The 275,820-nt window shown below is 44.1% G+C and overlaps 2 protein-coding genes across 3 annotated transcripts; one reads left to right on the top strand and one right to left on the bottom strand.

Annotated features, from left to right (window-relative positions):
- Positions 1-117,619: 117,619 nt before the first annotated feature.
- ELK3 (ETS transcription factor ELK3) lies at positions 117,620-182,934 on the top strand. 2 transcript variants are annotated; one of them, XM_079775264.1, is made up of 5 exons: positions 117,620-118,009; positions 143,452-143,660; positions 163,852-164,631; positions 173,884-174,006; positions 180,367-182,934. In XM_079775264.1, exons 2-5 carry the CDS (start codon positions 143,454-143,456, stop codon positions 180,463-180,465), a joined length of 1,209 nt encoding a protein of 402 aa, XP_079631390.1. In that variant the 5' UTR covers positions 117,620-118,009; positions 143,452-143,453; the 3' UTR covers positions 180,466-182,934. The 2 variants fall into 2 exon arrangements, with proteins under 2 accessions (XP_079631390.1, XP_079631391.1); XM_079775265.1 differs by lacking the exon at positions 117,620-118,009 and adding an exon at positions 119,453-119,536.
- A 4,713-nt stretch (positions 182,935-187,647) lies between these two features.
- CDK17 (cyclin dependent kinase 17) lies at positions 187,648-271,635 on the bottom strand. Its single transcript, XM_079775263.1, has 17 exons — positions 271,201-271,635; positions 231,454-231,600; positions 224,942-225,106; positions 221,537-221,670; positions 219,102-219,227; positions 208,356-208,412; positions 206,913-207,027; positions 206,295-206,389; positions 205,845-205,907; positions 202,516-202,639; positions 199,596-199,716; positions 195,566-195,663; positions 195,003-195,108; positions 192,567-192,609; positions 191,483-191,573; positions 189,896-189,973; positions 187,648-189,366 (listed from the first exon to the last, which is right to left on the bottom strand). Exons 2-17 carry the CDS (start codon positions 231,569-231,571, stop codon positions 189,329-189,331), a joined length of 1,572 nt encoding a protein of 523 aa, XP_079631389.1. The 5' UTR covers positions 231,572-231,600; positions 271,201-271,635; the 3' UTR covers positions 187,648-189,328.
- Positions 271,636-275,820: the final 4,185 nt, after the last annotated feature.

Raw genomic sequence — 275,820 nt, 5'->3', positions numbered from 1 at the left:
GCCCAGGGGGTGTGTAAAGAGCAGTGAAAAGAGGTTGGAAGCAGGGAGAACACCAGCATTTAATAAAACGGGGCTAGAAGTTTGGGGGAATACTTTCACAATCAAATCACCTTCAATTTTGTTTGTCAATTATACCTCGATAAAGCTGAAAAATTTTTAAAGGGGTGCGGACTAGAGTAAGAGGAACTCATGAAATAAACTAGAGAGGCCAACCAGCAATGTCATATACAGCCCAGAGAGCCATTAAAATAAAGGGTAAAAAGTCTCATTTGGATTTGTCAAAGGGTTGGAGATGGGGAGAATGGCAATTTTGACTTTAGTGGTTTAGTTGAAGGTGTATGCCAGCAAGCAGTGGGTTGAGCAAAAAAAGAGAAGAGGGGACATAGAACATAGGCTGCTCTGTCAAGATGCTTGGCCAATGTGGGAAGGAAATATAAAAGAGGAATTGAGGGGAATGTTGAGAAAGTGTTTTTTAATTTTTTTTTAGGGAGAGGAAGCAACATGTGTGAATGTAGAAATGAAAGGGTTTCTAGAGAAAAGGAAAGATTTATAAAGCATGGGAATAGTTGAGGAATTGAGCATTGGAGAGTGCTGATAGGCCCATTCTGTACAAAGTGGTCTAATAATCAAATTTGGCTCCAGCACCAGAAAAAGATGCTATGCATTTGGGTATAAGGAGTATAAGGAGGATACTCTTATACCTAAATGTATAGACAAAAGGAAATAAAACAAAAACATTTCAAACTGTGAAATCCAATACCTTACATCTGTATACACCTTCATTTCATAGGGCCTAAAATCCTGACATGATTGATAGTTGTAAACATTTTTTGAGGCCTAAAAGTGTTCTGGGTGTTACCAAATATAGAGTGACAAACATGATGCAATAGAATTGATGCCACTGACTCCCAAATGTAGTGTACAAAATTCGCAGTTCACAAACAACAGGAACTTATTCATATGCAGTGGTGGATTGAGAATAGTTTTAAAAAACGAAGCTTCCCATTGCTTCTATAAAATCAGCATGATATCAGGGTGTATATATGAAAGGAGACTTTATCAAGCATGAAAAGGATGATTTATATAAAGTTTTATGGAAGGAAATCGTACATATATTCAGAGGGCTATATGAACAGGAAGTATTCCAGCTCTACTGCTCAGCTGGAAAAGTTACTTAATCCCTCTAGGCCTCAGTCCCCTCAAGATAAATGAGATACCTCTGCCTCATGGGGTTGTTGAAAAGATGGTATGAGATAATGTAGGGGAAGTGCTTAGCATTAAGCTTGGCATAGAGTCAGCATTTGTCACATGTTAGCTAGTATTATTTTGATTGGCTTTTATTTTGTTTATTTTGATCATTTTAATACTTATTTTTTCTTGTTCATTAGCAAGAGTTTTTAGGAAGACCTGGGAAACGAGAAGCAACCAAACATGGGAAATGAGGAGCAGATCACGCTGAATTAGGCCTCTAAGGAGCGTTTACAACATTAGCAATGATCATGTTTTTGAAATACATTAACATTTAGGAAATTCAGGAAGTTACCGTTGGTGCATTAACACTTTCCTTAAAAGGATATACAGACGTTTCATTTTCCCCTTACTTCACACAGACCTTTCCTTTCTTTAAGTAGTCAATGCAATTTGCAGATACTAAGGGTATTCTAGGACACTGCAGCTACCTAGCATAGAGTTGGGGAAGGCTCTGTCCTCCCCGTTGGATGATTTACTCCCTAGCACACAGCTATACAAAGACCTAAGACAGCATGATGTTAAGATGAAGGCCAAGGCCCAAGGAGAACTATAAATGAATTTCTAGAGAGACAAGGTCTGTCCTCTAGGCCCTAGAGTCTAGGGAATGTCAGGAATAACAATATAGCGTTTAAAATGGGGCTTGGAGAATGAGCAGGATTTTAATAGGAAAAATGGTAGGGGCTATGAATTGAACATGGAAATGTGAGGTGGGCAGCTTTCCAGGTAGACATAGTATCGGGAGTCCAGGCATGAGGCCAGAAGCAGAGATGTGTTTGGGAAAGAACAATTTTGGGGGTATAGAACCCTATAAATTAATCCAATGCTTCACATAATCCTTAATAATCTGTCTTCTTCTTTCCTCTCCAGGTTATACATCTGGTGTGGCAAAGGCCATTAGCTGTCTCCACAACATCTGCATTTCTTTATCCTTAGTAGTAAAACTCTCCATGTTTAGCAGGACACATGGCCTCCCAAAAGACTACATTTCCCAGCCTTTTTGCAGTTCTGGCCAAGGTAAGAGGAATTGTTAATTATGACTTGTAGGAAGGGTTCTTAACAGAGACTTTTTACATATATTGATTAATTTCAGAGAGGAAGGGTGAGAGAGAGATAGAAACATCAATGATGAGAGAATCATTGATCGGCTGCCTCCTGCACACTCCCTAATGGGGAACGAGCCTGCAACCTGGGCATATGCCCTGACCTGAATTGACCCGAGACCTCCTGGTTCATAGGTCGATGCGCAACCACTGAGTCAAGCAGGACTTTTTTTTAACCTCTCCTCTCCTCTGTTATCTGGAATGCAGAGGTAATGGCTGGAGCTCTAACTGCCATGCTGTGTCATGAGGTTGGAACCATGTGCTGAGGGTAGTGGAGCAGCAACATAGGACCTATGAGCTCCAAGTAGCTCATAGTGATCATGCAACTCCCCTGTGGACTGCCTACTCTGGGTTTCTTTTCCTTGAGACAGAAATAAACTTCCTCTTTAAGACAGTGTTATTGTGGGGTTTCTCATTCGCAGAGAACTCCGTCTTTACTAAGACACTTGGTCTCAGTTGGATGGTTCTATCAGTTTGGACCCAGGTACTTACCCTTGTCTAGCCATTTGGCACCACTTTACTGTGGACTATTATATAAGTTTGAAAAATGTTATTTATCAGCTAGGTCTTTCTACCCTGTCTCTTGTGTTTTCTGCTAGAGCATTCTTTCTAATTTAATCAGACCTCGACCCTGCCTAAAATCCTTCAAGGTCTCACCAATATCTCTAGCAGATAGTCTCCATTTTTATTGGAAGATGTGATGGCCTGGGGGTGGTTTAGCCAAGAACCTGTACAACCTGGGCCAGGAGATAAATTGTGAAGAGATGGAGTCAACATATTGGCGCTCCGGTGGGGCCAGAAGATGATGGAAATCAGGGTGCACATCTGAAAAGATAAGGGGCAGTAGGGGCAGAGTGTTTGACAGAATAAGATTATGAATGACTTTCTATTTTTTTGTAAAAGGGGAAGGAGACTATATGTAAAAGTTGCTCATATCTATGTTAAAGCATTTCTGGATTCTCAAGAAAATCATGGCATGGTTTACCTATGGGGAGGAAAAGTGAGACAGGCAAGTAAAGCTGACAAGCGGGATAGGGAAACTGAGGCAGACAGTTAAACAAGCAGTTTGCAGCCATCTAATAAATGTAGATGCCAAACAGTTTGCAACCATCTAGTAAATCCCATCTCCCCTAAACCAAGGACACCTAAGAGTAAAGAGTTTGTACTTCTCCTTCCCACCCAGAGAGTAAATACCATACTTTCCGGCCTATAAGACGACTGGGCGTATAAGATTTTCCTGGGTTAAAAAGTCGTTTTATACGCCGGAAAATATGGTATATTGGACTATATTGATGGGATTAGATATAATGGATTAGATATATTGGACTACTGTGTTTTCCGGCGTATAAGACGACTTTTTAACCCAGGAAAATCTTATACGCCCAGTCGTCTTATACGCCGGAAAATACGGTAGCTTAAATCACCCTACTTAGGGAGACAGATAGCAGAAATCCAACTAATGCCATTTGCCAACCACACCCAAGGACAGGTGAAGTTAAGGGGTGAATCTCATTTTGGCACATCAGCATAAAACTGATGAATATTTTATTGAGATCCTCCCCTATGACCTCCCCTAAACTCCCAGCCTTTAAAACACCTCAAAACATAGGTCCAGCACCTGTTTCACCCTCCCAGGAGCATGCCCGCACCTACCCCTCCTCCCCTCCTCATCTTCCCCCACAGGCAAGCATTTCCTAAACTCTAAGGGACCCCATGAGGCTTGCAACCATGGCAGCAATGGGCAGCAGTAGTTCACCTGATTAACCCCCGAACCTGTCATCAAGACCCCCTTTTCTCTGCCTTCCGAGTGAGCCAAAGCAGACCAGCCTCAGCTCATTTCTCCAGCCCTTTCTTGTTTCACTGTCCCCAGCTTTAATACACAGCCTCTAAAATTCACCCGGACTCCTGTTGTGAAATCTTTCCTGCATGAAGTCAAGAACTCACACACCACCGGCTGGCCCTAGGCAGACGCACTCAGGGCCAGGCCCCCTTTCTGGTAACAAAAGTAGGGTGGCTAAGAAACAGAAGTGAGAATAGGTATTTCAACTGAGTAACCTGTTACAGCCTTTTGAATTTTGATGTGTGTGAATATATTACCTATTCAAAAAATTTGATTGATCAATGTTTTTAAAAATAAAGGTCACCAGAACCAAAATCTGCAAATAAAAACAGAAACAGCCTCCCGTGACTTCCCATGGACATCCAGTCCTCTAGCAGGGGCTGCTTCTAGCCCTGCAGTCTCGCCTCCACAGGCCATGCTGAACGAAACTTGTCCAAGGAAGTGCAACTTGTCTGCCTCCTGCTGCTCTCCCTTAAGCTGGAAGCCTCTACTTTCCCCCACCCCCTCCCCACCCTTGCTCTTTGGCAGGGTTCTCTCCCCCCCTCCCCACCCCCGAGGACTCTGCCTCCCTTCCCTGCACTCTGGGCTACAGTCTAATAGACACTTTCCCTAATGGAACACGGTGTCTATGACGCCCTTCATGTCTTCCTTCCAATGAGGGAGAAATGATTCTAGCCACCTTTTTTTTTTTTTTCATGTAGCTCACAAAAATGGTTGAGGCAACTCTGACCTATTTCTCCATTTTTCTCTTAAGTCTATTTTTGCTTATGTAAGAATTGCATGTTTATATTTACATCTTTAGTCTATTCTTCATGTCAGGAAAAGGTTTGGACAGCTGGGCAGGCCAGAAATGCAAGGAGCACAAGTCAGAGTTTGTCCAATGTTGTAAAATAGCATCCGTGACATCCCACCCCGCCTGCCCCCACTCCTTCCACTTCCTGTCTCTCTCCCGCCCATCATGGTTGACAGCAGGCAGGGTCTGGTGGAGAGCCTTGCCAGGCCCTGCATCTCCTTCCACACAGGTCTGTCTTTCGTTTCTCTGCTTATACCCTTGGGAGGGACGAGCCTGAACAAGATCGATTGTCAAGCTGTGCTGGGTTGGATCCAGCCCAAGAAATCACTGCTGGTCACATGGCCTTCTCTCTTATCCACAGAGTGTAGTTAAGAGACCAGCCCCTTCAGTGTCTCCTAAAAGCCCCATCAGAAATGCAGATCTATGCCCCACCCCAAAACTGGATCGGAACACAGATCCCCAGGTGATCTGTGTGCTCAAAGGATACTTAAGGGGTTGGAGGAGATGCAGGGCAAGGGTTAATCAAGCATGTCAGGCAACCTCTGCCAGAGTCCACAGCTCTGGACCCTCAGATCACTTCTCTCTTAATGCCCCAATGTCGTCCCCACACAGCACCTACCACACTGTGTAATGGTCAGCTTCCTGGGCAGTCTCCCCTACCAGTAGGAGTGTTCTTAATTCCCAGACGGTAGGTGTACTGTCCCTCTCTGAGCATGCTGTTTGAATGGACAAATGTGTAAATGAATGAATGAGATTGAGGTTCCAGGCATCCTTTTATTCAGTGCTTTACTCTGTGTTGATACACCACACGTTACTTAGCCAGTCTGCTGTGGGTGGACATGGGGGTAACTTTTAGTTCTGAGTTATTGTGAATGGCACTGCTATGGGCATTCTGGAACATGTCTTTTGGTGAACACATTGTAGAACACGTGCTGCTTTGAAGTTTGGACAGCTTAAGCCATGCCAAACCCATTGTTTTGGGACTGTTGCACCAAGCTAAAATTCATGGATTGCAACAACCCAGGTTCTGTAGTCACGGACATAAACCCAGCAACCCCCCAGCTTGAGTTGGGGAAAGGTGAATCAAGCAGGGAGGGGAGCTGTTTTCATGTTACCAGAAAACATTTCTTCACAAATGCTGGTCTAGATCTTCCTTTTAGTCACTTCTTTTTCTTTCCTAGGTGCAGCTGATTGCAAGATTCAGCCATACCAGTTGTTATTTTCTGACTCAGAGATTCCAGCTCTACTCATATTTTTCCTGGTAAGTATTTTGCCAGCGCAGGTACTTCCATCTTTTGTTCTGATCATCTAAAGCATGAGAGGGATTTAACAAGTGTCCGCAGGATTTCATTTTCAACAGCAATATTTCTGTCTCATGTTGATAGGCTTTGAGACCAATTTTTCTGGTTTGGCCAACAGAGCACATTATTGCTACTTGCCTGTAAAATGTTTTCAGCAAAGACCAAACTAAAAGGCTTTTCTCCTAAACGTTCTTCTCATCTACAAATCCATGTTTGAGGAACTATCTACTATTTTGTTGTTTCTTACAAAAGGCCTCTCTTACTTGGTGTTTGGAGGTGAGCAAACTCGTGTAAGAGATTCACAGAGTTGACTCTCTCTTCCTTTCTTCTGCAGTTGGTATCTCAGCATTTCTCAAGCAGAGTCACACACTTCCAGGTACCCACTCACCTGGCTTCTGCCTTCCTCCATGCTGCTTCCTCTGGGCTCCCTGCATAGCCCCTTCTCCAGCCAGCCTCTACTTCCTCTCTCACAGACACACAGGAGGCCCTCCCCACTCACTGCTCTCACCTCTGTTCACTGACCCATTCTCCAGACAAAGTTTCCCAGTGTATATTCCTCCTTCTTTGGTCCTTAATTTTTCTTAATAGGAACTTTACACGCACACGCACACACACACACACACACACTACACACACACACACACACACACACACACACACACACACATATATATACACACACACACACACACACACATATATATCCTATATAATAAGAGGTAATATGTAAATTGACTCCCACACCCTCGCATAAGATGGCCACCCCCATGTGGTCAAAGATGGCCGCCACAAGATGGCCAGCAGGGGAGGGTAGTTGTGGGCGATCAGACCAGCAGGGAAGGGGAGTTAGGGGTGACCAAGTCAGCAGGGGAGGGCAGTTGGGGGCAACCAGAACTGCAGGGGAGGGCAGTTAGGGGCAACCAGGCCTGCAAGGGAGGACAGTTAGGGGTGACCGGGTTAGCAGGGGAGGGCAATTGGGGGCAATCAGGCTGGCAGGGGAGGGCAGTTGGGGGCAACCAGGCTGGCAGGGGAGGGCAGTTGGGGGCAATCGAACCGGCAGGGGAGCAGTTAGGCATTGATCAAGCTGGCAGGGGAATGGTTAGGGGGTGATCAGGCAGGCAGGCAGGCAGGCGAGCAGTTGGGAGCCAGCAGTCCCGGATTGTGAGAGGGATGTCCAACTGCCGTTTTAGGCCCGATCCCGGATCAGGCCTAAACTGGCAGTCGGACATCCCCTGAGGGGTCCCATATTGGAGAGGGTGCAGACTGGGCTGGGCTAAAGAACACCCCCCCCAAGTGCACGAATTTTGTGCACCAGGCCTCTAGTACACACACACACACACACACACACACACACACACATACTAGTATATATACACACACACACTCAACCCTCATTACTTACAGATTTTATACTCGTGACTTTTTCTACTTGCTAAAATTTACTTGTTACCCCCAAATCAATACTCACAGCCCTTGGTGGTCACTTGTGGACATAGGCAGAGCTGTGAAAAATTGGACTTGCCTGAGGCTCATAGTCCCAGCTGCTCAGTTCTCTTATTTCTGCTTCTTATAACGTAAATGTGTCTTTTTTGCGGTCTATTTAGTGTCTTTGTCTTTCACATTTTTGTGCTTTTTGTTGGTGATTTTGCTGTTTAAAATGTCCTTCAAACAAATGCTGACGTGCTGTCTGGTGTTCTTAAGCACAAGAAGGCCGTGGCGCGCCTTGCGGAGAAATTATGTGTGTTGGATAAGTTTCGTTCAGGCATGAGTCACAGTGCTGTTGGCTGTGTCTTTAACTTTAATAAGTCAACAATATGCTGTAGACAGAAACACACATAAAACGAGGTTATGCATTGGCTGGTTGATGAAAATATTGTGGCCAGGTTTTCAGGACCCTACCGTGTTTTTCCTGGGAGCAGTAGTTCAGGATTTGCTCATTCAGTGTTCGCAGCGACTTTATAGGACGCCATCACTGCACATCAGTGTTTTCTGCCTGCACCCCAGTGATTGCTGTGTGCACGTGTCCATCCCTCTCCGGAAACCCCTCCTAAATGCAAGTGTCAGGTTTGGGTGGATAACTGAAGAGGAAAGTACTTCCAATGAAGTGTATGGTTCAGAGCAAAGTCAGATACCAAAGGCAAATTTGGAAAAAATAACTTACACTCCTTGAACCCTCAGATGTATTTCCAAAAAAATGACTCCCATCACGTTTTATGCCAGGTTTCCGTGTGCATAGGGGCTGTCTTCACCCTGGCCTGGTCATCGGGGCAGGACGCGCGGTCCCCTGTTCCCTGGAAGTGGAGGAACTAGCAGCCACTGGGAGCTCTCTTTCCATTAGCATCGCTGAGCCGTGACCGTGACTCACCACCACTCTGTCCTTTTCAGGTGGTCGCACACACCAACCCTGAGACAGTAGGAAGGAGGATACCAATCTGTGACTACCAGGACGTGGGGATCACTGGGGGCCTTCTCGGGGACTAGTTACTCCATGAGGTTGGCATCATTACCGTCCCCCTCGTGTAGAGGAGGACACCGAGGCTCTGAGGAGTCATTAGCTCAAGTCACTCCGTTTGGAAGCGGCAGAGCTGTTGGTCAGGCCCAGGCAGTGGGACCCCAGAGCACATCCTTTTGGGGCATTGCCCTTATCCTGGCCTCCCCACAGGTCTTTTTTTAACTCCCTTTCTTCCCCCTACTGCACAAAACATTGCGAATAAGATATATTTCCTTTTGCTTAGACCATTTCAAAAGTCATTGTTTCTTAAGGGTGGAGATTGGAGGGTTTCCAAAGAATGAAATATAAGGAGAACATCTGTCCAAAGCCCCCAAACGTGTACACATTAACTAATCAATCAATTAACAAAATGTAACTCGCAGACTATGGATAACAAGACCATGGACCCAGTTTCAGAGCCCGACCTTTACAAAGTGAACACAAGGCAGAGTACACATTCTACCAAATCCCGTTCTTTTGTGGTTGGTTGGGTCAGGCTGTTGGCTGAGCGGGCTAAATTAAGCAACGTTTTGCAAAAATGAGCCTGTAAGATTAGGCCTTAGGAAACAAAAGCCGGAAAGAGAAACTCCATTTCCTATAAAATGTGCAACTGTAGGATAACAGCTTATGACAGTGTGACTGGCTAGAGGGCAATTTATATATGAGAAGGAACGGGGTTCCATACTACATATAATGTCACCTCTATAAACGATCACGTGAAAGGTAAAGTTTTGTTGTCCTTTCATTGTGCTTTTAAAAAATCAAATTAGCGCCCTAGCCGGTTTGGCTCAGTGGATAGAGCATCAGCCCGCAGATTGAAGGGTCCCAGGTTCGATTTTGGTCAAGGGCATGTACCTCAGTTGCAAGCTCCTCCCTGACATGGGCCCTGATCAGGGCACGTGCAGGAGGCAATCAATCAATGTGTTTCTCTCACATTGATATTTCTCTCTGTCTTTCCCTCTCTCTTCTACTTTCTCTAAAAATTCAATGGAAAAATATCCTCAGGTGAGGAGTGACAAAAAATAATAATAATAAAAAAATCAAATTAGTACTGCATTGCATGAATTAATTGTCAGCCATTTAAATATATATATATATATATATATATATATATATATATATATATATATATTTGAGAGGAAGGGTGAGGGAGAGAAATAGAAACATCAATGATGAGAGAGAATCATTTATTGGCTGCCTCCTGCACGCCCCACACTGGGGATCAAGCCTGCAACCCAGGCATATACCGAGACCGGGAATCAAACCATGACATTCTGGTTCATAAATCAATGCTCAACCACTGAGCCACACCATCTGGGCTGTAAGCCATTATTTTAAACTAGGTTAAAGCAAACATTAATCAATAAAGACATTTTACTTTATTTAATAACTAGAGGCCCGGTGCATGAAATTTGTGCACAGGTAGGGTCCCTAGGCTTGGCCAGTGATCAGGGCCGATCTGTGGGGCAACTGGTGGGGTGATCTGGGGGCCCCCGCTGGCACCTGCCTTGGCTGGCCTGGAGCCTGGGGGCTGGGGGAAGCTCCTGCGTTGAGCATCTGCCCCCTGGTGGTCAGTGCACGTCATAGTGACTGGTTGTTTGGCCAGTCATTACGCCATTCAGTCAATTTGCATATTAGGCTTTTATTATATAGGAATTTTTAGCACTTTCTTGGTTCAGGTCCTATTTTAAGTGCTCTAGACATATTAACACTTTTCAATTAATCCAGATAACAACCCTGTGATGTAGGTTCTATTACTTTTCCCATTTTGCAGATGGGAAAACTGAGGCACAAACCCTACCCTGGTTTACACTAGCATCACTAAGCCATGATGCTAGTGTAACCAATTTAGTTAAGTTTCTAAGTCACCTAAAGTTACATAACCAGCCAAGATTATACAGCTAGTCAGTTTCAGAATTGGGATCAACATCAGGCATATGGCCCCAGAGCCTGACTTGTCATCAGGCTTTTGCCTGGTACAAAAAGTACGGATACATAGTTCATTCTCTTCTGTGACTACACAGGCCAGTCTTACCCCCTCCCCATCTGCCCAGCAAACTCCTGCTCTTTTTTTCAAGAGTCAACTCGGGCTTACCCTCTGCTATGGAACCTTCCATGACTTGCATACAGAATTGGGCACCTGTTTCTCCATGTTCTCAACATGTCTTGCTCACACTACTGAAGCATTTGCTGTCTTTTGTCTACTTAGCTTCTAGTTTCTCTTCTCAAGGGCCATGCCTCATATAGCCCAAGTCTGGCCAATCGGAGCACCAAGGAGATCACTTCAGAGACAATCCTGTGAGCCAGGTCTGACTAATCAGTGAACCCTGGAACATGACAGGAACTTCTAGAGAGAAACATACACGTTTCCATTGGAAGTTTGAAGCTGCCAGCAGCCTTTTTACCTTCACGTGGTACCTGAGAATGAAGCCAAAATGAAGAAAGCCAGGAAGCAATGAGAGGGTAGGGAATGTCACTGCTGATGTCATTGTTTGAGCTTCTGGATCATACCCCCCTAAATTTAGAAGAGACTCTTGGACTTCATGACTAACAAACTCCCCTTGTCAGCTTACACCAGTTGGAGTTTTCTATTATTTGCAACCAAAAGAACATTAACCAACAGATATATTCCACTCCATGTCTACATGGTTATATCTATTTCTTTATGCCACCGTATCTCCGTACTTGTCCATCATTACTTGAGGGCAGTAGATGCTCAATACATACTTGTTGACTGAATTTAGCTGAAAAGTGTTTTGAAGGGGACCAAGCCTAGAGCAGACACTTTTAGGGGGGCTAATGAACTTGGTGCAAGATGTGACCAAGGGACTCAACTAGGTTGAAAAGTGGGATTGAAAGGGAAGGAACAGAGACACAGAATTAACAAGGCAGTGATATGAGTGGGGTCAACAGTATTTAGCGTGGGTACACCCCAGGCTTCTCTTTAGCAGCCAGCACTAAATTAAAACGTAATTTTACTAGCTGGTTACTGCTTGTCTAACCCATCTCCAGTTTATCACAAGTGGAAAAATTAATGTTAAAGAATCAGAGGCTCACATATGAGCAAGTGAGCACAATTGCCACACAAAAAAGAACTTTTATTAAACACCTTCAGATCTCTATAGAGATAGGGCCAGGAGCACAAACTGGTCCCCACACACCAGTTTGCAGTGACAGGCAGCTTCTGGGCAATTTTTTAAATGTTATTGAGTTTTAGAGAGAGGAAGGAGGAAGGATAGAGGGAGAGAAAAAACACACACATTGATGTGAGAAAGAAACATTGATCAGTTGCCTCCCATACACACTCCGACTGAGGATCAAACCCACAGCCTGGGTATGTACCCTGACCCGGAATCAAACCTGCCACCTTTAGTTGTACCAGTCGACGCTCCAACCAACTGAGCCACACTGTCCAGGGCTTGTTAATTAAATGGAGCATCAGTTGTGAGCAAAGGCGCCGAGCAAAATGGAGATTGGTGGGTGAAGTGGTTCTTGCCTTCTCTAACCGCCAGCCATGTGGACACCAAGAAGGAGACCCTTGGAAGGTATATGTGATAGCACTCTACAACCAGCTCCAGGACCCAGTGGGAGGGAGGAACAAGGCGCCCTTTTGTTTTCATCACCTCACTCAAAAAGGAGCCAATCCAATTGCGACTTAACATCGGAGCCTGCCCCGGGGACAGGCCAGGGCGCCTGGAAGTAAGGGCACCATCTGTTTTGCTCTGGGATTATTTCACTTCTGCTCTCTGTCACTGACCTGTACAAGACGGTCTCTGGGTGACCTGTGCCCTGATCAATCTTGGGGAAGACCCCATTGTCCAGGATAAGAGATCTAGAGGGCACTGTCCAATGGAACTTTCTGTGATAATGGAAATGTTCTACCTTTATGCAGTCCATCTGGTAGCATCGGCCACAGGTGGCTCCTGAGCACTTGAGATGTGCCTAGTGTAAATGAGGAACTAAATTTTAAATTTCATTTAATTAGTTGAAATTAAAATTTAAACAGTGACTGGTGGCTGCCATATTGGATAGCACAGCTCTACAGTTTTCTTCTCTCTTTCTCCCCTCATCTGCTCTGCCTTTTCCTCATTTCCCCACCTACCCTTCTCCCTTTTACTGAAATAGCTCCCGTGACATGTGGACTTCCTATTTTTAAAAACCCTTCCAGCCTGGGCCAGTGCCTGAATCCAGTGGATACACAATTAGTCAGGTGAAGGTGGCCTCTTTTAGCTGAAGAGAAAGGTGACAAATCAGAAGCAGAATCCACAATAACCCACAGACACCAGCATACAGAATGGGATGGCACCCAAACTAAGTGCTGGTGACGCCACTTCTGTCACTGCCTTGTTCATTGTTCATTCTTTGTATCTGTCCCTTCCCTGTCACTCTTCAACCTGGTTGAGTCCCTTAATCAGATCTTGCAACAAGTTCATTAGGCTCCCCAACAGTGTCTCTGCTCTAAGCTCAGTCGCTTCCAAAACACTCTCATCCATCACCTTGTCTGCTGCCATTTCAAATTATTAATATTTTACACAATTCCTTTAAACTGGTTACTTACCTCTTATTTGGAAGAAAGTGTAAGGGCAAGCAAAGCATCTGTGAAGAGTCGAGGATCCAGGCTACCTGGTTCAAAATCTGACTCTCGCTCTTATTAGCTGTAGGCTCTTGGGAAAGTTACTAGCTTTCTTAGTATCTCCGTTTCCTCCTTTGTAAAAAGAGATAATAATACCCAGAGGATTGTGATGAAGCTTAACTCATATTTCTGTGTAAAGCACATAGGATAAAGCTGGGCACATAGTAGGCAGTAATCAGTTGTTCACTAATACTAGCTTAGTATCCTTTCTTGCATACAGAAGGCACTCAGTAGGTTTGTGGGTTAAGTGTGTGGCCACCAGGTGGCAGTAGTGCCTCATTTATGAGGACTGAACTAAAATACCAGACTAGCAGAGACTCATTGAAACTCTCTTTTGAAGTCCCAGAGGCACAGTACGAAGAAAAGAACTGAACCTTTTCTCTCTCCTGCCCCTCCTCTTGCTCTAATTTCTGCCTTCTCTTTTCCTACTGTATCTGTCTGCTTAGGCTACCAAAACAGCAGTCTGGGTGGCTTAAACAACAGACATCTATTTTCTCACAGTTCTAAAGGCTAGAAGTTCAAGATCAAGGTGCCTGTAGGATTGGATTCTAGTGCAGCCCCTCTCGGCTTGTAGATGGCTGTGTTCTCACTGTGTTCTCTGTGCATGCATAGGGAGAGAGAGAACTTGGTATCTCATCCTCTTCTTTTAAAGTCACCAGTCATTAGATTAGTGCCCCCCACCCCATGACCCCATTTAACCTTAACTAACTCCCTAAAGACCCTATCTTCAAATGCAGTCACATTGGGGGTTAAGGTATCAACATATGAATTTTGGGGGTTGGGGTACACAATTTTGTCCAAACATCACTTTTATTTTTAATCTCTAGCCTCATAGAACTGGGAATAGATTACTTTACATGACAAAAGAGACTTGTGCATTAAGGACCTTGAGATGGGGTGATTGTCCTGGATTATTTGGGTGCCTTACAGGGGCCCTTATAGGGAGGCAGGAGAGTGAGAGTCAGAGAAGGCAGGATGATGAGGGAAGCAGAGGTCAGAGAGAGAAAGGGGAAGACAGATTTGAAGATGCTATGCCACTGGCTTTGAAGACAGAGGAAGGGGCCAGGAGCCAAGGAATGTGGGTAGAATCTAGAAGCCAGAAAAAGCAAGGAAATGAGCTCCATTCCTCTTGGGGCTCATTCCTAGAGCCCCAAGAGGAATGGAGCCCTGCTGACACCTTGATTTTGGTCAAGTCAGACCCATTTTGTTTTTGGTGTGTGTGTGTGTGTTTTTTTTTTTTTTAATTTTTGTTAATCCTCATCCATTGATTTTTAGAAAGAATGGAAGGGACGGGGAGAGACACACAGAGAGAAACATCGATATGAGAGAGACACATCGTTTGGTTGCCTCCCACCGACACCCTGACCAGGGGTGGGGTTTGAGTCTACAACTGAGGTACGTGCCCTTGACTGGAATCGAACCCAATACCCTTCGGTCCACAGGCCGATGCTCTAACTACTGAGCCAAACCAGCTAGGGCAAGTCAGACCCATTTTGGACTTCTGACCTCCTGAACTGAGAGAAAATTAATTTGTGGTTTGTTTTTTTTAAACCACTAACTCTGTGATAATTTGTTGGAGTAACAATAGGAAATACTACAGGCAATGTGGTTGTCAAAGTCCCTACAGGAAACAAGTGGCTCATGTATAGGCTTTAAGTGACAAAAAGTTTAATAGAGAGACTGTGTTTCATGGAGGTACGGGTAAGGGTTAAGGTATGAGAAAACACCAAAAAGTTAACAGTGGCAGGAAGCTGGTATCTTCCTGAGGTCTGAGGGCACGGGAGAAAAGAATGGTGTCACTGGGACCAGTGTGAGCCGGAGCCATGAAGAGGCCGCCCCATAGCAGCTGTGGCCATGAAGAACGGACTGTGGGTGAGGCAGATCCCCTACAGCTGTCTTATGTACAATAAGCTCTGATGGTGAAGGATTCTTTATAAAAGACGTTTGGCCCTACGATTCATGATGAATCCTTTACTCAACTTCTGAGGTTAAACCAGCTCATATTAACAGACTGAACGAGGAAGAAACTCCATTAGACCTAGTTGTTTGTGTGTCTTTAACTCTTGGCCTAGCTTTTGCTTCATTTTGGATATGTAAAAGTGCTTTTGGTGATTATGACTTATGCTCATTTCAACAGACGTCGTTAATGGAAAAACATATATAAATGGATCATAGGGTATGAAAAGCAACGCAGCCATCCCTGTGTGTTTAAGCCCATCTAACGGGCCACAGCTATAAGCTGAGCGCCACCACACACCGCGGGGCAGTGACCCATATTTCAGGCAAAGCAGCAAGGGGAAACTGAAAAGTCCCTTTGGTTTGAATATAGAAGTGGCTACCCTGGTCGCGCAAGTCATACCCAGAATCAGTTGGGAGCATGTGCGAGGCGGGGGAGGGGAGTGGGTACTTTTGATCTTTTCATAGTTTCCCTCTTGGTAAATAAACTTATATTTTCAGGCCAAATCTCATTTTGCAATTTCCTGCCAAATTTAGTTCTCTGTAAAGCCTACCTTTGCCTTTGCCTTCTCTGCCCTCAGGCATTCAGCAAACACTTTACCTTTTTACTTTTCTAGATTTAAGTTAAACATTTTCGAGAAATGAGGCATGTGATAACAGTCTCTGCAGCCTTCCCTGCAGCATGACATTCATTTGGCCTCTGTTTTCTCTCAAACTCGTCCGTTGCCTCCTGATTTATATTAAATACAGCTACATTTGATGATTTAGAAGTAATGTAAGTGAAAACAGCTTGATTCACTAGAAAAAATAATCAAAGTCAGAATCAAATAATTACAAGCAAATTGGAAGAACAAACTCAATTTTGTCACCAATAATTCTGAGAATTTGTTAGATTGTCATTTTTTTATTACGCTGTTTCCATTCCTTCAGCCAAAAGGAGTTCTAAGCAAATTTGAATCTATTTTATAGATGAAGTCGATGAATTTAATATGATAACTTAAAAAAATTTTAAAAACCTTACCCTGGCCGGGTAGTTCGGTTGGTTGTGAGTTCAGTCCCCAGTCAGGGCACATACAAGATGTTTTTCTCTCTCTTTTCCTTCCTCTCTAAAATTAATCAATAAAAATTTTAAAATTAAAAAAAATTTAAACCCAGATAGATTACATAGTGAAATCACATTCATTTGGATCCTACCCATATTTACCATGATTTGGATAGGAGTTGATTTAAAGTTTATTTTTCCAGTCCATGGGGGAAAGGGTTTATTAGGAAAATAATGTAAGTAAGGTATCAGTGTATTTAAGAAGTCAAATAACTTTGGAGCATTTGAAAAAGCTTTGATATTTTTAATTTGCATATAATTCAATTATTGTGACAAGTGATTATCAATGTTCCTGATTTCATTGACATTTATATAGGATTTTGTACTTTACAAAAACTTTTACGAGTCAGAATTTTTGTTCTCACTGTATAGAGACATTTCCTTCAACAAGTGTTTTATTGGGCACCTATTATGAGGAAGGCTAATTCAAATGATGAAAAGAAAACTCTAGGTTTAAACCAAGACCTCTACCCAGGTTACATTCACTTTCTCACCCTTACCCCACCCCAGGACCACCCCACTAGATATTGAACTTGGATGACTCTTTTAAGAACAGGTGTATGTCTTGGTTATCTGACTGTCCAGAATGTCCAGTATCTAGAACTGAGCTTGGCACAGAATATATGATCAGCAAATATTTATTGAATGAAAATGTGCTGACTCCTAGTCCAGTGCTCTTTTGCTACAACACTGCTAACACTTTTAGAGACAATGGCTGAGCTAAGGAGTATATATCATTTAATCCTCAAGAAAAAAAACAACACACACACCTAAGAAATGGATAATATTATTATCTTCATTTAATAGTTAGAAAAAACGAAACTCAGAGGGTTAAAAGTAACTTGTCCAGGGTCTTATACCTAATAAGTGGCAGAATCAAAATTTGGGTCCAGGAGTGTTTCATTCTGATCCTGTGCTTCACTACTACCCTATACCAACTCCATAGCTGACTCTTAACTGTTAGCCATGTGCTAAAATGCAAGGTCTATAAAAGCAGGGATGTTGCACTTTGCTTTGTTACTGTATTTCCAGAGCCTGGGATACTTGGAACACTTTGGTATCAGGTATACTCTAAAGACATACATGTTGAATAGATAAATTATTTAATTAAAGATGCTTTGACAGGACCTCCATTTGGTAACATGTTGTTTGACGTTTATTCCATGATTGCTCATAGAAGACACTGTGAGGCTATTGCCTCCATCACTCCTGTTTTTCAAATATGACTCAAGGAACAGGCATCCTGTTCCTGCTCCAGGGTAGAATCTTGGTTGATCTAAACCAGGGAATCCCAACTAAACGTAGTTTGGCAATGTCTAGAGACATTTTTGGTTGTCACACACAACAAGGAAGAGGGTTATGCTACTGACATCTAGTGGGTAGAGCTCAGAGATGCTGCTAAACATTCTACAATGCACAGGACTATCCCCCTGCCCCCAACAAAGAATTCTCCAGTCCAAAATGTCAGTGATGCTGAGGATGAGAAACCCTGGTTTAAGCCAATCATGCTGGTCCCATTTCTCATGCAGTGAGTGGTCCAGGCCTGGTCATGTGAAGTAATTCTGGCCAATGAAAGTGTGGCAGGAAATGTTCATTACCTCTGCTTACTCATTTCCCCCATCTTTTGGGGAGTGTGGCAGGAAATGTTAATTACCTCTGCCAACTCATTTCCCCCATCTTTTCTATATAATAGTATTCCTTCACTGTTGGCTAGGCATATGCCCAACTATAGACTACACTTCCCAGCCTCACTTGCTGCAAGGTGTGGCCATGTGACTAAGTTTTGGCCAATGAGATGTAAAAAGAAATGAGTCTAATAAAGAGATCGCTGTTCTTTACTTTCCCTCTTTTCCTCTTTCTGTAGAATGGGAGGTGGTATTGGTGATCCCAGTTGAAGCAAGAGCAGGACTCCAGGAGATGGCAGAGAAACAAGGTAGAAAGATTTACATTGGGACTGTTACAGGAGGGGAAAACAAACATTTCTCGTTTGAACCATTATATTTTCAAGCCCTTTGTTTTAGCAGCTTAACTTGTACTCTAATATAGAGTGCTTCTGGCTAAGATTTTCCTCTCAGATAAAATGCACACACATAGGAAAGGACCCTTTGTCCAAAGGGTGTTGTGGAGTTTGTGTGGAATGTCTGGAACCACGGCTGCCACCATGTCACCAAGAGATGAGGTAGCCAGAGGGTCAAAGCAGACCTGCTGAGTGAGAACGGCGTGGGATGGTTGTAAAACACCTGAATCTTTCTTGACGTTGTTGAACCACTGAAGTCACTAACTTTGCTTCCTCCCTACTTCAGGACTTCTTCTTAAGCAAAACAACTAGTAAATTTTCCATTTCATTTAAGCCACTTAGAGGTGCGTGTTTTTAAAATTATAGCCCTATTCTGATTTCCTTTATGTACTCAAGCATAAAGATACTACATGTTATTATAAGTATGCTCAGACTCTTTTGTTGTTGTTGTTAAACTTTTTTTTTCTACTAATTTATATTGCCTTTCTTCCTACTTCCTACTTCCTTCCACCAAGTTCATCTGAATCTGTGGGGTTTCTATACCTGAAATTAGTATGTTAGGAAAACGTATACTATCAATCACTTGTGGAAATGAGGGTGCGGGGCAGCAGCTACAGGTCCCTGTAATGCTTTCTGCTTAGAAACTAGAAGAGCCCCTTTGAGCAGGTAGAATGAAGTTGAATGGGAGGCTCAGCTTCCAAGAAGTACGTCCTAGGACAGCCGCATTGTGTAGCCTGTGATCTGCAGGGGTCTAGGGAATGCCATTCTCTTGTCAGTGGTGCCCCCTAGTGTTCCTGAGTGTATAACCTTTAATCTGGTCAACCCAGATTAGAGGGGGCCCATGTTTAGTATGATAAACCAATTATTTCCATCTACTTTGCTGCCACTAAAGCCTCACTCACACCCCTTTCCTAGTTACACTGCCCAGACACTCCCTGAAGCCACTCGGCTCTACTAACAGGTTTTCAATGTGGGCGAACTCTTTAGATGATCTTAAAATGAGAGCAAGGCTGTTCCCTGGAGGCTACGGTAAATCCTCTTAGTCCCCTTCGTGACAGATGATATAAAAGGGCCTTGCTCTCCCTCGGAGGGTTCCGCTTTTCACCATCTGTGCACCCACACTGAGGGCCCAGTGTAAAGGTGAATTTCCATTCACTTCCTGCTGACGTCTGGCTCCTTCTTTTGGGCTCCTCTTGAATTGTTTGCCAGACCAGCCAATTAGTCCCCTCACCCTTCCTGAAGCTTCCCAGGAAGCAATATCACAACAGGCAACCCCTTCATTATGCCTCTTCTTCTGAGCACTGTGATTCTAAGTGCCCCCAGTTGGAGAGAAGCTAATTTGCACATGATTCTTTAACCCTTCTTTGAAAGACTTCAGTCACACACACACACACCATCAACAATCTAACCCAAGATAGGAAACAAGGTGAGCATATGTGGCATTCAAGAATAATTTAGTAGTGAGATATAGTTTCAGATGGACTGTAGTTTAAAGAGATCACTATTTATTTAAAAAAATATATATATATACTTTTATTGATTTCAGAGAGGAATGGAGAGGGAGAGAGAGAGATAGAAACATCAGTGATGAGAGAAAATCATTGATCAGCTGCTTCTTGTATGCCCCCCACTGAGAATCAAGGCCAAAACCTAGGCATGTGCCCTGACCAGGAATCAAACCCTGACTTCCTGGTTCATAGGTCGATGCTAAACCACTGAGCCATGCCGGCAGGGCAAGAGACCACTATTTAAATACAATCTGGGCCGAAACCGGTTTGGCTCAGTGGATAGAGCTTAATTCTGCAGACTGAAGGGTCCCAGGTTTGATTCCGGTCAAGGGCATGTACATTGTTTGCGGGCACATCCCTGGTAGGGGGTGTGCAGGAGGCAGCTGGTCGATGTTTCTCTCTCATTGATGTTTCTAGCTCTCTATCCCTCTCCCTTCCTCTCTGTAAAAAATCAATAAAATATATTTAAAAAACTAAATAAATACAATATGGAAGGAAAACACGGGGACTATATTTTCTGATCCTCATTGCAGGACATAATAAAGACTTTTTTCTAATGTATGAATTTGTTAAGATGAAAGAAATCATATAAGGCTGTAAAATAAAATTATATAAGTTAGACATTTCACAAATTATCTTTTTAGAAAAGAGTATAATTACATTGGCAGGATCCTTTGTGCCCCCAAACCCAGGCTGAACGGTGACCTTCTAGGTGAGGCCAAGGAGATTCTCCCACTTCTATTCATGGAAACATCAGCTTTGTAACTTGTACTAGGGTTCTTCACCTTTAAACATTTTTGCCTAACGCCCAAAGCACACATATTTATTCAGAGCACCCATTTGAATAGGTTTACTTCTCTGATTCCTGAGTGAAGTGTCCATAGGCTGGACAGAGTGGTCGGCTGTTTCAACTCCATGGACCATGGGAGCAATGGAGAGATGTCTGGAGGGTAAAGGCACTTGCGGGTCAGGCTGTGTGCATGGAGGGACAGACACGTTTGTGCTCCCCCACTTCTCTGCTGTTGTCACCACAACTTCTCTGCATCCCGTGCACATGGGCGAGTGGAAGGGAAAGGCGGAACTCCTCTTGATGGTTGGGGTGGCAGGTCAGGCCTGGACACAGGACACACCTCACTGGGGACAACCTCCACCCGGAGGCAAGCTCGTTTTCACCTAAATAATCATAGGACTGGTGTACTTCAGGGAGTTAATACAAGCGAGGCACTTAGAATGGCTCCTCGTATGTGGAATGCAATACCTACAGGTCAGAGGCTATCATTTGCATCTTCAGTGTCTTGCACAAACACACCCTCCATACACGTCTGGTCAGTAGATTTAAAACTCTGTTCCACCTTGGCAGCTCACACTATCTCAGGAGGACCTTCCTCTTGGTTCATTCTTTGTCTTTGTCTTGGTTCGTTCTTTATAAAAAGGAGGTACTAGCTCAACACCTGACCCCTCGATCTGGAACAAAAGGGACAACCCTTGTGACTCTGTTTAAAGCGGGGAAGCTTCTGGTTTTGAGGTGAGCTGCAAAAAGAATTAATGAGGCTGGAAGCAGCTGGATAATAAAAAATGCTACAGTTCACTGCATGGAGGAAGCAGTTGTCTCCAAAAATGCGGTTGCACCAGATTTTACGTACAATAAGGAGGTTGGTCCCGTGGAGAGGAGAGAGGCAAGGGTTCCGCTGAGAAGGAACTAACTCCTTCTGTAAGTCAGGAAACCTCACGCTCTCAGTGGCCCAGGGGAAGCCCAGCCCCTCCCCACAGCGATTCTTTTGCTTCCTCAGAACCCGGAACCCGGAAGCTCAAGCCCAATTGGGCACCTTTTTGGTGTGCCCTTCCTTACCTTCCTCCCCAGTAATTTCACAAGACACGCCTTCCTGCCCGCTGACCTCCTTCCCCATTGTTTCACAGCCTGGCAGCTTCGGCCAATTCTCCCTGGTAAGCCCTGCCCTAACATGCAACCTGTTCTGTCGACCAAAGACTCACTGCATTTCCACACCTGTCTTTCTAGGGCCCTGTCATTGTGAAACCTTCCTTCTGAAACTCAATTAAAGCGGTGCAATCAGGCTTGTCAACCAGTCTTGTCCAGGGGCTCCATTTTTTCCTTTGGTTTTCAATGACAGTTTACATTCAATACTATTTTGTATTAGTTTCAGGTGTACAGCATAGTGTTAGAAGCCCCCCATTTTTGAAGAGACAAAAGCAAGTTGCTGGGAACCGACTGACCGCTTAGTGGGTAGGGGGTTCTCTTTGGGGGTAATGAAAGAAGACGTTTTGGAACTCCATTGAGGTGGCGGTTGCGCAATATTGTGAATGCACTAAATGCGACTGAATCGTACACTTCAAAATGGTTAACTTTATGTTATGTGAATTTCACCTCAATCAAATCATGAAATACTGGCCCAGCTTCTCAGGTAAATAGGTCTGGGTAAATGGTGAAAATGGAGGAAAGGGGAGCCAGCCAGGGAGCCAATGGGGCTCGCCCTCCTCAGACCTGCAGTTCAGGGGCCAAGAGGGCCGTGGAACCAGAGAATGCGCCCAGCTGCACACCTGGCAGACATGTTCCGATGGTGCAAAAGGCCTGGGCTGGTTCATCACTGAAGCACCCACTTGCCATGGAGCTCAAGCTCCCTCAAGGTTTAATTTTTATTGCAGGACACATTTCTTTTTTTGGTGAAGAGTCTCTTTGGCTGGGTTGGTGACAACTAGCCATTCAGGTTCTCTGCCTTAAATTGTCCATCCCATAAGCAAACACTGCTCAGTGGGACAACCAGCCCTTGAGGGGTTGAAAGGCTAATTACCAAATAGAGAAGCCAGCATTTAAGGAGGGTTGGTTTCCTTTCACTTCTGCCTTCTGTAGAAGCTTCTAGAGCAGTGGTTCTCAACCTTTCTAATGCCGCGACCCTTTAATACAGTTCCTCATGTTGTGGTGACCCCCAACCATAAAATTATTTTCGTTGTTACTTCATAACTGTAATTTTGCTACTGTTATGAATCTAATGTAAATATCTGTGTTTTCCTGTTAGTGAATCGTAATGTAAATATCTGTGTTTTCTGATGGTCTTAGGCGACCCTGCTAGTGGTTCTCAACCTGTGGGTCGCGACCCACAGGTTGAGAACCACTGCTATAGAGCCTAAGACCATCGGAAAACACAGATATTTACATTACAATTCACTAACAGGAAAACACAGATATTTACATTAGATTCATAACAGTAGCAAAATTACAGTTATGAAGTAGCAACGGAAATAATTTTATGGTTGGGGGTCACCACAACATGAGGAACTGTATTAAAGGGTCGAGGTATCTTGCACCCGGGTCAGAGAAAATGCAGGGTGCCTTGTTTAATTTGCATTTCAGATAAAGGAAAAGTAGTTTTTAAGCATATGTATATCTGATGCAATATTTGGGACATAATTATACTAAAACGTGTTCATTATTTATTTGAAATGTAATGGACACGCTCTCTCTTTATTTGCTAAGTCTGGCAATCCTATGAAGAGATCTCTGAAATTCTGACCAATAGGATTACAGACGACAGCCACGTTGCAAGTCGGATAACAAGTAGTTGGACTCCTCTGGGGCACACTTTACTCGATCGGCCTTGTCCCTGCCAATCTCAGTCTCCCAAACGATTGTGCAGCTTCCAATATCGCAAGCCTCAAATGTGTAACAGATGGCTCTGGGCCTGGTTTTGTTTGTTGATACCCTGCTGGTGGCAAAAGTAGCCCCTATGATTTATACCCGGTGGGAAACAGCATGGTACCTTCCAAGTGGAAACAAGGGTGACCAGACACAGTGGAATGGGGTCAAGCTCAACCCACTGAGCCACTCTCGCCTTAAGGAGAGCTCTGTGCCACAGAACCCATTTCTGGAAAAAAAACATCCCAGAGAGTAGCTAGAAGATGGCCATTCTGGATTTTGATGTTTTTCTACTGCTTTTGTCCTACTGGGTTATTTTAGGGCAAGGAGAGTTATGTGAGGAAGTCTAACCACAGTGGAAAGGACTTTTATAAATAGCTAACTCACACACCTGATTATGTTCCCCTGGCTGCAGGCTGGACAACCATGATTTTTCTTTAATTTCTTTTTTTAAATTGAAGTACAATGGACATACATTATTATGTCAGTTTCAGGTGTACAACATAATGATTCAATAGCTGTATATATTGTGAAATGATATCACCATAAGGCTAGTTAACATTCATCACCACACATAGTTACAATAATTTTTTTTCTTCTGATGAGAACTTTGATGATTTACTCTCTTAGCCACTTTCAAATATGCAATACAGTATTATTAACTACTAGAGGCCCAGTGCATGAAACTGTGTGGGTAGGGTCCCTAGGGACTAGCCTCCTGTGATCGGGGCCATCTTCTGCCCGTTTGCCAGTCCCCAGACCGAATGCCGCCTCCACTGCTGGGATGTCAGGCCGTTGGGATCACCAGCTCATCCCGGCTGCTCCGGGGCTCAGACCTGCGGGAAAGCAGACGCTGGTGACTTCACCTCCATGTGCATGCACCGGGCCGGCCACTGATGGAAGGTGTTGTCCACTCGGGCTGCTCACGCTGGGGAGGTAGGTCACGGGCATGCCCTGCAGCTTCTGTCAGCGCCTCAAGCCCCAGCAGCAGCGGCAGCAGCGGTGGCTGTGGCGCCCGTGTGAGTGGCCCCGAACAGGCAGAGCGTTCCATCAGCGGCCGGCCCAGCACACGCGCATGGAGGTGAAGTCGCCGGCACCTGCTTTCCCACAGGCCTGAGCCCCCGAGCAGCCGGGGATAAGCTGGTGATTCCAACAGCCTGACAACCAGCTTGGTCTTCCCACCACCTACCCCGATTCCCCCTTTCACCATCGCTGATCCATCGGAGCCTGCAGGGCGGGGGGAGGGCAGGGACCAAGAGGTCAGCTGTTCAGCCCTCTCACCAGTCCCCAGTCCCGCCCCGCCCCGCTCGTGGGCGGGGGTGGGGGTGGGGGAACAGTCGTTTAGTCATCACGGTCGTCACGGACACTGGCTTTTTATATATATAGATAGTCATCATGTATATTACACCCCATGACTTACTTTATAACTGAAAGTTTATACCTTTTGACCCCCTTGAACCAATTTTGTATCCTCACCTCCACCCCAGCAACTACCATCTGTTTTCTGTATTTATAAGATCAGTTTGTTGGTTTGTGGGTTTGTTTGTTTTTTAGATTCCACATATAAGTGAGATCATACAGTATTTGTCTTTTTCTATCTGGCTTATTTCACTTAGCATAATGCCCTCAAAGTCTATCCACGTTGTCACAAATGGCAAGATTCTATTATTTTTTTTAAGCTGGATACTATTTCATGTATATATACCACATTTTCTTTATCCGTTCATCCATTGATGGACACTTAGGTTGTTTCCATATCTTGGCTATTATAAATAATGCTGCAATGAACATGGGTGTATATTATGTATATAATTATATATATACTAGAGGCCTGGTGCACGAAATTTGTGCACAGCGGGGGGGGGGGGTGTCCCTCAGGCCAGCCTGCACCCTCTCCAATCTGGGACATCCCTCTCATAATCCAGGACTGCTGGCTCCCAACTGCTCGCCTGCCTGCCTTCCTGATTGCCCCTAACCGCTTCTGCCTGCCAGCCTGATCACCCCTAACCACTTCCCTGCCAGTCTGATTGATGCCTAACTGCTCCCCTGCCAGTGTGTTTGCCCCTAACTGCCCTCCCCTTTAGGCCTGGTCACCCCTAACTGCCCTCCCCTGTAGGCCTGGTCACCCCCAACTGCTCTCCCCTGCAGGCCTGGGTCCCACCCAACTGCCCTTCCCTGCAGGCCCGGTCACCCCCAACTTCCCTCCTCTGCTGGCCTGGTCACCCCTAACTGCCCTCACCTGCAGGCTTGATTGCCCCCAACTGCCCTCCCTTGCAGGCCTGATCCCTCCCAACTGCCCTCCCCTGCTGGCCATCTTGTGCCGGCCATCTTGTGTCCACATGGGGGCAGGATCTTTGACCACATGGGGGCAGCCATCTTGTGTGTTGGAGTGATGGTCAATCTGCATAGTACTCTTTTATTAGATAGGATAGAGGCCTGGTGCACAGGTAGGGGCCAGCTGGTTTGCCCTTAAGGGTATCCCGGATCAGGGTGGGGGTTCCCTTGGGGTGTGGGGTGGCCTGGGTGAAGGGCCTGTGGTGGTTTGCAGGCCAGCCACGCCCCCTGGCAACCCAAGCAGAGGCCCTGGTATCTGGGATTTATTTATTTTCTACAATTGAAACTTTGTAGCCTGGAGCGGAGCCAAGCCTCCTGCTCGCTCCGTGGCCGGCAGCCATTTCTTTTGGGGTTTGTGTATCTTCTATAATTGAAACTTTGTAGCCTTGAGCGGAGGCCTAGGCCAGCCAGGGCTGCAAAAGCTTTGCTTCCTCCATTGCCAGGGGCAACCCTTGCCTCCTGCTCTTTCCAGCTCAGTGACTGCCACCATTTCTGTTTGGATTTGTTTACCTTCTATAATTGAAACTTTGTAGCCTTGGGTGGAGGCTTAGGTCAGCAACAGTAGGCAGAAAGCTTGGCTTCCTTTGTTACCAGGGAAACCCAAGCCTCCTTCCTGCTCTCTGTGGCTGTAGCCATCTTGGTTGGGTTTATTTGCATATTTGCTCTTGATTGGCTGGTGAGTGTGGCTTGTGGGTGTAACGGAGTTAGGGTCAATTTGCATATTACTCTTTTATTAGGTAGGGTATATAATCTTTTTGAGCTAGTGTTTTCATTTTCTTTGGGTATATACATAAAAGTAGGATTGCTGGATCATATGGTAGTTCTATTTTTAATTTTTTTAAGACCTCCATTCTGTTTTCCATAGTGGCTATTCCAATTTACATTTTCACCAACAGTGCACAAGGATTTGATTTTCTCCCCATCCTCACAAACACTTGCTCTTTCTCATCTTTTTTTTTCTTCCCCTGCAAAAAGCTTTATTGTTTCATTTGGCCCAATGCATGGGAGAAGGCTTCAGGGTGGTTAAAAGAATGGCTAAGCCTTGTTTGGCTCAATGGATAGAGCGTTGGCCTGTGGACTGAAGGGTCCTGGGTTCAATTCCGGTCAAAGGCACATGCCTGGGTTGTAGGCTCGATCCCCAGTGGGAGGGTGTTCAGGAGGCAGCCCATCAATGATTCTCTCTCATCATTGATATTTCTATCTCTCTCCCTCTCCCTTCCTCTCTGAAATCAATAAAAATATGTTAAAAAAAGAAAAAGAATGGCTAATAGTTTCGGGAAGAGGCTCAGGTAAAAGCCAGACCCAGGGGAATGCAGAGGGGCCTCTCAATGGCCTCTGGGCTCCAAAGGCTCCTGGTCATGCTTGAGGGTGAGCCTTTCGAAGAGATACTCGCCCAGCCCAGCCTGGGGCCAGCCAGCCTGCGGGTGTTAGTCAGGTGGTCGCCCATCTCCTTGATGAGTTTCACCTCCTCATCCAGGAAGTGGTTCTCCCGGAAGCCACAGAGATGAGGGTCTGCGCGGGTAGAACCCAGGGCCTGCAGCTCCAAAAGGGCCTGGTTCAGGTTCCTTTCCAAGGCCAGGGCGGCTTCCATGGCCCCGAGTTTTGCCTACTCATCTTGGGAGACTTCAGCACGTCCTGGAAGAGAATGCGGCCACCACGCTTGTTTTGCATCTTTAAGAGACGCTCAGCGCCCTGGCGCTTCTTCTCCACCAACTCAGGGAAGAAGTGGCCCATGCCCCCAGAGCTACATCGTCATGGTCGAACTAGAAGCCCAGAGAGAGGTAGGTGTAGGAGGCCCGCAGAGGCAGGTTGGCCAGGCAGTTGACCGCAGCCTCAACTTGGGTGGAATAATTCTAATGAATTTGGGAGCTCATGGTTGTTTGGCAATAAGGAGTTATGGTAGAAAAAAAACAAACCTGTGTGTTGGCTGGTCCTGCAGGTGGTTCTGAAGGTGGTGATTGGATAAGCCGCAGGAGGGTGGCCAGAAGGGGCATCCCTGGGTCTGTTCCGTCCAAAGAGTCCAAACACTGTTGAAGCAAGAGACAGATTCAGGACCGCCGAGGGCACTGCCTAGTTCTTGTCTCTTTGATAATAGCAATTCTAACAGGTGTGAGATGACATCTTATTGTGGTCTTGATTTGCATTTCCCTGATGATTAGTGATGTTGAACATCTTTTCATGTGCCTGTTGGCCATCTCTATGTCTTTGGAAAAATGTCTATTCAGATCCTCCACACATTTAAAAAATCAGATTGTTTGTTTGTTTTTGCTATTGAGTTCTATGAGTTTTTTAATAAACTATTTGGGATATTAATCCCTTATCAGCTATATGATTTGCAAGTATCATCTCCCATTTAGTAGGTTGCCTTTTCGGTTTGTTGATGGTTTCCTTTGCTGTGCAGAAGCTTTTTAGATTGATGTAGTCCGACTTGCTTACTTTTTCTTCTGTTGCCTTTACTTTTGGTGTCAAATCAAGAAAATTATCACCAAGACTGATGTCTAAAAGCTTACTGCCTACGTTCTCTTCTAGGCATTTTATGGTTTTAGGTCTTAATATTCAAGTCTTTAATCTACTTTGAGTTAATGTTTGTGTATGTTGTAAGAAAGTAGTCCAGTTTTTTCAACACCAATTATCTAAGAGACTGTCTTTTACCCCATTGAATATTCTTAGCTCCTTTGTCATAAATTAACTGACTATATATGTGTGGGCTTATTTCTGTGCTCTCTTTTCGTTCCAGTGATCTGTGTTTGTTTTTATGCCGAATACCATGCTGTTTTGATTACTGCAGCTTTGTAATATATTTTGAAATCAGGAAGCATTATGCCTTCGGCTTTGTTCTTTTTGTCAAGATTGCTTTGGCTGTTTGGGGTGTTTTGTGGCTTCATACAAAGTTTAGGAATGTTCTATTTCTGTAAAAACTGCTGTAGGAATTTTGATAGGGATTGAATTGAATCTGTAGGTTGCTTTGGGTAATATGGGCATCTTAACCCTACCAGACCGCTGTACCGATTTTTCGGTAATTTCCGAGTCTCTGGTGACTCCTAATTTTTGGTACTTTGCCTAGACCTATTTTCTACAATGTCTCCAAGTTCCATCTTATTCTAACCACTTGTTTGCATGTAACTAACATTTTTCTATATCATGTTGATTTTTTCTCTTTAATGCTCAGGAGCCCAGGTATAGGGGACAATTAGGTTCAGGGCCTCAGGTCTGGTAGGTTTAACAATATTAATTCTTTCAATCCATGAGCACAGAATATCTTTCCACTTATTTATTTGTGTTTTCTTCTATGTCTTTCATTAAAGTCATAGTTTTCAGTGTTCAAGTCTTTCACCTCCTTGATTAACTTTATTTCTAGGATTTTTGGGGGGAATAAGGGGTGCATGGACAACCATTACTAATGCCCACTTGCCTCACCTAAACCCTAGACTCAAGCACTGACCAATAGAGAGCAAAGAACTCTCTGTTGACTTCTAACCCCAGGAAATGATTGGCAAGACTGGCAATAAAAAGCACTCTTCCACTTCATCAGGCCCACCATTCAGCACCGTCGCTTCATTTGCTTGAAGACTGAAGGAAGTAAAAAGAGGAAAAAGACTTGACCCTCATGGTGGGACTCACCCATGCCCACCCTTACCCTGCAGCATTCAAACAACTCAGCTATGGGCTGGGGCGACAGTCTTGTCGTGGATGTCTCCCTGGTGGAGGCAGTCTGCCAGACCCCCTGAAACGCACAATGCTTTGGCTGCCTCTCAAAAACACCAACACTCATTGCTGACAATGTCCCCACGTACCACCCGTCCCTACCCACCCCTTCCTGGAAAATGTGATGGAGGAGAGGGAGTGGGCCAATTCCAACACCACCTGGCCCTCTGCTGCAGACCTGGCCGCTGGCCGGAAAGCGGCCCTGGCTCCGTGCAGACAGCCCCTCCGGGACGTGCGCGGGCAGCACATCCTTATTCTCACAGCTTTAGCTTCCTGTGAGGCTGTGCAGTCACCTCTGTTGGCTTGGGTCTCTCTGACCTCAGATGATATGGGAAACGGAGGCCAGTGGGTGAAATTGGGAGGTTGAGCTGCGATAGGCCACTATCCGGCCTAGGGTGGGACCCTTTGTCCCCAAGGTCCCCAAAGAGGGAGGGTGACTTCCCACCACACCCAGCCACCGCACAGCCTTCCCAGGGACCCCGGGCCTCCCCTTCTCCCCATGTAGCCCTGAAAACGTATGCCTCCTACCGTGGCCCAGTTGCCGTCAGAGGTAATCCGAACCTGGCCGAGGAGCTAACACTCAGTTCTTTGTCTACCGCTTCAGGAAGTCTTAACTCCCTTTAGAATAGCTGGGTTTTGGAGACTTTGGGGGTGGGGGTGGGGGTGGGAAGTATAAAAGCATACTTTCAGAGGTTTGCTCACTCAACAGCACCGTGCAGAAAACTCACACTGACTCCAGCAGCACAGGCTGAAACCGTACCCTCGAGTTGGTTTCCACTAATCCAGAAATCTCGTCAACACGCCGTGTTTCTCTCCAACAGTCCGCACTGGAAGTGACTCTCTCACATTTGCCTGGTCAGACACAGCACCTGCGGCCTCAGCCAGCTCCCAGAGGGGAGAGACTGCACATGAAATCTGGCTCACTCAGCGTGGTCCTTGAAAAGTCCAAGCAAAACAAACACTTACATAGTAGGAGAACCTGATGATAAGACAGGCCTTCCTTCTTTCATAGACCCGGCGGAGCAGCTGCATTGCCTGCTCACACACACTGTTCGGGGCCGTTCAGTTATTCAGGTGACACGCGAGAGACGTTTCTCTCAGGTTTTCTCTAGCCCCACCCCCCCCCCCCCCCTTTGTGGAGGCGCTTTTATGTGCCACTTATCAAATTTCTCCTTGGCCTGGGGATCCCTGTTTGTCATCCCCCTGCTCAGGAATGTCCCAGGCCTGACGGTCCCTCAGGCCTCAGTGTGAGTGTCCCTTCCTCAGAGACGCTGGTCCTGACGATCCCCCAGCAACCTTAGCTTAGCTTGTTCTGGTACAGTGTCTTCCTCCAGAGTATTTACAAGTGACATGTTCACATCTAATTGTGTGATGATGTATTTACTGGATAGCTCCTTTCTAAGCTGTAAGCTCCATAAGAGCAGCGCTATGGATTAAACTGCCCGTCCTCCTGCCACTCCCCCAAAAAGAAATGTTGACATTCTCACCCCAGTACCTCAAAATGTGGCCTTACTGGGAAATGTAGTCGTTGCTGATGTAATTAGCTAAGATGACGTCATACGGGAGTAGGGTGGGTTTCTTGTTTTCCTGCCAGTAAAGTTTTCTCCCTTCTATGATTGTTCCCTTTCTTCTTATTCACATGGTACAGCATTTCTTGTGATGCTAGGAAGCATGCCGCATATGAAAAACAATACATTCTATAATTATCATGCTATTTTGCAGAACCAAATATGCTAAAAACAGCCACCCACATACTAGGCCCTTAATAAGTATTTGTCAAACTGAGTGAAATGTAACTTCTCAGAATATCACAAAGCTACAAATTCTGATATAAAATAGTAAGCTTTGGTTTTGCAATCCTGTTTCAGAATGTAAGTGAAATGTGCCAATAAGTGACTTTCCTTTTAGAATGTGGTCAAAGAAATTATGGCATGCCTCCTCCTTCCTTCCTTCATCCCTCCTTTCCCTCCCCTGCCTCCCCTTCCCTTCCTTCCATCTTTTCTTCTTAGGATGATAAGACACCAGACTCAGCTAATTTTGCAACTATGCTCTGGGTTGGGTTAAAAATGGGTCTCCAGCCCTGGCTGGTGTTGCTCAGTAGTTAGAGCATCAGCCCACACACAGAAGGGTCGCAGGTTCGATTCCCGGTCAAGGGCACATACCTAGTTGTAGGTTTGATCCCTGGCCTTGGTTGGGGCAAGTGCAGGAGGCAATCAATTGATGTGTCTCTCTACCATTGATGTTTCTCTCTCTGTCCCTCTGTCCCTCCCTCCCTCCCTCCCTCCCTCCCTCCCTCCCTCCCTCCCTCCTGCTCTCTAAAAATCAACGGAAAAAAATATCCTCAGGTGAGGATTAACAACAACAACAAAACAACAACAACAACAACAACAACAAAACACAGAAAAAAAGGATCTCCATTTTCTGCTCCAGTAGCAGGCAATTGTGTCAAAAGTCTCCACCTTTCTTTTAGTTCTATGAAGCTACACGCTTAAAGTTACCTGGATATTTGCATACCACACATTGTCCTGGGTTTGTTTGATGGATTCTAAAGCAAATAAGTTTTTTGGCTTTCAAACATACATGGCACTAAAGGAATGGAATTTAGGGTTGGCCAGGAGACGGATCAGACTAGGTATTTATTAATACCTGAGTGTACTTTAGGATTAGGGTCTGGCTCTTACAGACTCCAAGACGTTCCAATTAAAGCTAGGAACACTATCCTGAGTGTAAGTTGCTTTCCATTGCTGCTACTGCTTTCTGCCAAGCTGTAGTTTTATGACAGATTTTTGTCTGTTCTCAAGCAAATAAGAGTAGCCGACGTTTATATAGCACCATTTTTCCTATATTAGGCACCAGGCACCATTTTTCATATTAACTCATTGAATCATGACCACAAAGCTATTAGGCAGGCTGTATGAGGGTAATAATAATAATAATAATAATAATAATAGTCACTGTAGCAAAGAACCCCTAAAATTGTATTGGTTTAGCCCAATAGATTGTTATTCCTCATTATGTATAACTCTTTTGCCGGTGTTGGGTAGGAGGTTCAGGGTCACAAACTCCTTTCATCTGTGGGTCTCCTATACCCTAGAGCCCCAAAGTCCTTCTTGCCCAGCCAGCCAATGGAGAACAACAGGGAGGATTACTCACTGGGGGGTTTTAATGGGTGAGGCTGAGAGCAGTGAACATCTTCTGCCCATGCCATTTGCCAGGACTCAGACTCATGGCCTCATCTAACTACAAATGTTGCTAAGAGATGTAGTCTAGCTATATTTACAGATAAACGAGGAAATGGTTTTGGTGAACACGGATTCTGCCAGAGTCCACCCTTTAGTTACCAAATAACCTCCGTCACCTAACCCTGCTTCCCACCCAGACAACACACTTATTCTCCCTCGCCCGCCCCCCCCCCCCCCCGCACCCAACAGAGACAACCCAGTGTCCCTTACAGTTACTGCATCCAGCTAGGACTTTTGGGTCTTTGCCATCAGGATGGAGTGTTTGCTTGATTGTCCGCTGACCTCTGAACTGAGAGGACAAGCTGCCTTCCTGCCCCGTTCACATCCAATGTAAAGTGGTGCAAGGATAGGAGAAAGTGATAAACATGCCCAGTGGGAAAGGGAAGAGTGGGAGACACACAGCTGACATCCCTGGTGATGGCGAGGTCCCAACGGGAAGGTATATACCGTGCAGTGACCCTGTCCTGGGAGCAGGAGTAAGCTCCTAGGCTGCACCCTTTTTATTGTACCCCAATTTGTCTCTCTGGGAGGAGTTTCCTGTCCTTTGCTCTCTGTCCGCCTCTGCTGTCTGGCAGGTTCCTCTCTAATTGTTATCCTCCACAGCCACCTGGGAGCCTATGAGGTGGGCGTGGGGAGCCCTTTGCCTTGGAGGACTGCACAGCTCTTGAGGCTCACTTCCCACTTGTGAAGTTCAGAGACTTGAGGTTCAAGGTTCTCACTGTCAAAGGCCCCTTAAATCTGGGCTCATTTATAACTTGGCAATATGATTCCCCAAAAAACCTAGAAAGCTCTCATCTTTGCTTCCCAACAATTTAGGAGCAAAAGTTCATACCCAAAGGTTGTTCCAATAACTTTTCAAGGTTCATTTGTTTATTTGCTTCCTCACTTCTCTCTCTCTCTCTGTCCTCTCATTAATAGCAGCTGTCTTGAGACTCTAAAATAATAGGCATGGATGAGAAGGTCACATCCTCAATCAGAACTTTGTGAGTCAAGGGCCTTTGTCTCTCAAATAATACTGTTTTACTACTCGGGACCCAGAAGGAATAGGCTTTTATAATCTTGGAGACCCTGTGTGTCTGGACTCACCCTAGCCTCCTTCATTTCTGTTTGTAAACCAGCCCATCTTTCCTAAACTTATCTTGACCTCACTAAGAACAGAAACATGCCAGTGACTGACTCCTTAATTGTGTACCCTAGGTGCCTCACTCACCTCACGGAGTCCCTGACCTGGGAAAAGGCGATGTATCCTAATGCTCTGACTCCTCACCACTTCCCCTGAACCACAGGCTCAGTGGGCATGCTTACTGCCATAGAAGAAGACAGATGTTTTGCCACTTTATAAAACAGATTTCCTTCTTTCTAGCTTCTTACATCACTTTCACCTCCAATTACCACTCAACTGCTAAGCCAGTGCCCCACTAGTCTAGGTTTTTATTACGGCAGCATTCCGCTTCTAGGTACCAATTTTTTGCATTGGTTGGTATAACACTAGACACTGTAACAAACCCCAAAATTTCAGTTGCTTAATCCGATAAAAGTTATTTCTTCTCAGTCAAGTCAGTGTAGGCACCTTCTACTTGGTGATTCAGGGCCTCAGGCTACTGCCACCTTGAGTTCTGCCCATGCCCTGGGGCCATGGAGTCCTTTGTATCCAGGCAGTGGATTAGCAAACCCACAGAGGATGATCTATGGGAGGGTCTTAATGGCCAGGCCTGGAAGTGGCATACCTCAGTTCTATCCACATCCCCCTGACCACTGCTCAGTCATGTCCACACCTCATGCAAAAGAGGCTAAGGACTATAGTCTAGCCATGTGTCCAGTGAGAAGAGGCACCCAGCTCTGGTGAACACGAGACAGCCTCAGTGAAGAACTGACACAGCACCATGGACCTGTGCCACAAACAAGTGAGTCCTCTGTGTCTTCACAGCACGATGGTCTCTACACTGAGTGGCCAGATTATTATGATCTCTGAATGCATAATAATCTGGCCACTCAGTGTATATCCTATATAATAAAAGGCTAATATGCAAATTGTCCCCTCAACCAGGAGTTCGACCAGCAGGCAGGTCGGCCAACCACCCATATCCCCTCCCCCTGGCCAGTCTGGCCGAACCCCACTCATGCACGAATTCATGCACTGGGCCTCATATATATATATATCTATATATATCTATATATATATACACACACACACACACACACACACACACACACACACACACACACACACATACACACACACTGAGTGGCCAGATTATTATACGTTCAGAGATCATAATAATCTGGCCACTCAGTGTATAAGATAGGGATATTTCCTGATGGAAGTCTAAGTGCTTGATCACATCTGAGAGGAGAGGAAGGCCTCTGTTTTTAAACGTAATAAAATAGGTATTTTAATATGTAAACATTCAGGCAAAAACATCTCCATGAATTCCACTATCAGATGATGCCACCCCATAGAAAACCACTGAACTGCAGGTCATTGTCTGCCTTCCCCTCTCTGACCCCAAAGCCAACCATCGCGCACTTCACTCACTCTGCTCCAGCTTCTCCTGACCTCCCTATGGTTTCTGGGCCACACAAACACCTTCCTGCCAGGGTCTCTGCAATTGCACTCTTCCTTCAGGGAGCCACCCCCTCACTCCTTCTGCTCTTTTGCTCATATGTCTCTCTCTTAGCAAGGCCATCCCTGACCACCCTCTTTAAAATACCAACCTCTCTCCCCAGATAGCACTTCCAGTACCCTACCTTCCTTAGTTCTCTTTGTGCCACTTATCATTCGGCATACTGGGTATTTTATCTCCATGTGGCCACAGATTTTTACTGTACTTGTCTCCATTGTATAAGTGGGTGCCTGGAATATAATGTTTAATAAATATTTGTTGAATGTGTGAAAACAATGAATGAGGGGTACATTCAGCAATCATGGCGTTACTTCTGAGTCACTTGCCTCCATCCCCTTGTACCTCGCTCCTCTCCAAAACGTCTCCTCTCCCACATGCTTGGTGTTTCCCACTAGATACATTCTTCATCCCTGAGTTTAATGCATGTTCAGGCTTTCTCCAACTTTGGCGTCACATCTGGATTGCGGATTTGTCTCACTACTGGGTAGTGATCATATTGTGACAGCTCCCTGGAAATGCCCATCTTGTCCTCTTTCTTTCCCTCTACTCTGTCTCACACCCCTCCACCTTACCAAATACTCCATCTCTTTGTCCACAAACATTCAGATCATAGTGTGCAGGAATTAGGGCAAAAGATGATGGTGGCTTGGATTAGTATGGCAGCAGTGGAAGGAGTGAGAAGTGGTCTGATTTGGGAATATATTTTGAAGCTGGGACCTGTAAGATTTTCTGACAGATTTGATGTGGAGCATGAGAAAGAAGAATCAAGAATGACCTCACATTTTTCACCTGAGCAATGAAAGACGTAGATGTCATCAACTGAGAAGGGAAGCCTATGAGTAGAGTAGGTTTGGGGAAAACACCAGAAGTTAGAGGACACCAGCTATGTGCCAGGCACTGTTTTAGGCACCAGGAACTTGCTCAGGTCTGATATTGAGCCTTCTATAAAGCACATCCACAGAAGCTGAGGCCAGACGGGGCCATTGCTTGACATGTAGGATTCCAGCTAGAGTGTAAGCCCTCTGAGGTCAGGGATCATGGTCTGGCATCTGGATCATCTTTGTCACCTACTTGATGCATGTTTGGTAAATACCTGTTGAATAAATGATTCACTCTAATTCCCTGAGTGATTCAAACTAAAATGGAATAAAAAGTTCACCCTTATGTGCAACCATAAAAGTACTAGAATAACTATTCTGATTTTAGACAGGGGTTTCTTTTAGTTCATTCTAAATATATTTATAAGACTATGGCACCTCCAGTCCAAACACAGTGTGTGTTTTTTTATAAATATATTTTATTGATTTTTTTACTGAAAGGAAGGGAGAGGGATAGAGAGTTAGAAACATCAATGAGAGAGAAACATCGATCAGCTGCCTCCTGCACACCCCCTACTGGGGATGTGCCTGCAACCAAGGTACATGCCCTTGACCGGAATCAAACCTGGGACCCTTCAGTCCGCAGGCCGACACTCTATCTACTGAGCCGAACTGGTCAAGGCCAAACACAGTGTGTTTTATCTCTGAATCCACAGAGCCTAGCATCTAGGAAATAATGGTTGAATGAATATATTTTTATGTATTTTAAAAAATTTTTTATTAGGTATATTTTTGTGGTGGTGTAATCACAGTATCCATTTCATGTTTCCTAATTTTTACTTACTATTTTATAATATATTAATTATTATACATATATTTTTCTTTCTTTTTTTTTTTTAAAATATATTTTATTGATTTTTCACAGAGGGGAAGGGAGAGGGACAGAGAGTCAGAAACATCGATGAGAGAGAAACATCGATCAGCTGCCTCTTGCACACCCCCTTCTGGGGATGTGCCCGCAACCAAGGTACATGCCCCTGACCGGAATCGAACCCGGGACCTCTCAGTCCGCAGGCTGACGCTCTATCCACTGAGCCAAACCAGTTTCGGCTATACATATATTTTTCATTAACTATCATTTTTATGTCTGTTAGTAATATATTGTATATGGATAAACTATGATCCCATGATCTATTTCCTCATTATTCAACATTTAAGACTCTTTCAATTTATCAAAATAATAAATAAGACATCAATGAACATTTTCCTTAATGTAGCTTTTTATGTAGTTTAGGTTATTCCAATAAGATAGTAATATTTGTTGATCAAGGATTATGGTAGACATCCTATATAATAAAAGGGTAATATGCAAATAGACTGACTGGCACAACGACCGGTTGCTATGATGTGCATTGACCACCAGGGGGCAGACGCTCAATGCAGGAGCTGCCTTCTGGTGGTCAGTGCACTCCCACAGGGGGAATGCTGCTCAGCCAGAAGCCCTGAGCTGGGCTCATGGCTGGCGAGCACAGTGGCGGTGGCAGGAGCCTCTCCCACCTCCACAGCAGAGCTAAGGATGTCTGACTGACGGCTTAGGCCTGCTCCCTGGGGAGCGGGCCTACGCTGTCAGTTGGACATTCCCCGAGGGCTCCTGGACTGGGAGAGGGCATAGGCTGGGCTGAGGGATGCCCCCCCCCACCCAAGTGCACGACTTTTGTGCACCAGGCCTCTAGTTATTAACCCTTTGCACTCGCTTGCTTTTTTCTTGATTCCTTTATTCTAATGCTAACCATGTCAAGTCAGACTCGACATCCGAGTGCAAAAGGTTAATATTTACCAATGTCCGTCTCTCTACTCCTTTGAGGCATGCAGAAAACTTTCATTTCTTAGTCTCCTTGAAATTGGGTAGGACCATGTGACTAGTTCTGTTCAATACAATGTGCAGGGAAGTGACATGTAAACCCTATCTCTCTACCAACCTGAGGTAGGCATGTTGAGTGAACATGAAGTGAACCTTTATTATGGTAAACTACTGGGATTAATTTGTTACCACAGCTAACCTAATCTACCCCAACTAAAACATAGACTTTGAATGTTATTATGAATTAAAGTATATATTGGATAATTGCACGATGGCTGGTATATAGTAATAAATATCTAGTAAATGAATTAATGAGACTGGCTGCCAATAATACATGAAAATACAAATTTCATTGCTGTATTAACAGTGATGGATTTATTATTTGATTGTTCTTGCCAATTTAATGGGCAAAAATATTGTCTTGGCCAACAAGAAATTGGCCAATTTCCTTGCTTATTGATAAGGCTAAACATTTTTTCCATCTGTCATTAGCTGTTTCTTTTTTGTGTATTATTTGTTCAAAATCGTTCATTCGTTCTCAATAACTATTTATTGACTGCCTTCACTGTTCTAGATATTAGCGCTGTAGTGGTAAATAACCTTGCTATTATAGAACTTTTATTCTAGGAGGGGAGAAAAATAGCATGTGAAAATGCTTACATATTCTAGGTAATGGGGAGTGCTCTGAAAAATAAAGCAAGGTCAGTGTCTTAAAGATAGACTGGATGTGTTTTCACATAGGGTGGTCACACAGCATCTTTCGGATAACATCACTTTTGAGCAAAGGGAATGAGCCTAGAAGGTAATTGGGGAGAAGAGTGGTGAAGGCTGAGGACTAGCACATACAAAGGCCTTAAGGCAGGTGCATACTTGATATTTTGGGGATACAGCAAGAAGCCAGTCTGGCTGAAGCAGAGTGAGTGAGGGGAGAGGCGTAGGAACTGTTAAGGGAAGATGTTAAGGGCTAGAATATGTAGGATCTCCTTGTCCATTGTTATGCCTTTTGACTTTTCTTTGGAGATTGATATGGGAGCCACTAGGGGCTTTTGAGCTGAGGAGTGACATGATATGGCTTACTATTTAAATGGATTGCTCTGGCTTCTCTGAAGATGAGAGGATGGGGGAGCAAGTAGGAGGAGACCAAGTAGGAGGCTATTGCAGTGTTTTGATGGAAGGTGATGATACTTTAGAGGAGGGTGACACCGTGAATAAAGTGAGAAGGGATCAGATTCTAGCTATATTTTGTTGTAAAACTAATAGGGTTTAATGATAAATTGGATGTGGGGGTGGGTGAGATAAATGAAGGATCAAGATTGTGTCCAAGGTTTTTGACTTGAGCAACTAGAAGAGTGTAGTTGCCATTTACTTTATTGCTTTATTGAATTTGGTATTTTTAATGGCTATGGGAAAAGCCATGTCAGAAATCAAAGGAACAATGTATTGGGGTGGACATAATGCTTCTCTCCAGATACAGGAGCGGTGATTGCCGAGATCAGCCATGGTCTGAGTGGGGTCCCAGCACAGTGCAGCCGTCCTCGGTGTCTTCTCTGGTCCCCTTCCATCCCTCTTTCACTTCCGTAAACATGCCCTCTGTCGTGACTGTCTCTGTTGGCATCATCAGGGTATTCAATGGCATGCAGGTGTGCAAGCTGTGGAAGCCAGAGGAGTAAATAAGCACAAGAAGGTGGCGCTCTTCCTCCTACTCGAGGGTAAGACGCGCTGGGAGGAGGCCCAGGCTGGCGATGACCCCACGCCACCTTTGTTAAGATGCTGCCAAACAGGGATGCCGCTAAGCCCTTCATGACACAACCTAGGAGATGAAGGAGATCTGGTGCTGAGACCCTGAGTCTGAGCACCTTGCCATCAGAATGATCTGTGCCAGCTCCCAGGGCGCCATCAAGAAGAAGCTGAGCCCTAACCGGTTTGGCTTAGTGGTTAAAGTGTTGGCCTGCAGACTGAAGGGTCCCAGGTTCGATTCCGGTCAAGGGCATGTACCTTGATTGTGGGTACATCCCCAGTCGGGGGTGTGCAAGAGGCAGCTGATTGATGTTTCTAACTCTCTATCCCTCTCCCTTCCTCTCTGTAAAAAATCAATAAAATATATTTTAAAAATAATAATAAGAAGAAGCTGAGGGGATCAAGCAGGAATTACAAGCAAACTGCTAGGAGGAGGTCAAGGACCACTGGACCCTGACGGAGCAGCTGGGGTGCAGCGTTCTTTCTCCCTGTAGTGCAAGCCTTTGTGAACCCCTCCAGCCCCCTGCCTGGGGTATCTGGCAGCCCCAGACTTCCAGACCTGAGGGGTTGGAGGGATTCCTGCAGGGGGAGGGCGATCCCTTCCCCTCAGTTGGCAAACAAACCCCACACTTCACAGACATTCCTCTTCCCTCCGTCCCTGATGATTCAGGCCTTTCTAAGCCACTTTTGATCTTCTGATCCCTCTTGAATTGAAGCAGACCAAGTGCCCCTGGGCAGTGCAGGTTAGGGAGGGTCTGGACTTTTTTCATGGACACCCCAGCCCCCCACTTTCTTCTCCCTCTCCCTCTGTTGCCAACTTTTAACCAATATAGTGACCCTGGCTCATGTGTTTAGATCAGTGGTTCCCAACCTTGGGCACACGCCCCACAGGGGGGCAATTTGATTTTTAAGAGGGGCAATTTGAGAATGAGTGATTAACTGTGATTTTTTTTGCATTTCTTATGGTCCTAGGGGCCTCATATGCAGTATATAAATATATATTGTGACATGTTTATGCATTTCAATTCTCTATTACATGTTTTGAAACATTATTTGCTATTTTTTCATATTCATATTATTATTATTTTTAACATGAAACTATCAAGTTTCATAGTGATTTCTTTCTCAGTACTTCAACTGTTCTTTCGTTCTTTTATTTCTCTCTTTCATGGATGCCATGTTCTTTGGAAGCTTGTTTAGACCAAGTTAATGGCCTTTTAGGCTTCCTCTATGCGAATAGTTCATTTTTTGAATAATAAGAATTATATGTCACAAGGGGGGGCATCAGGATTTTAGAGATGCTTAGGTGGGGCATAGCCAAAAAAAGGTTGGAAACCACTGGTTTAGATCTATGTAGGAATGGAGTATTGGGGGAGGATGGACTCCTCCCGATCTGACTGGTCCTCCTCTCCTTTTCTCCCGGGTTGCAGGGGAAAGCAGATCAGCAAGGGATCTTCCATTAAAAAACCCCAATTAAAAAAAAACACAACCAATCATGGTCGGCTTATTGCTCAGGGCCACAGTGATTGGTTCAGAGATGGTCATATGACCTTAGATGATCCAGTCAGAGGTCCAGGACTTTTATTTAATAACTAGAGGCTGTTGCACGAATTTGTGAATGGGTGGGGTCCCTCGGCCTGGCTGGCAATCAGGCCGATCAGGCAGTCTCACTCAGTCCTGATCTGGGCTGCTGGGGACCGGCGGGCTGCGGAGGGACCGAGGGAGGGTTCCAGGGTTCCCCGGACCCCAGCAGCAAGCTAACCTAACAGTCAGAGCATCTGCCCCATGGTGGTCAGTGCACGTCATAGCCACTGGTCGAGCTGTTGACCAAACAGTCGACCGATGGGTTGGACACTTAGCATATTATACTTTTATTATATGGGATTTGAGACAACTATTCTTTTTTTCTTTTTCTTTTTCTTTTTCTTTTTTTTTTTTTTTTGCTACAAATGAATAAGGAAGCATGCTCTCTGAGGCATCTAGAAGTCCTTATGCTGCTTTGAGGGGAAGCAGCCTTAGGATGAACTTGACATGGAAAGCAGAGAAAAGAGATAAAAAGCAAGCGGGGCCTTTGGTGAGATGGTTGAGTCACTACGTATATCCATCCTCACCTGAAATCTATCCAGAGACTGTTCAGTTACATGAGGCAATAAACCCCGCTTTATTGTTTATGCCAGTTTGGACTGTGTTTTGTGTTACTTGCCACCAAGCACATCCTGACTGATAAAAGCAGCTTTCCAAGTAAACGCCGTCCGGGGGTCGCAGGCAGAGCGGGCTCACCACCTGGGATCTCAGAACACAGGAAACAGTCACCCCAGACAATCTGCAAACCATTTGAGGCTGAGGATCGGGGTGGTTACATCATGTTCTGGGAGAGGAAAGGCCACTTTCAGAGCGCGTGCTGTCCAAAACCCTGGCGGAGAGGCTCCCGGGGGCTGTCAGAGCCACAGGCATCACCTGGCATCACAGGATCGCAGCTGCTCCCCAGCAGGGAGGGCTGGGCCTTCCTCCTGGAACAGCGGTTCTCTTGCAGTTTGCTTCTACTGCAAAACATGGGAGTGTTTGCAGCTGTATTCGCCCATGGCTGGAAGCATGGGGTGGAAACTGATTCTGAGTGCAGAGTCTCCACGAATACCCACATCCTGCTTCAACATTTGGTCCTGAACATCCTTCACCGGTTTGTGCTCCTTTTGAGACAATTTAGGTTTGTGGTGAGCAGGATGGGCTGCGGAATCAGATTTCCTGGGCTGCCCTCCTGGCTCCCCTGGGGCTGGCGAACACAACAGGGGCTTCAGGGCTGAGGTCGGCCAAGCAGATACGGCCCCTGCATCCCTGCCTCAGCAAATCCTCTGCAGAGGCAGTGACTTGAGATCTTAGAGAACTGCTGTATGGTGGGCTTCCTGGGGTCTGTTGTCCCCTAATTGTCTTGATTATCATCAAGATTGAAAGGAATTCTAGTCTAGTGACCAACATCTGCAGACTGTGCAAGTTAGCCTCTCTGTGCCTCAGTTTCCTCCTCTGGGAAATGGGGATTTAAAAAAAGTATATGTCTCCTGAGGTGCTTGGAGGATCAATGAACTACTACGGGCAGTTTTAAAATAGTGCCTGGCAGCAGTAAATATTAGCTATGAGGTTGACTGTAACTTGCTAATAAGCAGTAATACAGAGACACCAAAGGCAAAATAATACAGAGACACCAAAGGCAAACCGAGTTGGGAGAGAAGGAGAAATGTATATACAAAGCAGAGAGTGCCCTTTAGGTCTGACCGAAAAAGAGAACGGTTGGGTGCCCTGCAGTAGGGCCCAGTCTTCTCTCTCCACCCAGGGTGGGGTGTCTGGGCTGGAACCAACGAGAAGGAAGGGGAAGCTCAGCCACCTCCTTCCTGTTCAGCCTCCGAGGCCAGCCGCCGGGTGTTTTTTCCTTTATGTTTCACTAATCCCACTCCTCATACTAACAACCATTCCTCACTTTTTACCTTCACGTTAAGTTTACAGAGCCCGTTCACATGTCTTCTTATCCCCCTCCCACTTCACAGGTGGGGAGAGCAGCTTCCGTCATCATATTCAATATCATGCAAACACCATGGAGTCTTTTTCTTCTTTATAGTTTTAAATTTAATATTTTTCCTAAAATTTAAAAATGTATTGCTACATTTTTCTTATGTTTTAATAATAATGGGTAGTTCCTATTGAGCATGACATGTGCCAGGCACCGTTTTAAAAACTTCGTATGTGTTAAGTCGTTTACTTCTCACAACAGCCCAATTAGAGAGCTACTCTTACTTTTTGCCTTTTACAGATGATGTCACCAAGGTGCAGTGACACGCCGTGATAAGGTATAAACTCAGGCCTAAGTTTGGTTCTGTAACCCACACATTACTATGCTAGTCTTTATGTTCGTGGTAGAACTTTAATAACACCAGCAAAGCAAAAGATAGAAAAAAAATGTTTTAAAATGATAATCCCAACACTCAAGATATAACTACTGTTTTCATCATTTGATGTATATTAATGGTGGTAAATCAGGCAGGAGATGGGGGTGGGAAGGAGGGGCAAACATCAGAATTGTTGGGTCGGCTTTTAAAATACACGTATGCTTAAGGTGTTTGACCCAAGCATGAGGATTTTTGGGGGGAAAAATTTAGGTGATTCTAATAACCAGCCTCCCCCTTCTCTTGCCATGCTCCAGTTGCCCCATCCATCTCAGTTGAAAGCCACTGGTGTATCTTCCCAGTCTTTTTTCTATGCTTAGCTGCATAAGCATGCACATAAAGACACGGTTATAGATGACAAACCAAACACTAATAAATGGCAGTGGGGGGAAAATCAGGGTAAGCAGGAGACGCCGACACGTGGTATGATAAAATTCCTAACTGCTCTGAGTTCCCACTGCACCTAGCAGGCACGTTAGTAAGACAAATACCAGTTTCCACGTTGGAACCTGATAGGGTTTCTCAGCACCAATGGCCCTTCTTGTCGATGTGTCGTTTTGTGATTTGGCAGGTGGAAGTGGCCAAGTTATTCTCCTGCCCAGGTTCTCCCAGGGGCCTTGTGCGCTGGGCTGGTTTGTGATTTACAGTCTTCCAGACACAGCCCCGTGCCAGGGCGCTGGACAACTGCCCATGCTCCTGTTATTCCCCATTCAGGCCAGCACCGAGGCCAGGGGCAAACCCCCCAGGATGCCTGGTGAGTTCAGGAAGGAGTGAGAACCTGAGCCAAGGAAGGAAGAGCCAGAAGGAGGTGCTTCTTAGCAGCCCATGGCAGCACCTGTGACACCTCCCAGGTATTTGGTGGACTCTCCTGGCCCCTCCATGGACCCAGTGCTCCTACGGGCAGGCTGCAGTTCTGGTGATTTTGTCTTCCTCTTTGTGTCCTGGTTGGCTGGAAAGGCTCCTGGAACAAAGAGAGAGAGAGCAGCTTCTTGTTGGGATGAATAATGGGCATGGCTGTAGCTAACATCAAAGGGCTGTTCCGTGCCTCCGATGCAGAGTCATAAGACAGAAGTTTCCTTTCCAGTCTTCACAACAACCCTATAAGGGAGAGTCTAGATTCTATTATCCCACCCAGTCCCCCACCCACCCCATTGTAGAGCTGAGGAAATAAGGCAGAGAGAGTTAGAGCAACTTGCCCAAGGTCATGCAGATAAGTGGCTGGCTGCAATCAAACCCAGGAAGCTGAGCTCTGGAGTTCAAATTCTTAATCCCTGCTCTATGCTACTCCCTCCCCGCTTCTCTCTCCTTCCGTTCAGTGGTCATAGTGATCACCTTGAGGTCTCACTTCATCATTCACTCCCTTGGTCAAGAACTATCAAGGCAACTCCCCAGTGTGGCGTACAAGGTTGCCTATAGTTGGCCTAGCCACCTGACCACTTCAGAGGTGGTAGAGTTTGATCCTAAATGTATTTGCAAGCTGTGCAACCCTGGGTATATCACTTCACCTCTCTCCTACCCGTGCACCAGGACTGTGAAAAGGGGAGTAGTAACAGTACTGACCTCACATGGCACTTACAGGACTCAATAATCACTGACCAGGGGAACCACTTAGCAACCTAGAACAGGGCATGGCAACTTCTTCTACAAAGGGCCAGATGGTAAATATTTTCGGCTTTGTGGACCATCCGGTCTCTGTCACAGCTACTCAACCCTGTTGCTACAGAGCGAAAATAGTCACAGACAATAGGGAAAAGAATGAGTGTGGCGGTGTGCCAGTTCAACCTTCTTTGTGGACCCTGAACTGTGAATTTCAAATAATTTTCATGTGTCATGAAATACTCCTCTTTTTATTCCCCCCCCCCCCCCCAACCATTTAAACATAGAAACCCTTCTTAGCTATGGACAGTACAAAATCAGGTGCCGGGCCTGATACGGCCCGCAGGCTGTAGTTTGCTGACTCCTACTTTGGAACCCTGTCTGGCACAGTAGAAGAGCTTAACAAATCCAAGAGAAACAGTGTGAAGTAAGGAGACAAAGTAGGAGTTTATAAGGCGCTTAGTGAAGGCTTGACGTGGTGGCGATGTGTGGATGGAAGAGACGGGCCAAGTATGAGAGACTGCATTGAGGAACCAATATTTGCTAAGTACTGACTGGCCAGGCACCATTTACTACATATCTTCCCATTCTACCCTCACACTGACCCTGCACCTTCCTATTTACAGAGGAGATGAAAGAGGCTCAGAGAGATTAAGTAACGTGCCCAGAGTTGCACAGCTTTTAAGTGTTAGAGTCAGAATTTGAACCTGGTTTTTATAGAACAGCAAAGACTGTGCTTTTTCTACTCTACCATCATGTACTGAACACATATTTATTGAGAACCTATGATGTGCAAGGTGCTGTGCTAGGTCTGGGAATGCAAGGGTATACAAGATTTAGTTTTGACCAAATGACGTGTATTGTCTAGTAGGAAATCAGGCAACTAAGCAATTACAACTCAGGGTGAAAACTCCTATGATAAGAACACCTGTCGGGGTTCAGAGGTGAACCCACACTTGGGAAACCAGAGGAGGCTTCCTGAAGGAAGTCTTGTCTGAACTGAGACGGCAGGTCAACAGGGAAAGACCCAGGAAAGCATTACATGGAAGGGTAACACTAAGCTACAACGTCTGGCCTGCTTAACCAGGTTGTCAGCTGGTGCCCCCAACCCCTGAGAAATCTGTTCTGAGATCCGAGGCCTCTGATGGTCCCAGGAGGATCGCATGCCTTCCGCCCTTACATGCTCCTGCCTCCACATCTCTCATCCTGAAATGCTGTCAGAGTTTTGCTCCACAGCTCCCTGGAGACAAGATTCAGCCCCTTCTCTGTTTTCCTCATTACTTACTTCAAGTATTGCATGAGTTTAGTAAACCTGACCCAAGATTTCGGTGGAAGGAGGGTGTGCCATGGGGAGGAGTCACCTCTGGAGCGCAGGATTTCCGCCCTCTCCTGGCCCCCACTTCCTCTGGGAGTCGCAAACAAAATCCTCCCTTTGTCTCGCTGGGAGTGTCCGCCTCTGACCCTAAGGATCTCGGTTTCTACTTAGCCAGATATTTTCTCAACAAAGACAGCTCTACCTTCCTAAAAGGAATTCTGCTGAATATCACGTTCTTCTCTTTATGCATACATTGTCTCATCTGATCCTCCTCGTGTGCCTCCAGATCAGCTATCATTGTCCCCATTTTACAGATGAGGAAACTGAGTAAGGAGTCCAAGTGATGGTATCGAGAGTTGAGCACACGATGGTCTGAATCCCAAATCTCCCTTCTCAGCCACACTCTATTCTGCTTTCCAATACCACTCTGATTGGTCTGGGGAAGGGAAAGATGGGATGGGCTGGGAGAGAGCAGGGAAGATGAAAATAATCATAAACTGGTTCCATAGGGGAATATTATTTCCCCCAGAGATGCTAGTTATGGGCTCTGGTGCTCAGTGAATGGAGAGAACTGAGACCTGGCTGCAGGCTCCCCAGAGCGTGGGGCTCATTCCACTGGCTTGGCCGGAGAACATTCCTGAAAGTAGCACAGCCGTTCTTTGATAACTGAGCAGACACTAAGGAGACAGGGAGAAGAGGAAACAGGAAATGAGGAGAGAGGAAAGGAGGCTGAAGAGAGACGGTGCTATATTCAAAAAGGCAATTTGGATGGAAAGTGAATCCTGCAAGTGCAGCCAGGAACTCTCGGGAAGTTCACTTGGGCCAAGGACTTGGCCCATTTCTTCGAAGAGCTTGGTTCCAAGCCGGGGAAATGGGGTTACTGTGAAGCCAAAGTCTCAACCTGTGTGAATCAAGGCCTCCTTTTCAGCGCCCTGAAGAATCTGGGGACAGAGTCACTAGCAGAGTCTCGGCTACTGCAAACGTTGGACACGATCCACATGTGGGTATGTGAGAGCCGTGGCAAGCGTGTGCCCAGAGGAAAGCTTGACGTGCAGCGAAGAACAGGGCGCCCCGCCTTCAGGAAGCCTTGAGCAGGAGCAGCAAAAACGTGCTTCCTCTTCCCCTCCCTCCAACCCTGAAGGTCACCCTGGGCTGACCAACCCTTCCCCCACACCCTGGGGCTTGAGTTCAGCGCCCCTCACCCCACCCCAGGGGGTGTCACCCTCCCTTCAACTGAATCAGTCAGGCCACTCTTTACCATCTCTCCCCATCTCTGTACTTCTGCTCTTAAAGACAGAGGAAACCAAATGCCACTATCACAAGGGCAGACACTGGCTGGCCCCCAATAGGTCCATGGGAGTGGCGGTGGGTAGCCCTGGAAGTCGGAATTTCTCTCCAGTCTCTAAAGCAAAGATTGCTCAGAACAGCATCTGGTGCTGGAGTGTGGGAACTGCTGAAGAGCTGTTAGCTCTTGTTCTTGACTACAGCCCAGCTCCTAGGTGTGCCAGAGCGAGCGAGGGAATGAATGAGGTGGGGATTGATGGGGCCTTGCAGGTTAAATATATGAGAGGCTGGATAGGCCAAGGGCATGTACAAAGGCCCAGGAGTAGGCATTAGCAAGGTGTCTGCAGAAATGTCAGTGGACCAGATGGAATAGAAAGAAACATTCCTGCAGGCCGTGGGAGCAGGTTTCAAACTCTTAAGGCCAAATTCAAACTCTTAGGGCCCTGATTGCCAGGCTAGGCTGTTTGAACCTTATCCTATAGGCAGTGGGGAGCTGGATGATTTGGATATTAACACAGACATTATTACTTTGCTATCATAGTAAAGCCTTGGTACTTAACTGAACTCCTACAAAGTCAAAGGTACAAAGTTCCAGTTGAACTCCTACTTTGCCCTTGGGTTCTGTGTCCTTTCCTCCCTTTCCCCTCCCTTCCCACCTCCCCTCTCTCACTCTCTCCCTCTCTGCATTTCCCCAATTCTAAAGTTCTGTGCATTGTATCTTTCCTGTAGTTCAGAACTAATTACCTTCTCCTGGGAATCTTCACATCAATTGGCGAGAAAGCTGGAAATGTGACAAGTTCTGTTTTTTTTTTTTATTTCCTTTCTTTTTAAAGCAGGATTAGCTGCTTATTGTACATTCTGTACAGAAGGGAAAGTGTCTAATTTCTCACCTCTGAGGTTGTCAGAGCTCATCCTGTTCTACCAGAGACTTAATTTATACTGCCAGGGTTGCCATGGGAGAGTCCACATGAAGCTCTAATTTGAGTTACCTCTGGGTCCCACTGTCCCCAAACCTCATAGACCAATGATTTTCAACTGGTCAAGTGATTTGACCAGTTGATTTGACCCTCAGGGACATTTGGCAGTGTCTGCAGATATTTCTGGTTGCCACTACCTTGGGTGGGGGTAGAGGGTAGTGGTCTACTTACATTGGGTGGGAGGGGGCCAGAGATGCTGCCAAACATCCTACAATGCCCAGGACCACCCCCACAACAAAGTGTTTTCCAGCCCCAAATGCCAATAGTGCTGAGGTTGAGAAATCCTAGATTAGACAGAAACCTCTGACCGAGGAAGGAAATGGAATTGAACTGAGTCAGTATCTGTGTGGAAAGGATAGGGATGGGGCAGGCTGACTGACCTGAGGGAAAGATCCACTTGGAGGAACTGTTCTGACAAGCACTTGGCATCAGAAAGAAAACCAGGGTTTTTTTTAATAACACTTTTTATGAGCAAATGCAGTTTGCCTGTTTTTAATTAGCTCCCCTATGGAGATATTAAAATTTCAGCATATTGCCCCTGATGATAATTAGTCAACCAAAAATGTACCACTAGAAGTCCCCACTTGTGCCATTTCTCTCATGTTGGTGATTTTGGAAAGCTACCAGCATGAGCAGCTCTGGCTGGGCTTATTTGAAGTCCCTTGTGGCTTAGACTTTTAGGACACCTGGGTTTGGAAGGGAGCAGGCACCAGGCATCCATTCTGGTGGGTAGCACCTAAAGCACCTTTTTATCCAAGTGGTAAGTCGTTGAACTTGGTCCTCTGAGTAAGAAGCTAGTTAATTATTAACTCAGTTCAGAGGAGCGAAGAAGACTCTCTGTTCCTAGTGGTTCTCTGGATCAATAAGGTCTCACACGGATCGGATGGTCTTGGCTCTCTCCACAGTTAGCTCTGCCCACCAGGCTCCGTCCTCAACCTCGTCTTCTCTTTTCTGTTCTCATTCCCTTGTGCTTTCTCATCCAGTCACAGGCATTGATCCTCTCCGTAGGCAATGGCCCTGCATGTGAACAGGCAACCCCACGCATCCCCCTGGTCTTTGACTCTTGCCTCTCCTGGAGGACTACTTCACATCTTCCTTCTCCTCAAACCACCAACACCTTCCCCATCACTCTGCACTGATGACCTCACTTCCTATTTCCCTCAGAAAACAGAAGCAACTGCAAGAAACTTGCTCCGATTCCACCACATCTCCCAGCATCTGTGTCCTTTTGCTCACCAGTTACCATGGTCCCTCCAGTTACCATGGTCCCAAATCTAGAGTCCACTCCCTCTGCCTACTCACAGGCATCACTTGCCTTCCTCCTCCCGAATTCATTTCCTTCACTGCTATCAACAGGATCATTTCTATCAACTTACTTACCGCTGTCAACAGAATCATTTCTATCAACTTACTTACAACATATATTTTTAAAAAATCTTCCTTGAGTCTACATTTCCCTCCAGCTGTTGCCCAATTTTCAGCTCTCTTTAACAACAAAAATTATCTCCTAGTCCTTTCCAGCTCTTCTCCCTTGGCCCTTTTAATTTATGCTCTCATCCCACCTAACCACCAACGCCTATCCTGGCCAAGGTCACTGTGACCTCCACTTAGTCAAATGCAGTGGTTACTTTTCAGACATTCAACAGCATGGACCCATGGCTCACTCTCCCTGCACACTCCCGACAGCTTAGAGAGCATGATTGTTCCTTAGCAGTGAAATGTCTTCAGCCAGAGAGACTTAGAGTTAATTACAGATGATGAAGTCAATCAAACCCACAGTATTAAGGGTGTTTTTTTAATGTAAAGTTTGGAAATAATCTGTGTTTTTGATATTTTAAGTACTCGTAATGTTTAAATGAATTTGGTATATTGGAGAACAATATGCTATATTAAGAGACTTCTGTAAGAGACAAAAATAATTTTGTAATCAATTATGGAACATTTAAAAGAATTTTGAACCTATTACACTGTACTTGTAAGTTTAATTTTATTAGTTTTGCAAGAATGGCTGAAGTGGTCAGAAATTTTCTTTCCAGTCAATTAATTTATAGTTAATTAACATAGAGAATAAGAACCAAAATGTGTGGATTCTGGAAATGAATGTTATGGTTCACAAAGTAGTTCAGCTATTACTAGCTATGCAACTTTGAGAGAATTATCCTCTGTACCCCAGTTTCCCTGTGTATGAAACAGGGATGACAAGAACATGATATATCTGCTAGAATTTCTGTGAGAATTAAATGAGTTAACAATGTAAATAGTTTAGAACAGTTTTTGAACATAGTAAGAGTGCAAGTGTTAGGTGTCATTGAAAAACAAATGAAATATACTAAATTTATAAATGCAATTAAAAACCTTTTAAGTTGTTAATTAAGTCTAAGTGGAACCAACCCTTAATAAAAGCCTCCCATAAAGCAAGTTCTTAAGATTTCTTCTATAAATAGCAGAATAAGAAATGTAAAAGTGACTTACAAGCTTAAAAAAAAGAAGTAGGATTCTCAATTGGTTACTCCAATCAATGGGATATGGTTTACAAAAATAAAGCAACCCCAAAGTAATACTTTTTGTGTAATGAAGTTCTCCTATGGGGCATTAGAAAATTCACAAAGGCAGAAGGAATTCCCAAGGAGCCCATGCATCTTCTAGCTGCCTCTGCACTCCTCAGGGGACTAGGGTGTGAGATGGGGCTTGGCTCAGTGGGCGTGGCCCTTAGTCCAGGTCCCCCTTCCCACCCACCCTCTTGTCTTAGCAACTACACTTAGATTAGTTTACTGTGCAGGTTTCTACCTAAGATTTCCATTTCCAAGGGTTGGGGGTCCAATACAGTTTTAAAATATTTTGTTTTATTGGGATGATTGCACCATTTTCTTTAAGCTTAAATATCTGGAAGATCATGAGGATCATTAACCCAAAAGGAAAATGTCTTTTAACCAAAGTCACAATACTGAACTCCTTACATGATTGATAGGAATAGGAAAGTCAGTATATGAATTCCAACGATGAGGCTCTGTGGTAAGCCCAAGTGTCAGAGTAGGATGGGGCTGCCTCTTATCAGACAGTGACTGTTGAAAACCAAAAAGCATTCACTTCTTGCCCAGCCGGTGTGGCTCAGTGGTTGAGCATCAATCCATGAACCAAGAGGTCCCTGGTTCAATTCCTGGTCAGGGCACATGCCCAGGTTGTGGGCTCCATCCCCAGTAGAGGGGTACAGGAGGCAGCCGGTCAATGATTCTCTCTCATCTTTGATGTTTCTATCTCTCTCACACTCTCCTTTCCTCTCTCTCTAAAAATCAATAAAAACATGTGTGTGTGTGTGTGTGTGTGTGTGTGTGTGTGTGTGTGTGTTTAAAAGAAAGCATTCACTTCTTGCATTGATGACAATTGGATTGTCAAATCAAACCACGTGGTCATTGAGCAGCAATCATCATTGTCTGGTGCTTGGGAAGAGCACATTGACTATGTAACTTGATTTGATGCTGAATTCTCATTAATTCCTAAACTTTTCATTTTTAAGAATGAGGCTCTGCAAACTTTTTGTGTAAAGGGCCAGATAGTAAATATTGTAGACTTTGTAGGTCCTGTGGCTTCTGTTGCAACTACTCAACTCTACTAGTTGTGTCACAAAAGCAGCCATATATAAATAAATGGGCATGGCTGTTGCAATAAAACTTTATTTATAAAACAGATGGTGGGGCAGATCTGGCCTGCAGGCAGTAGTTTGCTGACCACTGCTTCAGATTCATCCTTCACTTTCTCTTTGATTTTGATTACCAGATTATTGTTCAATAGTTTAGCTCAATAGATTATTGTTTTCTGCCTAATTGATGTCTTGAGCAATGGCTTTGGTCAATGGAATTGTGGACGTGTACTCTTCTGCACCTTGCCTTTCAGCCAATGAATCATCAGGAAAGCAGAGGATTCAAATGCACTTAATGGGGTTCAGCTTGCTCTTTTGTGCCTCTAACATCACGATGAGAAGGAATCCTCCCAGGCCCCCAGTTGGACACATGTGGAGCACACCTAGGCCCTGAGTTGAAGAGCCACCCTGGATTAGCCAAGCCTCCACTGGCCCTCAGGTGAGTGAGGGAGTGCTTTACATATATTAACTCATTTAATCCCTACAGTAAGTCTATGACATCTGTATGTATTATTATTCAGGTGAGGAAACTGAGGCATGGAGAAGGTAAGTAATTTTCCCAAGGCCACAGGGCTAAGTGGTCACATAGCAGAGATTCAAATTCAGCAGGTCTGGCTCCAGAGTCCATGGTTAACTACACTTTGATATTGTCTCTTCTAATATAACCTATTACATTTTTTAAAAATGAGTGGTTGTAGTCCACTAAATTGATTTCATGACCCTATGGTTTCAAAAGCCTCCTCTGAGGAGTTACTCTGTGAAAGCAAGAACTAAAAGCCAAACTATTGCTCAAGAATCTTAAAGACAAAATTCCCATAGTTGGATTGTGTTCCTAAGGCTTGTCATCATTGTCTTGCCCCTGACCCCCCGAGAAAAAGCCCTCTGAATGTGCTCCTTTGTGCCTCGGTGGTGAGGAGCTAGGCAGATAGAATAATGCAGGCCAGACATTCTCTCTCCCTCATTCCCCGGCTTCCCCCCAACTCCCAGGTGCTGCAGCGTCAACAGGAATTCACAACTTCCTGACCGAAAAGAATACTGTCACCAGCATTTCAGGGAAAGCAAATGGCTGCTTCCTAGGGCTCCCTGGGGGCAGTTTGAGCCTTGGCCTCCATGAAGAACTTGGGTCTAGACAGAAAGGTCAAGTTTGATCCAAGTACAGGAGTGTCGGAGGAGTCCAGACCACCCACTGGGTCAGGTCAGGGAGAAAACCTCCGACAGTTTTAGAACTTGATTGAAATAGAGGCTAGAATTGTAGCATTACAAATTTGAGATGGAGGTGGTTATACCTCTCAATCCAAAGTATGCAGAAGGCCAGCCTTGGGCCACAGAATAGCTCCTGGATTCTTTTGTTGTTGTTGCTGCTGTTGCTGTTGCTGCTGGTGGTGGTGGTGGTGGTGGTGGTGGTGGTGGTGTGTGTGTGTGTGTGTGTGTGTGTGTTTGACACAATATAAAAAGTATTTTTCTAATTTTATTGAGACATAATTGACACACATCACTGTATAAGTTTAGGGTGTACAGCATGATTGTGTGTGTGTGTGTGTGTGCGCGCGCGCGCACGCACATTATTTTTCTGAACCACTGGAGAGTAAATTCTGACATGATGTCCCTTTACTTCTGAGTACTTCATTGTGTATTTCCCGGGAATGAGGCCATATTTTACAGTGTAGTAGCAGTACTACTTTCACATTAGGAAATTGAAATTGGTAGGATATTATTTTCTAATTTACAGTCCTTATTTGAATTTTATCAGTTGTCCTAATAATTTCCTTTGTAGCAAAACAATGGATTTTTCTGGTCCAGGATCCAGTGTAGGATCACAAATAACATTTAGTTATCAGGTCTCTTTGGTCTCTTTTAATCTGTAAGTGTCCTGCAGATGCTGTTTCATGAGTGACATTTTTTAAGAGTATGGAGTAGCTATGTAAAGACTGTGCCTTAACTTAGATGTGTCTGAGGTTTCCTCATGATTAGCGTCAGGTAATGTATGTTTGGCAGGTTTACCACAGAAGTGATACCGTTTCTTTTTCTTTTTATTTTTTTTAAATATATTTTATTGATTTATAGAGAGGAAGGGAGAGGGATAGAGAGTTAGAAACATCGATGAGAGAGAAACATCAATCAGCTGCCTCCTGCACACTCCCCACTGGGGATGTGTCCGCAACCAAGGTACATGCCCTTGACCGGAATCGAACCTGGGACCCCTCAGTCCCCAGGCCGACGCTCTATCCACTGAGCCAAACCGGTTAGGGCCGTTTCTTTTTCTTTCTTTTTTTTTTTAAATATTTAATGAACTTTATTTTTAATTTCTTTATTGATTAAGGTGTCAAATATTTGTCCTCATTCCCCCATTCCTATCCCACACCCCTCCCCATGGATGCCCCAACCCCCTGTTGAACTTAACCATTGGTTAGGCTCATATGCATGCATACAAGTCCTTTGGTTGATCTCTCCCCCCTCCCCCCACCCTCCCCTATCCTCCCTCTGAGGCCCGATAGTCCGATCGATGCCTCCTTGTTTCTGGTTCTGTTGTTGTTCATCAGACTATGTTGTTCATCATTTCCTCTAGATGAGCGAAATCATGTGTCACTAGAGATATACTTATAAGAACTGAATGTGAGACGAGCAATAATAGTTATGCTGACAGGCAAATGAATCAGTCTGTAGTGAGTTTCTTTCTGGACCAACAGTTCTTTTGAGACCCAATATCAATGTCCACCAGTTCCTCATGTGTACATGTCGGCACTGACCCCTCAGCTCTGGATGGTGGACAAATGGTGGTAATGCAGGTCCGACTCCCTCTGGTTTGGTCTTGGCTGGACCCAGGGGCACGGCTTCACCCGGACCCAGGGGCACGTGGCCTCACCCGGACCAAGGGGGTGCGTGGCCTCACCTGGACCCAGGTGCACGTGGCTTCACCCGGACCCGAGACCCAGCCTCACCCGGATCCAGGGGCACACGGCCTCACCCGGACCCGGGATCCAGCTTCACCCGGACCCAGGGGCGCGTGGCCTCACCCGGACCCAGGGGCGCGTGGCCTCTCCCAGACCCAGGGGCGCGTGGCCTCTCCCAGACCCAGGGGCGCGTGGCCTCACCTGGATCCAGGGGCCCACGGCCTCACCCAGACCCGGGACCCAGCCTCACCCAGATCCAGGGGCACACGGCCTCGCCCGGACCCGGGATCTAGCTTCCCCCGGACCCAGGGCCATTTCTTTTTAATGCATCCTATCATGAGACACATATCAATCTATTCCATTCCTTGTATTGTTAGCTTTGATCATGAAGGTGGTGTCTACCAGGTTTCTCTACTATAAAATAACTATTTTTCTCTTTGTAATGAATAAGTAATTTGTCACAGATACCTCCTCATCAACCTTTTTTTTTAAATATATTTTTAATTGATTTTTACAGGGAGGAAGGGAGAGGGATAGAGAGCTAGAAACGTCAATGAGAGAGAAACATCGACCAGCTGCCTCCTGCACACCCCCCACTGGGGATGTGCCCGCAACCAAGGTACATGCCCTCGACCGGAATCGAACCTGGGACCTTCCAGTCTACAGGCCGACGCTTTATCCACTGAGCCAAACCGGCCTCGGCCCTCCTCATCAACCTTTTACTAATTTTAGAATCCCATTGATCTTTCTAAATCAGTCATAACTATGACACTTATCAAATGGTGATTTTCTTTTTTTTTTTTGGTCAGCTTTATTGATGTATGATTGACAAATAAAAGCTATATATACTTAGAGTATACAATATGACCTTTTTATAGACATATGCACTGTGAAATGATTAGAAGCATTAAGCTGATTAATACATCTATCCCTCACATAGTTGCTATTTGTGTGTATGTGGCTAAAGCATTTGAGATCCATCTATTTTCTTAGCAAGTTTCAAATATATAATAATACATTATTATTAACTATAGTAATCATGCTATGCATTAGGTCTCCAGAACTTATTTATTCATCCTATCATTGAAAATTTGTACTCTTTGATCAATATCAACCCCTACCCCCCAACCCAGCCCCTTACTATAAGTTCAACTTTTTTTTTTTTTTCAGATATCACATATAAGTGAGATCATGAAGTATTTGTCTTTCTGTGTTTGGCTTATTTCACCTAGCCTAATGTCCTCCAGGGTCACTCACATTGTCAAAAATGACAGGACTTCCTTCTTTGTTATGACTGAATAATATTCCTCAGTGTGTGTGTGTGTGTGTGTGTGTGTACACAGGATTGCTGGATCATATGATAGTTCTAGTTTCTAATTTTTTGAGGACCCTGCCATACTGTTTTCCATAATGGCTATACCAATTTACATTCGCACAGTGTACAACGGTTCACTTTTCCCTATATCCTCACCAACACTTGTTATTTTTTGACTTTTTGATAATAATTATCCTAACAGTTGTGAGATGATATTTTATTGTGGTTTTGATTTAATTTTATGATGATTAGTGATGTTGGACATATTTTTATATACCTGTTGGCCATTTGTTTGCTTTCTTTGGAAAAATGTCTATTCATGTCCTTTGTCCATTTTTAAATTTGTGTTTTTGGGGACGTTTATTGCTATTGAGTTGTGTGAGTTCCTATTTATTTTGGCAATTAACCCTTTATAGGATATACAGTTTGCAAATATTTTCTCCCGTTTCATAGATTGCCTTTTCATATAAATTGTTCCTTTGTTATACAGAAATGTTTTAGTTTGATGTAGTCCCACATGTTTACTTTAGCTTATGTTTCCTGTGCTTTTGGTGTCAAATAAGAAAAAATAATCACTACCAGAATAGCTTCTTGATTCTGATGTTCAACCAGAATACTCTGAAACTCACCTACTTGTTTCTCACTCTTACCCACAGACCCTCTCTCAGTCATATTTCACCCATCCCCAAACACACATAACAGTTATAGGAATCCCCTGTTTCTAAATTCAGTATCCACTATCTCTTCCTGAACTATCTTGACTTGAAAATGTATCTATCCTATTAAAAGATTTAAAGAACTCTATGGAGAAGTTAAATATATTAAGGCAGTTAAGTATTAAGAAGAAAATAAAATAAGGATGGAGAAGGGCTGAGTGATTCGGGGTGGGGACTGCTTTAGAGACCGTGTTCAGGGTTAGTATCTCTGAGCTGAGACCTACAGCATGAAAAGGAGACTGCCAGTGAAAATCAAGGAAAGAAGATTCCATACCAAAGAAACTAATAGTGCAAAGGCCCTTAGGCAGGAATCTGCTTGGGGGATAAAGAGCAGTGTGCCTAAGGATGCTGAGACAATTTGGTGGGGGAAAGAATAGTCTGTCCAACAAATGGAGCCAGACAACTGGATATCCACACATAAAAGAATAAAAATGGAACCCAAATCGTACCATATTTAAAAATTAACTCAAAAGAAATCATAGACCAAGATTTAAGTGTAAAAGCCAAAATCATAAAACTCTTCAAAGAAAACATAGGAGTCAATTTCTATGACCTTAAGTTAAGCACAGTCTTTTTAGATATGACACCAAAATATATAAGTAACAAAAGAAAAAATAGATAAATTGGACTTCACAAAAATTTAAAACTTTTGTACTTCAGTGGATGCCATCAAGAAGATGAAAAGATAATCCACAGGATAACAGAAATATTTGCAAATCATATATCTGATATGCATCTGGTGTCTCCAAAATATAAAGAATTCTTGCAATTGAACAACATAAAGACAAACAACCCAGTTACAAAATTAATCTGAACAGACATTTCTCCAAAGAAGAGATGCAAATGGCCAATAAGCAGAAGAAAAGATGGCACGACCTTGTTAGCCATTGTGGAAATTAAAATTGAAACCATAATGATTTCACACCAAGATGACTGTAATTTAAAATATAGATAATAATAAGTATTGATGAGAATGTGCAGAAATTGGAATGCTCATGTGTTTGTTGCTGGTGGGAATGTAAAATGCTGCAGCCACTTTGGAAAAAGAGTCTGGCAGGTCCTCAAAATGTTAAACACAGAGTTATTGTACAATCCATAAATTCTAATCTTGTGTTCACCCCAAAGAATTGAAGAGATATGTGGATGCAAATAAAGTATACACAAATAGTTACAGCAACATTATTCAAAGTAGCCAAAAAGTGAAAACAACCAAAATGTCCAACAATTGATGAACAAAATGTGATATATCCCTATAATAGAATATCATTCAGCTATAAAAAGTAATAAGTACTGATACATGCTGCAACATGAAAGAACATTGAAACATCATGCTAAGTGAGAGAAGCCAGGCATAAAAGATCAGACAGTGTATGATTCTGTTTATATGAAATGTCCAGAATAGGCAAATCTATAAAGATAGAAGGTAGATTAGTGGTTTCCTAGGGCTACAGGGCAAATGGGAAGTGACTACTAACATGTAAAGTTTTTTTCCCAGAATGATGAAATATTCTAAAATCAGTTGTGGTGCTGGTTGCACAACTCTGTGAATATACTAAAAACCATTGAATTCCAGCAACATTACACAGGTGAATTGTATGGTATGTGAATTATGTCTCAATAAAACTGTTATATAGAAAGAGAAACAAGAAAGGAAGGGGAAAAGAAAAGGAGAAAGGAAGGAAAGAAGGAAGGAAGGAAGGAAGGAAGGAAGGAAGGAAGGAAGGAAGGAAGGAAGGAAGGAAGGAAGGAAGGAAGGATGGCTAAAGCATGGGCAGGGATGGGGGTTGTAGGGGATGAGGTCATCATGGCAAAGGGTAGGTAGGAGAAGGAGCAGAGGCAGTCATCACATTATGGAAGGACTTTCAGGTCATAATTCATTTTGGCTTTTATTTTCATTGCCATGGGCAGCCATTGGAGGGTTTTAAGCAAAAGGTTGATGTGATCTGTTGATAAAAAAAATAACTCTGACACTTGCTTGGGGGCAGGGTACCAAGCCTGAATGTAGGGAACTGAAGTTGTCAGGAAGGTTCAAGTGAGAGGTCTGTGTCCTGGACTAGGTCATCATAGTAGGGAATTACACACTCTTATGGCTGGTTCCACCATCAACAAGTAGACTTCATTTTTCTCTTTGTTTTTGACCCATGTTTACTTCCTCCTATATCCCCTTCAGCAGAGAATTTGATAAAATTAGTCAAGACCATCCCTATTCACCATGCTTGATTTAGAAATGGAACTAGTTACCACATTCAAGAATTATTTATGAAGCAGGAGCAAGAAGAACATGTGGAGAATGGGAATGGTGACTTTTCCCAGACAACATCAGAAGGAGTTCATAGTTGCAGTGCTCAATGCAACTAGAATATGACCAACTGAGGTTTTAAGGACAGAAAGGCCAAAAATGAAAAAAGATTTTATTCTTATTTTTGAGTTACAGTTAGACAGGAAGTAACAGTGCACATTCATGATGTTTATAAAGAGAACTGCAAGGGATCAAAACAAAACACACAGCTCACTCTCAGCACCTCTAGATTATTTAGAAATGAATCACTAACACGCATAGAACACACCCAACCTGAGCATCAACTGCTTCTCCAGGAATGCCCAAGTTCTTGCTTCTGAGGGCTGATTACTGGTGATGCCCAGAAAGTGTCATGTGACACTAAAACCCCAACTGAGAAGTGCTCTTCTCACCAAAGTGGACATAACTCCCTTCCAGGAGAAGATCCGGTGTTGTGGGTCCTGCGGCTTACCCAGTTTTGGAGAACCTCTTTAAGGAAAAGAGCACAAAATTACAAGTTCAGACTTAGGTACGTAATGGGTATTTGCAAAATTTAAACTGTTGACACATACCACAAACACCAAAAAATCCATTAAAAGAACAATATTTTATTAATTAATTAACTACCTGAGATACCTTGATAATACTATTTTTCTATGTCATTTTGACTGTATACTCTTTCTTGAAACTTGCCATATGACAACAGTGTTGTAAAACGATTATCTATAGGAAGTAGGGAGACAATCCTGTCTTTCCTTTTACATGGTTATTTTTTTCTTTATGTTGGTGATTTAGAAAGGTCTCTTTACACTTCAGAATCCCTTGTCGGTAATGCAATGTCCTCTTAGTCTCTTGAGCAGGCAGTGCTTTTGACAGCAGCTGCCATGCCAGCTGGTCAGACTTGGCCAGGTCCTTGCCACTCCCAGGCTCTTATCAGTCCAGGGTGGCCATGAAGCTTGGCCACAGTAGCCTCTGAGCCGAGAGCAGAGCAGCATCTTGTTCAGATCTTTCTTCTTACGACCAAAGAGAGCATTGGGCCCTGCGTGCTGGGTGGATGTGAATATGGTGCAAGCAGCAAGCTCACACACCATGGGGCAGTGGGGTGATCTTTAGTCTGGAATCGGCTCCATGCCTCCTACCTTGGGTTCCTGCAATCTGGTGGAGGAACCCTTGGAGCCTTGGAAGGGACCCAACTAAACGAGGGGCCCTGAACATTAAACTCTATTGACTTCTCAGTAAATCCACCTCTCCGAGCCCCAGTTGTCATCCGTAGAGGTGATTGTGACCAGTGGCGAGGAAGATAATTACAACCTTGTCCACAGCAGAGAGAACCCAGATAGAATACGTCTCTAAGGTGAGAGACAGAGGGCTGTAGCTATATCTAAACTTTCATTGCTATTTTTTTAAGCTTCCTTTAGAAATCAACTTGTAAAAATACAATGATACAGTAATTCAGATAGTACCTGGAGCATTTGCATAAACAAGGATTGAGACTCACTAGTAAGGGACTGGCAGCAAGAAATAGACATTTTGAATCAACATACTATCTAATAAAAGGGTAATATGCAAATTAACTGTCACTCTGTCACAAAGATGGCGGTGCCCCTAGCCACAAGATGGTGGTGCCCAGTCCTCTCAGCCCTGCCGGAGTCCCCCAGCCCCGGGGGGCGGCTGCTGAGAGCAGGCAGCGTGAGCAGCCTGGCCGAATGCTTTCTTTGTTGCCGCGGCGATCAGGCAAGCGTTCCACCCTGGCCACGGAGGGCCTCTGGACAGCGGGCATAAATGGGCCGCGGATGGGCCTCTGGCCAGGGAGGGCAGTTGGGGACAATGAGGCCAGCAGGGGAGGACATTTGGGGGCGATCAGGCCAGCGGGGGGTGGGGGCAGTTGGGGCGAGCAGGCTGGTGGGGGGCGGGCAGTTGGAGGCAAGCAGGCTGGCAGGCAGAGTGGTTTGGGGAAATCTGGTAGGCAGGCAGGTGAGCGGTTAGGAGTCAGTGGTCCCAGATTGTGAGAGGGATGTCTGACTGCCGGTTTAGGCCCGATCCCACAGGGACATCCCCTGGCAGTTGGACATCCCCTGAGGGGTCCCAGATTGGAGAGGGTGCAGGCCTGGCTGAGGGACACCCCCATCCCAATGCACGAATTTCATGCACCAGGCCACTAGTCTTAGATAAGACCATGTGCCAAACGTTCAAGTAGATCCAACGCAGTCTAGATCTAGTCCCTTAGCCATATTTCTTAGTATCATTTATCACTGGCCAATTAGTAAAGAAGAACTAATAATTATAGTAGTGGTGATAATTTATTCAGTACTTAGTGTGTGCCAGGCAATGGTCCAAGCACTTTACTTATCCAATCTCATATAATCCTCAGAGGATAAGTCTGGTCATTCAGCTGGGCTGCCTGGCTCCAGAGCATGTGCTCTTTACCGCCTCATGAGAAGGATCATTCTCATCCCCTCTCTATCCAGTAGCTTATTATACAGAAACATAAAGCAAGTTGTACATAGTTTACATTACAGTGTGTGAGGTGAGTTTTATGACCAGTGCTTTGGTGATCTTCACTAAGTCCCTTGTTGTTAAATCTCAGGTATTGTTTTATTTGTGGGTGTATCTATCTATCCATCTTTCTATCTACCTTAGACAATATATAAATATATTTTCTACTGAATGAAAAAAATCCCTAAATTACTAAAGTTAATATTCTGGTCTCAAAGGGTTAGAATATCAGGATATCAATTTTCCTACTGTTACAAAAGTCAAAGTTATAGTAGCTTAAACAAGTAGAAGTTTATTTTTCTGTTGTGTAACAGTTAAAGCATAAATAGTCCAGGCTAATGTGATGGTTCATGATATTAGAAATCCAGGTTTCTTCCATCTTGATTCTCCATTATCCTCAACAGAGGACTCTACCTCATGATTAAAGGGGCTGCTCCAGGTCCTGCCATCATGTATGCATCCCAGGAAGAAGGAATATGGTACAGAAGGTGGTGTTATCCTTCCCCCTTAACACCATGGAGCAGAAATGGCACACATTTCTGTCCAAATCACTTTTGCCCACATGCCATTAGTCAAAATTTATTCCTTACCTCACCTAAGTGCACGGGATGCTGGGAAATGTAGTCTTTAATGAAACAGTCATGGCTCTGGCTAAAACTCAGAGGCTGTATTATCAAAGGAAGAAGGGAGAACTGACCACTGGGGCACAGCCAGCAATCCTGCCGCTGGGACCCAACCAGGTCAGCAGGACCTTGTGTAGGATTGTGCCTTGACAAGGCTTATTTCTCATTGAATGCATATCATCTTCTATTCCCATAAATGATTTTACTAGTTTCCTGTACCTTTTCAGAACACAAGGGATTTACTAGTTCCTGACCTCTAATGTGAATATTTACAGAGGAATTTTTTTTTTTTTTTTTTTTTAGCAGAGAAGCTAAAAACTCCATAGATGACAAAGACAATCTACATTCCTGCTCCCACTTAGGGTGTAAGCATAAGAAAGTTGAAGTCTACTAGTATACACAAGAGAGCCCAGGAAACACTCCCACAGCACATAGCATGAGGCTTCAATGGATCGAGTCCTTTCTATCAGCAGTTCAGCCAATTCACTTGAAAATGGAATGCATCATGTCTGTGCAATGCTGGAAACAACAGGATGACATCTTCCCAACACTCCCCCGCGGCCCTCCCCCCACCCCCCCCCCCCCCGCCCCGCCGCCGCCCCTGCCACATTCAAGCGTAGATATTGAGTTGACATTAATGCAATCATACACTCCAGCTACAAATAGCACCCTGGTGGAGCAAATTGAAAGCCTCTGACCATTTCCCCAACTTGTTTACTCTGCTCTGAATGGCTGGATCAGTTTACATCCCAGTGTGTATTGGTATCAGTGCCAAAGATCCCAGCAACTCATAAAACCGTGCTACTAAACATTATGGTCAATGCACAATGCAAGGTTGACTTGATGACCTACAAGCATAATATAACTTACAGGTTCACGTCCAATGTTATAAAATTACAGGCTAGGTCCAAATGACTCTAAAACCACCAATTTCATAATATAATCAATCGATGAAAATCCATCAAATGAGTTGTTTAGGAAACTAGAATGCATAAGCCATATAGTGAAACAACTGAATTTTTTCCTCATCAGTGAAGTGGCTGTGCCTTGTGAAGACAGGCAAAAGGAAGGATAAAACCAGGCGGCTCAACAAGCCATCATGCCCAGGACACTGTCTGTGGTCAGGTTGAGACTTAACCTATTTTTGGTAAACTTGAGTAATGGGCATTGAACTGTCTTCCTCTGAAGTCCGTTCCAGGGTCCAATTAGGAAATGCTTTCGTATTCATAACCACCATTGTGCTGCAATCTAAGCCCATTTCCTATAATTTGCTCCTCCATGGAGATGGAAAACAGCTGGCCTTTTTTCTCCTTGTGATAATCTTTTTTGTTCAAAGCACCCTCAGTCCTCTTTCCCATGTTAAAAAAAAACGCACACCCAAATTCCTTTTGCCTGTTTCCAGAACACTCTTTTTATTTTCCAGAGATTGTTGTGGTTTTTCTATGGATTTCTCCACATCTCTTTTAAAGTGTGAAGCCCTACACTGCAGTGTTTAAGATGGCCTGGCTCTGTGGGAGGAACCCTACAGGATTCTGTCTCAATCTTTGTATCTCACATTCTCAACCACAGGCCCTATTCAACTTTTAGTCCTCAGTGGCCTTCAGGTCATTTCCATGATCTATAAGCCTCACTAATTTTCCCCCAATAAGGATTCTATTCTTCTCTTGGAAAACTACTTCTCTTATTTGTCCAGGTGACTTAGGACATGACTTCCCTCCTCCAAAACATTAACATGTCCACCAACCTTGGTGTCCTCTGTAACCAATGAACACACTCTAAATGAATTACTCCAGCCTCAGACCAAGATTAACAGCCCTAAACTAACACACCTGAATCACCAATGACTATGTCCCCTCGCTGGCTGCTTCAGAGCATGAACAATTCCACATATGCAGTTGGTTCACTGGTTATTGCCTAGATACCCTAGAAGGAACAATAAAGACCAAGTGTTGGGCCAGACCAGGGTTTCTCAACCTTAGAGGATTGATACTTGGAGCCAGAGAACTCTTTATTCTGAGAGGCTGTGCATTGTAGGGTGTTTAGCAGTATCCATGAACTCTACCCACTAGATTTCAGTAACAATCCCCCGCCCAAGTATGATAATCAAGTGTCTCCAGACATTGCTAAATATCCCCTGGGGTGCAAAATCAACCCCCAGTTGAGAACCACTGTTCCAGATGTATGACTTCCCTTCCCAGACAGAAAGTAAATTGGTTCAAGGAAATGTGCTCACAACAGGATCTCATTCTTTACTACCCAGCATCCTGGGAACTGTTGGGCTGAGCACTAATCATAATGCTGAGGAGGTTTTCCATGTTATCTAATTGCATCCTTTGAGATGAACATGATCACTTGCATTTTATAGATATAGAGCTATGAATGCAGTACCACATAGCTACCAAGGGGCATATTTGAACTCAGATCAGTCAGAATCCTAAGCCCCTACTCTTTCCATCATCTCATATAGCCTCTTCTCTAGGTGGGTAGACGATTTGTAATTATTGAAGTCATCCTTTCCCTTTCTACTGGAGGGAGATTTCATCTTGTAAGAACTCTGTAGTCTTCTTTAAATCAAATCTAACACTGACTCTCTGAGGTGGCCCAGAAGGGAATCCCTGTGGGGAACCACTGGCCGGGGTTGACCTTGAAAGATACGGATTTATTTTATTGATGGAGATGGCAATTCCCCTGTGAGCCTTAAAAAAACTGTTCCTTTTCCCCCAGCTTTCAGAGTTTCACTTCCCCTGATATTGTTTCTACTCACACCATCCTCATACCCAGGCCTGGATAGTTGAGGGCAGTGGCTCATTTGAGTCTTGTTTACTCATTTTCAGCACTGCCAGTGGCATTGGCTTACATTTGCATAAAATGTTGTAATTCCCAAAGCACTTTCCTATGTGCTGTCTCATTTGATTCCTGGGTGGCAGGATTATCAAGATGAAGGAAACCCTGGCCCTGGCCAGTGTGGCTCAGTTGGTGGGAGCTTTGTCCCATACACTGAAAGGTCGGGAGTTTGATGCTCTGTCAGCGCACATACCCAGGTTTCGGATTTGGTCCCTGGTTGGGGCATGTAGGAGAGGCAACCAATTGATGTTTCTCTCTCACATTGATGTTCTCTTCTCTCTCCCTCCCTTCTTCTCTCTAAAAATCAATAAATATATCCTGGGATGAAGATTTAAAAAAGAAAGAAAACAGGGGCACAGGAAGGCTCTAGATCACCCAGCTGGTAAATGACTGGGGGGCCCCATATGTAGGGGTAAGTTCCAGCCTCACCTCCAGAGCTAGTTCGAGGGGACATCTGTTCGGTGGTGTTCTTTTTATAAAATCTGTGCTTTTACAGTTCTTTACCCTGCCCTTTTGTTTCACTGTTTCTCTCCCAGGTCCCCCGAAGTCACTCCTCACTCACTCAGTCTCACCCATGCCTGTCTCACTGGGCTGAAGTGAGATCCTGTGAAATGCAGCATGTGAGCTACACAGCCCTCCCCCCCCCCCCCCACACACACACACACAAGAAGGGTATTATGACAAATTTAGTATATGATGTGAAAAGGGCATCCTGTTCGCGCAGACCCTTTGTTCCTCGGATTTCGTTCCCATTGGCTTTTTTCTTGCCAAAACCCTGAGCTCGAAGAAACGCACCTTCCTGCAGCCTGTTTTCTTTATCTCGCTGATTTCTCTCCTTCCTTCCTTAGAACCCTGAATGTTATCATTTGGTGGTTATTTCCACCGAAGTTCCTGGGCACTTTGCTTCAGAGATGGGAGAAGCGTGGCTATGTTTAGGGGCTGTGCAAGACTCCGGACAGAGGGAAAAGTTTACTATAGAGGAGACAAAAAGCATTCTTGAAAGAACAGAGTCCTAGAGGAGATAAGAGTAGATGGGGTCCCAAGAACAGGAGCTCTGAGATGGGGCGGAGGAGGGGGAGGCAGAAATAAGATGGGTGTGGACATAGGCAAGTTGGAGGTGGGGTAGGGGAAGCATTTCAAGATCCTAATCTTAATGCAGTCAGGGGCTCAGTGAAGTTGGGCCGTTCGGCAAGGCACTAGTTGGGCCAGCAGTACTCAATGACCCTGTGCAGGGTGAGAGGGGGTGATTGGTTGAGTGAAGGTTGTTGGTTTGGAGGGAAGGTGTTGGAAAAGAACGTAATGAAGGAGTAGAGCACCTGAGTTGAAACTGATGATGAAAGGAATCCAGGCAGGCAGGAAGGAAGTGAAGAGGGTCTGTAGACTGGGTCTGAGTCCTCAATAAGAGAGCTGAGAGGCTAGGATATCTGTGATTTAGCCTCAAGACTAGAGTTTAAGATTTCTAACAGAGAACATTTCTGAGATGACGAGGCCCCTGTGGTGACACCAGTGGGCTGTCCAAGGACAATGAGGGCCACCCACTGTACCTTGTCCCCATTGTCTCCACCAACCCTCCCAGCTTCCCCTTCGCCTTTGCCTCTCTCCTCAGATTTCTTGCAAGTTTTTTATTGTGTTTCCCCAAATGGCTTTGACTATTCCCAACAATGACCCCATCTTTCCATCCTGATACAGTGGAACATCGGTTCTTGAATGTAATTGTTTCTGGAAGGCTGTTCGTGAAGCAATTTGCTTGAAAACGGAATCATTTTCCCCATTAGAAATAATGTAAATTGAATAATCTGTTTCAGTCCCCCAAGTGATTCCCTTTTAATCTTTCTTATAGGTAGTGCATGTCTAATTTACTGTTTAATCTATAAACAAACACTTATTTTCTTACATTTATGGGACCACCCTCTACTAGCCTTAAATGAATCACTTTGAGCACTCATTCCAGGGGTGTCTTTCAGGAAGTCAGCAGGCAGCATCTTCGCTTTTTCACATATCATTGCCTTCAAAATGCTATTGCCGGCTAACTGCTTTTCGTGTATCCAGATCAACGACAATTTTCCTACCTCTTCAATCGCCTCTTATCATTGTTTTATGAGCACTTTCACACCCTTAGCAACGTCTTTATATTTTAAATGGTCCATTTCACTGGCAAAAAAAGCAAAACAACACAAAAATATTCACAGCACAATTTGCTGAGATGTTAACAACATGAGATTTAATGGTAAACTGACTCATACGGACACAGTCTCTCCTTTGTTTGTGGTCTGAGAGACATTTTATGCCATGCCTATGTACAGCATGAAAGGATTGTTAGGTGGAGCACCAACGTTTTGTTGGAGAACCAAAGTTTTGTTCAACAACTGAGACATTTTTTCCATGTGAGATTGGAGACATTTGAGAACCGAGATTTGACTCCCAAGCATGCCCTCCTTCTTGAACACCACCCCAGAATAGATTGCTTTCACCCAGCTGACCTTGGCCTTAGGTGGGATGTGGACTGGCCTCCTGGACCTTGAAATGACCTAGACAATGGCAGCCATCTGGGTGGAGAGGAAGACTCTAAGGCATGAATGTGGGGAGCTGAGAGCTTACAATAGTTTTTCCCACTTGGACTCAAGTTCCTATAGGAGCCAGGCAGATAAATAAACAAGTGATGCTACCCAATGTCGTTGATAGAAACTATTGGAGCCCAAGGCCACCTGATGGACACATCATGGATCTCCCTGGGACAAGAGTTCTCAGCTCCAAAATTGTTGCCATGCAGGGATGTGGGCTCAGGGTTGCCATAGCTTTTCATCATTTAAGAGAAGCCAGAAACGTAAGTTTGGAAATAGAGTCTCCCGATTTTCAAATGGTGACAACTCATTCAAAAGAAAATGTTCAGCACCTGTTGGCCACGTGACCTCTGATGGTTGAATTTCACCTGTGGGTTACCCGCTTGCCTGGGTGATGGTGGGGATGGGGCGGGGGAGAACTAGGAGAAAGCTTGTTTTCCATCCTGAAAATTGGAGGGGGCGGGCAGGAGAGAGCTGGGGTGTTCCAATAGGGGGATTTCCTATGAAGGGTATAATCCCCCCTCCCCCCAACTTGGACTCAAGAAACAAAGTTGATGACAAATGTTAATTTTTTTCTGCTCAACATTTCTTATTTTTAAGCCTTTGGAAAAGTTGGTTAAATACACATAGCCTTGGTTGGTGCTATTTGGGAAAATTGAGAGGTAAGCAATAAAAGGAAGTAAAACTTCCCTGACAGAGCCCTCCTTTAGGGGAGCTGCACTCCTTTGAGGTGGGGGCCAGTAGGCTTGGAGAACCAGGACAGGAGCAGCAGGTGCGAGGCACACCTGGGAGAGGGAGAAGGCACAGGAAAGAAGGAGAAACAGCTGAAATGGGGACTGACCTGCTGAGACCCAGGATAAATCCCTAGAGAGGGGGATTGTGATCCCCAAAGCTGGTGGAGGCTGAGAAATGGAAAGATCTTCACCATATGTTGCTAGGTGGAAAAGCAGATCATAAGAAAACATTACAGAACAATCCCTTTCATGAGAAACCAATGAATATTTATATGACTCTATGTGCCTGGGAAAGGTTGTATAAAATATTAAATGTGGCTATTATTAGATAGGATAGTGGATACGTTGGTAATGTTGCACAACACCCAGGGATTTGGGGTGGGTAGTATAAATAGGGTTAACATTCTGCATCTACTACTTCTTTTCTAAGAGCTTTACACGTACCATTAACTGACTTGATCCTCCCTACAACCTTATGACGTTGGTACTATTATTATCCCCCATTTTATTACTGATGAGTTAAAGAAGGTGTGAGGAAATATAATACCTTGCCCGCGGTCATACACCAGTAAATGGTACAGCCCTCACTGGAGTAGGATAAAAATGTTGCAATCGTTGTGTTTATGAGGAAAGAGGTTATCTCCACATGTGAGCACTTATTTGAAAATCTGTGTGATGCAGTATTTTTTCCCAAGTGATAGTTTGGGGATTCAAACTTTCTCACCTGATTCTAACCTAATACAAACCAAAAGTTTCCCTGGTGACATTACTCGAGATGATACTTTCTGCTTTCGTCTTGATCACTGATGGTCCAGACCCTATTCTTAGTCCTGACTTCTTTCCCATCTATTCATGCATTTTTATTATGTGTATAAAGTCAGTATTTACCACTTTGCTACTTTTATTCTCAACATATACTTGTGTATATGTTTACCTCAACATATACTTGTGTATGAAAAAGAATAAGTTAATATTGAGTTCTTACCATGTATCAGGCTCTAGACCTTATCAGTTGGGTGCTCTGATTACCCTACAGATACAGACTATAAGGCACAGCGAAGTTAAGCCATTCTGCCAAAGCCACACAGCAAGGAAACAATGGGACCAGGGTTTGAACTCCAGTCTGTCTGATTCCAGATTTTATGCCTTTAAAGGCTACACTCTACTGCTGGCCAATATGTAAGGGAATGAACAAGGCTCCTTTGTCCTGGGCCTCAGAGTATGCGTGGACATCCTTGAGGCATAAGGCTGCCTGCCTTCCCTGCCTGGCACTATTACTTTTGGCTAAAAACCATGGCAACCTGGAATAACCCAAGTCCCTCTGGCCCACATTCTTGGCATGTTTGCCAAGCCACTATGTCTCACTTTGCTGATTACATCACTACCCTGGTCCTGAGCTAACTCAGAATCTCCTTCTCTTCACATTTATGTGTAAACCTTTTCAGTCAGTCAGCCTGTCAACGTAAGTTTTCCTTTGGCTTTATTTCCCCTTTGCTCCCATTCTGGCCCTCTTCTAACTTTCCATGTCTCTTCTGGAGCTCGGTTTCCCTTTGGGCTTGGAAAACCCAGGGCTGACTTTCACCAGAAACCCTCTGCTCATTCGGTCCGCCAGCCTGCTCCTGAAGACACCCTTACCTTTCTGTAGGACAGAGCACCCTTCTCTCAGATCACACTCCTGTGGAGGAATGGAAACTCGTTCCTCCAAACCACGTGCACAGGGAGACGTGTGGGACATGCCCACTCCTTATCCCTCCTGCTCAGAGATCTAACGTTCTGCCTGGTGTGCTTGCTCTGGTTAAGGCTGGTCAGTATCATTTAGGCAATTAGGGGACAGGAGGCAGTTAATATTCTGGAGAAATATATGGTGATAACATGGGGCTGCTTAGTTAGTGGGTAGCCACCTTCCAGATCCACTGAGTGATTGGACAACCCATTTTCTCCCCAAACACTCTGGTTTTATGTTCTTCTTCCCTGGCAGGACAAGGTATGCTCTTAAAAAAGGCTCCTTTTAATGAACCAAGAACATTCCTTTTTAGCCACACTGTACTAGATCCTAACGACCCCATCCCTGAACTGAGAACAACGTGAAGCGGTGGGAAGGGTGATGATCAGGAGGCCAAGGTTTAGAACTGGCTCTGCTGGTGAGCTGTGTGTGTTGAGTAGTTACTTACACCCTTTGAGCCTGAATTTCTTTTTATGTGAAGTGCTAGTAATAATCCATGCAGGAAGGTGATTTCTACAGCATCAGTGACAATGCAGGTGTGAAGTCATATTATTCCACCAAGTTTCCTATCTTGGAGGCCCATGCTTTGAGACTGATAACCTTGGCTTCTAGGAGGGAAGTTAAAATCCTTAGGCAGTTGGTTTTAAGGGTAGAAGCGATAGCAGTGACAAGGAGCAGATAGGGATGTGTGAGGCTGACCCAGCCCTTCCCATTCATGATATGGACCATTACATGCTTCTTCATCTTAAAAGTACAGTGCAAATACAATTTCAAGATGTCATGCCCACTTCCCATCTAATTGCTACTTTTAAATCCCTTCTGAATGGAAATTCTAAAATCATACCAGATTAGAGTCTATTAAATTGTAATGTGACATTGAACCAAAAATTAGAAAATATATATTTATGCATATGAGATAGCTATATGAATAGTCATAGTATTCATTCAAGTATATATTCATAATGATCACTTTGTAAGAAGCAGATATAAATAATGAAGAGTGTTTATAACGGAATGAATTTGTAGGCCTTTCCTCAGACTTACTCTTACACTAATGCTCAGTAGAACCCCTATTACTAGGCAACAGAAGCATCTCTAGTGTGATAAAGCTGAGGAGTAGGAGCTAAGACAAGAAGGAGTTGTTTGGCACAGGTCTATCAGGGAGGGGTGCTTTTGACTGCAAGCTATAGTAAGCCCAACAAAGTGGCTTAAGGTGTAAGAACACCTATCATTTACTTAAGAAATCCAGGATTGATGTCTGTGCTTCAACAATAAAATCAATCAAGGAACCAGGCCTTTACATTTCTTCCTCAATCATCTTCTGCATCTTGTTCTCATATTTATCTCCTCATGCTTGCAAGGTGGCTGCCACTGCTCCAAGTATCCTGTCCCAGCAGGACAGCATCCCCATCAAGAAGGAAGGGAGGTGGGAGAAAAGGCACAAAAACAAAACGAAAAAACCCCACTTTCGCTTCATGTGACTCTCTCATCAGGGAATCAAATCTTTTCCAGAAGTCCCCAGTAGACTTTGCATTATTTCTCGTAGCCCAGATTTGGGTCACATGTCAGCACTAGTCCAATTATGGGCAAAAAGCAAGAGGCTTCTATTATGATTGATCCCTGGGGCTGGGAGAATCGCAGCCCTGAGTTGCTTTTAGGTGGACAACCCACAGTGTTAGCCACAACAAAGTAATCCAAAAGTGGGTTTACAGAAATCAAGGAATTTGGGATAAGTGAAAGCACACACATTTTTAAAATGTAAAGTAGATGTATGTTTTATTCATGAGCTAGAAAATAAGAAACAAATGTACAAAAGATGTACTGGGATATGCTAGGCAGAGAGTACACAGATCACGTCTGCAGAATGAGTGTGTGCCTCCTTCGAGCAGGTGAGCATCCTGGAGACAAGAAAAGGGACAAATAGCAAGCAAGCTTTTATGGCGATGTCTCTACAGAACAGAATTACTACATCCAACTGACTGGTCTCTCAGAAAAGTGGTGGAATGCGTGGGTGTCTGCCTGATAGCCTTCCTTTGAGCATCTGCCTTCCCACTTGCCCTATGAGGCTCTGCTCTTCAGTCAATTCCAAAACTCAAATGCCATGGCCTCCAGGGTAGATGTGTGATTCTCCACTGAGCCAGTTGAATTCTCCATCCTGGGTGTGAACCTGCAGCAGAAGCACGGAGGGGAGAATGCATTGGAGATAAGTCATTCCATGGCAATGCCCACAGAGAAATTCAGAACTTCCTGCTACTGGTTGTCCCTGTCTCCAGCCATTCCCAGGGCTTCATTTTTCAGCTCCTCCTTACCACTCACTTATTCAGCCCAAAAATATTTCTGGGCATACTGTGTGTGCAGGGCACTGGCCTAGGTTCTAGAGATAGAGCTACAAATAAGAATGACAATGTTCCTGTCCTCATGGAATGACCAGTCTAAATAGGAAGACCAATGACAAGCAAATTAAAAAGTAATTACACACTAGACAAGTGCTATGAAAGAAGTAAGTAGGGTGGTGTGATAGAGACTAGCTGGGGAGGCCACTTTAGACAGGAAGGTCAGGGGAAATCTTTATGAGATACCCACAGTCTTCCCAATGATCCTTCTTTCTTTCTTTTTAAAAATATGTTTTTATTGATTTCAGAGAGGAAGGGAGAGGGAGAGACAGAAACATCAATTATGAGAATCATTGATGGCTGCCTTCTGCATGGCTCCTACTGGGAATGGAGCCCACAACCTGGGCATATGCCCTGACCAGGAATCAAACCATGACCTCCTGGTTCCTAGGTTGATGCTCAACCACTGAGCCACACTGGTCAGGCAATCCTTTCTTTATACAAGGGTCAGTTTCCATTGCTTGCATTCAAACACTCCTAACAGACAGTGAAATAAAGGAAATTCATCAGATCTGATCAGAGCCTGGAAACACCAGCTTCTGCATCATAATCCCTTCTGGCTCTGAATCCATGTGCCCAAATAATCTCTTGCTAACTAGCTTAACTTACCAAGAAAAAAGATCTCGATAATATATTCATACATAGATACCATTAATGTAGGGAAGAGTTGTTCTGGATGGCAGATGGAGGTCTTCTTACTACTTCATATTCATAAAGGAGCTTTCTGGTACAAATCTGACCTGTCTGAGCCTGGGGAGAATGAGTCAGTTCTCCCAGGGTCTGATCTCATCCCTGAATGAGATGATGGCTTTTAATGGACAACCTGGTAACTCAGCAAAGTACCACAGCCCATGAAGTCTAGGTCGGAGACTGTTCATCTCATTCATCATCTTTAATACTGGAGGGTAATTTTAAAGCCATCTAAGCCTCATGGTATTAACGATGAAACCTGGGCCTGAGGAAGCGAGGGCTGGTCAAAGGTCACACAGCTAGTGAGTGTTGGGGGCCTGGTGAGGACCCAGATTAACACCTCAAGGCAGCCATACCTCAGCGTTTACCTGGGTCAGGAGCCCTGGTTCTGAACCCCAGCTACAATCACAGAATAAAGCATCCTAAAATAAAGCATTTAAAAATATTTTTATTGATTTCAGAGGGAGAGGGAGCTAGAATGAGAGAGATAGAAACCCGGGCATGTGCCCTGACCAGAAATTGAATCTCCTGGGTCAACATTCAACCACTAAGGCATGCTGGCTGGGCAGATAAAGCATTTTTTTTTATTTTATTCAATGCATGGTTACTGAGGACCTAGCATATGATGGGAGATGGGGCTGGAAAAGTAGATTTTAGCTGGATGGGCCTTAAAGGTCTTGCTGTAGGATGTAGACTTGTCCTTAGAAAGGGGAGCCATAGAATTTTTTAAAAAAATCTTCACCCAAGGATATGTTATTGATTTTAGAGAGAGAGGAAGGAGAAGAGAGAGAGAGAGAGAGAGAGAGAGAGAGAGAGAGAGAGAGAAGAGATATTGAGTAATTGCTTCCCATGCACCTATCTAGACCAGGGATCAAATCTTTTGATGTACAGGACAACGCTCCAACCAACTGAGCCACCCGGCCAGAGCACCACTGAAATGTTTTTAACCAAGGGAAGTGATGCGATCAGGTTTGTTTTAGAGACTTTAATCTGGAGAAGGATTAGGAGGCATGGAAACAGCTCAGGTGAGAGATGTGAAGTCTCAAACTAGGGCAATGGGAACACAGAGAAAGAGAAACATTTCAAAGCACTGCAGTGATAGCAATAGGCTTTGGGGAAGGAGGAGAGGGAGGGATCTAGTTCGGGGCTGTCCAGGCAGATGAGAAGGACCAGAGAAGTTGTACTGGGAGCGAGAGGAACTGGGGACGGAGGTGACGGATTCAGTTTTAACCTAGTTAGTCCCAGATGTCAGTGGAACATTTACCTAGATGTATAAGCCCTGGACCTGCTAACCCACAGTTTGCAAAGTAGCTTCTGATACTACACACGGGGAGGAGATGATGTTTTTCAAAATCCTACTGAGAACAAGTGGTAGAGAGGAAAGAAGTGGGGCAAAAGTGGTTTAAATAAAGATAATTTGATTGGGGTAGGAGGAAGGGGGTGCCTGGGGTAGAGCAGGGAAAGGAGGAAGGATGCAATAAGAATTGTAGGAGGAGCCATGCTGCTGTGGCTCAGTGTTTGGATGACCTATGAACCAGGAGGTCACTGTTAGATTTTTGGTCAAGGCATATGCCTGGGTTGTGGGCTCAATCCCCAGTAGGGGGCATGCAGGAGACAGTCAATCAATGATTCTGATCATTGATGTTTCTATCTCTCTCTCTCTCTGAAATCAATAGAAAAATAAAGAAAGAAAGAAATTGCAGGAGGAAGCAGGTTAATGCCAGCCAGAAATAGGCAAGGGGCAAGAGTAAGCACAAAGGAAGGAAGGGAAAGATGTGAAGGTGTGGACGGGAAGAAAAAGTGAGAAATGAAATACTTTAAGTGTGGAAAGAACACTGTTGGGAGAGCTACGGGACCAACTCTTTTCTCAGGTTCTTTCTCAGCCTCTCTTAGAACTACTTGCCTTGGTTATTTTACATCTAAGTGAAAAGGACGTTATGACAAGGAGCCTGCCTAGATGGGGGCTGGGGGTGTCTCCTGGTTCAGTGGGTGTTCATCACTATTTTTTTACAAAGACCACTCTACCTTTAAAAACGTGCTGGGGAAACATGGAAGGTATAGGAGAGGTGCCGATATCAGACCTGCTCCTGCTATTTTTCTTTTTTGTCTTCCTCCTCACCTTCTTCTTGGTTTCACCGGTCAAAAGGGCAGAACTTCCTGTCTGAATTTTAAAGCCTCTGTCGCCTTGATTTTGTTCCTGGCTCAATGGAGATGAATTCCAAGTTGAAGACAAACAATTGTGCCTTGTGAACCATCATCGAGTGTTGAAAAGACCCCGAGCGCTTTTTTGAAAACCTGTCTCAGGGAAAATTCCCAGTGGTGGAGGGGCGGGAGGGTCAAATGCATCCTGGAAGGAGGAACTCCCATAGAATGTAATTGTCTAAATAAATTCACAAGAGTAAAAAATGTAAGAAAAGGGAAGCAAAGTCGATTCCAAAGAGAGTAATAGCATTCCACAGAAGCTCCCCCCCACCCCACCCCAGCTGCAATATTTCTTGATATTAGACAAGTTGCTCACGTCCTCTCAGCTGGCTGGCTGGCAATTTACATCTGTGATCACTGGCTGTCCAAGTCTCTGTCTGAATCACAAAAGCTGCAGCCAAGAGTTTTTTGGATAAACTGACATGCTGCATGCCCAGCCTCCTGCCTCTTGCCGGGGTGAAAAACTACCTCGGCTTCTCACATTACTGCAGAAAAGCAGAGGTCCTGCATCTAGGAAAGGGGAAAAAAATGTTTCTGGTAATTCCACCCTCAGGATGGAGTTGACCTCTCCTCATAAGGACTGACGCTCAACAAGGAGCATCCAAACAGTGTGGGTCATGTGGAGACCAGCCCTCCCGGTCCCTTTTGTCAAGTCTCTACAGAAATGATTTTTCAGAAACTGGGATGCTCTCCTCTCCTTTGTTTCTGCCTGAAACAGACACAAAACAACATATTTATCATCAAGAATAAATATTTAGTGAGTGCCTATTGCATGCCACCCAGTTGTGCTAGCCACTGGTGTGAAATTATCTTTTAAAAGTCAAAGCAATTTGAAATGCACTTTCTTCCGGATACTTGAAGTCACCTTGAAATGTAAATTCAAGGTTAGATGCCAGTGTCACAAGAAGATATTTTCTTTTTACTTCCTAAAGTAAAAATGTTTTAAGGATTCCCTCTTTACAACATTATTTTTAGAATTCTCTATTAAATACTTACTTAATTCATCCAAAAGTATTTGAAGGGTGCACTATGTATCAGACACTAATCTGGATGCCAAATGATTCAGTGGTAAACAGTAATAATTATAATTGGTATATTTGAGTATTTTTAAAAAACATATTTTTATTGATTTCAGAGAGTAAGGAAGAGGGAGAGAGAGATAGAAACATCCGTGATGAGAGAGAATCATTGATTGGCTGCCTCCTGCACACCCCCTACTGGAGATCGAGCCTGCAACCTGGGCATGTGCCCTTGACCGGAATCCAATGCAGGACCTTTCAGTCTGTAGGCCATCGCTGTATCCATTGAGCTAAACCATCTAGAGCTTGAGTATTTTCTAGGTACTCATTGTGTTAAGCATTATGTTAAAAGTTTTATGTGTATCATTAATTTATTCCTAAAACACTATAATGTAAATGCTATTAATATTATTATAAACTAGAGGCTGGATGCACGAAATTCGTGCAAGAGTAGGCCTTCCTTCCCCTGGCTGCCAGCACCAGCTTCCCTCTGGCACCCGGGACCCAGGCTTCCCTCGAAGCCCCAGCTTCATCCGGAAGGTCATCGAGAAGGACATCTGGTCTAATTAGCATGTTATGCTTTTATTATTATAGATTATTACATATTAATAGAAAACATTTTAATGAGGAAGTTAGGGCACAGAGAGGTTAAGATACTTGTCCCAAGTCACACAGCTAGCTAGTAGAGGTGCTGCAATTTGAATACAGCAGTGTGGGCCCAGCACCTGGGCTCTTAACCACTTGGAGAACTTCTGCCCTCATGGAGTTTATATTCATAACAATTCAAGCATATGCTGGTCTAGATTCCTTTGCAACACACCATGGCCTCTGAGGGGTCCACAGTCCACAATTTGAGGGAACCAACAGAATAGAAAAAATGGGCACTAGATTTAGAGTCAGTCCAAAGACCTGGGCTCAAAATTTCAATACATCATTTAATCTTTTTGAGACTCAATTTTCTTATTAAATTTAGAATAACACCCCTGATGGAAAGTCTAAACGACTCATGTATATGAATTTTCTCTCTGGCCTTTGCAGCACTGCACACCTGCAAGGGATTGTGTCATTAATTGCTTTTTTTGGTCTGTGAGGTTGACTGCAGTTCTATCAGCCTGGATGCACTGGTGATATGGAGACTCGTTACAAGGTGTGACAGTAGTGAGGCAGCCCCAGACTCGTCCAATGTGAAGCTGAGCTCCTAGAGTCCTCCTTCATCTAAGTGTCAGCCCTGTGACTATGGAAGACATGTAGCAGAAAGGATTTTCTGCTCACACAGGAATGTTCTGTGCACCGAACGGTCATGGGTTCAATTCCCCATCAGGGTACATACCCAGGTTTCGGCTTTGATCCTGGTTAGGGGCGTGTGGGGAGGCAACCCATAGATGTTTACCTCTTACATCAATGTTTCTTTCTTTCTCTCTCCCCCTCCCTTCCTCTCTCTCTAAAATCAATAAAAAAACATATCCTCTGGTGAGGATTTTTAAAAAAATCAATCTTATAAAAATAAAAGCGTTAGTGTGAGAGGTGGTGTCTCTGCATTAACCTAAATCACTGGCCACAAGGAGACCGTGGCTCTGACCTCCCACCACCAGTTCTTTTGTGTGCGGCCTCTACTTTGCTCATTCGTAGTGTTCTGTGGTGTCACGTGGCTTTCACAGGCATCACTAATGAATCACTTAGAAATTAATCCCACTCACGTTCCTTTCTCATTAGCCCCAGGTAATCACAGTGATACCACTTTGTGCCAATATGACAGTGAATGCAAACACAGACTTGGGCCCTGACATCAAACAACAGTCCCTTTTGATGGGATTAGGTGATCATCGAGGTGACCCAGGATATGCTAATACTAATTTTTTAAAGTTGTCATTGAAATAAATAGACTACATTTTAGAATTATCTCAGTAAACTTTTAGGCCTACAGAGATATAGAGATCTTGGTTTAAGAACATTGATGTGATCCTGAGGCCTGTGAGCTTTGCCCTCAGATAGTCTGGATTTGAATTTTTTAAAAATATATTTTTATTGACTTCAGAGAGGAAGGGAGAGGGAGAAAGAGATAGAAACATCAATGATGAGAGAGAATATTGATCAGCTGCCTCTTGCACGCTCCACACTGGGGATCAAGCCCACAACCTGGGCATGTGACGTGACCGGCAATCAAACCGTGACCTCTGGGTTCATAGGTGGACGCTCAACCACTGAGCCATGCATTCCCACGTGGTCCTTGTGTGATCCTGGAGGAGTTCACTCATTTAGTCATTCAACAAACATGTAGTAATCACCTACAACACTCCAGGTACTTTTCCAGGCACTGGGGCCATAACTGGGTACAAGACAAACAGGTCATGCCCTATAGGCCTTACATTTTAAATCTAGTGAGACAAAGCACTTAAATTCCTCCCCACACGAAGCTTCTGTGTTTATAAAATGAGGATAATAATTGGACCTAACCAGAGGGTCGATGGAGGTCTAGATGAAATGATGCATGTTTAGAAGGTGTGCTGGCTTTTCCTGTTTATTCTCCTAGTTCCACTCCCCACTCTTCTCACCCTGCTCCGGGCTTCTGGTTGGGCTCAGCTATGAGGCCTCTCCTGGTAGAGATCAGAGAGTGGGGAAATGGGGTCTGGATACTTATGCTTGGGATACTTGCCTGCTGGACTTCTGGTAAGAGTGGCCACAGCTCCTACCATGAGACCCTCTCCTACAGCTTCAGCCCTTCCAGAAAGTGCTCCCTGCCACATCTCACCATCCCATTACTCCTCCCCCTACTCCATTCGAGCATCCACCAGTGTCCTGCTGAAGCCCTGCTCCCCGATCGTACAGAAAGCGTGAATCTTGTGTCTGTGTGCGCGTGTAAAAACTAAAATATCATTTATTCATTGGCACTCCGGATCCCAGTGAAAGCCAAAGAGTTTATTTCAAACAAATATATGTATAAGTTTGACCAAAGAAGAATGAGCAAGGCCTAAGTGATCTTTCTGCTGTAGCATCATCTCCATGTAGCCTTTTCTAGCAACATATTTTCCCCAAATATAACTACCCAGATAATAAACTGCATTCTGTGGTGTCCTAGATAATAAAACTAAAATTTAAAAGCATTTGCAGAAAGCACAAATCTCATTACACAAAGTCAAATGTGCAAGAAGAGTCATGTAGTCTCTCTTTGTTGCATGAAATTAAATTTGCCTCCAATCTCCCCTTCCACTGGGTCGGCAGGATATATTGTGGCAATTCTCTTCTCTAGGGTCTTTCTAGAATGTGCAACCATCTTTTTTTGGGGCCTCCAGCATCTCACTTCTGCTGCTGATTCACTCATTGTCCAAGTCCATGTGCAGGTCAGGCTCTGCACCAAAAGGTGTCTCCTCTAAAGGGGCACCATTCACATCACAGACCCACACTAAGGTTTATGGGAGTGTGTGGGTGGGCATGGAGACTCCAGGCCTGTCTGCTAAGTGCTGGAGCAATGAGGGACACACAGCTGTGCACACACTTGGTGGACCACACACACACACAGACATACACACACACACTTGCTGGCACACAGGGCCTGCCCTGCCCCAGCTCACTCCAGCAGTTTCCCCCCCACCCCACCCTCCAGTCCTTGGATCCCCCTTTCTGTGTGTCTGTCCCTCTAAACCTGACAGGGTCTCTTCACCTACCAGCAGCCCCTACCCAGGTATACAGCACATACGTGAACAGGAGAGAGTCCCGCTCTCTGAGCACACAGTTAGCCTGCTGCCCAGCAAAGGCTCTGGAAAGACTAACCAGGGGGAGGTGTTCCTACTGCACAGCAATTGTGTTAGTTCGCTGGGGCTGCCATAACAGAGTACCACAGACTGGGTAGCTTACACAACAGAATGGTTTTCTCCCAGTTCTAGAGGCTGGAAGTTCAAGATCAAAGCAGTGGCAGGGTTGGTTTCCTCTGAGGTCTCTCTCCTTGGCTTGCAGATGGCCACCCCTTGCTGCTGCTTCCCATGGTCTCTCTTGCGTGTGGGCTCCTGTGGTCTCTTTGTGTGTCCAACGTCCCTGTTCTCACAAGGACAGCAGTCAGATCAGCTTAGGTCCCACTCCGTGGCCTCGTTTTAATTTAATCACCTCTTTAAAGACCCTCTCCCCAAATGCAGTCCCATTCTGAGGTCCTGGGGGTTAGGGCTTCAACATATGAATTGGATAAGGGGACACAATTCAGCCCATATCTGTAATATACTAGCTTAACAATAAATGGTTTCATGTGAGGAAGAGGAGGCCTTTATCTAATTAGTGTATGAACACCATATGGACTAGTGGTGGCCCAGCTGGTGGTCCCTTAAAGCCCAGTGATTCCAGGCTTCTGTGTCACACTTTGGGGTGGGAACCTAGGAACTGGGTCCAGCCCCCCAGCCCCCTAGGAAACCAGATAACCATTCCCCTCTCCGAGTCTTACCAGCAGCCCAGCTGCCAGAGAATGGGGTTTTGTTTCCACTCCCAAAAGGACTTTCTGACCGTTGTCCCCTTTACATCTGGGGAGTTGGCCCGTTGTCCCTCTCTCCTGCCTTTTCCTCCCTTCTCTCCTCTGCACAATCTCCTCCAGGAGCTTAGCCTTTTTCAAAAGACAAGCAGATACATTGCTTTATTTATTTATTTATTTTTTAAAATATATTTTATTGATTCTTTACAGAGAGGAAGGGAGAGGGATAGAGAGCTAGAAACATCGATGAGAGAGAAACATCGACCAGTTGCCTCCTGCACACCCCCTACCGGGGATGCGCCCGCAACCAATGTACATGCCCTTGACCGGAATCGAACCTGGGACCTTTACAGTCCGCAGACCGACGCTCTATCCACTGAGCCAAACCGGTTTTGGCAGATACATTGTTTTCAGTCAACTTCAGCTTTGGGCTCTGCAACACCAGACCTCGGCCTGCACAAGGACCCACAGCCACTTCTTTCTTAGATATGGTGGTGGGGAGAGGGGAAAAAGCAATGAGGGGGAAAATCAACTTCTCAATGAATTAACCTGCCAGATATGGAAAGATGTTAGCATAGTGCCCGAGAGAGAGAGAGAGAGAGAGAGAGAGAGAGAGAGAGAGAGAGAGAGAGCTCAACAACGTGAACCATCATTGTTTTTATTAATGTGACTAGAGGCCCAGTGCATGAAATTCGTGTGGGGGGGGGGTTGTCTCCTCAGCCCAGCCTGCACCCTCTCTAATCTGGGACATCCCTCTCACAATCCGGGACCCTGGCTCCTAACTGCTCACCTGCCTGCCTGCCTGATCACCCCTAACTGCCCCCCCTGCCCCCGCCCGGCCAGCCTGATCACCCCTAACCACCTCTGCCTGCCGGCCTGATGGCCCTTTACTGTCCCCCCCTGTCAGCCTGGTCGCCTCAACTGCCCTCCCTACCGGCCTGGTCGCTCCCAACTGCCCCCCTCCCCTGCCAGCCTGGTCGCCCCTCACTCCCCCCCCGCCCCGCCCCGCCAGCCTGGTCACCCCACGCAGCCTGCTGTTCAGTCGTTACTGTGAGAGCATCCTGACCAATTTGCATAGTACCCTTTTATTAGTATAGATTATTGCTCTCATCACAATGGTATATGAAGCAGCAACCACAGTCTGTGGTCTGAGGGAAGAGCACCGAGAAGCTGGTGTCTAAAACAGTGCTGTCCAGTACAGCGTTCTGCCCTATCTGCGCTGTCCACAAGGGCAGTCAGTAGCCACCTGTGGTCACTGAGCACTTGATGTGTGGCCAGTGCAAGTTGAAGTCTAAATAGCAACCCAGCGAGCTGCTACCCTTTGAGGCAGGGCAGATTTGTAAGATTTTGTAGCAGCAGACAATAGAGAATGTCTGAGCATTTTCTTTTCCAAATAATGTAACAATTCCCACTTTATTTCCTAGCCTTGCCCTGAGCCCCCTTTGCTTCTGTATCCACTACAAACACGGGGACTGCACCCCTGCAGATTCTACCAGCAAGCCCCAAAAAGCCAACAACAGCATTTGGAAGCCCCAGGGGGGTTTCCATGTCGAAACCTTGACATTCCCAGCTCATTCCGCACAGCAGGAACATCAAGGGGTGACGCTATCCTTTCATGCCTTTGGTTTGCAACACCCCCTTTCCCAGGCTTTATGTGGCATCTTAAGAAATATAGTGGAATCCAAATTGCTTTGTTTCCGTGCATTGCTGCCGACTTTCGCGCCACCTCTCAAGACCCTCTGAGAAGCTGCAGGGCGCGACTCAGCCCGGCCTGGGAGCCTCACATTCCACAGCCGCGTCCCAGCTGCCAAGCGCTATGAAAGTCCTTCGAGCACAATTAGGATTTTTTACTAGATGCCTTAATGGTGTGCCCACTGGAAATGTGTACCTTGGCACCGCCGGGCCTCCAGGCTCCCGTCACCTTCTCACTGCAACTGTAATTGGATGTCAGCCCCTGGAAAATGGGCACCTCTTATCATTACACTCGGCATGAATCGCCCCGTTCTGTGGAGGAGCAGGGCTTGCCTCAGACGCCTGCAGACATAACAGAGCGCTCTCCCCTCGGCGGGCTGGAATTTTCCCTCTCCTCATCCTCTGCCCTTTCCAAATTATACAATTTCCTTGGAGCCACATGTTTTGAAAGTCTCTCATTCACACACCTTTGCAAATACTCTCAAGCAGAACGTGTGTGTTTGTGTGTGTTTTAAAGCTACACTGGGCAAATGCATGGAGGTGAAGGAATCTGATGGTCTCTCCCGGAGGGAAGTAGGTCCCTGACTCCCTGTCACCTACAGAATACGGTACAAGCTCATCCATAGTAATAAACGAGGCCCTTCGTGGTCCGGGTCCTGCTTACGTTCACAGCCTCATCTCCCTCCGTGACGTTTGCTCCAGCAATGCGGATCGGCCTATAGTTCCTCACATCAACCCTACTGCTTCATTCCTTCATTTCTCTGCCCATGCTATTCCCCTCACCCAGATCGCCCCCTCGTCGACCAGGGGACCACCCTTCCCTGACACCCAGGCCAGGAGGCACCTGCTCTGGGAGCTCTTCCTCTTCCTCTCTCAGAGTTACCCCCGCCCTCTGTGCTGCTTGGTGCTCTCCATCTTACGTATTTCTTGTGTGTCCTCTGTCTCTCTGCACTGTGTTTTGTTTCCTGGCTCATCTCTCTCTGCTCCTGGGCTGTGAGATCGTTGAGGGGTAAGTGGGTGTCTTGTTCATCTGAACTTCCAGAACCAAGGATAATGCCCGGCTCATAACCGCCAATCACAGGCCATTGTGGAATTGAATGGAAACAAGTAGAAAAAAGCATCTGATGAGACAAGGTTGTGTATTTCCCACCCTACGTATTCTCTTCGAAACAGTTTTGTTGAATCGACTTGAATCTACTTGGCTTTGGATACAATTTTCATCTGCACATTTAAAGAAAAAGGTGCAAATTACCTAAGAAATACTTTATGCCAAAGCTCAATAAATGAAATGAAGTGAGGAACCAGCAAGGGAGGAAGGGAGGAAATGAAGAAAAGTAAAAGGGTGTGGAAACATTTATTCCAGGCCTGTCCTCCAAAGGACCAGGTGAGTCTGACTGTGTCTCTCCACCCACTTGAGCCCACCCTGGCCCAGCCCCACCATCTCCCACCTGGACCTCTGTGGCAGCTCCTCTAATTGTTTCCACCTGCCTCGTTATGGACCCGATATTTGTGTCTCCCCAAAAGCCATATGTTGAAACCCTAACCCAGGGTGATGGTATTAGGTGGAGCTGTGGGAAGAAATTAGTTTAGATGAGGTCATGAGGGTGGAGTCCCCATGATGGCATTAGTGCCCTTAGAAGGAGAGGAAAGCCCATAGCTTGTTCTCTCTCTCTCTCTCTCTCTCTCTCTCTCTCTCTCTCTCTCTCTCTCTCTCTCTCTCTCTCGCAGACACAGCAAGAAAGTGGCTGTCTGCAAGCCAGCAAGTGGGTCCCACCAAGAACTACATCTGATATCACCTTGATCTTGGACTTCCCAGCCTCCAGAACTGTGAGAAATACACATCTCTCATTTAAGCCATCTGCCTCTGGTATCTTGTAGTAGCAGCCTGAGCTGACTGAGACATGTCCCCCACCCTCCACTCCAATATAGAAGCTAGTGTCAGCTTTTACCAATACAGGCAGACCTTGCTTTATTGCGCTTTGCTTTATTGCACTTCGCTTTATTGCACTTCACAGATTTGTATTGTTTTACAAATCGAAGCAAAAGGATTATGACTCGCTTTATTGCAACATTTGCTTTATTGGGGTGGGCTGGACCTGAACCCACAATATTTCCGAGGGATAGCTGTGTTAAGTCAGATCCAGGTGTATGCAGGGGTGTATGCAGGGCCTTAACTGCATCCAATGAGTTCCATTCACACTTGAATATGACCCACACTCCTTTCCCCTGCCTACGAAGACCTTCCATGATCTGACCTCCACCTCCTCTCTAGATTTCTGTCTTTGCCCTCTCCCTCTTGTTCACATTCCAGCCACATGAACTTCTTACGGCCCCCACAGGCTAAGCCTGTGTGTGCTACTGCCCAAATGGCATTCCTGCAGCCACTGGATGGCTGGCCCTTAAAAGGAAGGCATCCTTCCCTAGCCAGTTTGGCTCAATGGATAGAGCATCAGCTCTCAGACTGTAGGGTTGAGGGTTTGATTCCTGGTCAAGGGCACGTACCTTGGTTGCAGGATCGATCCCCGGCCCTGGTCGGGGTGTATGCAGGAGGCAACCAATTGATATGTTTCTCTTATATCAATGTTTCTCTTTTTCTGTTTCTCACTCTCCCTTCCACGCTCTCTAAAAATCAATGAAGAAATATCCGTGGGCGAGGATTAACCAGAAAGAAGAAGAAAGATATCCTGTCATTGAGACCTTCCCTGACTTCTGTAGCTGTCATTCACAGTCACTTTCCATCATGTCACCTGTTTTGTTTTCTTCCTTGAACTTTTCAGGACCTGACATGCCTTCTTGTTCATTTACTCATTCATTCTCTGTCTTCCCCAGCGAGGCTCCTTGGGGACAGGAACCTCACCTGTTTTATTAGCTGCTCTATTCTCAGCACCTACAGCAGAGCCCGGCCCAAGCAGTGCTCAGAAATGACGGGTCATTGACAGGCTAGTATGTGCCTGGCACTGTGCTAGACACCCCCACAGACAGAGTTTCATGCAATCACTTCCAGGAGGTTTTCTTTAACTAGCAGGGATTTGCCAATGATTTCCAGCGTTTTGACATACCTGGGTGAGTTCATGCATAAGTAGTTTCTTTGAAGTAGAAGTGAGTCAGAGAGTGTGACTTCAGACCCACGTCCGTCCACATCAGAGTATTTATGGATGAAGGCAAGGGCAGCAAAATTAATGCGGCCTTAAAATGGAAGCTGCGGGAAGCTGCAACCTAGGGAGCTGCAACCAGGTAACGCAGTGACAGCGCCCCGCCTGGCTCTGCAGCAGGCTCCTTGTCACTCACTCAGCTCTGACTCATCCATCAATTGTGCTAAGGTTTCTCCAGCATAAAGCAGGGTTAGCCCTCCGGGCCCACCCCTTTGGGTACAATTCCTGAAACACTGAGTGTCTCAGAAGCAACATTTAACAGGAAGGTTAGGTTGTGCTGTCAGAGGGAATCACAGGCTTGTCTTCAACTTTGAGAAGAGCACCAGACTTGGAATCGAACACCTGGGTTTGGGTCCAGATCCTAGTGCCTAGGCACTGGGTGACTCTGGGCAGGTCACTTAATCTCACCTGAACTGCTTTCTCCTCTGTAAAGGGTAGGCTTGCTCCATCCACCTCAGAAGTTTGTTCTCAGGGTCGGAATTAGAATGGTGCTCTGCAGGAAAGTGTGACACTGGAGAGTTCCCCCCCACACACACACACCCCGCGGTAGTTTGTTCCCGTAACTATTATCAAGGTCCACTCCCTAAGGTATCAGAGAATGACAGAATATTAGAAATTATGAATTCAAACTCTTTTGTATGATATATGTTTAGATGTTACATGGGTTATAGAAACAACATGTTTTTTATTGTTTCCCATTCACTTGAGAAGAGAACACTAATACATATATGAAAAGCTAACAGTAGAATAAAGAACCAGATGAGCGCTTTGGACAGAATGCTGTGGAAGTTTGTGATGGTACTGGGGGTACTGAAATAGCCTCCTACCCCCTAAGACTCTCTCTTCCTCAACCTACCTGATGTACTGGCAACTGAGGTATTTCTCTAACAAAAGGTAGTTTATTTATTTTTGAGGAGTGGGAGTAATACATTTTTATTTTTAATTTTTTCCAATTACACTTTATGTTTAATGTTATCTTGTATTAATTTCAGGTGTACAGAATAGTGGTTAGACAATCATATACTTTACAAAGTGTTACCCCCGATATTTCTAGTACCCAACAGACACCATACATAGTTATTACAGTATTACTGACTGTATTTCCTATGTGTACTTTACATCCCCATGACTATTTTCGCCCAGTCCCCCAATGACTTTCCCCTTCAGAACCATCAGTCTGTTCTCTGTATCTATGAGTCTGTTTCGTTTGTTTATTTATATTGTTCTTTAGATTCCACATATAAGTGAGTTCATATGGTAGTTGTCTTTCTCTGACCGACTTTTTTCACTTAGCATAATATCCTCTAGGTCTATCCGAACTATCGCAAATCGTAAGATTTTGTTCTTTTTTATGGCTGAGTAATATTCCATTGTATATATATGAAAAGAGGCTCAATGTCACTAATCACCAGGGAAATGCAAATTAAAATCACAATGGGCTTTCACTTCACATCTGTGATAATGGCGACCACAATAAATCAATAAACAAGTGTTGGTGAGGATGTGGAGTAAAGGCAACCCTGGTGCACTGTTGGTAAGAGTGTAAGTTGGCACAGCCACTATGCAAAACAGTATGGATGGTCCTCAAAAAATTAAAAGTGGAACTTCTGGGTATATACTCAAAGAAACCTGAAACACTAATTGGAAAGAATTTATGCTCTATGTTCATTGCAGCATTTTTACAATAGCCAAGCTATGGAAACAATTTAAGTGCCCCTGAATAGACGGTGGATAAAAATGGCAGTTTAATAAGGTGGTTACAGATGCAGACTTTGGGCCCAGACTGCTTGGGTTCTAATCCCAGCTATGCTACCTAACTAGGCTCTCTGTAAAATTGGGGAAGTATCAGTATCTTCTTCCTCTTAGGGTTGTTTTGCAGGTGAAACGAGTTATGTAAAAGCACTTAGCATCCTGTCATCCTGTCTGGTGTTTTATAAATATTTGCTATTATCATTAAATTGCTCTCTGACCTTATCACCGGCCTAAGCAAAACTTTCTCTCTGGGTCTCATTTCTACCAAACAAAGGCCACACCCATAGCAGGTTGTCAAGTCCTCCATCTCAGCCACTTTGTCTATGCTCTTCTTGTCTTCAGAGTGTCACTCCACTTCCCAGAGTTGGAAGTACCCTCCCTTGTCTCTGAACTCTTATAGAATCTTGTCTCTGTCTACGGCCTTTCCATTCTAGTTTTTGAGGTCACTTTATCTTCCACTGCTTGACGGTGAACTCTTGGATGGCAAGGATTATGATTTATTTAACTTGTATACTTTATAAGACCCCAAATTGGCCCTTTATCCATAATAGGTACTTAGTAAATGTTTGGTGAGAGCACGCGCGCGCGCGTGCACACACACACACACACACACACACACACACGCGCGCACACACAGGAGGAGGGCAGGCTTGTCCTCAGAATGAATAGCAGATGTGGTCAGAGGTGGCGTCACAGAAGTGAGAGTTGAACTGTGTCTTGAAGGGAGAACAGGCTTTAGAAAGTGCTTATTTTGATTGTAGTGTAGTGATTGAGAGCATGCATCATGTATCTGAACTACCTACGATAAATCCTGATTTTAACGTTTGCTAGCTCTGGGCAAATCGCCTCACGTCTTTGTTCCTCAGATATCTCACCCATTGAACAAGGGTAATAAACACACTTTCTCCATGGTGTTATACATGGTGTTATATTGTGAGGATTATACAAACTAAGTGGCATCCCTTGCACACAGTAAGTGCTCAGTGAACCACAGCCGTGATTACTATTCTCATACAAGCAATAAATGCTTCTCGTAAGAGGCTCAGCAATACAGTAAAAAGTGGATTCTTACCCCACAGACATAACCACTGCTATTCCACTCTTTCATTTTTATACATGAGGACACTGAGACCTGAAGAGGTTAAATAACTTGCCCCAAGGTCACCAAGGATTAGAAGTCAGGCAGTGAGCCTCCAGAGATGGAAATGATCATTAGGGCAACTGGTAGAAGACACATTCTGGAATGTTCCCCTCCTCCACCTGCACACCCCTAGCTACCATAATGGATCACACAAAAAATCTCTGTCTTTTAATAAAAAAATTTACCCCCCAACCCATGCTCCATTAGTTCAGCCAGAATTCAATCCAGAGAAATGCTACCACAATAAAAGCTCATGGAGCCAGCAGGTCCTGTAATGGCCTAGATCTGAGAGTCTTACATAGAAATCAGTCATGCTGTCGCCGTGGTTGAGGACCCGCTTTGGTTTTGCTAACGAGTCTGCTTTCATGGTCACTCCCAATCCCTTGATGTTTGCTTCTCTCCTTTTTTATTTTGACTCTGAAGACTTTAATAATTTCACCATGAAAAATGGCCTCTCATTGTGCATTTCTTCCCGCTAGGTGGTGGTAGCCTTTGAAACTAATATTTCTTTACCTTTAAATCCAGTTAATGCTCACTAGACTTGATCTGGGCAGGGTGAGTGATGGTACTCACTCTTGCACTTTTATAGTCACTTTTCTCTGAGACCCGTAGAAGGCTTTACAAACATTAGCTAAGCCTCAAGCACCTCTGTGACGCAGGGAAAGGCTAGGGAAAAGATGAAGATGCTCCATATGCTAGGTGTGTGGCATAAACCAGAAGTGATACTTCCACCTTATGTTTTCCATTTTGATCTCCTTAGTGTAGACGTAATCAGAGAACTGCACTAAAGACGTATTGGTATGCCTGCACCCTTTCTTCTCTAGTTTAAAACCTCAGCTGTGGCACTTGCCCCTCAGGCCCATTCTGTGGCCCTCTGGATCCTACCTCTGGACTATATAGAAGCCTCTATGCAGGGTCTGGATCCACCCTACTACCATTCCCCTAATGAGGAGGAGGGCACGTTTGTCCTCAGGATTTCTAACCACACAGTCACATGGGTGGAAAGAGAGTGAAGAAGGGACTCCATGTTGATGAGAAGGGATCCAAACCAGCCGTTGGACCAAACTTGTTCTGTTAATATAATACCTTGACTCATCCAAGGCAAAACCTCCACCTTCTTGTACTTACAGTGTAGCCCTGTGGACGCCATTGATCCACAACTCACTTCATCTTAGGGAAATGGGGTGGGTGGGTGGTGAGGGTCTTAGAGGTTGTAAAACCTCTAGGTGTGTGATTGATGTGCCATGAGAAGGAGGATGGCTGGGGTGTTGGAACTGACACCCCAGTGAAGTGGAGAGATGAGAAAGCCAGGGAGCTGGGGAGTTCAGGGTTCTGTGGCAAGGGAGATGAGAATTTGGAAAACCAGGCAATTACACAATATTGAGGTCAAGGTCAAGGTATGTCAGAGGCTAGAAATACAACACAAGGTAGAATAACCCAAATAGACCCCTGGATAGGCTCTGGGGAAACAGTTGAAAGTTCTTGAACATGGAAGAGCAATGTGGTTCGCTTGAGAAAGCCAGAGGAGATTTGAGTGGAGGTGGATCTTAACCACTGTTTTTGGTGAGGGAAAAATCTTAAGCTGGCTCTATTCAGTTGTAGACACAAGGTGCTTTTCCTTCCATAGCCTTCCTTGATAAGTGCCTGACGACCCCACCTTCCTTGGGGGCTTACTAGTGCCCTGAGAAATTGTATGTTGGTTTGATCACACTGGGTAAGTTCAACTGTGACAACATAGCCAAGGCTGGGGGCACAATCAGTTGCTATTCCAGCTAAATAGACAATGAGATGTCCTTCTTGGATGCCAGAAGACAAGTCAATTAGTGTAGCCCTGGGCATCATGTGAGTGGATAACGCATGGTCTGAAGGTGCTGTTTCTGCTCATGCTCTGTAGCCCCTTCAGATCTGACCCTCGTGGCTCAGACCTCACCCATCATTCTCTCTACTCTGGTTCTCCTGAATTCTTGAAACTCGTTTGGTAGGGCTGGTGAGAAATTTTGTTCTCACTCGTGATACTTCTGCCAAATGTTTGATCCTTTCTGTGGGTCTTTTTCCATTTCCTTAATGGCCTAACCTTTTGAATTGAAAAATCAGGAAGAGTCTTTTCCAGGCTCTGTTTTCCATGGTAACATCCTTTCTCTGAGGCAGTTCGTACAGAAGAGCCCAACTGTTTCAAACGGAATAGGGACATGGGGGAAATGCCAAGAAGAGAAAGGAAATATTGGGATTACGGGAAAGCACTGGTTAATACAATACAAGGATGTGAAATACCTTTCTCCCATAAATCTAATGTGGTAGAGACTGATCATAAGGTGGTTGTCTCACGTGGGTGCAAAAACGGTCTGGGGTGCCTCTGGGCAGACCTACTGGACTTCTGTATCTGAAACATCAGTTGGGGGCCCCAGGATGAGCACAGAGGGTCTGGCTCCCACCAAACACAGCCACGGGCGTGGAGGAGCAGGCAGGTCTGGGAGCAGCAGCTGCCCCGTGGGCCACCAAGGACCCATGGGAAGAGGGATTCTGGAGAGTTTCTCCCTCAAATATCCTAACGTAGCAGAAGAGCCACAGACAGCTACCAGGTAAGCAGTGGGTATGAGGAGCTGGATGTTCTCTAACAAGACTGGGTGGGGACAGAGCCTCTGATAGTCCCCATTCTTCTCTAGTTTAAAACCTCAGCTATGGCGCTTGCCCCTCAGGCCCATTCTGTGGCCCTCTGGATCCTACCTCTGGACTACATAGAAGCATCCATATACCTCGTGATACTTCTGCCAAATGTTTGATCCTTTCTGTGGGTCTTTTTCCATTTCTTTAATGGCCTACCATTTTGCAGATGGACTACATAGAAGCCTCTATATACCTTGTTCAAACATAAACAGCATGGAAGACGATGTGGCCTGGGAAAACCAAGACCCCACTAGAGCAGAACTCAGTTGCTTTTTTCCTGGTTCCTGTGCTCTGGAGGGTAGTTAAAAATGGGTTGTTTTCTGATTCCATCCGGTAGCTGAGGTTCTGCGTCTAAGCTCCACGGTGAAGAGTTGGCGTTGAAAGGAAAGCTCCTTCTGTTTGTGGAATCATGCGGTTTATACAATCCCTATGTTTAAACTTTATCCATAGGCAGGAAAACAACCAATTTCCTCAGAATATAATGATCTGAGGTGGAGTTCATGTATACAATGAAGAATCTAGGTGGACCATGACTCTTGTCCAAGTGGACTAAATAGGCTGAACTGATTTAAGTGGAAAATACCGCGTCAGCCACAAACACACCGTGATTCTTGAGAAATGAACTTACCTTCCGTGTGGAGTCTGCTTTGTCCATCTGCCACATACCCTCTCGGGCAGCTGTTAATGTGACCCCTTCGAATTCATGTGAGACTCTGTGAAGGATTTTCATTCTGAGAGTCTATGTCCTTGACAGCGCGCGCGCGCACACACAAACACACACACACACACACACACACACACACACACACACATACACACACACTCGCATTTGGAGTCAGTCGGGGTCCACAGCCTGAAAAGGGGTGAATGAGAAAATAAACCCAAGATCCTGGGATGCAGTTTACAGCAATCACCAGTCCCAAAGCTCTTCACTTAACTTTGATTTATTGCCAGCTTTGAAAGATGTCATTTGTTGTAAATGCAGAACACGTTCATTTCGGGGATGAGCGGAAATGTCCCCAACTTCTGGTGGTGGCGGATACATCTGAAAAATGGAATCGAATCAATTTTGCTCCCCAGGGGGACAGGTAGAGGATTCCTGTTTCCTGCCAATTCAGTGGGAAACAATGAGGGGAGAGAGAAAAAAAGCGGAGCCCTCCCTCCTCTCTCTGGCCTTAGACGTGAACTCTTGATAAGATCCCGGAAAACAAGCAGCGTTTTCACCGGCCGTTTGCCCTCTTCAGCTGAGAAAACAGCACGAGCCCGAACTCGGAACCGGGGCCACCTCTATTGTGAATGTGGCCAGGCTGACTTCTTGTCGCCAACCAGCAAATCACAAAATGACTGAGATAAGGAATATAATAACACGTTCACACGAACCTTACATTCTTACCTCTTCTATAGGAAAGGATATCCCTGCAGGAAGGAGGAAGGTGGGGCCCCGCCCGTGTCCCACAGCAGGGCTGGGACCGCATTGTCCGGGCCTTTTGTAGGGACACAGGAAGAGGGTACGGAAGTTTCTACAGGAAAACAGAGAAAAGTTCAAACATAAACAGCATCCAAAAAAATTTACCAACAGTGAACTCGGTTTCCTCTCTGGGCCTCCATGCGTCCCTGGACCTCTGGGCTGGCAGATTTTAATCTTGGGATTGGGTTCACCTTGGTAACCTCCAGCCTGGGTGATTGTGCTGTTTCCCTACTTAATAAGTTAAAAGGATGTGTTTTCTATGGCATTGGAGACACAAACAACCTCTTTCCAGAGACTGTATCCTGGCCTGGCTCGAGTCCGTCTGTCTTTTCCATTTGTCATTTCTGGGGAGGGTCCGGCTTCCCTGAAGCCCCGGGTGGGACAGGGCGGCTCCCGTTCGGGAGGCTCTGAACAAAAGCTGAACGTGGCTGAATGGCCGCTTCCCGTCACAAGGCAAGGCCTTGGGTTCGGCTCCCCAGTTTGGGCCAGAGGTGCACCTTGAGAAGCTCACTTGTAAGGAACGTGAGAAGACCTGTGTGCCTCCCGCTCCAGAGAGGGCTGGACTTGCCCTCCCACCTCCCTGCACCCTCTACCCACCAGGCCGCAGAATCTCTGCTGCCCGCCCCGAGGCCACAGGGCTCTCTGGTTTGAGGGCTGAGTTATGAAAACCACAGCTCTAACAGGGAGAAGCAATCCCACGGTGAAGTCCGAAGGAAGATGAAAACAGAGAGCGGCTTGGGGGGACCCCTCCCCCTCTTCCTGGTCCTCGTGCATGAAACCCACGGCTCCCCTTTGCCTCTGGCAGCAGGGATGGGCCACAAAGAACAACACGAAAATGTCACCAGTTCCCCATGGGGACTCAGGGACGGGGTCTTCTCCAGGGCAGCCTCTGAAGTGAAAGGAGCTGCCCTCCACTTTTCCCACTGATGCCAACAGCCTCCCCCCCCCCCCCCCCCCGGCCGGGGATTGTGGAAGCCGCTTCCAAAGGGCTCTAATGGGGCCGCCAGACGCCGAAGGGAGCGTCCTTACTTCCCAGACGGGGCCAGTCGCACCCTGCAGGAGCAATGATTCCAGGGAACAGACAGACTTCCTAGAAGATGCCATTATGGGAAACGAAATCACTCCCTACCACCCCCCCCCCCCCAAAAAATAGCTCTTAAGCCCAAGGATCTTTCAGAGCCCATCAGAGGAGAGAGTTCTGAGTGGACTGCTCGAGCTTTTTAGGTGGTATCTTTTTCTGAATTGCTTTTTCCAGAACAAATGACTTCCATTATGTTCAGCCAGGGACCAATTCTTCACTCAAGTATGTAAAGCAAAATAGGGCTTGTGTTCCGGATGTGTTACTCACAGCAGAAACCTTTACTGACGGCCGCCCCAGACCGGTGATTGAAGTGTGTTATATAAAGGCCCAGGTCCAAGTAAGAGGGTGAACTTGACCTCTGGAACCAGTTTCAAATGCTGGTTAAGATGTATTCGGAATGCTGTGTCGCATGTAAGGGACACTGGCATTTTCAGAAAACAGTTGATGAGAGAACCCATTCACACAACACACATTTATGGAGCAGCTGTGGCCTACACCCTCTCATTCGTTTATTCGTGTATTTATGCATTTATACAGGGGTGGGCAAAAGTAGGTCTACAGTTGTTCATATGGAAAATAACACAATAATTAATAAATAATAATACAAGAGTAAACTCCGTGTTGCCATACAACTGTAAACCTACTTCTGCCCACCCCATCTAATAAGGTGCCAGACATTGGGTTACATTTTATGGACAATCAAGGTGGTTGAAAACCTTGCTGGACACTCTGCTGGAGAGCCCCATCCCTGGGCCAGGTGTGAATCCTGTGTCACTTGCTGCATTTCAATGTGTTAGTAACCCCCACAGCTGTTGCTAACATAGCCCTGAATATGGTGATGAACTAGAACAAGCATGTCAAACTCACGGCCCAAGGGCCGCATGCCTTGTTTATTTGGCCCGTGTTAGCCTTTGAGTTTGACATGCTTGCACTAAAAGCCAACAGTCTAGGGCCTGCTGCTCGAAATTAGGTGCTACTCACAGAGAGACAGGATGTAAGGGCTTTGAGCCTCAAGCTGACCTGAGCCTAAAGGCCTGCATAGACCCCAGGATGTTCTTAGTTCCCACTGAGGGGAAGCAGCAGGAGGCAGAAAGGCCCCTCTGATCAAGGCTGGATGTGAGATGGGGCTGGGACAAGCAGTAGGATTGTGTTCAGGATGACGTACCAGGCCAGGGACTGCCTGGGCTCTGGGTGCTCTGTCTCCCACCTGGCCCAGTGGGGGTGTAGCTGCCTGTGGAAAAGGGCCTGACACACTCCGAGACCAGCAGGTGCCTGAGCAGGGGGTGTTGGGTGAACAGTATCACTCCGTTCTGAGCTTCCACCTCAATGCTGGGGCTTCTTGTCACATATTGAGATCCTGTTTAGGACTGTTCCCATGTAGACTCCAGGACCTTGACTCACAACTTTCTTTTCTTCTCTACCTTCCCAGAAACTGAATTCTCAATCTTTGGTCCTTGCTGGCCAACTCCTGGTTAGCAGACACCCAGCTCGGTCTTCCCTGGACTCTAATGTTTTGTGTCTGCCTCCTCCCTAGTCTTCATTTGTTCATTCATCATTCAAACATTCTTTCAGTAACTATGGATTGAGTACCTATCATGGCCAGGTATTCTGCAGGTGCTGGGGATATAACAGTGACCAAGATGGACATGCCCCTGCCCTTAGGGGGCTAATAATTTGGCCAAATAACAGAAAGGTATCAAATTGTTCTTGAAATTTCTTATTAAATAATCATGTTTAAATATAATACTTTAGAAGCTGGTGTTCTAGATTGGAATGTTAGACTTTTTTCCATTTTTCAAATTGTCCAAATTATTTATAATGTTATATGCTTGTTATATTCTAATTTTATTAATATTTTATATCTAATTGTGCTGTTATAATTTTATTAATATTGTTTATATTTAATTGTTAAAAAACTTTGAACATATATAATTAAAAATCCATAGGCCCTGAATAGCAACCCCATCAAACAGATTAAGGCTTCCTGAGGATAAGAGAGATTCAAGGCATGGTCTCCTCCTGGTTGGAGGTGGGAGGGGACCTAAATTAACACTGAAAGTAGCATTTCTAGAGGGAGGGTTGCCCTGTTTCAGGCACTGTGCTAAGCATTTTGTATGGATTCTCTCATGTATCACAACCCAAGAGTTAGTTACTAATATTATCCTCAATTCACAGATAAGGAAACTAAGACTCTTTGAGGTTAAATAACATGTTTTAGGAGAAAAACACACAACCTTTTCATGTTTGAATCTGCAACTTATTTGGCTTTGCTACACCTACGTGAAAAGGTGGTAAAGAAAATATTTAATAGGCATGGCATGGACACTAACCAATCAGAAGAGATGCCAGGCTGAGGAGCAGAGGCAGGTCTGAGGGCCAGGGCCATGGGGGGGCGGGGCAGGGCAGTTTGAGGGGCCGGGATAGCCAAGTCATGGATGGGGTTGGCTAGGATAACATCTGTTCATGGGCGATTATGGGGGTATATCAATATGCTAACAACACAGACAGCCGTACCTGTAGAGCCCTGCCCAGGTGAAATGGGCAAGTCCCCCCTTGTGTGGGTCACTGGGTGACTACTGGGGCAGTTGTGTTCATCAGCAAATTGGAGAGTTACTAAGGGTCAGATTGACTTTCACAAAGCCTTAGTGTATGGGATATGCTGAGAAGGTGAGCATAATTTTATACAAACTTTTAGGTTACCAAAAGCTTTCTTTCCTGATTCTAGACCACAGTACCCAAATCAGAAGTCTATGGGCCGAATTCAGCCTGCAGATATTTTATTTAAACCATACAGTGATTTCTCACTTTAAATAGCAAAAGTTAACATTTCTGTAGCACTCTAGGTAGAGACATGCATATGCTCTCCATGTTAACTCACTTAATCTACATCAAACCTGCGAGGTGGGTACTATTATTACCATACCCATTTTACAGATAAAGAAACTAAGGCACAGGCAGGTTGAGTAACTTGCCTAGAGTGGCACAGTTAATTAATAAGTGGCAGAGGTGGAATTTGAACGCAAGCCGTCTGACTCCAGAGTACAAGTTCTTGATCGCTATGCCTCTCTGCCTGTCTGGTATGTCTGAATTATGTGCCGACATTTGAAAATCAAGAGCGGTAAGATAAAGATCCAGACTTACAGCTTGTCAGAATGAAAATCAGCAGTTATAACAGCCCCAAGTTTACACTCCCTCGAGGTAAAAGTCAGCCCCCTTGACTAGGGGATGCGTTATCTGGCTTTCCCCAGGTCCCACCATTCCCCGCTGCCTTCCAACATGGAGGCTGACAGTCATTGCCCATTTGTCATCAGGCTAGCACTGCTGTTTCCTTACACATGGCCCTCTTCACTCATTTGTGACCTGCCTGGCCCCTGTAGACATTTGTGACCCCCAATTAGACTCCTCCTAAAGACAAGATGCCCACCCTGGCTGGTGTGCTCAGTGGTTAGATCATCGACCCACACACTGAGGGGTCGCAGGTTCCATTCCGGGTCAAGGGCATGCACCTGGGTTGCAATTTCAACCCCTGGCCCTGGTCTGGGGCTGTATGGGAAGCAACCAATTGATGTGTCTCTCTCACACTGGTGTTTCTCTTTCTCTCTCTCCCTCCCTTCCACTCTCTCTAAAAAACAATGGAGAAAATATTCTGGGGTGAGGATTAACAACAAAATAATCCTTATAATAAAAGCCCAGCAACCGAATGGCGGAACAACTAGAACAACTGGTCGACCAGTCGCTACGACACACGCGCACTGACCACCAGGGGGCGGGGGGGGGGAGCTGCTCAACGCAGGAGCTGCCCCCTGGTGGTCGGTGCGCTCCCACAACGGGAGCACTGCTCAGCTGACTGGGATGAGCAGCTGCTCCCACAGTGGGCCAGTCTCCGCAGGCCACACTCCCACCAGTGCACGAATCCCGTGCACCAGGCCTCTAGTAATAATAATAAAGACAAGATACCCTTTTGCTATAACACACATATTAGGATGTACAGAAGTATGTGAGGAGCTCTCTTCTCTTATGAATTGACTAGAGGCCTGGTGCACAAAATTTGTGCAGGGGGTGTGTGTCCCTCAGCCAAGCCTGCACCCTCTCTAATCTGGGAACCCTTGATGGATGTCCGACTGCCCGGGATCAGGCCTAAACGGGCAGTCGGACACCCCTCTCACAATCCAGGACTGCTGGCTCCCAACTGCTCGCCTGCCTGCCTTCCTGATTGCCTCTAACCGCTTCTGCCTGCCAGCCTGATCACCCCCTAACCACTCCCCTGCCAGCCTGATTGATGCCTAACTGCTCCCCTGCCAGCCCGATTGCCCCTAACTGCCCTCCCCTGCTGGCCTGGTCACCCCTAACTGCCCTCTCCTGCCAGCCTGATCCCCCCTAACTGCCCTCCCCTGCAGGCCTGGACCCCCCAACTGCTCTCCCCTGCCAACTCAGTCACCCCTAACTGCCCTCCCTGCCAGCCTCATCGCCCCTAACTGCTCTTCCCTGCTGGTCTGGTCCCCCCCCCAATTGCCCTCCACTGCAGGCCTGGGTCCCCCCCAAACTGCCCTCCCCTTCAGGCCTGGTTGCCCCCAACTCCCCCCCCCCGCAGGTCTCATCCCCCCCAACCGCCTTCCCCTGAAGGCCTGGTCCCCCCAATTGCTCTCCCCTGCAGGCCTGGGTCTCCCCCCCCCCCCCAACTGCCCTTCCCTGCAGGCCCAGTCACCCCCAACTTCCCTCTTCTGCCAGCCTGGTCACCCCTAACTGCCCTCCCCTGCAGGCTTGATTGCCCCCAACTGCCCTCCCTTACAGGCCTGGTCCCTCCCTACTGTCATTCCCTGCTGGCCTGATTGCCCACAACTGCCCTCCCTTGCAGGCCTGGTCCCTCCCAACTGCCCGCCCCTGCTGGCCATCTTGTGTCCTCATGGGGGTGGCCATCTTTGACCACATGAGGGCAGCCATCATGTGTGTTGGAGTGATGGTCAATTTGCATATTACTCTTTTATTAGATAGGATAGTAGTGAGGAAAGAAACAAAGCAATGATGGGAAAATTCAAAGCAACTCCTGGAGAAAGCTTGTCACATTGGGAAGAAAATCCTTGATCTCCTCAACCCAAATCATGTTAAGACCTAAATTTTCTAAGTAAAAGCAAAACAAAATAATCTGATTACTAAGCTAAATTCCCTACAGCTACAAATAAATTTCTATGAAAGTCCAATGTTATAAAAACTATTACTATAAATCAATATAATTATCTTTTAAAACTCATCTACTGGAATTTTCGCATACAGATGCAAACCATCACCTTCTAAGGAGCCCCCTTGGAAAATATGTACTTTTTTCCATGATGCCTCTGCAAGAAACATTTTGGGACTCCCAGTGGGGGCTAATCTTCAAAGCAATTTATAAGCAATGGAGTAAAAGTCAATCTTCTTATTTTATATTAACTTCTTATTTTTGATCCAAAACAGTAACATCCGCTTTTTCACCATTATTCAAATAATATTCTTGTTCCAAATTAAAATCCATTAAAGGATGAATATATGTTCATACTGAGAATAAAATAATTAGCAACAATGTTGGAAGGCAATTAGTGTCCCTAGGTGTATTAGTGACAGGGACATCATGGACATAGAACATAGCCTCTCTAGGTGACCTCCTTGAGTGGGCCATCATTTTAAAAATATATATTTGTATTGATTTCAAAGAGAAAGGGAGAGGGAGAGAGAGATAGAAATATCAATGATGAGAGAGAAACATTGATTGGCTGCCTCTTGCACACTCCACACTGAGGATCAAGCCTGAAATCCAGGCATGTGCCCTGAACAGGAATCGAACCGTGACCTCCTGGTTCATAGGTTGATGCTCAATCACTGAGCCACACCAGCCAGGCAGGCCATTATTTTTTTAAATATATGTTGATGTGTTTAAAGAATCGGATAAGAGAAAAGTAAATATCTAATTCTATCTTTTAGTGTGTATATATGGTTACAAATAGAAAGAATGTACACAGCAACATATACACAGAATAAATGATCATTATTTCTGGGAAGCACAATTACACATGATTTTTATTTTCTTAATATCCATTTGAAAGAACTCAGTGCTGATAGCACTATGTTAAATGTTAGAAATACAGTGTAAAAATTTCTTTTTAGCTTTGTATTACAATGAGAATATATCTATACTAACAAAAGCCTAGGTAGTCCTCACGCCCTTGCGTGATGCCCTTACATCACCACAAGATGGCTGCCACAAAATGGCTAGCAGGGGAGGGCAGTTGTGGGCGATCAGGCCAGCAGGAGAGGGCAGTTGTGGGCGATCGGGCTGGCAGGGGAGGGCAGTTGGGGGCGATCAGGCAAGCAGGGGAGCAGTTAGGCGTCGATCAGGCTGGCAGGGGAGTGGTTAGGGGGTGATCAGGCTGGCAGGCAGAAGCAGTTGGGGGCAATCAAGCATGCAGGCAGGCAAGCGGTTAGGAGCCAGCAGTCCCAGATTGTGAGAGGGATGTCCGACTGCCAGAGTGGGATCAGGCCCTAACCAGCAGTCGGATATCCCCTGAGGGGTTCCAAATTGGAGAGGGTGCAGGCTGGGCTGAGGAACACCACCCCCACCCCCCACCCCCATGCACGAATTTCATGCACTGGGACTCTAGTGTTTTTACAATGATAGATCACAGCAGATTGGACTCTGCTTTCTGCTTGAAACGTAAAGGAAATTCTCTTTCTCAGGCACCCCCTAAACCATGGGGCAGCCACAGTGGAGTGGAAATGGTTTCCAGTGGGTTTCTGTGGAATGGGACTGAGATAGCTCCCCACTTCCTCTTGGCCTGTGTGTGGCATCCAGAGGACATACAAGTTCCTCACGATACACTTCGAGACAGCTGAGAATGCCAGCTTGTGAGCCTGTCACAGCAAGCTAGGAGACGGCCTTGCAGCCAAGGCTGGAGGGTGAAGCTGATCCTCCGAAATCCCAGACAGGGAGGCAGTGCCGCTGCAGGTGTCATGGGGGTCCCTGAGGCCAGCAGGGGCTGAGCTGGGTGTGGAGGCAGGAGGAGATCCCTGGGCTCTCCCAGAGCAGGGCCTGGGCAAGGCCAGCGTCCGAGGCCCAGTGTTCGAGGCCCAGGTGGGAGGGGGCCTCCTCAGCCCAGGGCAGCACGCCTGGGCCCTGCCCAATGCGGAGGACCCCTGAGCCACCCTCCCTGCAGCCAGACACACCTCCGGAAGGAGGACTGCGGGAACGTGCTTGAGAGGAAAGGAAGCAATCCTGGTAGGAAGTTTCAACCCTGCATTAACTGATTATTTGGGGAAAAGAGCTTGTTTTAAACTGGAAAAGGCTGTTACCTTCCACTGGCAAGTTTAAGGGCTGGTTTTTACCCCCCACTATTAGCAAGAGACGGGGCAGATGAAACCAGTTACCAAAAAATTTAAACTACTGTTGAAAACACCCTGCTGGGCAAATATGCAATTATAATGGCTGCGAGTCCTGTGAGGGAACAGTCCCTAGTGCCCGGAGTGCGTTTAATCAGGGCACCCAACACACACAACACAGACTGGCAGGCGGCCCTCGGGGACAGCCTCCAGGAGGAACTGATGTGTCAGCAGAGGCTTGGAGGAGGGGCCAGGTGAGCTGGGGAGAGCACAGGGCCCGGGAGAAGGAGGCTGGTCCTCTGGAGGATCCAGAAGGTGGGTGGACAGGTGGGTGGAGGCCAGTCTAAGAATAAGTCAAGATAGGGACAGCAAGCACAAGAAGTTAATGTGGGCATCCACAGCTAAGACAGCTAGGACGAGCAGAGACCACCACTGCTGCCGCCTGTACCTGCCAAAGCCTATCAGCTTTCAGGGATTCCTTGTCCTGCCAATCTCTCCAAACTTCTGAAGGGCTGGCACAGAACAAGGCTCCCCTTCTAGTGGGGCTGAGCCAGAAGCAAAGGGGCCAAGGAGACAGTGAGAGACAAGAGGATGCGGGCTCCTGGCCACCTCTGGGTATGTCTCATCTACCACGTGTGGATTTCTCCTGGGCATCGGGCAGGTGGTGGCATCACTGAGAACTCTCCTGGCTGGTGTGATGGTCCGGAATGACAGCAAGAGCAGACAGAAGCGAGCGGTCTTCCTCTCTGCGGCCAGCATCTGCTCTAAGCCACCAGCACACTTGCCCGAGACCATTGCAACGATCCTGTGACTGGTCTTTCTGTTCTCCACCCTCTCTTTTTAGAGAGCTGTTTTTACACAAGAAAGCAGATCATGTCTCTCCTTTGAGGGCTCCCCATTTTTTAACAAAATCAAGAGACCTCCCATGCCTGCAGGACTCCAAGTGACCTGGCCCCAGCTCACCTCTCCGATGTCATCCTGTCCAAGTGTTCATTCCACCCCACGCACATTCCCTCCTGTCAGTGTCTCAGCTGTGTCCATTCTTTTCCTGCATCAGGGCTGTTGTCCTTCCCGTTTTCCCCCTGGAGTCTATCCTGGACCTCTTTGTGTCTTCTGTCTAAAATGGCACCCCTCCTAGTCACATTCTATCTTATCGCTCTGCTTATTCCTCTTATAGCACTTACCAATCTGATGTTTCTTTGCTTGTTTATTGTCCATGACCTTCACTAGAATATTCCTTGAGGGCAGGGTGTTTACCTTGAATATTGCCTGGCCCAAAGGGGGCACTCAGTTAGTACTTGTTAAATACTAGTAAGTGCATGAATACACAAATGAATGAATGAATGAATGAAGCTTTGCACGGGTCTTAGTAATGGAATGACTCTGGACCACAAATATTTTCATTATATGATTGGTACTGGACGGTGTTGATGGACAGCAGACAAAAAGGGGAGGGGGGACTATTTGAAAATAGATTGTTTGCCCATGATCTTGTGACTGAGGCAGGTGCGCTCAGCTAATGTTAATAGAAACGCTAAAAGAAGTGTTGTCTCACTAAAAAGCACTGCTTTTGACTGGGGAAGTTAAAAAGTTTCCTAGATCCATATTGACTTTAACAGCTCAATAAACAGTATTTGGCAAAACACAGAGCATGTAGAGATGAACAAGGCTAATTACTCTACAAGTTGAGAAGTAGCAGAGCAGCCGGGAGGAAATCGGAGAATAGTTCCCAGGAAGAAGTGACTGGCTCCACCCGAGGAGGGTGGGGTGCGCTTTCAGGAAGGAGCTGGCCAGACACTGTGCCCTGAAGGTAAGCAGGGGTTTTAGCCGCTGAAAAGGCTGGGGGAGATGAAGGCAGAAATAAAAATATCAGCAAGGAGGTGTGAATGGCCGTGGTGTGATTCTGGATAAGTGTGTGATGATGTCCTGATGGTGCAGTCACTGGAGAACAAGCTTGGAATCCTTGGCAGGTGTGAGCCACCGAATGCAGAGCTCCCAGGTAAAGCATATCACATCGGAGGGAAGAAGGCAAGATCCAAACCCTGGGTGGAGCCAGCGGTGAAAATGAGGGTTCTATGGAAAGTAACATCACAGGGTGATCAGATCATAAATTCCTGGATGGGCGGTTCATGGAGGATAGTCACACCCCAGGCCCATAACTTCTCTAGTGAGAGGTTTTTAAGCAAGCTCTGACCATTGCATCTAGATTGATACACCCTCAAGATGTCAGAAGGCGTAACCACTTGTTAACTATCCTGTAATTCAATGCCCGCTTCTTCCCATCTCCCTGTAATCGTCCTTAGTTTCTTCTTTAGTTTCAAATGCATAAAGGAAGCTGCAAAACTGTGATTCTCAGGAGCATTTGAGATGGTGTGCACTGGCATATGTCAGCATTTGGGCTCAAATAAACTTATAAAAATTCTCTGCAGGTATGGATGCTCTTACATGGACAGAGGACTGGTGAGTTTGCCACCAGGAAAAGAGGAAAGAAAGAGCTATAAGGACAAATCCTTTGGGGAGGCCAGAGTTTAAAGGGCATATGGAGGAAAAGGAATCAACAAAGAAGTGGTCAGAGAAATAGGAACTAGAATCTGGAATTTTAATGTAGAGAAACCACCTTTCAGTGGGCTTTCCCACCTCCCTCTGCAACACCATCCTGTTGGCTGCTACTTATTCAATGCCTGTCCATGTCACTAGACAGGAATATTCAGGAGTGCAAGAAATGTTTCTTTTTTTTTTAGGTTTTAAAATATATATTTTTTTTATTTCAGAGGTGGAGAGAGAGAGAGAGGTAGAAAAATCAGTGATGAGAAAGAATCATTGACTGGCTGCTTCCTGCACGCCCCTTAATGGGGATCAAGCCCGCAACGTGGGCATGTGCCCTGACTATAGAATTGAACTGTGATCTTCTGGTTCATAGGTCGATGCTCAACCACTGAGTCATGCAGGTTAGGTGCAAGAAATATTTCTGACTTGTTTACTGCTCTATCACCCAGACCAGGTCTTCTCACCTAATAGAATGTATATATGTATGGATGAATGAATAAGCATTTTCAAATTTTGCAGAGTTAGAAAGACTAAAGATTGTAAATAACACTTTGGATTTGGCAATCAGACACAAAAGTGACATCTGAAAGACAGTTTTAGAAATGGGGAGAGCAATAATGCCTATATCATGTATGTGGTAGTTAGGAGAATTAAATGAGCTAATACTCTGTGCCTGGATGTAACTAAAGCTCAGTGAATATTAGATGATGATGATTATTCCCGCTAGCCTTCCCTTTCAGAAGATATTTTGGTGAAATAATTTTCTCTCTCTCTCTCTCTCTCTCTCTCTCTCTCTCTCTGTGTGTGTGTGTGTGTGTGTGTGTGTGTGTGTGTGTGTGAAATAATTATTTATGGTCATATTGTGTCTAACAGATTGGCTTACTATCTTTCCAAGGCATAATAGAGACGTATTGCCTTAAAAACTACCACGACAACAAAGCACTATTTTATTAAATGGCTGCAATAGAACCCAGTGAAATGAGATTTTGCTGTCAAATCCAGCTGTGGCCTGGGAGCCCGAAAGGCTCCCAAGGGACCAGAAGATGGAGTGGAATCTCCTTTCCTATTAAGGAGACCCGTGGAACTAAGGCAGCTACAGCCAGCCCTGGAAACAGAGCCCTGGTGCTGTGATTGTGTAGGTCACTAATCCTAAGAAGGAAACCTGCCTGAGAAGGGGCGTGGCTCCAGAGACCGGCTCAGTCACTAGGTTTGGATAAAGAAGAAAGAGGCTGCAGGTGCAAGAGGTCCTTGAAGTGTGAAAACATTGGCCTGAGAGGCAGGAGGCCTGGGTTTCTATTCTGGATGTGCCATTCCGTCCATGGACTTGACCAAGTCACTTAGCCTATGTGTGTCTCTGTCTCCTCATGTTTCTAGTGAGAGGACTACATGAGCCTCCAGTCCTCTGCAGTAGATTGTTTACAAAGATGGCCACAATTTCTCCCACTCCTGCATGTTTGCTTCCTCTGCAATGTAATTTTGCTTTTTCTCCTGTCAAGTGGTGGCATCTATTTCCTTTCTCCTGGAATCTGGGCTAGCTCTGTGACTTACTTGACGAACAGAATGTAGTACAAGTGACATTGTGTTTATCTAAGCGTTAAGAGGTGTTGCAGCTTCCACTGTCATTCTCATGGAATGATGCTGTGGCCATGTGAACAAGCTAGGCTAGTCTCCTTGGAGAGGAAGGATCGTGTGAGAGAGAGGCTCAGCCAGGAGCAAGCACCACCCACCAGACATGGGCATGAAGCCGTTTTGAACCATCCAACCCGTTAAGTTGCCAGATGAGCTCAGTCACAGAAGTGTCCCAGACAAGACCAGCAGAGGAACCGCTCTGCTGAGCCCAGCCAATATTGCTGACCCACAGAATCGTGAACAAATAGAAATACTTTAACCCAGTAAGTGGTAGTTTATCACTTAGGAGTAGATAGCTGATACAGCCCCCCTTTATAGGTGACCAAAATCCAATTTTATTGCTCTGAAAAAGGAATCAGACTATAAGGTCTTTTACTTGTGTGCTAGTGTTTGCTGCAGAGAACTCAAAGGTTATATGACTATTTCATTTCCTCCCGTCCTCCCTCAGCTGTTGACCCTGAAGGCCTTCTCTCTCCCACACTGTTGTTTATGGACCTACTAGACCTTAAACTCTTTGCCACCTTTTCTTAAGACTTGGCTTGGAGGATACTGAGCAAGGAAGTAAGTGGCTTGGTGACTCAGTGGTCCTTCCTTCTGAACAACTGAGGTGTCAGTTCCCCCTCTTTGCTGGTTTCAAGGGATATTTATTCATTCTTTCAGGTGATACTGTGTGAGCAGCTGCCATGTTCCAGGCCCAGCTGAGGAAGCGATGTGGTGAAGGTAGGTCTGGCATATGGGTGACAGGATCCAAGTGGTCTGCCTGGAGAGGGGCTCACCCATCACCCCCTTCTCAGCAGCTTTGCTGTAGCATCTCATGCGTCTACCTCAGAAATGACCCTGTCCTAAAGGCACAGTTTCAGAGTTGCGGGGGGGGGGGGGGGGGGAACTTTTAAGGCCCAATTAGTTCAATGTATTTAAAAATTGTGCAGATGAAGAAACTAAGGCCTGAGATGTTAAGGAACAGAAGGAGCTTAAGGTAAAATTAGGCCTAGAATTCAGGCCTCTTAGCTCCAGACCCAGAGCCCTTTATATTACATTCAAGGTCCTCTCCAGGTTCCACAGCCTCCTTCCTCCTGATTTCTGAGTTCACTCATCCTCTCAGCTTTGTGTTTCAGGCACAATAGATTCCTCCTCTGGCTCAAGATTCAGACATTACCTGTGGGCTCTTTCCTTAGATACATTCCAACCACCAAATGATAATGGTAATAATAACAACAACAACATGCATTCAAAATGTATTTATGAAGCTCCTATTATGTGCCAGACACTGCCTCAGTTTGGGAATTACAGTGAAAAAGAGAAACAAGAACTCTACCTATAGGGAAATTTATATTCTTGAGGGAGTTATGGCAGAGAATACACAAGAAAACAAATAAGAGAACGAGATACTGGTGTCTTACAAACTCAACAGGAAAATGTGATAGAGGTGACTAGACTGGGGGATGTATGATCAGGAAAGGCCTCTTAGACAACATGACATTTGAGCTGATCCCTGATTGGAGAGGAGCAAATAGCTCTTCAGGAAATGAAGAGAGCAAAGGCCCTGTGGTTGGGACCACCTTACCTTATTTGAGAAAACAGAGGAAAGGCATGTGTCTCTTGGAGGGAGCAGTGAAGAGAGAAGAAGGAGACAGATAAGGAAGGGAGGCAGAGGCCAGGGCATGCAGGGCCTTGTAGGCCATGATAAGGAGTCAGGGATCCATGTACTTGAGTGGCTATGTTCTAAGTAATATGACACAATTTACATTTTTAAAAGATCTGACTGCTTGGATGCGGGTCAAAAGGGGAATTGGAAAGATGGTTTATTGAATGCTAAATGTGTGGAGTACTTTGTGTAGTTTAGCCCTAATACTCCCAACACTTCAAAGTAGATTTTATTTTGCCCATTCTATGGATACAGAAATGGAGACTGAAGGGATAAAAGAACCTGCCCGAGGTCATAGAACTGAATTTGAACCTAGGGTCATCTAATTCCACTGCAGCACATGGCCTTACTAAGATGGTGGTTCCACCTCTGTGCTAATACATTTTTCTGATTATCACCGTGTATTGAAGGGTGAGATTTTAGAGCTGGAAGCTACAGATTGGAAGTTCCTTGAAGGCAGGAATCATCTTGCCATTTAGTTGTGTCATAGTCCCTGACATATCTGATGAATGAACGAATGAATGAATGAATGAATGAATGAGTGGGTGGATGGATGAATGGGTGGATGGATGAATGGGTTTTTTGAATCACCTGCCACTTCAGGCCTATGATTTTCAAGATAGGAGATTGTCTTTCCCAAAATCACACGGCAGGAGTGGAATGAGAGCCGCTGTTGAACCAAACCAGGCCATCTCCAATTTATCTGGTTAATACAAGTTTGTTGGTTTAACCTACCATTTTAGGTTGGCAAACCCTCAAGGTCAGGCACCGTGTCTCTTTTGTAGTATGCCATGTTGGGAGCATGTGGAGCCTAGAGGGAGGTTCAATCTGGGGCTTATAAGTTACTGCCTCAGAAAACTGAACTAAACACATCAAATTCGCATGTGATGGGAAACTACATCTTCAAGGTCTCCTGAAGGAGCTTGACTGGAGTTTAGTGTCTAAAGAAACAATGTTCAAACAGAACTGGTTGTGGTCAGGATGGAACAGGAAGAGAAAGGCCATCCTTGGCTTGAGTGTCCACCAGAATGAGGGACAATGTGGGTAAAGGAACTTTCTGGTTTTGAGAGAGGACCCTCTATGCTAAGATTTTCACCTCCTGGTGCTTTCATTCTTGGTCACCAAGCAACAAATTCTCATATGTTAATTTAGCTTTCTGGTTATCGAAGGCATCCTCTGGACAGGAGAGGCAAGCGTGTCAGTCATTGTGAGGAAGTAAATGACTTCATAAGTAAATCCACTTGCAGATGTTCCAAGTAAATCCACTTGCAGATGTTCCAAGAAAATGGTGTCACCAAGAACCTGGTCTTCTGTGAGGGTCAGGCGTCTCAAAGTTGAGACAGGTATAGACCACTGCCATTTTTTTGAGGGCCTGGGTACATTAAAAACTAAACAAAAGACGATGATAAATCTTGCAGTGTATTTTAATTGCCAACATCCAAAACACAATGCGATTTATTGTGCTAGTGACAATATCATTAAGGACCTACAGAACTCTCAGTTCTTAGTGTCTTGTAAGTGGTTAGAGGAGGGGCTGTGTGTTTAAAGATACGTGATGGCTGCCTTCTACCTTCAGTTTTGTCAGGCTGGCTCTGTACTGTATGAATCAGATCATTTGGCAATGATATCAGAGCTAAATATGAGGCCTTGTGTGGGGAGGCCCAAGGCCAATGGCCATGCTCAGAAGCATGGGTCTGTCTGAACCTGTCCGCTGAGGCTCAGACCATCACCAAGGTGATGCTTCCATGGGCCACCAGCCACATCAGCCTTCCCTGGTGACGCCCTGACCTTGTCATGTCCCCTCCTTAACAACAGCACATGTCCCACCATGGTAAGTAGAGCAGCCAGCTCTGTACACAGTGAGAACTCCTCAAGAAACCTGCTGCCTGGATGGCTGATAAATCAAGCCACGATAAACAAAGCTAGGACATTCAAAACTGTCTTTTAAACATCACATTTGGGGAAGACGGAGTCGGGGAAGTGCTTGGTGAAGTGGTAGACAATGTAGGGGGGTGTTAAGGACACTGATCACACATATACAGCCAAACACTCTCCCTTTTATATGATGCCAATTCTCCACTGGCCTCATCTGCCTCCTGTGGTCCGTCTTTGCACGCCCGGTCCCACCACCATCCCTCAGTGTTCAGCTTTCCCATCTGTGCATCGCAAACCATTCATGGCTCCTGAATTCAAATTGGCGGGAAAATATTGGATGGAAAGTATCAGAATAGGTCACATAGTAAACGTAAAAAAAAAAGAAAAACGATTGTTTTGTGAAACCTGTTTCAATTGCATATATGTGTGTCTTGGGTTTGGATGTAAACTTCATTTCCTCCTGTGGGGCGGAGTGAAAGTTTTCAACCCGCTGCTCTAGATGGCAGGTTCGAGTGCCCCGCCTTCCGCTGAGCGGGTGCTGTGACGATGGGCTTCCTAGGCAGAGTGCGATGAATAACTGCGGTAGGAGGTGAACCACGCGGAGGAGACCATCCAAGACCTACACAGCATGTCAGGGTCTTAGGCACTCTCTTGTTTTACAGTTTTATGGGGGAAGAGGCCGAATCTAAGAAAGGCCATAGGACCAGTTAGTGAAGGAAGCTGCTCTTCCATGTAGTTTCTCTGCCTCTTCTTCCTGGGTTCTTTCTCTTTACTTTTTGTCATCCTTTATTGAGACACAGCAAAGGCTGGTAGGGAGGATTCCATCGCCAGCAGAAAACTTGGATTTCAGCCCCAACTCCATTACTTGCTGTGTGACCTTAAACCCACAAATTGCTTACTAGCTCCACTCCTCAGTTGTATCACATGTACAACAGGATTCATGCGACGAGGGACCAACTGAATGTATCTCTTTAATGGCACTTTTTAGACTCAGAGGCATTATACCTGTTTTCTAATAATTATTCTTTGTTTCTTGAGTATCCATGACATTTATTCATGAAATAGTTAGTGCGGTGGGGACAAGGGGATGAGTGTAATGTTATCACGTCTGACCCCCTCTTAAGAATATTCACGGACACTTTCCAGGGAGAAGACACGCCTCCCCTTCTGTCCTCAGAGCCCTCACAGGGGCCCACAGAAGTGGGTTCATTTACAGCTAGTTCTTTTTTAAAAAAAATGTATTTTTTATTGATTTCAGAGAGGAAGGGAGAAAGAGAGAGAAAGAGGAGAGAGAGAGAGAGAGAGAGAGAGAGAGAGAGAGAGAGAGAGAGAGAGAGAGAGAGAGAGAGAAACATCAATAATGAGAGAGAATCATTGATTGGCTGCCTCCTGCACACCCCACACTGGGGATCAAGCCCGCAACCCAGGCATGTGCCCTGGCCAGGAATCGAACCGTGATCTCCTGTTTCATAGGTTGACACTCAACCACTGAGCCTCTGTGGCTGGGCTAATGCTAGTTCAATAGCAGACAGCACCCCAGCTTCCTTTAGCTCCAAACCACGTGCATGGTTCCTGAAAGCAGCCTGCAGAAAGGAGTTTCTCTTCTCCTTCACCTTGGTTGCACCCATAGCCTCATAGGCCGGTGGGTACCCGAGGCCCTACGAGCGTGCGTGTCCCACTTATGACAGAGTTTGACTTTGACCAGCCGCTGGTCAAGACAGTTTCTCAGTTGTATTCATCCTGGAAATTACAGCAGCGACTCACAGTTTTGGACACCCTATCACCATATTGCCATCTCCCTTCCTTTCTAAAGGTACAATGTGGATTTGAGGTGAATGTATGGATACAAAGTATTAATGGATTTTAATAAATTTTGAATTTAAAAAAATCTAAATTTTGAATCAGGTTTTTAAAAAGTTTTTCAATTATAGCTGACATACAATACAGGGTGGGGCAAAAGTCCATTTACAGTTGTGAGTATGCAGACCAGAGTTTATTCTTGTATTACTTATTAGGTATTGTATTATTTATTTGTATGACAACTGTAAACCTACTTTTGCCCACCCCTTATTATATGGTTTCAGGTGTGGAGCATAGTGGTTAGACATTTATGTAACTTCCAAAGTGATCCCACCATAGGCCTAGTGCCTACCTGGCAGTATTATTATTACAGTATTATTGACTATATCCCTATGCTGTACTTTATGTCCCTGTGACTGCTTTGTCACGGCCAATTTGTACTTCTTAATCCTTCACTGGAATCAGCTTTAATTCCTCCCATATATCATTGATTACTCACATTGCCTCCTGGTGATTGTTCACATGTTTCAGTTAGTACTATACAACATCATTTACAAAATTTTATTTATATAATTCCCTTTATTATCAAGGAACTGATTGATTCAACAACAAAAATTAGCACTTTTTTTGGCAGGCATTAGGGATTTAGATATGGGATGGGTGGGGGAGTGATAGGTATATCAATAACGCTAGGTGATAAGGTTCAAACACTATGCAAAGGAGTGTGTAAGAGAAATGGGCCATGCACTTTATCTGGTGCATCTTGGAAGACTGCTTGGAGGAGGTGGAGTTTGAACTGTGTCTAAAAGATGAGTAAGATATTTATGAGGGCTACATGAGGAGAGAGGTTGCCTGGGTAGAGTTTTGGAGAAATACCCATTCCTGGGCTCAACCTCAGAATCTTGGGAGTGGGTCCTGGTACGTGTGGTTGTGATGTGAAACTAGGGCTGGGAACCATCAGAAACAAAGGCTCAGGTCTGTTCAGAGACCAGAGAAAGGCCTGAAGGGCTGTCTGAGGGACTGAGACAATGCAAGCCAGCTATGCTGCACCTCATCAGAAGACCAAGCAAGGGGAATTAAGTAAAGCACAATGACTTGATTTCCTGTGAAGATAACGTTCCTGGATGTGATATTTGTTAAAGACACCAAGGACTTTCTTTAGAATAAGAAAGAAAATGCAATTTAAATCAAACTGGAAAACAAGACAGAATCTCACTTGTCTCTGATGGCCTATGCCAGAGTTGACATGCTTTGTCTGTAAAGAGCCAAAAAGTAAATATTTTCAGCTTTATAGACCATACAGTCTCTGGCAGAACTATTCAGCCATGCCCCTGTAGTGCAAAAGCAGCGTTAGACAGTGTGTGAGTGAGAGTGCTGTGTTCATAACTATAAAGCTTTAGTTATGAACACAAATTTGAATTTCCTGTAACTTTTACATGTTACAAAATGTTAGTTTTTCCTTTTATTTGTTTTCAACCATTTAAAAATGTAAATTCTTATTGTTCACAATAACCAAGAGGTGGAAGCCACCTAGATGTCCATCAACAGATGCATGTTTAAAAAAAAGTTATATACAGATAACGGAACATTATTCACCCTGCAAAGGAAGGAAATCCTGTCACATGATGCAACCTGGGTCAACCTTGAGGACATTATGCTAAGTGCAATAAGCCAAAACTCCTGATTCTGTATGACTCCGTTTATATGATGTATCTAAATAGTCAACTTCACAAAAACAAAAAGTAGAATAGTGCTTGTAAGGGTGAATGGGGAGTTGTGTTTAAGGGGTATAGAATTTCAATTTTGCAAGCCAAAAAAGTTGTGACTATACTTAACATGCTATGGTACCCTATACTAGTAGTTAAAAAGATTAAGATGGTAAATTTTATGTTGCATTTTTTTACCACAATTATATTTTTTAAGAAAGGAAAAAATCAATTCTTCTTCACTTGAAAGTCACCTAGAAACAGGCAGCCCGCCCTGTGGGCTGTAGTTTGTCAACCCTGGCCCCTGGATGGCCAGTCTGAGGGCCAAAGGGATGGTCCAAATGAATACTTCTCAACTGTGCCCCCTGAGAGACCTCTAACAACACAAAAGGGAGAACGCAGGCTCCCCCGGCATTGGCCTGCAAGTCTATAAATTTCTTTTAAATACTCTTTCAAAAGAAGGTCATGGAAGTTTTTGAATCCTAGTCTATAACATATTGTTTTAATGTAAAATTGGCATTCACTGTAAAAATCAGTAAAACCTGATGCTCACTTGGGCTCATAGAGGGCGAGTGACTGAGTCAAGGTCACATAACTAGAACAAGTCAGTACGGGACTGGATCCCAAAATTCCCGCTTTCAAATGTATACTTTCCACCAGAGTGGGCTGCCTTCCCATCAGGCTTTGGCGATCCATTCCCAACCCTAACCCAGGTTCCCTCCATATTGAGGCAGTCCTCGAAATCACGATGGCTCACCACTTTTGAATTTCTACCAAAACTCATCAACCCATAAATTTAATACCATCAAGTTGTTAGCTTCATATATTACTTGTTTTTCTGTGTTCTAGACTAATTTGATATATTCTAAAACTCACTTTTTTTCTCTTGCCCTATCTAATCACGTTTCCTCAGTCATCTGTATTTTTTTTTTTTTAACCTTTCAGAGCATCCCATTCTGTTCTACATTGTGGAATGTTTAAGTATGAGGGACCTGACATGTGGTGTTTTTGTATACCCAGCATCCATTTCCTCTCGTATTATTTGTTCAGAATTCTCTCTTCCCCCTGTACTTTTCCCTGTCCCATTGACTTTAGACTTGGCCATATGACTTGCTGTCCCCAATAGATTGTAGCCAAAGTGAACGTGTGCTTGTCCTAAGCAGAGGTTTTAAGAGGCAACATGCGTCTCCACTCGTGGAGAACTACCTGCCCCAAATCCAGCCTGTTCCTTCAGCCTGGGTCCCAGAATGAGAAGACATATGAAGCAGACCTGAATCCAGCCAGCCCAGACCCACATGCTGTAAGCCACTGAGGGGTGGGTTGTTTGTGACATAGTCTTATCCCAGCAAAAGCTAATACGCCCCTTCTTTGGGAACCAGGACTTTGGTTTTCTTCTGGAGACCCAGCCCTCCTCCACTCTTCATCCATGGAGTTTAGTTGGACTGACCATCCTCCACTCTGCCCCAAGCACCCTCCAACACACCATACTAACTCCAATCTCCGGTACGATCTCTGCTGTTCTTATCAAAGCTGAGAGAGCTTGGCCAGCAGAAATGAATGACCCTAGGCCCTGTCACCCGCTATAGAGGGCTCCTAAAGAAATCTAATAATCCATACAATCCCAACTCCTGTCTGTTTTACAACAAAGCCATAGGAAGAGGAGTGTGGAGCATACAATATAAAATGCCACACCTCTTGGCTGCTTTTTGATATTGGGAAGGAAGTCATGAAAAGTAATTAGCAGTTGTTATGGACTGAATGTGGTGTCTCCCCAAAATTCATGTTGAAGTCCTAACCCCCAATGTGATGGTATTAGGAGGTGGAGACTTGGGGAGGCCTTTTGGTTTCGATGAGGTCATGAGGGTGGGGCTCCCATAATGAGATTAGTGCCCTTTATAAGTGCACCTCCTCTCTGTTCACCCACATGTGCACACCGAGGAAAGGCCATGTGAAGACTATTGAGATAGGGCCATCTACAAGCCAGGAAGAGGGTCCTCACCAAGAATCCAATTTGCTGGCACCTTGATCTTGGGCTTTTCAGCCTCCAGAACTGTGAGAAATAAATATCTCTCATTTAAGCCACCCATTCTATGGTATTCATTATCGCAGCCCACCCTAAGATAGCAGCTTTCCCTTAGAATGCAAAGGACAGAAGCTGTGGATACCTAAAAGTAAAAGTGATTCCCATGCCTTTAGGAAGAACAGAGTCAGCTCTGAATTCCTCATTCATCTGAAGGACGGGTGTGGACATTCTAAAACAAAGATTTTCAACCTTTTTCATCTCGTGGCACACATAATCTAATTACCAAAATTCTGCGACTCACCAAAAAAGTGTATATTTTTGCCAATCTGACAAAAAATAGGTATAACTTTCATTCATTCATACCAGGCGGCTATTGTGTTGGCTATTGCCATTTTTGTATTTGACAACCTAAGGGAAAATAGGTCAGTGCCCCTGACTAAATAGTCAGGTTTTGCATGTTTTAAAAATTCTTGTGGCGCAGCAGTGTGCCATGGCACACCCGTTGAAAATCGCTGATCTAAAATACCAGAAAAACTTTTCTTCATTTGGTCTGGGAAATGCTACGGCCGCCCATAAGTGTTTCTTTCAGAAGTACTTTAGACAAGGAGGCATTTCCTCAATTAAATGGCCGGCCTGATAAAAACACATACATACACCCTGTATATCTTACATATTAATATTCGACAAAGATTTGTTGTAAAAAATACAATAAAAAGCATGAAAGCCACTGCTTGAAAATATACTTATGTTTGGGGTTGTCATATACTTAAAAAAAAAAATAAAGTAACATGGTGTTCTTAATTGTGTGTGTGAGATTTTATTTCTCCCGGATAAGGATAATAAATACATTCTCCCAGCCCACAGCCAGCTGCATGGTACGGGGACACGGAGTGAACTCTGCTGAGTGACAGGAGAAGCCTCCTCGGGATTAAAGCGATAATCCCTAAAGTGGAAAATTAGCTGTGAAAAATCAGGGGGGTGATCAACAGCCCTCTTCCCCATACCTCCTCCTCCGGCTCTGTTCTCCTGCCTTGCCCTACCCCATGCCCTTCTCCGAGGTCCGGTCGCACCTCTCAGTGAACATCCACACCCGCAGGAAGCCAATGTGAACTGGCCGGTCCTCTGAGTCAGGTGCTCTGACCGGGGCGCAGGGTAAGGGCCGGTGAGATAAGACTAGATACTAAATACAACCCTGGCCTGTAGAGGCCCACGGTAGGCAAACAAACACACTCTCTCTCTGAACGATTACAAAGATAAACAAATAAATAAGTGGAGGAAGTCTGCGAATGCGGGCCTGAAAGGACTCACACTCCCTGACCCCAGGGAATCTGACTTAATTGGTTTGGGTTTCCAAAACACTCCCCAGGTGATGCCAAAGGAGCCGGGGCTGAAAACGTCCCCAGGCCCACGGCCTCAGGAACTCTGGCCGTTGAGGCCCGGCAGCCAGTGTTTTCGCGAGGCCCCTGCCCCACGTGCCGCTGGGGCACGCTCAAGCCTGAGAACCATTGGTCCGAGCTGCCCAGGAACGGAGGCTTGGAAATGGAGGGCTCTGGAAGGTGAGCAGTTGGGGTTGGAGCCCAGGGCTGGGGGTCAGGGAGCTAGGCCCCCTCCCCCTTCTTCTCAGCCTCAGGGCCGCGGGCCAGCTCGCCTGTCCGAGCTGGGCCTGAGCCCTGTGGGGCGGGCCGTCCCTGAAGGATCTGGCGGCGTGGGGTCCCCTTTGAGACCACCGAGCCTCCCTCTTCAGCCCCCATCACTCGGCTCCCGTGGTCGCCGGTCGTTTCCGTCCCAAGTTCCATAGCAGGCGGGAAAGGGTTGGCCTGTGGTAGGCCATAGCGAACGGCCAGAAAGGTCTCTTCCAGGAGAATCCTGGCTTCCAGTTTATGGCTTCGCATCCTTTTCCCCAATGTGGGCCCCCTACTCTGAGCGCTGGCTTTAAAAACAAAACAAAACACACACACAAAAAAAACCCCAGACAGAAACCGCGTCTCCCTTTCTGCACACCCAGCATCTTCTCATCCTGAGCAATCACGCCCCCTCCCACGATAAAAGCAGCCTTTCCCCCAGAGCAACCGAACCCTGAACCCCACTCCCGAGACTCCCTCCCCCCAACTCTTCCATCCCAGCGGACAGAAAACAGCAAGTTCGGCGGCCTCCCCACTTCGGGCCTCCCCACTGAGGCCAACTGGGCAGGGCTGGACCCCGCTACGGCGCCCAGCGCCGTCCCCAGCGCAGGGACTCCTGGGGGAGAAGAGGGATCCCCGGGTTCCGCCTCCACCGAGGGTCATCGCCCGAGCGCGTCGGGGGCCGGCTTCCCGGGGTTTCTGGGCGAGTTGCACCCCCGCCCCCCGTGGGGAGGGGCTGCGGCCGCTGGGAGACTCCTAGGGTCTGGTGGCTCCTCCCCTGGGGTGGCCGAGCAGGAAGCGGGGCGCGCGGCGGGCGGGGGCGCGGGGGCGCGCGGCGCGGTGCGGGCGAGCGCGCGGGGCCGAGGCCGCGGAGTATGCGCGGGCCTGGGCGGCCAGCCCCGGCGCACAGCCGCGGCCGGGGCGCGCGGCGCGGGGCGGAAAAGCCTGTTTACACAGACTGCACACCGCCTGGGGAATAATGCAGTAAAGGAAGTGAGCCGGCTCGGCCTGACTGCTCCAACTTCCTGCTCTCACACACACCAGAGGGGAAAAAAAAAGAGGAGCGAGAGAAAGAAAAAAAAAAAGGGGGGGGGAAAAATCAGGATCTCATTACAAGAGCAACAGACCGTCTGCAGACGCCTGTCAGCATGGAAAGTCGGGGGCTTTCGCCCGGTTCCTCCTAGAAATTCCCCCGAAGAAGGATCTCGAAAGCTCCCCCACATCTGGGTAGGTAGCTGGGCTTCTGCCTGTTGCTGGGACAGTTGCAAAGTTTCGTTGGGGGCGTTTTTTTTCCTTTTTTTTTTTTCCTTTCTTTTCTTTGGCTTAGTGGGGGTGGGGCGGTGGGCGCCGCGGGATGAGCTGCGGGCCGGGGTTGGGGGGAGGCCGCGGGGAGGGGGCGCCGCCGGGGATGCTCGGGTGCCCGCGCCGCCGCCCACCCAGCGGGAGCTCCGTGCCAGTCCGCGCGCGGGGCTGGGGGCTGCGGCGACCCTGCCCTGGCGGTCCCCGGCCCGGAGGCTGCGCTGAGAGCCCCGAGCAGGGGCGCGCTGGGGGTGGAGGGGCCGGCGAGGTCGGGGGCACCTTAGGAGGGACGGTGACTGGAGCAGGCTGCGTGCCTGGAGGCTGGACCACCGCTGACCTGCCAGCGGGGGCGCCCCTTGGGGTGGCGGTGGCACTGATGCTCGGATGCTGGAAGGGAGACAGGAGTGGGGAGGGCCGGCGGAGGGTGCGCGGAGCGGAGACGCGGGGCTGGAGGCTGTGTCCTCGCGCTCGGCAGGTGACCCCCCGGCGGGTCACCGCCCCAGGCGCACGCCCGCCCAGCCGGACCTTTAAAAGCCGGCGGAGCCCGGGCTGGACGCTGCTGTGGAGGACAGGGCAGTAGATGGTCGTGGCACCTCCAGCTCCTTAGGAAGCGGCTCTTCGGCTCCCAGCGGAGTGTTGGCCTGTGATGCTACTGTACTTTTTGGGGAGGGGGAAATGAGACATTTTTTTTTTTTTGCAGAGTTCAAAGAGAAAAACAAGAGGTCTCGGTTTTAATGTTTTCTGAACTGAATCATCCTGAGGACAAGCTGCAGTTAGGCAGCGGGTGGGGGGTGGGAGGGAGCAAGAAATGTTATTTCAGAAACTGCAAAAGGGGCTTTTTCGGAGGAAAAAAAAATAAAACGAGTGTCGGGAGAGTTTCTGGCTTGTCTGGAAACTGCAAGACTAATTGCCATGCGCTTCCGCTTTGAAACTGGCAGCAGACAGCATCTTGAAAATGACTCACTAGAGGAGCTCACAAAGAAACTGTGGTTTGCTCCTTCTCAGGTTTATGTATTTGTGCCTTTTACAGTTTCCTTTGTAGTGTTGGAGGGGGCCCCCGCCCCTTCCCCGCCTGCCCCCTCCCACCCGCCCGCGTTTGGAAGCCCCTGGCCGGTCTTTAACTCTCCCCCCCCCCAGCACCCCAGGCGGGAGGGGGGTGAGGGGGAGGCTGGGTTGTTTTTGGAGTTGGCTGGGGAGGGTTAAAGGGATTCTGCTGCTGCAGGGGGAAAAAGTTCCCTGAATTTTCCACTGGCTGCTGCAGGAAGAGAGCCCCTTTAGTCACTGCTAAGTAATGTCTGCACACACACCAACTAATCTCATTAGGAGTTTCCGCTGCTCCGCACAGGAGGGGTTTTGTGCAGCCACCGTCGGGCGGGCGAGCCCTGCGCTGGAGCGGGAGACAAGTTACGGCTTTATTTACCTCGAGGTGCAGCCGCCAGCCGAGCCTTTACCAGGGTAGTGTCTTTGAGAACTTTGAAGTCACTTTGGATTTCGGACTTACAGGTTTTTCTTTCCCAGTTGTGTGTGTGTGAAGTTTCTATTGCCTCAGCAGCTCTTAACACACCCATCCTCTCACGTCTGAGCTTCAGTCTTTGTTGGGGGGGGGGGGGGGGGGGTGGAGAGGGGAGGGGGAGGACGCGGAAGCGATGGGAAACCAAGCATGTTCCAGGCATCTATTAATGAGCTCAAATCGGTTTCTGAGCCTCATTGCCTTGTTGCCAGACACAATACCCTCTGATCCGTCTCCCTTTCTCTCTCTCTGTGTGTGACACATTTATTTGGGAAAGGTCAGTTATGAGTTTCAATTTATGGGCATTATAAAATACAAATTGTGTTAGGAGGGCACATGGGTCAGACAGTTAAGAAGATGGTCCATAAGTGTTTTTAGAGTTTCCAGTAATGATCCTGCCTGCAAAAAATCCCTGATGGTATTACTATGCCAAGTATAGCAAGGGCCTTCTGCGCACCCCCCCCCCCCACACACACACACCCCTTTTTAAACCTTTATATGATGGAGATGTGTAGAGTTACTAAAAAGGGTAAATAATTTGAAGGAACCCTATTGGATCTGTAGGGCTCCTTTATTGACACGGATGTTCTGCTGTCTTGAGGGTTTCTAAGATGTTGGCGTTTCTTTTATGGTGGCAAAGCATGTCCTGAAAACAGCCTAACCAGCCGGGCCAGGTTGAGTCAGTGGACATGAGGACGGGATGTCCCTAACACTGTGCCTGGCACAGCGTAGGTGCTCACTAAATTGTTGCATTGAGAGCCGTGAGTAGGATAACAGGACTCACAATAAACAGAAACGAAAAGACGCTTTGCAAAGCTAACAGCATTCTGATGAGCATTTCTTAAGGTCAGAGGTTGTAAATATTCTCCCAAGACTCCATTTCCTTTGAAATTAAAAGGAGGTAATTAGAAGTCTTCATTCCAATAAGTCATTTGGATAGTCCTCACCTGGGAGTAATTTTGCCTCTCCGGGGGCATAAGACAGTATCTGGAGACATCTTGGTTATCATAACCATGGGGGGGGGTGCTATTGGCATCTAGCGGGTAGAGGTCAGGGATGCTGCTACACATCCAACAACGTACAGGACACCCCCCCCCAAAAAAAAAAAAAAGAAAAAGAATTTTCCAGCCCAAATTGTCAGTAGTTCCCAGATTGAACATCTCTTGTTCCCATTGATGATGATGATGATGATGATGATGACTCTTTTACGTGCATTCATTCAGTGAAGAGGACATTTAAAACTCATCAGTTGCCCTTTTCTGCCACATATATAACACGTATGCATGAATTTTTTCTCCCTTTCTCTTTTTGGTCAGTAAAATGCAGTAGTGCGACATGTAGGTGAAGACATGTGACGAGCTGAGTTCGACCATCTCTCAACCTCACTCCCTTGGTGCTAATGCTTTTTGGAGCAGAATGGCAAGAGCCCAGATAGGGAAGAGCAGTGGTTTGGTTTTTTCCCCAGCCCCATTTGAATTTTGAAGTTTCCTAAACATTTACTAAAGACCTCCTCTCTTATTTAAAAAAATTTAATCATTCAAAAGTGCTCATATACAGTAAATGTGACTCTGAGGTCATATATCGGAATTTATATTTGTAATAAGTTTTTGGAACTTGGATCTTTTCCTGAAATTGGTTTTAAAGGACTTCCAGGCAGTGCATATAAATTTAAAATATTCCTTGCTTAGCTGTCAGATACTGAGTTTTGTGTGTTCTGTGCTACCAATTATATTTATATATCTATCTGCTTCAGCAACCAATATGGTGGCAAAGCATTCCCTATTGATAAACCCAAACACTTAAAAAAAAAAATCGAAGGGTGTCACCTGGTGGAATGGAGCCCTTTTTCGCTGGTGGTGAGCTACTGCTCACTAATTAATAGCTTTGCTCCTTTGCAGCCCTAGAGAGTGACCTAGCCATGTCCATGTTTCCCAGGCTGGGGTTCCTCATTAAACTTTAAAAGAAATCGGTTCCCTGTCCGCCCTGGTTGTGCCCTGGCTGCGGGCAGCTGGCTTCTGCCCCTTCTTAAGGGCCTGCACCTCCACATACACGTGAGTGGCCAGGTCATTTGAATGAAGGCCCCACTCCTGTCAGATTTTTCTGTATGTTTCAGGCAAGAGTTTGTGTTTGGGTTTTTTTTTAATGCCCTAGTTATCCATAATTCCTCTTTGCCTTCATAGTTTGAATTATAATACACTCGAGACCACACTAGCATAACACAATTTTGAAAGGTTAGTTTTTTATTTTCTGTTACAAAAATATGAATGTGAATTATCGTAGGGCAATTTAGAGAATCCCTAAGCACAATATAAACATCCCCCATAATCCCACTGTTAACGTTTGGTGTATATTTTTCTGGTTTCATAAATGCCTGTGCGTGTGTACACATACACAGATACATACGCACATGCACACATGTAACCTTTTCTAATTGCAGTCACACTAAGCTTTCTGTGTTGTAACTCATTTTCACTTTACATATCATGCAGCTTTTTAATAACTAGTACGAAGACCAAAGTGACCACACATAGAGCTTGTATTTATTTGATCTAATAAATGTGTTGATTCAACAGTAGATTGACATAATTTCAACATGGACTTGTCCAGTGTTTTTGTCTTTGTGGCTCCGAGTAATGTTCTAAGAATGCTGTCCTCTTGAAAGGCTGAATTCATGTGTGGTGTGAAATTTGGGATTTTGCTGAGTTTCTCTATGATTTAAGAATGAGTCATGATTTGCAGGAGAATATCAAGATGTAGTAACAGGAAGTCCAGGACACTACACATCAAAATAGAATGTTCAGTGATGAAAAAAAGAAACTAGGTTAAACCAAAAATACACCTTGAATTTACCTAACTACTGGAGGGGGGAGGAGGTGCCTCTTTATTTAGCACTGTTTCATTTGATATCAGTAGAGTTTTCAAACTTTGAAGTTGGTGTTTTAAGTGGGTTTTCAGCTCAAGGTTGCTATTGCCCATGGCCAGTTTGAATTGAGATCATCCAGCTTTTGGGTGGAAACCATGGCAGGGAGACCATGAAAACGCTGGTTTTGCCACCTTGCATGCAGCCCTAGTAAATTGAGTTGTCAGCCTGTGTGTGGGTAACCTGTTAACAAACCCTAAAGGCCTTCAAAAATGGTAGATTATCTTGTCTTTTTAAAATATAAATATATATTTTATTGATTTTTTTACAGAGAGGAAGGGAGAGGGATAGAGAGTTAGAAACATGCCCGCAACCAAGGGTACATGGCCTTGACCGAAATCAAACCTGGGACCCTTCAGCCCGCAGGCTGATGCTCTAGTCTAGCCACTGAGCCAAACCGGTTAGGGCTATTTTGTCTTTTAAGTAACGATTCCATGCAGATATTTGACTCCGTATGACTCCTATCTGCACCAAAATAAAAATGGCCTTTCATCCATTACTGGAAACTTATATACATGTCAGCAGTTTAAAAATAAACTTTGAGTTGGTCATTTCGATAAATTGGAATTTGGTCTGAACTGCCAGGAGGGGTTAGCTCATTGACTACTTTATGTGTTTTTAATTCCATTTTCTGGAAAGTAATTACTGAATTATTGTAAGAATTGAATGGGATTATTTTTAATGTGGCTGTGAGATTTATTTGCATATTTTTTAAAGAAATTAAGGTTTTGGTTATGCTAATGTATTCTAATTTGAATTGGACAAGATGAATTTTATTTATTACACACATGCTCTAAAAAGTTCTAACGCACACATTATCATAAGCATTCTTAAAGCTACTATATCTAGCAGAACCTAATTTTCCATGCAGAAATATGGGAGTGATGGGGTATAATGCACACTTATCTGATGCTTCCTCTTAGACCTCTAGAGAAAGTATAAGGTAAGTATGCATCAGACCTTCCCCATCACTAGTGTTAGGGGTCTTCTATTGCAAATAATAGAATAAGGAATCTGAGACCCTTGGTGCACTTTTTTTAATTTTTTTAAAGGTGAGGTAAATAAAAAAATGTGAGGTATAATTTACACACATGAAAACACCAATTTTAAACATTAATGTATACACTTGTATGATCCCTACCCCCTTCCTCCAAACAGAGAATATTTCCATTACTCCAAAACATTCCTGGCTGTTTTTTTCATTATGTTATGGCAATTTCATGATTCTACCATGTAGGTTATTAGATCCCAGAACATCTTGATAAAATAATGCAGTATTTTTATTTCATCTGTGTGGTTAAAGATAAATCATGGGACTCTGTGACTTTCCTTATTATATGATAAGAGGAAATGTCCCTTGTACATTTTTTAATATCACTTAAGCTAGTCAAAAGTAATACAGCGTGTCCTAAAAAAATGTGCACACACTTTTAACCCATTATTAACTCCAAAGGGTTAAATCTGAAAAGGAAGAAACATCAATTGCCCTATCAGCTGTTAACATGTGTATACATTTTTGGGGACACCCTGTATACATGCTGCAGGGAAAAGTAGATTGCCTTCACACCAGTTGGGTTGAGAGGCTATCACTTCATCTTCCTCGACCTCAGTTTCCCTGGCTGGGGGGTGAAGTGAGTCAGAGAGGCTTTCAAGGCAAAGTTCGATGATCGTACTGCCTTTTTGGAGTAAAGAACTTGAATTGTTCTGAGAGTTGTGAAAGTATAATGTGAATTTTGCTGTCATCCCCTAACAGCTGACTTTTAGACATACACTGAGTGGCCAGATTATTATGATCTCTGAACGCATAATCATCTGGCCACTCAGTGTATATCCTATATAATCCTATATAATAAAAGGCTAATATGCAAATTGTCCCCTCAGCCAGGAGTTCGACCAGCAGGCAGGCCGGCCAACCGCCCGTGTCCCCTCCCCCTGGCCAGGCTGGCCAGACCCCACCACCTATGCACGAATTCATGCACCGGGCCTGTAATTATATATATATATATATATATATATATATATATATATATATATATACACACACACACACTCAGTGGCCAGATTATTATGCTATGTGTTCAGAGATCATAATAATCTGGCCACTCAGTGTATACAGCAATTTAAACTGCTATTTTGGGGTGGAAAAAGGGGTTCCCCAAAATGTTCCCCTTCAAGCCCATTTTGGCCCCCTAGTGAATAAGGAACACCCGTGTGAGAGTCAGTGTCAGCTGCTGTGCCCACCTCTCCTCCTTTTTTTGAGGGTTGTGACAAGCACCACAGTTGCCTAACTCTGGGGAGCACCAGTTACTGACTCTGGGCTGGGTGGTGCTGAGTAGGCCCAGGGAAGGTTTTTATTACCAGGTTAAGTCCCTACTCCTTCCTTCCCAGAGCCTTTGACAATGATCTCCATCCTGGACGGCAGTGTCTGATGGGCCCCCATTCCCTCTCGCCCCCTCCCATTCCCTTCTCCACCCATAAACTAGAGCAGTCCTTTAAACACAGACCTGACCTTGGCACTCCTCCACTGGAAACCTCCCAGGGGCTTCAGCAAGGATAAAGACCCCAATCCTTAGTGTGAGCTACCAGCTGTGATTGGGGCCAGCCACACTGGCCCTCCCTCAGTTCCCCCGATATGTAACGTTCCCTCTGGCCGCTGGGCCTTTCCCAGGGCTGTTCTCTATCCTAGGACTTCCCTTCTGTGCCGCGCCCCCCCTCCCCCATCCATTTTTCTCACTTTGCTTTGCCCAGCCACTTTGTAGTCATCAGCTCACCCATCTCTTCCTGGAGGAAGCCTTGGCTGGTCCCCCAGACTAGATCTCCCCTGGTCAGTTGTCCCTGGTCTTCCAAACCCTTCCCACAGGTCTATTCGTACGTGTTTTCATGACCCGAATTCTCCCTGAGTTCTTATTAGTACTCTCCAAACACAGGTACTGAACAGTTTCAGATAGGGATTCTGGAAATAGGGCTGGTGTCCCTCCTTATTCATGGATGCTCCTCATTCCCAACTCAGGAACCAAGTACCATATCCCTCATTATCCAAGTTCACTGTCCAAACTCTTGAATCCATTCAGTTCGGTCAGGGAAGGATACCTGTACACGTAGGTGTCATGATGCGTTCCATATCTGTCACGCACGTCGGTCTGTAAGCTCCCTCTGGGCCTGCATCTGTTTTTCTCATTCTTGTATTTACCCCAGCACTTTGTCCAAAACCTGGCACTCATTGAATTAAAAACAAGCTGAAGGGGAAAAAACTTGCCAGAATAGCCAATTCCTGCCCCCCCCCCCCGCCCCACTTTGCCGTTGAACTTGACAAAGCACTTTGTCGACATGCATAAATCCAGCTCTTTCCTAGACAGTAAATTAGTTGGATTAATAACAGGCATATCTTTTGGTTAACCCATAAAGACAACCAAGAAGATCCTCTATAGATAATATTTCGTTTTCCAGAAGTTTTGTCCAGACTTTCAAGAACAGTAGATGTACAGAAGTCAGGTTAGTTTGTTAAATATCGGAGAGGACAACATTAGCCCTGTTGTTGATATCAGTGTTACACAAAGAATGGTTGGTTCACAGGTAAATAATTCAAAGGAGAGTATAGCGTGAAAGAATCTCCATGTAAAGTTCTTTCCATATTAAAATGAATCATTCTGAAGCAACCATCATGAAACCTTTATCAAGACTTTAATTGATCAAGTTTTCATAGTTCCCTTGGGCTGAATTCCATAATACAGGGTGAGGTAAAAGTAGGTTGACAGTTGTTTGTGTGGAAAATAATACAGTAATTCATAAATAATAATGCAAGGATCAAGTGTGTCTTGAGCACTCACAACTGTAAACTTACTTTTGCCCCACCCAGTGTCCACCGTTACAAGTTCTTCGTGTATGCTAACACCTGTGTGGGTAGCTTTTGTCTTTCTGTCTGTAATTTTTTGTAACTTATGAATGACATTTCTGATTGAATTTTAAAATAAAAAAAAGACTGGGAGATGATAAAAAGATGAATGACTACCTAAATTTTTTGGGGGGGAAGGGGGGCAGGATCTGTTCATTTCAGCCCAGTTTTGCCAAGGAGCTGTTTGTTGATCATCAAAGCTTGGTTTACCAGAATGTATGACTAAGGAGAGTTTTCTCCCTGCACTTAATTGTGAGCAGAGAGAGATTAAAACAACAACAACAACAACAGAACAAGCCCTGGACTTGATCCCGGGATGAGCTTCCGGGTACCTGCAGGCGTTCCCGCACACTGTCTGTACCTGTAAGTTCTCACCGTCCTCAGAATGAGGACACCAGGCCCAGAAAGGATCGTATGCTCATTGGGCAAGAGAAGGGCTGTAGATGTTAGAGCAGTTTCCCAGCACTGACAGTGAAGAAGAACACTCCTCTGGTGAACACTCCGTGAACTGGAAATCTAATTTCTCCAGTATTTCCTCATTGGAGTTTGGAAGGTTTGCCCTCAGAGCCTAATATACAAGCCCTCATTTTTGTTGTTCATTTGAAAATGAAAGAGAAAAGCACTGGCAGAGAGAGAGAGAGGGAGAGGGAGCGGGAAGGTGTGTGGGGGGGGGGGAGAGAGAGAGAGAGAGAGAGGGAGGAGGGATGTCTAAGAGTGGGACAGTGTGATCTCGGTTGCTACGCCTCTATGCAGAGCCCCTCTGGTAGGGTTTGAGCCCTAGCTCTGTGCAGAGGATAGAATCATAAAGGAATGTTTGTTAAACATCACCCCCAAGGAATCATTGATTCACTGTAAGAACTCAGGAGAGAACTTGGGTGTATTTCCATAATTTTCAGGAGAAGAGAAAGCTGAGATTCCTGATCATTTCAGCAAGGCCTATTAAGAACTTAGAAGAAGGGACAGGGACCCGGCGGTGTTATTTGGAAGGCCACCCGGAGATGCAGCCCTTCAATCTTGTACGGCCTTGCCATGGGAAATCCTCTGGAATCTAGAGTTCGTGAGTGTTGGTAGGGAAGTGATGTCTGCTAAGGTCCTCACCTGTTTTCCAAGCACCGGACAGTGATCATTTAGGTCAGAGGCTGTTAGATGGTAGAACATTGCCTTTTTTTTTCTCTCTCTCTCTCCTAAGGATATGTTTTCTTACTGATTTTAGAGAGAGAGGAAGTGGGAGAGAGAGAGAGAAACATTGATGGGTTGCCTCATCCTGACCTGCAACCTATGTATGTGACCTGACTGGGAATTGAACCCGCAGCCTTTTGGTATACGGGACAATGCTCCAACCAGCTGAGCTGCCTCACCAGGGCTCTGCTCCCCCCCCCCCCCCCCCCGCCTTTCTTTCTTTAAAGCCTTTTAGAACAGATTCTCCAAGTACCATTCTGGGTCAGGATTGGAGCTGATTAAACGCCAGGCAGAGCCATGTCATCAACATCTGTGCTGCGAGTGGAGAAGAGGGCAGTGGTGGCTGTGATGGGCTGGCTTCGTCTGTGATAAGTTGAGACAAAAAACGGAAGCAGTGCTCAGCCAGCCACTCAGAGTGCTTTGTGCCTAATTCACTTGCTTAGCCGTTTTAGCCCTCTTCTCTATTCTGCATGTACGACACGTGGATAAGTTGAGTAATTTTGAAGCGTATTAACAGTTTCTGAAAGTGAATTACTTTCATTACAAAAGTGGATGCTGTCAGAAGATGCCTTGAGCCACACACCGTGACCCACGCGGACTGGGCCTCTCGAAAGCTCCGAGCTCTCAGATGTGAGGATGGTCCTGTTCTGATTCAAATCAGAGCTGAACCACAAGAACGGCACCCTCCTCCAGGCTTCGCCACATCCTTTGCTTTTTTTTTTGTTTTAACCTAAATATTAAGAACTAATTTGTTTGTAGGAAAGTAGAAACTTGAAGACCTTGATGTAGAAGATCATCCATGCATCCAAATGATGAAAATATAGAAAGGGACGTTTTTCTTTAGAAAGGGGGCAAAGGACCGTTGATAGCAGGAGCCGGCTGTTGTCTTGTCCTGCTAATAGAATTACGTTGTACAGTTATTGGAAGAGTAGGTAGGGGGACAAGTTGTACGTGACATTTCTAAAAGGACCAGGCCAGGTGAGTGGGTGGCAGGTTTCTGCCTGGGAATTGAGGGCCACGAGCACACTTTGGGCTGTGAATCTTGATGTTTGATGTGAATGCCACCACCAGCCGTTCTCTGCGTGACACGAGTGGACGGACCATCGGTCTTCCACTTGATGACAGTTTTGTTATTTTCTTCATTTATCCAATGCAGTTTTGGGATCAGTTTTTAAAAATTAGGCTTTAAGGATAAGGCATTGGGAGAAGGTCATTTCCTTTTGAAATCACGCACTGTCTCTTTTTGCCACCGTTTTCTTAGGAGTAACCGAACTCAGCAGGGACATAAGGATATTTTTTCCTGTGTTCCAGTGGGCGGGGTTTGCTTGTGCATCAGGCTTGATGTTAAAGAGACATGCAGATAAAAAGTGAGATGGCTTTTGCTTGGCATTTCCCCTTAATGCCCTTATATTTTTGTGTCATGTGGAAGAGGACTTTGTTAGAGATGGTTTAAATTTAGAAGAAACTCTGCATTTGATATGGTCCTGTGTGTCTAGACTTGATATCCATGTACAGAGATGTAAGAGAAATACATGCATACGGGGAGAGTAAAAGCAATAGGAGGGATAGTTCCTACCTTCAGGACTCACAGATGTCCACCACATGAGCAGGTGGTGATGTTTTGAAGACTGCAGAGTCACTGTCTTTTTATAGATCCTTCCAAAGTGAATATATTACCATACCAGATTTATGTGTACATGTTTATGCCTAGAATTTCCATGCCCTAAACTGTACAAGAGTTTTGCTGAGAAGGACACTGAAGAAAAGCAGTGAGGCTAATGTGACCGCAGAATCTAGAAGCCTGGCAGTGTCCAGGTCTTGCTTAGGTGACCACACCTGTGAGGTAGCTCTTTGTGCTTCTGTAAAATCTCTAACGGAGATGTCACCAACCAGAAATCCATAGCCGCTTTTGCAGGAGTAGTGTATAGAGTAGGACCCAAAGATTAGCTGATGTCAGTATTATCTAGCTAAGTCTTGACATTGCCCCAAACCAGCGCATTATGGCACATGTTAAATTTCAGAAAAAGGGGGGAAAAAAGGTTTAAATACTGTTAGCCATTTGTAAATTAGCAGTTCAAGTATGCTATATTGTAAAATTTTAAAACATCATATATGTCTAACCAATGTCAAGATCAGCTATCTGGGATATACTATTTTAAAAAGACATCTAAATCCAGCCGGTGTGGCTCAGTGGTTGAGAGTTGGCCCATGAACCAAGAGGTCACCAGTTCGATTCCTAGTCAGGGCACATGTCCGGGTTGCAGGCTCAGTCCCCAGTAGGGGGACGTGCAGGAGGCAACCAATTTATGTTTCTCTCTCATTGATGCTTCTATGTCTCTATCCCTCTCCCTCTCCTCCTCTCTCTCTCAAATCAATAAAAAAAAAACAACACTCATAAAAATACATCTAAAATAGTTTCAGTGGATTTACTCCAGAGAAGAGGGAAAGATAACTTTCCCAGGAATGCTGATGTTGGGGACAGTTTTCTTTCATGACTTAACCATCCAGAAATGATGGGAGGAATGGTACTTTATCATTTTAAGTTCAGCAGAGAAGACCAGAGAGTTCACAGTTTCTCTGGGAAGACCATGGCTCCTCACCCTCTGCGGGCCTTTCTGGGGAGGAAAGCTGGAGGGAGAGGGCCAGGGGTTCCCGTTTAGTAGCTTGATGTGCCTGGCATGCCTGAGAAGCAGGCGCTGGGAATGAGACATGGCCTGCTGGCAGTAAATGAAGACGAGAACAACTGCATGGAGCTCTGGGGGCGCTGTGGGGCCTGGGTGGCTTTGGTAGGACAGGGGAGCAGGAACAGGGCTCCCACTGGAGGGAGTTTGGGGCGGGGGACTGGAGATAGGGGCCGTGAGGGGAGGAAGGTGCAGATGTCGGTGGGGGCCAGGCCAGGTGCAGCCGGGCCAGGGAAAGGCGAGGGTGCACAGATGTCACCTTTCTGTCCGGAAATGCGTGGCGCTGCAGCAGGAGGGGGGGGGGGGTGCAAGCACAGCGCTGCACATTTCCGGGTCCCCAGGGTCCTTTGGGGGTCCTTCTGAGAGGAAGGGATGGTGTCCCGGCCACACCTGACCTACCCGGGACTTATTCCTGCCGGGCCGTGGTGTCAGCCTGGGGTGCCCTAACTAGTGACCTCTTGGTTCATGAGCCAACTCTCAACCACTGAGCCACACAATGTCAAGATCAGCTATCTGGTATATACGTGTGAGAGGGATGGCCGTGGTCTGTGCGGGTGGCGATGAAGGAATGGCCATTGTGAAGCAGGCGTGTTGCGGGTTGCCATTGATGGACAAAGAGCAGTGTCCAGATGTTTAATGAGAAGAGGTAGGACCTGAATTTTCTTTTCTTCTCTCAAACATATTTTATCTGGCCTTTTTTTTTTTTTTTCCTTCTAATGTTTCCACTGGGTGGTGCTGCAGGAATTCCTACCTTTTGCCTTGGATCTCCCCTTCCCAGAAAGACGCTCTGAAGCATAATGGGAGGAAGTCCTGATTTAGAAAGATTTTACAGTTCCAACACAATAGGAGAGTCTGGAGGATGCTCTGGCAGGAAACGGCTCCGTTCCTGGATGTGGAAAAACCGCCATCATTTCGTATCGTGCACAAGTGTTCTTGCCGCACGAGGCACACTCTCTTGGCTTTCGCCAGCTTGTTTTCCAGCGCAGAACAGCCTTCACGTTCACCACTAGAGAGGATGACTTCATTCCAGTGGACGTGGTCGGGCAGGTTTCCTTTATTTTCAGTTTTCGTAGAATTAGCCTCACCAAGTCCCCAAGCAAATACACATTTTCTGATGTGAAATGAATCAGATTTTAAACATGTGTCTGTTAAGGCTTTATTGATGTTGGAGGCATTTCCCCCTTCTTCTTTTAGAGATCATTTGCACAAGATATTGGTCAGAAGATAACTTAGATTTTTACTTTCAAAATACTTGTAATCATAAAAAGTCTTTTAGTTTGATAAGACTTAGGTATGAGGGTGGCGGGGGGGGGGGGGGTGTTTGGCCACCTCCCTGTTTTACAGAGAAAGAAGTTGAGACGGAGAGAAACTGGGGTCCCTGCCTGAGATCGCCCACCTCCTGTAAAGCTCGGACAAGATGAGGATGTCTGTGTCTGACCCCCTTCCCTTGGGCACAGGACCACATTCTATTAATACGAATAGTAAAAAAATGGAGGTGAAAGATTTTCCATTCAAAGGCCTATGAAACACAAGGATCAAGGGGAGTAGGGGGTGGGGGAATACCCACTGGAAATTAGGAAGCAGCTCATACGGAGTTCAATTTCAGGACAGTTGGCAAGATTTTAAGTGCATTTTACTGAATGCAAAACAGTGTTTGTGTGTGGGGGCGGGTTGGGGGGGGGGCACGGTGTCAAGATCCTCCATGAAATCCCAGGTATTTCTTTCTTAGAACCTGAAACAGGGATTCCCCAGAGGTGTTTGTTTTTATTTATTTTTGTTCATTTTCACCCAAGGATATTTTTTCATTGGTTTTTAGAGAGAGTGGAAGGGAGGTGGGGGGAAGAGAGAGAGAGAGAGAGAGAGACACTTGGATGTGAGACACATTGATTGGTTGCCTCCCACATTCGTCCTGCCCAGGACACGGAATCGAACCTGCAACTCAGGTACGTGCCCTTGACCGGGAATCGAACCTGGGACCCCTGGGTTTCAACACAATGGAAGAGTCATTGATGACTCTTCTTGAACCTGAGACCCTCTAACTACTTAGCCACACAGGCCAGGGCCAAAGGTGTTTGCTTTTAAAGGGGACACTCAGAGCCCTGCTGGGTGCTGGGTGCACACTAGGAACTGTAGGGTTGTGTCAGTGCGGTCCCCAGCCTGTGCCTGTCACATGGGAAGTCTTTCTCATAATTCATGTCTTCATCCTGAGAAATGGGCTCAGGCGCTGGGCCCCTCCCTGGGGCCAGGCTAGGTCACTTCTGACTTTCATCATCTTGTTTCTCTGTCCTGTGTACACACTGTGTTGGGGGTTGCGGGGCGGGGAAGGGGGGGAGGAGGTATGTCCTTCCTCCCAAGAAGGAGCTAAGTCACAGAATGAACAGCTTCTCACATCCCCATCTTCGGAATCGAGAGCCCACCTTCATTCTTTAGTGTTGGATGTACCTGGAGCATAGCTAAACCCATATACTAGCACAGACCTTTTTATTTTTTTATTTTTATATGTATTTCTAAATATGTTTTTATTGATTTCAGAGAGGAAGGGAGAGGGAGAGAGATAGAAACATCAATGATGAGAGAGAATCATTGATCAGCTGCCTCCTGCTTGCCCCTTACTGGGGATCAAGCCCGCAACCCAGGCATGTGCCCTGACCGGAATTGAACCCTGACCTCCTGGTTCATAGTTTGTGATGCTCAACCACTGAGCTACACCAGCAGGGCTACAGATCTTTTTAAAAGGAAAATTGAAAACAAAATGATGGGATGGGTTCAAAGTCTGTTTCTTAAAACAACCAATTGGGACAATTGGACTCACCCATGAGGCAAAGCCAGACATAAACGAGGAAATTTCCCGATTTGAGTGGGAATGCCATAGTGCCCTTGAGGTTAAAATGGGACTCTTCTCTCAGCAGCATGATGTGTGCGCATGAGCATGAAGCCTCTGCCAGAGGGAATGCGCGTGGTGATTGAGAATCTGGGCTTCGGGGCCTGGACAGGAGCGAGGAGGCTCTGCCCATTCACCCCTGTGGCCAGATTCTCATAAAGGTCCAGCCATGGACCAAACACAGGAAGAAGATACTGCCCTGGGGATGTGATTGCGTGTGTGTATGCATGTGTGTATGTGTCTTCTCTGTTGTGATTACATGCTGTAGGTTGTCTACATAAAACAGCAGTTTCCCATAGTTCAGCCTAATGTGACACGTGTGATGATGAGTGTGATGAGCTAGGACTCTGCCTTATATTCATCTGTTACGTACCAAAGCCTCACAAGTTAGAAGTCACCAGTAGCCTTGGACCAGTAGTCACCATATTTACCTGAACTAACTTCTGCTGTGCACAGTATTATGAAAGTCATGAGTTTTCACTGGGGACTTATTGGTAGCTTTATCCCATCGAATGAGTTACTTTTCTAGTTCCATATTCTTTTGGTCCAAATGACTACTGTTAGGAGCATTTGCTTAGTATTTTTTTTTTTTTTTTAGAATAAAAATACTTAGAATTACAAAATACTTAGACTTGCTCAGTCTCCCCCCCGCCCCCCCACCCCCCACCCCCGTAGAATTCATAGAGCTAAGCATTCTGGGGAGGAACCCCGCCTCGGGGAGATTTCTTGGGCAGCAAGTGGTGTTCTTTCAGAGAGCAGGGTCTGGCCGTCGCGTTGAGGGTTAAAGCAGAGGTGACACACAGGCAAAATGAAACCAGAGCTGCAATTACAAAGTGGGGCAGATGTAGGAGGCCAGGTTTCCTGTGGCCCATTTTCCAGTTTCCTGCCTGCAACCTGCAGAACAGGAAGCCGGGTGTTACCGAGTATGAGAACTGCAGGACGACGTGCTCCGGGCCAGAACGGAGACACACGCAAACAGCCCGGACAACAAAGACACTTGCAAAGAAAGTGAACGTTTGGGTCTTAGTCCAGAAATGTCTGGGAAGGAACAACCCATCTGTTTAAAGAAAAAGCATTGTCAACAGTGCGGCGAAGGCCTGGGGTGGGGCGGGGGTGGGGTGGAGAGGGACAAAGGTGGGGGGCTGTGGGGGGACATCTGTAATGCTGTCAACAATGAATAAAATAAAATACACAACAAGAAATGAAAGAGTATTGTCAGCAGAGCCTGCGTGTCCACATGAGACTCTATGGGGGCACCCGGGGGCTGGCTGTTGCAGATTGTAAGAACCTCTGATTTTTCATCTCTCAGGACATGGTCTGCTTTTTAATCCAGTGGGTTACCTGGAAAGATCTCCCCTGCGAGGCCCAGGACTGCTAAATCTGTTTCCTGGGCAGGTTGATATACGAGGGAGGTGGATGTGGTTAACCGACGGGCTGTAATGAACTACAGCCTCCCTTTGGGAAGGCTGGGTGACCAGTTGGCTGCTTTGATCTAGCAGGCTTGTGTTCCTTTAACTGCCCAATAAAGTCGTGTCTGATGCTTTCGGAGAAGAGATGGAAATGGTGATGTGTATGTTGAAGACGACAGATCGCGCACACTCCCTTTGTGTGTGTGTGTGTGTGTGTCGCTACCCAATGTGAGGAGAGGCAGGGCTCAGGCGGTCAGAAGACATCGGAGAAGCGGACACGACCATCGTCCTCCTGAGGGGAAAGAAAAAAGAGAAAAATGAAATGATTCGGGGTCTAGGCTCCTTGACACACAGAAGAGTCTCTGAAGTCATACGTTACAACCCCCACTTCAATGGTAACGCAATTAAGATCCAAAGAAGTTGAGATTCACTGCACACCGTTTTCTTGAATGCCTGTTGATGCTGATGGCGTGGTGGCCAGCAATAAAGAGCTCCAGCTGTGGGTGCCGCGGTGAAGGCTTTCTAGAAGGCAGAAGGCAACACATAAGCCTCGTCCAAGGCTTCTAATGGCCAGGGCCCAGGGCTGAGCTTGTCCCAGACACCCGCTCATTCCAGTTAACCTGCTTCTTGGAGGGACAGAGAAATAGGTGTGTCCTTCTGGGACAACCAGTTATTTGTTTACCCCGTGGATGGAGCCCCTCTCCAGCTTCCAGCCCGGGAAGAACACGCGCTGTACCAGGAATGTCAGGAAGCTTGGGGACATCGCCGAATGAGGGATCAAAGAGGTACCCATCGGAGTGGGCCTAGAATGGGAAGAGGCCTCTTACACCTCCACGTGGGATCGGAGGTCTGGTCAGGGCAGTGGTGCGGTGCGGTGGGGTGCGGTGCGGTGGGGTGGGGTGGGAAGTGGCATGAATATACGGATGTGGGAGGAAGTAGAATGGCTCAAACACACTTTCCCAGCCCGAGTTGATGTAGCCATCGCTTTACTTTTCCAAAGGAAATTCCCACAAAAAAAGTCACCTACGAAGCAGTTGACTTGTTTCTAACGTGCCCAGAGATAACACAGAGTTTCAGAAGGCAAGGGGTGGATCACTGGGCAGTAAACGCCTATGTTGTTATTACAGTGGCTAAAAGTGATTTCCCCTGAAAAATCTTTTTCTTTTCTCCGGTGGAAGAGTTATTTGGAAAACATTGCAAACTGTAAAGGGTCAGTAAGTAGGCTGCGCAACGTCCGCTTTCCCTCTCTTTTCCTGCGCATTTCACTCTCTTTAAAAAATGGGCAGTCTGTACGTATCCACAGAACCAATGAGAATACAAACACTTGTTAATAGATAAAAAGCTTTGAGGGGCACAAACTTGACCTCACAGAGTAGCATTTTTTTTTTTTTTTACATGCAGCTATTGACAATTAAAATATTTTTGAAAATACATTTCCATAATCTTAGTTCCTCCTACAAAAATAAAGATTTCTAGTATGGGCTGCGTAATTACCAGATGTTATCCTTATTAACTTAATTCCTTAAAATTAGCCTTTGCTGAGTTACTGCAGACCTCAGGTAATACATATTGTTGTTTCCCAATTCCTTGATTTAAGAGCAGGGTTTGTTTTAGATAATGAAATGGTTTCTGCCCTTTCTCTTGGACACTGATAATGTAATGGTACAGAAACACTCTGTAGATGCTGCTGTAGACAGAGGACTTGGACAGGGGAGTTGAATCTAAGAGAATTTTTGCTATGAAGTGTTCAAATCCATCCTTATTTCTCTAATGTGCAAGTTTTAACAAGCAGAAAAGACCGGTACTTACTGAGCGCCTGCTTTACTTATTTCTTACACATTTCTCCTTTCCTTGGCCTCTCTCACTTCTGACTAATGTTTTTTAAGTCGGCTAATTTCTTTAGTTCCTACAATGCATAAGCTTTAGAAAATGAAAGACAATAATTCTACCTCCTCAACCCCCACCTCAGTGTAACTTTAAAAATGAACTCAGGAACATGCAAAGAGAAGTGTTAGGCTGCCATCAATAGAAAGAAGAACAAATTAGTGGGTATTTGACTTCTAAGAATGGAAGCAAAAAAACCTCACGCTTTGCATAAAGATTCCGGGCAGCCCCATCTCACATTAAGACGTCTGGCGCCACCTTGTGGCAGACCGAAAGAATGCCTGCTTCCAAGAACAGGAAAGCAGCTTCAAGGCAGCCTGAGGAAGGGGGGGTGGGGGGGGGCTCCCACAGCCCACAGCGGCAGGTCCAGGTGTGGTGGGCTTGACGCGTAAAACAATTTGGGGGAACCCTCTTTGTGCAAAAAAACCTCCTGAAGTCAGAAATGTAAGATCACGAGGGCTCTTAGACTTGTGCAAAGTGATGGTCCCTGAATCAGCCTCAGGGTGCAGGTTCAGGGTTGACAAGGGGATGCTGGTGGTCCTGGCGTAGAGCTAACTTAACTTTCCCGCCATCCCTGCGAGGGAGCTCAGTCACCCTGCTGCTGAGACACTCCAGGCCCCAGGGGGCGGCTGTCTGTGTGTAAACTGCAGGTCGTGGCACTCCAGGTCCCGCTGCTGCTGCTTCCTTGGCATTCGTCATTGCTGTTCCCACCCCTGCCTTGTTATAACGTCTGCCTGGTTCCCTCCTGGATTAATGGGCAAAATTACATCTTTAACCTGTCTTCATTTTTATATCTGTCAGAGAGCCAGGATGTTACCCAGTGTGAAAGTTATTGTTATTATTTGTGTATTGACTTCAGAGAGAGGAAGGGAGGAGGGGAGAAAGATAGAAGCATCAATGATGAGAGAGGATCATTGACTGGCTGCCTCCTGCACGCCCCCCTACTTGGGATCGAGCCCACAATCTGGGCATGTGCCCCTGCCTGGAAATGGAACTGTGACCTCCTGGTCGATGCTCAACCACCGAGCCACACTGGCCAGGCTGAAATTTTTTTTTTTAACAAAGGCATTTTTCAACTCTCAGTTTCTCAAGGAGGCCTTCCAAGACTGCTCGTGCATCCCAGGCTGCCAGCCCTTCCACCGGCTCTGGCTGCATTTTCCCGTGAAGTCGGTATCGAGGTCTAAGGGGCTCCTCTTCCTGTCAGAGCCGTGGCACCTTAGAGTGGACTGATCTCCGTGGATACGTAAGTGCAGAGTTGGATTCTGCAATTACAACACCGTGTAGAATTGCCTGCATTCAGAATAACCTGCGGTGTCATTTAGCAGTCACGTTTGCTGTTGGTGGCCTGTCTTCTCCCCGTGAAGGCACGCCCCATGAGGACAGTGATCTTCGTCTTTTTCGTTCACTGGTATGTCCCAAATACCCGGCGTCTGGGCATAACATGGACACTCACAAAAAAGGACAGGTGTGGGGAGAATTGCGTTTTGGAGAGCATAGTAGTGTAAGCACATTTTTTTAAAAAATATTTTATTAATTTTTTACAGAGAGGAAGAGAGAGGGATAGAGAGTTAGAAACATCGATGAGAGAGAAACACCGATCAGCTGCCTCCTGCACACCCCCTACTGGGGATGTGCCCGCAACCAAGGTACATGCCCTTGACCGGAATCGAACCTGGGACCCTTGAGTCCGCAGGCCGACGCTCTATCCACTGAGCCAAACCAGTTTCGGCATGTGTAAGCACATTTTACATACAAGTACCTACGTTGGCTCAGTCCTTGCCCTAACCTTTGGGTGAGCGTTGGATGCGTTTCCACAAAACATCATCTATCCTATGTAAAATTAACCGCTAATCTGAGTGGAGGGGGGATGTGTGTTATCTGTGAATTTCATTTTACCGATCTATGAGAATTACAGACCTTGAGGAGCCTATATCAAAGGGAGAACGTAATAAACATTTTAATGAAAATCATTTGTCAACATGGGGAAACCTATTAATTTTCCCCCTGTGCCTTTAAAAGGAGCTATGTGTATTAGTCAAATTGGACAGCCTGATTTAGACGATCTAACTATCCCCACTGCGGCGAGATCTAGGGTGTATATTACAGAGGGAGAGCAGTTGGGGCAAAGAGCAGGTAGCCTTGTTCTCTGGAGAGGCCTGGAAGCGGGTCTGCCAGCTGCTGTACTGTCCCGTCCCGTCCGGTTAGCTCCGGGGAAACGGCGGCCATTCACTGCAGGCTGCGCGACACGCGACACGGAGGTGAAGTTACTGTCAAGTGCCAAGGAGCTCCTCTTCCTGTCGGGGTGGTGACGCCTCAGAGGACTGATCCTCTCAGATATCTAAGCGCAGCGTTTGGTTTTGAGTGGCATTACCATACGCGATGGAATCTCATACATTCAAAATAAGGTCTGGACGGGGGGAGGGGAAGGAGAAGCATTTTCTAATGAGCAGAAATTTGTTTTGGAGGAATGCTTTTAAAGCATTTATATAGCATTTCGTTCATGTGTTAGATGCATTTTCACTTATTATTTTTTTTAAAGAAAATTTTTATTGGTTTTGAGAGAAAGAGGAAGGGAGAAGGAGCGTGAAACATCCATGACCCGGGCTGCCTCCTGCACACCCCCTACTGGGGACAGAGCCCGCGACCTGGGCACGTGCCCTGCCTGGACATCGAACCGGCAACTTTGTGGTGTATAGGATGCTGCCCAACCAACTGAGGCACAGCGGCCAGGGCTCATGTGTTCTGTGTATTTTCAGTGGAGAGTTTTACAGATCGGCTAAATGAGGCCAGGCTGATGAAACATTTTAGCTTAAAGCTGGCCTCTGTTTGCATAATAATGTGCACAGCCCAAATCTCTAGTATCAACACTTTTTTGGACTTTTTATTAGATGGGAGCCAGAGTACACTGTTGAATTACTCATACTCCTCGTAATGGAGCCAGATACACTGGATTTTATTACACCTGCATGTTAAGACACAGGGCTTCTTTGAGGAATTAATTTGGGGGGGGGGGGGACCAAACACTTAGATTTTTTTTTTTTCTGGTGAGAGAGAGATTCATTTGGATGAATTTGCTATTTCGGCGTTGGCGGTTGTTGGAAGAGCATGCTCCCAGTCACGATGCTAGATTCCTCCTTTTGCAATGTCCCGGAGGGAACAACGTTTGTAGCTGACAGGGGCGTGATAGAGTGTGAAGCGTGATTGCATGTAAAAACAACTGTGCAAATGTGACACTTAATCACGATTAAAATGAGTTAAGATTTGAATTAAAATCAAAGAAACACAGTGAGTGAGCGCTCTTGCATGGAGAGCACAGCGGTGACGTCAGCTGGTGGCCCCTGCCCTCCTGGCCCCCCCGTGCCCCCGCCCCCCCTAGGGCACACTCATGCATTCTAATCCCACCTAGGGCTCTGGCCAGAGGGTGTGGGAGGGCCCACAGCTGTCTTTGGGGCCCAGTCCATCCCAGGATTACTTCTGCCAAGTGTTGAAGGGAGTGACAGATGTTTCTAGATGTGATTATTAGCTCACAGGGAAATATTTCTGAGACTCATCTCTGAGTCATGTGTGACTGGGATTTTCAACAGAAGAGATTTGTGTGCTGTGCAGTCATCGAAACTGGTGGACCAACCCCGGGCGGAGGGGCGGCTGGAGAGCGCTGGGGAAGCGGAGAATGAGGCCCTCAGCCTTAGGCAGGAATGGCTTGATGCCTTCGTCACCTCCGGTGGAGCTGTGTTACTCACATTTAACTCTTCCGAGTAACGCTCCAGCCCTCAGTGGTGGCCCGGCTGTGACACCTCGGCCTGGGAGAATCCAGGGGGAAGGAAGGGAATGTTCCACAGCCCGCCCAGCCACCAACCAAGCTCTCCTGGCATCTGAGAGTTTGCGGGCAGCTCTGTGGTTCTTGGTTCACAGCTCCGTGCCTCCCCTCGGCCCAGTTCCTGCATTCCAGAAGTCTGGGGGGTGGGGAGCTGATCTGGAGGTCCCATCTCCACCACTTGCTCCTCTTGCCTTTTCATTTCTACTCTTTTACCTCTCTGTTTTCTTTCTTCCATTTCCTCCTCCTACTTTTGTCTTAGACCACGGCCATTGTGCGCATGGTCATCACTGAGCCCAACGGAGCCCTCTATGAGTAAGGACATGGTCAGCCAATCCCTCTGCATCTCATAGAATACTTTTTGTAAAGTGCTGGTGATTGTAAATGTAGGCACTACAGTGTAAAGACATTGCACCCCAGTAAAGAGAGAATTTTTAAGGCATAGACATCGGGCTGACATTGTAATAGTCAGCTTTTGCTGCAATGGTGCCGTGTAACAAACGGCCCCTAGACTTGCTGGCTTACAACAGCATTTCTTTTTCTCCTGGGTTGGCTTCAGGGATGCTACTTCAGACTATGGGACCTGAGACTTGGCTCCAGGCTTCGGGTTGAGTTCAGGTTGGGCCCATGCATCACATTTTGGAGCAGCAGCTTCACAGTGGTAACAGGAGCACAGGAGGAAAAGTACAAACATGTGAAGCTCCTGCAAATGCAGCTCAGATTCATCACGTTGTAGCTTCTGTCACCATTCCATTGGCCACGTCAAAGCCCATGGCCAAGCCCAAATTTCAGTGGGATGGGGAAAAAGTACCCCATCCTTTGTAGGGCACTGTTGCACGATTATGTGAACAGGGGAAGGAGGGAAGGCTTGAGGGCGTTTACCCAGCCTGCTCCATAGCTCCCATGCACGCCGCCATGAAAAGGGATTCCAGGAAGCGCAAGCAGCTCTGAGGAGGCCTGCGTGGGAGGAGCACTGAGTGTGAAATGCATACAGGCACTTCCCTGGTCCTCCCGTCCCCTCTGGAACACAGTGGTTCATGTCCATTGCAGGTGGGGAAGGGCAGGGGGCCACCACTTTCCCCTGGTCCTTTGCACCCTAACCTCCAAACCCGCTGGCAGCCCTCTGCCCTTTGGAGCCGGTTCCTCTGAGCATCCCCTGCAGGTTTCAAAGATATTTTTAAAGTGACTTTCTGAAGTACTTAGCTAAAAACACACCAAAGAATTTGAGACAACTGCTAGCAGTTCTTAGTGCCAGTGATGAGAGGAATGTCGGTGGCTCATCTATATTATAAAAGGCCAGTGGCCGTAATGCTGTAACGACTAAAGGACCGGTCACCAGGAGGTGCATTAATGGGTCCCGCCTGCACAGCGGGTGTGGGTCTCACGTGATTTCGCGCGCTGGGCCTCTAGACCTCTGTTAACTGGAGGGTGGTTCGTGTCAGGAGCTGGAGCTGGTGAGCTGCTGAGTGTCACAGCAGTTGTGCTTACAAGACTCGTGAGAGGCAACGGGGTTTTGATCCAACAAGACAATGAGTTGCAGTCTCTCAGACGGGGTGGCCATTGTGTGGAGGGTTGATTTCCCCTTTAAAGGGCCACACATAGAATGCCGTGTGGGTACTTGAGAACACTCCTCATCTGCTTTCCTTTAACTGAGAAACCCAGGTTGCTTAGAGAAACAATAAAATGCATTCCTTTGGCTAAACATGTGAACAGCAATGAGGAAATGAATACTTATTGGATGGTGAGGTGTTTTCACATCCTGGCCACGTGGAAAGGCAGAAAAATGAGTTGTCAGCCCAAAACCTGACCCTCTAAGAGGGTTTCATGGGAGGAGTTGTGGAGATGGCCACAGTATGGGGACAGATAACTCCCGAAGCCATTATTCTGGCTCCCAGGTCTCCCAGGGGCGGGAACCCTCACTGTTCCCTGGGTCCAGTCACGCCTCCTAGGACGTCACTGTCCCCTCCTGGCTGTCACAGTTCTTGCTGGCCTTGTCCCCAGCTCTCAGCTTGCCCATAAAGCCTCTCTGCCTACCCGAAACTCATTTCCCACCCTCTGTTAGTCCCTGGCCTCCTCGGCCCAGCACCGACTGCCACCCCATCCTGCCCCCATGGGAACCCAGCGCACGTCCTGTGTCCGGTCACCTCAGCTCATCTGAGGTGAAGCTTCTGAGTGCAGCCCAACCACCTCTTCTTTCCTCGTTGGAAGAGTGTCGATAAGAGAGATGGATTATTGTCATGGTTATTGTTGCTGTTATTATCGGGTTATTGTTGCTATTATTATCGGTTTTAGAATCGGTGCCCGTTGCCATGAAAGTCCTCAAACGCCTGCAGTTGGGGGACCACCTGAGGGAGTGGGGGGAAATGTCCTGGAGAAGGCCCTATTTGAACGGGGTCCCGGTGAATGAGTAGGAGTTCGCCAGCCTCCAAAGCCAGGGAACAGCATTTTAGGCAGAAGGAACAGCACTTACAAAGTCCACACCCGAGTCCAAGGTAAAAGATAACATTTTATAGGTTTTCCCCTCATAGCGGAGGGAAAAAAATGCTGTTCCCGCCTCCGCACGAGTGACAGTGGGGTTTGACCTGCAACCTGACGAATGCCTGGGAAAGTGCGGAACATCTGGCGGCTGGGCGCAGGCCGCACCCGGGCACCGTGCGGGGTGCTCAGAGTGCTGGGAGTACAGAGAGTAAGCCCACAAACACCCTTGCTCGCGAAGCTCATGCTATCGTCACCCCGACTGATATCCCCCAGCCTCATTACCCCAGGCCCCCACGCAAATGCACGTATCAAGGGGTCCAGCATTCATAGCAATGGACGGACTAGAGACCGACCAGCAAAGGAGTCGATAGGATGGGTGGACACAGACACTAGTGTTAAGTGGAGAACCGTTTGAATGGGGTCTAATGCTACAGGTGGGCAGTTCGTTCATCATTTTTCACTTTATTTCCAATGCAACCCTGTCACCTGTGGGGATGTGTGTTGTGAATATGAGGGCCGCAGGGCCGCCCTGTATTTCTGAACCATAGCTGTTTCCAAAAGGCAGCCCGAGGCACCCGATTCAGAGTGGCCTGGTGGGATGGACATGAACATGAGGGTATTGGGTTCCCGGGGAGGGGTGAGGGGGCACTGAGGGTTCACCGGCACCCCCTGACCCCCCAGACTTGTCCTGTGCACGGCTCTGACCACCCCTCCCTCCGCAGGTATGGAGAGTGCAATCACGCTGTGGCAGTTCCTGTTGCAGTTGCTGCTGGACCAGAAACATGAGCATCTGATCTGCTGGACCTCCAACGATGGTGAGTTCAAGCTCCTCAAAGCAGAAGAAGTGGCCAAGCTGTGGGGACTCCGCAAAAACAAGACGAACATGAACTACGACAAGCTGAGCAGAGCCCTGCGCTACTATTACGACAAGGTGAGCCCGTGCCGGCTGGGAGGCTGTGGTGGGCGGTGGAGCACCCCCTCCGTAGTTCATGGGTGAGAGCACATAGCCGACTATTGTGAAGCCAGTTAGAAAGTCAGGCAGAGGCGATGTATGCCGTTTGGGTGGTTTTGTGTGTGTTTTTGAGAAGAACAGCTATGGAGATTTCTTTTCCCAGAAGCCCTTTGGGTCTGACTTGCAGGTCCAATTCTATGCCGTCTGCATTTTCTCCGGCAGTAGCTGCAGGGCTTTGTGAACAACAGAAATGAGAGGTGGGTAGGTTGTGGGGCTTCCCTCACGGTTGCTGGGGTGACAGGATGCATGTTAAACTCTAGCAAGTCTGTGGATCTCATCTGGTTTGTAGTTCCCGCACCTGGGCCTCTCCTGGGGGGATGGTAGCGTGGGCGTTCCGTTCAGCGCCTCTGTGTCCTCATGGATAAACTGGGGTCCGACCAGTCCTGGCTCAGGATCCCTGGGAAGACGAAGCGAGTGTCATGTGGTCGGTGTTACTTAAAACCAAGCATGTCAAACTCGCGGCCAGCGGGCCGCAAACCTCATTGAAAGGAGTCATGCGGCCCGCCGCCCATGAGTTTGACATGCTTGCTTAAAACAGTGCTTGGTACATGGAGTTCGCAACTTCCCTAATCCGAAGAAAAACCACGTTCCTTTTTAAGTCACAGCATCGTTGCCAGAGCCAGGACAGTTGTGCGTTCTAATCATTTCTGGAAAAAGCATTGCTCTTCAGCGGCAATCTCTTCAGGCCCGGAATTGTTGACCATTTCTGTCTGGCTGTGTTGTTGCTGACCGTGTAGCCTCATCGACAGAAAGACTTAGTCTTAATGAGGGAGAGCTTCTGTTCTGGTTTTACTGCTCATATCGAAAGGCGAATTAAAAACTGATTGAAGTATTAGTTCCCGATCTATATTTAACGATTCCTCCTGCCAACCGCTTTGGAATTCAGGACAGAAGGATTACACGTTTCAGGAAGTGGAGGCGTCGTTAATTATAAAGGTTCCTTCGTGCGGTCGTAGTGGCACGTGATTATGGCATTGCAGTGTTCAAGGTGCTTTCCTTTCGAGTGGCAGCTCATTAGTCCCGGCTCAGTGCAGGGTCCTACGAAGACGTGGAAGCACTTGTTGCAAATGGCGCTGCCTGCAAGCCTGGCAGACGGGCTATTGGGCTATTGTTTTGCATTTTGACCCAGGTCCTAAGTCGCACGATGGGAATTGGGACCCTCTGAAGGAAAACGGTCGTCTCGCCGGCTGGCAGGGTGCCCGAGAGCCTGAGGCTTTAAAAAGAAATCATTGTTTTAAGTTAAGGTGTCAGAGGAAAGGAGTCCTGCCTCCGCGTCTGGGCCTCGGCTTCACCTCTGGACGCAGGGGCTGAGAACCCTGGGCCGTCAGCAGGAAGGGAGGTCGTGGGCTGGAAGTGACACGAAAAGATGGAAAAAGCTATTGCTGCTGAGACTACCCCTGGTCTCCCCGGAGCAGGTGTTTTTAATCTCTAGGGAAAGCCATTTCAGAGGCCACAGTCACCGGCACGTTTTGGTACTTTGTGTCTAAGGCACTGGGCTGAGGGCTCCCTACCCTCGTCTCCCTAAAACTACAACAGCCCCAAGACAGCCCCTCTGGCATCGTCTCCTTTCTCAGGTGAGGATGCGGGGCTTTGGTGAGAAACCTGCCCACGGCCCTGCAGCCAGGAAGCCGGGGAGCCAGGATGCCCACGTTCCAGGCCAAAGGCCCACGCCCCGCCTTCTGGGCCTTTCCTTCCTTTTGCCTCTGAATCACCTGAATGCCAGGTGGGCCGTCAGGCAGCACAAAGTGTATTGCCACCTTAGACATTTGTTGTTGATTATCAAGCACTTCAGCACTGAAAAATCCATTGCACACGGGGGTCAGGTTGCACCCAAGGCCGGGGATCCCAGTGGCCAGAGAGGCCTGCTCCCTGACATTGCCCCTTTCCTGTCCTGCTGGGGCTCAGCGGGAGGCCTGGCCAGGTGACCTCTGAGCAGCCGCTGATGCTGACGGTGAGCGCAGGGGCAGCTCTTGTCCTGCGTGTCGCAGGCTTGGCCCTGGCGAAGGTGCCCTGCGTCCAGCCATGGACCTGTGTGCACGTGTGCGGGTACACAGTGCAAAATGTGTATACACAGTGTACACATATGTACACACGGCTGTTTTCATCTTCCTCCTGAAATATTCTCAAGTGATGATTAAAGTGACGGTTAGATTCCTGACTTAGTTTAAAGTGAGATGAAGAGGGAGGAGGGGGTGCAGGATGAAGGAGGAGAGAGGACAGGCTGTGCGGGGGATGAGGAGAGAAGAGGGGGAGGGGGAGGAGGAGGAGGAGGAGGAGGAGGAGGGGGAGGAGGAGGAGGAGGAGAAATGGCAAAAGAAGGTTACAAAAAGTACCCTGCATGTCACGTTTTAGGTGAATACCTCTTTCAATTTTGCCAAAGTTACTCTGTATGTAAATGGAACCATATGAAATGGCCAACGTCTGACCATTTTGGACCCACAAAAATGGCGATCTTAAATGGCCCAGGCTCTCTCTAAGAGACGGACTTGAGGAGGGTCTTTGTGAATGTGAGGCCCCTGGCCACTTGGTGTGCCCCACTGTGCACCACACGTGTGTTTCAGCTTCCCAACACTCGGCATGACCTTGTCTGCCATTTATTGTCTTCTTTCCCCTCCTCTCCCTCCTCCTCCCCTCTTCCCCCTCCCCCTCCCTCCCCTCTGCCTTCGCCCTCCTTCTCCCCCTCCCCCTCCCCTGACACTCACTCCAAACCTGCTCTGCGCTGGCTGTAAATTAGGTGACTCCCTACCTTGACAGCTGTGTTCTTCCTTCCTGTGGTTTTTTTCTGTCATTTGCGAGCCACCATCTCTTCACTCTTGGCTGAAATTGCACATCCCTGGGTTTGTCCTAATAGGGAAGTGTTCCTGCCACAGTAGACGAGCGTGAGCGTGCCATCATTTTTATATGGTATACGTGATATTTTTAGCTCATTCCGGAATACTGGAGATGGGTAGAGAAAAGGAGTGGAAAATACGGGCAGAACTTGGCCGAAGGCATCGGAGGAGGGTGACGGATGGGCTGATAGTGTCAGGCTGGGCTGAGGCGCTTGAATCATCGTTGCTCCAAAAATCACTGCCCCCCCCCCCCCCCCCCCCCCCCCCGCAGCAAGGCCGTTAACAGCGTGAACTCTGGGCTGGAGTGTCTGGGTTTGAATCCAGCTCTGACTAGGTGCTTCGCCTAATCTCTCTGGCTCTCAGCTTCCTTTTTGGTAAAGTGCGTGTAATAGAGTCTGCACCATGGGCTTGTGCTGGGCATTAGCTGAGTTCACCCATTAGCTGAGAACAGTGCCCAGACACATTAGGTGCCACAGAGATTACCCAGAGTCATGATAGAGACGATCTGTTCTGTATCGCTAATCGGAAAAGCTCAGGCAGGTGCAGAGGGGGAAACGGGGACCTTGCCTGCCTTCCTGTCCTGGCCGCTCAGAGAGGACGGCTCGCGCCCCTGTGAGCATCAGGAGCGCTGGGTTGTGCTGGTTAATGACTGAAGAGGCACGGCCACCGTTTCTTTACCCAATAGCCTATTTTTAAAAAAACATATGTTTTTATCGATTTTGAAAGAGAGAGGAAGGGAGAGAGAGAGAAACATCAATGAGAGAGGAACATCTTTGATCAGCTGCTCCTGCACGTCCCCCACTGAGGATCGAGCCCTCAACCCAGGCGTGTGCCCTGACCTGGAATTGAACTGGCGACCTCTTGGTTCCTGGGTCGATGCTTAACTGCCAAGTCACACCGGCTGGGCCCAGCAGCCTATTTTTGTCTATGAAGACTGTTCAGAAAATTCAGCTACGAAGGTGTTTTCCTATGTAAGTGACTCTTCCTCGCCCCCCCTGAACCAAAGCGCACACTGTTCTGCACACCCCAGTTGGAGCGAGTCTCCCTCTTTTCTGAGCGGCCGGCACGGTCCAGGCTGGAGTCCCGCTGTCCCCAGGTCTCTGAGCCGAAGGTCACCCATCGGAAAGCGGGCATCGTAACAGCACCTTCCCTCGTCGGTTCGAGTAGGATTAAATGTGACGAGAGGCGCTCAGCACTGCCAGGTGCTTGGTGGCACACGCTCAGTAAACGCTCCTCCTTTCTGTTATCCGTGCTTATAAAACGCACTGCATGGCCTTCACGTGGCCGTGGATAGAGCTGGCTCCTTCGCACAGCTGTCCTCACGTGGTCTCCCGGCTCACCCACTTTGGCGGCTCTGGTACCCTGCGCGGGCTGCGGCACGCATTAGTTGCTCAGTTCATGTTAAAATGAATGAGCAGGTGGACAACGTAATGCGGTGGACACTACCCAAACACAGATCACTCACATAAATGTTGACGTTAAGTAAGTGTTACAGTTAAACACACACATTGTACAGTATGAGTTTCCGAGGGCTGCTGTAACAAATGACCACAACGTGTGCGGCTTGCAACAACAGCTATTTCTTGTCTCAGTCCTGGAGGCCCGAAGCCTGAGATCCCGGTGTCGGCAGGCCATGCTCTGAGACTCTGGGTAGGACCCCTCTTGCCTCTCCCTGGCTCCTGGTGCTCTAGCTTGGCCAGTAGCTGCATCGCTCTAGCCTCGGCCTCTGTCCTCACATGGCGTTCTTCCTGTGTGTCTCGGTCTCCAAGTTTCCCTCTTGTAAGGACACCAGGTCTGTTGGACTAGGGCCTCTCCCAATGACCTCATCTTAAATCGGTTGCATCAGCAAAGACCCTCCTTCCAAAGGTCACAGTCACAGGTCTGGGAGTTAGGACTTCCCCATTTCTTTTTGCGGGGAGCATCCTTCTACCCATAACACATACCTCTAGTTCACATACTGCCGGGTTTTCATTTAGCTTTTCAGAACTACACACAGAGGGGGCGCCTTGGAGATGATGGCTTGATCCAGCAAATCCTCGGGGAAAACTGCTCCCCATGACAGAGGCAGCAGCTAGATTCAGCAGCAGGGATGGAACTGGATTCTGTGACAGGCACGTCCCAGCGTGCCTGCCGTGTGTCGGGCACCGTGCTGGGTCCCCAAGGGAGGGAACAGGTGAAGACGCCGAGACCTGCCTCGGAGGGATTCAGACTCCCTGGGATTTCAGCGGTAAACGACTTAGATGGGAAGCAAAGCTGAGCCTGGTGGCTGCAGCCCCGGGTTAGCGATGGCGGAGACCCGGCGCTGGCCTCTGAGGTTCCCCGCCCCGCCTGCGTTTCTGCGGCCTCATTTCCCAGGCACAGGGAAGGCTGGGCGGCCTGGGGTTTGCAGCCGAGCACTGCCGAGGACTGCTTCCCCCACTTCGTTTTTGAAGAGGCTGCTGGGCAGACCCAAGTAAATTGCAGCAAAGGAGTGATGCCCAGCCCTGGATGCCCCTTGCTTTATGCCCGGGCATGGACCGAAGGCCCCTGTTTAGCTTGGAAACATGCAGGCTAATGGGAGGACGCCTGTGTCTGAGTCCACGCGGGGCAGACACCGGAGCTGGTGGAGACCTCATGGGACATGTCGTTTGTGCCTGAGCATTTCCGTTACCCCTTCCCAAACAGCCGTCTCCGCCTCGCGCCCTCGGAGGTGGGTTTGTTCGTTGTGGTTCTGACCGGTTGAATTTGGGGGTAGGGTTTATTTTTTTCCTTAAGTTTAAACTGACTCTTCCAGAAGGTACTTTGATAACCCGATAAAGATCTCTTTCAGAGGTTTTATTGATGAGCATGTTAACAACTCTTTTTCGCTCCTTAACAACATCGGACGGTGTTTCCATCTCTCACCCCGGGGGTGCTCAGTGGAGAGGAGAGGGGTCGATGCCCACAGCACACCTGGGACTGGCCCCGTTGGCTGCCCACGCGCCTCATGGCCTTCATTCGCTTCCAGATGAGCTCTGGGTGGTTTTAGTTACACACCCGTCTCCAGCTGGCATGGCCCCTGTCCTTCGCCTCTGCCTTCTCTTCCATCGTGGAGCCATTCCTTCTAAAACATACCCACTCCCCTTGAGCGGCTCAGCTCCTGGCCGGGAGACAGACATGCCAACCAGCTGTAACACAGCGCGAGGTATCAAACGCTAGCTGGGTCGTGATTCCAGCATCTTCCAGGAGAGACGGGGAGGCGGAGAGAAGGCCAGGAGCCCAGGACCCAGATCTGGAGAAATGAGGGTGACTGTACCAGGCTGAAAAAAGTTGGGAAAGGATCTACCAGGCCCGGGAACAGCATGTGCTAAGGCAGGGAGGCTTTTGACTTTTCAGCCTCGGAGGACTTACTTAGGGAGCGAGGGGGAGAAGAGGGGTTTGGAAGACTGGGTGGGAAATGGAGCGTGGGGTGCCTCATGCCAGAGAGTTGGAACTTTATGGCGAGGGCAACGGAGAGCTAATGAAGGGCTATACGCAGGGGAATGCCACGATCAGATCTGCATTTTAGAAATAAAAATCTTGGCCTCCTCTTAGTCTTCTCGGCATCGATCGTGTCCCTGATCTTTCTGGCCAATTCCCACAAATCGATCTCTCCCTGCTGGCTGAGTTGGGGCCACCCAGCATTAGGGCCTGCATGCGCCTCTCTAGCGCTGCCTAGGGGGCAGAGAAGGAAAACGGGGGAGTCTGCCTGCCTCCTGCATATGCCCAGCTACTGTCTTGTGCTCATAGACGCTGAAGCCAGGACTCTGGGGTGGCTGCAGAAGGAGACCTGGAAGCTCACACCATCCCTCATCCTTTTTCGGTCCAGCGTCCAACAGAGCTTTTGTCCTTCTTGTTGGCAGTGCACGCTCATCTCCGCGGGAGGCGGAAAGGGTTGCCAGCTCCCCTCCCATCAGGAGATGGAAGTGTTGATATGATGAAAAACCCTCCCGTCGCCACAGCAACGGCCCCGCTCCTTCTCACACTGTACGGAACAGTCTTGATTTTAATTGGAAGGGGTTTAGGGGGGAGCAATCAAGACAGAGCCGCTGGCAGCATATTCCCGGAAGTAGAACGCATCCCCTTCTTAGCCGAATTCGATAATTCATTTACAATTGGGTGTGCAGTCGCGACAGGAGGATGTTCGCGTGAATATCACACACCTGATAGCGACTGCCTGTGCCAGGGAGTCGGGCCCGGGCAGAATTTTTTTTAATTCCCCCAAATAAATTTTGCAAAGACAGAATGATGTATTGACTGTCAGGGTAGAGAAAGAACCCAAATCCAGCAAGCATTTGTATCCCGGAACTTTCTAGAACACCTGTGTTGGTTGCAAAGAAGACCCATCTCTCCTGGACTCCATTCGGGATGCTGTGTGTGTGCCCAGCCCTGGGTTTACATGCGGAGGGCCTGCTGTGCTTTGTTGGGTGTCTTCTCCCCGCTGCCCCCCATGTCATGTCAGCAGCTCAGATGGTTTGAAGTGTAACAGATGGCAACTGGGCTCCGCCTGGGGGCCGAGGACAGAGCCGGGGCCTCTCTGCAAGCCGTTGGCCCCGGGAGCTGCCTGGGGACCCGTCGGGGAGCTGGCGGCCGCGGGGAGGCCTTCCAGTCTCCTCACATGGCCTGGGGGAGAGCAGCAGGCACGAGGGATGTTGAGGATGCTGCCTGCCTTGCACAGGCTTCCAAGCCAGCCTCCCTGTGGCACTCCGTGTTCCCCCCAAATAGGCAGTTGCTAAGCAACACCCCGAGTCTTGGGAGTACCTTCCACACGGTTGGTGAGGCTGCCGTGCTCAGCGCTCCGCTGCCAGCACTCGGGCAGCCGGGCCAACTCCACTGACGTCAGGCTGCGGCCCCAGCCCACGCCGGCGTGCTTCCTGCTTCTTTTTGGGCTCCTTGCTGCAGGATGTTTTAGTGGTTGTGTCGGCACACTGACAACACCAACCTTCACATCCTACCACCCACTGCCCACCGCCTGCCCACTGGCCCAGCTGCTCCTCCCCGCCGCCTGCCTGGGCTCCGGCCACAGCGATCTCAGTTCCTGCCCCAGGTCTGAGCTCACATGCCCATCATCGTGGTTGGTAATGGGCCCATTTTAGAGATGGGAATACTGAGTCTCAGAGAAGTTAAGTAACAGATCCAAGACGGAGTAGCTGGTAAGCGGCAGAGCTTTCCACCTAGGAGTCTTGACCCCCCCGAGTCCACGCTCAGGATTATGAAGCTGGAGGATCACCTAGGTACAGAGCCCTGGGCCCAAACCTGAACCCCATATTCCCAATAGTGCTGATTATTACCCCAGGGCAGCCAGAGAGAGGAGGCCATCCCCCCAGTGTATGTTGTTCAAAATGACAGAACACCTCCTGGCAGCACCCTCAGAGCCAGCTGAAAACAGGAGGCGACGGTTCTGGGGGGCCTCCGGACACCCCAGACTTCCCTGTGGCCAGGTGACGCTTCCTCAAGAAAACCAGATCGGAGCATGGCTCCCGGTGGCCGCTGGGAAAGACTCCAAACTCCCTGCACCACCTGGGTCCCACCTGCCCTGCAACCCTCACTAGCATCTCCTGGGACCTCATCCTTGCCTGCCCGCGCCCTCTGCCTTTCCCCCCGGCCACCCAGCTCATCCTCACACTCCTCTGCTCCACGGCTCCGCTGGTGCCTGCCACCCAGCTCATCCTCACGCTCCTCTCTGCTCCACGGCTCTGCTGGTGCCTGCCACCCAGCTCATCCTCACGCTCCTCTCTGCTCCACGGCTCCACTGGTGCCGCACTCACTGGCCGGCGCCCTTCCTTCTTATGCCCAGCATCTCTGCGGCCTGGGGCCTGCGTGCCCAGTGAGGGTGGAGGGAGGCAGGTGAGCGAGCCTGGGGATGAGCAGACATGCTGCTCGGTGGCACAGAAGGAAATCTGTCATCTTAGAATGTCGTTGCTGGCAGCACCTAACCAACCATCCTGCCCACCTGCCCCTCTGTGAGTGAGTGAGGACCCAGATGGGAGGTGATTTTTCAAGAAAATCGGTGGCAGAGCCGCCGGAATGAGAGCACACTCCCCGGTCACCTGTGGCTCTGACTCCCCCAGCCATCTGCCAGGTGGCAGGTGGCCGCTCCAAACTGGAAGTTCGCTGCTGGCAGCTCCCTGCCTGGCAGGGAAAGCAGAGGAGAACGTTTTGGGGGAGCAGTTTTCGGTTTTATTTTATTAACACTCCAGAGGCCCTGAGTCAAAATACTCTTGGATGTTGAAAGAGAGTCGGGAGAGTTCAGTGAGGGTAGAAAAATGCTGCTAACGTCCATGCTGAGCCCCCTGGGCCGCGAGTCCCATCAGGCGCCTGTCATCGGCAGCGATTTCACGCCAGGGGGTGTGGAGGCGGGTTCCCGCTGCAGCCTGCGGTGCCAGGGGAGACAGACATCCCAACCCAAACCACGAGGAAACCTCCCCCGGGAGCTGGCCAGTTCCGAGCCGGAGCCCTTTATTGCAGCACGCTATTCTTAGAAGTTGGAAGTGGGGTGAGAGTGGGTGTATGTGCGTGTGCGAGTGTACACGCTCCAAAATTAAACCTGAAGCCCAGGCTTCGCCCAACCCAGTGCCTCTGGCAACGTGACAGCAGGCTGAGCCCTCGGGGCGCTGTGCCTCCCGCCCCAGTCGACGGAGACTTTAACAAGTAGGTTTGAGGGTGTAGGTTTCCTGGGGCCGCTGTAACAAAGCCCCACATACATGGTGGCTCAAAACAACACACGTTCGCCCTGGCCAGCTTGGCTGAGTGGATAGAGCGTCAGTTTGTGGACTGAGGGTCCAGGTTCGATACCAGTCAAGGGCACATGCCCGGATTTGTGGGCTCGATCCCCAGTAGGGGGCATGCAGGGAGGCAGCCAATCAATGATTCTCTCCCATCATTGATGTTTCTATCTCTCTCTCCCTCTCCCTGCCTCTCTGAAATCAATCCAAATGTATTTAACAAGACAAAACAACAACACACGTTTATTCTCTCGGTCCTGGAGGTCAGAAGTCTGAGGTCAAGGTGTGGGCAGGGCCGGGTACCCTCTGAAGGCTCTGGGGGCGGGTCCTTCCTGGCCTCCGGCTTCTGGTGGGTCCTGCCTCTGTCTTCACGTGGCCTCCTCACTGTGTCTCTGTGCCCTTTCCTCTTATGAAGATGCCACTCATGGAATTGAGTGCCACCCTAACTGCGGTCGGATCCATCCCGACATCCTTAACTGATCCCATGTGCAAAGACCCTATTTCCAAATAAGGTCACATTCTGAGGATCTGGTGGGAGTGGATCTTGGGAGGGCACCCACCATTCACCTCCCTGCCCGGGGCAAGGCGGCCCCAGGGAGAGGCCGCTCCAGTGATGGGCCCCGGAGCCCTTCCATGGCTGCTCTGTAGGGCGGCAGGGGTGGGGTGAGCCTTGCCCACAGCCAGTTCCTAGCAGAGCCCTGTGCTGCCAGCCAGCCGCCCCGTGTCCCTCCGGCCCGGAAGGCTGGGGATGACAGGAGGCAGGGGCTGCCACTGCCCGGCCGGCACCCGTCGGACGCTCCGGGGACAGGGGCCGGATTCACTTCCTCTCCTGCTCCTCTGAGCCCCGCAAGGAGCATTCCACAGGAAAGCGTCCTCCGTGTTTGTGGAGGGAACGTTGGCTTGTTAAAGGGGAGGAGCTCTGAGCACGACTCCCACAGTGAGTGCTTGTTCTGACTTTGGAGAGAGGACAGTCGGGGTTTGTGTCGGGAAAGGGTGAGTCAGACCGTGGTCTGGGCGGGAACCCGGAGGCGGCGCTGAAGACAGGGTGTTGGCTGGGAAGCTGGCAGCCTGAGTTCACTTACTCGTTTGGGGACGCAGCTGGGAGCCCGGGGTCCCTCCTCTGGAAAGGGGGCATCCAAGTGGTGAGGGCTTACAGGACTTAGTGGTGAAGTCAGGCCCCAGGGAAGGAATTTAGGTTACTGGAAGGCCAAATGAAGTGGGAAGACAGTGTGAATAGTGAGGGCGCTCTACAGTGACATCATCGCTTGCTGAGGGACATTCCACTGGGTCACGTTTTGAGGACCTACACGAACTGGGCACTGACATATGTTGTTCTTTTAGAAAAAACCACCCAGCGAGGCATCTTTGTTTCCCTTATAGAAGTGGGCAAACGGAGGCCTGCAGACGTTCAATCCCCTTCCCGAGGTCATAGTGAGGAGAGAAGCTGGGATTTGAACCCGGGTCAGTCCACATCACATGTGGGCCTGTGCCCTTGTGCGAGCAGCTCTCAGGCCTGTGGATGCTCAGAGGAGCCGGTCAGCGTCCCCCTGAGCTCCTGCGAGCACCGCTGCCGCTCCTGGGCCGTCACCAGGCTGTGTGTGTGTGGACACTAGCTTCCGGGCGTTTTCTCGTCATCCTTGCCTCTTGGATGTCACCCACTTGGAGGTGGGCTTTCGATGTTCAGTCTGCTGGCGTGGGACCACCAGGTTCCTGGCACCTCGTGCAAGGTATCCCATCAAAGCAGGCACCTGCTGTACCTGTGGGTGGGCAGAGGCAGCTCCATTCCTGGTGAAAGAACAGCCGCAGGGAAGGCCGGCCTTCCTTCCCAGGAGCTGGAAATACCCGTTTGACGAGGACCACGCTTCCTACGCCCAGAGCTGGTTTCCCAGGCACCCTGGGCTACCCCGCGGGCACTCTGGCATGCAGAGCCCGCACGTTCTGGCGGGCTGAATTGAGCAGCAGCCTCTGAGCCAGCAGCAGCTGCTTTCCGGGAGGGTGTGATGGCGGAACAGGAGGGCTTCGGTTTTGGCTCTGGATAGGATTGGGTTCAGACTTCAGCTCCACCAGTGACTGATGCTTTTTCTTTTAAAAAAAGTCATGCCCGGCTGGTGTGGCTCAGCCATTGAGCATTGACCCATGCACCAAGAGGTCGCTGGTTCGATTCCTGGTCAGGGCATATGCCCAGGTTGCAGGCTCGATCCCCGGTAGGGGGTGTGCAGGAGGCAGCTGGTGGATGAAGTTCCCCTCTCGTTGATGTTTCCATCTCTCCCTCTCCTCTCTCTCTCAAAATCAATTTAAAAAAATATTTAAAAATAAAGCTGACATTGCCAAGAAATTAAAATATATAGTCTGAATTTGATAAGTAAAATACAAGTATTAAACATATATTTAAAAATGTGAAAATGCAGATAAGCAAAAAAATAAAAATAAAATTACAAGTCAATGGTAAACCTACTACCATTAAATATTATTATACATCTTTTAAGATTAATTTTTTTCTCCTTTTATTTAATAAACATGGTAGGGCAAAAGTAGGTTTACAGTTGTTCATATGGAAAATACAATAATTAAACAAGAATACAAGAATAAACTCTGTGGACGAGGCCATGCATAGATGGGGGTAAAGGGGGATATATGTAATACTTGCAACAATAAAGAATTATTTTTAAAAAATTACAAAAAAGAATAAACTCTGTGTTTTGTGTACTCACAATGGTAAACCTACTTTTGCCCCACCCTGTGTACTTACTTAATTAAAATAATAGAGGATCCCATGCGTGCTTTTTTTTTTTTAACCTGATGTATATTTAAAGACATGGGCAAATGTTAACAATGCATTATCCTCTAACACAGCTGCATGGTATTCCATTGGAGGGCCCTCCCAGTACTTAACCCAGCTCTTTGGGGTGGAGAATTGGGTATAACCTCACTTCCAACCAAGAACCTCAACTTCTTCATCTTTAAAATGGGATCATAGTGCCCATGTTGCAATGTGTGTGTACAGTACGTCCTGGCCCCCCGGCCCCCACTACCCCCGTAAATGCTTCTTTCCTTTGCCCTTCCTGGCCGCTGGTTCCTTTCATGTAGGATATCTACCCCAGCGAGATGAATGGCCCCAAAATAAATCCACCCCACTTCCCCACCCCCGGATCTCGGTGGCTGGCACTCAGGGCAGCAGCCCGCATGGCACTCCCCCAGAGGCTGAGCCGACGGGGCCACTGCCCACACCGACTGGGCAGCGTTTCCTGCTCCGAGAGCACCGGGAATGTGGAGATCAGCTGGTGTCTGGTGAGTGTCCGCACCACTTGTCGAGCTGGACGTGGGGGCGCGTGGATCCCACGATGGTTCACATCTGCTGCCCCCACCCCCGAACGGATTGGAATGTGTGAGGTTTTCTTCACAGTGGATGTCAGGCGCGGGCCACGCCAGGCGTGACATACTGTAAGCCTTGCGTCTATTTCTTGTCTGGACCCAACTAAATAAAACATCATGTTTCCCCGGCGTGGTTGAGATCTGTAAACCAGATGTGACTGTGCCTGCCATAGGCCCATCTCATCGCCCAGAACTGGATAAAGCGGCAGGAGCGTGCACAGCCTTCTGAGAGGCTTGATTTTGAGTTGTCAGTCAGTTGTCGCTGGAGCTGATAGAGGGTGGTTTTGTTTTGTTTTTGTTTACATGGGAGAATAGAAATAATTATACTACTACTAAGAGCAAGTAAATATTGTGGGCTTATCACGCGTGGCTGTCTTAGGCCTTCTGCTGTAAGCTTCCCGTGAATTATCTCCCATGAGGCAGGTCATAGGTCAGTACCCATTTTGTAGATGAGGAAACTGAGGCACATGGCTGCTAAGAGACAGGGGTGACATTTGAACCCAGGCACTGGCTCAGGCAGTGGCAGCTCTTGGGACAGGATCCAGCGGGTACTTATGGAAAGATCCACCCCTCTGTCCCCTGAATCCCGCCCTGCAGTGGGTGCTGGGTTAGGAAAGGGCTGGGCTGTTCGCTCGGAATAATCTTCTGCGTGACCTTTCCTGCCTGCCTCGTGAGCTGCTGCCATTTCCCAGCTTGGAGGACAAGATAGGAAAGATGCAAAATCAGAGGTCAAGAGTCTTTCAGTTCCTGGGAAGCCCCCAAAGGTGGAAAATTAAGGGGGGGCTGTAGCGGTAGTGGTGGGGACCCACGACTGGTCCGGCTCCTCCTGGGCAGGTGCATCTCTGGGGGAATGGGGCACCGGTGGAAATGAGAGCTGGGATAAGGAGTCTGAGCACAGGAAGGCCCGCTCGTGACCTTAGATCAACACCGGGGCCAGGCCAGAGCTGCTGCAGGCGGCAGGTATTGCCCAGGACAAGGACACGTGGAATTCCAGTTTGTTAAGCTCTTGTAGCAGGCATGAGGTGATAGGGGTTTGCATATGGCCCCGCTGTCTGAATGGGGGTTTTCATCTTTTAAATGCCAGCAAAATAGCACACGCAGGTGTAGGAACAGGAGTCAGTCACATGGGGTTGTGACCAGCCTGGGGATTAGCCACAGAGAATCGTGGCCCTCGTGAGGTGAGGCCACTGGCTTCCTGCCCGGGTCAGTTCTCTCCCCGGGGAGAGTCATTCGCCCAACAAACATGCAGCTAACATTATCCTCAGTGACGTCAAAATTAAGAGGTAAATTCAATTCCACAAGCATCTCCTCATTACCTAGCACTGTATGTAATTTGTTTAAAAAATCACAATACTTGCCCTAACTGGTTTGGCTCAGTGGATAGAGCATCGGCCTGCGGACTGAAGGGTCCCAGGTTTGATTCCGGTCAAGGGCATGTACCTTGGTTGCGGGCACATCCCCAGTAGGGGGTGTGCAGGAGGCAGCTGATTGATGTTTCTCTCTCATCGATGTTTCTCTCTCTCACTCTCCCTCTCTGTAAAAAATCAATAAAATATATTTTTAAAAATCACAATACTTAACAGACATTTCTGATGTATCCACTATGTGGGATTGCTGAACAGGAGAAGGCAGTGGGAGAAGGCAGGGTCAGTGTGTACACGTATTTAAGCACACCCCAGGACGCTTCGGTTTCGGTTTTTATCAGTAGGTCTGTGACTGGCATCGGGGGAATGGAGAGGGGACCCAGGCTCTCAGTGTCCTCCATTCCATTCGGGTGAAATAACCCAGGGAGACCCGCCCACAGGTGGCTGTGAGTCGGGAAGGGTTCCTTGGCCTAAGTCCGCCCGCCGTCCTGCTCTCACGGACTGCTTCCCCTTGAAGCTCCTGCATCCTCAGAGCACCCACTGGGACGTGGGGATGGCAGGACCCGAGCTTCCACTTAGGCCTGGGACTGCCACGTGGGGGTGTGTAGGTAGCTGTTCCCGTCGCCCTCACCAAAGGCGGCCCGTCCTCGCCGCCTGTAACCTCAACACGAATGCGGGTCAGCGGTCCACACTGGTTGTGAATACGCACTTCCTGGGAAACGATGACCCAAGAGGCTGGTCCTGTGTGTGTGAAGGGAAGCAGATGTAACTGTCCCTCCGAAACCGCGCTGGAGAGAGCCACTCAGCTGGTCAGACAAGACAGCGGTTCGGTCAGGTTGCCAGGCAACCGTAGGCAACAAATACTTGTGAGTCTGAGAGGAAGGGGTGAGCAAATCAGACTTTTCCTAAACATCCTCCTCACTTTCCTTCCTGAGAGCCCGCCCCCATGTGCGCTCCTGTCCTGGGCCATCTCACTTAGCCCGAGCCTTGTATCGCTTTCCCTTGTGGCCAAGTGCTCTGGGGCCAGGCTGCCCAAGTGCTAGCTAGCGTGTGGCCATCGGTAGTTTATTCCCTCCGAGCCTCAGTTTGCCCTTCTCTAAAGTGGGGACAAAAGCCTGGCCGGCGTGGCTCAGTGGTTGAGTGTCGACCCATGAACCAGGAGGTCACAGTTCAATTCCCAGTCACAAGAATAAACTCTGTCTTCTGCGTACTCACAACGGTAACCCTACTGTCCCCCCTATTTCTTCCTCCTTTGGGTCAGCTCTCTAAGTTGTCCCCATCTTGTCACTGTGTAACTGTTCCCTAAAAAGCTCTCTTGGCGGAGGCCTCGGCTACTGACAGGCCCTTGTTGCTGTGGCCGAGTTCAGTGCCCTTCGAGGCGGCTCCTTGTTTTGCACACAGAGGAGGTTTGGCATGTTAAGGCAGTCGCCACCCAGCCATGGAAGGTTCTCACGTCTTCCATGTAAACATGTAACGTTCTTAGGATCTCTCATGTTCTGGGTGGACCCTGAGGGCATTATGCTAAGTCCGTGGTCCGCAAACTGCAGCTCGCGAGCCACATGTGGCTCTTTGGCCCCTTGAGTGTGGCTCTTCCACAAAATACCACGTGCGGGTACGCACGTACAGTGCAATTGAAACTTCGTGGCCCATGCGCAGAAGTCGGTTTTCAGCTCTCAAAAGAAATTTCAATGGTTGGACTGTTGATATTTGGCTCTGTTGACTAATGAGTTTGCCCACCACTGTACTAAGTGAACTGAGTCAGTCAGAGAAGGACAGATACTGCATAATGTTACTGTATGTGGAATCTGAAAAACCCAAACTCATAGAAACAGGGAATAGATTGATGGTTTCCAGGGGCTGGGGACTGGGGGGCGCTGGGGGAGTGGTTGGTCAAAGGGTACAGACTTCCAGCGATACCTGAATAAGTTCCGGGCATCTAATGTGCAGCATGGTGACTCTAGTTAACAATATAACATACTTGAAAGTTGCGAAGACAGTAAGTACATCTTAAATGTTCTCCCCACAAAAAGGAAGTGGTGATTATGCGAGGTGGTGGAGGTGTTAACTAACCCAACTGTGGGAGTCATTTTGCAATCTATAAGTGCATCAGATGATCACATTGTACAACTTAAGTGCACACAATGTTATATGTCAATTTATATCTTAATAAAGCTGTGGGGGGGGGTAGGAGGAGGAGTTCCTCATGTTCTGTTTTTAAAACAGCTTCATTGGAGTGTGATTCAAATATCTCCCAGTTCGCCCATTCAAGGTACACGATGCAGGGGCTTTGGGTATGTTCACAGAGTTATGCGTCCATCAGCACAATATTAGAACATTTCCACTACTCCCCTCAATGCCCCCATCACACCCCCAAAACCCAGGAGAAGACTAATCTACTTTCTGTCTATAGATCTGTCTGTTCTGGATATTTTATTTTATTTTGTTATTTTTTAATCCTCACCCGAGAATATTTTTCTATTGATTTTTAGAGCGAGTGGAAAAGAGAAGGAAAGACAGAGAGAAATCGATGCAGGCTTCCCCTGACCAGGGCCCTTGACGGGAATCAAACCCGGGCCACTCCATTCCTCAGGCCGACGCTGTCCACTGAGCCAAACCAGCTGGGGCTGTTCTGGGTATTTTATAGAAATAGAATCAACCATACAACATGTGGCCTTCTGTGTCTGGCTCTTCACTTGACACACCTCATTCAGGGAGCATCCGAGTCGTAACAGGTGTCAGAACCTCATTCCTTTGACGGCTGGAAAATCTATTATGTGAATATACCACATTTTGTTTATCCATTTGTCAGTTGACTATCTTAGGGGTTGTTCTTTATTTTTTTAACATGTTGTTACGGATTATTATTTATTTATTTTTTTTAGAGAGAGAGAGAGGAAGGGAGAGGGAGAAACATCAATGAAAGAGAACCATCTATCCGCTGCCTCCTGCACGCCCCCTCCTGGGGATTGAGCCCGCAACCAGAGCATGTGCCGTGATAGGGAATCGAACCTCTTGCTGCTGGGGATGCCTGCTCAACCAACTGAGCCACACCAGCCAGGGCTCTTTACCTTCTTTTTGATATACCAAGTCCCGGCTCTCTGCCTGAGATGCCTTTCCATTCCCAACCGTTTTTTTTAGGCGGAGAGGCATTTTTATCGTTTCTATCTCAGCCCCAAGTTACTTCTTGGTTTGCTTATGGAGGTACTACCTGCTCAGACATTGTGTCCTGAATCCCATAATAAAATTAAGGGTTGGTATTTAAAAAAACCCCACAAAACAGTCTACAAGACCTGCCCGAAGAAATGATTCAAACTATAGTTTCTTTTTTTCTTCTGTGTAATTATTTAGGCTCTAACAGTTCGCTCAGTTTAGATGAGTGCTCCCCTGGCTGAGGATAAAGTCAAGTTTTCCCTCGGGGAGAAGAACGTTATGAGCGAAGAACAAAAATACTTGAGAATTTAGCGGAGGAGCACACCCGGCAAGGATGCCTTCCTCTCACCAGGATCAGGGGGCACTTACTGAGGTTGCCCTCACTTGACGCTTTCCTGCTGGAGGCTGATTTCTCCCAGGCCTGGTGCATCGCCCTGGAGATGCTGCCCGTGAGGCCCAGGTGGAACTGAGTTCGCAAACGTCTCCGAAGGTTTGTCAGTGGCTTTCAGGTTCTCTAGCGTTGCGTGTAGGATGAGGTCAGAGGGAAGAAGCGAGATTCGGTGGGGTCAACGGCAGGCCCAGGTGCTGCGATGAATTGTTCAGCTTTGACTCCAGCGTGCCAGGCGGTGTGCCTCCGGCGTCCGGTGCGGCGGGATTTTGCCGGGATCTGTGTTGTTGGATTTCAGTGCTGACTCATGTGTCGCTTCTTCAAATGCCTGCCCTGAGGAATTCCTTCCCGAATTCTTGGTGGCTTGGTATATATGCCCTTCCCTTCTGACGGCTAGCTAAATTCTCTTCTGGGACGTAGGATCCAGTTAAGAGCAAGCAAGTTAGCATGCCCTAATGTAACGACAGGGAAGGGAAAAGAAAGAGCTATATACCAAGCCATGACTGTAAAAGGAACACCAGAATTTAATTGAATTTCACCTCTCTGTATCTTGGAAAGTTGCTAAGGGAGTAGATCGTACAGGTTCTCATCACAAGGATAACAAATTTTGTGACCACGTGTGGTGAGGGATACTAACTAGACTTGTGGCGATCACTTCGCAGTATATGCAGATTATCATCAAATCATGTTGTGCACGTGACAGTCAGTACATCTTAAATGTTCTCCCCACAAAAAGGAAGTGGTGATTTATATGTCGTATGTCAGCTATGGCTCAATTTAAAAAAAGATGTACCTTTACTGAGGGGGTTCTTTGATTCCCTCCAGATTGTGCGGAGATGTGAAGTAGCGTGGGCCTTCGCATCAGTAGGCCTTGGTGGTCCTTGGGCAGATGACTCCCCACCTCTCCGCTCAGGTCATAGGGGTGGAACCTTCCACCCACCAGAGGGTCAGTGTGAGAGCAACTGGGGTAGCTTGTGCCCAACCCCGGGACAGTGGGCACGCATAGGAGCTCCTTCTAAAGCTCTTCTCCCCCAAATGGCTCTTCTCAACCTTCACTCAGACCCAAGTTGTAGGAGGAGCCATTTGTAAGGAAACCGAGTCCTTCCCCACAGGATGGCGCTGCTAGCTCCCTCTGCTGGAGGGAGACCACCCTTGTCCCCCCTGAGCACCTCGGAGCCCCGCGAGCATTTGAGAGGTTTGCTCATGTTCCGATTTAACACAGCTTTTCATGTGAAGTCCGTTCTCCCGAAGGGGGCACGAAGACGTTTGCAGTGATTATTGGTTTACATTTAAATCCTCGTGTGTTTGGACCGGAGCCAGACACCGAAGAGCCAGAAGCAGGTACTAGCAACTCAGAATACCGGATGAACGCCGCAAATATCAAAGCAGAGTTTGCTTCCCCCTCAGCGGCTCTCTTGGCAGAAAACTTAAAAAGGGAGAAATGGCTGCGCGATTTAAGAAAAACATTGTGGGGTTTGGTGATAACTTACGTTTCATTACATAATGCCTTCCAGCGTGCAGAATGCTTTCCCATTATTATTTCATTGAATTCTCACTAGTCCCAGAGGTAGGTAAGACAATACTGGATTATGGTGAAGGAACTGCTGTCTCTACCGCGTACCTACCACGTGGCTGTGTGGGTTATTTAAGCGCTCTGAGCTTACTTTCCTAAGTTTTAAAATGGGAGTTTAGTAATACCGTCCTCTTAGGAGTGCTGTGCAGATTATATGAGATAATGCATGAACAGTGCCAGCTGCAGAGTTAGTGCTTAACAAGCGGCAGCTGTTGTTGCATTTAGGTCGAGGAAACACAGGTGAGGAGACACAATCCATTTGCCGACGATCACACCATTAGTAACTGGCCAAACCTGAATGTAAACCTGATTCTGCCTCCAATGTTAGTCCTCTCTGCGGGACACCGTAGCCAGGCTGTGGGAATCAGGGTATTCAGCACAATCCCATTCTTTCTTTTCTTTTCTTTTTTTTAAAAAATATATTTTTATTGATTTCACAGAGGAAGGGAGAGGGAGAGGGAGGTAGAAATATCAATGAGAGAGAATCATTGATTGGCTGCCTCCTGCACGCCCCCCACTGGGGATCGAGCCCACAACGTGGGCATGTGCCCTTGTCCGGAATCGAACCCGGGACCCCGCAGTCCACAGGCCAAGGCTCCATCCACTGAGCCAAAACAGCGAGGGCCAGGACAATCCCATTCTGAGGAAGCTCTTCCTCCATTTCGCCGGGGCACTGACCTTTCCGATGTCTCCTTTTGTGTGATCCACAGAACATCATCAAGAAGGTGATTGGGCAGAAGTTTGTGTACAAGTTTGTCTCCTTCCCGGAGATCCTGAAAATGGACCCCCACGCCGTGGAGATCAGCCGGGAGAGCCTGCTGCTGCAGGACAGGGACTGCAAGGCGCCGCCCGAGGGCCGCGAGGCGCACCGACACGGCCTGTCGGCCCTCAAGAGCACCAGCCGCAACGAGTACATCCACTCCGGCCTGTACTCGTCCTTCACCATCAACTCCCTGCAGAACCCACCCGAGCCCTTCAAGGCCATCAAGACGGAGAAGCTGGAGGAGCCGCCGGAGGACAGCCCCCCCGTGGAAGAAGTCAGGACTGTCATCAGGTTTGTCACCAATAAAACCGACAAGCACATCAGCAGGCCCGTGGTGTCCCTGCCCTCCACGTCTGAGGCCTTCCTGGCCTCGTCCGTCTCCGCCAAGATCTCCTCTTTAATGCTGCCCAACGCCGCCAGCATCTCGTCCGCCTCGCCCTCCTCCTCGCGGTCCCCGTCCCTGTCCCCCAACTCGCCCCTCCCCTCTGAACACAGAAGCCTCTTCCTGGAGGCCGCCTGCCATGACTCGGATTCCCTGGAGCCCTTGAACCTGTCATCGGGCTCCAAGACCAGGTCTCCATCCCTCCCCCCCAAGGCCAAAAAACCCAAAGGCTTGGAGATCTCCGCGCCTCCGCTAGTGCTCTCCGGCACCGATATTGGCTCCATCGCCCTCAACAGCCCGGCCCTGCCCTCAGGATCCCTCACCCCAGCCTTCTTCACCGCACAGGTAAGAGCCGCGCCAGACTTGGCTCAGCAGACCGGAAGGAAGGGCCACCAGACCACCTTCCTTTTGCCTTCAAAGGATAATCTGAGGGCCCGTGTGACCGAGTCCTGTGCGAATGTGAAGGGAAGTTACTTTCCCACCCCCAGGCCAAGGTAGCCACAGGAGAAAAGGCGGGGGATGGGCTACAGGGGATGCTTGGTTGGTTTCTTGCTCTTTGTGGCCCTCGGAGCAGGTCCAGTGATGTCCTGGGGAAGGTGGAATGGGCCAGGTGACCCTTGAGAAGGCATTTGGGCTTTATGAGATTTTTATGGCCGCGTCCTCTCTGGTGGGGAACTTGATAAGCAGCCATGTGTTTTCTGTTGATGAGAAAACAGATGTAGCCCTAGCCGGTTTGGCTCAGTGCATAGAGCATCGGCCTGTGGACCGAAGGGTTCCGGGTTCAATTCCGGTCAAGGGCACGTACCGAGGTTGCAGGCTCCTTCCTGGCCCGGGCCCTGGTCAGGGTGTGTGCAGGAGGCAACCAATCGGTGTGTTTCTCACATTGATGTTTCTCTCCGTCTTTCCCTTGCTCTTCCACTCTCTCTAAAAATCAATAGAAAAATATCCTCGGGTGAGGATTAAAAAAAAAAAAATAGGTATTAACTGCTGCAGCCCTTGCGGTGGTCAATGTGGAGCTGTGGGTCCTGTGGTCCCTTATAAGGACTAACAGCCAGGATGACAAGGGCCAGACCAGCACTGAGAGGAAGAGTCAGTGAGAGCAGAGCTACTGTGAGGAAGCCCAGGACCGTGTCAGGAGGGGGAAGACAGCAGACATGTGGAGCAGGGACGTCTGCAGTAAGATTAACTGGAAGGAGAAGGCAGATGCTCCTTCTTGTCCCGCTGGCAGTTTTGCAAAGACAAAGCACGTGCCTGGTGTTTGCTGCTTCCTCTGGGAAACTGGGTGCATTTTGGCGGAAGAGTTAAGCTCATTGGCTTTGGAGTCACAGACCTGGGTTGCGTTGCCGGACATTAGGCGCCATTTAGCACCAGTGGGTCTTGATCCGGCATCTAGAAGGGTTCAGGAAACCTGGAGAAGGGGCTGTGCGTAAATTAAATAAGAGTCCAGAGACGAAACATAATTTTGAAAGGCATTTGGAGGGTAGAGGAGCTTGGTTGAAGAAGACCAAGTTCTCCTTGTCTCAGGACCCCTTGCTTTTTATTAACACAAATTGTCCTAAGGCGAGGTAGAGATATACACTTCAAAGGGTAGGGTTTCGTACAGAATCCATTGTCAGAGTGGGGTATAGCCTATGGCTGTTCAGGTGTTTGGCCAGTAGGAGGCGATAACATGTAGATCAAGATGCCCTGAGCTGTCTGGCAGCAAACAATCAATTTAATGCATCCTTTTCAGGTTTGGGGAAATGCCTTCAGCCATTCGCAACAGGCAATAACATACGTGACTCAACCCTTGTTGAGTCCCCAAGTTCCATCAACCTTTCGATGAAACTCTTGCAATTATGACATGCTGGAACTGGCTTCCAGCATTGCGTTCCTGGCTGGACCGCGTGGTGGAATGGGACTGGGCACTTGCTCTCTGAGCCTGTTCCCACATCTGTGAAATGCGTTACTGTGAAGACTGGATGGGAGACTGGTGCGTAAGAGAGCTAGCTACAGGTGGCAGGTGTTGTCGTTGTGGAGCTTTGTGGCACCAGGTGGGGACATGCTTTTGGGGGAGGGGGGAGGCAGGAGTAGGAACTCTCTCTCCTGCCTCTACTCATCGCTGCGATGTCCTTGCTGGCGTGAGCAGCAGCAGCAGCAGCATCCTGTATTGGTTTTGTCGTGGGCCAGGCACTGAACACTTCACATGCATTGCCTTGGCTATTTTTCAGCCCCATGAAGGAGATACTGTTATTGCCCCATTTTCCCAGCTGAGGTACCTGAGGCACAGGGCTGGAGTAATTTGTCCAAGGTTGCACAGCTAATAGGTGGTAGAAGCAAATTTGAACCCCCTTAGTCAGCTCCAGAATCCGTGCTCTGGACATGGGTACTTGTCGGGAAAATGCCCAGTTGTCCTTGATCCTAACAGTCTGTGCAGCATCTGCAAGCAGCTCTTTCCATTCTCCTCTCCATGGCTTCTCCCCGACACATTGGTGGCCAGAGACTTGGTGTCAGCTCAAGCTTGTGAGCGGGTGATAAGGAGGCTGCCCTCCCCACCCCACGGAGGGGAGAGCTAAGGCAGTTACTGGGCAGAATTGTGCTCTTCAATCGGGCCTTTTCCAACCAAGCAAAACTGTCCAGTGGCAAAGAACTGCTGAGTAAATGCCTCGGAAACAGTGGCCTGAAGTAGCTCCGAGAAGTAACGTGAGAAGCGGGGCAGGGCGGACAATCTAGAGATCCCCTCCCCCGGCCGACTTTGTGTTTACAATGTAAGGTTTAGAGAGGCCTCCAGCCAGGCCAAGGCCAACTCTGATTTCAGGATCTGCTTTCCTGAGTGCCCGCTCACCGTCTCCGAACAGCCTGGGACGGCTGCCAGCCCTGCCGTCATCTCGGAGGGAATCGGCTCAGGCGAGCCCGTGGTTTTGGGCCTGGACACTGGATTTAGGGGGGCTCCACTCAGTGGGATGAAGGATGGTCTGGCTGGACTGGGGAGAGGAGGAGGGGGCCTGGACTTGAGATGGGCAGACGGTGGATGCGAAGCTCAGGATGGGGGGAGAGATCCTAGAAATGGCCTAAAACCAGGGCAGGAAAGCGTAGGAAAGCCAGATGACCTGTGTCGAGGGCAGATGGGAGTGAACAGTCCTCAGCCAACCTGTGCGGGCTCGCGCTGTGAAGCGTGAGGGAGCAGCAGGAGTCCCAGAAGCGCGACCAGGGCTTCCCGGAGGGTGGAGGCAAAGGGCCAGGTCTGATCCAGGACAGGAGTGGAAGCGGGGCCTGGGCTGAAAGGGCCTGTGGATGGGGGTGGGGTGTGAAGAAAGCACACCACATACTGGTGCTCTGAACAGGGTCAGGGGAGTCAAGGGCTGCCTTTGGGCGATGGCACATCTCAGCACTGGACATCCCCTCACCTTCCGGCAGGGTCAGCTCTGCCCCTGGCATGGGTATATGTGGCCAGAGTGGCTGACAGGAGGGAGAGAAGAGCAGAGAAAGGGTGGGGCTCCAGCATTGAGGGTGTCCACCCAGCTGGTTTCTCTGAGATCAGCCAGGACTGGCATGGAATTTTAGCTTAAAAAATACCCCCCGCCCCAATTAGTTTACATGGAGTCTTATTTTGTATGAGAGGCCCGGTGCACGAAATTCGTGCACGGGGTCGGGGGTGTCCCTCAGCCCAGCCTGCACCCTCTCCAATCTGGGACATCCCTCTCACAATCCAGGACTGTTGGCTCCCAACTGCTCGCCTGCCTGCCTTCCTGATTGCCCCTAACCGCTTCTGCCTGCCAGCCTGATCACCCCCTAGCCACTCCCCTGCCATCCTGATTGATGCCTAACTGCTCCCCTGCTGGCCTGGTCCCCCCAACTGCTCTGCCCTGCAGGCCTGGGTCCCCCCCAACTGCCCTTCCCTGCAGGCCCGGTCGCCCCCAACTTCCTTCCTCTGCTGGCCTGGTCACCCCTAACTGCCCTCCCCTACAGGTTTGATCACCCCCAACTGCCCTCCCTTGCAGGCCTGGTCCCTCCCAACTGCCCTCTCCTGCTGGCCATCTTGTGTCCACATGGGGGCAGCCATCTTGTGTATTGGAGTGATGGTCAATTTACATATTACTTTTATTAGATAGGATAGAGGCCTGGTTCATGGGTGGGGGCCAGCTGGTTTGCTCTGAAGGGTGTCCCGGATCAGGGTGGGGGTTCCTTTGGGGCGTGGGGTGGCCTGGGTGAGGGGCTTGTGGTGGTTTGCAGGCCGGCCATGCCCCCCGGCCACCCAAGCGGAGGCCCTGGTATCTGGGATTTATTTATCTTCTATATTGAAACTTTGTAGCCTTGAGTGGAGGCCAGGGCCGGCCAGGGTGTGCGGGAAGCTTGGCTTCCTCCATTGCCGGGGAAACCCAAGCCTCTTGTTTGCTCTGTGTCTGCAGCCATCTTGGTTGGGTTAATTTGCATACTCATTCCTAATTGGCTGGTGGGCGTGGCTTGGGGCATAGCAGAGGTACGGTCAATTTGCATATTTCTCTTGTATTAGTGTAATGTAGATTATTTGCAGCTGTAGGGCATGTGGTTAGACAATCATGAACTTCTATCTTGACAAGCTTCAGGGCTTTGAGGATTTGGGGGAGGGCCTAGTCAGTGCAGGATTCGGATCCTGAGGACCCACCCCCAGGAACTGCTGTGTGTGCCCTGGTGGACAGAGCAGCATCTGCTCAGAGGAGCCCTCGTGCTGCAGAAGGCTACCGCCCACAGCCCGGGGAGGACCCACTTTCCTGGGGCAGGAGTGAGACTTCCCTTTGCTCCTGGGCCACTCTGGGGGTTCCCTCTCCACCTGAGCGGGGCTTGGGAGCCTTCCTCCCACAGACACAGTGACATTTCACTCCCACAGCTCAGGTTAGAACCTTAGCACTTTGCATCCCAGAAACCCTGCTCCCTTGTGTGGGCTGTGCAGCATGACACTGTTTGCTCACCTATAGGAACTGCCTATAAACTTTTCTTAACAGTTGGCCTTAGAAGAGGTGAAAGCTGTGCTGTAATAATTTCATACCCTGAAAATGAAATTCCCAAGAATTTAGTTTATTCCAAGAACTACTTACTTACTTACTTTTATTTATTTATTATTTATTTTACTTCTTTATTCTAAGAATAATTCCCAATTATTTTCAGCTGGAAACATGGGAGGAAGAGAGGTAGGATTAGGAGGAAGGGTTAGGATTAGGAGAGTCCTGGCATGACCAGGGTCTTGTGGTTACAGTGCCCTCTGGGGACCTTATTAAACCACATACCTCGTATAAGCTTTAATTCAGATTTGAAATTTCACCTGCAAAATGATGTGCGTGAAAATCATCAGCCGACGCCCCAACACCATCGCCTCCCCCAACATCACCTCCCCAACACTGTCGCCTCCCCCAACACTGTCGCCTCCCCCAACACTGTCGCCTCCCCCAACACCATCGCCTCCCCAACACCATAGCCTCCCCCAACACCATAGCCTCCCCCAACACCATAACCTTCCCAGCACCATCGCCTCCCCAACACCATCACCTCCCCAACACCATAGCCTCCCCCAACACCATCACCTCCCCAACACCATCACCTCCCCCAACACCATCGCCTCCCCAACACCATCACCTCCCCCAGCACCATCGCCTCCCCCAGCACCATCGCCTCCCCCAGCACCATCGCCTCCCCAACACCATCACCTCCCCCAACACCATCACCTCCCCAACACCATCGCCTCCCCAACACCATCGCCTCCCCCAACACCATCACCTCCCCAACACCATAGCCTCCCCCAACACCATCACCTCCCTTCCCATTGAAAATACTTGTGGGGCATTTGCTGGGACCTGTATGAAGTACAGTTGACTCTTGTTTATGAGTGTTGAAGAAACTAGATTATGAATGTAGACAAACATGATGATCCCCCAAAGGCCCTTTAAGCATGACTATGGGGAATTGAAAAAAGGGAATTGAAAAGCTAGCTGGGCACCAAGGAGTAATGAAGTTGGAGCTTAGCCGCCAAGGGGAATGGCTGCCAGAGCATCAAGGTCATATTGGACTGTGGCTAGAGGAGCAAGGGTGTCTCTCAGATGGCATGAGCCACAGACTCTGAGACGGGGGAGCAGCCAGGCTGTGAAGCCCTCGGGGCTCCTAGCCAGGCACCATGCAAGACCAAGCGGTGCCAGCAGGAGCTTCCGATCCTCTTATCTTCTGCACCTTGTGGCGCCTGCCCCTCTTCCTTCCATTCGCCTCTTCTGTTCGCTCTCTTCATCTCCTAACAACGTGAAGTTGGCTCAGAATCAGAGGCCAGCACATTGCATTGCCCTTCCGTTATGCCCAGACCTCTGTTCCTCTCACGTGTGATGTTTAAGATGCTCAGCTCAGATATGTGCAGGCACTGGGGCCTGAACTCACCCTGAATCTGAGCGCGCATGCCCCAGCCTGTTTGTTAGCAGCAGACCTGGATTAGCACCCATTGAGTGGGGCCAGTTTGCTGAGGACTGTAATGCTGAAACCCAATTCCTGCATTTACTGGTGGGTGTAACAACTTTGAGCTCAAGTCATAAGGTGGGAATTGAGTAAAATGGATGTGTGTGCTGAGGAGCCATCAGGGTATAGTACATCCTAGCCCAGCCCTGGGGCGTTTCTCATCTTACTGTCTTGCCATATCACGGAAGGACAAAAGGGTTCTCTCTCTCTCTCTCTCTACCTGGGACCCATCCCCCCTCCCTTCTCCTTTGCCTTTTCTGTTGATCCTTCATGGTTCTCCTACCTCTTCCCGCTCCTGCCCTTACTCCTTCATTTCCCTTACCACTTACTCTACCTGCCCCAGCCCCTCATGGAATTCTCCATCTTGACCCTCTTTTCTTACAATGAGTACCACACATTCAGTACCACACACACTGCTGTGTGAATCTGCTTCTCTTTTACAGGCTTTTAAACCACATTTTTATTTGAATTCAGGCAACTCTAGTTTAAAAGAGGTGGTTATAAAGTGTTCTAAGGATTCAGAAACAAGAGAAGTGCCGCCTGGTCGAGGGGAGAGCAGGAGAGTCTCCCGCGAGGTGCTGGCACTTTGATGGGCAGAGGGAGGCAGGGGTAGGAGGGAGGAGATCGGAGGGCATGAGCCAGGTGGAGGGCCATGAACAGAGGACACTCAGGTGTGGCATGTCTGGCCACCAGCTCACCAGGCTTAGCTCAGATGTGTTAGCCATTTAGGAAACCCACTGTTAAGTGGAAGAGCTAAGCTGGGAGGGTGGATGAAGATGAATGCTCATTGCCCTTGGGCCTTAGGGCCTGTCCCTCGCTGGCAGCCTTGGGATCAGAAAGGCCCAGAAGAGGAAGCATGCATCCGCCTGTGACTTCTTTCGTGAGTCCTTAGTGCTCAGGCGCAGCCCTCCCTGCCCGACTTCCGGAGCCTGTGCAGAGAGGCTCTGCCGGCTCACGCTGTACTTGAGATAACGCAGGGCAGGCTTCAGAAACTTTCCTCAACAGAGCAACCAGATAGCCCCGGCCAGGGTGCGGGAGGCAACCGATTGATGTTTCTCTCTGAAATCAATAAACATATACTTGGGTGAGGGTTAAATAAAAGAGCAACCAAATAGTGTTTTCTTTAAGGCCACAGGATCTTCAGGGAGATCAGAGATGGGAGGGATGGAAGTCATTTTACAATATTTATTTGCATATATTATGAAAGGCATTTCAAACATTAAGCATGAGAAACAGAGGGCTAGCTACTGTATTCTCAATACATTCCGTAACACTTAGAAAAACATCTAAGATGTATGTGCAAACATCTCAAATCCTGACATCGGTACACGTTTTGGACAATGAAACTATAAATGCTACTTTGTATATAGCTCAGAGGATTAAAAATGGATGGGTATATATTTATGGCCATGGATGAAAGATGGCTAGGCTTTGTAATTTAGAAGCCTCTCCGTCTCTTTAGAACTTAGAGATCTTCATTGGTGGGTAAAGGAGGAGGCTGTGGACATACTGGTTATTAAATGTTAATGTGGTTGGAACCTGGCTCCCCTGTGACATGCAAACAGTTCTCAGGCCACCTGAGCCTGCAGACGGGAGTCTCACAGGACTGAGAGGAGCCGAGCCGTCAAGTACCCGCCGACGAGATTGGCTTGTCTGTTGTAGAACATTAAGTACTTTTCTCTATACAGTTGAGAGTGTCTCCCAGGAATAGGTGAAATACATTTAGTAAGTGTGTCAGGTAGACTTTTAATTAATCACCGACGACAGCAGTCTTTTAATACCTGTTGAGCATTTGCTGTGCCAGGTACGTATGAAGAGCTTTAATCCTCCCCACTTTAAAGAGTAGGAAACGGAGGTGGAGAGCAGTCACCTGGCTAGTAAGTGGTGGTCCAGAGGCGGGAAGCCTGGCAGAACTCAGGCTGAATTATTGAGTCTTAACCGTTAGGCCAGATGGCCTGGCGCACTCGTGACCTAGCCTCGGATTAGAACAAATGGGAAGCTTATCCAAAAACAGGTATTTATCCCAGTCACCGGGCAGCTCATTCAATCTGTAGGAAGTGCTGTGGAACCAAAGACTCAAATAATTTGGTATAGATTAGTTTGCCTTTCAGCAGCTTCAGTTTGAGAACCTTTGAGTGTCTGAATCCAGTGCACTGAGCAGAGCAGAACTTGAACTTTGGTTTAAGCCAAATGCTCCAGATAATGAACAAAGCTGCTCAGGCCAGTTCTAGGAAAAAACAACACTGTAACATCCAGCACGATGCAATCTGCGCTGCGGCTGCCTTTGCTGTGGTTCTTACACAAAGCACCTGCTGACAGCACAGTCACCCAAGGTGCAGAACCACCCTGGGCAAGGAGTTCGCCTTCGGAGAATCCAAGCCAGGCACTTATGGCTCACAGATTTCTCTGCCCTCTGGCTGGCGGGCAGGCGGGACTCCTGCTGCGTGTGTGCAAGCAAATGCAGCCCTTGGCACTCTCCCGGGAAACCCAGAGTTTTGGCTTTACACCCAATCTGACAAGAAAGGATCCCCGCCCCCGCCTGCCCGCCCCCCCTCCCCTCCCCGCAAACCATTGCCAGGGAGACTAATTCTCATCAGCCCCACATCCGGAATCCGGAGTGGAATCTGGAAAACCCAGTTCAGAGCTTTTGAAGAAGCTGGTAAAGGGTATTTTAGCAGCAAATTCTAAAGTATTAAGGGCCATGGATAGGGAAAAGGAAACTTGGGAGGCCCTTTGAAAAATATGTTTGTAACCCAAATAATGGATGTCCACTATAGAAAACTACAAAAATATAGATAAGAAAAAACAGAGCTTGAAATGGGATCCTGTTTTGTTGTACACTAAATCTAGTTTAATGTTGGGGGCGGGGGCAAATTGAATAAAGACAAAAGTTGCTACAAACTTGAGTTTTCCACTAGAATGTTTAAGGGGAGGTAACTTGTCCATACCTCCCTTTTAAAAATTGCTAGTAGCATTAGCATTAAAGAAAATGAAAACAGTGCGCAGCCATGCAGAAATAAGAGTTGTCAGGTTTCCCTAAGGTGGTGAGGCTTGTTTCTTGGTTCATGGCTGGCGCACCTAGCCGTCCTGCTGGAAGAAGTCAGGTGACACCTGTATCAAAAACTGCCTCTGTGCTTGCTTTCTCAGACACCAAATGGATTGCTCCTGACCCCGAGCCCACTGCTCTCCAGCATACATTTCTGGAGCAGCCTTAGTCCAGTTGCTCCACTGAGTCCTGCCCGGCTGCAAGGGCCAAACACGCTGTTCCAGGTGAGTGTTGGGAAATGAACTTCTACACAGTGCACATCTAAGGGGGGTGTCCCCCAATAAACCCTGCAGAGGCAGCAGTGAATGCTGCCCTGTGTTTGGTTAAAATGTTAAGTTTCCAAAGGGAGTTTCGTTAATGGGGCTGCACACAAAAGACAACCTTCAAAGGCAGGCATTTCCATTGAGGCAAAAATGGGAGTGCTCAGGCCAGATAGCCATAAACGGAAGGAACGATGTCTTCGCGAAGTATTCTGGAATTTTCATTGACTATGAAAACTGGAAATTTATTAAGGACAAGGCAAAACTTTAAAAATTATCCTATATAATAAAGAGCTAATATGCAAATGGTCGTCACACCCTCACGCCGTCACGCTGTAATGGCTCAGACACTCAACACTGGGGAGAAAGGAATGGGGACCAGCCAGGCACAAATAAGCTTGCAAGAGAGGAATGGGGACCAGCCAGGCTGTGGCTCGGGAGAAGGACAAGCCACCCGCCCTGCAGTCCCGGGTGCTTGCAGCTGCGGCCCGGGCAAAGCTGGCCTAGGTCCTGGGTGCCTGCGACCGGCCGGAGAAGGGAATCCTGGGTCCCAGGTGCAGAGTGAGGCAGAGGCAGTTAGGGGCGATCAGGCCAGCAGGGGAGCAGTTAGGGGCGATCAGGCCAGTAGGGTAGCAATTAGGGGCAATCAGGCAGAGGTGGTTAGGGGCCATCAGGCAGACAGAGGTGGTTAGGGAAGATCAGGCAGGCAGGCAGGTGAGTGGTTAGGAGCCAGCGGTCCCAGATTTCAAGAGGCAGTCAGACATCACCTGAGGGGTCCCGGATTGGAGAGGGTGCAGGCCGGGCTGAGGGACCACCCACACACACACACCAGTGCATGAATTTCATGCACCAGGCCTCTAGTATCTTATAAAATTCTCATAATACTTAAAAATATTACTGTATTAGTCAACAGTGAGATCACTTAAAATAAAAAATAGTGAACAACTTTTCCATGCTACAATAGAAAAGTTATCTGTACAATTCCATGATACATAATCAAGTTCTCCTTGTTCCATAGTAAAAAAAGGAGTATGCATGGCATTTGATTAAAACTAAGTCTTAGGGCTTTATCTTGTGAAACTCCCTGAACTAGGTAAGCACATTCATTATTCATTAACAAACTAGGATCTTGCAGTAGCATCACTTGTTATCACGTGGAAATCACTATTTCCTCTTTGAGATCCAGACTGTTCCTCACTGACCAAGATGTTACTGTTTGAATATGTGAGTGTAGAACAGAAAGGATCCTAGGGACAGGAATGGAGCAAACTGGATAAAGTGCCAGCTCCCTCTTTACCTAATTCTAGCCTCACCGGTCTCATCCACCCTGCACCCCATACCTGCCCCCGGTGTGGCTCACCCAACGTCAGTTATAGCTCTTCTGATCGTGTTGCATCTGGCACTCACCAGTTTGCACTATGATAGACTGTGAGCCCTCAGGAGGCCAGAACTGTACTTGTTCGCCGTGGAGTGCCACCAGCATCTAGCACATTGCTTGGCACACAAATGATGCTCAGTAATTATCGTTGACTGCCTGAAAGGACAGATGCCTAAGAATTTGTCAAGAAAATAAGTGTTAAAAAGGTCAGGTCTCCTTGCTTTGTTGAGTGGGTCATTTTGCTTATCAGGGTTAATAGTTACCTCCTCTGTGCAAGGAGCTGTACATGGTGGGATTTAGGGTGTTCTTTGAGGAAGGGTGGAGGTAGGGCGGTTTTGATTGCTATCTCGCTTCTCTGGTTTCCTAGTAGGGAGGAGGTAGGGTGTCACGATATCGTATCCCTGGAGTAATAAGGTTTCTCTTCCTGGCCCTTCTTCCCGTTACATGAAATTGAGCTATGGTTTTGCCAACAGGTTGATTCATAGCCATTTTACCTCAGGCAGGGAAACAAACCAGAAAAAGCAAACAAACAGCAGTGAGCAAATGTAGTTTCAGTAACCGTTTAGATGCAACTTGATGGAAAGCTAAGACCTTACTTCCCACAGGCCTGCAGTTGGAGCAGCAGGTCTAGGGTTGGAGCTCCGGCGTAGAGCAGAAAGGAGCTGCGTGGTGATGGGTGCAGTGCCCTCCCTCCACGGCAGCAAGGGCTGCAGCCCTACTCTCATCTGAGACTGACATAGGGCCTCTGTGGGACTCAATAGATGTAAGGAATTGACTGTCCCTTCCCTCCTTACTGGAAAGTCTGCCACCTGGTTGGTGCAAGGCGTGGTGACCTCCCAGGGAAGCCATGGGAAACTATTACATGGGAGTTCTTGGGCATACCTTGCCTTAGATACTAAACCTTTTCTAGCCCATACTCCCCAGAGTAACAATGGGTCGTGTCCTCAATGATTTTGTGCATTATCAGCATATCTGCTGCTCCAGGAACCACACTTTGCGAACCACTGCAAACCAGTCATTCCCTATTTACATTTAGAATTCTGCAAAAGAAACTGCTGCATTTTAAGGCTACCTGCTCACAATTTCAATTTTATAAAATGCACCTGTCCTCTCTCCTGCAGCTATTCAAAATGCATTAGGCAAAAGTACATTTACAGTTGTGAATACACGGAAGTTTATTCTTGTATTAGTATTTACTGTATTATTTTTCCATACAAGCTGTAAACCTACTTTTGCCCACCCCTGTACAACCCATGCAACCATGACTGGATGGCCGACAGGGCCTTGGACCCTCTTTTTGGCTTGGGTCCATGAGACTAAGGAAAAATCTTTTCAAATATTATTACTCTTCCTATAATAAGAGCAGTTGAGTGTGGTAAAAGTTGACATTAGCAGTTTTGAAAATAGTAAAGAACAAAACATAGTAAGAGGAATAATACTTTTTTGGGGGGAGAATTTTTATAAGAGTTTGAGCCATACTGATGACATATGCCAGGGAGCAAGATCTCAAATGCTCTCTGTACTTTCTGATTTTTAAAATTAGACACTTCAAATGATAGATTTTCAAAATTCCTATCAACAGTGTCTCTTTTCAACTAATGGAAATAATTTTCTTTAAAAAATAACAAGCCTCTTTCACATATGCTATAAATGCGTGGGAGGAGGAAGAAAAAATACAGTAAGTCTTAAATGGCGCTGGCAAATTTCCTGCTGTGATGATTAGAAAAGTAGATCAGAATCCGAAGAGTGACAGATGACAGAGCTGATAAGTCTTTGCACAGAAGGTCCCCTGATAGAATTGTTATAGCAGATACTGAAGAATTGAGGGGAAGGAGAGAAGGTATCTCCCTTCCTGGGAGAGGCATGCTTTGTAATCGAGACATGTCTTAGAGAGGACAAAGACATATTGTGTTAAATCTAAAAATACAACCCTGATTTACAAATAAAGTGCCATCAGTTTCAGCTGGACAGTTTAGCATTTTAAGTTTGTCTGTAGGATGTCTGTTCCATTTTTGAAACAGACATTGATCAAATTTGGACTAAGCCTACTAAGTACAGATAGATCTTGAGACAAGGTGAAGCTAATTAACTTTTCACTGAGAATGTTTTCTGTAATTTTAAATTCAATAAATCTAACCCAGCAAATATTTGTAATGCTCTGAGGCAGGGACTTAGGGTTTATATAGTATGTGAATAATAGATATGTAAACAAAGTTCTATAAAACCCAACAATAATAGCTCTTTCCTGCTGGGTAGTGGACAAATGCTCCAAGGAAGTGCACCTGAGCTAAGCTAAGAAGGGATTGGATTTTATCAAAGAGTAAAACACACTTTAGATTAATAGAGCTTTTGAATATGGAAGTACAGTCTGTTCAGGAAAATACTGGGTAGTAGGAGTCAAGATTGGAAAAACAGCTGTGGGACTTGAATAGCATGCTCAGGAGTTCCTACCTTAATTTCTTAAGTGATAATGGAAGGCTTTTAAAGCTGGAGGTAGAAAGACAATCTCTAGAAAGATCACTAAGTGATTAAAAAACTGGAAGAGCTATTAATAACAGTAGTTAACATGCACTGTATACCAGACATAAGCACTTTTTGTGGCTTCTCATTTACTACTCAAAATATAATATTTAAAGAAATTAAGGCCCAGAGATGTTGCTTCCATTTACTGAGATCACATGTTATTAAGTGGCAAAGCTCTAAGTTAAGTTTAGGGTTGTACTACTCATAACCACCATCCTCACTGACTTAAAAACACACAGAGAAGAGCAAGTTTCGTGGGGAAGAGACATTGGTGGTACTTCTAACTAACAACAGGAAATGACTGCTAAGTCCAGTATAAGAGATAAGTTTGAGGAATGTTGCAAATTTAAGAAAAGGGACAAGGGGGTAGGTTTAGTGCCAATAAAGATGACTATGACACATGCCAGAAAAGGCAGGCTAACCAAGAGAAACTGTGACAATTGAGCATATAGAAATAAAAAAGGGCAGAAATCACTAATATATTTTTAAAAAGAGAGACTAACCCAAAAGCTGGCTCTTTTGAAAACAGCAGTAAGATGGACAGAACCACTGAGAGGTACAAATAAATGAGAAGAATGAAAATTCAAAACCTGCTATTTCTCCAATGTTTATCTGAGTCAGCGATTTTCAACCAGTATGATGCAAGAATTTTTAAAGCATCAAGACGTAGCTAGTGAGAGGCAGGCAGTGACCTCTTTTCCCTTACGTTGTCAAATAAAAAAATGAAAAGAGCCAATACAGCAGTAGCCGTCCAGTGTGAATGAATCAAAATTGTATCTTTTTTTTTTTTTTTGAGGACCGCAGGATTTTACTAATTTAGTTTATGTGTGTCATGAGATGAAAAAGATTGAAAATCACTGCTCTAGGTCAATGGAATCAGAGGTTAGGAACACAGATTTGCAAATAGATTTTATAACCCAGTTGAAATGGATAAAATTCTATAAAAAAACAAAAATCCAAAGTGTCAGAAAACAAAAACCTATATACGCTAATAACCATGAGAGAAATTGAAACAGTAATTAAACAATACTCCCCTTCTCAAGCCCCCAAAAAAGACAAATTGGGTGGTTTGGCACAGAAAGCAGTTTAAAACTTAGCTTTTCTGCTTATTACCTATGACCTTGAGCCAATCCCGAACTTATCTGAACTCTTTGTTTTCTCCTCTATAAATCTGAACTCTTTTTCTCCTCTATAAAATGGGGAAAACCAAACTTACTGTACAGTCTCTAGATAGCGAATAAAATGACAACCATTGATAAACTGTAAGGCACCAGACACATTAAGTCACTAAAATAGCTTGAAAATTACAAAAGTATGTTTACTTGTTCTACAAATATTTATTGTACTTCTAATGTGTACCGGACTCTGTAGTTTGATATTTAGTGTTGAAGTGAAGTTTAATATTAAATTCCTATTAAGTCTAGATAAATTAAACTAGAAGAGGGCCCGGGAGATCATTCTGACACATATCATCCTAGACAATGAACATCTAATTGAGGCCTTTAATTATTCTTGTTCAGTTGGAATATAGCTGTTGTATTTCTTTCAGACCTGAAAGTTATCAAAGCATATATACCTTTATCCTGTTTGTTATCTTAGTTACCAGTAATACTGAAATTAACTTTATTCTTTAAGTTTCATCATGTATGGGTGACCTCACTGTTAAGTTTGATATACTTTTAATTAGAAAGAATACTTTCTCAGCCCCCAAATCAAGATATTCTTGCTCTCTAAATCTTTTAAGATAAAAACATTCCTCATTTTTAATAGTTAGAGGGAAGCAACTTTGTAGTACTCTGGAAAATTTATGGCTAATTTCAAATTACAGTATTAGAAATTACTGCTTTATATGTAAAGAGTCAGTTGTGGTTTTCAAAATTAATTTTTCTCTATGTAGCTTGGAATCTTTTTGTTGTTGTTAATCCTCACCCAAGCATTTTTTTCCCATTGACTTTTAGACAGAGTGGGAGGGGGAGGCACACAGAGAGAGACACATTGATTGGTTGCCTCCCACACGCGCCCCAACCAGGGCTAGGGATGGAGTCTGCAACAGAGGTACGTGCCCTTTATCAGAATCGAACCCAGGACCCTTCAGTCCACGGGCTAGTGCTCCAACCACTGAACCAAACTGACTAGGGCAGTAGCTTGGAATTAAAAAAAACAAAACACAGTGTTAGAACATACTTCAACAAATGAAGTACATATTTTATATGCCTAGGCTACTATGAAAAAATAATTTTCTGTGCCCTTCTGTTTGCTGTATGTAATCCTGATCTCACTATCCTCTTCCAATTACTCATTTTCAACTTACCTGTATCACAGTGGTGATGACAGAACTGAGCCACTACAGTTATCTAGGAATGTAAAGAACAAGTTCTTCACAATAGATTTGTAATTGTTGAAAAATGTTTTGTCCCCTCCAGTTCCCAACACTGCTCAATGGCCACATGCCAGTGCCAATCCCCAGCCTGGACAGAGCTGCTTCTCCAATACTGCTTTCTTCGACCTCTCAGAAGTCCTGATGACATCTGGCCACAATGAAAGACTCATTCACTGATGAAGCAAATTTGTCCCCATGGGCTAGTTTACCTGTGTCATGAGAAGGACTTTGTGAAACCCTGTTAATTTGGTTTGCACTTTTCATAACATGGATGGTCTAGATATATGTTAGCATTTTTAAAACTTTTTTTATATTCAAGTATATATGAAAATCTGTTTCGCATTAAGTGAATTTTAATGTTTTTGTTTTTATATCCTCTTAGCTCTTAAGTGTTGAACACTGTTGACAGTGAAGAACTTTTCTTAATGGCTTTCAGTGTAACTAATAAGGATGTGAAGCTTTTTCGCTTTAATTCTGCATATGCTGAACTGTGCTTATATACACTATAACCAGCTGTGCCTTCCCTTGCATTTAGTTTAATGTAAATGATTTATATATTTTTTAGAGAAAATGTTTGAAAGACAAAGATTAGTATCAAACAGCTCTCTAGTAGAATTTCATTATTTTTCACAAGTAGGCAATATGAAAGCATATTCATATTACTTTTTCTCTTTTGCTTTCAATTATAAGAATTGCCTTAGAGCCTCTTTTGAACTGAAATTCAATAAATGTAATGTCCAAGTAATGTTTTTATAAGAAGAAACTAAGCCATATTTAGACAATAAACATTCATGAAAGAAAATGTTCGAAAGTGCATTTTTAAAGACAGGAACTTTGAAAGGCTAGCCTCCCAGCTGTTTACCAGCTGTTTACAATCTTTTAGACTCCTCCCAAACAAAACCACTTGATGGAAAAGCTACAAGTTTATTCTATCCATACCCCTGGAGTATTTCCTAGGTTAGCATATTCTTAGTTCAAGAAATTAGCCCTGGTTCTCCCTGTTTTCCAAAAAGAATCACACCTCTCCAATACATTTCCTATATCATTATGAGTTAAGGTTTCTCTAAACCCCTCAAACTATTAACATTTAAAAATCCTATGCTTTGAAAGAGGCTCATAGACTCGTGATGAAAACAACGAAGAAACAATCTTGTAATACCAAGTATCTTCAGGTGTATGGGTATAGCCTTGCTTGTGGAAACTGAGAGGTTATTACTAACTTTAGGGTGAGAATGAAGGAAACCTCTTGCAAAAATATAAGATTCTTCAGAAACCTCATCAATGTTGAATTGATTATGTAACAATTTGGAACACTCAACAGTAATTCTTTTGTGTAGTGGAGTTTAGAGCAGGGACGATAGGAATGTATTTTCTGTTCCTTCAAAAAATTAGGCACCCATCTAAGGCATCTTTCTGTGCATTATGAAAGTTCTAATGGTAAGAGAACTGGAAAGTGCCCAGTGCTTGCAATTCAAGATCAGATTATCATCCTTAACTATAAGTAACAGAAACCAATTTGACATGTGGCTAAATAATTAATTGCTCCAAACCAGGCATTAAATAGCAGGGATAAATAAAACAAAGCTTGTGAAAACACAAACATTTCTTAGATTTTCAAAAAAATCTAAAATTTTGTTATGATATAAATGTTGAGATTTCCAATTGGAATTGAGCATCTCTATGTGAGGGATGTATGCCCTTATTTGGAGGAAAACCCCAAACATTCCAATATGCATCTTTGAAAATAAAATAATGGGGTTGATTCCAGAATCCACAAACAGACACTACTGTCACGGGCTAACTAAGGATAATTCTGTACAAAATAGCTAATCCAGCTGATATTTACTGAGAATGCGTCCTACCCAGGTTTCCAGATGTGGACAGTTGCATAGGAGAAGCTGCATAAGGCCAAATAGCTCATCGAAGGTAGGACAGTGACTGGTGCCCAGTCCAGTTCTGCCTCCCTTCTTAGCTGTAAGTAACTACCAATCCAAAACTGTATGTTAGCCAAAAAAACAGATAGCATTAAAAAATTGTCGGGTAAGAGAAGGATGCACTCCAAATGCAAGAGTCTTAGAGAAACTAATTAAAAAGGAAGTCCCATGTACAAATATCACAACCAAAATATTTTTAAATGTAAATACTGATTGGAAAATTCAAATGACTGTATCTCTGATTCTTGTATTCCCTTCCTCCAAATACTATGATTAACATACAATCTAGCTCCATTTATTGGAAATGGAAAAATGCAGTAATTTGTGATGGATCAAAAACTTACTATAACACAAATAGAGAACTAGAGGTATTGAAGTATAACCCTTATAGCTCTGCCTCATTCTATGTGTGTGTGTATATGTGTGCGTTTTTTTTTAATCAACTATTTTAGTCAGACAATAGGTTTCACAGAACATATTCAATTTTTTCTTTCTTTTTATATGTCTGCTTTATCAGTGTTAAATTGCTAAGGCTAAAGTTTTATAGAACTATAATCTAAACATTGGTCTTTGTACACATCATTTCTCTGACTGCAAATCTTCACTCCCTTTCATATATGTATCATTTTTACTGTTATATTATTTTTGTTCAATAAATACTTTGTGATAAAAGGCAAGTGGGTCGGTTTACTTCCATTTACTTGGTATAATCCAAGTTTCACTTTTCCATATGAGTACATGTTAGAAAATGAGTCTTGTCATCTAGCCTTAAATGTGGTATATTATCAAAACATGCTATGTATATGTAATCTGCTTTGAACAGATACTTAAGAAAACAAAATTATTGAAAATGAATTGGAGAGAAGGAAATGGGTTTAAAAAATGTCCCCTGATCTTTAAAATCTTAAGTTCTATCAACTGTCCTATATTGAGATGGAGGAGGAGGAAAAATTACCCTTTATTCTTTTAGCTACAACTAGTATTAAACTCAATGGTTAAAGACTGAAATCTTTTCCCCTAATATTAGGAACAAGATAAGGGTAACTTCTGTTGCCGTTTTTATTCAATATAGTACTGCAAGTCCTAGCCTGAAGGGAGGGAAGAGGGGAGAGAAAGAAAAAGAAAAAAAAAAAAGACATCCAAATGAAAAAGGGAAAGATAAAACTACTTACAGATGGTATGTTATATGTAAAAACCCTGAAGAATCTACCAAAGAAAAGTTAGAGCAAATAAACTGAACAAAATTGTAGGCTACAAAATCAACATGTAAAAATAATTTGTATTTCTACATACTAGCAACAAAAAACCTGAAAAATTTAAGAAAACCATTCTAGCTACAATATCAAATATAATAATGAATAAATTTAATCAAGATAGCACAAGACTTGTACACTGAAAACTGAAACATTGCTACAATAAATTAAAGACATCCTATGTTCATGTATTAGAAGACAACATTGTTAAGATCACACACAATACTATCCAAAGTGACCTGCAGATTCAATGCAATTCCTATTACAATCCCAATGACATTTTCTTTTTCCAGAATAAGAATAATTTCATCCTAAAATTTATATAGAATTTCAAGGGACGTCAAGAGTCAAAACAATACTTGTATGAACAAAAACGACACACACTTCTTGATTTCAAAACTTAAAAAACCACAAGTAATCAGAACATTGTACAGGTAAAGGACAGAGATTTAGACCAACAGAATAGAATAAAGAAAGCCAAAATAAACCCTCACATCTGTGGTCAATTGATTTTCAACAAGAGTGCCAAGACCAGAGAGGAAAGGACAGTCTTTTCAACAAATAGTGCTGGGAAAACTAGGTATTCACATGCAGAAGAGTAAGTTGGGCCTTCACTTGACACCATATACAAAAATTAATTCAAAATGGATTAGTGCTCTAAATGTAAACAATAGCAGTATAAAACTCTTAAACAGGAAAATATTCATGACCTTGGATTTGGCAATAGTTTCTCAAACATGCCACCAAAAGCAGAGGCAACAAAAGAAAAATAGATACACTGGATTTCATTAGGATTAAAACTTTTACACATCAAAATGACGCCATTAAGAAAGTGAAAGACAATCCACAGACTGGAAGAAACCGCAAATCATATGCCTCATAAGAGTCTAATATGTAGAATATACAAAAAACTACAACTCAACAACAAAAAGGTGACACAATTTAAAAATGGGCCAAGGACTTGAATACACATTTTCCTCCAAAGCAGATACACAAATGACAGATGAAAAGATGCTCAACATCCATAGTTACTAGGGAAATGAAAAACAAAACCACGTTTCCATTAGAATGAATATAATAATAACAACAACAACAACAAGTGTTGGCGATGGATGAGGAGAAATTGGAACTCTCACATTACCATTGGGAATGTAAAATAGTGCAGTTGTTCTGGAAAACAGTTTGGCAGTTCCTCAAAAAGTTAAACATAGAATTACTAAATAATCAAACAATTCCAATCCTAAATATATAAACTCAAAGAATTTGTTAAACAAGGACTCAACAAAAGCTTCCAATGTCCACAGCAGCATTATTTACAATAATCAAAAGGAAAAACCCAAGGTCCATCAACAGATGAATGGATAAACAAAACTTCATATATTCCTATCACAGTATTATTCAGCCATTAAAAAAGAATTTCTGACATGCTACATCATTAAACCTTGGAAACATTATGCTAAGTGAAACAGGTCAGACACAAAAGGATAAATATAATATGATTCTACTTTTATGAAATATATAGAATATGCAAATTCAGAAATAAAAAGTATATTTGAGGTTACTAGGGATGTGGAGTATGGGAAAAATGAGGGCATATTTAATGGGTACAGAGCTTTTGTTTGGAGTGATGAAAATTTTGGAAATAGTGATCATTGTGAATCTAATTAATGCCATTGAACTGCATATTTATAATGGGTAAAAATGGCAAATTTTTTGTTATATGTATTTTACCACTATTAAAAAAATCGTAAACAAAAACACTCAAAAAAATCTTCATAAATTGTCTTGAATCCAAAAGATAATTAGAGCATGTTAACAAGACTTTCAAACATAACCTGATAAAGCGCCAATAAAAATGCAGCTACTTCTATATAAAGTGACATATTCATTGAGTTTATATTCCAGAAAACAACATCACTTGGAAGAAAAACAAAAGTCATCCTGTTTCATCTTTAAGAGCCTTGTCAATTTAAGATAAATCATAAGTGTTCAAGATTCAAAATTTCTGAGTTTCCAAAAAATTAATAAAGGAACTGCCTTATGACCCAGCAATTTCTGGAACTATATCTGAAGAAACCCAAAACACTAATTCGAAAGAATATATGCATCTTTATGTTCATTGCAGTGTTATTTACAACTAGAGGCCTGGTGCACGAAATTCATGCACAGGGGGCGGGGGGGGGTATCCAATCCAGGATCCCTCTCACAATCCGGAACCACTGGCTCCTAAACACTAACCTGACTGCCTGCCTGATGCCCCTAACTGCTCTCCCCTCCTGGCCTGATTGCCCTAAATGCCTAACTGCTCCCCCGTGCTGGCCTGATCCTCCTAACTGCCTATCTGGGCTCCCCTGCTGGCCTGATCCTCCTAACTGCCTATCTGCTCTCCCTTCCTCTCCATGCTCTTCAGACCCCTGTGCAGGCGTGCTGAGAGCTCTCTGCCGCAGCCCTGCCCGTCCTGATTGGTCATTGCATGACGACGTCCCAGCCAATTTGCATATCCCTCTATTATTAGTATAGAGAGCCAAGATTTGGAAGCAGCCCAAGTACCCATCAGTAGATGAGTGGATAAAAAAACTAGTGCATTTACACAATAGAATACTATTCAACTGTAAAAAAGAAGAAAATCTTACCTTTTCCAACAACATGCAGGGACCTGGAGAGCATTATGCTAAGTGAAGTAAGCCAGTCAGAGAAAGACAAATACCATATGATTTCACTTACATGTGAAATATAATAAACAAATTAACAAAATAAAAACAGACTCACAAATACAGAGAACAGACTGACAAGTGTCAGGGGGGGGGGGGGGGGGTTGGGAGACTGGGTGAAAAAGGTGAAGGGATTAAACAAATAAACCTCACAACAATTTGGTGATCACCAGAGGGAAAAGGAGGTAGGGGAGACAGAAGACGGTAAAGGGGGGATAAATGGTGATGGAAGGAAACCTGACTTTGGGTGGTGAACACACAATACAATATACAGATAATATTTTTAGGACTGTACACTTGAAACCTGTATAATTTTATTTACCAACTAGGGGCCGAGTGTACGAATTTGTGAACAGGTGGGGTCCCTCTGGGTAGCCTGCAGGGATCAGGCCAAAACCTGCAGTCCAACACCGTCTGCAGCTCCTACCTGCTGCTCCCGCTCGTCCCAGCCCCATTGTGCCTGCCACGGGCTCATGGCCAATCAGTCCTGATTGGGAGAGGCTCGTGCTGCCGCAGCAACGCTTGCCAGCCATGAGCCCTGCATCTGGTGCCCTCCCAAGGGGAGTGGCCTGCGGGATCGGGCTGAAACTGGCTCTCCGACATCTCCCGAGGGGTCCCAGATTGCGAGAGGGCGCAGGCCAGGCTGAGGGACCCCACCAGTGCACGATCGGGCCAGGGAGGGACCATGGGAGGGCTCTAGGGCGTGTCCAGCCCATCTCGCTCAGTCCTGATTGGCCGGACCCCAGCAGCAAGCTAACCTACTGGTCAGAGCATCTGCTGGTGGTCAGTGCACGTCATAGCGAGCGATTGAGCAGCCTTAGCATATCATTAGCATAATTATGCTTTGATTGGTTGTTTGGTTGTTCTGCCATTCGGTCTATTTGCATTTTACTCTTTTATTATATAGGATTATATAGGATATCACCCCAATAAATTCAATAAAAATTTCAAAAAAATTTCTGAGTTTCAATTCTCTTCATTGAAGAGTTTCCAGGATCTGAATGGTACTCAAGTATTAAAAAACACACAACTCCCCTAAATACAAAACAAACAAATAAGCAAACAAAAACTCCCACCAAAATTCCTTAATAAAATAAACAATCCTAAGACTTCCTAGGAAGAAGAATTTTACATAACTCTATTTCTTCACATTTTATATGCAAGAATCAAACTTATGAATATGTCAAATTTGCAACAAATCAAATATATAACCTCCAAAATACAATATATGACACATTATAATTGAGTGCTATCCTATAAAACTACAGTAGAGATTACTGTAGTTTGACCAGCACAGATATAAGTTAAATATTACCGCAAAATGAGACTTCATTACCTTAAGAATGAGTCCCATAAAAGAAAATGATCCCATCCTACACCACAGCCTTTTTCCCCCAGAAAGAACTGTGACAACAAAACCAACATCTTAACAACATGAAGATTTTGTTATTATAAATTTCAAAACAAAAGGGAGGAATTTCACATAATATTTATAACCTTCAAAGTAATACATGTCTGTCAGTTAGAAATAACAGCAGTTTGTTAGGCTACAGGGTTTAACATAAAACTTATTTACAAACATGAAAAGCAGTAGTGGTCCAATATTCACCATTACACATAAATCTGTTTCTTCCAGAAATTTTTTTAAAAAAATTAAAATTTCACTGTCATGAAATATTAAAATAACACCCTAAACATGCCACAATCACTATTCACAAATAAAGTTAAGATGAAATATACAAAAATTCACTTAATACTGTTAAATAACAATAAGATTTCCTGAACAGAAATGGTAGGACCCCTGAATGTTTTACAGTGAATGAATGTCAGGAAGAAACTTAAGTTATGACTATTTTCATGATATATAAGCCAAAAATTTACATGACCATCTCAAAATATACCAATTAAGATTTGTAGTTTGTAAGATGCACTAAACAAATAGTCCTAAAAGTTAACCCAAATGCTTAAAACATTGTTACCAACACCAAGATGTGTTTATGATGTTCAGAGATGCATAATTAAAACTGTAATTTTGTATCTGGTAAACAGATAATATCTACAATGCTTTAAAACAATCCTCTAAGCTCTCTCTTCTCTCATTTGTATTTATCATGGCTCATTTCAAAGACATATTACAGCTTTCAGCTGATTCCAAGTGAATGTTATTAAAATACACACATACAGACAACCCCCAAATAAAATAAATTGTTTCTCAATGATATAGCATCCTTTCTAGTAAAAGGATTGTATTTAAAACAAACAAGACCTCTCATGTTTGGACTTGTATGGTTTTGTCTGAACTAAATTAAAGCACGATGTAAAATAGATAAGTGTATTAGTAAAAAATATCCAATAATATGCAGTAAATATTTCTAAAATGAGGAAAGGTAAAAATAAATAATTTTGGTGCTTTAATTTTCTGGTATCTAATGTGAGATCCCCAAAATGTCAGGTGTTCACTTGCTTGAATCAACTTCTGCATCACGTTTTCCTAAACATAATGTGCTTATCAATTTCTTAGCTACTCTATTTGCCAATGTTCAATAAAAAAAATTATATAGATTATACAGCATGAACTTAAGAGTGTTCAAGATGGCTCACTTATTTTACTGTTAAGCAAAGCTGAATCTACATTCCAGAAAACACCGCAGTTTAATTTTAAAAACAAACAAAAATGCAGCAGTAAAACAATTCATGAGGAGAAACAGATGCATTCACATAATAAAGCCACTGCAACTTCTTCAGGCATTCAACTGTTATGTTAAATAAACAGACAGTAGTTATTTAGCAGCAATGATTCCGCAATAAATAATGCACTGTGTTTCAGTCCTGCACAAAAATTGCAGCTACAGTTACATCAATAGCTGTAACCTACTGGCTCTAATGGCAGAGAAGACCTTAAAACCAACTGTACAAAAAAATTGTCACACTGTGACAACAAATATAAAAACAATCTGTAGGTCTGAAATAAAAAGACTCCACTGTGAAGAGGACAGTGTAGACAAACGGAGATTCCAAGTCCACCAAAAGAAATAATTGCCTTCAGATCTGAGTCCTTGATTGATAAGAAAGGCTGGGGGGCTGGGCTTGAAACCATGTTATCAGACTTAAAAGAGCATGCTCTGTCTTCTGTTCTTCCCATGTCCTAAAATATAAAGTCATTTTATGAGGCAGTTCGAGGTTCAATTTTATCCCACATACAGTATTTGGTGACTCTAGGATGCTAATGTTCCCACCAGCAAAGCTAATTTTCCATGGTAAGAGTGATCAATACTGTCTTAAATGACCCTTTTGTCGATGGGGTCAGTCTACAGCTTCTATGCTTCGAAGTGATGAACCTGATGACTAGGGAAGCACAAGATGTGTCTTCTGCCTCAGGTACCAGGGATGGCATGTGCAGTGATCAAGCCAGGCCACTTGTAAAAGGTCTCTGTGCCATCTGCAGCTTTCAGGATCCCTGACTTGACTGAGTCAGATTTCTCTCTGAAGAATTACTGAGCTGCCCACATCATACAGAAAAGTGAGAATGTGCAATGCTAAACATACACAGTTGTGGAATGCACTGTACATTGGTTTTTACATCAATAATTTTACTGATCAATTTATAAACCAAAAAGTTGGGTTCCATGCAAAATTTCATGATCGACACGTGAAATGGTTTATGACAAACACACCTGTCTCTGGATAAGAAGAATTTCGAAAACCTGGGTCCTTTTGCAACTGAATCTCTTTCAAACTGAATATTGATACACCTAAAATGCACAGACAGGAATTATCAGGTGAAGTTCTAACAGTATTAAAACAAATACAACCCAACTATAGACACATTTTAAAAATGAATACTGATTCAACATTTATACTACATTTATAAGGTTATAGCCCAGCTGAAATATTTTCCCTTTTGTCCCAATGTTTTAAGAAAACCAAAAAAATAATCTCTCTTTAGGACCCCACACCCCCTCTCTCTGCTTTAAATCATGCTTCAAATATGTATTTCTCTAAGGAGACTATACAATGAATATTTCTAGGACCTACTGGGGTTGGGAGACCTAATCAAAATGTATTGCTTTTTCTCTCTCTGTCATTTTCCTCCCTCCTCTGACAGCATGAAGGTTCCTCAAACTGTCTTCAAACTTTTTAGATAAGAATAAGGATTTGGTTTGTATATAACTGCCTACCTTAAACTATGAAACTTGATATTAATAATGAAATGTAAATATCATCTTAACAACACCTTTAATTCACCTTTCTCATTTTCAGTCTCTGCCAGAGAGATAATCTTTCATTAGAAACTATATTGTAAATTCTAAGTGGAAAGTCTTGATTCCAATAAGCAAACCTTGATGAATCAATATTGTCTAGTAAATGAGAAATAAATAAGCTTTTAAAAGCTCAGTTCCCAAATATTCTAATTTCCCAATCACCTTACTTAATTTCAAAGTAAAATATTGAGGTAATTAAAAAAAGAATGTTATGAGTAGAATCAAGCAGTTACCTCAGGCACAAGAAATGGGCTGGTTTAGTAACTGACAGTAGGCTCACTACTGTCAGGGCAATAGTAAAGGAAAATAATCTTTAGGTCTTAAAAAGAAACTCTACTTTCACAAGAAAACAATCTTATGTTTTGGTTGTGTTTCATTGTTGTTGTTTTTTTGCCCGAAATCCATTTTTTAACAACGCTGAACCAAAGCAATACAGATTGGGACTAATGACAACGTCTATCATCAGATGGATTTCCAACTTAAGTCCAAAAAGATTAATTACCCATGCCTAAATACTATTGATTTCTTACAGAGTAGTGGTAATGTGCTCAGTGTTAAATAAATTAAAACATAGGCAACCAATGCATCAAGGAACTCTGATCTAATTACAAGACGACTAGAATTTTAGGCTTAAAAACCAACAGCAATCTTGCCCTGGCTGGGTGACTCACTTGGTTGGAGCATCATCCCATGCACCAAAGGGTTGCAGGGTCCATTCCTGGTCAGGGCATGTACCTAGGATTCGGGTTTGATCCTAAGTTGGGGCTCATATAGAAGGCAACTGATCAATGTCTCTCTTTCACATTGATGTTTCTCTCTCCCTACCTTCCTCTCTCTCTCAAATCAATAAAAACATATCCTTGGGTGAGGATAAAACAAAACAAAAAAAACCAACAGCAATCTCTTCCTAATCCCCTAATTCACCTCAGTCTCCTGCCCTGAACAAATGAAAAGACAGAAGGTGAGGGGGATGGAGGAGAACACTAAATTTTCTCTTACTTTCAGGTAAAGCATGTATTCTTGGTCCCAGACTTCGAAAGTACACATGTTTCATGGCCTCTTCTGCTGAAACCCTTTTCTTCGATTCATACTGTGAAAAAGCAAAGAATTGCTTCATTAACTTTTTCTCTAAATACTGTTACAGGAGGGAAGTTAGCACTACTTTATTTTGATTACTTAATACAATCACTATTTTCAAAGAACCAATTTGGAGGTACCTCAGATAAGCTCTAATTTGAGTTGCTATTGACTATATCTCAGCCCCAAATTTCCAAGATAAAGTTGGATCTTACCTAAAAATTTAGATTTCCTGTATTTTTTGAAGTGATGAAAAATTAAAATACTTGAACTTTGGTGTTACTTTTCTTCATGAACACCAAAGGATCATTGAAAATATATCTCTATGACAAACATTATTAAATTACCTATTCAATACCCATTTCCCCTTTTCCCTTGATAGGTAACCTAGATTTATTTCAGGTGTCCATGCTTCAACTCCAATAGATGGACCATGAATCATGACTGTCCTAGTTTGGGCTAATTATGATAATTCTGCTCCTCAATTCCCAGACTCTCTTACAATTAATGTTCTGGTCAACAAGAGTTAGTTTTGAAAAAACCTTACAGGGGTTTCTGGAAAAGCTTTGGCTTTTCAAATACAAAAGGACTAATGTGGCTGATGCAAGCCACATACTCTCTCTTCTCCCTGCTTTGAATGATGATATGAATGCTATTTGGAGGTGCAGCACCTTGTACAGAAATTAAGTATAAGGAAGACAAAGAGAACATAAGAAAACACGAATTGCAGAGAACATGGCCATGACATAGTTGATCTCGATGCCAGCAGCTAACTGCCTCAGACTGTTCAAGGTCACAATGAGAGAACCCCCAAACATATTAAGAGAGACCATAATATTTTTACTTTAGCATATACCTTAAGCATGCTAGATACTACAATAAATAATAATATTAATTGTCATGACAAATTTTTGAAGGAGGTATTATTGATCCCATTCTACAGATGAAGAAACTGAGTCTCAGAGAAGGTAGGCCATTTAACAATTACAAAATAAATATAACTTACCTGAAGAAATTTTGTTATCAATTCGATTCCTTCAGAGTCTAACCTAGAAATGGCAAAAAACAAGTGGCAGTTTATTCTCTTTTAACTTAGCATATAGCAACTTTTCAAACAAAACTACTTTCCAAATGTTTTAATCTGTGAAACCTAGTGCTCTAAAATAGCCACTCTTGTTCTTTCAAATAGATCAAAGCTGTTTTATCCTCAAAAGACTAATCTTGCCACTTATTTAAGAAGAAATCATAAATAACCGGGTGCAAATTCAAATTTCCAATATTCAAGAACAAATTAGATTATTAAAAACTATAGAATTTTTTCTGGTTTTTGTTAATATTCACCCAAGGATATTTTTCCATTTATTTTTAGAGAGAGGGAAAGGGAGGGGACAGAGAGAAACATCGATGTGAGAGACATACATCGATTGGTTGCCTCCCGAGCACATGCCCCAACCAGGGCTGGTGATCAACCCTGCAACCGAGGTATGTGCCCTTGACTGGAATCAAACCTGGGACCCTCCAGTCCAAGTGCTGATGCTCTATCCACTGAGCCAAACTGGCTAGGGCAAAAGTAGAGAATATTTTTAAAAATCACCATTCTGTCTCAAACCAAAGTAACCTTTGTTTATCAAGAAAGCTTAAGTAAATTGCATCAATTTTCAGTGTTCCACTGAAGGCAAGAGTACAAAAGCATCATTTTCCTATTATATAGGTGAAAACAAGGAGAAAAGTGACCCCACTATGTATCGCAGTGGCCAAGATAAACAGGTAGTCTGCTGAGCATCGGGTACTAGGAGCTATAAAGTGCAATTAAATATGTCTCAGTAACTTCATAAAACTTAATTTACAGGGCTACAAAGCCAATGAATGATACAGTTGATAAAGATACATAATTACAGCGATGAATTTAATATAATAGGGAGTATTTAGGGGTTATCTTAATGGGATAATCTCCTGATCAGAAATCATAAGTTCTCTCTTGCTGCCTTTCACTTGCAAAAGCACAATTATGGATAAAGAATATTTTCCCACCTGAGGGCTCCTAGTGAGTATTGTGGATGCTGTGGCCTAGACATTCGCCAGACTCTTAATCCTCTGTAGTTTGCCATTCTGACAAATACATAGAGCTCCTTGGACACAGACAAACTCAGTGCTAAGATCATGGAGAATCTGCTTTAAAGAAGAGCTTTAACCTTCTACACTGGACAATAGCAAGCAATAGACACATAACAAAAATAGGATTTATGCTATTTGGAAAAGACACACACACAAAGTCCAGCACATAATATGATTCTTCCTAAGCAGGAATACTTAGAATGTTATTAGTTGCTACAGTAACAATAAGAACATCAACTCACATAAACACTTTAAAGATATTTTTGGTATCAGAACTGTATTGCTATTCTTCCATAGCCGCAAAATAAATGAAACTAGATCAAGTGTGTTATGTTGTGAGCAATGTGAATAGCATTTGAGTAAAACAGACATTGACCTTATTTGGTACCTTGGTGCCCTTTTTATATTTTTTAAGGAAAGATAGAAAAATACAGTCAAAGATATTATTCTGTGTTACTTAATAAAATGTAATACATTCTGCAAGTCAAATTTTACTGGGAGTCAGGTGGGTCTGGGGGTAGGTCTCAGAAAAAACTAATTGAATAGCCAAATTGAGGATATGAGAGGTCAGAGTTTATATTCTTCAAATACAAATTACTATGTGATTAACTTTGACCGAAATACTGCTGAGTCACCTTTTGTCAGTGTCAAGATTTTACTTATAACACTATCTTAGGTTTTTTAAAAAATATAGCCCTAGCCACGCTTGCTAAGTGGTTAGAGCATTGGCCCACGGACTGAAGGGTCTCAGGCTCAATTCTGGTCAAGGGCATACAAATACTCTGGTTGCAGGCTCGATTCCCAGCCCCGGTCAGGGCGTGTGCGGGAGGCAACTTATGGATGACCCTCTCTCACATAGCTGTTTCTCTGTGTCTCTCCCTCTCCTTCCACTTTCTCTAAAAATCAATGGAAAAAATACTCTTAGGTGAAAATCAACCAACCCAACAGACAAACAAACAAAAAAGTAAAGACTAATTCTGTAGAAAGTGAAGCAGAAATTTCATCATGGCACTAAATAAGGCATTAATTAATGTCTTCTTTCTGGTAAAGAGAACATCTATATAAAGTCTAGAATTCTAATACATATGTTCTATATTCACTTTGTATACAGCTGAATTCTGTGGTCACATAACTTGGTGATGCTTGGTCACTGAATTATAAAATTAATCTGACACAGGAAGGAAGGCTCAATTAAATTAGTTACTAAAATATTTAAGAATTGTGTATGTGTATTAAATATTAAAACCTTACTGTGGATAATGCTTCATGAGAGTAAACAAATCAAGTACATATTCCCCCTTTTACTTAGAGAAAATAAAAAAAATACCTGGGTGCATGGTTAATTAGAGGCTGTGGTTTATATTTTGGGAAGTTGTAGTTCTTGAACTCATCATTTGAAGAAACACCTGGCCAAGTTTCCTGAGATGGAGTCCCTAAGTTAAAAAAAATTACATACATAGAAATATGTAAAATATTACATAAATATGTAAAAATTTATACATATGCAAATATGTATAAGTAGGCAGAGCTAAGAAAGTGTTTTAAAGAACAATTTATATTTAGTAGATGATCTGACTTTCAACTGAAACAGAAATGACAGAAATAGTAAACATATGGACTTTTTTTTAGGAATATGCAATGATGCCATAAAAATGATGATGCCTAATAGACACCTAAGCTAGAAATATTTCCTAGTAATATGGTAAAGGTCAATTTTCAATAATATTTCTCTTCTCTGTTCTTTCACAAAGGTGGAACTCAGTAAATTAAAATTTACGTAGAAGGATTTATATTTATCATAATTATTTATAATTCATATAACAAATAGCTCTTTATGTTAGTCTCAAGTATCAAATTTTAAAATACAGTCTTTAAAAGATTTCTTGTTACCTAGCAGTCGGAAAATTAAGTGCAGTTCATCTTCCACAGTTGATCCTGGAAATAGAGGTCTTCCAGAAGCCATTTCAAAGAAAATGCAACCAACACCCCTTTAAAATATATCATAAAAAATGATGAGTAAACCATTTACATATTAGGACACACAAAAATCTTTTCCTTAAGATGGCCTCTCTGAAGAATTTTATAATAGTCTGCTTTTAGAAAGCCTCCTGCAGAGATATTAACATTTATCCTATTTGTCTCAATTTCCATATTGCTATATCCATTTTTCACACATCAAATATCCAGCTATTCTTTGCATGATCCTTGAAGAGTGACAGTAACAATAGCTAGGAGTGACTTAATGCTTACTATGTGTTAGGTAGTGGGTAGCAGGGGTAGGGAGAAGCAAATGACTCAAGATGTTTTTATGTAGAAAGCAGAGATAGAACAGGTAGGTGCAGGGTAGAGAGTGTTCGAGTGTGTGTGTGTAAGAGAAATGGATGGAGGCTAAATGAATATATATTCTCTTCTACAATTTGTGTGACTACAGCCCTCCCATTTAAGGAATCACAATCTAAAATTGTATATAATGTTTAATTTTATATATTAAAACTAGAGGCCCGGTGAACGAAATGGGGGGGGGGGGTCCCCTCAGCCCGGCCTGCACCCTCTCCAATCTGGGACCCCTCAAGGGAAAACCTTCTCACAATCCAGGACCACTGGCTCCTAACCACTCACGTGCCTGCCTGCCTAATGCCCCTAACTGCTCTCCTGCCTGCCTGATCGCCCTAACCACCTCTGCCTGCCTGCCTGGTCGCCCCTAACGGCCCTCCCCTGCTGGCCTGGTCACCCCCAATGTGCATATGGCTGGGGTCCCTCAGCCCAGCCTGTGTCTCCTCACAGTCTGGGAGCCCTCAGGAGATGTCCTCGGGGGAGCGGGCCTAAGCCAGCAGTCAGACATCCTTAGCTCTGCTACGGAGGCAGGAGAGGCTCCTGCCATCACTGCTGCGCTTGCCAGCCATGAGTCCAGCTCAGGGCTTCTGGCTGAGTGGCACTCCCCCTGTGGGAGCGCACTGACCACCAGGGGGCAGTGCCTGCATTGAGCGTCTGCCCCCTGGTGATCAGTGTGCATCATAGCGACTGGCTGTTCCACTGTTTGGTCAATTTGCATATTAGCCTTTTATTATATAGGATGGGAGGGACTGACAGAGGTCAGAGGGGAGGGGGATGGACATAGACAAAAGTGTGGTGATGGCCAGAAGTGGAGGGGCTGGGTGGAGGAGGGTAAAGGGGGGGAAATGGGAGACATCTATAATAGTGTCAACAGTACAATAAAAGCAATAATGATATACCTCTACACTACACACCTATTAGGGAAAAAAAGATACATTATGAACTATGTATTTACTACTTTGATAAAATTAAAAAATTGAAAAAGAAAGAATTTTGTCCAGAAAGAAGTGTTGTTGAAATGTTTTTTAATTAATTTTTTTATTTTTATTTTTATGGTAAAGCTAAGGATGTTTCAGAGCCCCTGTGAGGGCTGGATTTGTTCTGGGGGAGAGAGCAAGCAAGCTGCAACCAGCAGCATTTTGGATAACCTGCCTGAAATGATTTAAAAGAGAAAGGGACAGATTCCCCAAGCCTACAGTTATTTGTAATTTATTTTCTTATTCTAAATAAAGTCATTTTTGAACCTTATTAAACTCCCTCCCCCCTAAAATTAGTCCTTTAGGTTCAGTAAACTTTAGGCCTCACAAAACCTGTGTTAGTCCCTGAGGGTTGGGGGTCCCCAAAAGAGTTCGGATTCATTCATTATATTTATTTGCTCCTTTTAATTTTTGTTCTAGAGGGAGAGTGAGGACAGTTTTCTACTCAGTAATTTTTATAATAAGAATTGTTTTGGAACCTGCTCCTTCTTTGGCTGTTTACAGGTTTATCTTACTGGGAACTCACAGAGACTTTAAGCTCTTTGAAGATAGGGACAGAGCTAATATTGTGTTTCTATAATACAGGCACAAAATTATACAACTTTTATAAATATTTGTTGAAGAAACTGATAAATTTCAGTGCCAGAAGGCATTACTTTTCCTTCTGCTCCATCTCTTTATTGAGACTTTTGTGCAAAGCATAAGGCTGAGGGGATGAGCAGGGAGAGCGGAGTCAAGTTGCTTTTTCCAAACCCTAGATACCATACTTTGATTTTACATAGTAGATGCCTTTCTGAATGACATTTTGAATTGGGTATATTAGATTTTTCTAATATCAACTCTCTTTACTCATAGAAACTATTTTTAATGATGTTTAAACATTTCGTACTATGAGGTGCAAAATATGTTGCTTATTTCAAGAATCTTTGTGCATTCTTTCTGTAGTAAAGTGAATTATCAACACGGTAAGTCTATTTGGGGGGTCTGCTTAAAATGGGGCACACCAGTACTAAATTCGGTTTAACAATGACTAAGTCGCACACCACGTGTGGCGTTAGATGGCTCTTGGACATAACCAATTCTTTTGGTCCCTTTGCTCCCACAGCACCTGCTTCAACCAGAGGCAGTGTCTTGACCCTCCATAACCTCTTTGTCATGGCGACTGCAGGGCGTCTACTGCCTGAGGCCTTGGCAGTCAGCCGGGCATTGACCTTCCCAAGATGGCAGCAACAATGACAAACGTGCGTCGGGGCGGGGTCCCGCTGGCAGAGGTGGGGCAGTGAGGCACACGGGGAGAGCTTTGGGGCATGCCAGCCAAACCCACAGCTTCCCTCCTCCCCTCCCCTCCCCTCCCCTCCCCTCCCCTCCCCTCCCCTCCCCTCCCCTCCCCTCTCCTCTCCTCTCCTCTCCTCCCCTCCTCTCCCCTCCCCTGCCGGCAGGCTGATGGCTGAGGGGAGCAGCAGCCACTGGCGAGGCGGGGTGCAGGGTGGGCACTTCTTCCCAGGGTTTCAGAGAGTGTTGGGGGCTGGAAGAGGGAGGCTGCTCCCTCCCCACTGCTGGGTGGGACATTGCGAAGGAGGGGTGAGCTGCCGCCAAGAGCCAGGAGCCGCCCTGCCCCACCACAGGGAACCATGAGTCACCCAACTTTTCACAGCAGTACCTCCAGTCAGCACTGAGGACATTGGGCAAGCTGGAGGAGGAACACATGGTGATCGCTCTAGTGAGAGACACTGCCTAGCCCGGACTGCTTTTCCAGCTCCACATTTGTGTCACAAAAGCAGTTATTTAAAAATCTGATCTGCTGCCTCAGTCCTACCCCCTTGGTTTGAATTTTCTGCGCTAGGAGCCGTGAGCCACCCTGCCCCGCTGCTGGGAGTGCGAGCCACTGCTCATGGGTGGGGGGCTGGGGAGGGACTGAGAGCTGCTCAATGCAACTCATGGTGACCGGTCATCCGTCTGGTCGTCTGGTCGTCTGGTCGTTGCGGTCGTTAAGGGGCACTGGCCTTTTATAATGCAGATGTTATATAGAAAGAAAATGATGGCACCATGATGGAAAAAAATATGATAGTTCCTCAGAAACTTTTAAAATAGAATTAATTACTATATGATCCAGCAATTCCACTCCTAAGTATATACCCAAAAGAACTGAAAGTAAGCCTCAAAGAGATAGTTGTACACCCATGTCCATAGCAACATTATTCACAATAGCCAAAAGGAGAAAACAATGCCAGTGTCCACTGACAGATGAATGGATAAAATGTTGCACCCTATGCAATGATTATTCAGTCTTAAAAGTCAAATATCTACAACGTGGGTGAATTTTGAAGACACTTATGCTAAGTGAAATAGGTCAGTCACAAAAGGACTGTATAATTCCATTGATATGAAGTACTTAGAGAAGTCAAATTCAGAAACATAAAGTGGAATGATGGTTGCCAGGGGCTGAAGGGAGGAGGATATAGGGAGTTGTTTAAGGGTACAGTGGGAGGAGGATATAGGGAGATGTTTAATGGGTACAGTGTTTCAGTTTTGCAAGATGCAGTATGCCCTGTATTTATGGCTACATTCTTTCAAAATTATAAATAGCAATAACATCCACATATATTTACCACATGTCAATCTGTGTTGAGTACTCTGAGGAACCGAGCAGCACATCAGGTGGCCGGTACCATAGTGTGACAACTTCATTCGAGTAGGTCTTTGTGGGAACTGACTTGGCTCTGGCTAGTCCTTCATAGGGAAAGAAAAAAAGAAATAGCTATAATGAATTTCCCAGCCCATGTCATCACCATGACTCCAATCACTAGGATGCCTGAGATGGCTACTCTGTAGCTTTTTAAAGCTTAACAAAATTAGTTTTATGATTTTTTTTGTAAGTGCACATGGTGTAAGGTTAGCAAATCCTTATGTAATTAAATTAAATAATAGTAATCTCACAATCAGGTATTACATTTACTTTTATGCATATGAATACAGCTGGTACAGTGTCTGGGTTAATTTAAACTTAAGATATTTTCCTGTTATCCATGAATCATGCCAAAATTATTTCCTAGCTGAACTTAAATTAATGCAAAATAGACCAATGACATTGAGATGAACAATTTTATTTCTTACAGCTATAGGCTTTTGTCAACTTTAAACCTGATTCCAACTTTCATTTGCTACACCAATTTTTATCAAAAAAAAGAGAAGCTATTGGTCCCAAACCTTTTTTCATCTCTAAACCTATTTTTTAAAATATTTTTTTTACTTTTCAATTACAGTTGACATACAATATATTAGTTTCATGTGTACAACATACTAATTAGACATTTATATAACTTATGAAGTGATCACCCTGATAAGTCAAGTCTAGTACCCATCTGACACCATCCTGTAGAGTTTTATTGACAATTTTCTTGCAAAAGTCTATTTAGAGAAAGTTCCTTAGAATAAATTACATTGCTTTTCAGAAGTATTTTTAAATTTTAAGTTAGATGGATAATTTAAAAATAAGACAGACCTCACTGCCTTTAAAGGGTATTATTAATTGTTGTAAATGATATAAAACACATACCATTCCTTTGCCAATTTAATATGGAATTCACTGATTATCCAGAAATAAGGGTGAGAGTTCACAACTTTCCCTCTTGAGCCATTGGCATAAGAGAGTTATTTTTACTACATCTAAGCCTTGAAATTCTGAAGGAGCAACTTTAAAAGATTTCTGAAGAAATATAAATTTATTTTAATATATAGTTTATTTCAAACAAAGAATAATTACTTTTTTAGGCTGTGATTTCTGTTATATATAACATGTATCTGATTAAAATATTACATCTTTTAAATGTCATAAAACGATAATTTAATACTTTAATAAACTGGATTAAGTCACTCCAATGAATTTAAAATAATAGGTGGCATTCATACTGTTTTTGTTTGATGGCTAAAGGGTGTAACTAGAACAATGTTGACAATATTTCATTTAATTACAAGTTTTATTCTACCATCCTAACTTGGAAAAATAAATTCAACAAATTATTTTCCTAACTATTTTGGTAATTAGCAAGATGAGAGCAGCTTTTTGATTGCTCTTCCTGATATGAATAGTAGATGGTTATATGGGGCAAAGGACAGGGCCACAAGCTGACTTATCCTATAACCTATGGTATCAAAACAATTGCCAGTTATAGTTTCCTTAGTACCTTACTCTCCTACTCCTGAGAGAATTCTGAACTAGGGTGGTGCTTGTTCACACAGGGTCCTAGTTCACAATCTGAATTTCAGCATTGGCATGAAATTAAATAATAATAATCTCTTCCAAATCAAAGTATTTAAATGTGATACAGTATTATTATATAAGCCATTTTCTATTAGAGATGAAAATGTCTATAGTAGTACTTACTAAACCTGAATTTCACCGATTACAGTAAAAAGAGTAGAATTTTCACAGGGATCAAAAACAATTTACAGTAAAATACTCAAAGTTACCTGACCCTCCCCTACTTGCAACCAATAAAAAAATATTGGTTTTCCTTTTTTATTAATGAGGAGGTCTGTGGTTTCAAGTTTCAGTGCAACACATATGTACTACTAATGCAATCAATAATATATAACTAAAAGCAAAACACAAAATTGATTACATTATCTTATGGAACAATCAGAATTTCTTGTTGGCTTGTGGAAGATAAGATTTGCTTGGCTTGCTTTGTAGAAGTTAGAAGCAAAATTTCAAGCACCGATAGTATTCCTCCCACCAACCTCGAATTCCCAAGGGTAAATTTTTGATGGCCCTTGCCATTCTTGTATTGAATTTCTAATAGGCAAGCTGGATTTCTCTATCACTGCCATTCATTTTGGGATTATGTAATAAAGAACAGTGAATGAATGCAGCTTGGCAAAAAAGAGGGGAGAGTCTGAGGGGGTAATAACAATTATTAGGAAAATAAACTATGTATAGGAGATTGTGTAATGTTATATAAGCCTATGCAAATAACTTGTACTTTCTTGTTTAAACACATGACCATTTCCTTTTTAAGGAAGGAAATACAAATAGCAACCTACCTTTCAAACAAATGGTAAAGTGTTAAATAAGTAAAAGTATAGAAATTTCTAGAAAAATTCACCGCTTAATAACAGTGAATTTTTAATTTGTTACTAATAGAATACAATGACTACTACCAGGTAAGTACAGTTTGGTGTCACTGCCTTGATTAATACTAAGGCACTAGTAACATTACCCCTTATTGATTTTGGATCATCAATACAAATATTAATACAGTGAAAAAGGCAAATAACATTCAGTATAAATTTGATAACATATTAGACTTCTGGAGACCCTCTAAAAGGGCCTTAGGGGTCTATGGATCACACCCGAGAATGGTGCCTTTTAGCATTTACTAATGTAACTCACCTACCAAAGTTTTTGTCAAATATCTTATTCTGTGGGCTATACAGAAAATATCCACACCCATATAAAAGCAATTACACAGTGTCAACGGCTGTTCTAACCACCTAGAACTATTTATAAATATCTGATACATTCCATACCAAAATCAGCTAGCTTTAGTTCTCCTTTTTCATTAATGAGGAGGTTCTGTGGTTTCAAGTCTCGGTGCAACACTTTCCTTCTGTGGCAATATGCCAAACCACGTAGAATTTGGTATAAAAACAGCTACAGAAACAAATAAATAGAAATTAGTCTTACAGATAATGAGAAAGACTTTGATGTAAGTGTAAGTTATGGTAAAGAGAAAAGTATAAAACCTTTTCCTTATATAGTTGTTTTCTATTTGAAACATCAATCTATGTTTTTAGTCTGATAGTGTCCATGCAAATAAATAAAAATAGCAAGGTTTCATAAAGTGAAATGAAACTTTGTCTTAGTAGTAATAGTTGCTTATTATAGAAAATGATCCTATATAATAAAAGCCTAATATGCAAATCGACCGAACAGCGGAACGACCGGTTGCTATGATGCACACTGACCACCAGAGGGTAGACACTCAACGCAGGAGCTGCCCCCTGGTGGTCAGTGCACTACCACAGGGGGAGCGCTGCTCAGCCAGAAGCCGGGCTCATGGCTGGTGAGCGCAGTGGTGGTGGCAGGAGCCTCTCCTGCCTCCACAGCAGCGCTAAGGAGCAGCAAGCCTTGCGGTAAGGAGCAGCTCTCAGGCAGGCGGTAAGGAATGAGGGGTTTTGGACTGCGAGAGGGATGTCCAGCAGGCGGACATCCCCCGAGGGCTCCCGGACTGCGAGAGGGTGCACGCCGGGCTGAGGACTCCCCCCTCCACCCCAGTGCACGAATTTTGTGCACCAGGCCTCTAGTTTAAAATAAACATATCCTTGCCCTGCCTGCCAGTGTGGCTCAGTTGGTTGTAGCGTCATCCCATACACCAAAAGGTGGCAGGTTTGATTACTGGTCAGGGCACATACCCAGATTGTGGGTTAGATCTCTGGTTCAGGAGTAAGCAGGAAGCAACCAACTGATATCTCTTTCTCAAACATCCATTCCATGCTCCTTCCTTCCTTCCTTCCTTCCTTCCTTCCTTCCTTCCTTCCTTCCTTCCTTCCTTCCTTCCTTCCTTCCTTCCTTCCTTCCTTCCTTCCTTCTCTCTCTCTCTCTCTCTCCCCCCCTCCCCCCTTCCTGTTTCTAAAATCATTAAAAAAGACATATAAAAAATTTTAAAAATAGCACATATCCTCATGAACTTATAGGCCTACCGAGGCTTACAGTTTAATTATGAAATTCTGGCAAAACAAACAACCAAACTCTATCCTCACTGCCCACCCTGCCAAAAAAAAAAAAAAGAAAACCTGACCTGGGACAATGTCTTTTAAAGGTATTGGAATTGGTGGTTTTATGAAAACTCCAAGATGTCAAACAGAATGGTGCCTCACACAGCTCTGGAAAATTACGTGCTATAAAAATAACCTAAACCAGCTTCTATCACCTACCTCCTGGGTATTTTACTTTCAGCACCTCCTACTCAGCCTTCAAAATCTGCTATGATTCAGAACAGGGAATTAGCACTGTAGAGCTCTAAATGAATCTTTGAAAGAAGCAATTCCTAAGGCTAATGTAGACTTTTTGTGTTGATTTTGGTGGAAAAGGGATGTGAAACACAGAGTTTTTGACTCTTTGGGATTAACAAAAAAGAGCCTGAAGTAGAGGACTGAAGAGTATATCCTTTGTTTACTTGCAGGTGAAAAATAAAGCATTAGAACAGCGACTTTCAACCTTTTTCATCTCATGGCACACATAAATTACTAAAATTCTGAGGCACACCAAAAAATATATTTTGGGCTGATCTGACAAAAAAATTTGATTCATTCACACCAAATGGAGATTGTTGTATTGCCTGTTGTCATTTTTTTATTTGATAACTTAAGGGAAAAGAGGTCAGTGCCCCTAACTAAACAGTGAGGTATTGCATGTTTTAAAAATTCTTGTGGTACACGGGTTGAAAATTGCTACATTAGAACTCTGAGAATAAGCCAAAGCAGGTGAACAGTAGGCCTAAACAAATTATAAGTAGCAGAGTTTCTACACTACATATTTATTTATTTTTTTGTTTAAAATTACTCTTTCCATATATTCCTGTTACTTTTTAAGTTTGGAAAAATAAAAGTACAGAGTTAAACTTGCTATTTAAATAAACAAAATACTTTAAGCCAGACATGTATAACTGCCTTTAAAGATACAAACTTCTCAAATCTTTGTCAAATTATAACTAAGGACTTATTTTCTTTCCAAATTATTGCTAATATGAAAGCAGGAAATAAACAAATAAAAACAACAAAGATAAATATATGTAAATGAGATTCACAACAACTTGCAAAATAAAATGTAAAATATGATTAAAACAATTCTCAGAGAATGTATATGGAAATACACTTAAAGCCCTATTCTAAAATTTTTAGCAATGTGGTATCCAATATATTCTGAATTGTATTTTAGTAGAAGAAATTGATTCTCCTTTATATCTATCAAAATTACAATTTTTAAAAAAATGTAAGTTTAAAGTTAGTATCTACAGAATTGGAACTGTCTCAAACCCACAGCCAAGACAGCCTATTTCCAGAATAGTTTCTCACAAATTGCCCACTAAGTTTGGATAAGTAAATCTTTGCTAAATTTGGAGCATACCACTCTGGTCGAAAAAACCTACTGTAAGGACACAACTGCATCAAATGTTTTTACTTTTCCCTTACTTTTGGGTTTCAGCTGACAGTGATTATTATGCCAAACTTTTCTGGCATTACTTGCATTTTAGATATACAGGTAAGAAAACAATAATTACCTCACTTTTCCTCCTGACAATAGAGTGGTATTTCCAGCCTACTATTCATAATACTTGTGCATGTTCCTGGCCTTACTCACTAGATTAGTAACTTTAATATTAGCTGTGTTTCATAATTAAGTACCATTTTAAATATATTAGGGAAGTTTGCAATTTAAAGAAGGCCTTTCACAGAATGAACTAGTCATTTGTATTTATTTTAAATATTTGAATTTTTATGTAATAGGCTTTTGGTTTTATTTTGTTTTTAAAGCAGATTACACATGTAAATATACTATGTATCTAAGAGAATCAGTGTTATTATGTGAAAATAAATGTCAAAAGTGGTTTGTAAGATTTTTAAAACAAAGCAGGTTCTACAAAAAAGTCTGATCTTAAGAAATAGTGTAGTGTAATTAATAAAAGTTCTGAGTAAATTATTTAGAGGACAATAACCTCTTTAAAATGCCAAACAGATCATTCTGAAGCACAATAGTTATCAAGATAGTATATTTCATTAAGTAATGTAGTTTGTCTATGCTTAGGAAGGTTAGTCTCTGCTTTAAACAAAATTCAAAATTACACATTAAAACATACCTTTACATTGTGCATACTCATGATGTTTCCACAATCATCCATGTACTGTTTTAGGTCTTTATCCTGAAAAAATATAGCACTTTACTTATGTGATACCGAGGAAAGATAATGAATATACCACATAATTTAATTCAATACCAATAACTAAGCAAAAATGTCTCTGGGCCTGTTAGAAAACCCAATTTACTATGTTTTATTAAAGCAAAAGTAGACCTGCCCAGTGTTGCTCAGTAGTTCGAGTGTCGATCTGCGCACTGAAGAATTGCAAGTTTATCCCAGGCTCTGTCAGGGAGCATGCAGGAGCAACCAATTGATATGTCTCTCTCAAATCAGTGTTTCCCTCTATCTCTCTCCACCTCCCACCCTCCCTTATGCTCTAAAAATCATTTGTTGGAAAAAATATCCAACAAAAAAGCAAAAGTAAATACGGAATTTTAATTAAATGCTTACCAGATATTCAAAGACCAGAGTCAAAGATTTATCTGTGTGAACAATGTCATGTAAGGTAACTATATTTGCATGTTTTAGATCCTTTAACAGTGAAACTGCAAAACAGAAAAGAAAGTTAATTATTGGTCTATGGTAGCCTGTCTTTATAATAACCTAAAGTACATTTAACATAAATTGATTATGTTTAATATTCTCTTAAGTTTAAAACATTAATTCACCAAGGGGATTCGAAGTAGAAATTTTAATAGAGTCAATTTTTTCTTTTCTTTTATGATTCTGTGTTTGATATTTTTAATACTTAAAGTTGTCCCCAATATAATACTAATACTCTTATTATCATCTGTTTTTTCCCCTCAAATGTTAGCTTATTAAGATTTCTAGGATTAATTAGATATAAAGTACAAGGTACCTTTTTCCTCCAAATTGCTTCTCAGTGCCTCAACCATTTTCTGGATATCTCTCTTTTGAAAAACAAATATGGTACCATGATAGAAATATATTTACATTCTGTATATACTAACTTATAGCTTTTCCCAATGTGCCATTATATAACAGTTCCCAATGTCAAATATTTGTCTATGATATAATACATTTTACTCACAAAAGATCAAATTATACCTTCTCTTATAGCTGTGCAGGGTGCACCTTCTTCGTGTTCCAATCGGATCTCTTTTAATGCCACCAAATTCTCTGTCAATTTACTTCTCCCTTTATATACTGTAGCATATGTACCCTATAAAATATATTTTTAAAAGACACAGCAAAAGATCACAAAGGGTATATCTATACCACCTATATAAAAAAGAGCACTAACCAAATTTCTAAGTTCTAAGCATATGTTAAATTCTACCTTGCAAGGAAAACTCCACAATGATTAACCTTGGCTTTCCAATACCTAAAAGGACATTCAGTTCCATATGCACAGCTTCCATACTTACAACACAGAGTGCCCTAAAATTATGAAATGTAAGAATATCTAATTTACTTTTTATACTTTGCATTAGATTAATAATTGGAGATCAGTGGCTTCAGAATCAAAGGTACTTTACCTACAATAGTATGTGGAGATTGAGGAAACATATTAACTGAAAATTGAAATTCTAACTAACATATTGTTAAATTATAAAAATTTTACTGGTTTTCAGAATTTTTAAACATTAACTCTCCTTTAAAAAAACACACAAATATAGTCTGGGAGCAGGGGCAGGCTAGAAGGGAACATATGTAATACTTTCAACAATAAAGATAAAAAAAATACAACCGCAATTGCATTCTACAGGAGATTTCTTCTATCATTGCCAGGATAGCTCTCAAACTCTCTCAAGGATTCCCTGTTAACTAAAACTTATTTTCTTTATCTTCTCTCACTCTGGGAGGGAGACGGTTTCAAAATTAGTAGTAGTAGCAGCAAGTTCAAGAAAACCCAGGTCTTATCCTTTTGCACTCGGATGTCGAGTGTGACGGTTATTGAATGTATCAATAATTTGAAATATTAAAAAATCCAAAAAAATAAATTTGTATGAAAAGAAACTCCAGTTTTTTATTCTACTGCCGCGCTTTGTAAAATCTGGGGTATTTAAAAAATTAAATCCCGAGTAGAATAAAGGAATCGAGAAAAAAGCAAGCGAGTGCAAAGGGTTATTAGCCAAGAATTTCTTTCTGTGACAAGTATCTTTAAGATAGTATTTTGATTTTTCACAGGTTTGAACTCATGTAATTCCCATATGACAGGACAGGTAGCAGACTGTCAGGGAGCTAACTAACAAATAGATACCTAACTAACAAATTGCTACCAAGGAAGCTCAATATTTTGTGCTTCAATAAAGATTACAAGGTAATAGAAAATACTTCTTTTCCCCCTCAAACTAATAGGGTAATTTCAAGAATTTAAGGATTTTTTCTTTCTAACATTCTGCCGTCTTTTCAGAACAAGATAAGAACTTTTACACAATAATGCTTACATTTTTTTTCCAGGTTGGAAAAAACTATAGACTAATAGAGAAGTTTAGGTGATAAACAATAAAAAAAAGTCTTACAATTTTAAAGTAAGTATTTACTTACCTCTCCAAGCTTCTCCAATTTGATGTAGGTTTCCATTTTCCCAAACCCAATTTCTGACTGAAAGCAAACAATCATATAGTTAGTATCCTTAAAATTTCAATTAATCTCTTCCTCAATTTCTGAAATTCTCCTGCTTTAAAGAGTGTCTTGGAATAGAAAAAATTGATTATAATTAAATTGTTGAACATCTGTTAAGTTGTGCAACATACCTGACTGTTAGAATATTCAAAGGCTCAAAAACATCAAAGTTCACAATTAAAATTGTAAACCCATCTTTTATACAGATTAGTTAACATTCTACTATTTTAAGACCGAGATTTTAAGTTACCAAAGAATTTTATAAAAACACGATTTTTTTAAACAAATCTACTAAATAAATAATTTTTCTATATATTTTCCTTCACTAATCTTTGTGTTCCCTAGGAATGCCTTAGAGCAGTTGCTAGCGGTTCTCAACCTGTGGGTTGTGACCCACAGGTTGAGAACCGTTGCTGTAGAGCCTAAGACCATCGGAAAACACAGATATTTACATTACGATTCACTAACAGTAGCAAAATTACAGTTATGAAGTAGCAACGAAAATAATTTTATGGTTGGGGGTCACCACAACATGAGGAACCGTATTAAAGGGTCGCGGCATTAGAAAGGTTGAGAACTACTGCCTTAAGAGCAACAAAATACTATTTGTCTCAGTTTTTCCAACCAAAATATAATGAAAAAGACAACTGCAAGTTACAACCTATTATGGATCAGGAAATGGCTGACACAGAAGAAGCAATTTAAGTCCAAAGCTGGCAAAAAAAAAAAAGGCTTTAAAAAGTGAGTTCTCAAACTCATTGCTTTTAAACCTTGAACTTGTCTATTTAGTATGGAATCAAAAAATGAGATAAATGGAATGCACTGAAATATGTAATGGAAACTCAATATTTAAAAACAAAACAAAAAGTCTTAACACAAAAGATCTAGGAAAAATAAGAGATGGAAATTTAGGTATTAAGAGAACAAAAATAGGAAAAAAGTTAACAAGCAGAAGAAAATAAGAATTTTCTCAAAATTATTTTCTAGTACCCCTTGTAGATAATGAAAAAGACAACAATAATGTAAAAAAAAGACAGGCTTCTTAATCCTTAAATAGACAGTAAAAGGATATAATATTCTTTTATATGTAATCTCAGCAGTAAAAAGTGTATTAATTACATTGGATCATTAAAAGAGTATGTTTTAGTCAAATTCTGGAGGTTCAAATATGCAATTTCTTACATAGGTGTTAAATAAAATCTGACAAGCAGACTTTTAACATCACTCACCACACTTTGAATATGATAAACTGCCTAAAGTTGAATGACCAAAAGTAGCAGAGGCAGCTCAAAGGAACTGTTTATATATATATACTAGAAGCCAATGCACCAGCTTCCTTCCAGCACCCAGGACCCGGTCTGCTTCGCTCCAGCTGCTACCAGGCACCCGGGACCAGGGCTGCTTCACTCCAGCTGCCACCGCCACCCACTGGGGGCGTACTCTGAGCCGCGCCTCAGCTGCTCAGAGCATGCCCGCACCCCTGGTGTATGTCCGCTGGGGTGGGGGCGTGCTCCAAGCCATGCCTCGGTGGCTCAGAGCATGCCCCCACCCCCTGGTGTGTGTCCGCTGGGGCTGGGGGCGGCATGCAGTCCCCTCCTGCCCATCTGTGCGTGCAGCTCCTCCTGAGCCGGTTGTGATATATATATTTTTTTTAACAATGATATATAAAAAGTTAAAAAGACACAAGGAAAACTGTGTGTCCAACAGTACTTAATTCTATTTTGATAAACTAATAAAAACTTTGGTCAGAGGAAGTATCATTGAATGGAAAACTGCTTCTTTTTGCACTCTTTAAGACCTAAATATAGTATTTCCAAAAAAAATTTAACTAAAAAATGAAGTTTTGGAACCATCATAAACCATCCATCAATGTACTATCTTGTATATGCCTCAGAGATATTAAGTCCTTGTTTTCTATTAACAACTATGCAAAATAATAAAATAAAACAGACAACACTTTTCAAATACAAATGGAGTTTTTTAACTTTAATATGGAAAATGTGGCAAACAACACCTGGTACATAAAAGCCTGATTCTTAACAACCTTTATTTTATGTATGATTTTTACAACCTATTTACATATGATCTACACTAATAAGAGAAAAATATGCAAATTGACTGTCACTTCACAACACCCACCAGCCAATCAGGAGTGACTATGCAAATTAACCCAACAAAGATGGCGGCAGCCTCGCCCCCTAGCTGCTCCGGGACTCTGGGAAGCACGCATGCAGGCGCAGAGTGGCCGGGTGGGGCAGGACGCCTGCTATGAGGGGGAGGGCGGGGGGCGGAGGGAGCTACAGGAGCAGCACTCTGGCTAGAGCGAAGACTGAAGGCTCCAGCCAGAGCACGAAGGTAGAAGGCAGCGGCCAGAGCGAAGGCCTGGGTCCTGGGTGCTGGAGGAAAACTGGTGCTGGCAGCCAGGGGAAGGAAGGCCTATTGCGCGAATCTTCGTGCAACGGGCCTCTAGTCTTAAATAATTAAAAAAAAAAGACTAATTGCCAAGGTCACACAAACTGATAGAACATGTTTACTTTCTTATACATATTTCTGGAATTCAGATTCTTAAATTAACAAATATGAATTTTAACTCTTGTCATATATTTTATAAAGAAAAAAACGATATTGAGAATAAATGGAAACTAGTATGAACAAAACAATGAATGTCCCTGAAAAAAATAAAATATCATCATCTAAAACAATGAGAAGCATCTAGAAAAAATATGACTGCAAGCTAGGAACTCTTTCTTATCAGGAGTTGGAATACTATTTTCTTATTCATTCTTAAGTGAATAAATAGTAGCAAAATCTTAAAACATCACATATACTTTGGTCTAGGGGTGGCTATGACAAAATGCTGACGTTTGGTTTTAAGCAGATGTGTTACACAGACCACAAATTCAAGACGGTAAGATAAAAATATTATAGATATTACTGTTATATAAAGTATATAAAGAGTAAACTGTAAGGCAGTGATGGCGAACCTATGACACGCGTGTCAGCACTGACACACGTAGCCATTTCTGATGACACACGGCCGCTGAGGCGGCCACATGCCGAGGATGAAACATTTGCGAAATAATGTTTTTTCCTCAAAGTGACATACAACCCGAGTTATGCTCAGTTTTTTGGCGAAGTTTGACACACCAAGCTCAAAAGGTTGCCCATCACTGCTGTAAGGGGTGCATCAAAAATTAACACAGCAAAGAGTAATTGTTCAAAGGATGAAATTTAGTGAGATCATTAAAATATGCTGAAAGTCTGCTTTTAAAAAAGTAAATACTGCACTATCATTTACAGAGCTAAATTTAAATTTTAATAATTGATCTATAAAATAAACAGCATAACTGAATTTCACCCATGCAGGCAGCCAGAAAATTCAGACAAAAGGCAGTTTACCAATAAATTGTCAGAAACAAATTCAAAGAGTAAAGCATACCTACTTCATCACCTATTTTAATAATTTCAAACACTTACGATTTTAAAGTTATATTCAAGTATTACTTACTGAATCTTTAAATGGAATTTTGAGAAAGTTTTGCTTGCATATTTATCTGCTGAACATGACAAGATTAACAACTGATATAATGACTAGCTTGTTGACATGCTCTCCTACAGAAATTATTCAGAGGACAGAGGACAAAGCTCATTTATTCAACATTCACCAAGCACATTGCTAGGTACTGAGGATACAGTGAAGACGACAAGTGTGACTCCTGTTTTTATGAGTTCCATCTTAGATTACTTTAGAATATTTTAAATATTTTATAAAATCAGAAATAGGTAAAGGAATCGAACAAGCTTTTGCATTTTAATATAATATAAAACCCCCTTAATTCTGCTTTCTAAAGAAATGAAGATAATTTTTTTTATACTTAATTATTCCAAGAGAATACTTAGCTTTTTGATAGCTCCAAGCAAATTCCTGGTCAGATAGCTCTTACCAGAGTAAACACATTAAAAAAATCCAAAATAAATTATAATTTATAATAGCCTTTTTATAATTCAGTGTAACTTTTAAGTGGCATTGAGCATTATGGGAGACTTCTGATTACTTTGGCTCTCTAATCACTGTGTCACAATTATAATGATGTATTAACATGCTGGCAATGCGGCTCTAACTGAACTTCAAAACAAATGGAAGTATGTGCAAAAGTTCAATAGCTGCCATTCTAAAAGTGAATGTGCATATTAGAAACACAAAGGGAGCTTTTCTCAAACATCTCAATTCCCTCCCATGAGAATTACTGTTACTGTCAGAAATGTGTTCTTAGATATGAGGGGGGCGAAGAGATTGAGAACCTCTATTCTACTGGATCATTTTGTCTTAAAAAATTGCCATTACCATCATCATGACACTATCTTAATCCTGTAAATAATATGCCAAAGTTAAATTAAGTTGTGGGCAGACTTTGAACCTCATTTTCATACCCCATAATACAAAAGGTGTCCCTCCCCAAAATGTATACACACACTTTGAATAATTATTCAAAAGCAATGTTTATTAAAATATATTTCATTTTCAAAATTAAGTTAACAGCTGTTAAAGTGTATATACATTATTTGGGACACCCTTTCTGAAAGACAACAGGACTTGACATCCTATTTTCTCACCTACACTTAGAAACAAAAAGGACTACATACTATCTATATCAGTAAAGCCATGAATGAGGAACCCAACACTCATTGTTTAGGAAGAAACAGATTCTTAAAATGTGTATAACCTATAGTTCTAATACAATGACAAATGTTCATATAAACATTTTCAGTCTATGGAATTTGTACTTAGTAGTCTCACAAGCTTCCACTGGATATGTCATCACTGTAATTCAAGAATGCTCAAATGAATCTTGACTACCTGCAGGTGGGCTTTCCCACTAATCTAATATTCCTTTTATTATCAAACCCTAGAGGCCCGGTACATGAGAGACTGACTGATCAGTTGCTTTCCAAATGTGCCTGGACTGGGGATAGAACCCAAAACCTAGATATATGCTCTGACTGGGAACTGAACTCAGAACCTTTTTGATGCTCCAGGATGATGCTCCAACCAACGGAGCCACCTAGCCAGGACCGCTATAGTATCTTTTAAGTCTTTCTGTAAATTTAAAAACTATTATAAAATTAAAATTTATTTAAATAAAAAGTCAGGGGGAAAGTGGGGGTGAAGGGTAGGTGGGGAGAGAGTAACCAAAGAACTTATATGCAAATATGCAAACCCATGAGCACAGACAACAGTGTGGTGAAGGCCTGGAGTAAGGGTGTGAGGGGGGAGGGGAATCAATGGGGAAAAAAGGAGACATCTGTAATACTTTCAATAAATACAAATTTTTTAAAAAAAATGAGAAGGATTCAGCTAAGAAGACTGAATATAAATGAATGTATAGGGATAATATTCTAAGCTTCCTAAGGAGATGGGATAGGAAGATCAATTCCTCAATATTACAACAAGGAAAGAATAGAATGAGTACAGATGTAGGTAGATTTGTACATTTGTTACTAAAGAAATAATGGCTTCTTTCTTCCTTATCAAGTAGGAGAAGAGACTGTCTGCTTAGAGGGAGAAGGGAAGAGTTAACCAGAGAAAGACAGTAAGTAGGGTAGCCACACAGTACTTTTAAGGTTGACAATCATACTACCTAATAAAAGAGTAATATACAAATTGACCCTAACTCCGCTACACCCACCAGCCATGCCCACCAGCCAATCAGGAGCAAATATGCAAATAAACCCAACCAAGATGGCTACAGCCACAGAGAGCAGGAAGGAGGCTTGGGTTTCCCCGGTAACAAAGGAAGCCAAGCTTTCCGCATGCCGTTGCAGGCCTAAGCCTCCACTCAAGGCTACAAAGTTTCAATTATAGAAGGTAAACAAATCCAAACAGAAATGGCGGCAGCCACTGAGCTGGAAAGAGCAGGAGGCTTGGGTTTCCCCTGGCAATGGAGGAAGCAAAGCTTCTGCAGCCCTGGCTGGCCTAGGCCTCCGTTTAAGGCTACACAGTTTCAATTATAGAAGAACACAAACCCCAAAAGAAATGGCTGCTGGCCACGGAGCGAGCAGGAGGCTTGGCTCCGCTCCAGGCTACAAAGTTTCAATTGTAGAAGGTAAATAAATTCCAGATACCAGGGCATCTGCTTGGGTCGCCAGGGGGCGTGGCCGGCCTGCAAACCACCACAGGCCCTTCACCCAGGCCGCCCCACACCCCAAGGGAACCCCCACCCTGATCCGGGATACCCTTCAGGGCAAACCAGCTGGCGCCCACCCGTGCACCAGGCCTCTATCCTATCTAATAAAAGCGTAATATGCAGATTGACCATCACTCCAACACACAATATGGCTGCCCCCATGTGGTCAAAGATCCTGCCCCCATGTGGACACAAGATGGCCACCACAAGATGGCCAGCAGGGGAGGGCAGTTGTGGGTGATCAGACCAGCAGGGGAGGGCAGTTGGGTGGGACCCAGGCCTGCAGGGGAGAGCAGTTGGGAGGGACCAGGCCTGCAAGGGAGGGCAGTTAGGGGTGACCAGGCCTAAAGGGGAGGAAAGTTAGGGGCAAACACGCTGGCAGGGGAGCAGTTAGGCATCAATCAGGCTGGCAGGGGAGTGGTTAAGGGGTGATCAGGCTGGCAGACAGAATCGGTTAGGGGCAATCAGGAAGGCAGGCAGGCCAGCAGTTGGGGGCCAGCAGTCCCGGATTGTGAGAGGGATGTCCGACTGCCCGTTTAGGCCCGATCCCACCAGGATCGGGCCTAAATGGGCAGTCGGACATCCCTCAAAGGGTCCCAGATTGGAAAGGGTGCAGGCTGGCCTGAGGGATACCCCCTCAACCAACCCCCCGTGCACGAATTTCATGCACCGGGCCTTTAGTCTATAATAAAAGTATAATATGCTAATTAGACCAGACGTCCTTCGGTCCTTCGGACATCCTTCCAGACAAAGCCAGGGCTGCGAGGAAAGCCTGGGTCCTGAGTGCCTGCCCGTGGCAGGAGGGAAGTCCGGGTCCCAGGTGCCTGGGAGGCAGCCAGGGGAAGGAAGGCCTATTCTTGCACGAATTTCGTGAATCGGGCCTCCAGTAAATTTATAAAAGAACCAATAAGCCTTATTTATGTCTTTTCTCCAACAGAAAAATATTCTATGACTTGTTTCTTAATTCCTATCCAAACAAAGGATTTATGTTATTTTTACTAGTCTATTTATTATACATTGCTAATATTGAAACATAAAGTTTTATACTTTTAGAAAGACAAAACTAAAATTTTATATTTTATCTTGAAAAAATCCTTTTTAGATAAAGTGTATATTATCCATAGAAACATAAGCTCTAACACATGTGAAGAATATTTTTCTTTTTCCATATCCTTTCAATTTCTCTCTAACTGGCTCCTTCATACATAAACTTAGGTTATTAAAGAATAAATTTCTAATATATTTCTAAAGAAACCACATTTTTGTAAGTTAGGTGAATAATGAAAGGGATACATTGATAGAAATAAAAACACAGCTGGCATGATTAATCTGAAATCTATAAGCCATTTCAGATAAAAAACCAAGAGAGGTAGGTAGGAATACCACCCAATCACAATAAAAACTAAAGTCACTTGTAACATTCATTAGAGGGCACTGTTTTCCTTAATTTCATGTAGACCAAAAAAGACAGCTTTAAAAATGATAGCTTTAAAAATCACATGGTGATTGAATCATACTTTTAGTCCCAATCTGAACATTTAATAACTTCAAAATGTATTCTAAGTACCAATCTTGGATAAAAATTGATAGCCAAAGAACACTTTTAACCAATAATCAAATGACAAAGTTGTTTACACATTGATTGGTTACTTCCTGCAAGAGCCCCAATAAACCAAACTGGATCCAGCCTATCATCTCAAGCCCTATTTTTTAATATTAATCCACATTTACCCTTCATATCAGTTATAATGATACCTACATTTATACCTATGGTGGGTTTGTTTTTTAATCCTCACTCAAGGACATGTTTAGAGAGAGGAAGGGAAAGAGGGGAGAGGTAAAGAGAGAGAAACATCGATGTGAGAGAGAAACTTGAACTGATTGCCTTCTGTACCCTCCCCGAATGGGGATCAAACCTGCCCTTACTGGGAATTGAACTGGCATCCTTTAGGTGAATGAAATGATGCTCAACCAACTGAGGCACTCTGGCCAGGCTATAACACTGGTGTTTTTTTGTTTTGTTTTGTTTTTTAATATATTTTTTTGATTTTTTTACAGAGAGGAATGGAGAGGGATAGAGAGCTAGAAACATCGAGCAGCTGCCTCCTGCACACCTCCTACTGGGGATGTGCCCGCAACCAAGGTACATGCCCTTGCCTGGAATCGAACCTGGGACCTTTCAGTCCGCAGGCCGACGCTCTATCCACTGAGCCAAACCCGTTTCGGCCCACTTGGTTTTTTAATACGTGAAGTTTCCTCTGCTTAGAACACTCTTCTACCCATTGTCAACCTGACAAATTCCTACCCATCCTTCTAGAGCCACTATATCCTCTGTAAGTCCATGATGTACAAGGACATTTTATTTGCTATATTTTGTTGTCTCATAGCACTTTATTATTACTTTTTAAATTTATTTCTATTGATTTCAGAAAGGAAGGGGAGAGGAAGACAGAAACATCAATGATGAGAGAGAATCAGTGATTGGCTGCTTCCTGCACGCCCCCTACTGGGGATCGAGCAGCAACGTGGGCATGTGCCCTTGACCAAAATTGAACCTGGGACCCTTCAGTCTGCAGGCTGGCACTCTATCCACTGAGCCCAACCAGCTAGGGCTCTCACAGCACTCTATATGTACCTCTTCTATAGGACTACAGCCATCCAAAAGAAATCCTCATATATACAATCACCTGAATTTATGTCAAAGATGACACTGCCTGAAATTTCAATAAACAGTATTGGGTCAATTGCTACATGCTTGAATATATTTGCAAGACATATAACTGACAAAGGTCCTTTATACAGAATGCATAAAAAATTCCCATAAATCAGTAAGAAAAAGGCAGAAAACCCAATAGAAGAGAGACAATAGACCTGAGCAGTTAATTCACAAGAGAATATCTAAATGCCCAATAAACATCAAGAAACATTATAAAGTGTTCAACTAGCTGTATACCTGAAACTAATAATTAGAAAAATTAACCTCCTTCCCAGAAATCTAATTAAAAGAAAAAAACTTTAAAGTGTTCAGCTTAGTTTATGGGAAATTGAAAAATAAAACCACAAGGTAACTCTCATCAGAAAGTCAAAAAATTTTTTAAAAGGGACCATATCAAAAATAGGCAAGGAGAGCAACTAGAACTATCAAGTACTGAAAGTATAAACTGATAGCCAAAGAACACTTTGGAAACTGTTTTGACAGTATCTAGGCAAGCTGAACATATGCACATAATCTTATCCAACAATTGCACTCCTAGATATGCACCCAAAAGAAATGCTTACATATGTTAACCAAAACACAAGTACAGAAAGGGTGATAGATGCTCTGTTTGGTAAGCCCAAAACTTAAACAACCCAAATGTAAGTGCCCATCAACAGGAGACTGAATAAAGTATAATATATTCACACAATAGAATAACATGTGACAATAAGAACAAATGAACTATAATTATATGCAACAACCTAGATAAAACACAAGCATATACTGAGCCAAAGAAGCCAACCACAAAAACAATATATATTGTGTAATATATGTAAAAATCTTGTATAAATACACATTTATATATTTGAAATAAATATGGTTTAATAATTTATATATTTTTAATTAAAGTTCAAGTCTAAGAATAATCAGAAAAGGAATATCAAAAACATTTTTAAAATAAATAAGAACAGGCATACAAATGAGGATTTTAAGTCTTTCCAGATATTAAAATATACTATAAATACAATATAATCAAAACAGTAGAAAACATAAGGGCAAAATTAATCTTTAGCATTACAAGGCAGGGATAATGGCTAAAGTTGAGAAAGTGGGTCTCAAAAGTAAACACAGAGGTGGCAGGAGGGGGTTTCTGGATTTCTGAAATTTTATCAATCTGTGTACTGGTTATATAGGTATGTTAACTCAGCAAAAATGCATTGAGCTATACAATTATGGTTTATGCACTTTTCTGTATATCTAATTCATACCTATATATATAAAAGCCTAAGCGACTATTATGACCAATTGCACAACCAACCGGTACCTATGATGCACACTGATCACCAGGAGGCAGACGCTCAACACAGGAGCTGCCCCCTGGTGATCAGTGTACTCCCACAACCAACCTCCCCCTCAACCTCCCGGGGTCCCTCCCCCGGGCCAGGCAGCCCCAATGGGACCCAATCGGCCGGGAGGGAACCCACCCGTGCATGAATTCGTGCACCGGGCCTCTAGTTAATATATATTTATGTATCTAATACATATTCTGTACATCTAGCAGATGTCAATAAAATTTACCAAAAATAAAATAGAACATAGCTTAAACCCTATTCTAATATGCATCTTTAAACCCTTAAGAATGGAAAACAATAAAATCCAGAAGGAAATGAAATAAAATTTAGCTATTCAAAAACTAAATATAAGAATTAATATAAAATGTTTACATCCAAAAAAATCAAACAAAGCACATCTAATGGTGTAGGTTATAGGAGACTAAAAACTTACTAAGGAAGCTCTACGAGATCTTCGGCTCATTGGTTGGTCAAATGGTGGACTGTTTATCTGAAACTTTTCAAGATATCCATCAGGTATTCTGATATCTGCAGGCAGTGATAACCGTTTATTTAAATCCTAAAAAAAAAATTTTTTTTTAATGTTTTTGAAGGTAACTACAAACAGAAAAGATAAGGGCATTTGGCTTTTGGATTCATGGGCTATAATATATTATTTCTTAGTGATATGTAACTGTGAAGTTTTATTATAGTAACAAAGTATCTGTATTGATTATATATAATATACTGAATGCAAGCATATTTATTCTAAGCAAAAGTATACAATGCAGTTTTATAGAAATGGTACTTTGTAACCCAGCTATTTCTGAACTCTTTTCAAAATGGAATTTACCTTGACATTCTTATATCATACTAGAGGCCCAGTGCATGATTTAATCATGCACCTGGTACACCAGCTGGCTGGCTGTCCGCTGGTGCACCAGGCCTCCCGAAAGCCTCCGGCGCGGTGGAGGCTTTCGAAAGGCCTTGTGCCGGAGCAGACAGACAGCCAGCTCCCCCGCTTTGGCTTTTGATCGCGGGGGAGCTGGCTGTCTATCCGCTGGTGCACCAGGCCTTCCGAAAGCCTCCGGCGCAGCCATGGCACAGACGCTGAGCTCGCAGCGCCATTGGCGCCGCGAGCTCAGCGTCCTGCTGGCCCAATCAGCTACCCCGGCCACCCTGAGTCCCGCCCCCTGCGCCTCCTGCTGGCCCAATCGTGGGCGTAGCGGAGTGATGGTAATTTACATATTACCATTTTATTATGTAGGATAGTAGGAATAGGTAAAGGGTACCACAAAATGTGATTGGTTTAAATGAACTAACCAAGTACATACTGTATGACTTTGTATACAACACAGATACAACTGAAATTTTTTATTATTGCTATATCAATGGACAGAAATAAGCAAAAAGCATTTCTATTTCGTTTAATTATAGAATATGAACTGGAAAAAACACGAAAGGAAATCCTGCTTATATTATCACATCAACTAACATAAATCCTACAAAAGTAAATCCCTATTATTCATAATAGTAACAAAACCATGAAACAAAATTGAAATGTATATAGACTGTATAAATATTTGAGATATATGACTTAAGTATAGAAATATACCATATTTTCAAGTGATAAGATTAAATAATAAAGACAATGGCTCTCCATATTAGTTTCATATTTAACATAACCCCGAACAAATCATAGTAAGATTATTCTTGGAACAAAACAGTTAAAATTTACCTAGAAGAATAAACAGAAATATGCAAAAACATTCTAAAATAAATCAGAGAATGTGTATGTGAGGTGGGGAAATACTGAGAAAAGAAGTCTTTCCAGATACAAAATACACAATAAAAACAACATAATCAAGACTGTCACCTTTAAGAAAAAAGTATATATAGCTCACTGGAAGAATGAGAAAGTCTAATAAATAAACCTTAAAATATATAACAAAGAAAATCATATATCTATATGGTAAGTACAATCAGGAATCTATTTTTATTATTATTGTGACATAAATTATACAGTGATATGAACAGTTATCAAGTTGACCTCAAGAGATAAAAATGTTAATTCATCATTTAGGAAACTGATATTGTTTTCCTTAACTGAATCAGCAGCAATCTTTATCAATGAAAATGCAATCAAAAGATACCCTAATCATCATTATCTCCACTCAACAGCACCGAAAAAAGTTAACAATACTCATTTTAAAACATGCCCAAGTTTTTTTAGAGAAAACTATTTTAATCTACAGTATTCTGAAATGATAACATTCATAATCAACTTCTTTCCTCAAGCTTATACATAACATTCACAAAGAAAAGGAAATGAGCTCTTCATTCTTCCACGTGGAGAAATAACTTATATGTGCTACAGAGATTAGTAAATATAATGAACCATAGAGGAAACAATACTCACATTTATAATGTAAGGCAAGAAGAATTGATGCTTATTTTATGTATGTATACCTTTTGAAATTTGAAATATTTATAAAATAAAATATAAAGTATACAGATGAATCTCAAAACTTAATTAAAATAATATTTTCCAAATAGAGTATTTTATTCATATATCATTCTGATTTCCAGAACTTCCAAAAATTCACATTTCCCTCACAGAGAACCTACACAGTGTTTTGAAAAGTGTTAAATATAATTAATGCATGCTTGCTTTGGGATAGTAGATAATTAGAAAAAAAGAAATAAAAAACTATTCTTCACTAATGCAGAGGAACAATTTTCTTTCAAGTTTCATTTGCCTTCATGAAAATTTTCAAATAGGCATTTAGACTGTTTGATATATACATGTATATTTACATACATACATACATACATACATATACACTCACACACACTCACACACGCATATTTATAGTTATTAATGGTTACCTCCATTGAGATCCGTCTATGTATACGATTTCTAAGACAAACACCTGTAGGTGATTGGACTTCATCAGATGACGTCCCAGAAGCTTGGTCACTCTCACCATCTGATCCCATTTTTAGATTTTCATGAACAATATCTGTATTAGAACATGAAACATTTACTTTGTGAGAGGTATTATTACATAATTTATTACTATTATAGTAAGATTTAGATAGCCAACGCATAAAGAATCACAGCATAAAAAGTCGTGTACATTCTGGTGTGCAGTTAATAGATTGAAACATAAATGTCTTAAAACACTAGTAAGCAGTCCTTTTATACTCTCAGATTATGAAAAATTAGGGAAAAATTAACATTCAAGATTATTACCAAGGTTGAATAATAAAATTAAGAGACTGGAAATAACAATGAGAATTATTGAAGTCAGTTCTCTCACTTTTCAAGTCTGGGAACTGAGACCTTGAAAGATTAAATGACACAGCTTATAGGCAAGAACAGAAACCTGGTCTTTTGCTATTATTTAGTTTAGTATTCTTTCCATTAAAACAATGGGCCATTGGCTCCACAGCCAAATGAGTTAGTTCTTTATAGTTACTCTTCAAAACTATGCTCATGTGTCATCACTCAGTGAAGTTTTTTCTACTCTCAAAGACAGATGATTGCTATGCTCACAATGTACCTACTGCACTGAACAGCATTTTGTGGTTCATGTAATTTTACACCAAATTGTGGAAGAGATCCTTGAGGGCAGGATTTGGCTTATTCACTTTTGTATTCCAGGAATTAACAAAGTGCCTGGTACTTAGTAGGTGATCAACAAATTCCAATGAATTAAATAATAACTAAAAATCAAGAAATGGACTAGATAACTGGGACTTCTTTGTTCTTTACAAATGAAATGTTATATAAAAGAATATGCCAAACAAAAAACAGTATTTTATAATAAATTTGAACTTTCATAAACAATATTTGCTCATAAAAATGAGAACTGCTTAACAAAAATTAAACGCAGGGATCTCATCCAGTCTTAGAATTCATACATTTTTATATGTTGCATTACATTCTTGAGAAAATGTATTCACACTAAAAAAACCAGTTGCAAATGGCAATGGTTTTTTAAATAGATCGACATTTAATTTAAGAATACACTTCAAGTACAGAGATTTCTGGAAAAATTTTATACTGAGATCTGAACAAAATAACTTGGCAGTAAAAGTCAATGTACTGGAGACTGATTCTTGATCTTATGATATCTAACATCTGAGGCAACTATTCTTCAAAATTTGAAAATCTCAAGAAAACTTTTAATAAAAATAATACTTTAAAATGTATAGCTTAGTTTGCATGAATGTATGCATAATATCCAGGAAGCAAAAACAGAGAACTGAAAACCCAAAGTTGTTATGCACAAATTGACTGTCACTTTCTTAAGAGGGGCTGCTGATCTTGGTTAAGAAGGTGCTTGGGGTTTAGCTGCCACGCTGGAATAAAAGATGAAGCCTTGGTATCCAAGCTGCAAGTGAGAGCTTCCTGCAGAAAGGCACAACACTCACAAAGTGCTACATCTTCAGTAAAGGGCAGTCTTAAAAAACAAATCTGTTCTACTGCACAAAGACTACAAAGGAGCATATTAATTTCAGACTATAAATAAAAATTTGAGTACTCCCTGACTCAACAAAAAAACTGCTCATGTCATTAACAAACAATTGCAGTTCCAACATGAATATTGGTTGATATTTTCATTTCCGAAACAATGCAGGCTTATGTAAAAATTCCACTCATTTGTCATTGGTGTGAGCAACTTCTTTGCTGAATCAGGTAATAGTTTTTAAATACTAGATGAATATTTATTTCTCAAATTGCTCAAGCTTTGTGCAATTCACAATGTAAAAGCTACAGACAGGGGGAAGAGAGGAGAGAGGAGAGAGGGGAAAAGGGGAAGAGGGAGAGAGGGAGAGAGGGAAAGAGGGAAAGAGGGAAAGAGGGAGGGAAGGAGAGAGAAAACATCCACCTAATGTTCTCCTCTCTATGCACCCATTGGTTGGTTCTTATATATGCCCACAACCTTGATGTATCAGGACAACACTCTAACTGAACTAACTACCTGTCCAGGAATCAACATCACTTTAAGTTTAGACCAAGGGTCAGCAAACATGATTGTTTTGTATGGCCCTTGAACTAAAAATTAACCATCATTTTTGCATCTTTTAAAAAGTGCTATTTTAAAAAGAAGAATATGCAACAGAGACCATATGTTGTGCACCTGAAAAATTTACTATTTGGCCCTTGACAGAAAAAGTTTGCCAACTCTTGGTCTAGACAATTAACAAAACAATAAATCAATTCCTGATCTAAAGTGTTTTCTAATTTCTGTGGGGTAAGTACTCCCGCCATGCCAACTTCAAGCTATCAACATGACATTATTTAACATGTATTTGGGAAGACATATGTAAAACATTACATAGTATTTTGACTATACAGATACAATAGAAATAAATAACCCCCAAAACACTGGTAATAGTAAAGTATAATAAAGTTAATTAGGAAATAATTATTTAAGTATTCATTCCCGTTGTTTTCAACTTAGCTTACCTAATTGAAAGTTTGTATAACTTAAATTTTACTAATGGCTATGTTTAACAATCAACTTATAAAATTCCTGAAAATTTAACAGTCATCTGTCATGAACTAGTGTGAATCGACTCCAATATACCATAGGGTTATACCTCTAGGGATAAAGGCCACACTCAATTCCCATAGATAAAACCTCACTGTAGATAAACTCACACTTCCAAAATTAACAAAATCCATGAAGAAATAATCTACCAAGGAAGAGTAAGCAGCAGACAAGTGCCCTCAGAAACTTCGGTAAATATAATTGTCATAAGACTACAAAATAATTACACTTAGTTATTTTAGAATAAAAACATAATAAGCCACCATCAAACAAAGACTAGAGAAATAAACAGATCTTTGCAAGTATAATTTTTCCTAGATATTTAAAATGATAGTAACATAAGAATAACAAATCAGGTGCTAATCATATACACTAATTATTGTACTGGGTTATCATATGGTGATAATCTGGAGTTACCAGGTATAACCCTAAATTAGGCATTACCTCAAGCTGCCATATCTTTAAATTTTGCATACTCCTCTCAAGGGTGCTGTTTTCTTCATGGTGGACAGATTTTCAAATGTTATTACCTCTCTAGAACCTTCCATCTTTCTGCTCTCTCTTATTCTCAACTTGATTTTTATCTTACAAATCAGGTAATGCAAGACACATCAGATAATAAAGGCTGGCTGATTTCCCTATACCTAAAACCTACTAGCTTTGTACATGACCTACAGTCAGAAAGTTAAGAAAAACAAAAAACAAAAAACTAAACAAGTAATTCAATTACCTAATCTGCTTCCATTTCTGGGCATTGCCATGAAGGAGCCAAGGCTTCCTCCAATAACACTATGTGGTCTCCGCAATGGGGGCTTCTTGAAGGACCCTGTGTACTGGTGTAGGAAGGAATGCATGCTGTGAGAGGTTGGAGGCCTGCCATTCTTCACAATAGGCTCTGTGGTTCACAGCATCCAAAAATCATCCCATTAACAGCCCAAGGTCCAGGAGCACATGAAAAGAATTAAGAAAGCAAAACAGAAAACAAAAGTTATAATAGAGATCATTACATTAACCTCATTTCTTAGGCTATCGATAAAAAGTATTAGAATTAAAATAATTTATATGAAAAAATACTTACAGAAAATACTGATTTGAAATTGGCTTAGTATTGATCTATTTCTTATATAGTCGAAATTAGTTAGCAATCACCACACTAATATAACTTATAGATTTTTGATCCACTTGCTTATTTTAATATATCTCAAAACTATTTCCACACTATACCTATATTTACTGATTGCCTATTGCATGCTGTAGAAGATGAAAAAACATGGCTTTGGCAAAAAGGAACTTATATCCCTATTTGCTAAACATTCAAAAAAGCATGTCAGTTAGTTAATAAAACAGAAATACTTAAGTACAGCTCAATGCAGAGGTTCTGAAATTTATTACCCCAAATTTGGGATTTTTTAATAATTTCTTAAAATCACAGACATATAAACAAGCAGAAACATTCTTAACCTTTTGCACTCGGATGTCGAGTGTGACTCGACACGGTTAGCATCGGTAGCAGCTCGTATGTCGAGCCACACTCGACACGTAGTTTCACCGCGAGGGGGAGGGGGACTTTTGTCTATTTTTCCAGTATCTTTTCTTGTTTTCATTAGCATGAAAGGACAAGTAAAATGTAAATGCCGTCTCAACTGATGCCAAAAAAGAAAAAATGAAAAACCGATAACACATGTGAAATTTATTAGGAAACTAGTACATGATCTTGTTGGAGAATTCAGAGATGGTACACTAACTTCCAGGGGTAGATTATTATCCACTAACTTAGAGCAACGTTTAGATGGAAAGCTCCATATAATCACACCTCACCCTAACAAAAAACACAAAGATTGTGTTGTTTGTTCTAACAGAAAAATCAAAGGAGGAAGAAGAGAGACGATTTATATTTGCGAAACATGTGAATGTAAACCAGGTCTTCATGTGGGTGAATGTTTCAAAAAATATCACACCATGAAAAATTATAGAGATTAAAATTACTCTTTGAATGTATCAATAATTTGAAATATAAAAAAATACAAATAAGTAAGTTTGTATGAAAAGAAACTCCAGTTTTTTATTCTACTGCCGCGCTTTGTAAAATCTGGGGTATTTAAAAAATTAAACCCCAAGTAGAATAAAGGAATTGAGAAAAAAGCAAGCGAGTGCAAAGGGTTAAATGCTTAAAAGTTATTTAATTATAAATAGGGGAAAATCCTGTTTTGTAATGTTTACAGGGAATTTCATGACTCCTTCCCACCTCCCAAAATGAGTTCTGATATAGGTTAAGGACATGATGAAGTCTTCTGCGACACACCATTAGTCTTTCATATTAGAATTGTGTTTTTACTGACATAGTCAAGGAATTTAAAAAGGAAATGGGCTTCTCTGAATATCTTCTCTTCTAAAATGAAGCCAGCTCTTCTTTTGTAGCTGATAATCAGGAATAAGGAGTTTGAAGGCATTTCCCTACCTGTAAAGGATATCAGACACTAAGAACAAGTTGGCAGGAGGGGGGCCTGGGATCCATAGAACAAACCAAGGTATAGGCTTAGGGAAAATGAACCAATACGGCCACCTGGCCTGCCCCTCTACTGATAATGGCTACCTAAAAGAAGAGTGGAGAGGGAGGATGAGGCAGAAGGGTCCTTGAGGCTCACACAAGGCCCAAGTCATCTAATCTGGGTAGAACACCAGACTGGAGGCAGAGAAAGTACCCAACTAGTTATAGAGAAAATCTGTCCAAAGTGTCCCATAGACTTGGCAGTAGCTGGGCTGATGAAGAATTTGAGGATCCAGCTGGTGTGGCTCAGTCGTTGAGTATCAACCCAAGAACCAATAAGTAACTGGTTCCATTTCTGGGTTGCAGAGGCTCGATCCCCAGTAGGGGGTGTGCAGGAGGCAGCTCTCTCATCAATGTTTCTATCTCTCTATCCCTCTCCCTTCCTCTCTCTAAAATCAATAAAAACATTTTTTTAAAAGAACTTTGGGATCTTTACATAAGCTTAGTAAGGGAATCAACGACTTAATAATGAATGGGACGGGTTATTTAATATAAATGCATAAATTAGTTGCAAAAACTGTGGATACAGGCTAGAACACCTAAGAAAACTTTACTCTTTCTGGGTTTAAGATTTCAGATGTGGAGTAATAAAATATACTAGTATAAATATTCTGCCAACAAACAACATTTGTTTCAGATGCTCTGTAAAGCTGTCCTGGGGAACATGTTTTATAGTCCTAGTGAATATAGCTAAAAAAATGGAGATCATAAATGCATTCAATTATTCAGGGGATGTTTATTGTGTACCTACCATGTGACAAGCAATATTACAAGCCCTGCACATCAAGAAGTAAACAAAACAAGTAAGATGCTACTCTTTGAAACTATAAAATTTAATGGAGGTAAAGACAGGTAAGAAATTAATGAGTAAGAAAAATATTAGATACTGATAAGCAATATGCAAAATATTAAAATAAAGAGATGCGACAGAGATATAAATGCAAGAAACAGCCAGTCATGGGAAGATGGGTGAGTGGTGGGTTATTCTGGGATTAGAAGCAGTTATGGTAACTTTGAAACAGGTAGTAATATATCTGATTCATGTTTTTAAAACATCACTCTGAGGAATCAGGGCTAGTGGGAGGTAAAGAGGTAGGAATGAACATAAAGGGGTAGTATGAATGAAATCTCTGGCAATGGAATAGCTTCTTTATCCGATTACAGTGGTAGCTATATAAAACTACCCATGTGATTAAATGACATAGAACTATACTCATACTTTATTCCAATGCTAATTTCCTGGTTTGCTAATCCTATCTAATAAAGAGGGAATATGCAAATTTACCATAACTCCGCAACAAAGATGGTGGTGCCCACAGCCAATAAGAAGGGAATATGCAAATTGAGGATCACTCCGCGACAAAGATGGCGGCAGCCAGGCTGGGACGCTTGCGTTTTTGCCATGTCCACAATGCAGGCATTCCACCCTGCCCTACCCGTGGAGGGCCTGTGGGCAGCGCACAGGTGTGGAGGCACGGAGCGGCTGGTGGGCGGGGTGGGACGCCTGCCCACCTGCCCAGAGCGTGCTGCCCAAGGTGACAAAGCCAGGTGCCCTGCTTTGGGCTGGTGGACAGCGTGCGGAGCGGCCAGTGGGTGGGGCGTGACGTCCAACTTTGTCGTCTTGGGCAGCGTGCTCCAGGCTGGTGGTCAGCACGTGCAGGCGCAGAGCGGCCAGTGGGCAGTGCGCTTTGGGCTGGTGGGCCGCGCACACAGGTGTCCCGCCCCGCTCAGGCCACTCCGGGCCTGTGGGCAGCACGCGCGGAGACCCTCTGGGCGGTGGTGGGGGGGGGGGGGGCGGGCGGCCAAGGGAGGGCGGCCTGTACTCCCCACATGGCGGCGGTGGCAGCCGTGAGCACACTAAGCGTAGCCTGTGGGCCGAGCTGAAGTAGCCTGCAGGCCATCAGCGCCGAGGAGTGGCTGTGCAAGTCCCTCCTCCTGGCCCAGAAGGTGCGTGATCACAGGGACAGCCACTGTGGCGGGCCAGACTGACGTCCTCCTGGCCGCGCCACAGGGGTTTGCGGATCTGCGCAGCTGCAGGCCTCCAGTATACGCATCCTCTCCTCCCCCCCGGCGTGCGAATGTCCCCCAGCGAGCTGTCACCTATGCACGTCTGCAGCAGTCTCGGACCATGGTGCACACAAGTTCCCTTCCGCCCCTCTGCCGCACTTCCATCAACCCCAGCATGTCTACATCCCCCACAGGACATGCGCACACCCCCTCCGGCATGCTCATGTCCTTTGGAGAGTGTCTGGGTGTTCTGGGTGCTGAGCGTGAGCGCCTGTGAGATGACAGTGAGAGAGAGTGGTGATGCCCTGTTCCCTTGGAGGCCAGTGCAGCGACGAGATCACCTCCATGGGGCTAATGCAGGTGCTGAGGTGGGAGCAGGTGTGGACAGACACACCTGGTGGGCGCGGGCGGCCCTCGCTGCGGTGCCTTTGATCAGCGTTCAAGATTGGAAACCCAGAGGAGGCAAGGAGTTCCGTCCTCTCAGTGAAATGGTGGGCTAGTTGGGGCAACTGGAGAGGAGGAATGTGCACTTTGGGTGCCGGCACCCATGAGCGAAGGTTGCCCTGACTGAGCCTTGCTTGCTTGGGGCCTAGCGCACTCCTGCCGGGCAGCGGGTGACAGGACGTGCTTTTCTGAGTTAATGAGAGAAAACATTGATTCTCCTGCTGCCCACGAAGGGGGAAAGTGGAGTGGGGAGACATGCGGGGAGTGAGCAAGGTTCCCTGTCTGGGGGTTCCAAATCCACCATTGGTTCCTTTCACTGCTGACTAGAGATATACAGGGTGTCCCCCAAAATGCATACACATTTTAAATACCTACTAATTCCAATGGGTTTAAGCATGAAAAGAAAGAAACAACAATGGAGCAGTCATCTGTTAAAAGTGAGGGCACAAACCGGCAGTTGGACATTACCCGAGGGGTCCCGGATTGGAGAGGGTGCAGACTGGACTGAGGAGCCCCCCTCCCACCGCCCCGTGCAAGAATTTCGTGCACCGGGCCTCTAGTGTTCTATAGTTATGGAAGATGTAACCAAAGGGGAGAACGGAGAGAAGGGTACAAGGGACCTCTCTGGACTACCTTTGCAACTTCCTTTGAATCTATAATTATTAAAAATAAAAAATTTTAACTTTATTCTGGTTACTGCTGGAGAAGAGATGACAGAATCAACAGAAGACTATTACAGTACTCTAAGCAATAAATAATGGTGGCAGAATCAGAAAATGGAAAGAATCAAGCAGACTTAGGATATATTATAAATTAGAGGCCCGATGCATGGATTTGCAATCCAGGACCCCTCGGGGGATGTCAGACTGCTAGTTTCGGCCCGATCCCCGCAGGCCAGGCCAAGGGACCCCACAGGTACATGAATCCACGCACTGGGCCTCTATTATGCATATAAGATCTTTGGTTAATCTCTCCCCGCCCTTCCCCCTCCCCTCCCCCCAAGATTCATCAGTCTGTTCCATGTTTCAATGCCTGTGCGTTTGAGTGTCAGTCAAATGTGTGAAACGTTATATGCATATCTATTATAAGTGCCCTCAATACTAGGGCAGATTGTGGTAAATCTATATATATAAAAAGCCAGCGACTGTAAAGACCGGTCGCTATGATGCCTACTGTGGCCAGCAAACTGGCCCGATCAGGGGGTGGGGCTGGCCGGCTCTCCCCCCTGCCAGCCTGCCCCTGATCAGACTCTCCAATCCCAATCAAGAGTGGGCCACCGGCCAAACGCCCCCTCCCCTCCCCCCACCCGGCCCCACCAGATCAGCCCCCCCAACCCCAATCAGGGACAGGGCTCACTGGCCAATGGCCCATGGCCCCTTCCCCCAGCCAGCCCAGCCCTGATCAGGTCCTGATCGGGACAGACCAGCCGACCAACCTCCCTCCATCTCCTCCTCCCTACAGGCCAAGCCCTGATCCACCCCCATTGGGGCTGGGCCGGATGGACCCCACCTGTGCACAAATTCGTGCACTGGGCCTCTAGTATAAAATAAGAAAACAGTAAGATTCACTTATGTAATGAACTTTGTCTTCTTCCTATTTTTTGTTGTTGTTGATTTCAGAGAGAAAGGGAGAGGGAGAGAGATATGTAAACATCAATGATGAGAGAAAATCATTGATCGGCTGCCTCCTGCATGCCCCCTACTAGGGATCGAGCCCTCAACCTGGGCATATGCCCTTGACCAGAATCAAACCCAGGACATTTCAGTCTGTAGGCTGACACTCTATCCACTGAGCCAAACCGGCTAGGGCTGAACTTTGTGTTCTAATAGTCAACATGCATATATAAAGTTATAAACTATAATGAAGCCTCAAACAGAAATTTCACATACGTACTATGCACTTTTAAGCTGTTTTAACAGGTTATAAGAAAACAAAGATACTTAAAATTTAATTTAAAAATAGTTACTTAACTAGGATTATATTATACAAGTATTCTTATTTAAGAACAAATAAAAATGGAAAGATAAACGGGACAGAATTCATCAGGGTTAGAGACCAGATACAGTAGTACTTGGAGTAAGACAGGAACATTCCAATAAGCAAGCAAGTTGTGTAGTCTTGTTTCCTAAGAATTAGGGACCCATAGGGAAAAATAAACAAAAGAAAGCTATCAGGAAAGTAAATTGCATTCTATTTATAAATCAAAAGTGTAAAGCATTCTTCCCTCCCCCCCAAATATTTACCATTATCCTTGCTGCTATTTTCTTCAATAGTCATTTGTTCAGCCAATTCAGACAATGATTCATCAATAGTCTGGCTTCCTCGAAGTGTGAGGGACAGCCTTCTCTTAAATTTTTTCATCCTATCGACTGAATGTGACTTGAAATATCCTGAAAGAACAGAACAAAATGAACACAAAATTAAAGCCATGAATACTTTACAGCTCAAGGAAAATGTTGTTCTACATTTATTAATAATTTTCAAAACAGAAATGAGACATTTCCACTTCTGCCAAATATCATAAAATTCAACCACTTCCTTAAAAAAAATCCCCTCACTCCAATTAATGTTATATTTATATAGAATCATTAGAAGAGCAGGAATTCTACAAACTAGAATTTGAGATTCTAGTATCACAATTATTTTTAGGATAGGAAATTTTCCTAAAACATGTTTTTAAAAAACCAACATAGTGAAAATATCAACACTATTTTGATGCACAGGTTCTATCATTATAAATAATCATCATCATATTAGAACCAGTCAATGATATCTTTAGATAGGAGGAGGTGAAGGGGGTAGGGGAGAGAATAATAATGATGTTTGACACTTTGTGAAACAGGAATTTTCATTTAGCCAAGATATTGGGGATTTGTTTTGTGGGATTTTTTTGTTTGTTTGTTTTTGGTTTTGTTTTTTGCTTTGATTGGTTATCAGGAGTCTCTTTCTGTTATCATAACAATGCCAAATGATACAAATGCCTACCCCACACTTTCTTATTTCTTAACTCGTGTAGTCTTCCTAACTCTAAAGAGAAGACTACACTATTTCATTTTCACAAATAAACAAATAGGCTCAAAGAAGTTCCCTGACTGAAGTCAAACAATTAATGATAGAACTGAGATTTAAAACTAGAATTACCATTTACCTTTTTCCTCCACATTTTAACATCTCTGAAATCAGGATGTATCTAACAATTAATAGGATGTCAAAATATAATTGACAGCTTTCTTCTTCTTTTCTTTCCCCCCACAAATAGGATTTTTTATTTGTCACCAGTAAATGTCTGAATTTTAAGCAGAGTATTGGATTGGGGACTCATATCCATCAACTCATTCAACTTTATCACCTGTCTTATCCTCAGTAACTTTTCCAGAACTGCTACCTTCACCATGAAGCTCCATGAATTTTCCCAATTCAAGCTTTGGCTTCTGCATTTTGACTTTTCTAACAAAGACATCATGGGGCGGATAGATTGACAAGCTTTTTCTATGCCTTTTCCAATGCCATCTGGAATCAATTTATTGATCACTTCTTTCAAGTCATTTGTCTGCACCTCTTGGGTCAAGACAAGAGGGAACCCAGCACAGAGTATGTCTATCTCGCTTCTCTCCTGAATCTTGTCTCTTCAACTCTTGATTGAATCAGAGGCTCTACAATGACTTCAAACTCATTTTTTCACTAGCTTTTCAACTATTCTCAGCAGAAGCCTCAGTCTGACACAAGTTTCTCCATCATAGGCAGAAATGGAGGTTTAGATGAGATAATATGTGTATTTCACCAAGCAAGATGAATTTATAGGAGGCAGGCAGTAAATTGTAAGAAACTGTAACTGCAGAACATAGTTAGTCTTTATAAGCCTTACCATTTGTTTAAAACATACTAGGTATTTAAGGTGAATTGAGCTACTGCCAATTTCATCTACCCTTTTGTTCCTATAAGAATTTATACTAGAGACACCTTCCTTTGTAAGGCATCAGAATTTGTGCAGGAAAGGGGTAACTCGTCAAGCTTGGGGGCTCAAACTCTGCACATCCCAAAGAAAGGATTAGCCTCTGACATGTTTCTGGGAGATAATCTCTGAGCCCTTGGAACAGTGGTCGGGAAACTGCGGCTCGCGAGTCACATGCGGCTCGCAAGCCATGGTTTGCCACTCTGTTGACTAATGAGTTTGCCGACCACTGACCTAGACTCTCGATTCCAATAATTACAGGCTGTTGTTGTTCCTTGTGATTAAGCCCCTATCCCAGTGGTCGGCAAACTCATTAGTCAACAGAGCCGCAGTTTGCCGACCACTGCCTTGGAATATCCTGCCTGATAAGTCTCTTTGTATACCTGAGATCTTGGGCCATGCCAGATAATTTACGTCAATAATGTAAAATATGGTAAAATGGCTGTTTTTGTGTGGCTCAGGTTTGGGCCACACTATATCAGTTTGACCATTGGATAGAAGAGGGATGAGAGAAGCTGCAAATGAACAACTAAAGACAATAATGTGGGTACATCCATGGCTACAAAACTAACCCCCAATAAAAACCCTGAACACCAAGACTCAGGTAAGCTTCCCTGATTGACAACACTGCATATATAAGGTTATCACACAAGGCGGCTGGAGGAATGAAGCACTGTCCATGAAACTAAGTCCACTAGGTGAGGATAACTGAAAACTCACACATGGTTTTTCTTGGACTCCACCCTACATGCCCTGTTCCATTTACTGATTTTAATCTGTATTTTTCTGCTATAATACACAATAATCGTGAGTTCAACAGCTTTTCTCTGATTTCTGTGTCCATCAAACATGAGTGTGGGTCTTAGGAAACCTGAACATGCTCAGTGCTTGGAGCACTGGCCCACAGACTGAAGGGTCTTGGGTTTGATTCTGGTCAAGGGCACGTAATTCAGTTGCAGGTTCAATCCCAGCCTGGTCGGGGTTGGGGCTTGTGCTGGAGGCAACCAATCGATGTCTCTCTCACATTGATGTTTCTCTCTTTGTGTCTCTCCCCCTCCTGTATAAATGGTATCATATTGTGGCCCTTTTGACACTCCCAATAATCAAGTATTTGGACACGAATTTACCTTATAATTCAAACTTCTCTAATATTAAAGGACTTATTACAGTGGCAATTATTTTATGTTTTTGAAAGTCATAAAACAATTTCTTGTTAATATTGCATAATTTAAAGAGAAAGCTAAAGATTGTCTGTTTTTAAAATGCCTAAATAACTTCTCTTTAGGTAAAGAAATAATTTTACATGTACAACAAAGTGAGCATTTTAAAGTCTGGATTAAAATCCAATACTGAAGTGGCAGACTAGTACTTTTCCACCATGCTGTTGTCAATCTTTTCAAAATATCAAGTAAGAGTAATATTACATCACAAATATGTCTTTAATTATTTCTTTCTAACATTTTCTACAGTGACTATGGCTTTAAACTAAACCTGTTCTAAATGAGGTGAACTCATTAACTGACATGTAAGCAAATTTTCTATTATTTTTCCCACAAAAATTAAATCATGTACACATCTAATGCTCTTTAGGACACTTAAACTAACCATACTTAATTAGAAATAACATTTAAAAATTAAGTTTTTTCACTAGAGACACACATTTTTTATTTGCATAAAATACAAAGATATTATACAAAACACTGACAGATGACTGAATTAAAATTTCAATCATGATTAACAGGTTTTCCCACCACTTAAATATCTTAATCCTTTGGTTGAAATCTGAGGCTGGTTTTTTTTCCTTTAATAGTAGTGATGGTCAAACACACAAACCAGAAAGGATTTTCCTCTATCCATTAGAAAGATAATATAAGACTACTGTGACACGTAAGATGCAAAATGTCATAACAGAAAACTATTAGGGTTAATCACCTCACCAAAAGCAACCAGAACCAACTGTCGTGGACTCTGCCACCTGAATAGACACTTACAACAACCAGGAGAGTGCTTGCCAAAGGCTGCTGATCTAAATAGGAAAACCATATATGCAAACAAGTTAACACTGCCCATTCCTCAGCCCTGTCCCAACAATGGAGATAGCAATCCACATTCTTAAAGCAGATGCTCGGTGCCAGGGCAGACAGACAGTGAGGAACCTTCACATCAAAAAATTTGAGATGAGTGTTGCACATTTTAATCAGTCTGGTAGATCCCTTATGAGACTGTCATAAATGGAGACACTTGCCTTCCTTTAGGCCTTTTCAGACTGCAGGGATTCCTGCACCAGCAATTATTGGAAGATATAGAGAGGACAACAGTTTTCTGTTGTTGTTTGAGCCAGATATTTTAAAACATCTTTGTCAGGTCACTAGTTGACTGCAAAGATAACTGAATAAAAATATTGGTGACCACATACAACCAGGAATACACATTTGCAAAAATAGTTTAGGAAAGTCACAAATGGATGGCAGCCACGAAACATCAGTGTAGTGGGAGAATCTGGTTTCCAGAGTTAACACACAATGTTCAAGTCTCAAAAAAATGGACAAAACACACAAACAAGAAAGCATGGCCATTCACAAGAAAAAAAAAAAAGCATGACAGAAATCATTTCTGAAGAAGCTCAGAATTGAAATTAGTCAAACATGTTAAATCAAGTGTCCTAAGTATTATAAAAGGACTAAAGGAAACCAAGGACAAAGAACTAAAGGAATCAGAAAAACGTATTTAAAAAAATGAAAATATCAATAAAGAAACAAGGATACTAAGACCATTAAATAGGGAAAGATAGTCATTTCAACAAATTGTGCTGGAAAAACTGGATATATTCATTTGAAAAAGAATAAAGTTGGACCCTTATCTATGCCATATTAAAAATGAACCAAAGTCTAAATCTAAGAGCTAAATCTATGTAACTCTTAGAAGAGAACATGGAAGAATACTCATGATATTGAATTTGGCAATAATTCCTTAAATATGGCACAAAAAGCACAGGAAACAAAAACAAAAACAAAAAAAAAAAAAGAAAAGAAAATAGAATAGAGGTTACGGGAATAAGAGGAAGTTGGCAATGAGGAGTTGTCTAGTGGATACTGAGTTTTTGTTTGGGATGATGAAAAAGTTCTGGAAACTGACAGTGGTGACGGCTACATAATATTTTGAATGTATTTAATGTCACTAGATCGTACACTTAAAAATGTTAAAAATGGTAATTTTTATGTATACTTACAATAAAAACACTTAACTATTTTGTCAGCAGGTATTTATATCAGTTTTTCACCAAGCCTAAATATAGCCAATACCTCATTTCAGTAGCATTTTATTTTTAAAACTAGCTAAATATTTTCAATGTGAATAATCAGCCTATATCAATTATTTAAGAGACATGTAGAGTAAAATATTAGGACTAAAGCTTATGATTAGTATGGTCAAACTCCCAATAAATGACTATTGTTTCTCCCATCTTAACAATAAGAACAAATTGGACAGACTATAAAATCATAGTGTTTGAAAGTCAGAGAGCAGAGATGCAAAGAAACAAATGAACTAAATTCTGGAGGGAATAAGCCCTTTGTAGAAATGAAGACATGGCTGGGGTCATGATGAAAGGAGTAAACCTGCTATAGAAGGGGAAACTAGCCTAACTTTGTTTTTTCCCCTATTACATGCCTAACTTTTAACCAACTTTTGGCAAGACATTAAAATCCTGAGCAGCCTCATTCACAAAGTAAATCTGCACTTTCTCAAAAGAATTCCAAGTACTGGAGCAGCTTTTTTTGGGGGGGATAGAGGGGGCAGGAGCTTGAGGAGGTAGGGTTGCAAAATGCTGGGACCAGGGCAGCAGACCTAAGAGAAAACTGTCCTCAAGGGGCACAGAGCCTTCACCAAACGCAAGGTCATGCCCTAACAAGAGGGAGTCAGGGTATTAGGTGAATGACTTCTCTAGGGGTCAGAAAAGCCAGGGGTGGGGCTAAGGAGAAAAGAAAATGTCCCAGCTGCTCAAAATCCCAGCAGCTGGGCTGCAAAACCGAGATAGATCTCTTCCCATTTTACTAACTGTTGGCTGAGCTGTAAACACATGAAGAGATTACCTGAGTCTCACAGGTGCTCAGATCCCAAGCCCTAATGAAGGTCAAGTCCTGATTCTGCACTCAAAACATTTGATACCAGTAGTGATCTAAATATAACTAAAGCTGTAACAGAGTCCTGACCCAAATTAGGCTGTTTTCCTATCAAATATTATATTTCGGCTTTTCCTCCTCAATTATTTCACGAAGATTCATGTATGTAAATGAACGTAGCTATCCTTTTGAATAGGTGTTGGCTATTCCACTGTATGGTTGTACCATGTTGCAGAAATGTTTTATGCTAATTGTTTTATCACACAGAATATTAAGAAAAACATGTACTCAAGGGTGAGATTTAAGAAAATTAATCTTTCACAGCTTCATCAAAAAACCTTCGTAAGTGAAACTGTTTCTTTCCTGTAAATGTATGTAAACAAAATGTCATTGCTATGATTTGAAATAAGGAGCCAGTAGTTTTACATAGCAATGCATATGCAAATGTTTATTTAAAAAAAAAAGGCAAATAATGTTTTAGTATTATGAAAATTTAATTTTGACCTTGCAGGCTCCAAGAAAGGGTTTTAGGATTTCAATCACACTAAAATCTGATAGGTAGGCTAGATTCCAAAATTTAATTCTAATTAACCTACTTAGCAACTGAACACCATAATTCAATAAGGTTAATGGTCAGCTTTAATAACAGGCATATAATCATATTATCAAAATTAACTATTGCTGAGCACAGGAAGAAGAGCAAGTTTGGGGTAGGAGGATGAATTCAGGATTGAAATTACTGGAACAAATTTAAATGAGTCTGGAAATCAGAAAAAAAGTTTAAAGTGGATTGAGAGTTATATTTATAAAACTGACTGAAAAGAGGAAAAATAGGTGTAATAAGAGAGAAGGTCAGAAACATGAGGAATGTCTATAATAAATAAGTGGATAAAGGAGAAGTCATCAAAGCAGTTCCAAAAATAAATGGATCAAGAAACAAATCGGGACAAATGAAAGGATGTCAGAGTCCAATCTGGGCTAACCAACTCATTTTATGGTTAAGGAAACAGTTTGAAGAACCTCAAAAAATGAAGTGATTTGACAAAGTTTCTGAAAGTGAGAGTCAGGTCTTAAAATTCTACCTTAGGGAATCTCAATTCAGTTTTTTTCCCATAATACCAAATTTCCAGACAGTTAGTAAACAACTCTTTCCTCTTCTAACTACAGAAAAATTAGTCTAGCATCAGGGATATCAAGGGGGGGGGAAATAGCACATGTACCTTCACTCCTCCAAACACTGCTCCTTTTGCAATCTTAACTTTCCCAGTAAAAGCCTATCATCCAGTGTGGTTATCTTTCCTTTCTTCACACTCTACCATCAATGCATCACCAAAACCTGTAGGCTCCTCCTTCAAATTATATCCAGAGTATTACCACATCTTACCATGTGAACTGCTAAAGTTCTGATCCAAGCCACACTTTGCCTAGACTGTAAATTTAGACCTAATCAAGCATGTCAAACTCACAGCCCACAGCGAGTTTGACAGGCTTGAGTCCTAACTGGTCTTCTTTCTAGATTCTACTCAAATATTATTTCCCTGGCCACCCTATATGTAATCTACACCCAGATTACACTCTATCTCCCTTACCTGTTTTAATTTCCTCCATATCCTTATTGCTTGACATTCTAAAAATTGGTTTATTATTGATTCCCTCCACTAGAATTTAATCTCCTTGAGAGCAGGGACTTAATGTTTTGTTCACTGTTGTATTTAATACAATCTAGCATTTAGTACAAAACCTGGCATTCAATAGTTGAATGAATGAATGGAGAGAGAGGGAAGGAATAGAGATTAGTCATCTTTTATAACATAAGATCTTTCTCCCTATCTAAAGCCAATTTATTAATTGTCTCATCGGACCGCTCTGCTTAGGTTTCCCCCTTTATGTTTTGCATTTATTCATTCAACAAACATTCACATAGAGGCTATACCATGTCCCAGACAATATAGGAGGCATTGAAGGTAGAAAGATAAATGAAATATAAATTCTGCCCACAACAAACTTGGGGAGATGTTATATATTTTCCAGAATTATGAAGCTGTAGTATTGCAGATGCGTATAACTCCAGGTTAGTACATAAATGTTGCTATAATTGTTACAAAGCCAAACAATTCATTCAACAAAGAGAATATTCAAATTGCTCTTTTCCTGAAAACTGTTTCACTAATGTGGTAACTTACATAAAATTTATTTTGATTGGCTGACTTTAATAAGGTTGTAATCCCTATAGGTACATGAAATGAAAAAGCCTACATACACATTATCCCTGGGATTCAATAACAATTTAGACAAAACTTAAACCAGTAACCGAGGAGCCTCTAACAGACTTATTAATGTTATATAACAGACTTAATAATGTTATATATTTATTCATTGGTATAAATATTCCCCCCAAACCTTCTGGTTGTTAGAAGATATTTTTATATTAAAAGTTATTTTAACTACTTTCTTTAAACATATTATTTCTGCATATTGCCTGTTGGGCTATACATTAAAATTAAAAATATAATTAAAATCTGGTTTCAAAATCACTCAAAATGTAGTTATTTTTATCACGAATAATCATCAATTGATCTATAGATGACAAATCCCCACAGAAAGGGCATTTGTTTGAAACAGCTGTTTAGTTTCAGTGAATTCAAAAAGCCATCTATTAGAAATGTCATCTGATGCTTTTGATGATAATGGTCTCACTCAGAGCAGAAGAGAGCAATTGTAATCACTTGAGGTAATGCCTCAGCTTAACAAACAAATGGTTATACACAAAAAGCAAAAGGTCCACTGAAAAAGCAGCAAAGTTTTAGAAAGAAATTGGTATCAGAAAAATGTAACACTTCATTAATTTTTGTCTTTGCAAATGGAATAAATTCTCTTTTAACATAATTATTCACTGCAGCCAAACTTATTTTACCAAATTCTCTGATTTTTAAAAACATTTAAAATGTAAAGCTAGGAGAGATACAACAAACTGTTTCTAGAACACTTGCTCTGCCAATTATCTCTAATACTTGAGAATCTTCATCTCTGGTGACTAGTGAAACATTGCTATTCTAAAAATATTTAAATTCCTCCACTGAAATTCAAAAGCAAAACAGAACAAAATCCAAATTATCATTCTGTACTTCAGTTAAGTGATGAGAGCTCCTGAGTTTGTATATAAGTACTGTTATTTCTCAAAGTACAACTACAGGAAGGTAATAGTAGACTGATTACTCTTGGCTTCAAATAACTTAGTCCCTTGAAAACTAATATTTTAAACAATAAAGGAAGTGCTGGGAGTTTACAGATTTGTATAATACCTCACCTATCTTCTTTCTAGAGCAATCCAGCTTATATTATTTGGTTAAGAGTGAACTAAAGATAATATTGGAATAATAGCTTCAAATTCTTCTTGAGGAAGGTAAAGTTCATATGAAATGTTTTCCTAGCATTAGTACAGAAAAAAACAAACAAACAGTATTCCACCAACTTTCATTGGGCAATAATGCTTTATTTTTAAAATTAGAAAATAATGGCATAGAAACTAATGAAAGAAAAACAAAACTAACCTGGGCATTTTTCAACTGCAAGGTCAGAAAAAGCATACACTTATACCCTGATTCATATACAGGCCAGAAACCCAGAAGTCATTCTGTACTTTTCCCACTCTCTCTCAACTGCCCTATCCAACTGAATTATCAAGTCTGATCATGAGGCCTTCATATCCCTAACATTTCTTTTTTTAAAATATTTTTATTGATTTCCGAGAGGAAGGGAGAGCGACAGAGAGATAGAAACATCAATGATGACAGAGAATCATCGATTGGCTGCCTCCTGTACATCCCCTACTGGGTTGGGGATCCAGCCTGCAACCTGGCATGTGCCCTTGGCCAGAATCGAACCTGGGACCCTTCAGTCCTCAGGCTGACACTCTATCCACTAAGCCAAACCAGCCTGGGCATCCCTAGCATTTCTTAATCCTATCCTCTTCTATTTCTACACTTAAGCCTTTAGTTTAAACCACAGTAATTTACCTAAATCACTACAAGAAGCCTCATAATTAACAAGCCTGGTTCTTTCAAAGGATTAATAAAATAGACAAACCTCTGACAATCCCGATTAAGAGAAAAATAACATAAATGAACAATCCTATATAATAAGAGCTAATATGCAAATGGTCATCACGCCCTCACATCATCACGACTTAACAGCTCAGACACTCAACATTGGAGAGGAATGGGGACCAGCCAGGCACAAATGAGCTTGTGAGAGAGGAATGGGGACCAGCCAGGCACAAATGAGCTTGTGAGAGAGGAATGGGGACCAGCCAGGCTGTGGCCCAGGAGAGGGACAAGCTGCCCGCCCCGTGGTCCCGGGCGCTAGCGCCTGCGGCCCAGGAGAGGAACAAGTCACTTGTCCCGTGGTCCCAGGCGAAACCGCCCGCCCATGCTTCCCTGCGGCTGCGGCCGGCCCGGGCAAAGCTGGCCAGGGTCCTCAGTGCCTGCGACCAGCCGGAGGAGGGAATTCTGGGTCCCAGGTGTGGGGCCAGGCAGAGGTGGTCAGGGGCAATCAGGCCAGCAGGGGAGAAGTTAGGGGCAATCAGGCAGGCAGGCAGAGGTGGTTAGGGGCTATGAGGCAGGCAGGCAGAGGTGGTTAGGGGTGATCAGGCAGGCAGGCAGGCGAGTGGTTAGGAGCCAGCAGTCCCGGATTGCAAGAGGCAGTCGGACATCTTCCGAGAGGTCCAGGATTGGAAAGAGTGCAGGCCGGGCTGAGGGGGACCCCGCCCCCCCCCCCCCCCGTACACGAATTTTGTGCACTGGGCCTCTGGTATTATTATAACAAGGGTGGAAATTAATTAGGTACTATCTTGTAGAGTTAAATTAAGCATTACATATTGTATGATCCTGCAGTTCTTATTCTGGGTACAGATTCAAGAGAAACTTTTGACACGTTCACCCAGATGAACAAAACGCTCATAGCAACATGTCTATAATAGCATAAATACTGGAAACAACTCAAATGTCTACAGGGAGAAAATAAATTACGCAGAATAGAAGATTATAAATGAATTACAACCATATATAACAAGGATAAATGTTAGTAACATAATAATTAACCAAAAAAGCAAGTCCAGAAGACTACATTAGTACATTCTTTTTATAAACAAAAAATAATATATTTTTTAGGCAAACATATAAAACATTTATAAAATGCAAAAGACTGAAATACGAAGTTCAGGATGTTACCTACCACAAGGAGAGACAAGAACACATAGGAAGATGTAAGTTACTGGTCATGTGGTTTGGACCCTCAACTGACCTTTCCTCCCCTGGCATGTTTCCTCCCCTGGCAGGTTAGACCCTCTTAGAGGGAGAAGGACCAAGGGGAGGAGGGGTGGAGAATAGCTCTTAACCTTCTGCACTCGGATGTCGAGTGTGACTCGACACGGTTAGCATTGGTAGTAGCTCGAGAAAAAAGCAAGCGAGTGCAAAGGGTTAAGCATTAAGCCCCCAGGACAATGAGTTTCTGACTGGCATCAAATATATCTAGGCCTCAGTGAGTCTCAGCTCTAGGCCCAGGAAAGCAGCAAAACCAGACAAGTGAGGCCATGGCTGGCATTAGGACCAGCTGCACTGACTACTAGTAAAGACCTCTGGCACGACAGAGACCTCAATCTTGAAAGGACACACCTGGAAAGCTGACGAATATTCTACTGGGATCCTCCCAGATAAATACCATCAAGGAGGACCCAGCATGCCTTTCCTCACACACCCCTTCTCACCCTAGGTGCTTTTCCTTGCCTCTCTCTTCCAAGATCCAAGGGCCCTTCTTTTGCCTCTGTAACTTGTTCCCTGAGCCCATACAGCTCAGAGGCTCACTTCTTCCACCTTTGTAACTTTCTAAATAAACTTTCTCTTATAGTTTGAGGGTTGGCTCTGAATTCTTTCCTAGCCAGAACTCAAGTACTAAACTGAAGTTGCTGAACTGAGGTCCAATCATTGGTAACAAGTGGTGCCAACATTTTACTGCCAACATTAGAAGTTAGGAAGTGACTGAAATTGTTCCCCCTTTCAAAGGTAGGAAATGAGAGGTTATCCTCAGGCCAGGATCTTCTAATGTGGCTCTTGATTTAAACTGTGTTAACTTGCTCTGCTCCAGGATGAAAGCAATTACAACCAGATCAATGTGCTCTGCAGCTGGTTAGTCAGCTGCTCCAGAGTAGGCAGCCAGGAAAAAGCTTTGGGGCCCTCTCTGGGCACTGTGCCTCCAAAGATTCGAGTGCAGGCCAATCCCTTTGCCACGAATTCTTAAAAGGTATTTTCAGGTCCCTAAGATAAGAATTAAAATAAACATAAATAAAAAATATCCTTTCAATTTTCCAAATAAGCTACAACTGTTGAAGTGTTCCACATTTAAATCTAATATTTACTAGAAAATGAAACGCTTTGACTCCTGTATATGAAACCATTATATTGACTCAAAAGTCTGCCTTAGAAACATCATCTGATTCCTTGGAAGAGGAAATTTAAAAGAAACCAAGTGTTTTCAAAAGTAAGGGGGCAAACAAGATTAGAAAGGATCATAAGAGGGTCCCAAAACCCTAGGTAACTATAAAGTCTTCTTAAAGGATATGGCTTGAATACAAAATTTTATGATCATTGCTGCAAGTGGTACTAACTATGCAATCACAGTATTATTCTAATTTTACTACAAAATCCATGTTAAAGTCTGAAAAAGTGCTTTAGTCCTACTACTAACCTTTAAAAATTGGTGAATCAACTACTTAGGACCAGTCCACTAACCAAGTCAGTAATTCAGGAAAATCGCAAAAAGGAAAAAAGATTACACCTATGTACCTTAAGCACTTTAACTTAAAACATTCAAATGTGCTTACCAATCGTTTGCTGTGAGACAAAAAGGTCATGATAAGAGTTCCTTATATATATTGCCCTAACCGGTTTGGCTCAGTGGATAGAGCATTGGCCTGCGGACTGAAGGGTCCCAGGTTCGATTCTGGTCAAGGGCATGTACCTTGGTTGCAGGCACATCCCCAGTAGGGGGCATGCAGGAGGCAGCTGATCGATGTTTCTAACTCTCTATCCCTCTCTCTTCCTCTCTGTAAAAAATCAATAAAATATATATTAAAAAAAAAAAAAAGAGTTCCTTATATAAACCAGGTGCCAATATACTCTACAATTTCTCATGCATCTCTTACAAAATAAAGGTAAAACTTGAAAACACCTGTAAAGCACTAAATGCCAAAATCTTCTATATTTGTATGACCTTTCCAGGCTTTTAGTTGTCTTCATTACATCTAAGTCCACAAGACTTTTTAGTGAGTCTTCCCAAAACTTTCACAGAAATAATTCTCCTTATGCACTGATTTTTTATTGGTTTAGTAATATTCAATGATATTATGTAATTCCAATAATAAGTAAAACTAGCATACAATAATTTGTTGTAAAGGTCAAACTAAAGAAAATTCTACAAGCCACCAGTTGGTATTAAACATGTCATGGCTATCAATCTCTAATCTTCCAGAGAGAATGAAGGCCACAAAGTAATTGGAGCCTCTACTATACCCTTACTTGCCTTCTTAAATGCTATATAAAGAAGTCTCTGCAAGCATGCAACCCTCTGTCTTCAAAATACTTTAAACCAAATTTGAAACAAATTTCATAATTGTAGTAGAGGCAGATAATTTGAATTTCCCTTCTACATGGAGTGCTGTTGAACTATAATAAAATTTCTATGCAATTTTAACTAATATTCATAAACTGGAAAAAAGTTAAGCAGTAAAAAGAAAAGGGAAAAACAAACTATTACAATTAAACAAAAATTTTGTTGTATAATCTTCCCATCAGCCCACCTCTGTGAATGTGATTTCCTTAAAAAAATAAAAAAAGATTAAGTTATATTATGAAAAGGTCTTTTCCTATTTAATTCTTACAACAAATACCATTTGAAATATGTGGTATCAGCTAAGATTTGATGATTGTTTTATATATAAACTAGAGGCCCAGTGCATGACATTTGTGCACTGGAAGGGGGATCCCCCTCAGCCCAGCCTGTGCCCTCTTGCAGTCCACGACCCCTCGGGGGATGTCTGCCCTCCGGCTTAGCTGGCAGTTGGACATCCCCCGAGGAGTCCTTAGCGGTGCCACAGAGGCAGGAGAGGCTTCTGCCACCGTCACTGTGCTTGCCAGTCGTGAGCCCGGCTTCTGGGTGAGTAGCATTCCCCCTATGGGATCGCACTGACCACCAGGGGGCAGCTCCTGCGTTGAGCGTCTGCCCCCTGGTGGTCAGTGCGTGTAATAGCGACCAGTCATTCCACTATTCAGTTGATTTGCATATTAGGGTTTTATTATCTACTAGAGGCCCAGTGCATGAAAATTCATGCACTGGAGGGGGGGTTCCCTTCTCAGGGGCAGGAGGCAACCTGGCCATCAGGGTAAGGCGACGACATCCCCATCACACCTCTGCTGCTGCCACTGCTGGCAGTGCAAGCCTCGGCTGGCCCTGGTTACCTGAGCCTCGGGTGGCCCTGGGCGGCTGGGCAGCTGCCATCCAAGGCTTGCCTGCGCCTTGGGCATCGGCTGGGCAGCCAACATCAGAGGCTTGCCTGCGCCTTGGGCATCAGCTGGGCAGCGGACATCTGAGGTTTGTCTGCATCTTGGGCCGGCCCTAGGCGGCTAGGGGGCTGAGGGCGGGTCTGGCTGCACCGTGCACCTGCCGCCCCCCCAGGCTGGGCTGAAAGGACTGTGGGACTCCGGCGGGGCTAAGGGGACTGGGCGCCGCCATCTTGTGGCTATGGGCACTGCCATCTTTGTGATGACGTGATGGATAATTCGCATATTCCCTCTTTATTAGATAGCATACTAATAAAAGGGTAATATGCAAATGGGTCAGGACACCTCACAGTAACAACCGAACAGCACACTGCGTGGGACGATAAAGCTGGCAGGGGGGTTAGCGAGGGACGACCAAACGACTGAGCAGCAGGCTGTGTGTGGCAACCAGGCCGGTGGGGGGTGGGGCAGTGAGGGGCGACCAGGCCGGCAGTGAAGGGTGACCAGACTGGCAGAGGGGGGCAGTTGGTGGTAACCAGCCCAGCAGGGAGGGGCAGTGAGAGGCGACCAGGCAAGCAGAGGGGGGCAGTGAGGGGCGACCAGGCCAGCAGAGGGGGGAGGGGCAGTCGGAGGTGATCAGGCCGGCAGGGGGGGTTATGAAGGGCAACCAGGCCGGCAGAGGGGCAGTTGGGGGTGACCAGGCAGGCGAGCAGTTAAGAGCCAGTGGTCCCGGATTGTGAGAGGAATGTCCGACTGCCAGTTTAGGCCCGATCCCGGCAGTCGGATATCCCCCAAGGGGTCCCAGATTGGAGACAGTGCAGGATAGGCTGAGGGGACGCCACCTACCGAGCACAAATTTCATGCACCGGACCTCTAGTATAGGATTAAGAATAAATATTTATTACAGGATTTGATCTGATGCTAGAAAATAAATTTGTTTTTATGCTTTGGGCAAGGTTTATAGTGAGCTCCTAGCAACTTAAGTAAATATTCACTTACATAACTGACTTTATAATAGCAGGCTGAAAATTTAGTAGGGATGCAAACAATCAATAGGAAAGAAAACCTAATGGTACTCAACAGGGCTCTACAAAACTCATTAGTAAGATACAGTAAAAATGGGTATAAATTCATTATTACTGAATTCTGCAATGTATTTTATTCTGATCAACTTTACTCACATATTGAGGGGAATGGGAACCTGTCACTTAGTCACAGAGAATGTTCATAAAGTATCTGGAGCATTAAAATGCTTCTCAAGGAGTCCAAATAGACCCCCTGTATTGTGGTTCCAACTGCTTCCACAAATATGTTATTTTACCAAGGAGAAAACACATTATTTTTTTAACACACATTTAATTTTTTATCTGGAAATTAAAAAGTGGCAGAATAAATTTCTTGTTCTAAGCATATTACTACAATTAAACCTTTCCTGGAACCCTACTGTGTATTTACCTTCTGTGTACATATTTCACTACCATTACTATCTTTCTGATATCCTCAGTGAAATAAAAGGACAAAGACTTCTATTTTTTTACATCCAAAAAATATTTATGATATTAAGCCAAATTATTTCTCATTGTAAATTTCTAAATTAACACTATACTGTATATATACCTAAATTAAAACACTCTATAATACCACATCACCTCAAAATGAACCGGAATGTCAGTCTATAAAACTGAAAAAAATCACACTTCACATGGTGACATGTGATGACTCCACTAATGTAAAGATATTCTGTGGATCAGCAAATCATCCACTCTTTTAATTACCTCCTCCTACCTCCAACAATAAGAAATTTAAAGAGCATTTTTAGGAACCTCACTTTAACAGAAAGAATTATGTAAAAATATACATTTAGATATTTAGAAAGTCACATTCTTGTAATTACTATAAGAATGAAACTTCAACTCCCTTCAAAATAATTTAATCCTATATCACAGGACACATTTTCAAGTACTACCAAATAAAGGATTATGCATTGTCCTTTATATGTTTTCAAAATACAAATCTTACAAAATCTCCTACTTTCTAAATATTCATGCAGGTTTTCTTTGAGAATGTTCTTAACATACTTGGCACAAGGTAAATATAAATTTGCTCTTCATGTTTAAAGAAAGTGTGTAGGCAACCTTCTAGCATTTCACACCAACAGACATCTGAATTGGACAACTGAGTATGCTATTTTGTCATTCTGTAACTGATGACACAATAACAGTTTGTCATATTAAAAAAAAAACTAACACTTTATCAAAGACAAATTTTACTGGATAGTGGACAACTTTCCTTGGCAACAGGGAAAGACTTTGGCAACATGCTAAAAATGCCAGCACTAATCAACCTTCTGGTGAAGTTTTTATTTGGAAAAGGGAAGGGCTGTTAAAGAAAAAAAAAATTACTTTAAAAAAGTCATCAGTTCGTTTTGAAGATATTGGAAATACCTCCACAAAAAGGTTCTTCCTAGGGCTGAATTTAACAGTTGACCTCAAAATTTAAAAACTATTATCTCCTTCAGGAAAGCCTTCTTGTGACTTTGGAGGAGAAAAAAAAAAATTAATCCTCTATTACATTATTTGCTAAATGGAAAATTAAAAACTGCTCACATACCAATCTAAGAGGGAAGGAGCATAACAATGAGCCCATTAACAAATTCACTTAATTTACTTCTGTAAGATTTACAGGATAAGATTTCAATCAAAAGATTAACAAAATTTGAACCATAGACACACTTTTTTTTTTTTCCTCAAAAATTTTCCTTTTTTTCTTCTAGTATTTTCTATTCTACTAATTTTACTTATTTAGGAAACCTTGGGATATCAGAAATAGAAAATTTGAAGCACTAAATTAGATTAACACAAAATGAAGAAAAAAGGGTAAATGTGCACACACATTACAAATGACAGATTTTTTTTAAAAGTTCAAAGAAAGGTTTTTCTATGAGGATAAAAATATTTGAAAAGAATAATACCTGAATTAACCAGAATTCTGACATCAAAATGCTGTTCTGTGACCTGAATGTCTCCCTTAGGTGGAATTAAATAGACTCTATTAAATCAAAGATTGAGTATATGGACCTAGATCCTCTCTTTGCTTCATTACTACTTACTACATGTTCAGTCTTGATCCTCAAAAGCTGAGAGATAACATATTCCTACATTTAATTAACATCTATGGTGAAATGTTAATTATATACAACTTTAGAACTGGTTGATAAAGGATTTACAGCATAGAGAAGTCCACTTGGTGTAGCAGAAATTAAGAGTAAACCTAACATAGGTTCAAATTCTGATTCATATAGGCAATGGGGGGAGTGAGAAGTATGACACTGAGAGAGCCATCCTTAGTTTCTTCTTTGAAGTAGGGACATAACAATACCTCAAAAGGATGTGAAATCTAGAATGTATGTATTGTGCCTAGCCGATAGGATGCATCCAACAAACGTTAGTTCTTCCTCTGTACAGTTCCATATTATGAACAGCAAATATATATATACACTATATGTAAAATTACAGGCTATATGCCACTGATCTCCTTTCCTCGATCACAGTGAAAATTAGAAATTAAATAACCTTTATGGGGTGATGTGGGAGTAAGTTGGTAAAATTATTCCTAAGAAAATATTCTTAATTTCAAATAGCTACCCAGCAAGCAGAATTTTCTACTAGGAAATTCTTATGTGAAGAATGTCATAACAGACTGAATACTCTCTAATAAAATGGTAATATGCAAATTAACCATCACTCCGCTACATAAGCCACACCCACCAGCCAAGCCATGCCCACCAGCCAATCAGGGCGAGTATGCAAATTAACCCCATCCAAGATGGCTACAGCCACATAGAGCAAGGTTTCCCAGGTAACAGAGGAAGCCAAGCTTTCCAATAGCTGTTGCAGGCCTAAGCCTCCACTCAAGCTACAAAGTTTCAATTATAGAAGGTAAACAAATTCAAACAAATGGCGGCAGAATGGAGCTTGAGAGAGCAGGCCAGGGTTGCTGGTGGCAACAGGGGAAGCAAAGCTGTCCGCACACCCTGGCTGGGCTCACCCGCTTAAGGCTACAAAGTTTCAATTATAGAAGGTGAATTAACTGCCACAGAAATGGCTGCCGCCCCAGAGGGAGCAGCAGGCTTGGCTTCGCTCCAGGCTACAAAGTTTCAATTGTAGAAGGAAAATAAATTTCAGATACCAGGGCCTCCACTTGGGTTGCCAGGGGGCGTGACCGGCCTGCAAACCACCACAGGTCCCTCGCTCAGGCCGCCCCACACCCCAAGGGAACCCCACCGTGATCCGGGACACCCTTCAGGGCAAACCAGCTGGCCCCCACCCCTGTACCAGGCCTCTATCCTATCTAATAGAGTAATATACAGATTGGTCATCACTGCAACACACAATATAGCTGCCCCCATGTGGTCAAAGATCCTGCCCCCATGTGGACACAAGATGGCCACTACAAGATGGCCAGCAGGGGAGGGCAGTTGGGAGGCACCCGGCCTGCAAGGGAGGGCAGTTGTGAGGGACCAGGCCTGCAAGGGAGGGCAGTTGAGAGGGACCAGGCTTGCAAGGGAGGGCAGTTGGAGGTGATCAACCCTGCAGGAGAGGGCAGTTAGGGGTGACCAGGCTGGCAGAGGAGGGAAGTTGGGGGCAAACAGGCTGGCAGGGGAGCAGTTAAGCATCAACCAGGCTGGCAGCGGAGTGGTTAGGGGGTGATCAGGCTGGCAGGCAGAAGCGGTTAGGGGCAATCAGGAAGGCAGGCAGGCAAGCAGTTGAGAGCCAGCAGTCCTGTATTGTGAGAGGGATGTCCGACTGCCCGTTTAGGCCCAATCCCACCAGGATCGGGCCTAAACGGGCAGTCGGACATCCCTCCAGGAGTCCCAGATTGGAGAGGGTACAGGCTGGGCTGAGGGACAACCCCCCGCCGTGCACGAATTTCGTGCACCGGGCTTCTAGTAGTTCTATAAAAAGCCTATATTTTGTACATACAAAGAACTGTTGAGAAAAAATTCATCATTAAAGTCAATAGGTCTTTCTCCACCTAGGCATATAAGGCCTTTGTGTTCTCACCTCACTATTACCTTTTAGCCACATCTCAAGGGATCACACATATTCCCGGTTTTCTTCCAACCTCTCTGGCCACTCCTTTGCTGGTTTAATCACACACACACACACACACACACACACACACACACACAGAAGGAGGGGGGAACAAGAGGAGAGAGAAACAGAACAGACACAGAGAGACATAGACAAAGAGACAGAAACACCAGCATAGCTGTTAAGTACTAGATAGAACTCTTAAGGCCCAAGTATTTTTCTTCTCACTCTATGCTTCCTTTTTAGGCAAACTCATCTAGGTACATGGATTCAATCTAAACAATAACTCTCAATTTTCTATTTCTGATCTTTTTCTATCTCTTTTCTAAGCTGCAGACTCATATCCAACGGCTTATTTGGGTACCTTGGACTCCTTAATTGTCAAAGTTAAGCCTCATTCTTAGGGGGAAATAATTCAATGTCAAACACCTCACATCAAGAGAATGTACTGTCTTTGTAGATGGGCCTAAGAATTAAACTTTTTATAAATACACTAGAGGCCCGGTGCACGAAATTTGTGAACCTGTGGGGCCCCACCCCCCAATATTCATGTATTTATGCATTATGTATGTATGTATGCATATTTTTTTGTTGTTGTTAATCCTCACCTGAGGACATTTTTCATTGATTTTTAGAGTAGAAGGGGAGGCAAGAGACACAGAAACATGGATGTGAGAAAGACACATCAACTGGTTGCCTCCTGCACATGCGCCGACCAGATCAGGCCAAAACCGCGCAGATGACAGGACCGACTGCTGGCGGCCCACTCAGGCTCAGGCATTGAGCATATGGCGATTTTCTGTTTCTGCTTCTACTTCTGGTAGAGGTCCCGTTTGTAGAAGCTGTAGATGTGGGCGCAGCTCACCCACTGGAGCGGCCTCGGCTCCATGGAGACCAAGTGGCCAGAGGGAGGCAGATGCTCAACACCTGAGCCCAGGGTGCGGGGAGACCAATCAGGGGCGGTGCTGGCCAGGGGGAGGGGCCGTGGGCAGTTGGGGGGGACTGATCAGGCCCGTATCGGGCCAGTTGGCCAAAGCAGTGAGCGTCATAGAGACCAGTCATTCCACTGTTCCAGTCACTGGGCTTTTATACACACACACACACACACACACACACACACACTCTCTCTCTCTCTCTCTCTCTCTCTCTCTCTCTCTCTCTCTCGGCCCGATGCAAGAAATTCATTCAAGAATATGCCTTCCTTCCCCCTGGCTGCCAGCACCAGCTTCCCTTTGGCACCCGGGACCCAGGCTTCCCTTGCAAAGGGAGGTCCTGCCCATCCGCCGCAGCCCGCTGGTCGGTGGCCTGAGCTTCCCTCTGCGGGGCGATCATGGGGCAATGGCCGGCCGGGCCCCCGACCAATTGCATCACACCCAAATTAGCTGGCCTGGCACCAGTGGGTGTCATAGCGTGGTCCCGGATGGTCATCTGGATGGTTGTTCCACTGTTTGGCCGTCCGGCTGACTTGCATATTATGCTTTTATTATATAGGCTAGACTAGTGGCCCAGTGCATGAAATTCATTAACTGGTAGGGTCCCTAGCGGCTGCCGCTGGGTACTCCCTTCCTTCTCCTGGCCGGCCCCGCCCCTGGTTGAACTCCCAGACTACTCCCAGTCGAGGGGACAATTTGCATACTATGCTTTTATTATATAGGATTTTCAAGTTCACTGGTACTGAATGGGCACTGAGAAGTGAAACCATCTGCACCCAGAGTTTACATCTACATTAACATCACTGTTCAGCTGTCTTCAACTACAAGACTTTACTATTCCAGGAAACCCTTGCCAAGGCAGATAAGAGTTGTAAATAACTTCATTGTCCATTTCAGGAACTTTCCCAAAACCCCATATAAACCAACATCAGACTATTCAACTTTTCAATAAAGAGCAGTAAATGATTGTTCACTTTCCAAGGCTTTGAAAAATCTCACCTCGAAACCCTTGCTTTGCTATGTCTATCAATCCTAAACCACTATATCATGATCATTACTAATTCTAATCAAGTTCTTGCATTGAAATACCTGCTTAAAAGACGCCATATCCTCAACAAATGTCCCAACTTTTGCTCTCCCTTTCTACTTTGCTATTCTCTCCTCCCTCCCTCTCTCTCTCTCTCTCTCTCTCTCTCTCTCTCTCTCTCTCACACACACACACACACACACACACACACACACTTCATCCCACAGATCCTACTAACTGTGTAAAGCTGGTACTCTCCTTTACTACCCTAACCAATAAACTTACCAGTTATTTTTGGTGGTATTTACCAAGAGCCTACATTCCACATCATACCACATAGTTTCCAAAACTCATCTCAGCACTACCCGTTTCATCACAAGTAGTATTGTAAGAAAAGGTTATAAGAAATCTTCACCCTACATTAGGCAGCATCCACTGATATTACTGGTTCCAGTTTCTTAATGAGTACTAACATCAGAGGGGCCATTAAACCAGTGAGGAGTTCTAAGGAAGATGGGAGATAAATTACAGACAGGTTTACCAATCTAAGCAGGAGTCTTAGGAGAAACAGAATGGGGGGGGGAAATGAATTAATATATAATAATACACATTAGTAACCAGTAGAAGAAAAAAAGTACTGTTAAACATAGTATAAGTTAACAATGAAAAAAACTTTAAAGAAGTTTTGATTACTGTAAAATTATTTTTAAATCAAGATTTGGAATTTAGACACTGAAATGCTAAATATGTTTTCTAGAAAGTTTGAGACTTCTAATCCACAAATAATAAATACATAAGCATTTATTTTCCTTTAAAGCACCTATAAAAGTCACAGGCAGGCTTACAGGAGAGTAATTTGATAGAAAAGGTTAAGCATTAAAAATGCCTCAATGACTGGGAGGAAGGATTCAAATTTTAAGATCTAAATGTAAAAAAGAAAACCACAAGTACTGGCAGAAAATATGAACTCCTTATAATCTTGGAGTAGTGAAGTTCTAACTATATTTCAAAATCCAAAAACATAAAAGAAAAAATTATTCCACCATATGGAAAAGAAAAATTCTACATTATAAAGATTTTAAGTATGTATGTATGTATGTGTGTGTGTGTGTATGTATGTATGTATATGTGTGTGTGTGTGTGTGTGTGTGTGTGTGTGTGTGTGTATATATATATATATATATATATATATATATGTCACAAATAAAGGGCTAGTCTCCCTATAGAGAACTGAAACCAAGAAGAAAATAACCAACAACCTAATGGAAAAATAAACAAAGAACATGAGAGTTCAGAGTTGGTGGGGAGTAGGTAAGTGCCCATTCAACATATAAAAAACACTCAATGTTATTCACAATGAGAGAAATACAATAGTCTGAGTTACACCAGTTCTCATCTGTCAAACTGGCAAAATTCCCAATGTTTGACAACACATTCAGCTCGTGAAGCTATGGAAAAATCAGCTTCTCATATATTCAGGTAGTAGTACAAAATGACAATTTGGCTACATCTACCAGAATTACAGAAGCATCTACCTTTCCTAAATAAATGTTTTATTTTTTAATAGTTTTCAATTTACAGAAAAATTGCAAAGATAGTACACCACACACCTACTTTCTGCTATTAAGATCTTGTATTATTAGTATGGTACATTTGTCACAATTAATGAACCAAATTTAAAACATAATCAACTAAAGTTTATTTTTTATTTATTTCATTAGTTTTTACTTAAAGATGAGAGGGAAAGGGTGGGAAAAGATAAACTGAAGAACTCATCTTCATATATGCATAACCCACGGACACAGACAATAGTGCGGTGTAGGCCTGGGGGTAGAGCGGGGACAGGGTGGAGGGGGTCAATGAGGAAAAAAAGGGGGACATCTGCAATACTTGCAACAATGAAGATTAGAAAAATAAAAGCAGGCCCTGTGGCCAGTTTTTTTTAAAATTTTGATTTTTTAATATAACCCAATGCAATTTTCTACAATCATCATTTTTAAATAAATAACTTACTAGTAAAATTATGTTTTGAAAAATAGTATTTAAAAAAATTTCTTGTTGAAAGTATTCACACAGAAAAACAGACTTCCTTGTTTTAGGTGACCATGACAGTTTGAGCAGTGCTGCTCATGATTTTCTAAAATATCACTCAACTAGCATTTGTCTTGTGGTGTTTTTTCGTGTGATTAGACTGGGGCTATAGTTTTAGAGGTGAAGTGCCATTCTCATCACTTCATGCTATCAACATGACTTATGACTGTTAATGTTAATTCTCTTAGACTTTCAGGCTGCTATAATAAAATACCTTGGACTGCATGGTTTATTAACAACAGAAATTTACTTCTCACAATTCCAGGGGCTGGGAAGTCTAAGATCAAGGCCCTGCAGATTCTGGGATCTCTTCGAAGGGAACTAATCCCATTCATGAGGGCATCACCTTCACAACATAAGCACTTCCAAAGGCCCCACACTTTCAAAAATCATCACATTGGAAATTTGGTTTTAACATATGAATAGACACAAACATTCGATCTATATACTATTAATACTACATATTTATATGTTGGGGCTGACTGGCAGACCCTGAGTGACAGATGATTACTCTGACACACGTTTTTTGTGAAAGAGAGGGCTAAGGGACTGCCTGGCTAAAGGAACCAGACAGCCCCTTCGCCTACCTCCTTAGGATTTTATTGTAGCAATAGCTTGAACTAAAATTAACTAATAGATACTATCAGCAGGGTAAGCATCCTTGAGAAGATACATGCATCTGTAGTGTCCTTTAAGCAAGGACGTTTTGAAGTCTAAATGTAAAGATTCTAGTAAAACACCTGGGGGCTCAGACTTGTTTGGAAAAGTCAAGGCAGAGTCTGCCACCTTTGGCAAGGTCCCCCTAGAGAACCCCAACCTTTCAAATATTCCTTACAGACTTTCCAACCAAGTCCCGTGCTTCCCCACATTTATATTTATAGTATCTATAGTATATTTATAGATCATATTTATAATATATAAAAGGTATATAAAATATATTGTATAATATTTACAGTATTAAACTTTGGTCACATGGCTGACATAGTATTTGTCAGGTGTTGCTTATGTCAAGTTACCCTTTCCCGCTTTTTCTAATCCTTAAATGGGGAGTTATGTTACACCTCCTTGAGGACTGAGTATCTAGATAAATTATTTGGAATTATTCTGCACAGGAGATTTGTCTATTGTACTTTATTTATTTATTTATATCAGTATGGACTCATGGGTATTATTTTGTATTTTAATTACAACCCAATACTATCTTATTTTGTTGCTCAAATTATTTTAGTATGAGCCATTGGGAGCTCTTTCAGTTGGCTTCTGTGACTCTTTTACAAACATCATTCATTGTTTTGTTTGAATATGTCCTTACTCTCCAGCATTATAAGGTGCTCCAGGTTCACCTTGTATAGCCCTGGTTCCTTTATGAAAGAATGGTATTAGAAACTAAGAAACAGGCACCAGGTATGCTCACTGCTACTTGGGGTGTTGTTTCTTCTAAGCCCTCTCAGCTGACAGAGCAAGGAAATACACGTGTGTACAGAAGCATTTATCATTAACTTAAAAATCCTTATTCTTAGAATCTAATTTCTTCTGCAAGTACAAAATATTATATGTACGTTATTCATTTGACATTGTAATAGGAAAAGATAGGAAACAACCCAAGTGTCCACACAGAACTGAGTGACTAAATCATATACCCATGCAAGTACTATTTGGCTATTAAAAATAAAGAAAGAAGTTGATCTAGATACTAGAGGCCCGGTGCACGAAATTTGTGCACTTGGGGTGGGGAGGGTTCCTCAGCCTGGCCTATGTGCTCTCACAGTCCAGGAGCCCTCGGGGGATATGTCTGACTTCTGGCTTAGGCCTGCTCCCCTTGGGCAGTCAGACATCCTTAGCACTGCCAAAGGCAGGAGAGGCTCCTGCCACCGCCACTGCACTCGCCAGCCATGAGCCCGGCTTCTGGCTAAGTGGCGTGACCCCTGTGGGAGCACACTGACGATCAGGGGGCAGCTCCAGGGCGCAGTGCTCATCATAGCAACTGGTTGTTCTGCTATTTGGTCAATTTGCATATTAGCCTTTTATTATATAGGATTTTATATAGGATGAAAAAAAAATCTCCAAAATAAAATATACACTTGTTTACATTTGCAAAGAGAAACATTGGAAGATTACACATAAGAAATGCTTACCTATAAAAATACATCTAATACTAAATCAAAAAGAAGATTTAAAAACCTATATACTCTATAACCACTGAAGAAACTAAATTGATAGTCAAAAATCTTCCCACAAAGTAAATGACAGGGTCAGATGATTCCTCTGATGAGCTTCATCAAACTCTCAAAGACCAAGAATTTCAATCTCAATTTCAAACAATAGGAGAAGGAACATTACTCAATTCTAGGTTAGCATAGTCTTTGATCAAAATCAGGTAAGAGTAATCTCTTCCATGAACTTAGATGTAAAAATCCTAAACAAAATATAAGCAAATTGAAAACAGGAATATATAAAAAGAATTATGAAAGAAATAAACTCATTGTTTGCAGATGATATGATTGTATACATAGGAAATATAAAAGAATATAGTGTTAGCATTTTCTTCAAAAGGCCTTACATTTTATTAAATTTTGGAGTTTTGCTATTTTTTAAATGTATAACAAGGATCCTAAACTTTAAATATGAACAAAAGATAAGGAGAATATTTGAAGATTATAACCATTGCTAGGGAATTTAGATTATTATATATTCTTATATTTTAAAAATAATTTTCCAGAACTTAACCTTTTGCACTCGGATGTCGAGTGTGACTCGACACGGTTAGCATCGGTAGCAGCTCAAGAAAAAAGCAAGCGAGTGTAAAGGGTTAAAATTGAGTTCATGCAATAGAAAACAGTAAGATACTGGGAAGCTTAACAAGCAATCATGCCCTGGCAGGATTGCTCAGTTGTTTGGAGCATCCTACCATGCAAAAAAGGGTTGTGGGTTTTATTCCTGGTCAGGGCACATATCCATGTTGGGAGTTCGACCCCCCAGTAAGGGTACACTGGAGAGGCTAAATTCAATAAAAAGCATATCCTTGTGTGAGAATTAAAAAAAAAAAAAAAAAAGAATAACCAGTCACAAACAGTCAGCTATGCTTTCCCAAATAAGGCAACTGCTTAAGCTATACCAATCAAATAATTTTCTTATTTTGCTTCCACATCCTATATAATAAAGAGCTAACATGCAAATGGTCATCACGCCCTCATGCTATCACAACTCAGCCACTCAACACTGGGGAAAGAGGAATGGGGACCAGCCAGGCTGCGGCCTGAAGAGGGACAAGCCGCTTGCACTGTGGTCCCGGGTACCAGAGGCTGCGCCTGTGGCCCAGGAGAGGGACAAGGCACATGACCCACGGTCCCAGGTGGCAGCAGCTGGGGCTGTGGCCTGGGAGAGGGACAAGCCGCCCACCCCACGGTCCTGGGTACCTGCGGCTGCGGCCCAGGCGAAGCCAGCCCGGGTCCTGGGTGCCTGCAGCCAACCAGAGGGAGGGAAGCCAAGGTTCCGGGTGCCTGCAACCGGCTGGAGGAGAGAATCCTAAGTCCCGGGTGCCGGGTGAGGCAGAGGCGGTTAGGGGCAATCAGGCCAGCAGGGGAGCAGTTAGGGGAGATCAGGCCGGGAGGGGAGCAGTTAGGGACGATCAGGCAGGCAGGCAGGCAGAGGTGGTTAGGGGTGATCAGGCAGGCAAGCAGAGGGGTTAGGAGCGATCAGGCAGGCAGGCAGGCGAGCAGTTAGGAGCCAGCAGTCCCAAATTGCAAGAGGCAGTCAGACATCCCCCGAGGGGTCTTGGATTGGAAAGGGTGCAGGCCGGGCTGAGGGACCCCCCACACACTCCCGTGCACGAATTTCGTGAACTGGGCCTCTAGTCTTCTATTATAAAAACCTTTCCCCATCTACTGATGCACTACCAACAATCTTTGGTTTAGGGTTTCCCAATTTGGCCTTTATACATAAACCTAAGAAAACCCCCAAAACATAATAAAACTAGAAAATTCAAAGTTAAAAAGAGAGAAAAAAATAAGATGGAATGATGGAAAGTTCTAATCAATTTGCCTTAACTTCAAATTTAATTAATATGTGACTGGTTTCTCCCCTTCACACTGCTAACCTCCAAAGTGTTTCTAAAACTCAAGAATTGCCTGGAACATTTATAAAACCCAAACTCAAGAGATTCCAATTCAGTTGTACAGGGACAGAGCTTGAGATTTTACACGCGCAGGCAGATGTGTACTTCTAGCTTTTTTTTTTTAAATCAACAAGAGTGCTTCTGAAGTTCAGGCTAAGGTCACTGACCTAGAAAAACACAAGATAATAAACAAAAATGTAAGATAATAAATAGCAAGTATCCAAGCAAATTTTGTAACAAAAAGATAAAATACAAAACCAATTTCTTCCTTTTGATGGACAAGTTATATGAACTGCTATTCTACTTTGACTTCAGAAACCTGAGTCACAAACAAAAGTCATAAAACAAGAAAAGCAAATACTATCTAAACCAGTGGTCAGCAAACTGCGGCTCGCAAGCCACACGTGGCTCTTTGGCCCCATGAGTGTGGCTCTTCCACAAAATACCACGTGCGGGCACACACGTACAATGCGATTGAAACTTCGTGGCCCATGCGCAGAAGTCGGTTTTTGGCTCTCAAAAGAAATTTCAATCGTTGTACTGTTGATATTTGGCTCTGTTGACTAATACGTTTGCCGACCACAGGTCTCCCATGGTCGGCAAACTGCGGCTCGCGAGCCACATGCGGCTCTTTGGCCCCTTGAGTGTGGCTCTTCCACAAAATACCACAGCCTGGGCAAGTCTATTTTAAAGAAGTTTAAGTTTAAAAAATTTGGCTCTCAAAAGAAATTTCAGTCGTTGTACTGTTGATATTTGGTCTGTTGACTAATGAGTTTGCCGACCACTGGTCTAGACTATTAAGATGTCAAACAAGTGGTATAGTACAGGTCTGAAGAAGGGGAACAGAGAGGGCACAGTTACAAGAAAAATTTGAGTATCAATGTGCTCATCAGGAAGATTATGACAGCTTTATTTCTAATTGGTCATTAGGTAAGAAACAATGAATATCCTACATTATTTAGCCCACTAGTCTATACTATCCCCCGTCCCCCAATACACCTCAAGGATGCACTTGCACCTATTAGTAACACCAACTCATCAATACATTGATCCTCAAATTGGGAGGCATTATTAGAAAATCTAAGAAGTATGCACAGTTTAAAAAGCCAAAGAAATTATTATGACATTTTGATTCAACCGTCCTTGTGAATCACTTATTTAGACATTCATTGACCCAAAGGAATGGATCAGCTAGACATTCTAGTACCATCACCAACAGTTCTTCCCATTATATTAAAGAGTAATAAAAATAACTGCTAACTGTGTGAGTACCCACTAGGTTCCATGTACTTTGCAAAGTGTTTTACATGTTATCATTTCATTTAATTCCCACAATCTCATGAAGTAGGTTCTGGCATTTCCCAATTTTATAGAAGAAACTGACCCTTAAGAGTTTAAGTAACTAACTCAAGTTCACATGATTTATCACTTATTATTGAAGTAGTCTTTATGGAAAAAAACAAACATAACCAATTCTAAACTTTATATAATAAAAATGAGTTGTAGATTTTTTCCAAAAAAAAAAACTATACCTAAAATAAAAAGTGTTGTCAACCATTTTAGAGCTTTTAGGGTAGAAAAGGGATCAGAGAAAAATAGAAATGTAAATAAAAATATTTGGAGAAAATGGAGGGTAAAAAATCCATGCTCACAAACTAATGAACAAAAATTACTGCAAAATACAATGCTGACTCCACTGTTCTGGAAGTGATAAAATGTATGTAAATGAAATCATGACCTTGAAAATTTAACTGATATAAAAAACTTAATGTTTTAAGACCGTATCATAAATTGAGGAATATAAAAAAGCACGAAATCTCACAAATTATAAAAATTCATTTTTAAAATGTCACATCTCAAATGTTATCAAGCCATACTATCTGATTTCTAAAACAAATCTAGTTACATAAGAACGTACTATAACAGAGGTATAAGTTAAAGCTCAATTACAAACCTCAGTAAAATGTCTTTAACTTAAAAATTAGACTAGTTTTTACTTAATTAATCCCAATGAAAACTAAGCTCCTAGTTAAACAAACTCTCAGGGTTACAAGAAAACATTAAATACATTGCTCTATCCATTCAAGTGCAACTCTGTACTTCACTTCAGTAAGTGCATTTAAGTCTAATACTATATAGCTAAACTGCTAGATTTTATTAAGAATAAAATTTTATCAGTTAAGCCAAATTTTACTCCTGATTATTGACCAATGTTTTTAGACCTTATGAAATAGGTACTTTATTTACATATAATTTGTAGTTTTACATTTCCAATTTGTCAAAAGATAACAAGTTAGTACAGCTTATATGTAATTAAAAAGGCCAAATAAGTCCTGGCCATGTCGCTCAATGGTAGAGAGTGAGCCTGGGCACGGAAGGGGTGAATGTTCAGGGGCATATACCTGGGTTGCAGGTTTGTTCCCTGGTCCCGGTGAGGGTGTGTGCGGGAGGCAACTAAGGTGTCTCTCCACAATGATGTTCCTCCTTTTCTCTCTCCCTCCCTTCCACTCTCTCTAAAAATCAATGGAAAAAATATCCTCAGGTGAAGATAAACCACAAAAAGAGGCCCAATAATGCTCTAACTTGGCCTATAAACTGCTTCCAGATTACTCTTACACAAGTAATGTCTATGAGTACTCCAATACTCAAAAACCTTTGATGAATTTTTATTTTCTACTGTATTGAATTTAATTCTTGGCTCTTTCTAGGCCATAATTAATTTAACCCTAATTTACTAACTCAATGCTGTTTCTCCTAATCTCATCAATTCATTTATGCAATTAAATGATAAATAATTTGGGGAATATACCGAAATTAAAAAAGCATAGTCCCTGTGAAGCATAAAGTCTTTAAAAATGAGAGTTTATCTCCAAGTGTCAAAGCACTAATATCAAGACATTTCTTCATCTTTGTGCCCTAGCACTGACCATAGTGCTGGTACAGAGTATGAAAGGCACTTCAGATACACATATATGGATGGATGGATGGATGGATGGATGGATGGGTGGGTGGGTGGATGGGTGGGTGGGTGGGTGGATATCCAGGAAGGAAAGAGGAAGAAGGATAAAAAGGCATACACAAATATAAATATACAGAAAGAATGAATAATTTTTAGCCTAAAATGGGGAAAATCAAAAGTGGTAATCCAGATGAAGTTTTCAAAACCCTGACATATGAAAATGACAACAGAAAAAGATAAATATAAAAGATATTTAGAAAATAAAATCAACAGGATTTGGTGACTGACTGGACTGGGGCGGGGTGGGGGGGGGGGCATTTGGGTGTGTTGGGGGGGGGAGGGAGCACCATAGAAAAACATAAGCTGCTGCAAAAGGTTAGGCTGATGGTGCATTCACCGTGATTAGGAATGGAGGTAGGGCCCTGGTCGGCAAACTGCGGCTCACGAGCCACATGCGGTTCTTTGGCCCCTTGAGTGGGGCTCTTCCACAAAATACCACGGCCTGGGCGAGTCTATTTTGAAGAAGTGGCGTTAGAAGAAGTTTAAGTTTAAAAAATTTGCTCTCAAAAGAAATTTCAATCGTTGTACTGTTGATATTTGGCTCTGTTGACTAATGAGTTTGCCGACCACTGAGTAGGGCATAATAAAAGTTCAACTCAAGTAAGGGAGCACTGAGAGGCAATATCTGGGAAGTATAGTTAAAAAGGAACTCAGAAAAAGAGGTCTGGGTTGAATAGAAATAAAGATATGGAGCTCGTCAGCATACAGGTGATAAAAACAAAGCACTAAATATGGATGAAACTGTCCAAGGAACATGTAAAATCTAAGGGTTGGGCCAAACACAGAACATTCCTGGCAACCAATACTGCTGTTATGTCATGTTATAATACTGCCACATTTAATTACATTTTTATAACATTTATAGGTACTAAACACAATGCCGCGGACACAAGAAATGCTTTAAAAGTACTTACTGTTTACACCCCTGAGTAAATTGAAAAATCAAATTTATTAAGTAAAGCCATAAATAAAGGATGTCTTTAAAAGAATACAGCAAAACACACTCAAGGGGCTAAAGGAATCCAAATTTTACTTCAAAAATCAATTTACTTAAAAAAAAAAATCAATGAAAAGCTCTCTCCCCACCAGAAATAGCAGTACAAATCAGCTGAAATATTAAAATCTGGGATTATATTACATTCTTTTAAAAGTCGATTTTTAAAATAATACTTAAAATACATATTAATTTAAAGGATAATGCCTCTAAATTTGGAGTGTTAAGAGTCTCAATATTATCAATATTTACCAAGCTGCTTATATCATTTGACATTAACACACACTAACAACAAATATTAACCACCAATTGTAAGAATAGCAGTATTACATGTATCATTTGAGAAGAACCAAATGAGTTAGTAACTAACCTAAAATATAGTAAAAGATAAATTATTCTAGGGTCCTTTTCCCATTCTTTACAAATATTCATATAAAATTTAGAGTATTCTTGAAAGTACTTACACTAACAAGTAAATAAATGAAAACAAGAATATGCTATTAAAAGGTTGATAAATCTTTTAAATTAACTTTCATAACAACAAAAAAAGAAAGCAAATCTTTGTTTTTCACTTTAATGGACTGTCAGGTCAATAAAATTTTGTTGTTTAAATGTGAACAAGAAATAAGATATATATGAACAATACTAATTTGCAATTTTTATATCATAAGGGTTGGTTCTCAGTATTAAAAAATATGCCCAAAAATGTACAATCTGGTTTTAGTTCCATTTCTCAGGGATATATAGCCATATGTCAATAAAAGCACTATATCAAAATTTACACTTTAATTAAAATACGTAAGCAATACCAAAACCAATAGGCAATTATACATATCTACATGTGGACATAAAATTTATCTACTTTAAGGCAAAAATTTCACCCAATACTGAAGTAAGCTATACAGAATGACTCTGGGCTGTCTTCCTTTTTATGGTATATGCTCAAATAATGCAAACTAGTTTCAACACATGAAAAAGCAAATAAGTAAACATATAAGTAAAAACAAACATACTTGTATCACAAGGCCAAGTATAATTTTTCTTTTGCTTTTCAGCACCCATATTCATTTTATGCCCATAGAACTTCAGCTGATAAATCCATGAGTAAAAATAAATCTACAAATACTTTAAATATGTTTTTAGCATCTTGATTTTAATTCAATTTGAGGTATAAATATATCCTCCCTTTTACATTTTGTATAATTTAATGTTTTTATGAAGTAAAAATGGAATTTTGATGAACTTTTAAATTTACCACGTTTTAGATCTCTCTACAGCACTCAACAATCACATCCCCCTGGAGGCAATGTAACATGGTTTGAATGCCCAAACAGAAATCTTCACCCTGGAGGCAATTACTTAACTAAGGCCTCTGTTTCCTCATTTAAAACAGGCACAATCAATAGAGAATGAAGGATCCAAAATACAGCTTTAAAAGAATGTATTTTGTTTCTTACTAACAAATTAGAGTACTTGGTAGTAATAAAAAAATTTAAAAAGAAAAAAAATACAGGCACAATACCTACAGCAAGTATGTCAAACTTGTGGCCCACAATGAATATTTTTGCGGCCCAGCCAATATAATGGTATGTAAGAAATGTTTCAATAAAAATTTTGTAACTCAATTTTTACAATATCCTGTTATACATAATTATTAATAACGAACTACAACGTTCACTAATGACTGATTACTATAATCGTGTTGCATTCATTTCCCTTATGTATCTTACGCACAGGCGCACCATTTCTCTCCACTAATACTAGCAGTGAATATTTCAGCAGCCAATTGCCATGTCATTAGTCTTGGACTGACTTGTTTGGTGTGCGCAACAGGAAAAATTTCGCTTTCAGAGAACAAGAAAAATAGGTTTATTTGCATTACACTTACTAATTTGTGAAGTTATTCAGTGCCTGATAAGTTAATGTTCAAGAAAAAAATATTAATTTTTATTAAAATGTTCTATTATTTTATGTTAATGATTACTAATTTATTTCAGCCCTTTGTATTCAACATCTCTATCAAAATAAACCTACGTTTCTAAGAAAATTGAAGCTTTTGGGTTTTTTTTTCGGCCCACATAAACTTAAATCTTGTTTATTTGGCCTGTGTTAGCCTTTTGACATGCTGACATGCTTGACCTACAGGATGGGCTTATTGTGTTTAACAAAGTAACACTTGGCATAGTACCTAGCAAAAGGTATTAAATACGATTAGTTCTTTCACATAGCTTTTATCAAAACATTTTTCTTTTCAACAGATTTTTATTCATTACAAAGAGAAAGGGAGAGGGGAGAGAGAATCATCAATGATGAGAGAGAATCATTGATCAGTTGCCTCCTGCAAGCCCCCTACTGGGGATCGAGCTCACAACCCAGGCATGTGCCCTGACTGGGAATTAAACCATGATCTCGCAGTTCATAGGTCAACACTCAAACACTGAGCAACACCGGCCAGGCCAAAACATAATTTTAAAAGGAGACTTTGGAGAGCACGATAATTTACACTCATCCGAATATGCCACAGATCTGTAAACCACTTTAAATACAGTATTTAGTAGCGTATATTACTGCAGAACACAACATTATATATATAACTAGAGGCCCGGTGCATGAATTCGTGCACGGGTGGGTCCCTCTGGGTGGTTTGTGGGGATTGGGCTGGAACCCACAGTCCAACACTATCTGCATCTCCTACCTGCTCTCTTGCTCATCCTGCCCCACTGCGCCTGCCACAGTCTTGCACCCAATCAGTTCGCACCACCGCAGCAGCTCTTATCAGCCATGAGCCCTGCGTCTGGCACCCTCCCTAGGGGAGTAGCCTGTGGGATCGGGCCGAAACTGGCTCTCAGACATCCCCCGATGGGTCCCGAATTGCAAGAGGGCGCAGGCCAGGCCGAGAGACCCCACCAGTGCACAATCGGGGCCGGGGAAGAACTGCAGGAGGGATCCAGGGCATGTCTGGCCCATTTCGCTCAGTCCTGATCAACTGGACCCCAGCAGCAAGCTAACCTACCAGTCGGAGCATCTGCCCCCTGGTGCTCAGTGCACGTCATAGCGAGCAGTTGAGCAGCCTTAGCGTATCATTAGCATATTATGCTCTGATTGGTTGAACAGTCGACCAGTCACCAATGACTGGACTGGACACTTAGCATATTAGGCTTTTATTATATAGGACTAGAGGCCTGGTGCATGAAATTCATGCACGGGGGATGGGGGGTTCCCCCTCAGCCCAGCCTGCACCCTCTCCAATCCGATCCTGTGGATCGGGCCTAAACCGGCAGTCGGACATCCCTCTCACAATCCGGGACCGCTGGCTCCTAACCGCTCGCCTGCCTGCCTATCTGATCGCCCCTAATTGCCACTCCTGCCAGCCTGGTTGCCCCCAACTGCCCCCCCCCCCCCCCGCCGGCCTGGTCTCTCCAACCCCCCCCATCGGCCTGGTCGCCCCTCACTGCCCCCTCCCCCGCCAGCCTGGTTGCCCCACACAGCCTGCTGTTCGGTCATTACTGTGAGGGCGTCCTGACCAATTTGCATATTACCCTTTTATTAGTATATACTAGAGGCCCAGTGCATGATTTAATCATGCACGTGTAGGCTGTCTGTCCGCTGGTCGGGACCCGGTGTGGCCGGCAGCTCGGAAGTCCCTGGGCCCCTAGGGCGAGGCGGGGCGGGGGCATGGTCCTCCTGCGGCCGGAGCTCAGGCCAGGGTCTTGCCTTCGCCTCCCGCCCAGGAATGCTGGGGCCGCCGCCGCCTCCTCTGCCTTCGTGGAAACCCGCGTTCGCTGCAGACACCGGGACACCGCCGCGCTCCTGCGGCCCAACTGCCGCCAGACTCCTCCCCCGGAAGCCGCGCCGCCTCCAAACCTCCAAAACACCGGCTCGCTGCCCCAGAGGCCAGTCTGTGCTGCAGCACAGCCATGGCGCAGACGCTGAGCTCGCGTCGCCACTGGCAACGCGAGCTCAGCGTCCTGCCAGCCCAATCACCACCTCAGCCACCCCGAGTCCCGCCCCCTGTGTCTCCCGCTGGCCCAATCGTGGGCGTAGCGGAGTGATGGTAATTTGCATATTACCATTTTATTAGAGAGGATAGGATAGTTCTCCATCTACTAGATTTATAGATAGATGTGTACTGATTTTCCAACTTGGCCAACAGAGTGAAAACAGGCCAGGAAAGGTAAGCTACACTCAGATATATTCAATATATTTTGCTGGCCCTTGGAAATTCCTCTTTTCAGGTCAATATTCTGCAGATATCAAAGCAATTACCAACTAAAAAGCCTGGGAGCAAAATAATAACAAAGAATCAACTCATGACAGGATTCTTGGCTTAATATTATAAACGTTTCAGAATTATTTTTTAAAGCTACTCTAACAGGTCCTCTTCCTACCAGTTCAAAGAAGTTACCCACATTATAGATTAAATGCTAGTAAGCTACATCAGGTTTTCCACTATAGGCAGTTTTTTACCTCACACATAATGATATAAACTATTAATTTCAAAGCTCATTTTCAAATGCCATAAATTTATTTTTTATCTTCATTTAAAATGCAAAATTCCTCAATCAGTTTATAAACTGCATTTTAAATGACTCTTTCCCATGTAAAAATTTAAGCAAAAATTACACATTTAAAATTCAGGGAACATAAAATTATTCTTCCTTCACATGTATGCAAGATGGCAATTTTTTAAGTAGATAAAATACTCTAAAGAATATCTAATAAACTGGATTTAACATGTGTCTCTCTCTCTTTTTTTTTTTTTAAACAATACATTCATTAAGGAAGTATACACCGTGGAAGTATAAAAGCTATATAAGAGAATGCCATAACATGATGCTGTAATTTTTATAAAGACTAGAGAACAGCCCTAGCCTGTTTGGCTCAGTGGATAGAGCGTCCGCCTGCGGACTGAAGGGTCCAAGGTTCGATTCTGGTCAAGGGCACATGCCTGGGTTGTGGGCTTGATCCCCAGTGGGGGGCATGCAGGAGGAAGCCGATCAATGATTCTCTCTTATCATTGATGTTTCTATCTCTCTATCCTCTCCCTTCCTCTCTGAAATCAATAAAAATATATTTTTTTAAGAAAGACTAGAGAACAACAGTAATAATGATTCAAAATGTAGTGCCTTATAAATATTCAGGACTACTAAACAATAGGGACACTACTATCTTCACTACTGAATATCTAGCTCATCTGCCATTATAGCTTCCATTGACCACAATAAAGTATTTGTAGTTTTAGAGTCATTCATTTCACCAGTAAGAGAGGTAAATATTGCTGAAAATTAAAAAAAAAAAAAAACACCAAAAGCCTTAACAGCATAAGGTATTTTATGTGCCATCTCTTTCCACCATTAATTGTAGGACTGAATCAATATCTGAAAACTAAAGATATCAACAAATATATACATTAAAATCTGTTTAGTCAACCAGCTATTCTGCTACATACAAAATAAAATTTATCTATTTTTTTGTATAACCAATGACTTATTAGAACAAGATTACTGGTGTACAAAGCTTACCATACATTGAATCAATTCTTCCAATTTCATCACTCTTTACTAGGTATCTCTCTTGTTTCCTACTAGTAACCAGAGTACATTTGGCAGCCTACACTGTTTCAAATACCTAGCACGAAAAGTTACTTTTTGGGCCTGAATCCAAGGATGAGAATAAATTACACATTTTACAGAAGCTTCTTTTAATAATAAACAGATTGGGATATTAACAAGACTTTAATTATTCATATACTTTTTCTCTGATTGTAAAAGTAATGTGAAAATCTGAAAAATACAGAAATGTATGTATTTTTTATCCACCCATAAATCTTTGTTAACTTTTTGGTAGATTACCTTCTAGTGATAATTAAACTTCTATTATCTACTCAGACACTAGTAAATATGGAGAAAAAAGTATATCCTTGATAAATAAATGTTATATAAGACATCAATTATTAATGATATGAACTGTTAATTTCAAAAACATCACAAATATGTTAAGTGGTGGTGATTGGAAGGGATGGGGTTAGGGAGTCCCACAATTCAGACATTGGTTCCTAAACTGAAAATCCTTTCACAATTTCTATAGTGTCAACATTTTAATGGCAGCAAGCAACAAGATATGACTGTTCTTACACAATATCAACACTGATGCCCTACATCAAACAGGCTTTACTTTTATTTTCTTTCCATTCACATGGCAATGTGTTTTTATTTTTGCTGTAAAAAAAATCAATAATATATTATATCTGCATAGTAATCTTAAAACAGATAAATTCAAAGACTGAGCTATTTTCTTTGAAGCCCAACATTTAAATTGTTAGTGTTTCTAGCACTTGAGACGGTTTATCGGACAAAAGAATAACACTTTTTATATTCCAATATTCTCTCATAACATAAAAACATGAATACTGTATTCCCTAAATATAGCTGCAGCTTTTCCTTTTGATCCAACTGCTGTTTATGAAACAATGTTAGAATTACAAAGACTAAAAATGTCTTCATTAACAAAACAGCATCCCAACATTTCATAAGCCAACTAGTCTCGGAAGAACAAAACCAGTGATATTCCCACTAGCTAATTTTTCCCCCTTAATATTCGGTTGAACCTTATTACTAGCTTCAAGGGAGGATTTTCCTCTACTCGGGGCATCAAAGGTCTCCAGATCCCATTCATTTTCTTCTGCCCAATGACTCACAAATAAACCTAACATACGGTAAGTCCGATTTGTTACTCTGACCATCTCACACAAGCATCCCTTAAAAGAAATCCTTCAAGAAACCATCAGCAAAGTTTGAGGGAAAGAACTGTCTCTCTCTCTAACTCAAGCTATTTCCTGCAAGTGACAGGTCTGGCTGCTAGGAATACACTTTTTGCGGACCCTCGAAATAGCCAAAAACTCCCAACAAAACTGGCCACCTCTGTATCTAGGAAACTAATGTGCTAACTCAAGAGGGGCCAAACCATAACCAGCGACACAGCCCACAGCAATAAAAAGGGCGAGCGCCACCGATGTCGGCTAAACGCTTTTGCCATTTTTTATTTTATTTTATTATTATTATTATTTTTTTTTGCAGAAGAAAAGCTAATTGTGAATGGCCATGTGACATTGTAAGATCCCAGAAAGGAAAAGGGTGGGAGGAAGAGAGAGAGGAGAGTTCAAGGCAGTTCAGGGTCACAACAAGCTCAGGCATCCTGTCATTAGCAAACGTCCCTCACGCTCAAGTCCAAATAGCGCTTCCCCGAAAAGGAGTGGGTGAGCAGCAGGGGGGGGACGCGGGGAGAACCACAGGCCAATGTGGCCGCGAGGGGGTGAGGATGGGCGGGGGGCGACCTGGAGCTATCCAGCTGAGTGAGGGAGCCGAGCTGCAGGCACCGAAACGCTGAGAAAAGCCACTGCGATGGAGACAATACTTGGCAGCCCCCCCCACTTCCCCCTCCTCTTCGGTTCCTGGGGTTTCCCACATTCCCCCCACCTCTGCTCGGGACCAACACTCAGGGGTGGCACCCCACAGTGGGAGGGCGCCCTGATCTTTGTCTCGGCCCGCGCCCCACGCCCCCACGCAGGGCTGCTCCCCTCCTTCCACCGCCACCACCGCCCCCCCCAACCCCGCCTCCGCGCTCCCACCCGCGCACACCCCCGCGTCTCCAAGGAGCCCGGCCGCCCCGGGCCGCGTCCCTTCCTGCCCCTCGGGGCTGCGCCGCCACCCCCGCCCCGGAGACCTTTGTGTCTCGGGGGGACTTTCTGCCTCTTTCCCTCCCCGGCCTCGCGGGGAGCCGGCCTCCCCCGGACACCAACGCGGCAGCCAGCACCGAAGGCGGCGGCCGGAGGCGCCTCTCGCCAAGGAGCCCGACAGACATCCCACCCCCACCCCAACCCCCGGAAATGCCTCGACGCCCCGAGGCCCTCGCGGCACCCCAAAGGCGACCGGCACCCGCCGCGCCTCCCTCCCGCAACTTCCCGGCCGGGCCTGACCCCCGCGCCCCGCCCGCCCGGCCCCCCGGCCCTCCGGCCCCAGCGCCTCCCGCCCCTCAGCCCAGGGTCGGCGGGCAGCAGGGGAAGCCCGCGCCGCCGCCGCCGCCGCCGCCAACTCACCAGCAAGTGCGGGGGCCGCGTCCCGCGGGAGGCGAGGCGAGGCGAGGCGCCCGGGGAGAGCGGCGCCGCCGACGCCCGCGGTGACCGGATGCAGGTCCGGGTCCCGGCAGCTGGCAGAGCGAGGCGCCTCCGAGGCGCAGGCCTCCCCGCCGCGGCCGCTGCCCACCCCGCCGAAGAGTCCGGAACCTCGGGAGGGGCCGCGCGGGTCCCTCACGCGTTGCCAAGTCCCCGGGTCAACATGGCTCCCGGGCCGCGAGCCGCGCGGGCAGCCACGAAATCCCTCGGAGGGGCCACCGGAGCGAGGCAGGCGGGCGGACGGGCGGGCGGCGCCGAACCGGCGGAGGCGGTGGCCGAACACGGGCTGCTGCTCCGGGGCCCGACGGTGAGGAGCCGAGGCTGCGGCGGCGGCTGCTGCGCTCGCGGCGTGTGCGTCGCTTTCTCACTGGGCGGCTGCGGATTGACGCCTCCGCCTCTGTCCCGGAGGGAGAGCGAGCGAGAGGGAGCGAGCGAGCGAGCGAGAGAAAGAGAGAGAGAAAGCGAGGGGCGGGGGGGGAGAGAGAAAAGACTTATTGAAACGATCCAACCAGCGGTGGCGGAGAAAAGCGACCGGCCGCCGCGCTCTCCCCACCCCCGCCGGAGCCGCTCGCTGGGGGCAGCGCGACCCCTGCCGGCGGCGGCGGGTGGAGGCGGGGCCGGCGGGCCGGGGGCGGGGCCTGGCGGGCAGGGCGGGGTATCCCCGGGAAACCCCCGAGTTGGGGGGCCCTCGGTCCCCGCGGCCGGCCTGCTGGAGCGGCCCGGAAGGGGTGGGAAGGGTGAGAAGACCCCGCGGGATGGGGAAGCCCCGGCAGTGTCTGTCCACAGCTCCTGGGGAAGAAGTTATCAGAACGGGTCAGCCCCTTCATCTTCCTCCCCCCCCCCCACCCCCCAACAAAACAAAAACTCCCGCTTTCAATGGCAGTATCCTAGTAATGGTGTCATTAAGATCCCCTTGCCGCAGGAGTTCACTGGGTTTTTCTAGAGAGTTGAAGTCAAAGGACCCACCCGTGGGTATATGTGGAGGGCTGCAACTTTCCCCCTTGATTGTATGTGGGTACCAATGCAGCGGTCGTTTCCTCCCGCAGCGTTTATGTATTTAAACTTCAAATGTCTCGATAGTCTATTCTGGGCACTATGCTAGGTCCTCAGAGGACCGAGAGATATTCAATAAGCAGTTATAATGACCATCTGAGCGGTAGGAGAAGGAAATGCGAGGTGCTGTGAGAACTGAGGAACTCACTGCCGCGGGTGGTTGGGTTTTGTTTTTCTCGAAGGAGGGCTGCGGAGACCTTGGCCCAGTTTCTGTAAATGTTTTTACTTTCTTCCCTTTCCAGGGACTAAAAGCCGGTTCAGCGATGAACCAGCAGAGTGAAAGTGAAGACAAACTGAAGTAATACTGACCCACTTTGTTCCGCTAATAAGGATAAAAAAAACATAAGTAAAAACAAAACATAAACGCCCTAGAGGGAGATAATGAGAAGACTGAAAAGAAGAGAATGGAGACCCGATGTAGACACCCTAAACAAGAAAAAAAAAAGTTAACCGCATAATAGGCCTGGTGAAGTGAGATGTATTTTTTCCATTTTAGTAGTAGGAAATAGACTTAATAAATTTTAATGCAATTTCAAATCACATTATGATTTAAAGATCAGACAATTATCTTCTTGCATTCCCAGACAAATCCTTTCCCCCATAAAATTAATGCCTGCTCACTTTTCCTGTTTTGTTGGGCAAAGTTACGTGTATATACTGTACTATTCAACAGTTACACATTTTTCCATCGGACTTCTTCCATGCCTCTAAAATTACCAGGATCCATAAGTTAGCAACATTTATGCTCTACGAATATTTAACACTTGCTTATCATCCAAAAATGCAAAGGTAACACAAGCTTTTCTTTAGAAACTGTGCTTAAAAACAAAACAAAACACTGTTAATGATGCTCTTTAGATTTGTCTAAATCCAAGAACTTTACAATATAGCAAGAAGAACCATTCTTTTCAAGAGGTCTTTTAAAGTTAGATATTTATATAAGGCCTACTTGTATGACACATATTTTTCACATACTTTCCTTATTTAAAAAATAACTGTATGCCTTTTTTGGGCCCCTTAGTAAATATTAAAAATTAAAATAAGTGAGGCTACAAATTGGCATCCCTGAGTTTCACATCAGTAATTCCCCATACATACTATTAGATTAGAATTCCTTCATTAGAAATCAAGATTGTTCTAATTGCCTCATCTAGAGCTGTTAAAGAGCACTGTTTCCTCTTGCTATATCTTTATTACTACAATAAAGATTTAATAATTCGAACTCAGGTGATTACTTTATGATCTATTTATTCTTTCATCAGAAAATATTTACTGACTGCACATGATGTGCTATGCACTGTCCTAGGCATTGTATATAAAAGTGAATAAGACAGGTAAGGGAACGGTTTTTCTAGGGGTAGAAACAGACAATAAACATGTAAACCACTTAGGGAATTAATAAGATAACTTAAAATCGTGAGAAATTTAATGAAGAAAATGGAACAGTCATGAAAAAGAAGTGAGGGGAAGGGTGGGGGCGGGAGGGAACAGGGGTATTTTAGGTGGTAAGGTCAAGTAAGCCCTGATATCGGAAGAGGCTAGAAGCCCTGGGTTCTTCTTTGTATCACTCAGGAAAAATTATTTGAACAAGAAAAGATCTCATGAAAAAAGAAATGTGGTATATACATACAATGGAATATTATTTTGCCATAAAAAAGGTGGTACAACACCATAGATGAACCTTGAGGACATGTTAAGTGAAACAAGCCAATCACAGAAGGACAAATACTGCATACTTCCACTTACATGAAGTATCCCAAATAGTCAAAGTCAGAGTAGAGAATAGATGGGTGATTATCAGGGGTTGTAGGGAGGGAGAAATGGGGAGTTGATGTTCAACAGGTGTGAGGTTTCAGTTACGCAAGGTAAGCTCTAGAGCTCCGCTGCACAACATTGTGCCTATATTAACAATACTGTACTTAAAAATTTAAGAGGGTAGAGCTCACGTTATCTGTTCTTATCACAATAATATTTAAAAAAGCAAAAGTCACCATCAAAAAAAATGGGTGAATGCGTTTATTCAGTTACTTTTCTAAATTGACTTAAAATTTATACATCATGTTTTTGGCATGTTATCTGGCCTCTTTCCTAGCTTGTAATAAAGATTTTTTTAACATTGTAAAATAAATTTAAATGATAAAATCACAGCATTTCCCAAACTGTGCTTAAAAGAAATTCTCTAGCACTTGGTGGGGAAAAGGAGTTGAGAAAGAATTTCAAGATCAAACCCACATGGGAAATGCCCCATATTTTATCTTCCTTTGGGAAATTCACAATGCACATTTACATATTAAAAGCTGAGAAGTTCTTTTTTTAAAAAAAATATATTTTATTGATTTTTTACAGAGAGGAAGGAAGAGGGATAGAGTGTTAGAAACATCAATGAGAGAGAAACATCGATTCAGCTGCCTCCTGCACACCCCCTACTGGGGATGTGTCCACAACCAAGGTACATGCCCTTGACTGGAATCGAACCCGGGACCCTTGAGTCCGCAGGCCGAAGCTCTATCCACTGAGCCAAACCAGCTAGGGCAAAAAAAAAAGCTGAGAAGTTCTGAGATTAAAAATTTTTATAGTATAAAAATATTTTTGTAAGAATATCATATAAAAACGTTTTATAAATATAAAATTTTTCCAGTTGAACCACTGTATCCCAAAATGTTTTGACCATAGAATAGCTTTATCGTAGGATATATATGAAAATATTGAGGGTCACGTGTGCTGATGAGCACAGTTTGGGAAACTGCTCTCTGGGAACGTTAGGCATTTACTCTTCAGCCTGGGTGAAAGGGGGCCCTTGAAAGGGAGCATTTGAAGGTCATTGAATTTTGGACAGAGCAGAAGGAAATGAAGCCAGAAAGTCTTTGCTGTGATTCACACTTTGAGAGTGACATAGCTTAGGAAACAAATGTGAAACATATCTGGATAAGATATAGAAAAAAAGACACGCTGGTTTTCAGTTCTCTATATCAGTGGTTCTCAAACGAAGGCCTCTGAACCAGCAGCAGCAACATCACCTGGGAATTCCTTAGAAATGAAAATTCTCAGGCCCCACCCTAGACGAACTGAATGAGAAACTCTGGAAAGAAGCCTTGCAAACTGTTTTAACAAGTCCTTTAGGATTCTGTTGCACAATAAAATTTGAGAACCACTGCCCTACACAGCATCACTACATTGCTTTATCGACTTACAAAACAATTCTCCACATGTTTGAATTTCTGAACCATTTCCAATTATTAATCATTGTAAACAATTTTTCAAAGAAAGCAGTTAATTTACCAAATTGGGAAAAAAGTTTTTTGTCTGCTAGGCCGAACCATATAATACACCTATTTGTTTGCAACCAGAGTGAAGCAATTCAAGCTAAGGGCAGCAATCAACTGTCTTTCCCCTGATATCACTTGAACAAAATAATTTTACATTTGGTAAAAAGGACCCTACAAGCATACCTTGGAGATCTTGCAGGTTCGGTTCTAGGCCACCACACTAAAG

The sequence above is a fragment of the Cnephaeus nilssonii genome (assembly GCF_951640355.1).
Source record: "Cnephaeus nilssonii genome assembly, chromosome: 6".
Lineage (NCBI taxonomy): Eukaryota > Metazoa > Chordata > Mammalia > Chiroptera > Vespertilionidae > Cnephaeus > Cnephaeus nilssonii.
This window is presented reverse-complemented; position numbering and strand designations above follow the sequence as displayed.

What these genes read in the sequence shown, in the direction of transcription:
- CDK17 (XM_079775263.1), bottom strand. Translation starts at nt 231,571, where the DNA reads ATGAAAAAATTTAAGAGAAGGCTGTCCCTCACACTTCGAGGAAGCCAG. An exon ending in TGAGTATGCACAATGTAAAG is followed by an intron (nt 202,640 to 205,844) that starts GTATGTTTTAAT and finishes TTGTTTCTGTAG; the next exon opens with CTGTTTTTATACCAAATTCT. An exon ending in CTTAATTTTCCGACTGCTAG is followed by an intron (nt 195,109 to 195,565) that starts GTAACAAGAAAT and finishes TTTTTAACTTAG; the next exon opens with GGACTCCATCTCAGGAAACT.
- ELK3 (XM_079775264.1), top strand. Translation starts at nt 143,454, where the DNA reads ATGGAGAGTGCAATCACGCTGTGGCAGTTCCTGTTGCAGTTGCTGCTG. An exon ending in TGCGCTACTATTACGACAAG is followed by an intron (nt 143,661 to 163,851) that starts GTGAGCCCGTGC and finishes TGTGATCCACAG; the next exon opens with AACATCATCAAGAAGGTGAT. An exon ending in GGCCAAACACGCTGTTCCAG is followed by an intron (nt 174,007 to 180,366) that starts GTGAGTGTTGGG and finishes TGTCCCCTCCAG; the next exon opens with TTCCCAACACTGCTCAATGG.